This window comes from Dermacentor variabilis, chromosome 9 (assembly GCF_050947875.1).
Source record: "Dermacentor variabilis isolate Ectoservices chromosome 9, ASM5094787v1, whole genome shotgun sequence".
In the NCBI taxonomy this organism is placed as follows: domain Eukaryota; kingdom Metazoa; phylum Arthropoda; class Arachnida; order Ixodida; family Ixodidae; genus Dermacentor; species Dermacentor variabilis.
This window is the reverse complement of record NC_134576.1, coordinates 57,409,393-57,697,750: the sequence shown is the minus strand read 5'-3', so window position 1 is coordinate 57,697,750 and position 288,358 is coordinate 57,409,393. Positions and strand designations below refer to the sequence as shown.

The window sequence follows — 288,358 nt, the reverse complement described above, 5'->3', positions numbered from 1 at the left end:
CAGTCGGCAAATCAGCGACGAGGTGCGTGGAAGGACTTTGAGGAAGAAGGCGTCCTTGTACAGGGTCTACGACCCGGCGAAGGGGAGTGGTTGAGCGGCAAGGAAAATGAACGTGTGAGTTCCAGCACTTATGTGGTCGGGATAGGGAACGAAGAGCGGTACGTTCGTGTTGGTAATCTGCTACCGCGAACATTTCAGGACTGCTTCCCGCAATCGGCTCATGCACCATCTCCAAACACGCCAGCATGTAGCCAAGACATTGTGTCTCGCACGTCTCAAGCTGCACACCCTGTAAACGGTGGCGGAGCGCGAGAGACTGTTCAGGCGCCGTCTCGAAACACCGAACCGCCAGCATGTAGCCAAGACATTGCCTCTCGCAGGTCTCTAGGTGCACACCCTGTAAACGACGAACGTGCCCAAAATACGTCTGACACCGATCAAGTAGATGTGAAGGCAGTAACTACGGACAAACTAGCCACCCCTCCGGCCCCATCGTCTTCAGGCGGGGAGTCCAGCGGTGGCGCATCGCCATCTTCCCAACAAGAGCTTCGACGCAGCACCAGGCAAAGACGACCGCCTGACCGCTACTAAGAACACTTCAGGGGGGGAAGGGAGTGTTGTGTCATCACCTCTTAGATAGAACCTGCAGTGGCACTCTGACGTCACTGATGTCTTCAATTGTGTATCTTAGAGCGCACGTGCTTGTGTGTGTGTGTGTGTGTGTCTGTGATGTCACTGATTAGTGCCACTGTATAGCTATATAAGACGGCCACGTAAGTGCCTTGTGGTTCCTTTCCGCTGTATTGCAAGTGGCAATAAACATGTGTTCTTGCAAGTAGGCTGCTGCGTACTTGAAGACACAACAGTTAGTGCATCACGAAATCGTTGATTATCCTCAATGGCTGCAATATCGGGAGGGAGGCGGTTCCATTCGACAGATGTCTGGGGAAGGTATGACTGAAAACAAGCTTTAGTTTTGCACTTTTGGATGCCAACCTTGTGCCGATGATCAGTGCGATGGGAGATGTATTCCGGGGGTGAAATAAGATCATCATGTAGCGTGACGTGATGATATACCTTGTGGAATAGAGTGAGGCGACTGATTTTCCGACGAGATTTTAAAGATGGGAGCGAAAGGTTAGTTTTCATGGCTGTGATGCTTGCAGTACGGTCTAATTTGAAAAAATGAAGCGAACGGAGTTATTTTGTATAAGTTCAAGAGAATATGTAAGATTTTCATGCCCAGGGTCCCATATAGATGACGCGTATTCAAGTTTAGGTCGTATTAGTGATTTACAAAGTAGGAGTTTTAAGGACGAAGGAGCAGCAGAGAAGTTGTGACGTAAATACCCTAACATGCGATTAGCGTTATTAGTAACGTATTCAGTATGGGAATTCCATGTTAAGTTTCGTGATATATGTACGCCTAGATATTTATATGATGCGACGGAATCAAGAGGAATGCCATTAAGACAATAAGAAGGGGGGGTGTTAGAGAAGTGAGAAACACGCATGAACTTACATTTGTTAATATTCAATTCCATTTCGAAGTTTTAGACCAGTTAGAGACGAAATTAAGATCGGTCTGGAGAGTATTAATGTCGTTGAGGTTACTTATTCACGGAAAATCGCACAGTCGTCAACAAAAAGGTGGCTGGCAGAAGATAGGGTGGACGGAAGGTCATCAATATAAATTAAAAGTAGAAGGGGTCCGAGGACGGATCCTTGTGGTACACCAGATAACACGTTAGTAAGCGGCGAGGTTGTGCCATTAGTGAAAACAAACTGCCAGCGGTTGAGAAGGAAAGATTGAATCCATCTAAGGACATGTGGATTAAGATTAAGATGACTTAATTTATAAAGCAACAATTAATGGCATAGTTTGTCAAAAGCTTTCGCGAAATCTAAAAAGATGCAATCGGCGCAAGATGACTGGTCAAGAATGCAATTTATCAGTGAATAAGAGTAACTGCGTTTCGCAGAAGTATGTTTGACGGAAACCATGTTGCGCAGAAAAAAAAACAGTTATCAAGAAAGGTGGCGATGTGTTTAAAAATTATATGTTCTAGTAATTTGCAGCATGTGCTAGTGAGTGAAATGGGACGATAATGTTGAGGCAAGTGCTTATTATTTCCCCTTGTTCACTGTTATTGAGAGGAAGCAGCTCATTTAATTTCTCCTTAATGTCGATCAGAAGCGCCGTGACAGTGCTGTCATCGGGTTCCCTAGAGCAGGGCACAGTTGTCTTGGTTTTACGGCACGTCATACATTTCCAAGACTTTATAGTCGTCCCCTTCAGATATATATCTAGATTCTGACACACCAGAACAGGAACCTAGGTGATACTGCCCCAAACAGTCACTGCATATTAATGATCGACAGTAGGCTTCTATCGCCTTTTGAGACTTTGCACAATCGGTAACACTTACATCACTCGTGGCAGATTACGTCCACCGGTACTTGAACGCCAATATAAGCAACGTAGTGCTTATTCGACAAAAAAAGCAAGAACAGGAACCAAGAAGGAATAGCAAAAGTATCAAGAATTACAACAAAGCATTAGTTAAAAAGCAGCAAGAGTGGCAGCAGCTGCGGCGAAAGACATTTCTATCAATACGTAGATGACAGGAAGGTGGCGATAACCAGCCTGCAAAATTCCAGAATAAAGTGTTAGAAGGCGTCTGCGTTCCACCGCCGCTGCTGCCAATTGAAGAGGGGGTCGGCATTGGTTTCTTCTTTTATAGGTGTCGGTGGCGGCGCCCTTGTAGCTGTTGAACGATGACGCAACACATGGCAGCCATCATGATCGCATGCAGCAGGGATTAGGTGGTGAGGTCTTTGCACGTGTAGCGATGGAGTACGATGATTCCTTGCGCAGCAGGATGACACCAGCTCAGGCTTGCGCAACTGCAAAATTCCAGAAGAAAGTGCTGGAAGGCGTCTGCGTTCGTGAAATGAGCGCGCATGCAACGTTGTACGCAATGTACCGCGCCACGGGAATGGCTACGGATGAAGGAATATCCGCGGGAAATTTTGCCCTCTTGGGCGGAATCACGCTCACGTGCGAACGATAGCTTAGTATTGCTGCGGGGCGCGTCGGTCCGAGCAGCACGGTTGCGCGCAGCGCGGCGTGGTTTCGCGAGAAATGTAAACAAGAGAGGAGAGCTGGCCCGATAGGCGGAGCAACGCCAACTTCCGGCTTCACTTTAGCTTCACAAAGAGTGACGTCAGGGCCTCTCCTTAGTTTCCTTCCTTCGTGCTATAGACCGTTTTATTGATGACGCCACCCTTTTGCGATCACAGCGCCGTCTATCGTCCGGCGCCATGCTGGTATGTGGGATCGCGCTGCAGGGGGCACGGCGAACGTGCGGTTGACGACGTGTGGCAAGTTTTCGCGCTTTCCCGAGAGGTGTCAACAAGTGTTTGGATAGGGAAACGAAGCTAAACTACACTAAGCTTTTAGCTTCCGTATAGCCGCAATATCGAACGGCAACGGGCCTTGAGGCGCTCCCGCAGCTCTTCCCACGATCGAAAGAGCAGGCGAGTCAAATCATTGTCGACATGTAACGCATACATGTAATGTGTTGTTACTGTGTGTCTAGCCTTGAACTCTGTTAAAGTAGCACTCGGGCGACAACAGTCAGAGGCGTCTCCATGTGTCATACGGTACGCCGCACCAGCGTACATCCCAATCCAGGTAACTGCGATGTTCCGCCGAAACACCTTTATCTAGCTTTCGTGCTCCTAAAATTTTCACGGTACGATGTTCTAAACATTGTTCATCTGGCACCCGGGCATCAAGCCTTACAAGATAAGGAACTGTGAAATGTTTTGATCGAAAGTGCTATCAACATGGATAAATTGAGCTCATGATGGTGGCCGGGAGTACGCCACAATCAACTAGACGCACATGACGCGTTGAAAGGTTATGCGCACTCTTAGGTCTCGAATGGTGCCTGTGCGTGCAAGGGCCCGTCGCCTGCTCGTGAGTGCTGAAAAATGAACAGGTACTATGTGCAACAGCCACTTTATTTTGTGCAGTAATAGAGTGTGCGATGTGCGCCGTCGAGAATCGGAAGCACGGGAAACCCCACGTGAATAGCGCACACGGTAGGTTTAGCTTTGGTTATAAAATTCAAACGAACACACCCTCTTAGTCGGCGCGCGCTCTTTCCATAATACGTCCTCGGTCAACTTCCGCCAGAACGTTATTTGCCCAGCATGATACTCTTAGAAGTTAGAACGCATTTGAACAGAATAAGGTTAATGTGTCTGCACGAAGAAATGGTCAACTTCATCCATTCGCAATAGTTGACCGACTAGATAATAATGATAATCTTAGAAGTTAGAACGCATTTGAACAGAATAAGGTTAATGTGTCTGCACGAAGAAATGGTCAACTTCATCCATTCGTAATAGTTGACCGACTAGAATACGCACGTTTTTTCATATACCAGTTTGATCCTGATTACCGAGTTCCGAGTTTGTCGCGGAGCACTCGATGGAAACAAAACCTTCCGTACATACACGTGATGGCACCAAGCCCTTTCTGTTTGTGGTGGCAGTACGAAGCGGACGCTTCTCGGCGATCGAAACGGCGGTGTCCACGAAGTCGCCGCGGCTGAAGATGCACTTTAAGCTTGCTTCTGAAAGTTATTTTTTCATCTGAATACAGCAAAGTGGTAGTCCGTCGACCTTGATTCATCTCACATTGCAGAAATCCAAGACAGAACATGTTAGAATAGCACTAATTCGCAATTCCACCGCTACCTTTCCAAGCTGCCGCTGGTGGAATACGGAACAAGGTAAATATACGTGGTGCGAAGCTTCCATAGGAGCCCATACGTTCAAAACATGACAGTCCATCCACGGTTCATGGGGCTTAGCGCCATCTGTATGTGGTCGGAACACTTCCGGCGGAAGAAAAAATAATGTGACGCCATGTCCGTTAAAGGCAGAAGTGATGTCATTTTGTTTTCGAAGGCGCGAAATTTGTTTTGTTGTCCTTCATTTGGAGCTATATATTCAAATGTCCCGCCATTCGACTTGATAGGCGTTTCGAGCTTTCAGCGCGGAATGCGATGCAGGAAAAGGCCAGCCGTACGGTTGTCGAAATCGCATCCCTGCAGAGAACATACTTTCTTTGGCGGCCGACAAAAGCTTTAGGCGTAGAGTGCTGATCCTATTGTCGGATGCCAAGCCCGTCAGCCAGCGCAGTCGCACGAAAACAGCTACACTATTATCTGGCGGTCGTAACTCACTACTTTTGACTGAAGAAATTAAGAAGCGATGAAGCTACTCGCGTCACCAAATTCGGCAAGAAAAAATTCGACAAGCAAGAAAGCACAAACTGTGAGGGGGGCGTATTTCAACAGGTGAACTTTAGGAGTGCGCCTTTCTGCCCATTTCAAGACGTGCAGTGCATTGCGAGTGATAGTGGCGACAACGCCCCCTGTAGCGATGGGCGCTGAAAAGAAATTCATTTATTAATAATAATAAATTAAACTTGTATTTTCTTAACTCGTCACAAATATATAAAATTGACTAGGAATTTTATTATCGTTGAATGAATCTAACTGTGTCTCGTTTGAATAAAAAAAAACGAGTTTTTCTTTCCCAAAGTTTGTTCCCTCCAAACATAGTCGCGCTTCAATCACTGCTCCCATAACCCCCCATGCTGATGTCGGTGACAATCTGTACTGAACCGCTTTTCGCCCGAAGCTTCGCGACCTATTTGAATCGACCTTGTACGGAATCCGCACATAACAGTGCGAGGAGGGGAGCGGCGCTGCACACTGGTTCGAGGCTGCGTTCCTCCTCACCGATAAAACGGTCTATGCCGCTCCAAGAAGCGGTCCGTCCAAGTCCGCCTCGCATATGCGACGGAAGTGAGTGTGCGCGCAGTGAGGAGTTTTACACAGCACCAATCGGAAAACTTAAGGGACGCTTAAGCTTCGCCGTTAAGAGTGGAATGCGATAGCATCGAAAGATTCCCAAAGGCTTCTCACGCGTCCCGGCAAACTGCAGCGTATGTAACCGTTCAGATTACCTGGAAACGCTGCCGCGAACGCTATGCGCGAAGGTGTGCTTTGTTGTGGAACCACGGCCTCTTGCGTGGGCCGCGATGCGGCGGAGGCCAGCGCCAGCTGGATTTATTGTAAGGAACTGCGCGCGCCGCTCCGTGGCCCCCAAGACATCTACCGCACTGGCGCGCGAAATATGGCAGGCGCCGCGGTCAGTATGTGAATGCCGCGGGCGGTTTCTGTGTGTGGAGGAGTTTCTTTGACTTTTCAAGTAACAGAACTATGTTTTCTCGTAAAGTCAAATTACAGTACGAGAGCTATCATTTCTGTGGGTTGTGTGCAAGTCGTAGTTTACGTTTTTTTTTCTACGTATTTTAGCTTGAGAAATTCGTTTATTTCAGTCCACTTTTTGCGTCATATGGAAGGCCGAAGCATGTGTTGTTCGAAAATCTTTTTCCTGACGCCACGCCTGACACCAACGCCGGTTTTTCTGCGACACGGGCACCTTAACGCTATCGCGCTAATGGATTCGCTAGAAGTGGGAAGTGGGACGGCAGATTCGTTTTGCGCCTCGTCGTCGGAGCATTACACCGCGATAAGCGCTCTGCAGTACTGTCTGCTTGTGCAGGCAAATTGTATGAATAATTTGTGACCGATTAATTCGGCTTACATGGCTGTTTTTTTTAACGTTCAAGCACAGAAGAAGACATCTTTGAGGATTCCCTACAACATTCACATATAAAAATGTGCCATAATATTTGTAGGTAAGTAGCTCAGTAATGTAATTAGTGCATTTAAGGGATAGCCATCTGAAGTTTTTCTAGCAAACTATGTCGCTCTGGGCACATAATCGTACAGTGACACGATTCGTATAACTTTCTCGTGTTTAGGAAGAAAAGTGTTCGAATTAAAAGGAAAAATATATACTGGTGATGCAGCGGAGGCCGTGAAACTAGACGAGGGGATCGTAAGAGAAGACGAAGGACAAGAAGATGATCACGCACTAGCAATGCCCTCCTTGCCCTTCGCCTATTCGCGCTGTTGCTCCGTCGAGTATGTACCGACTAGCCCCAGCCTTCACGGTGTTGACTTCAAGATAACTTGAAACGCTCCTCAGCTAGTGACCGTCTTTCCATTGAACGCCCGTTGCAAGGCGGTCAATGCAAAGACCTCGGTCAGTATTGAAAATATGGCCACGATGCCCAGCAGCAGGAAAACGTCAGCAGTGTGATTCCGTGGCGCGTGTATTTCAACAATCATCCGATTATGATTAAACAAATTAAATAAACGTTGGACGTATTTCTTGAAATTCGTTACAGCAATTTATGGAGGCATGCCATACGTATGTTTTTGACAATGAAATGTTAGATGTCAGCATACATCAGCAATTAGCACGCAACTATGTGATTCCTTTGTGCCAAAGTTCCGGCTGTGGTGTATTGAGATGGATAACAACTGTTTAAGGACCGGCCGGACGCTCATTACTGCTGCAGAAACTGCCGCATCTGCTGCCATGAGGCTAAAGCCCGCTTTTGACGGTCTTAAACAAAAAACGGAATCAATATGGAACTTCTCGGCGCGATACTGTGACAATGTGCAGTCCTGGCAAATGGAGCACTGATACAATTGTGCTCCGCTACCGATAAGCAGCCACCGTGTGCAGCTGTTTGGTTCTGATATGTCGCAATTACGGAAATGTCGATTTCTAAAACACAATTCAAAAATAATAGAAAAGTTAGAAACGTGAGAAACAGGAAGGCAGCTCTTCACAGCACCATTCACTTCCCTAGCTGTTCTTCAAGTCGCCTTGTGTTGCTTTTCGCGAAGGCAGTGATGGAACCTTGTTGTACCGTTCACTTTGTCGTACACAAGCAGTGCCTTCAAGCATCAAGCTCTGCTGTATTCATACCGTCATAAAAACGACTAATAAAACTTCGCATTTGGTGGCAAGTCGAGGGCGTCGTCGTATAAGACGTCTCGTTTGTGCATAGGTTTACAAGCACATGTTCGTCATTTTCAGCACACACTTCTGATTTCGTGCTGTTTCGTCTACTTTCAAAGCTAGTCATCGAGCTAAATATTCTATATGGAGCATGGTCATATAACTGGTACTTTTGGTTCTTTGAGGAGTGACGTAGTGCTGTTATGTCACTTGTAGTATGTTGCATAACTTTACTTATCGTGGTTCCCGGCTAATTGTTATTGGAGTGGTTGGCTTGCTGCCTGACATGGGCGTACCATGGCGCCAGCACTGACCAAAGGGAAACCTAGCCGAGCAGCTGCCGCTATTACTCACGTTAGCAGCAGCCACCATTTCATTTATTTTTTTTATTTTCGACACCTGTACTTCGCAGCGCTCGCGGACACTGTAGTTGTTTATTTAGCGACATCTTAATATTATAAGCTGCAGCGGTCGTGCTGTGTGACCGGCTGGCGTTCTAACTTCAGGGTCATTAACGGCAATGCGTCCATTACGCAGCTGCGTTTTCCGTCCTATGCGAACGGAAAAAGGAAACAGCGCTACATTTCCTAACGCTTCCTTCTCATTTCAATCCCCTACGACTAGGCGGGCGATAAGCACTACGATGCCACATTGTTATTTCCATGTGACCGCCAGAAGCGGAGTTATTGTATCGCTGTGACACTATAACGTGTCACAGCGATGAGCCGCCTCTCCTAATCGCCCCCGCTCACAATGAATGTACGCAGGCACCCGCGTCAATCGGCCGCCTACAAACCTCTTTCACGTTAAATTAGGCCACTGCCATATGCGTATGCGCCGCTGCATATACTGGGCGCCACTGCTCTAGGAGAAAAAAAGTGCTTAAAATAATTTTATCCGGTGCTGGAAGAAACTTAACCCGCGTGGCATACATTCAGACAGGATCCTTTCATAGACGTTCATACAAGATGGGCACGTCACGTGAGCACTTCCCATCGACGCTACTGGACGCGGCGCATCCAGAAGGCGCGAGGGTGAGCACGTTGGAGGCAGACACGCTTCACACGTGACGAATATCGGTGGCGACAATACGGTGTGTCGCTGTGTTGATTGAATAATAATCGCATCAGCGCGGACATTCATTGTGAGATGGGTTATGCCAGAATATTTGTTTTTAATCTTTCAAAAGCAACAATGAAATGGCGTACCAGAGCTTTCCACTTTGCAGCATAGCCATGGCGTGCTCGCAGTAACGCCAGACCAGTGCAGCATCAGCCTAGTCCGTAGAACAACATGAACGTATTCTCAAAGGTGTAGAGCGTATATATAAGTAGGCGAGTTGCAGGAAGATAGGAAGGAGCACATGTTAGCAGTGATAGTTCTAACTCTAAAGGATTACCAGATGAGGCGATAAAAGGTGCGCGCACTTCGAAAACACACGTGAAGTTCAACATTCCTTCCTCCTCAGAAATGAAAGCGTTTCGCTGGCTTGCGTTCTCTCGTTGAACGTCTCAGAGTTTGTTGGGCGACACCTGCATTCAACGGTGCCACTGGAATATCTGGTGCCGCAATATCTGGAGAACGGGTGCCATTTGGAATGCGCCGAGCAGTTATGCCTTCATCCGGGTTCACCGTTTCTGGATGCTCTAGTTGTGTTGCTTGATCTGGCTCTTAGCGATGTGTGGTAGTTGTAATTACTATCGGTTTATCGCCTGGTGCTTCTTGTCGCGGGCGGATCTGGTCTACGTGCCGCTTGACGATTCCGTCCGATGTTTCCAAGGTCACCATTCTTGCTCCAGACGTCGCCTTGACAAGGCCGGGCGTCCACTTGCTCCCCGCACTGCAATTGCGGGCACACACATCACTTCCAGGTAGCGGCAGCCAGTCATCTTGGTCCTCGTTTGGTCCTGGAAGTGCTGCAGGAAAACATGTGTCCAAGCGTGAGCGTATTTGATAGCCCAAAAACAGCTCTGCTGGAGGTTTATCCGATTTTCGCGGAGTATCTGATTTTCGCGGAACAATAACAGCCGCCATTTAAGAGGAGAACATTTACGGAAATGCTTCGAACATATCGTAACATTTTTCAGTAGAGCAAGAAGAGGACGAAAGCGTTGGCATGCATGCCGAAAGCGGGTGTGCAGTTGAAACCTACGTCCCATCCCTTCGGGACTCAGATTTTTGTCAACTAGGTATTTCTGCGGAGATAGCTCAGATTAACAGGAGCACACCAGACAAGGAGCAAAAGCAGAACCTTCGTAATTATACTGAGCGATGCGTCCAATGGTGCCCCACGCCGAATACGATTTCCACCGAAACGACCGCCTTCATTGACCTTCTGGAAGAGAAGGCATCAGCCGTCTCAAGGCTACGCCCCTTTCATCTTTTTGGCATTTTTTCTCCCAATAATTGAGTTTATAGCCGTACCACAGAGACGCAGCTGGTACAAATGAAAAAAAAGCGAGCTCAACAGTATATGAAGAAACTTAATGCAATATACTTAGGGTAATACCCCATCATGCCAGAATAAAAAGTACATTTCCAAGCTAGCCTGATTAGCTCAAAAAGACACCGCGGGTCGCAGACTTCAGTAACGCCGAAACATCGACAAGCGAAAGGCATAAAACTGATGTATACGTACCTTCTCCACCGTTACAGGATGCCGGAGCAAACAACAGGATCAGGAATAGGCGAATGATGATGACGACAATGATGATGGTTTCCTTAGTATGGCACATGCCCCCAAAGGTATGGCACGTACGCGACATGCGCCTGAAACACCCGTATTATAGTGATTATGGTGAGGATGATGATGATGAACCTCTGTCATAGTGTATTTCGTCGTCTAAAGCGTTTATAAGGATGACAGGGAGGCAAGAAATGGGATGATGGTTACTGATGGTTAATTTGAAGAGATTCCGGTTTCCCAGCCTAAACTAGGGGAAGCGTACCAGAAGCGAAGAAGTCAAGGTAGTTTTCGTTTCCTCTGCACTATAGAGGAACTCACAATATCTGTTCGGCGTCGCCTTGACTGCGTGTCCAATAATAAAAATTTTTCTTGCTTCGTTTTTCCTTCCCACTTTAGAGTAAAAAGAAATCACACAATGGCGAAAACTCTCAAGTTACGCCACAGCCATTTCAGACAATGCAGCAGTATTCAGTCTATATTGTTGCGCGTCTGTTAATATTAGCAGATGGCAGGAAAATTATCTCATGCGCCTCCTGAAGCAGCTAGCCTAAGTGACGAATGAGTTTGTTTATTCTTATTTTTTTCTAGCATAAATCTGTTCGGAGCAATGCCGCTACACGTGCGAGTGGTCGGCGGGGTGGCCATAGCTGCTGGTTTCTGAGACTCGGAAATAAACGTAAATGCAGTTGGAGATCCTTCTTGGAATAAACATGGAGTAACACGCACGACCCAAGTCTACTTTTCACCCAGAATCCTGATGTGGATGAGGATGCAATATTTCCCCGCAGGGGCGTCAACGTCAGCAGGCGTTTGGTGTTTTGCGACACCACGGACCCGAGCACATGAGGGTCGGACACTCCCGCATGTAGCCGTGTGTGGCTTAGCCGTGTCCGCTGAAAGGGGGATCCTGGGGGTTGAGCCAATGCCGGGTGTTCGGACCGTTAAGGCCCTCCGGCGGAGGCAACATACCTCTTTGGCCTCTGTTTCACGTAGACGGCAACCCCGGACTGACCCATCTGGGGGAAATCGGCAATCGCCTTTTCATTTCTCTCTCTTCGCACACATTCGTATTTCCCTCTCACTTTTAGTCTTTCCTGTCTTCTTTTTCTTCTGATAACTTCCAACATTCGTGGCGGCGAGGGTTAACCTGGTGTGGTATGACCTACCTTGGTTATAACATATGTGGTTACAGTGACGACGTACAGTTGGCATGGTAGGGCTTGTTTCACCACATACCTTGCCTTGTCCCTTGTTGGGCTCGGTGGTAGGTGACTGACATTGTCGCTGAATACTCAACATATTTCACTGGGAACTTCCAACCCTTCTCAACTGATCGTCCCTCTAATAGGGGGCGCACCGACGCTGCATTTCAGTTTTCTCTCAAAGCCACTCAGACTTTCCCGAAATTTCACGTTGTTCACAGTAATAAACCTGAAAAGAAGGCAAGAATGATTTCACCATTCATTGTGGCGAAGTATCTCACAGAGACCATTGGATGCAGCTATAAAATCATCAAGACGGCCAGTGGCTACTTATTACTCGAATTGAAAGACAAAGCACGACACGACAAGCTAACGATCCTTGTAGAAGTTGGAGACATCCCCATCATTGTAACGGCACACCACACCATGAATACGGCCAAAGGGGTCATTTCTGGCATTGACTTGGTGGACTTGACCGAAGAAGAACTCCTGGGAGGATGGAAGGATGAAAACGTAATAAGCGTACAAAGAATAAAGATCAGACGGGCCAACAAGGAGCTGCCAACTAAGCATCTGACAGTTACCTTTGGCTCTAGCTCATTACCAGAGACATTAGATACAGGATATATGAAAATCAGAGTACGACCGTACATCCCCAACCCACGACGTTGTTTTAAGTGCCAGAGGTTTGGCCACGCTTCCCAGAGCTGCCGAGGGCGGCTAACATGTGCGAAATGTGGCATAAATGATCACTATGCAGATGACTGTAAGGCTGAGCCCCGTTGTTGCAATTGTAATGGTGACCACCCTGCATATTCTCGATCATGCGCATTCTGGAAAAAGGAAAAGAAATAATTGTGATAAAGGTAAAAAAAAATAACCTTCAGAGAAGCAAGACAACCCATCTCACCAACATTTGACAGATCACATCTTTTCCCGAAGTGGTACGTCGAGGGGCAATACTACAACGGCACTTGGCGGACGCCAGCACCACGCGTAGCGAGCGTGCGGCAACGCCACCTGCCCCCATGTTCGGAGCAGGGAAGGCTGCCCTACCTCTCCCGAATTTGACCACAGTGGAGGCCTCTGCTAGTGCTGGCACCAGTCAGCCCAGCTCAGATGTCAAGAAAAACCTACCAACCACCAGGATGGTGGGCTCCAAGGCCTTGTCTTCCGAGACAAGGATTTCACGGAAAGCACACCGCTCGCAAGAGCGCGTGTCCAGTGCCTCTCAAGAGGCCATGGACAGAACACCCAGTCAGAAGGCACAGTGGACGCCTGAGGAGCGGCGCGATTTTGTCGACCGCTCCAAAAAAGACAAAACTCTAATTATTGAGCCCCAAAATGGCACTGTAAGCTAAACGAAGTCCATTCTCTCTGACACATAGCACAACATTTATTTTAATTTGGATACACTGATTATTCAGTGGAATATCAGAGGCCTGCTTTGCAACCTCGATGATGTCCAAGAACTCCTTAATGAACTGGCTCCAAAAGTGCTGTGTGTCCAAAAGACTCGCTTGAAATCTAAGCATAAAAACTTCCTTCGTCGGTATGCGATATATCGGAAGCATGGCGATGATGCCCTCGCATCATCCGGCAGCGTAGCCATCATAGCTGACAAATCTATAGCCTGTCAATACTTACAGCTACAAATGCCCCTTGAGGCAGTGGCTTTTCGAGCTGCACATTTAAATAAACTGATAACCATCTGCTCTTTATATATACCGCCGAATTTTCAGCTTCACAAACAAGAATTCCAAACATTATTAGATTAGTTACCTGAACCATATCTTGTGCTTGGAGATTTAAATGCACACAGCAACCTATGGGGCGACCCGCGCTGCGACGCGAGAGGTCGTTTGATTCAACAGTTCCTTTTTTCTTCAGGTGCATGTCTTTTGAATGGGAAGGAGCCCACGAAATATATTCTAGCAAACAAAACATACTCCTCAATAGATCTTAGCATTGCAGCTGCTGCTCTTCTACCTTACTTTTAATATAAAGTTATTAAAAACCCTTACGGAAGTGACCATTTCCCTGTAGCTCTATGCACACCAATGTCTAATGAATGTCCCCCACAATTACCTCGCTGGAAAACTGACTCAGCTGACTGGGAAAAGTTCAAAAACTTGCTTCCTTATCCTGGGAAGACATGAGTGCTTTAAGCATAGACTCTGCGGTTAAATATTTTAGTTTTTCTCCTTGACACCTCCACCAAATGCATCGCAGTAACAAGTGGACTGTCCACAAAACGCCGTCTTGCGCGGTGGAATGATGAGTGTCGATTAGCGCGTAAGAAGCAGAACAAGGCATGGGGTTTACTTCGGGATTCTTCGACGGCAGAAAATCTAGTCAATTTCAAGCAGGTCAAATCCTAGGGTCGAAGAACGCGGCGACAGGCTAGAAGAGATAGTTGGAGAAAATATATATCAGGCATTAACTCTTACACTGACGAAACAAAGGTTTGGAATAGAGTCAATAGAATAAAGGGTCGACAGTCTTACTCTCTGCCTTTAGTGAATACTAAAAAAAATTGGCCGACGAATATGCTTCTTGGTAATGCGATCACTGAGCGCATCGGCTGCCTTAGTTAAACAACAGGCGACTGCATACAAAGCATGCTGTGCCGAACGGAAATGTACTGCGTTTCGGAATGGGCAGCACACACCACGATCCGCCTTTATCATGCCAACGCTTCGGCAAAGCGCTATCGCGCCATCTTATGGGTGCGTAACCACAGCGGAAAGGGTGGGGGGAGATTAGCAATTATTATTTGATGTTTCTTCTGAGGTCGGATGAGGAAACGGGTGAAAAACCGGGGTATCGAGTAGAGGTCACACACTCATTCACTAAGAGATAGGCCTCAGTGTGGCCGCGCAAGGTTCGGGTGGGAAGTAGAAGTAATGGGACGAAACGCTATAACTGTATTTTGAGTCACCGCAACAGCACTGCACCAGGTATGGTGACGTATAGGGCAAGAGTTGAGTCGGGAAAAAGACAGCTAGGCGCAAGCACTGGCAGTGGCGACAAATGAGGAACGTGCCGCACAAACGGGGAAACGAGAGACGCAGCTGCGAGCCGTGCAGCCACGCGACGCCGTGACGGAGAAGCGGAGAGCCGTGGATCACTCGCGAGGCCGCAAAGAGCGCGCGCCGCTAGCACCGTGGCAGTGCCGTGACAGCGGGAGACGGGACAGTGAGGGCGGAGTGGATGGTAGCGGTGAGAGTCACCGCAACGGCGCTGCGTGGAGCAAGTGGCAAAGGCATTGTTGATTATACTAAGCAGTTTTTTCCTTAACCCAGGTGGTAACAGAAGGTACCCTATTGAAAATTTGCCCGATGCTGGGCATAACGAAATCCATCATCCATCATAATGGTGGATTATGGTAGTGGGTATGCTGGGTGTTGGGCATGGTGGGTGCCGGGTAGCATGCTGGGTGCCGGGTGGCGTGCTGGGGATGCTGGATGCCGGGTGGCATGCTGGATGCCGGGTGGCATGCTGGGTGCCGGGTGGCGTGCTGGGTGATGCTGGGTGCCGGGTAGCGTGCTGGGTGATGTTGGGTGCCGGGTAGCATGCTGGGCGATGCTGGGTGACGGGTGGCGTGCTGGGTGCCGGGTGGCGATGCTGGGTGCTGGGTGGCGTGCTGGGTGACGGGTGGCGTGCTGGGTGACGAGTGGCGTGCTGGGTGACTGATGAGCACAGCGGGTCAAGAGCAAGGTGTGCAATGGATTGAATGAGCAGCAAGTGCACTTGAAAAGCTTATGATGGTCTATATTCATGCAGTCTTGAGTCGTGCGAAGTGTGCAGCCTGTATCTACATGTGACTAAGTATGCAGCTACGTGTACATCTGCCGTGTGGAATAAATATGTATACTGTTATATGTGACAAACATTCTTATTGCCCATCTGGCAGGGAGGCCTCTGCTGTTTTCTGTTGACGGACTCTCTTTCCCTGTCGGGCAGCTTCAGTAAAAAAGCTGCGCAGGTGTTTTCGTACTGCTGCAATACGGTGTTCAGCAGGTGGTGCTGCTGGCCCCGAAGGATGCATGGCCACATACTTCTCCAGGCAGGCTAAAAGAAGAATGCAATAAATGTAGAACTAAGTTATTTTTGTTACAATTTGTAGTAATAAGTGAATGAAGGAAATCTGCTGCAATCACTTCAAGCAAGATTCAACGAAAAGTTTCAGATATTAAAATGCAGTACGATTTATTTCGCATGAACATGCTACCTGGCATGCATGCCAAAGTAGCTTTAGTGGCAGTGAGAACACATACACATGCATCACATTGTTTTGTTGAGTAATATGGGATTCTGGTCGAGTTGGCTTGGCTTGAATGCAAAGCTTAGTCGCATGGCAGCTGCACTAGAAGCCTCAGGGGGCGGATTTTTGGCTTGCAATTTCATATATTTTGTCTGCTCTACAACCACCAGAATTCCTGTAGTATTTTGAGAGCCATGACTCGGCGACACTGTCTCTAATGCATGCAAGAGAGCTGCAAGGGACGAGCTGCATGGTTTGTCCACTCTGTAATCTGTTACCGTTACCTGCTGCTCATGCCCTGTATTAAGTGCAGTAGTGAAGGCGGACCATAACATTAGCATCAGCCATGAAGGCATAAAAAAGTTACATAATAACCACTGTCATATGGCTGGTTTGCAAGCTCTGTTTAGCTACAAAAGACAGCAATGAATACTTAAGTGTTCCACTATTAAACCCCATATATTTTGCTTTTTGGGTAAGCTAACCTGCAATACATCTTCAATGTAAAGAAGCCTAAGGATGCATCTTAAGACAAAAAAAGCCATCTGTTAAGCTGGTTTGTTCATAATAAACATATTGTTGCAGCAAACGAAATTTGCGGCAGACTGTTTGCTGGTGCCAGTAGAAGAGCTATCGGCACTTAAATTCATAAAACAATCGAAGCTGTGCAGAAAGAAAAAGGCCAGTTACAGCCACACTATACAGTACATTCTAATACAGGCTGGCAGCAAATGCTGGAACTCTGCATGATGCCCAGCACCTTGGTTTTCTTTGGAACCAACAATAGGCATGAAAATTTAAAGGTGGATTTGGCAGGACAATTAAGCTCAAATATCCATGTCATAGTGTACATCTAAGTACGAGTTTCTTTGTGTTGTAATTCTTCCGTCATTTCTATTCTCAAATAAGATGACATCACTGCAAGTAAGCCAAAAGTGATGAGAGGCCACATCTTGCAGAAGTTCAAAGGCTGTGAAAGCAGCACATTGGAAAGGCAGTGGTTTAAAGGGGTTCTTTGAATCAAGCGTTAAATACTGCTTCAGGAAGCAGGATGTGCACCATGGGATTCACATATACCCGATAAATAATTTAATAATAGCATTACTATATCGAGCGATTTTTCAGTTTCTAGGCTCCGAGTGATGCTACTACGTCGTAGGAGAGGAAACGCAACACGGCTTGGTCACGTGGGTCACAGTAAAGTGACATAAAACTATGCTGTGTCGTCTGCTCGCGCAACACGTGCTCTGCCTGCAGAGGTAAACAACTGGCAACTCGAAGTGCATGCCGCGATTGCTGTAATTATTGCTAGAGCGACGACGGTAAGAAAATATTGCGGCTTGTGAGAGTCGATGATTCATTCTGAAGCACCGTCAGTGTTAGCTTTGAAGTGAACCGGAAAAGGCCTAGCGACGATATCGGCGCCGCCGAATGATCCGATGTGGTGAGGCTGCCGTCGGTGCCAGATGGACCACTCATTGGTCGCTGTTTAGCCTTTACACGTTGCGAAATGCCAAGTGAACAAGACCACTCGGAGCTGCTGAACTATGCGACTTGCAGATGCTACGTTAACAGCCCTCCGCTACAGCGCTGTGCATGTCTCGGTTAGCCAGAGGCCAGGGTTAGCTCGGTTAGTGTTCTAGAAGCCTGTAGCATAGAGAAAGGCGTTCTATATGCCTCTAGCTCAGTCATAGTGGAGGCTATCGGCATTTCATCGCTGCTCATCGTATGTCACATTTTTGTACTAGTGTGCTATGACATCAATATTTTCGTTCCTCCGCTGTCACAGCATAACAGCCCCGCTAGCGATGGGTCTTAACCACGAAGAGGAGCTTTTAATGACTTTTTGGAGCTGAATTCAAATTATTTTGAAATATTTACAACGTCTAATACCTCGTCGTGGGTGCCCTCGCATACAGAAGCAGCCTACAACAGGCTTTTTCTAGCCTCAAAATTTGGTGTCTCAACCCCTTTAAGCTTCTTTTCAGACCAAACAATTTGGCAAGTTATTTCAGATACTTCTTCAAAAACATTGTAATGAATGCTCCATCATCGAAAACTATGATCACACAAGTCTACATTACACTTTTTCAAAGACCATGAGGTCGCTGAAATGTACCTACTGTTTATTATATTACACAAAATTACACTAACATCATTCCTTTTTTTGGCATTTCCCTTTGCTGTGTGTACACCAACACTACTCGTACATACCGTATTTACTCGCATAATGATCGTACTCACGTAATGATCACGCCCCTAAAGTTTTTGTGAAAATTCGTTTTTTCCTTTGCCGTGTAATTATTGCACCATGAACTTATCGCAGCAATGTCGTGTGCCAAGTCTAGATAATAATGATCGCGCTTACCATCCGTCAAATGCTACGTGAACAGCTCTTGAAGACATACCAAGCGGTCTGCACGCACCCAATATACTTAAGCAGTGGCCCCATTTCATTCCTTTCATTACTTTCCGCACTTCCATGAAAAAAAAAACTACAACCAAACTTGCCTCAGCTTTATTTGTAGGCTTCATAATGGTTGTGGTCAACAACATAAGAGCGCCTTTAGATTCTTTTTGTCTGCACTCGTGGGCTGTTTCTACGTCACTGGCAGCTAAGTGCGCCCATCTGTTTCTGTCCCCTCAATGTGGACACAGCTACATTATAATTATTGTCGCAAACTAGCCAATAATAACGACATTATTCATTACTGATACGGAAGAAATTGCTACAATGGGCACAATGTACTCACGAGAAGAAAAATAATCATGTTCGGCGCGTTCGGCTTGCTCTGCCGGCCACCATTTTTGTTTTCGTGTCCCGTACTGACAGCGGCAGCCGCCTGCTTGTTGACCCATTGTCATCCCGCAGTAAATGCGGGGCGAAAAAAGAAAATGTTTCTTTTCATGGGACATTTACCCCCCGTAATGATTGCACACGTGAATTCGTGTCAATTTTTTTCACAAGACAGTGTGATCATTATGTGAGTAAATAAAGTACAACTTTCAGATATACAGCAGTGTTTCTTAAATCAGCTGACTGTTTACTTACTCTTCACTGCATCCACTTTCGCTGGTGTTGCCGCCAGCTTGCCGAATGATTCGGACATCGTCCGGCAAGCTTGCCCAGTCAAGCTTCTTTCGCCAGCTTCTGCTGGGGTCCACAGATGTCTGGCTACATCCAGCACGCATTTTGCATCTCCTCTGGACTTCATTATGTATTGCCACTTATTGTCTGGCATGTGGAGGCTTTCACCAACCAGTACCTGCAAGACACGAAGTATTTTTTTCACCGGTACTCTTAACACTATAGCACACTTGTATAAAACAGTATGGCATAGCTGAGAACCATCCATTTCTGATAAAACCCAACAATTTCTGTTCTGCACATCGGAAATGTTTTATAAAAATGGTGTTAAACTAAATCTCACCTTGAAATTGACCTTTCTGTAATGGGTACTAATACATGCAAGTGACTAACTTAACAAAATTTGTCCACTTTGCGTGAGCAAACAGTCATATTTTATAGTTCAACACTGCAATAAAGAAATCAACGAAGAAAGCAAAAAAAAAAATTGGTTCCAATAGGTGCAGTGCCGAGCAAAGAAAAGTGAAAGAATGAGTTCGATCAATGAGGCCTCAAAAATTGCAAGCGTTGGAGTTTTTCACACATACGCCCGCGTACGACGCCGGTTCTCGCCGGGTCTCTACCGCTCTGTGCCTCATTATGTCGCAACTTGCCAATTGTGTGAGCGCCGGAAGAAACCTCCCCTGCCACCTGTTGGACGACAACATCCAATTGAAGTTCCCTCTGAACCTTTTCTTTCACGTAGGTCTTGAGCTGCTCAGCCCTTTTCTGATGACAACTAGAGGAGGAACAAGTGGATGGCCGTCGCTACTGATTATGCGACCTGCTATGCGATCACAAAGCTGTTGCCGACTAGTTGCGCAACTGACATAACTGATTTTCTCCTCCCCGATGTTATTCTCCACCACGGTGCACCTTGACAGTTACAGACCTGCCCGCTCGTTCTTGTCTCGAGTTGTCGACGACCTCCTCCACTCTGTGCACAAGCTGTCCACCACCTAACACCCACAAACAAACGGTCTTACAGAATGTCTCAACCCAACACTCGTAGAGATGCTGTCGATACACGTTTCCACCGATCACTGCAACTGGGACACGACGCTGGACTACGTGACATTTGCATATAACTTGTCCTGACATGACACCACAGAATATTCAACCTTGTATTTTTTGTAATGGTTGTGAAATTTAAACTATATGTCAGTGGCTGTTTAGGAAGGCTGACTTTTCTTGAGGCTCATGCGTGTTTACATTAGCACTCGACTCTTTATGTGCACTAACGTTACTTTCCCGACACGTGGCATAATTGTTGATACAAACATGTCTTTTTTACCTGAAATTTCATTAGAAAGCACATCTATGCAGACAAAGTGAAAGAATTTGGCCTCACCTGTCCATTGACAACACAAAACAGCTCATCTGCTTGAGGTGGCCCTGTGTGTGCTGCAGCAGTCAAAACAGCACTGCCTGATGCAGTCGCCTCCACTGCAACCAATGGCAAAATTTATTGAAACATATAGTGGTCATGGCTACTAATTCAGTGCAGAAATCACAGGAATAAAAACACACACATAGGCAGGCCAACATATATGCATGATTATGCACTGAAAGCCTGCCATGAAGTTACAATTTTAACTAGCTTAAAACTATGGGGTTTTATGTGCTAAGAGCATGATTAAATTATGTGGCATGTCACAGAGGGGGGACTCTGGAATAATTTGGACCACCAAGGGTTCTTTAACATGCACCTAAATCTAAATACACGGGTGTTTTCGCGTTTCACCCCTATCGAAATGTGGGTGCCGTGGCCGAGATTCAATCCCGTGACCTTGTGCTTGGCAGCGCAACACCATATAGCTTTAACTTGCTTAAACCAGTGCTTTGTTAAAGGGAAGCTGCAGAGTTATCCAAAAAAAAATGAGTGAAGAGCTGTACATAATGGTTTTCAACCCTCCGAATTCGAATATTGCATTGAAATTGAGCGAAAGAAAGCGCAAACAGATTTTATTTTGACAAAAAGTGCAGGAGCAGACTCGGGGCAGCTCACGTGCCTCGTTTCCGTCTGTTATTGGTCGGGCACCTCGTGACGTCGCCAATGGTGTTCGTCCGGACCGACCGCTACCACCACACATGAAGCACGGTGCAAGGTGGTTTGGCGCTGTGGTTTAGTGAGACGCTAATTGTAAATCTCGAGAGGTTGCGTTTCTCTGAGGAGTTCGGCGTTGCTCCCTACATGTACGTAGCCGGCCTCTCCAAGAAGCAAAAGTTGCTGGTAGCAAGCAGTGCTTTCGATGCAAACGAAAGCGAAGTTTTAGCATCTCCTCAAGTTAGAAATGTTATTTGGCGAGTATGCTTTTTGCAAAGCTGTATTCAGTGATCCAGTGAGTTTGTTTCCGGGCAAACAACTGTACTGTTATGTTACTGCATGCCTCCTCGTGGAACGTAAGCAGGGATGCGATTGTCGGCATTTGTGCGCTGCCCCAAAACTGTCGGCAATATACACAGACGGTTTACATGAGGGAGAAGTTTTCCACCTCTTGTAGCACGTGCAGTGACCTTCATCAGCGAGCCATTCGCACGCTACTCATAACCGGAGCCGTAAAGGCGGTGAATTCCGTCAGCTACGTGAGACAGCCGGTTTCTCTTTGTGCGCGAGGGGAGCGTCCTGGTGTGCGCCGGCTTTCGAACACATGCAAACTTTACACTTGCACTGCGTTATGGCAGCTGCATGTAGGCTGTTTCACAACATACATGCGAATAGAAAATTGACGGCGGTTTGCGACGAAACCTGCATCAAGGGTGGGAGATAAATATGTAGTTCTGTTCAGCGTGCCAACATGAAGGAGCTAGCAGTAAATCAAAATGCAGGTTTGGACAAGTTTCTGTATTCATAAGGTCTTCCAAGACCAATTACTAGTCCCCGTCCCGCCTTTGTGCATTCGTTTCCCCGACCTTTTCACGCTGCATTTAGAAAGCCTGCTAGCAGCAAGTCGTACTCTCACTCATCCAAGCATTATTGATAAACTCTGGTAGTAAATGTTGTCACGGAAGTGATTAGAGCACAGCACTGTGGTTTTTGAGCGCTTGAAATTCTTTCGATTCACAGCAGCCTCCCCCTTAGCTGCAAACTTCTTGTCTTGCGGGAAGCACTGGAACATCGTCGCGGCTGCTGGTGTTCGTGCAACCGTAGGCTGCACAGAGCGCTGGCACGATTGGCAATACCGTCAAATACCACTCTACATACACATAAACAAAAGAATGCAGGGTCGAGCGAAGCAAATTATGACGGCACGCATGCAGAAACAAGCGTGGTCAGGCACGGTCGGGAAGACTGCGAAGGAACGGAACACCAGTGCCGACGTCACTACGCCGCGGTTTCCAGTCTCCGCTGGCATCGTCAGCAGCAGCGCGCGGCGCTCGACGGGGGGGCAAAGCAACAGCGCAGTTTTAACCGGCGATTACGTCACTCCTAAGAGAAAAATCCCACCCAACATTTACCTGCATGGTTTATAGGATTCCCGCATCCGTATATGTGCGTCTTATTGAATTCAACAGACTCTTCAGCTTCCCTTTAAGCCACAGAATCACCACAAAAGTAGATCCTTTAATGCAGTTTTGCTTGGTGAAATAGTAGACACTTGTGCGCTTAAGCAGCAGGTATACCTTGTAATGTTGCAATTACTATACTAAGAAAATGAGGACAAACTTGCATAGTGTGCATACTCGCTATAAAGGTGCATACTTAACAGTGTTCTGCAAAGCATTCATTGCACTAGCATATGTAACAGAAAGTTATACCCTGCTTCAATGTAACCATAGTTGACAAATAATATGTTCTCTAAATTAATTGCCACGAAAATGGTCCTTCACCACCAGCTTCACTCCTCTGTCTCTAGAGGTTGGCCACTCAAAACTATCGGCAGACACGTGCACAGAAAAAATATCTTGTAAGTGGTCTTTGTATCTTGACCAGTTAAAGTACCTCATGTGTTTTCTCCACTAAATAAAGAATAAAGCTCACTCACATGCAAGTCCCATCCTTGCTGTGGTTGACGAACCACTGCCGCCTTCGTCCATAGTGGTGGACTCGAGCACCCCTGCACAATCATAAGAAACTGTCAAAAACATTTTGCTTTGACAAGAGCTTTATGCACAGTGAAACCCCAACATAACAAGCTATTTTCATTTACTGATTTTAGTTCCACTGAAAGCCATGTATTTCTTAGGCAATGTGCAAAAGTATTTTTGCGACACAGTTTTATTCAAGTTTTTAGCCATCTGACATATGTGCTTGGAACTGAAAGGTAAATCCTGAAATGTCGACAGATGCAGAGGTTATTTGCATGCATTCTTTCATATTGATATGTGCTACTAGAAAATGATGTCCACCCTTGGATTTAGACATATCCACAAGCCGCAGTTGCTTGGTGATCAGATGGTGATTCGCCTTGTTTGATGTTGGCTGGATTCTATGGTGGCCAGTGTTTATTACCCTTGTAAGCATTTTTACATATATGTGCAGCCATGGGACAAGGAATGGATGACGAATGCCAACTAACAACCGAGTTTATTGATCGACAAATCATTATAAATGCTTGGTCATGTGGTGCGTACCAATAAATTAGGATATTCAAAATGTCTTTTTCTTTGCGATGCAGTATAACAGACATTTGGCTCACACACGAGGCAGAATCTATGTACATGCGATGCCTCAGCTCTCTCTAGGCATGTTAGTTTGCCATTTTTGAACAGCATTGCGGTTTGGCAAAACGGGGCCGCATTGGCAGTGCCTACAATGTGCCGCCAGATTTGAGCCTATAGAATTTGTAACAGCAGCATTCAGTCTGTTTAAAGTACATTTTGCGGCATGATAGCGGTACCGTGTATACCACCACTACTTAACACAAGACGAACTGCCAAGTGCGTTTCATCTTACACAAAGTTGTGGATGCCTGCCACGTTTTGTTGACCAGATTTCTCGTCCTACTTAGCTGATCTCACAGAAAAGACAACTCAGACCAGATATTGGTTACCAATTTTTTTCAGTCAATGTCCAACATCTCGTGTTTGCAAGGAGTAACGGCCAATTATGTTTTGTTTGTGCTGTTTCGGGCGATTGTCTTTCTCCTCTTGACAAGCACTTCATAGAGATAATAGTACATTTAGGAAAACTGTCCTTCTATAGCTGGCTTGGCTGTTGTGAAAAACTTAAATCGGCAACAAGGTGACAAGACTTCCCAAGAGCCAAAACTAAACATGCTGCATGTATGCTGCTTTTTAATAAATTTGAGTGTGCTAACCAGCCTTAAGATTTGAAGTTGAGATTCATTACATGCCCAAATGTGAGCAGTACAAACCGATATTGACTTACTCGTCTGCAGGCTAAAAATTAGCATAAAGAGGCATACAGTCGCCGACCAATTTTTCGGACTCCAAAAATTAGGACATGCTCGATTATTCGGTCTGCTTATCGGCACCGCCACTCTCTCCATAGACCATAATGTATAACAACTGCCGAAAGTTTCGACACCTTGCAACCTCTAGTCTGATTTTTCGGACACTCCTTGAGCGAATTCGATCGAGAGCACCATGCATGGGCTTTGACCGCTGCCTGGTTCGACTTGCTGAACGACATTTTTGTATTGAACGGAGCCTCCTTGCTGCCCCACGAAGTGGCGCTACTGCAAATCGCCGCTCATCATCGTTTCTGCCCGGATAGAGTGGCTCTACAGCAGTTCCGGTTTCAGCTTAGTAAGCCATATCAAGACAATCCAGCAGCTGATTTGTTTCTTCGCGTATGAGGCTTCGAGTAGGCCACATTTTTCGTTTGTGCAACTGGTGTCGGCGTGACGGCATGGTGATGTTTGCTTTGTGTGCTGTATCGAGGTTGCGGTGATCCAACGTGGCATACGTAAACATCACGTCAAGTGTTTCATGGCGCAGACAGCGCTGGGCAATGCCGGCAAGCGGGTTACGGAAGGCCTGGGATTTGACGCCTACCAATGTGCTCCCTACTGACGCCGAATATATTCTGCCGAGACCTGCGCAGTGGTTGCATTGCAATTCCGGACACCGTCTCATTTGAGTTTCACAGCTGCTGACACTGCTGTACTGACATGCGCAGAACTCGACGAAGGGCGAGATCATTCCTCAGGTTTCTGCTGCACCGCCGGAGATGAGTCGGAAGATGACGTACCATGTGCTATGCTGCCGTCGCATGCAGAGCGTGTACAAGCAGCGACTGCTTTCAGCCACCTATAGTGACCGTACGACCCTCTCCAAGATTCAGGCTTATCTGATCGTGTGTAAACGGAACAGCGTGCAACAGCGCATTCATGATTTCTTCAAGCCTACTGCCGAGCCAGAACAAGTGCGTGGAAATCAAGGATTTTTTTTCTTAATTTGCTTTTTCGGACACCTGTTTATTCGGACATTTCCACAGTTCCCGTGAGGTCCAAATAAACGGTTTACAACTGTAGCTAGCTGAAACGTGTTTCGGTTTGGCTCTTGAAAGTCTTATCACCATGTTGCCAACTTTATTTTTCAGCGACAGCTAAGCCGGCTAAAGAAAGGTAGTTTTCCTAAATCCACTACTATTTCTGTGAAGGGCTTGTAAACAAGATAAATATACGCACTTCCCCATAGCAGCAAAAAAACAAAAAAAGAAGAAATTGCTGTTATTTCTTACACACGTAGGATGGACCATGGACTGAAGAAAATTGGTAACAAACATCAGGCGCGAGTTTATTTTCTGCAAGAGATCAGGTAAGTGGGACGTGTAATCTGGTCAACAAAACTTGGAAGGTGTCGACAACTGCATCAGATGAAGCACATGGCAGTTCGTCTCGTGTTCAGTAGAAGTGGCATATGCGATATCGCTATCATGCAGCAAACTGTACTATAAATATACTGGATGCTGCTTTAATGTTAGTCTCAAGGCTTGTTCATGCTACCAACTTTATACCGACAGTGACATGAAAACGACGAGACATGACACCAGTGATTGGCCAACTAGTTGGCAGACAGTGTTAGTGGCACTGAGTGGCATTCTCATAAAAAGCCAACAAACACTGACACCAAAGATAGGGGAAATTACTTGTGCTTAATGAATGAAATAAAGAAACAATAAATTAATGGAAATGAAAGTGGATGAGAAAACAACTGGTTGCAAACGGAAAACGATCCCACAACCTTCGGATGCGAAGGTTGTGGGATCTCAATGTCTAGATGACGATAGTGCGGCATCGAGACATTGTAGTAAGCGGGTTATTTCACCATGGAAAACATACAAAAGTTGACAGTGCAGCAGCTTCTCAGGGTTCAACCAATATATTTGTAAGACCAGTATCATAATAACTTGGTTTGACTGTACATCATTTTTTCCAAATGAGAGAAAGTTGTATTTCTGCATGAAAGCATGAGGTATGCAGTTCTGTAAAGGAGTTTTCTTTCTTTACGTAACGGCAAACAGGTGTGCGTTACAATTGAGGGCGCGTTAGAATCAACTAAATGCGGTACTTTCTGATGCGGTACTATCCACCTGGACTGTTTTAGCAATTTGGGAAGTTATTTTTACAACTGTAAAGACCTTCAAAATCTCAAATTACCAAAATTCACAATGTAATTACATTTTTTGCTGCAAGTGTGGCTTTACTATATTGAGGGTTAGGTGTATTAGTTCCATTGCTAGCCAATTCTATTGCAGATGCATGCAAGAGACGAGGTCACACATGCATTTCACAACTAAAATTAAGTCACCCCATGACGTCCCCGCATATAGTGGCTTTGCAAAACCTGTAAGCAGCTATCAATGTTTGCAGAAAGTAAAAAGCAGGTTAGAAGAAAATGTACATTGACAGTGACAACAGTCGCAGACAGAAGGGTGCCATGCATTTGCAACACCCTTATTCTGGTCTATTGTCTTCTACCTACACTTCTGAAGCTGCGGCACGGAAAGTGCAGTTTTCATGCTACATGAGATGGGTGGAGGAGGACTTTTTCTAGACCAACTTAAAAAACGGTGACTTCCTGCATTAGCTACACTCATCTGGACACTGTACATAAAAAAATAGCCTAGCCACCAGTCAACCACACACTTTGCTCGTCAAGTGGCATATGCACAACTTTTTTGAAACATGACTTACACAGATAGGCACACAGAAAACAGATAGGCACACAGAATAACAGTACCTTCATTCAAAGATGCCGCTGTGCAGACCACTGGGTCTGGCACTTCTGCAGCCTGGTGGCCCATGGTCACCGAAGGTTGGTCACCTTCTCTGGACTTACTGCGAGCAATCTCTACATTTAAATTTATTAATGCTGTGTTCAAATAACTGCCAGCAAAGCACTGTCATACACTTCAATTAGCAAAAAAAGTTCATTACTGTCTGCCACTGCTTCATAAATGCGAGGTAAAGGTCATGTATTGAGCACACATATTTAGTAGATTCCAACAGGTATGCATCAAGAATGCACCCTCATGCAAGGGTACCAATGTAGGCTTGTTGGTACATCTTGACAAAAATGGAGTTAGAAACACAATTGCAAAAGAAGGCATGGTGGATACACAGGCACTACTATCATGCATGCATAAACATGCATTTCAAGTGCTACTCGAATATCATGGCACACCTGCTATCCCACCAGTATCTATCAAGCGACGATCCACAACGGTGTTTATTTCCTTCACCGAGCTGAACTAAAGTACCTTGAGCATGTGTTACCAATAACCTATCTGCTCAGGTTCAGTTTATTAGGCCAGTGACTTCACAATTTCTGCCCACAATAACTTTGATAGTAGCTTGAACTCGTAAACCAGGAGAAAATTCAGGAGTCGCCAGGTATGAATAAGGGATGTCTGCAGTGACCATAATGACAAATAACTAGGCACCAAGCAAACACTATGCTCGATGTAAATAATGAATAGCAATGTTTATGTGTGAACTTCGTGTGAAAAATGCACCGTGAACCAGCTGGGTACTATTCTGATTTCAATATTGCACTCTGTCAAACAAACTATTAAAGTCTGGGGTTTTACGTGCCAAAACCCTGACACGGTTATGAGGCATGTCATAGTTGGGGGACTCTGAATTTATTTTCACCAGCTGGCATTCTTTAATGTGCACCCAATGCATGGTACATGAGCTTTTTTTGCATTTTGACCCCATTTATACGGGACCGCCATGGCTAGGATTTTCTTCCATGCCCTCAGGCTTCCCAGCGCAATGCCAAAGCCATGATGCCACCGCGGCGGGCTGTCGAGCAAATTATTATGGCCAAGAAGTGGAATATCAAAACCATAAGAAGCCAACAGGCAAGACACTAAAGGAAAGCATATGGGAAGTTTAGTTGTACATTTAACTGCACCATAAAAATCATGAAATAAAAGGAAATTTCAGCAGACAAATAAACAATGCGCCCCTGGTGGGGACCGAACTAACAGCCATTGCATTACATGTGCATTTAGCGTGCAAAAATATCCTGTATGCCTTCATTGGCTTTTTTGCCTGTTAGCTTGTTCTGGTTGTCATTAAGAAAGATCAAGCGCCTCGGTTTCTTTTCTTGATCAAGTGGAACAACATGAGGTTTGCTAAATATGTGAAACCATTGTAGTTTCATCCCTTATGAATGCATGGACAATATGGATTGCAGTGCTGCGCTTTGTTGGCATTATAAAACAATAGCTCATTGTCCTCATGTACTTGGGAAATTATTAAATTGCCCACAATGATTTTCTTTACAATCTAGCAGGAGCATATCCTTATTAATTGAAAAGAAGTACCAGCAGCGCGACATCATTGGAAAGTGTGCTAATGCTGTACAGTGCTCATGGGAAAACTCAACATGAGCCATTAAGCACCAAATTGTGGAAGCGAGGCAGGCAACTAATTTGTTGATGTGGCCACTATTTCTTGTTGTAAGGTGATAAGGCTACTGAGAAATACATTATGTACTCACCAAATTTATCCAGCAGAGCTATGGTTAACATTTTATTAAGCTCCTCTCCTTCTTTAAGTTTTTGCTTGAGCTTCCGCAGCTCTGTTGCTTGGTTTTCAATCGTGGCTTTGAGTTCAGCCACCACGTCTTCTGGTGGCTCACTGGTCTGAAAACTGAAGCAGTGCAAATAAATAAGATGCATCACTATATTCTACTGAGCAGTGTACTCCTGTCCATTTTGGCACACAACGTGGCTCCAAAAAAGTCCTTTATGTTCTGTTCATACCTTGTGCTGCTCCAAAATGCGTTCATGGAGAGCCTCTGTGGCTGCAACACGCTGTTTTTTTATTTCTCGTGGCGTTGGCTCCTTCTACAGAGGTGGGATAAGCAACAGAGGAAAAATTAAATGCTCCCTCAAGGTAAATACCTATAGATGAAATCCTATAAGCATACTTGAATTTGAAGCACTAGTTGCCTCATTCAGCACACTTTAAAGTAGCTAGGTATGCATGTTTGTGACTCGCCTTGCTTTAATAAAAAGAAGATGGTTGACCAGTGGTACAATCATACCTCTACCATTGAGCACGGCAGACTGGTGTTCTAACCGTTAGGCCACAATCACACGCATGCTTAAGTTTCAAAGCCAGTCTGTTCTTGAAACACTCGGCGCCTGCACCCCGTGTCTTTTCCTCATCTTCTTTCCCTGCGACCGCTCACACTTATAGATGCCTTGTTGTACTGTACTTTCTCTGGGACTGGCCTACTTTTTTAGTACTTTTTTGCAGCAGCTTACACTATGTAGAAACTATGCAGCATTGCACTAACTTCATGACTGCCTAGGCTAATCATATTTTACCATTTCTTTGCCGGAATACAAATGCCATAATTTTCCAGACCCTGCATTACATAGCCTTAAGTATGATTGATTATATAACACAGTCCCTGATCATGGCACAGTCAGTGCTTCTCCCAATTAGTTCACCCACTACCTCTATGTAGAAAACAATGATCGCCATGTCGTAAGGTCATGGCAAATAGCCGGCAATGGCCGATCATGCCATTGCTGGCTCATGATCCTTTTAACGCGGTTATCGCCATGCTTCTGTCACACATACACAGATACATGCTCACTGCCCCCACACACTACTGAATTTACAAAAGACATGTTCGTCCACCAGGCTTTCCTTTGTGGAACTCCAAACAAGGCTGGATAGCCAGGCACCTTGCCAAATGCTTTGCATAACATGAATTTTCACAGCAAATGGTATCTGCACAATTTTTTTAGTACACAATTATTTCACTGGCATATTGCTTAACTCTGAACACCACATAAACAGCATGCAAGTGGTGGTATCGAGATAAAATGGCCAAGTAGTGACTAGACTATCATGTTATTATAGCGCTTAGAAATACTCACTCTGTGCTTGCGGGACGCCCGCAGCTCTCCCTGAACTTTTATCAGTCTGGGGAATGATTCCCTCATTTTCTTAAGTTTCGTGTTGAGGCCGTCCAGGGTGTCTAAAACCGAAACAGCAGCACAGTGTCAACAGTCACATTTAACTACAGTCATCAATACCAAGTGCTTGCAGTTGCACACAGACGTACAAAAGAAAAATTAAGGATGCTGTTATCAGCTGAACACCATTATGACAATCTTCCTGCGCAGCCTTGCACTAGAACGTGAGGCGTAAAAATTTTTCGTGATCCGAGCTCACATTCCCAGGGAATGTGGCTGAAAGTTGGCTGGCCTCCACATCTCGGGCAAGAGCCCACGCATGCCATGAGGTAGGTGGATGGCAAGTTTCAACCGTAAGTGCAGGCATGTACTCGTTTGCGGGCAGTACCACTCATATGCTTCCCTTACACTTAGGTGAACGTGTGGCGGCAGGTACACTTTCTCTACACTGGTGCTCTAGGGCATCCTGGGGAGAGAGGGGCACCAGTGGTGGGAGGAAGGTGCCTGTATGGGGGACAGTAGCTCGGTAAGCAATAGCTGTAGCAGCACTGTCCACTGTCTGTTCCTGTAGCTGCAATGTGTCCCAGGCACCATGTGATACTGTGTTCCTGGTTTATTGCTGCACCTAAGGGGCAGACGCCACATGCAGGAATGCAGGCGCTACTTAATAGCACGCTATTTGCGAGTCCATGAGGATAAATGATCCTTGCTTCATGTCTTCGTTGGTTTTGATTGCGAGGGCGATTGCTGAGGCGTCTGCCATATTTACCAAGCTGGACTTGGCTGAGGCACAGGTGGATATACCTGGCCTACGGTCCGAGCCAACGGTGTTCTATGAAAAGCCATGTGTGCGCAGTGGACCGTGTCCATGTAAAGTGTGTCTGGGTCCATTTCGTACTATTTTGCAAGTTGTCTGGCCATTGCATCGCGACGCGTATGGCAGTACAAGGCATTCATGTTTTGGCACAGGCGCGGTGTGGATTTGGGGACGGATATTGGTAGTTCCTTATTGCTGTACTGTGGCCACATGGGATACCCGAAGCCATGTAGCACCTTCCTACAGACTTTCTTGTTGGAACATGAGGGCCGCGATCCTCAGCTCTTCAAAGGTCACGTAGATTCCTAAGGCGAGAAGCCGATGCGTGCGTGTGCCTGTTGGTAGTCCGAGAGCAGCCTTGTCCGAGAAGGCTTAAGATAAAAAGCATGCATGTCGGCATTGCCTTTTATGAAATTTTTCGCGGGCTGCCATTCTCAATATTGTTAGGAATAATTTTGTAACAGATGGAAGACCTGGTATAAGCAACCTTAGCGACAGAATGTTGTGACAATATAAACCGCTTATACTACATGTCATATAGCATGACATATAGCACACATGTACTTAAATATATATGAACCTCCCGACGAAATCGACGGCAATTCGCTTGGAGTGTCCATACAATTGCTATCGCAATACAAATTTAAAATATCTTTTTGCAAACAGATCTTGAGACCTGCTTGGAAACAACCTTTAGGCTCAGGAATTAGGCCTTGACGCGGATGTCTTGGACATGCAAAATTAGTAACTTCCTGTTACAACTGCTTTGCATCTGTCTACGTATGCATCAACACTTCGAAAAGCAGCTGTTAAAACACAAATAGGCTCAAGATGTGTACGTCCATCCGTTGTGATGATGTGATAATGTCAACGACGCACGCGGCGCACATTTGCTCAACATCAACGCAAGCATACAATACCGTAGTGCACATGTGACAACACATTTATGTCCTGTGATACTATGCAAACACTGCACATACTAATGCATGTCGGGCACTCCCTAATCTCATAAAAAGTGAGGCACATTGCCGCTTTCTAACGAAATTTCTGCAAGGCCTCATTAAGAAACCCAACGATAGTTTTTGCTAGCTTCGCAGTTTCTGGTAAAGATAACCGTGGACCAAGAAAGCGTTAGACAGACAGCCAGGCATCGACGGAGACTACAGAAGACGCAAAACTTGCCCAGTGTAACAATATAAACACAGGGAAGCAAGGCTTACTTACCTGCCAGGGCATGTACAAAGGCCGGGTAGTACCCTTCAGTAGCGCCGTATTCGCTACACCAGTGAGCCTGGACTTCTCTTGACTTTGAGAAGTCTTTTTCGTCCTCTGACTCGAACGACTTTATGAGCCGCACAGGCAATATCGCGCGGTAGTTGTCGCGGTATTTTACGTAGGCAAGCATTTCTACACGCGGCAACAGCAACAACGGCGCCTCAACACACACCTACACGGCTACGGCTACAACCACGGAGTGGCTACAACTTTGTCTCCGCCCGCGTACAACGTCACAGACACCCTACAACGAAAGGTTCCTGTAACTTCCTGTACTTTGCTGTGGCCTTGCCGTCCTAGCTTAAATAGTTCATGAAAATAATATTAATAATATCGACTGAGTGTTAACCTCCAAAATTTGCCTTAGACCGCACCGGCAGATTTCGGAAGGCATGTTGGATCGGTTTCTGTTTCGTTGCACGAAATCGCTCGCGCGCATTTTGGGATTCGACGCAGCACATGTACATGTCGGTGAGATTATTGGCCATATGAGGAGTAAAATACAACCACAGGTTAAAAAAATTAAGGGCAATATAAACGTGTGTAACTCCTCGTTTGTTCATGCCCTTCACTTTCATCATACGCCCATAAATTCGCTGGAAAGGCTCTTGTGTTCGATTTTGGGTGACCATTTAGTTCGTTCCGACGCCTCACATGCATGAATATATAGCTTGATTATTTGTATTCTCCTTGTTTGTAAAGATGTGCCGCTTATGAAAGTGCGCCGATTGCCTTTTTGCTACACTCATCTTCCTCTCATCCTGTACGTATCTCTTAAATCATTTTCTCAATCAGCTCGCGCAGGCAAGTAAACCGGAATTCTTTGTTTTGAATTCATCCCTTGGGCCCAGATAATAAGGCTACAATAATGTAACATCAAGCAATGGGCATGAAGTCTCATCGACTTTCGCGTACGTCGGGTGCGTGCTTTCATGGACGCGTCCAATCGGCAGCTAATGTTTATCCGCTACAAACTGTAGGACTTCTTTCCGCTCTTGGTTGCGTCTTAACTTCACAGAATCATGTTTACTTGTTTTAATTTCCGTTACAAAAGTCACAATGTTAGCGATATTAATTGTAATTTTGTTCTTGAACTATTGCACGTCCATTAGTTCAGTTATTGTACATTTCAGTTTTGAGTTTAACGGGCCGGGATCTCTGTTTCGAAAAGTGTGAGTCAACTGCGGCTCCTCTCTGCGTCATCATTCGTTCACGAAACATAGTCAACGCTGATACCTGGCAAAGGGATATGTAATAACACTATCAAAGCTTGACACCGCGAAGGTCATGCACGGAATAATTAAGTGCAGATGAAAACGATTTTTTTTTGCTGCGACACGGATGTTTCAGGCGCAACAACGCCGTCGGCGTGATGTCCCCACTACTGACGTCCTCTGTCAGTGGTCCCACTCGACGACGCATGGGGCACTCCCATGCGGAGAGGACCTCCATGCAGAGACCGATACCATTTGGCTCCAAGGAAGCAGCGAAGTGAACGCATCGTCAGTGCACTAAGATAGGCTAATAAAATTAAAGGTAAATCGCCTCGATGTCGCTTTCCATGCTCCGCTAGCATAGGAACGTATGTTTCCCGCACCTGCTCAATCGGTTGCTGCATCCACTGCTGTGAGCAGAATGGGCACGCAGCTAATGGGACAATTAAGCTTTCTAATTAACCTGATCTGTACATTTCACTTGGCGTCGCGATTGTTTCCCACCGTGCGCCAATTAGATGAGCATACGCCACAGGCAACGCTCCTCCCTCTCCTCGACCATATCGCTTCATGAGACCGTGCAGAGCCTGCTAGAGCGCTTATAAGCAGGCATTTAATGCCATTGAAGCAGGATATATATTACCTTGTGTACTGTGCCACGCCAAATTGGCGCGTGCCTGCGTGTATATACGTAGAACATCGTCCGAGGAGCCCTTTGGGCAAAACTGCTTATATTTTTTGTTAATTTCCTTCGTACGTGCGCACGCCCACACACACATCGTTTTTTTTTTGCATTGCATAAGTCGATCAGACGAATTAAGGAGTGCGCAGCCCCTGATTTAATGCGAACTATATCTCCGGCCGTGCGGCCCGGCCAGGCTGCGTGTCCCCAAATTTCACTGAAAATATAGCTCTCTTAAGAGCTTCAAACACATATGAGTCCATATATATATATATATATATATATATATATATATATATATATATATATATATATATATATATATATATATATATATATATATATATATATATATATATATATATATATGTGTGTATATATATATATATAGCGAGAGAGAGAGAGAGAGATCGAGAGATCGAGCCCGATACAGAACGAATTCAATTTGCAGAAGGGAGCCAATCGCAGTGGCACGCTTCTATATCCAAATCGGGCTCGATCGCGATCAGTAGTGCGCCGCGTGACATCAATTGATGGTACGTGGCGTCGTTCAGACCGCGTACGCTTTATATTCATATACGACGACTTTCCACCTGTAGTGCGAGGTTTCTGTAAGCAGCGCATAACTTCCTCTGTGACACGGCATGTTAATGTCCGCTGCGGACCGGCATGTTAATGAAAATTTTATACTTGAAGCGATTGGCGTAGGTAATATCTTTACATCCTCCACACGACAAATTTTGCTAAGACAAATGCTGGAAGACCGTGATCCAAGCTCGAAATTTCGTCTGCACATGACGAGATGTAATCACATTTAACTGTGTTTAATTCATAGCATGCAAACGTTACAGGACATTTCAGCATTGGCAAATTGCAATTTCACCAAGCATTACTGGGAAATAAATTTCTGTCACGTACGGCAAAACACGAACCGTGCGTCAAGTGCGGAAGAAAGGTAAAAATACAGCATCCTGCATATTTCGCTGCGTATGTTCGAAAAAGGGTTTTGAGCTCACCGCAGCACGGCTTTTGCAAAAACTTTGCAGAAATATCGCACCTTGTAGTCTACGTCGTTCAGTATAAGACTTGGCACAGTTACTTAACTGGCTTTTAAGAAAAAAGTGCAAATTTGCCTACACCTAGGATTATGTAAGCTACCGCCGCGACGGTGCAAGCGTAAACTTTTTTCGCCACCTGCCGACAGCTGCAGAAAACAGCCTTTTAAGGAGGGCTGACGCGTGTTGCCCACTTCTGGAACATGGAACTGCCCTCCGCGAAGCGCTGCTTTCTGCAGCTACCGACAGGCCGCGAAGCAAGTTTATGCATACGCCGTCGCCGCAGCAGTTCACTTCTTAAAAACCAGGCAATTAACTGTGCCAAGTGGTATATTAAACAACGTAGACTCCAAAATGCGGTTTTCTTGCAAAATATTAGCAATAACCGTGCAGCGGAGAGCACGAAACCTTCTTTTCGAACCTACGCAGCGAAATATGCAGGACCTGTACATTGCTTGGTGGCATTCGCCGCTCCTCTATTTCACAGAAGATGCTAGTGGTATCTGTCTATAATTGAAGTAATGATTGTCTGGTTGTTCTAGTGGTGTTACCAACGCGGCTTCCTGTTGGCTTCTTTCCGCAAGCGGGAATAGAGCGCTCTTTATTCTGTGGGAAAGCAGTGGCTATTGCGTGATCGTTCGGTGTTTATCATCACCTTAGCGTGCACCGAAAGCAAGCGATGACCGAGAATTCCGCTATAAAGCAGCGTAAAGTGTACTTAGACAAGGATGGCTACTTCGACGTGCCGGCCTCTACTTGGTATAGGCATGAAAAGGCGCACACCGTCGCCGTCGCATCGGCAAACTCACGGGCACCATCTACGAGCGTCGGCATCAGTGTGCAGTCGGGAAGCGCGACAGAGGCTTCGCCTAACACATCGCCATGTGGGTCAAATGACGGATATAACAACGCAGTTTCTTCGGACCACGACGGCAGCGACAACTTCATACTCGACACTGATGACGAACCCGACGAGAGGAACAGCTCAAGTGCAAGTGGCACTTCCGAAAATTGGGACAGCTCTGACGGTAACGACGAATACGTTACTAACAAATCCTTTGATGATGACACGTTGCCGTCCTGGTTCGCGCAGTACGGCGGCGAAAGATTGCCGCACTCAAATGTAACAAAGGCGGCCGCAATAGCAGCAGTAATGTTGTTTGCGATGTCTCATGGTTTGTCGTGGACAGCACTGGGCGACCTAGCGAAGCTGATAAACTTTCTTGTTGGCAGAGATGCCTTGCCTTCGAGCAAATTCACTTTTCGGAAGCTCTGGGCGGGAGACATGCGGGATATTGTGCAGCATCACTTTTATTGTGAACCATGCAAACGCGTCATGACAACGCATGGCAATTCTGCTGAGTGCAGCAGCTGTCACAGTGTCAGAACAACCCAGTCATTAAAAAATGAAGGTTGCTTCTTCTTCATTCTTAACCTGGCAACGCAACTCAGGCTTATGATTGAACGGACCAAAGAGGAACTACATGAAAGCCTTGAAGCACTTCAGCACCCGTCATCTACCGTTACTGATATTACCAGGGGTCAGTGCTACAGCAGGCTGAGGGAAGAACAGAACCTTCGCCCTGATGACTTGACATTGACAATAAATACTGATGGGAGCCCTGTATGGAAATCTTCGAAGACGTCAGTGTGGCCCCTGCAATTTATGGTTAATGAACTGCCACCGCATTTGCGATTTAAACACCCGGTTCTTGCAGAGCTCTGGTTTGGTAAAAAGCATCCAGAGATGCAACTGTTCCTTGAGGGGTTCGTGAATGAAGTAAACTGCACAGGGGCAGTGAAGTGGCCTCACAAAGGAGACGTTCATGTGTCAAAGCCTCATGTATTGTGTGTCTCCGTTGATGCACCTGCGAGGGCATGTGTGCAGAACATGGTGACCTCCAATGGATATTTTGGTTGCACATGGTGCCTGATTCCAGGAGAGCACCGAGAAGGTGAGTAAAATATCTTATATTTCTATCAGTCTCTGAAAAATGACTAATATGTATGTTTCTTAAAAATGTGCAAGGTATTCTTGGAGCGTGTAATGCACAGAATATGTTATACGGATATATACACTTTATAAAATACTGGTATTTCATATAATTATGCTGACTATGTGGTGCAATCTAAACATAATGATGCAGGCGCTAGATGTTAGTGACAAAATCGTACTTTGTTACTTTCACTTATGTTATTGTTTCACTGTTTTATGTGCATTAGGGAGCATGCGGTACGCAACGGTGTCTTCTGTGGAACAAAGAACTTCAGGCCGTGTCAAGAGTGAGATGCATCTGGCAAGCAGGTTTAGAGACACCATCAATGGCTGAAAGGGGCCGTCAGCCTTGATGAACTTGAAAGGTGAGTGAGGAGCATTGAAGCCCTAATTCCTTTCCTAATTGCAGTAATACCTGTGTCACATGCACTTGGCTCAAAGATTTCAGTCAAGAGTCACTGAAACTGCCAATCTCTGTCAAACTCGAAAGAGTTGTGATGCTGCAACACGGCACTTCATAATTGCTGTCAAGAGTTTCACCTTATGAAGGAGTGGGACGTTGGTTGCCACACTAAATCTGCACAAAAAATAGACAAAAACGCTATCATTTCTAGCACTATCGTCGCATATGTAGATTGTTTTTAACTATATAGCAGCACCCATTTCGTCGTTATGTCAAAAGACTGTCTGTTCGATGCCTTTAGAAGTGCATGCGTGACACTGGTATAGATTCTTGGCTTCACAGCTTTTCTGCTTCTACACTGTGGGCAGTGCAAATAATTCACTGCTGTACATGTCCATAACATAAACCACATGCAACATGTTTTAGTGTTAATTGTTTTCAACAGGACTGACTCTTGGGCTGTAGTAGGTCTTGCATTATTATGATGGTACATTAGCGCTTGTCCTTTTGTTCCTTGTGTCTGTTATTAATTTGTGCTAGTCTACCTTGAGTATATTAATCTTCAATTATAACAAATATGTGATTCGAGGCAAAGTAATAATTTTTTTCTGCAAATAATTCATGGGGGTGGCAGACATCACATTTTGTGTGTCAAATGCTAGAAGCTAATATTTATATATAACTAAATTTCTTAAGTTAACTACCAGTATAGCAAGTTTAAGAGCCTCGTATATGGTTTTGTAGTCTCATGGCAGAAGTTGGGGACCTGTGTGCACAGCATGGGTACTTGTTAAAAACTCTTCACGTTCACCTAGTTAAAAAAATTAGACTCAAAATTGTGAAGATGTTAAAGTGCGAAACACACAGGACAAAAAAAAAGACACAGACAGCCCGAGCACTAGCTTACAACTCACGTCAAAAGGAAGCTGTCCACTGCTGGCGTACTTAAGCACATGCGCAAAAACAATCACGATCACTAAAGTGTCCATGGCAGAGGCTGAAAATACGTGATGCTAAACTGACATGAAAAAAGAAAGCTAATATAAACTTCGAAAGAACCACAAACTAGACAGAAAGATCTTTTTTTTAACAAGTGCCTTCTGAGGACATACCTGAAGGAGCTTATCACCCACTAAATAAAAACAATTCTTTCTCAGTTAATGACACAGATGGCACACTAACAACTGCCCCCATCCCCCACCTAATCATCTCTGATGCCTCAGTTTGATCATGCAAACATTCTACGCCGTACCATAGAAATAATCTTAATAATAATAATATTTGGGGTTTTACGTGCCAAAACCACTTTCTGATTATGAGGCACGCCGTAGTGGAGGACTCCGGAAATTTTGACCACCTGGGGTTCTTTAACGTGCACCTAAATCTAAGCACACCGGTGTTTTCGCATTTCGCCCCCATCGAAATGCGGCCGCCATGGCCGGGATTCGATCCCGCGACCTCGTGCTCAGCAGCCCAACACCATAGCCACTGAGCAACCACAACGGGTGAGAAATAATCTTCTCCACACAGTTTCGTTACACAATCATTCTACACCGCGCCAAAAAAAGGGAGGCAGCATGAGTTTCCCGAGTAGCTCCTTTTTGTGTGGAAGCTAGAAATAAGGTGTAACCAAAATATGCAAGAAAAAGCATGCAGAAAAGTATCTTGTTTGTCAGAGCAACGTTTTCTACTTGATCGGAGGGGCAGTTGTACAAAAGAATATCTGACAGAACATGCAAATTCTTTTAAGAGCGAGGTAGGTACTAATCTTGCCATGCATTGCAGCTAGTGCAAGTGTAATTCTGAAGACGTATTCTTGGATGATCACTTTCCACGAGCCTGTCACCTTCACCTGATTTTGTACATGGCAAGTTCGGCGACTAGAGGAGTTTCAATCAGGCTGTACTGAAGGTGATATCTCTGAAAGTGACTGTCCGAGAATGTGTCCTCAGATTTCCACGGGTGCCTTGATTGTGCGAAAAAAATTTTGAGGTGAGTGCCCGAGAAATATTTGAAGCAGTTTTGATACATAAGAAGGCTTCATTATAGCATGCGAAATCTTGGTATCATGAAAGTAATCTGGAAAGACTGCCTCCTTTTCTGTGGTAAAATATCGCAGACAAGAAACTGTAATGAGGACAAGGATAAGGAGTACTTCGACAAGACGAAGTAATGACGACAGACAAGGTGCTGAACTAACAACCACTGGTTTATTGTGGAAAATGCAATATATACAAAACACAGGTTGAGCGTAGAACACCAACGAAAACGGTGCCTGCGCCGGGAAAGGAATAAATAAATTACATCACGTGCAGCGTCATAGCAGGCTCTCATGTTTTTAACGAATAGTTCATCTCACAGCTACGCACGGAAACAGGGTACACTGATGCTGGAGTTTCCATGTGATTAGTTAAAAAATGCTTCGGTTATCTCACATGCACTTTGTTTTGTACATCTACCTAATGTTGTGCATTTATCAAAGAGGTTAGCAGCTGCACTCTTTGCAGTTCTGGGATAAATGACTGGGTAGACACACTTTCAGTGAGTAGTATGCATGCTCTCTCAGCCGGTCATTCAAATATCAGCCTGTTTTGCCTATGTAGCCGCGTTTGCACCTTTTGCGAGTAAAATATATTTTTGACATCTTTCAATTGGTAATAAACCCTTCGGTGCTAACAATCGAGCATCCCTCCGACAATAAGATAAGGTTTTTAGACGTCGAGATATTGGTTAGAATTGATCACCACTTAGTTGGAGATACGATGTTATTATTTAATCTTTATATAAATGACCTTCATAACATTTCTTCCTCACCTAATATCGTCATGTACGCAGACGTCACTAATCTTTTCTTTTGCAAATTCTTCCTTGCAATGCTTACAAAACGAAATAAATGATTATTTAAATTTATTATCTGAATGGCTCTACATCAAGAAACTACAATTGAATGTCAACAAAACCAAATATATGATATTTAAACCGATAAACAAGCCATTGCCTGTTAATATAACTGTTCTATTTCAAGCAAAAAGGCTAGAACAAGTAACAAGTAACTACAGCAAAAAATTATGATAAGTTATTAAGCTTGCAAAAACGAGTAGTCCGAATTTTTGAAAACTACCATGGTAGGCCGCGTGACTTACCCACACACAATCTCTTCGGCAAACATTTACGAGCAAATCAAGTATTTTATTATAGATTACTCTTACATATAAAAAAGCACAGGCTCCATGTCAGCATACCCACTTCTCCTCGATACCCATTACGTTATCAAATCAAGAAAATACCATTCACGCATACTAACTACGGACGTCAGGATATAAACTATCAAATACCAAGGCTACTAAACATCGTTGAGCAAAAAATTGATTTCTGTGTGCCTAATTTTAAGCAATGTATAAAAAATCTTCTCATACCCAATCAAATTATTTATACATAAAATGCTATCGCACTAAGATTTTTTTTATGCACTTTATATGTTTTCCTTAATCTGTGCTGTAATGTGAATGCACAAACAAAAATTGAAGCATAAATGTCTTTTTCACGAAGTCATTGTATAATGTACACATTATCTTGTTTATTTGCCTTTTTCATACATTGGATCATCATGTAAGCCAAACGCGCTTAGGAGCAAGAGCCCCTGTCAGGCCTAATGGCCTTTAGCTCTTGTTTCCTCTTTCTGTAATGAAGAAAGAGAATAAACTTCAAACTAAACTGAACAATCCACGCTCAAAGAAAAGTATTGCAGTCTCCTGCCTCAGATCAGCTCTGACCCGTTCATGCCACCACCAGGTGGTTAGTAGCTTCATGCACCAAGTACACTGTGTTACTCAGGCTGGATATCCTATGGCCCTGCTGACTGCTCTTTCAAAAAGGCTTTTGGTGATCCTGACCAGATGAAGGGCAGGGCGCGACACACAGGACAAAGAACCTCATGCAAGCAGAGCCGTCATACCCTATGTCCGTGAGGTCTACTATAGATTAAAAAAAGGTTGCAGGAAAAATAGGCATGTGTGTTTTGTACAGCGCAAGGAACACGCTCTCAGCACTATGCTGCAAACTCAAGAAGGAAAGCCCAAGGAAAATTATTGGTGAAAAAAAAAAACACGGAACACCATTTGTTGACTACACATACGCAGTTTTATAAGATTTCACTGAAGTGTGGACACTGCAACTAGGCCACACAGGCCGATGTTTGAACGACCGGCTGAGAGAGCACATATGCTCACTGAAAGTGTCTGTACCCAGTCATTTAGCCCCGCACTGGAAAGAATGCGGCTGCCAACATCTCTGTGATAAATGCAGAATATTAGGTAGATATACAGAGCAAAGAACACGTCCGGTTTGTGAGGCGTGTTTTATCCAGTCGTGTGGAATCTCCTGGGTCAGTGTACCCTTTGTTTCCATGCATAACTGGGAGATTAACTATTAGTTAAAAACATGACAGCCTGCTATGACGCCAGATGTCATGCGATGATTTCATTCCTTTCCCGGTGCAGATACCATGTTTTTTTTCGGTCTTCTGAACTCGGCCTGTGTTTTGTACATATTGGATTTCCCGCAATGAACCTGTGGTTGTTAGTTCCGCATCTTGTCTGTCATCCTCACTTCACCCCATCCAAGCGCTGTTTGTTTGCATCCTAATGATGTACCAACCAGCCGAGATCAGTACACTCCTTAAGGAACGGTAAGTTAGCAGTAACATTCATATTGCAGTTTGATGCAAAAAAAAAGAAAGGGTAAATGTAGGCACAGTGTGATAATAGAGAAATCTGTATCAAGACTCATCGAGGGGGGAGAAATCAAACATTAAGTTCCGAGGTGACAGCACTTTGTATTTCAAGAAACAGGAATGATACACAGCTCGTACAAAAGGTTGCCGCCAGTTTGTTCTGACCATTTTTGAGAAACAAATTTTCTCAAGCCCCTGGGAGAGAAGGCAAAAGCAGGCATGAAGGGGCATTGTTCTGAACTAAAACAATGGAATCCTCTATGTTTAAATGGGAAACACATTGCGAATCAGCATTGCTATCCAACCTGGGTGAGTGCTTTGCCACGTGTCTGTGCGTTGAAGCTCATAATAAGTGTAATAGTGAAACTAAGGGATGTATGTTTTCTTACATAAGCTACATGTGTTCATTCAGGTCTGGACCTTGTGAACGGCTACAGCGTTGAGTACATGCACTGTGTCCTACAAGGTGTTGCAAAGCAGCTGACAGAAACCATCCTGTCAAGTTCAAATTCTGATGAGCGCTTCAATTCAGGTAATGTGACTCTTTCCATTGCCATTTATTTTTTAATATTTTGATAACATAGTGAAATTACAAGATGCTTGACTTGTAAAATAAGGTGGATTCACAAAGCAAACAATGTCACCAAATGAAATTGCCTGACTGTGTGTCATGGGATTTTGCATCATCAATTTGATGTTTTGTACTTGTTCACAATTGTGATAGATCCTTAAGTATGTTTCACTGGATATTTTTGGTGCATAAAAGTACACTTGTCCTGGTTATGAATATTTGTTTGACATTTTAAAAGGTGCATTACCATCTCCATTGCGTTTGCAAGCATCTGTTGATATGGGAGCAGTGTTTGTAAAGCATGACATTAGCAGGATGACATACTCTCAAGCCGCGACACAGCTGAGCTTTCATTTTGTGGACTTTTATTCCTAGTCAAGTTGCTTGCTTAGGTCTTTTGTACTTGTCTGCTTTCACAATTTTCTCTTCCAGAAAGTGGCAATCGTTAGTGTATCATCTCGTGTGTATGACTCTACCTTGAGAAATAGCTACTCAATCTACACTGCCATGTTTGCTTGTACATACAACTACTGCAGAAAACTTAAATGAATAGAGCAACCGGAATGCATTAAAATTGCTTACTTTCAGGGGCATAGCCAGAGGGTAGCACATTAGGCACGTTCCCCTCCGCCTGAAAAAATGTTATATATATATACACCACTACACCACTGCTTAGCTTTAACATCCAAACTAGCACTTCTGCAATCAATGACTTGTCTGTTTTGGTTGTTCTTCTGCACTCTTTAAAAAGTTTACATCCTTTGGGGCTTATCTTCTCCCACAACAATAATCGTCATCTGCCTTGCTTGTGTTTCCTTTCTTGAAAACTTGGTGCTCGCTACTTTCTTGTCGAAACTGCTGTGCCACACTAATGACTCGCAAGCTGTTCGTGACTTGGAAGTACTGGGCTCGCCGCATTAAAGAAAGGGAATGTGGGCAAGACAGATGATGATTATCATTGTGGGGTAAGATACGACCCAAAGGGTGTAAACATTTTTAAGAGAGCATGTTTTCAACCGATTCTCCCATCACCAAGGACAAGTAATTTTTATGTGTAGTATTTTTTAACTGAAAAGAGTGCTATGTTTTAATGTCCTAGAAATAAAATATTGCACTTCCTTATGACAATTTTTAGGCATGTAATGCTGTTTATTTTGATCTATTTTGAGCAGTGCATCCACTTGTTTGCATAGATTTGTCGCGTCACGCTGATGAAATAGTTAAATTAGTTCGCGTTGTCTGTTATAGGTGCACCATCAGCCCTTTCCAAAATAGATGCACGGCTGTTGTCCATCAAGCCACCTCACTGCATTACAAGGCTGCCACGGTCTGTTCAAGAAAGAAGCCATTGGAAGGCATCTGAATGGAGAAACTGGCTCCTTTTCTATGCTCTGCCTTGCCTTAATGACATTCTGCATCATGAGTACTGGAGGCACCTTTCCAAGCTTTGTGAGGGTATATGTATCCTCCTTCAAGAGGAACTCACCATTCTTGAGATTGACAAAGCTGGTAAGATCCTAAAAGATGTGCTACTGCATGCATGCAAGCCAAGTTTGAACTCAACACCTTATGTGAGCTTATGGTAATGTTTGCAGATACTCCGCACACAGACTATCAGTCCACGGTTTGTACTGTAGTGAGCTAACCTGTTGAATCTTTCAGCGCTTGTATGACCAAAACCATGTCCACATAGCAGAGATCTTGAAGACGAGCATGCCAAATAAGGTGAAACATGCTAGACATATTTCTACAGAAACCTGCAAGGTGGAGAGAAGTAATTATTTAATAAAGGCAAAATGAGACATGCACCCAAACATTGCAGTTGCTTCGGAGGAAACCCATGCACGTTCCTCGAAAGAAAAGCCTCACAGTTGAACAAAAATTCATCCTGGTCCGGGGCTCGAACCCAGGACCACCACCTTCCTGGGGCAGCCACTCTACCATATGAGCTTGGGCCAGGACCAGGATGAATCTTTCTTCAACTGCGAGCCTTTTCTTTCGAGGAACCTGCATGGGTTTCCTCCGAAGCAACTGCAATGTTTGGGTGCATGTCTCATTTTGCCTTTATTAAATACTATTATTAAAATTTGCCCTGCAATGCAGAGCAAATTTCCGTGAAATGTTGAAATTTCTTCTTTGCCGGTCAGGTTACGACCGCACTTTAGATGACAAAAGCTGGGGTTGCTTATGGCGAGACTGTTGAGGCTACATGTTAAACTTTGGAAAAGCACTGTATTCCTTCTAAATATCAGACTGGCTTCAGTGCACAAACCCTGCAGGGATGTTTTCATGTCGAGCAGTGTGAGAGTACATGTGTATGCTTTTAGGCATTGTTTATCTGCAAATATTTAAAACAAATTGAGCCATGCCCTGTTTAAAACTATTTTGCTTTTCAGAGTCTCTTCTCAAGAACTTTGTGTCAAGGTGTGAAGCATTAGATGGTGTGGCATTCATGACATATAATGTCCACGCACTCCTCCACCTTGGAAACTGTGCCCGTTCCCTTGGGCCCCTTTGGGCACATTCTGCCATCGTGCTTGAAGGGGGAAATGGCACCATTGTGCGGCAGATTTCCGCAGCAAAGGGCCTTCCGGACCAAATTGTAGAACGAGTCGTCATGTCTCAGCAGCTGCAGCGTCTTCTTGGAAGTCCACTTCTAGCTTCTGAAGAAAAAAGGTTGTGCAATGGATTTCTTGGATATTCACCTGTGAAAAACTTTTTGTGTGTAGATGGCTTATCACTGTTGGGCACAGGTAAGAAGACAGTGCTCAGTGCTGAAGAGCAGGATGCACTGTATAGTCGGTGTGGAGTGGCTGTGTCCGATGCTGTGGAATATGAGCGATTTGTGCAAAAGAAGCAAGTTTTCCACAGCACTGGATTCAGAAGACCTTTAAAATCTGATACGACCTTTGTGCAGACATATGCTGGGTGCTATGCACGAATTGAGAAAATACTTGTGCTTCAGGAGACAGGCTGCTGCTATGTTATCTGCAGACCAGTAATTAAAGCAGATGTTCGTGCCATTCCTCCTCACACAAAGGAGTGTTTTCTTTCGTGTGATGGAACGCGCGACGTGATCTTGCCTGATGAAATTGTTGACAGTTGTTTGTGTATAGATTTTGTGCAAGAAGATAAGATGTTCATTTGTGACCTGCCGAACAAGATTGAAAGGGATTGAAGGGACACTAAAGAGAAAAATGAGTTTAGCTGTATTAGTAATTAACCGTTCCTCATTACCAAAAAAATGTGTCTAAAGCTACTGTGGAATGGAAGATCCATAAGGAAAACACTCTACAGCAACTGCATTCCACGAATCTCCTTGCTGCTTTCAGAATACTAGGGTTCAAACATGTAGCGAGCTGCTTATCACACATGTATACCAACCCGTCATCACAGAAGTGAAGTGGTATCCTGCACAAACAAGAGGGATGAGTATGTGCTGCAGCACACTTCAACGCCAATCGGTGCTAGCACAGCAGAAGGCTTGCTGTTGTAACGAAAGAGCCATTTACAAGTGATCTGGGTGTTGAATACAATACAAATAAGTTAGAAGAGAATGTTTGTAAAGCGCACAAGAATGTGCCTTCGAAATACTGAAATCAACAACAATAATGCAGCAGAGGCCTGAACAGTTTCCAGGTAATGGTTAATATCTCAACTGAGGATACAGCTTATGAAACTTCAGTAGTATCTGTAAATTCCACACTGTAGTTTAGCATTCGATTTTACTGCCACACCTAATTTTTGTAGTTGATACTTTTTTCTCTTCATATCTTGGGGTCCGGTTTCGTTGCAAGGGTTCCCAAATTTATTCCACAGGACCGAGAGGTTCCTTGAATGACACATTGGAGTTCGGCGAGCTGTCAAAATAAATCTGCCCCATGTTCCTTTCAGTGTATTTTCACATTAGAGCTTGAATTAAAAAAAGTAAAAGCATCACAACCCCACTTCGGTAGCCTTCATGAATAAGATCATTGCGACAGTGGCAAGGGTCACTCGTGCTTGTTTGTGAACGAAAACTTAAGGCGGCTTGAAAAGCGGTCAGCAGAGCTAACTGTTAGGAGAACAGGTGCGCTTCTCTGCTTTCATTACTAATGATTCTGTTAATTTGAGGGTTGCAGTTTAAACGTTGTAGTTGTGAAATTACACTAATGAACATATTTTTACAAATCACTTAAGTGGACCATTAATGCAGTGTAATTGCATAATTGCACTATTTGCGATAAGCATGTCATAGTATCGTGTTGAGGGCCACCAAGTGGAATGCAGGTATTTGGCTTTAAAAGTGCCCATCAACACTACGGAAGATGTTGAAGTTACTGGAATGATAAGCATGTCAGTCTCTGTAGGCTGTGCCAAAACAAGCATGCTACACTGTAAGCCACGGGATAAGTGCTGAGGCAAGAGAAAAACTGATTCAGCTGTTCAGCATGATTATGCTTGATGTATCTTAAAGGTAAACAAGACAAAGTAAATGATAAATGTCAAGACGTGCTTCCATAATAATAGTGCCTTATTTGTCTAACGTGCTTGTAATGAAATTAGTTGGGGGGTGAAGGACGTACATTTAGTCTCATCTTACGAACAAAGTCACTCGTACTTTGAGAAGATGCTGTGTATTCCTGAAAAGATGTGAAGTGGCAATGCTGTCTTGAAATTGTTGCACTAGCTTGGCATGATGTTATAGATTTTGATGCCATTTGCTTACGCTTAATGAAATCCTTACGAGTAAAAATGAACGCATTGTGTTCCAAAAAAGCCGATGACTGAATTCAGGAAATTTTAACTCCTGCCTAATTACAATGGCTTAAATGCGAAAAAATGCTTTGCGATCTGTGATGTCACACTGACTGGTTTCGGTGTGAAATAAAAAAAAATTGATCATGATTTTATCTTCTAATAATCACCCCAGCTGTTGCCGCAAAATCAATGAAACTAATTTTTAAAGATACTTTTTATTGTAAGCTGATTCAGTACATCTCTTTAGTGTCTTTTTGATGTTGCAAGGTAGGCTCTGCACTTGCAATGCAACTCATGTAGAACACCCTTTTTTGGGAAACATTTTTCTTGTTGGTACCCAGCATTTAATGTTTGTCATATTTAGCTTTCAACTTCTTGCCCACATTTTTTCGAAATGAAGATAGTTCTGTTAGAACCGTCTGTTTTGTTTGGTCATTTTATGGCATCTTTATAAACCTACATTTTCATTTTCTGTTGTGGGGTGTAAGTATGCTTCTAATAGGAGAGAGTACGTGCGTGTGTGGATAAAGCCAAGTAGAGGGACAGCCTATTTCCTCAATAAAGGATTGGAATATTTTCACACTCCTGCTTCATCTACCATGCATGTCTGGTACTTTTCTTTTTGAGGAAAGGGTGCTATCACTTGTATTTTGTTAGTGTTGTAAAATCATGTTCTTTGTGCTGTATGCAGTGCTGTGTCAATTGCACCAGTCCACGTTTCATGAAAGTTGCTACATTCGTATACAAATGAGATGACTTACGCCAAAGCTATGCCTAAGCTATGCCAAAGAGCGGTGAACAATGCATGTGACATGAGCATATGCAAAGGATGCTGTACTTGTATGCCTTTCTCCACTCAGATGGTAGTGCTGCAACTGGCATATGTATATGACTACACTTACATACACAGATTCATGTTCTGTCATTTTGGTGATAATGGATATTGTTGGCTACAGCTGCTGTAGAATTTATGCTTTGTCACTGCAGTCATCGATTGATCTTTTGAATGCCAGTTTTGTTATACTTGCTTGATAATTTGGTAATCTAAGCAGTGCTTCATAGAGCCACACCCCAGCCACTCCTTATGCCTATCCATAAAGCCATATATGCATGGTGGGACAAATTTCGAAAGCCATGTAACAATTTTGCTAGACATTTACAACATCTCCACACATCACGTCGTGAAACTTGTAGTTGCAAGCTATTTGAAGTCTTCATTTTAAAGTTATCATCCTCGCCCTTGCCATTGGCAAGTGATTTTTGACTTCCGCATGCAATTCACTGCTTCGAGACGTGTTCACTCACTGTCAAACTAATTTTCAACCACAGTTTCTGTGCAAAATAATGCATGTTAGGCCTACCAATATGGCTTGAATGACTGGATGGCATGGTGGCAGGTGACAAGGCGCCATTGGAAGGTTGCTGCTATTTTTACTTTAGCGGCCATGAATGGCAGTCAAGCCCGAGATTGTGTTTACTGATGGCTGATTGCCTATTGAGGGCCAACCTCCTCATTGCTACCAAATTTGCCTGTAAATGAGTTTGTTTTCTCACGTTATGCTTCCTGTATTTCTGAGCATCAAGTTAGGTGTGCGTACACCCTTGTCCTACTGCAGCATCTGTTTTGTAGTATTTTATCTCTGTCCTTGGGCTCCTATGCTATCACAAAAGGAACATACCTTTGTTCAGTAAGACCCCAATTTGGAAAGTAGTATTTGTACATTTTAGCCATTTTGTATCTTGCTTTCTATACTTAATAACATTGCACATTCTTGTGGTATATCATGACCACCTGCTATAACATGACAGCAGAGTATTGGTAGACTAACTAGTTTCTTTTTTGTAATATCTTTTTGCACTAGGGAATTGCTATTGAAATAGCAGTGTGAAAATATTTGAATGTTAGAATTCAAATCAGAATAGTTCCAGCCATTTCTGTTTTTTTTTCTACACTTCTTTACTACACCTGCCCTTTCTTTAGGAGTAAAAAATATAGGTTGTCCAAAGGGCGTGCTAGAGGGGAACTGGGCGAAGCTGACCATGCTGTTTGTGTGGAGGTTGGAGGTTGCTTCATGTTCTACTTTGCACCAAGAAAAATATGTTTGGTGAACCTAAGCACCTACTTCCCGAAGTGCAAGTTCTGAAGTGTTTTCCAGTGCCCTTATTTTCATAAGCCACACTAGCTACTTTTCAATTGGGGTGATGCACCACTGGGGAGAGGGCATTCGGTTAGCCCAGAAAACTGGCGATAATAAATTAAATTATGGGGTTTTACGTGCCAAAACCACTTCTGATTATGAGGCACGCCATAGTGGAGGGCTCCGGAAATTTCGACCACCTGGGGTTCTTTAACGTGCACCTAAATCTAAGTACACGGGTGTTTTCGCATTTCGCCCCCATCGAAATGCGGCCGCCGTGGCCGGGATTCGATCCCGCGACCTCGTGCTCAGCAGCCCAACACCATAGCCACTGAGCAACCACGGCGGGTAAAAAAAACTGGTGATAATGTCAGCATCATCTGAAGCAGGTGAATTGTTACAGTGGCTTCCTAGAGGGGAGTCCTTGGGCACTGAGTGTCCAGGATGCACCCTCTTGGCCACATAGATATAACCAATTACCCATAGCCAGATGGTTGATGTCAGTAACAGTATCTAGCTGTGTGATCTGGTGTGACACCTTAGCAGAAGCAGAGGGCAAACTTCCGAAATGCTGATGAAACTGTTGAGCCACATCCATCTGTTGAGAGTAAAAAACTTCTCTATAGAAGTCATAGGCAGTAACTGGCCTCTGTGAATAAGGGTTGCGTGGGTACTGATCAAAACGTCGATCAAGAAGGTCATCGTAGGATTGTTGGGCTAGATCATAATGCAGACTGTCTCTGTAGCTGCTAAAGTAGACAGTGAACATTGTTAAACTGCGCGAACAAACGGACCACACAGACAGCATGGGACGAGGACGGGCGCAGACTTGCAACTAATGTTTATTCCACAAAGACCACATATAAGTACACCCCCGACATACACCACTGCGCATACGCGAAAAAAGAAAAAATAAAAGAGAAGAAAAACCTTGTATATGCAAAACGCGACCTACCTTCGCTCGCCAATAAACCTCATCTCACTGTTGTGTAAATAAACTGAGGTGTCACTGACACAGTCTTGTCCCTTTTTTCTAATATGGTACGCCTCGAGTAGCTCTCTGGCTCGGCTATCTCGGCAGCGGCACAAAATCTTTACTTCCTTCATGATCGGCTTGCACCTGCACACCAAGCAGTGGACTGGCAGGTGCCCATTCGTTTTATTTCTAATTGAGAATTCATGCTCACGCAAGCGCACATTCACGCACCTTCCTATTTGGCCTATGTAAACTTTACCACATGATAGAGGTATCTGATAAACTACTCCAACACTGCAATCTACGTGGAAAATGGAGTGCTTTCTTCCGCACCCTTGGAAGCTATCTTTACTTCTTCCTATGTGCGAGCATACCCCAGCGAGCTTGCCGGGAGCCGAGAACGCTATCTCAACTCCATACCGTTTCACAACCTTTTTTAAGTTGTGGGAACTCTTGTGAACATAAGGCACAACTTTATGTTTCTTATTTTTGCGCTCCCTTGTGTCTTCAGTAATATTGCCCTCCATCTTTATCTTCTTAAGCACTGCCTCCACTACTGCTGAAATGACTGATTGCGGGAAACCTGCTTCTTCCAACCTTACAATCTGCCTGTCAAAGCTTTCCTGTATTTTGTGTGTGCAGGACTTTCCTGAGGCTGATATGATACACTGGGTGGCTATTGCCCGCTTTACCGTTTTCGAATGAGCCGTATCGTAGGGCAACAATTTCTTTTGGGATCTTGGGTTATATTTCCAGCACACATGGTCGTCACAGAAGCTTGTAGCGCTGTCTAAGAATTGAATATTATTATCCTTTGTTAGTTCATGGGTGAAAGTCAAACCCTTGCCAAGGCGCTGAAAGATGTGTAGTACACCTGCGATGGCGTTGTCATACGTGCAGCTGGCTTGCTTTTTTAAATGTACACGAAAATCGTCAACATAATGAAACACGGTAACAACCTGGTCACGATCAATCCCTTCCTTTACCGCTCTGTCAAATTCTGATAAGTAAACATTGCACAAGATTGCGCCTGTCCTTCTCCCATGCTGTCTCTGTGGTCCGTTTGTTCGCGCAGTTTAACAATGTTCGCTAATATGTACCAACTCGCCCAACAACAAGTTCTTCTAAACTATAAAGTACACACTGTCTACCGGGTGCTGCCAAGGAGTCAAAGTGGGTGCATAAACAATGTCACAAAGCATTTGAGATGTAATATTGTAGTGTATAACATGCATGTGCTAATGACCAGGGACATGGGAGGTATTCTCCATTTCGGTGGGGGAAAAAATGCAAAAACACCCATGTACTTAGATGTAGGTGCACGTTAAATAGCCCCGGTCCACTTTCATTGCCATTAATTTATCATTTCTTTAGCACAATTAGTAAATAGAAGTAATTTCCACTACGTTGTCCTTGGTGTCTTTGTTTGTTGGCTTCTCATGGTATGATTAACAAAAATCGGTCTTCTCATCACTAAGGTTGTGTCGTTCTAGAGCCTTGGCTATCAAGTTTCCAAGTTGCCCTTTAAATAGGCAGTTCACCTCCCATAAGAGCAGTTTTGCAAAATTGTTGCCCTTTGGAATGAGGTTGACAGCAGATTACTTCATTCGATGCATAGGACAAATAATTGATGACCTACGTATATTGCTGTATTGGGAATGGTAATGTCATGCAGTGTGTAGGGCAGACAACTTGCAGTCTGATACAGTTACGGAGTTTGGCGCACGAACAGACGGGAATGCAGTCAAAGGTGATGGCATCGCACAGGATGATATGAGATTTTGATACGAGAAAATTAGTGGCCATTGGGTAGGTTTGTTTCGCACATGAAAGTAGTTAGATGTGGGAGAGGAGAGACCGCTTTGTGCTGTAGTTCACTCAGTCAAATCAAGAGTGGTGGAAACATGTCAACAAAGATGCAGAGACTTATTGGTGCTTTGTTTGAAAATACATTGTGATTTCAGTGAAAATAGAAAGCACAGCCAAAAGTGCTCCATATTAAAATTCATATTTTACATTGCTTGCACATTACTTGTCTTTATGTTGTAATGATTGGGTCATTTGGTTACATATATGTCTGTATGAATCAAAAGAATATATTTTGTGTAGTCTGCATAGGGAACCTGCACAAAATTGTTTTGTGCTAATACTTGGGTGTGCATAAACACCAGTGGCAATGCTCTATCAAGTGACCTACCCCATTAACATATGTGCTGCTGTGTCTTGCTTGTACAATCCTAAGTAAAGCATCTCATCTCCACAACACACTAGCAGTGGCCTGCTTGCGATAGGGTTTGTCTAGCATTTTTAATAAGAAGCAAAAAGTAATAGCAAAAAAAGAAATTCATCCTACAGCACGGAAAAAATTAAAAGTAATTCATATACCTTAAAAGTGTCCCTCACAGGCACCAGTTATTAAACTTTGTAGTGCAAAAACTACGCATTGTAACTTAAAGATATCTCCGTTCGTCTTACAATTAAATGGCATACTTTTCATGAAATATTACAGGATGTACACATTTAGGCTCACTCTAAAAGGCTTATTTAGCATTACATGTTCTGTCATAAAGTCTGGTTCCTTATTTAGTGTAGTGCGCAAAACAATGGGTTAGATTTGCTTTTTCACCTTCGTTAAAATTTTCTTTTCTCTGGTGAGTCGCATTTCTTGTGATTACAACAATACGCTACATCTACATTGCAATGTATAGTGTTCAGTGGAAACACTATATATAGCTAATCTCACACAATGCCTTCATTAGAAATAAAGCCTAAGTTGCTTTTGTCTTCTATAATGGACATCATATAGCTTGTTGATCAACAGTTACATTCATATACACAAGAAAAGCTGCTGCAACATCCAGGCCATCCTTCATTGCAACCAAGAAGAGCAAAGCTATTTGATTTAAAATGCTGCATACATTAATTTCTATCGTTGCTGTATAAAATAAACAAAGCAATAAGAAAATGTTCGACAGTTATGTCCGAAGGTAAACATCCTTACTGATGCTTTGTTGTTGACATCTGCATGCTAAGTTTCCTGAAACTCCACAGATTTAGAGGCTGGGACAGCGCATAAAAAAAGAAAAATTGTTAACAACCTAATTTATGCAATATTTGCTGATTGTTATAGTCTGCAGAATTATTTTGCAACAGTGCACTGTTACAATAGTGCTGTGCCTGGAAGAACATTATCCTTCAGTTATATTAGAATCGTGTTGGGCATTTTTGTTAAAGTGTCAGTATTATGTGCTCTCATAATGTGCTACATGCATCATTGTCATTTGTACCTATTACTCACCAAAATATGTCAGAATAAAATTTGTTTGATATGAGGATTCCCTGCCTGCTATTGATCTCTTGACACCCACTGAGAAAATTGTGGTGCTTCTCACAATAATGATGGGCTTGCATTTGACCATAGCCAAATCAGTGAAGTATAGGTACATGTCTGGAATGCTTTACCATCATCTCGGTATTCCCAATTTGAGGTGAACTAGTTATTTATTTTATGTGCTGTACATGAAAAACTGGGAATAAAAGTTGCACTGAAGCAGCTTGCCCAGATCCCACTACCTACAAAGGATGGCAAAGCAGTGAGATCTTATTCTCAACAAAAACCAACATGAAAAACTGAAATCATAATTCTTTGGTGCTTTGCCTTGTCGATTTCAAACTACAAGAAAGCTATTCTGGAATCTTGTTAAATACAACAGAAAAGACAAAGTATGTATTCCATCAGTTCAGCATGACGGAGTGGAAATAGAAAATAGCTTAGAAAAAGCCAACTGCTTCAACAAGTTTTTTGCTTACATTTTCTCACCCAGTGCCTCGAGCGCAATTCCGCATCCATCTGCTAATGAGGTCATCGAAAACATGGATTATATAATTATTGATGAAAGTGGAATACGGTCTTTTCTTGAACGTATAGATTCCAGTAAAGCAAGGGAGCCTGGTGCATTGACGGGCGCTTTTCAAAAATTGTGTGCGTTGTTCATCCCTCCCTTTCTTAAGATACTGTACTCGAAGTCATTGAACACCGGGGTCCTACCACACGAATGGAAGATGGCGTGCGTTGTGCCAGTGTGTAAATCGGAGCCTCGCGAACTAGTCGCAAATTACAGACCGATATCTCTAACAAGTATTGTCTGCAAAGTATTAGAGCACGTCTTGTGCAGTAACATAATGACACACATTACGAATCATAACCTCCTGAATCAGAAACAGCATGGTTTCAGGCAAGGGCTTTCCTGTGCAACTCAATTATCAGAATTCGTTCATGAAGTTTGTGGTGCACTGGATGCTCGTTCTTCTGTTGACTCGGTGTTTGTTGATTTTAGAAAAGCTTTCGACCTGGTGGATCACACATCCCTTGTATGTAAACTACGCTGGTTTATTATCAATGAACAAATAATTTCATGGATTCAAGAATACCTTTCTTTGCGGTTTCAGCATGTAGTGGTAAATGAATAAAGGGGAAATCAGACATCCACCTGTTCGGAGCAATTGCTACAAAGGAAACCCATACGGGTTCCTCGAAAGAAAAGCCTCATAGTTGAAGAAAAATTCGTCCTGGTCCGGGAAGAATCTAGTGCGTCCCGCGTAACGTCTGGCGTCCCATAGGGCTCGGTATTGGGTCCATTGCTTTTTTTTAATATTTATAAATGACCTTCCCAACACTATTGTTTCTTCCGTAGGATTGTTTGCTGATGATCTGATAATATATAGGGAAATTACAAGCATTGCCGATACTGTTATTTTGCAAGATGATTTAGTTAAACTACAAAACTGGTGCAGAGATTCACATATGCAAATAAACACACAGAAAACTGTCCACATGCGCTTACTAAAAAGTGTATGCCAGAAGCCGTATATTATCTATCCGGTTCCCCATTGCAGATTGTTTCCGAGTACAAGTACATGGGTGTATTCCTCACAACGTCCATACGTTAGCACAGGCACATTGATTTCATTACAGCAAAGGCATGCAACGTGTTAGCATTTCTACGGCACAATACAAAACTCTTTCCCCAGCAGGCTCGTGATCTTCTGCACCAAAGCTATGTGAGACCCATTTTAGAATATGGATGTACCGTATGGGAACCTCCTACGTGTACCGACCGAGATAAACTTGAGAGAGTTCAGAATATAGCAGCACGGTACGTAATCGGCAACTATGACAGAAACCTTAGTATTACTAGTGCAAAACAAACATTAAAAGGGGACACCTTAGAAAAGAGAAGGCAGACATTACGCTTGAAACTTTTTCACAATATATTTTATGGCCAAATTGGAACAGACCGTAATAAGTATGTTCTTCAGCCACATTATATATCCAGACGAACAGATCCCGAGCTGAAGGTTAGGGAATACACTTGTAGAACTAAGCTTTTCAAAAGCACCTTTTTCCCCAAAACCACTTTAGACTGGAGTCGACTGCGTGCTGCCGTAGTTAGTATACTTAATAATGAACGTTTTGCAAATGCTCTTTGAAATTTTCTTCTTTATTTTACAGTATACAGTAATTGCAGAGTTTGCTATCATTACATAGTGCTTCATTACTTAATTGTATGGTGCCGTTTCCTACGTGCTGTACATTGATATCCTGATGTGCAATTTTTGTCGTATCATTTTTGCGGTTTTTTTTCCTTTCTCTTTCATTGTATTGTATAGTTTAATGCTGTTTATTCGATGCCATAAGCTGTTTACGTTGATGTATGTAACGTCCCCCCCCCCCCCCACTGTAATGCCTAAATGGCGCTGTGGGTATGAGAGCAAAAAAGAAATAAGGGGGCGAGAGGATAGGCAAGAACACGCAATAGGGCTTTGGAGGACAAGGGAGAGCAAGACTCGCGCGACACGTGAGAAATGGCAGCACGAGCGCGCGCAGCTAGAGCAGCGCGCTGGCAGCAGCGCGTCGCCGTCAGCCTCGCCGTGACCTTGGTTACGGCGAGCCTGACGGTGATGCGAAACGCTGGATCTTGCACCAAAGAGCTGTGCTTTAAAATTGTTGGTCAATGTCCACGGAGACGAGATTCGCCAAAACCTATCCACGAACAGATTCGCTGTAGAAAGGAGACTGCGAAAATAGCGGTGAAAGTGAAGGCCGACCAAGTTTTTGGAACATGTTTTCCGAAGAAGCATGCGTAGGTCATCAGCAACACTTCACAGAAAGTTTTAATGCGGTAGCTAAGGGCCTCGTGTAGCAGACAATCCGGTGTCGGATTCAGCGCCATAGCGAGCATTGGCGTCCCCCGAGACTGAAATATTCAATACCCGTCGACAACTTTCAGTGGCAGTGAAGCGAAAGCTACGGGGGTGTAGCGTCTGCTCATGTCTTACCACGCCATGTAATCCGCCAGCGTTTGACAGTGTATTGGTTGCTCAGAACAGACGCTGAATCAATGCAGGCTTGACGTGTGACGGTTTTGCGTTTGCCCAGACGCGAAAGGGAAAAAAGCCGCAAAGTAAGTGAGCGTTTAATAAGTAATATTATTTAACGGTTTGCTAATAAGGTCATCGACAAAAAAAACAAGAGGGGACACTCGGCGAAAAGTGGCAACAGCAAATACGCCACGCTATAGTATTAACGCCGACCGTTCGCTGCCGCGAACATCTGAAAACAAAGAATGTTAAATGAGATTAACAGATAGTGTCACTTCAGACCAATTAAAAAAAAGGATCAGCCGCGGTGTTACGAAGCATAACACACTTCAAGAAAGAGGATGAAACCGCTAGCTCGGAAGGCATAGTTAACCTGGAGGAGGAAATCCTTCCGATTCCCTCGACAGAAATTCAGAAAAGGGATCAGGCGCTCTATTACGACGCGGAACACGGTACAAAGAAAGAGGATGAAGTAGCCAGCTCGGGAAACGTAGTACAGCCGGAGGAAGAAATCTTTTTGATTCTGCCTCCGGAAATTCGTGAAGAGAGTCAGGCGCTGAATTACTGCGAAGAACTCAGTGTCAAGAAAGAGGAGGAAGCAGCTAGCTCGGGAGGCATAGTTAAGCCACAGGAGGAAATCTTGCTCATTTCCTCGACATAAATTCAGGAAGTTGGTCGGAACCAGGAGCCGACAACGTAAAGGAACGAAAGACACTCGGAACTGAACTCTACAAAGAGTGCTAAGAGAAAGAAGCATCGCAAATTCAGACTTGAGGCAGAGGAGACAACGTGGCGGAGTAGTCTAAACCACTAAACCAGGTGGGGAGCGCAGAGAAAGGTTTCGAAAGGCGCGTTTTTTGGTTGCAATGTCGAGAGTCACAGCGCGTCCGCGTCGTGAGGCGAGATTTAAAAGAAACCGGCGTTCAGTGCGGAGGAGAAAGAAAGCCGGGGGGCAATTATGTTCCTCCTCGTTTCGCTCTTTTCGAGGTGTAGCCTGCATGACACGGGAGAGCGCAGTGGTCTGGTGCCGCGACGTGGTCACACTAGGCTGTACATTCCGCGGGCAATCTCAGAAAGGTAGGTGGACTGTACGAAAGGTATCGGGGCTCTGCAGTGAGCAGAAAGACACCCATGCCTTTGATATTCCCGGGTTGAAAAGTTCGACAGGAGCTTTCAGACAGCGCCCGCCTCGAGTGCTGCTTAAGGAGACGGTTTTCGTGCGCGCAAATTTTGGGGAAACTTTGTTTTGCCATACGTCGTTGCTTTTTAGGACATAGGCTTCATTTCTTGAGACGCACTTACGCAGCCAAGCCTAGGCTATTTGTTAGAAACCTATAGAGTGTGCGTGAGTGGCAGTTCACTTTTCATAAGTGGTCTCAAGATTTTTTTTTTCGAGCCGCTGGTAACCGGACAATTTAGAAAGTGTTATTACTGCGCCGTTGAGGCGTGTCATGCTCGCACACATAGAATCAAAGCGTTGGTGCGTGTCTAACACGGGTATTCACCAGACAGCAGTGTTTTGGTACTGATTAGAGCGTGTGTGGTAGAAGTAAGAAGTACCCTCGATCCTTTGTGTAGTTTGAAGCGCGTTATTTACTCACCACATCATGCGTTTTTTCATTAGCGCGGGTCCTTGGTGGACAACAGAAAGATAGTGTTAGTTCGTTAATCGCACGAAAGTTGAAGATTAGCGGAGCTTATTCGAAAAATGTGAACTGCTTGAGATGGAAGCATTGTCTTCATGGCCCGTACTTCACTCGATAGACGTCGGCAGAAAATGCATTCTCTGCTGTGACACCAGCGACCGTGGTCAATGTGTCGTGCTTGTCCAAATTAACGAAAGCGGTGAAGCCCATCCTGTTCTGAACCTGAGTAAAAAAGTAGAAGCTTTTAGCAGCACGGAGAAAGAACCTTTTTACATAAAACTGGCAATTAAAGAACTAGGTCGCGATATACACTGCGCTATATTCTCCGTCGAGAGTGACCATGACCCTCTCGCATGACTAAAGCAAATGTCGCAAAAAAAGTGGGAGAGAGATGAGATGGTCGAACTTTGCCGCAGTAATAATGCAGACGAAATGGGCCGGGAACGCGAGCTCAGAATACGTATTGTTGGGGATGTTATTGAGTTCGGCAATCTATTTCTGTCATGTCGAGAGCTGACCGCGTCTAGAAAAAAGGAAGACAGAGAGAGCGGTAAAACATTGTGAAGCCATATGGGGATCGTCGCGTCCGGTAGGCATGTCGCCTGGGCATGCCAACGAGTGCGTATGTGCGCCTGCGTATTCCCAGGGAGGTGGACAAAACGAAGATAAGGTAGGGCCCTCCAGACGTCATGTGACGTCTGCTATTTTCACTATAAGTAGCCCCGAGACCATCACCGAACCTCGACGTTTCGGGTAACCCAACATCTGGTCACCCCTAGGTGGAATCTTTTGACGGCGGAGGTGTTTTTGTCGTCTCAAAACCAAAAATGCGTTAATTGGACATTTGCCACGTGTCAAGCACCCACACATCAGACAGCGCCTATCCAGACGTCAACGCATCATGGACGCCGACTGTTCAAGCATCCCACGAAAGACGCTCACCCCTTAAGCATGTGGAAGCCTCAGCAAAGAATGCAAACCAGGGGAACCACGACGATCAACTGGGAGGCGCACTTATACGTTTACGACGAGTCAAGTAACCACCTATCCTTCAGCGCCTACACTGACGTCTACGTAGCGTGGACACGTCTGTTGAAGGGTCCTACGAAAGGAGCTCAACCCACGATTACTTAGAAGCCTGAGCCTGGGTTGAAAACTAGGGGGACAACGACGACGAACTGAGAGGCGCACCTAATTAGACGTTTGCGACGAGTCAAATCACCACTCATCCTTCAGCACCTATCCAGACTTCAACGCAGCGTGGACACCGACTGGTGAAGGGCACCGGTAAAGTCACTCATCCCACCATTACCTAGAAGCCTAAGCAAACGGATGAAAAGGAGGGGTACAGCGACAAAATAGTGGGATTCACCGCTTGCTTTCTTGCCACAGATTCCAATCGAGTCTCTTCGGAGACTAGATTTACTGCGTGTTGATGCAATCTTGGGCGTGGTATCGCAACGGAGTCGACGATTCGGATTTGCTATTTAACAGTCTTCAGATTCTTCAGATTCGGCGAGCCGAATCTGAAGAATCTGAAAAGCGGAGATCCTTCGAGCTGTGAGTCAGAGGGTCCTCATTTGAACTTGGATGTTTAACTTACTCCTGCATGCAGTGTGTTTCTGCAATTGGACCCATGTGACTAAGCTAAATAAACCGTTTTCCCTGATTTTTCATAACCTCACGTAGTCGATGAGCTGGTGAATTCCATGCCCTAACGCCTCCCTAGCCGCAACAAGACAAATGAGCATCAGAGCATAAGTGCGTGCGGAAAATGACGAGCATGTGCTTGTAAACATATGCAGAAGCGAGGCGCCTCATACGACGACGCTCTGCACTTACCATCGAATTTCCAGTTTTTATTGGTCCTCTTATTGACAGTATGAACAAAGCACAGCTTCTCCAAGGGATGGCAGAATAAACTGCTTGCGAGTGACAAAGTTAGCGGTACAAGAAGGCTCTGTCACTACCGTTCGCGAGGGGCAACAGAAGGCGATTTGAAGAACAGCGAGGGAATAGAATGCTTCTCTATACGGTCGCGTTCCTCTGGTTCAGGTTTCTAACTTTTCAATGGTTTGTGAATTGCATTTTAGAAATGGACAGTTCCGTAGTTGCAACATATTCGAATGAAACATCTGCAACGTGGTAGCTGCTCATGGATAGCGAAGCATAATTGCATTAGTGCTCCGTTTGCGAGAACCACATATTGACACAGTATCGCGTCGAGAAGTTGCACATTAAATGGGCTTTATTTTTTAAACCGGCGAAAGCGGGTAGCAGCGCCATGCAAGAACATCCGCCACGTCATGAAGCAGTAATAGGCACGCCGGACGGTGCTTAAATACGAGTGATCCACCTCAACACACCACAATAGGAACTTTGACGCAACGAAACATATAGCTAGCTGTTAGACGTGCTTATTGATGATGTAAGTTGACGTCTAACATGTCCTAACCAACAACCTACGTCTGGCGTGCCTCGATATATAGCCACAAGGAATTCGAAGAAATATGTCCGAGCTTTCTTTACTTGCTTTAATCAGCATCGCAGAATTGTGAAATTACACGCGCCGCACAGTCACAATGCTGACGCTATACTGCTGCTGCACATGAGGTTCACATTTCCATCGCTGCCTTTCAAAGGGCGCTCAATGCACATCCGTTCACGATGTCACGAGCGTGTCAAGTTAGTTTGACGGCATTAGCGTGAAGGCTTGGTCCACTGTAAAAAAAAATTCCGTCATTATGCGGAGGATTTCCGTCGTTATACGGAGGATTGCAAGTAAGAAAACGGAAAATATGTCATTGTCAGAAAAGACTGCAAAAGCTGCTGTTAAATACGGAAATTGCTCTCCGTTTTCAGCTTAACGCACATTTTGCACGTAATATTACGGTGACTGCCCTGTTTTGCACGAAACAGACGGAATTCTCTATTATTATTATTATGCGAACCTCCGTATTTTTCGACCAAAACTATATACATGCTTGCTGTCTAAATGAGCATGCACTTCTACTCACAGAGTTCCATCCAAGAACATTTTATTGAACAAGCGAACTGTACGCATTATGAAGAGACGTACAGACTGAGAGCCTTGTACCAAAAGCTGCAATAACAGTTGGTATAGATATAATGACGCTCTCTCTCTCTCTCTCTCTCTCTATATATATATATATATATATATATATATATATATATATATATATATATATATATATATATATATATATATATATATATATATATATATATATATATATCATCCGGAGTAGACGCTTTGCAGGTTGTAATACAACATATCAGTGTAAGTGAACGAAGTGTGGTGGATACACGTTCCAATCTCCAGTGTAAACAAACTGGCACCGCTCAGGAGCACGGTGCGCTGAGAATGACATCGGCGCTGCATGTGCATATATATATATATATATATATATATATATATATATGTGTGTGTGTGTGTGTGTGTGTGTGTGTGTGTGTTTACCATCACCAGACGTGCGTCTGTGTGGATCGGGCGGCTAAAATTAATTATTTAAATGCATCGATTGAAAGCGATGGTCGAATATTGACGGCTCGATCTCGCTCTTTTCATCAATGGAACATCAAGCAGCCGTGGTCGTTCACGATCATCAATAGCGCAGCCACAACTCGTTTTTCGGTTTGCCACTCGTTGTCTTTTCTGTACATCTGTATTTTTCTTTCGGGCATCTTTTTTTTGGCATGAGACAGTATAAGTACTGAAAAAATAATTTTGCTTTGGCATAGCTCACTGGCTGGGGAATTCTGTCGTAAGCAACGTAGCTTTAGGAGTGGCACATTCTCAGCGATGGAGAGTATAGAGACGCAGACTCGGATAACACCAACAACGTCATTCACAGGCGGAACGGTGAGTGTACATCTTCTTTAATTGCGAGTGAAAGAACAGGTTGCAACTATTGTAATCCATCTAAGTTCACCATATCCACTTCCCGTGGCAGTGCTTCATTACGAATTCGTTTCAGCTTTCAACTATTTTTGGTTCTTTACCAAGCCTTTGAAACACAAATAATAGTACCGCTGTCCCGCTAGACCTTTCAACGACGATGGAGCCCCATCGCTCTCGAATTTTCTAATCCCGATTGGCTCTTTTGTGCAAGCTGCGGAATGGAGACAATCGCAAACGAGGAATTCGATCCGGATCAGGATCTATCGCGATGGAAAGCGCAAGGTGGGACTCGGATAAAAAACAGCATATATGCGGCCTAATATAACCGCTTGAAACTATAATTGCAACTTTGCTCATTCTTCGCCAAGTTTCTCAGCGGCAAATAAAAACAGCAAATATGCGGCTAAATGTGATGTGCAGTGTTTGTGCAGTGATGCGCTTTGTTTATACAGTGCGGGTAACCAGAAACAATTGATCCCTCAAGATAGGAACCGTGGGAATACATGTATTGAAAATGATCTGCGGCGATGACATATTGTGTCAAGCGCTACGTTTTCGCCCTTTAGTTCTCGCTGAAGCGAGAAGTAGCATGAAGGTCAATTCACTCGCTGCTGCTGCCGTGCTTCAATTCCAGCGTTTTGACAGCGAGATTCCAGGGTAATCGTGAGATGTGTCCGTGTTTCCTTGTGCACGCGTGACACCATGCGTGCTAATTCAATTAGTAAGGGAATGTTAACAAGCTGATAATGCTGGTACAATTACTATCGTTACTTCGTATAGCAGTCATCTAGTTTGCTATTGCAACCGGTGTTGCGCCTTTTGGAAGGAACTGCGATTTATTTTTTGGTGAGGAGTTTTGTTAGCAGGATTCCCACAGGTCTGGCGTGACTGGAACCTGGCCCTCTCGGTTGCACGTCTAGAAAAAAGAACTATGGTCCTTTAACTCCTACACAGCGTTGTATCGAGTCGCAACAGAAAGTGTAGGTTTCAACAAGACAAGATGCCAGAATTAGCGGTACAGTAAGTAAAATTAACGCTAATATAGCAAAAGAAACTAATAACATTGCACAAGCCCCTTGCACAGGGTACACCACTATATATAGGCCTGATGACGTAAAGCCGCCGTACGACACTTTCCAGAGTAATGGAGCTGAATAAGCAGAGCTCATGCGTGGCAATGTTGTCTGAAAAGAAGTTTCGGTGGCTCCCCGATGAAGCAAGAATTTGGAGTAATAAGAGTAAAATTGACGCTGCAGGAGTAATTGCCGCCAATAATGTCGCAAATTAATCGCGGTATTTTTACTCCTGTAAAGAATGCACCGCCGTAGATAGAGTCACCTTGAGGCAAAGCCACCGCATGGCAAAAATTTGGAAAATGGAGTTTGTTCATTTAAAGTAAACAACCCTCGCGCAAGGCAATGGAGCCTCAAGGCAGCTTGAGTCATGCCCATGAGAAGAGAGGATTAGTGCCACAGTAGGTATAATTATTGTTGCGGCCGTAAGTAGCTCCAAGCGACGAAAATAAACCACATTGCACCATAGACCTCACAGTCTCCGGCTTTTACCCCCTGGCCTCTCGGTCAAGAAAAAAGAAGGCTTAGCCATGTGTAAAAGAAGACAAGGTCAACGTATGCAAAACAAGGCAGACGTGATTTCGCGTTAAATACGATAATAATAAGATTTGAAATGAGTGAGTAGTGCACATGAAAGCGAGACGGAAAGATACACAATACAGGGATGTAATCAACATTTACCCAACGAATCATTAGAACCCCCATGCTTGCCCTGTGGTCGTCGACTTTGTCTTGTTTAGCGTCTGCAGTCGGTTTGCACTATCCTTTTCGTCCTATTTTTGCTGCCCGACGCTCTCGAAATGGTGGTGTACGGCATTCTACATTCGCCAATTTTCCGAAGTCATCAGATTGTGCTGCCGCTGAAAGGGTGATAGGGTGGTAACGCAGGCGTTGGTCGTGCGATTTACGCCAGCGATGTGCTTCCCTCGAGGTGGTTCATGATAGCGATAAGAATGTGCAGCGGTAGCACAACTAGCTAAATGCTATGGTCGTTTGTACGCGGAACGTTTTGGAGCCATGCAATCACGGCGCACAAGCGGACAAGTCACGTGGTATTTGGTTTTATATATCGTAGGCATCTTCAGAACGCGGAAAAACACTAATTCCTTTTTAATTCCATTGAATAAGCTTGATAGTAATAGGTCTGCCTTTTAAATAATTATTTATAATGATAAGGATGTTTTTACGTGCGGGTAGGCTCTCTTCAATAAATATTAAACATGTCTGGCCTCTCTACAATAAATAGAAGTAAATGAAAGTTGTGCTTTACGCTTAAACACCATGATCTGGTTATGAGGCACGCCGAAGGGGCAGTGGGTCGCTAGTAATCAACATGAAAAAAGAGTGCAGTGCAAACAGGAAAAGAGACAGATACCCTGGTTTGTATGAAAGCATGCTATGTTGATTTCAATTACAGAAATGGCCCGATGTGTACACATTCAAACACTGTAATTTATGTAAATGTAGGCCTTGCAGACCGTGGAATTGGCTAAAACTTTTCTGCAAGGTTCACTTGATGATTCTTGAAAACCACAAGTGTAGCAATGTTCTCAGCATTATGTTGACACCAATGCCTGATGCAATTTTAATGTTATCTTTAACATACCTCCTTTCCCAGCTACTAGTAAACCTGTTATTTCATTGCTTATACATAAGTTTCATTTACTTATTAATTTTATTACATTTGTACAATGTGTGCTGTGCCATGAAGCTTCATTCTCTTACAGCGGCACTGTTACTAGGTGTTTCACAACGGTTGCAGTCTATAATTAATCTATGTTTTTTATTTATATGCAATATATGCAGTGCCATTTAGCATTCCACCATCTTACAGCGATGCTGTTAGGAGAGTTACAGCGTGGTGACGGCTACATTAAATGCAAATGCAAGACTGGTTCGGAGCCTTGAATTTGTTTTGAAACGTAATTATCAACAATTATAAAATAAAATTACCTGCATATACCGTTTTAGAATAGATAACTTATTTTCACAGGTTTTTAATAAGTAATTCTGAATTTTTGTTTCTCGCATTTCACTATTCTACTTTTGTGTGAAACGTCGGCAGGAACCTTGTATGGCTGCTGTGGTAAAAGCAGATTCCAAGATGCAACTAGCCTGCATGTAAGCTTGCACTAAGATAACCAGCCTTGATCATGCTCGAGCGCAGCAGCACTTCCTGTGCTCATGCAAGGCTGGAAACCAGCAATTAGATCCCTTGTTATAAAGGGTGTGAGTAATCCTTCATAAAAGTGTCGTCAGATTGGCCCCCGAGAAGTTATGGAACGAAGCTTCCAAAAGTTGTCATTGGAACTAGTCCACATGGCCTTTCATAATGCAGGCTTCAGCACTGCCCGTTCTTTGCCTTTTTTCTTCCTTTCTTTCCTTCTTTATTGATTTATTTATGTAAGACAATGAACAGATTGTCTTAGGGGACACGGCTAAAGGCAAACATTTGCCTGACTAGGCCGTGCCACCCGTGCATTGGCAGCAACATGGCAGTGGCAGGCTTTCAGGAGGTCACACATGAAATTAAAGTAGTACCCATTTTCAACATTTGAGCACACAATTCGCGTAAGAAGAAAGAAAAAAAGGTTAAAGTTTATACAGTTTTCTGATAAATTGAAGCACAACAACGACAGGGAAAAAAAGCATGTACGAAATTTTCCATACCTGTAGCTGAAAGGTTAAAGTATACACAGTTTTCTAAAAACAACAACAAGAAACATGTACAAAATTTTCTGTACCTGTAGTTGAACATTTCTATTAGTCTTCGTATAGTAACAATTCTTTTACCGTTTTCTTAAAGATTTGCTTTGAAATTCCAGAATTTAGCAGGTCCAATACCAAGGGATAGTCGTTTAGAAGGTTAGGAAGTTGAACTGCTAGTTTTTGATCTCCGTATTTCGTTCTGCAACGTGGTTTTCCTTTCCGTTTTTCTGAGGTTATAGCTTGTCGTTCTGCAATGGTATTTACTTTGGAAGGAACATTTGTCTTCCCAGAATTGCCGTGAAATTTCGAGGAATAATTTCTAAGTGTGAAGTTTTGATGCTGTTAATATTTTATATTTGTTATAGTATGGTTTAGTGGTATCAGTACGTTCTAAGTTACCCATCGCGCGCAGTGCGTGGTTTTGGAGTGTTTGAAATAATTTTAAGTTAGTTTGTCTAGTGGTTGACCAAACTAGCAAACAATACGTTAATCGAGAATGTATACGCGCGTTGTAAATATTGTGTTTCACATTTATCGGTAGCAAATATCGCAACCTATTTAGCACACCGACAGCACAAGCAATATTTTTTCTAAGAACATCTACGTGCGGTGACCAGGACATATTTTCATGGAATAGTAGTAGTAGTAGTAGTATAACTTTTATTAAAACAATCACACTCAGGTCCAGTGGGTGGGTCCCCCACTGGCGATCGCGGCACGCCGAGCCTAGTCGAGAAGGGCCAGTTGGTCCTCCCGCACCATGCTGGCTAGCCCCACCTCCCACTGCCTACTGTTGGAGTTTTGCCCCATAAGGGGTGATTGGATTTCTTGTGGCCGGCTCTGGCACGACCATGTGATTATATAACTCCTAAAAATATGGCTGTTGGTGCCTGTTCGAGGTTGACCTTCTGAAATTGGAGTGCTATCTGAGGGTGGATTATTGTTCCTTTTGATTTAAACACTAGATACTTAGTTTTAGTTATGTTTAATTGGAGTTTATTCGCATTTAGCCCCCAGCTTCAATCAGCAATCATCAGAAGTGGACGCAGACGGTGGTTCCAAAGCTCTGTAGGCCTATTTGTACCACCAGCATTTCCTAGGTAGAACATCAGGAAGGAAGCGTGGAAAATGGCTGTTAGAACCTCACTTGTGATTATTCTGGCACTTTTGTTGCTTTCCTGCAAATTCCGTTTTCTTTCAGTATTATTAAGTTAGGAAATTGAAGCATGACGTATGCTCGGAGCTAAGTGTTTGATGCACCGGCTGCAAAGTGTACCTTACAGCCTAAAGTCAGTCTGTACAAGGAATTGTGATGTGATGCTGCTATTAAGGGCACGCACTTTTACCCGATCTTAACATCAGGGTACAGTACAGTAAACACTTAACTGGCTCTGATGTCTCTCTGAGCCGGTTTGCCTTTGTGTGGCATGGGGAAAAAACATAGCTGAACTCTCCTTTATTTGGTTCACTCTGTCAACTCGTTTCTGTAAAAATAGCACTTTATTTGCCAACAAGAACTTTCGTTTTTCTAATCATTTAGTTTTGATGTGCAATGAGTGTTCTGCCGTATTGCTCAGGTTTTGCTCTTTAACTCTTGCACACGTCCATATCAATGAGAATTGATGTCCCCTTTACTCTTTGCTTTACCTTTTGTAGTACCACAAAGTCTAGGTTTGTCAAAGAATGATCTGCTTTAACTAAGTTATTTCCACAATTACTGCATTGCACCTTGTTTGGGCACTTGTGGCAGGTTTCCATGTATTTCATATGGCCTTGACTTAAACCTCCAGCTGGATCAGTTGCTTTCTATTCTTACTCTCTGAAAGAGGAGGAGGAATAAACTTTTATTTTTGAAACAGTATTCCGGTGTAAACCTCGGCTCTGCTCTCGGTGGAAGGTCTCCTCATTCCAGGAACCCTCTGGCCTTTGCTGCCTCCTTGGCCCTGGAAACAAAGCGTCCCCGTTGTTCCAGGTCCGCGGAGACGGCCTTGGCCTACCACGTTTCTCTGAGGTCTTTGCTTTCTTATCTGGCGTTAAACAGTCTGTCGGTGAAGGCAATGCGTTTTTGTCTAGATGCCATGAATATTCGAGGATAAGGTGCGCTAATGTGTCCGGTACGCCACACATTGGGCAGCGGTGTCCTTGTAGCATTGGGTATAGCCTATTCATGAGGATTCAGTGGGTGTAAGTATTAAATTGTAGACTTCTGAGTGCAGTGCATTCTTCTCTGCTGAGCTTTGGGTGAGATTGTGCAAACAAAACATGGACAAGAAATAGTAAAAAAAAAACAGTTGAGAGCTTGTGCTTGTGTAGTTAATTTCTTCCTAGCCCATGTGCTTATGCAATAATTTTACTTTCTACAAAGCACTACTTCGCTTACTTTCGTTTGCGTCTTCCAGCTTGGAAACCAATCTATCGTCTATTTCCCAGTGCGGAAAATCAATATTGAAGGTTCTGAAGTGGGCATACTAGCTAAGTCATGTGAAGAGATGCTCCCGTATCTTCCTGTAAAACTTCTATGATCAATGTAAGGATATACTACTGTGGTACCCTGCGAAACCTCCCTCGAATGTAAAAAACTATTGTCATAGTTCGCTGCATAAGCTCTTCGACGGATATAAACGTATACTCACATAGTTCCCTCCAAATTCTCCTAATGGATGTAGATGTATACTGCCACGGTTACATGAAAAAACTCCTCGATGCATGTAAACATACGATCCCATAGGTGCCCGCCAAACCTCCTCAACGGATCTAAACATATACTCACATAATTCTCTGCGAAATCTCCTCCATGGATGTGAACACGTACTTGAATGGCTCCTAGCAAAAACTCCTCGACGGTTGTAAACATATGCCCCATAATTCTCTACATAAGCGCCTTGATTGCGGTGAACAGATAGTCCCATAGTTCCTTGCAAAAGTTCCTCGACGGATGTACACATATGCTCCCATAAATCCCCGCATATGCTCCTTGATGGCCGTAAACATATACTCCCGTAGTTCGCTGCAAAAGCTCCTCGATGGATGTAAACATATACTCGCATGGCTTCCTGCAAAAGCTTCCCGATTGATGTAAGCACATTCTCCTATAAGTACATCCAAAACCGCCATTCTCGAGGGCAGTAACATTTTTACTCCGTCTCACCGGAGTATATTAACCTCCCTTCGGGGAATACTCTAGAGGACGGCATTTACTCCCATTTCGGATTTTTTTGCTTACAGTATAGTTACCGTTAACCATAGTTCAGTCTGGTAACGGAGGTACACCCGTGAGCATAAGTATACGGACCACATGATCGTCGATAAAAACTGAATTTCTTCGTGATAACCATGCATAAACGAAAACTGACAAGTGCACTAGAAAATTCCTAATGCCAAGTTGCGTCTGCAGTCTTTAATTTCGAGTTGCATTCACGAACAAAGGAGAACATGTGTGTTATCGCACAATCTCTGTTCCATATAATTTTTTTCACAGGTGTACCGCCCGTGTAACTATAGGGTATAAGACTGCGCTTTTACGCCACTGTGGTTGTGCGCGTTGGTTCGACTTTCCAGCTCTTCTTTGTTATGGAAGGCGTGCCGCCTTTTGTCTTAAACTCCCGTTGTCTTCGCAGGCGCTGCGCGCTGTAGTACTTTGCAGACACTATTATGAGCGCTTGAAATATGCGCCGCGCTTTTTTTTAAATGGGTAAATCTGGCGAGGTACCTATTACGGTATGCGTTGTAAATCAATTAAAGGAAGAAAATTGCGCGGAACAAAAGTGACTCCCCTTAACCCCCCCCCCACGGAACACTGCCAAACGCATGCGCTATTGCATTTAAAAGAACAATTAGGCTACTGCATCATGGAAAACGGTCTAATAATAACCTGCATTACTCTAGCTCACCTGCTTCGATTCGGTAACGGACACCTATCGTGGATGCGTCAATCACTTTGAATGCGTCTTTTTTTTATGTTTTTTGTTAACAACCCGAAACAACATTGACACGTTGAGAAACGTGTTCGCTCACTGAACATGTTCGATGAACGCGGCACAGGGTGAGCATGATGGCCAGACGCGGACGAAACACTTCAAAGAGCGCCTTTTCACCTGGCTCTGTATGGTGTCCTTGTAGCTAAATGTAGTAAGTTTTAGTTTCTGGTTATTGGGTTATTGGCATTTTATTCTACAGACAGAAATAACATTGAGAGCACGCCGAAATTTAACCGGAGATTGTATGTCACTTCTGCTCAAAGCTATCGAAAACCTTTCAAACCGGCGCCAGCTCTAACAAACCCAACCAAATGCGGGAACCCAGCGTTGAGAGAATATTCACGATGTGTTCACAAACGCGCTTCCTTGTTTTTAATAAAGACGGGAACAGCTGATGTCTGAAAGGGCGCAGGTGACGGAGTGAGCATGCCCGTACAAACTGTCGACGATTGGTTGGCTACCGTCACCTGATCTTGGCCGGCAGCTCGGGAAATGATGAGGAGGTCCCTCGCTGATCGCAAAATGCGAAAGTAACCCTATGTTCGGCTTGTGAATGTTTTATCTGAGAGGAGGTTTGGCGCGCATGATTAAAGCCTCGACTAACAGGTCGGCAGTTAGCTCAATAGTCGATCTGCAGAATGCACGCGTCTTTGGTGACTTAAATTTATGGGTGGTTCATCACCCATGAGACACAGGCATTGCGTAAGATGGCTCTGTTTCTTTATTTGAAATTTTCTGTCTGTATAATACTTCACAAAAGAGGCAGTAAAGCAAAGGATTCTTGCGTTTATTGAATACGGCGTGAACATGATACAGCTATCATCCATGTATGCGACATCCATATCGCATACTGGACTGTTCTTTCGTAAAGCGCTGAAAACCAGGGTTTTGAACAAGCGTTCAGTTTCACCTGTAAGAAGAAGGACAGCACACCTAAAGGATTTGGAAATGCGGATGGAAGGCACAGAAAATAATACCCTGAAAAGCGGGTTGCAACTTCCTCATAAGAGGAAGTTGCAACGGTGCATGTTGCAACTTCCTCTTATGAGGAAGTTGCATGTTGCAACTGAGAGCATGTATAGCGGTCGACCGCTATACATGCTCTCCATCACACGTTCTATATTCACCCGGGCGCTTGCCGTGATGTTTTAATTTCCCGTGTGCAGTTGGCCCTAAGAGGCATGCGCCGCGAGGATGGGGCAGACTTCCAAACTGTTTGTGAGTAACCTCATAAAGAGGTGAAGTTCTCAATTTAAAATAAAGGTTAAGTTCTCAATTTTTTTTCCGTGATTCGCAGAAATGGTACAGCTGTGTAATGTCAGCTGAAGGGACCATTTCAGAAAGCTAGAATCAATATCGCACAAGTACAACAAAAATTTGTTTGGCGAGCGCTGTCCCGACGACTCCTAGGAAAACAAATGTGATAATGCCTCTAATTTGAGATGTCATTTATTTCCAACCCGTCATCAGTGAAGTGCGCGTAAAACATGGTGCATCGTATGGTCGGTAGCAAAGAATAACACAACGAATGCGGGCAACCAGAGCGCAGAACACTGGATCACTTCAGTGTTGCTATTACAGAATTCCGAAAGGAAAATATCGAGGACAATCCACAAAAAGAAGTTGAAGTCGTGCTGCTCACCGTGCCCCTCCAAGAGTAGGTCTCCGGAAATTGAATCTCCCGGTGTACCGTACTCGTCGAATACACCGTAGCGGTAGTGGCCCATTCTTGTATACGAAAGTGTAGGCTGGAAGAAAAAAAATAAAGTCGTGCAATAAACGCATGCATTAACGTACACTTTTATTTTCTGCTCTCCGATGCATGTTTATAAACAGCAATACGTACACAGAAACTGCACCGCCCGAAATAAAAACTGAAAGCTCTTTGACAACACTTGTCTAACTGAAATTAAAAAAAAAATTAAGCTACAGGAAATGAAGAATACGAGGGAACCAATACGTGAGCACAGCAAACGCAAGCGTAAGCAATGGATACTACGAGACATCCATGCGCTATGGCACCCGTCGAAATTTCGCTGTTAGCCGTATACATGGCCGGCAATATTGCTGCGTGATAGTGCCTCAGCGTTTATTCGACAACGCGACCGCTTCTCAATCTACTTTGTTATGCTCAATTTTTGTTGCCCTCACTGAGTCGTCTCATTCAAACCAGAGCGTAACTTTCCCTGCGATCACTCACTCAAGCAAGGTGGCTTATACGAACCTTCACTACGCCTCAGGCAGAGATTCGTCCATTACGTGTGCGATGAGCCTACGTGTGATTTCACAAAGACAAGTCCACTAGCCAAAACGTTTTCTCCTGCTTTCACCTTGTCCTCGTTTTCCTCATCGTCTTTAATTTCCATCTCAAGCATTCCCCGTGTTTTCCCTGGATGTGCAAAGCCAGTAACACAGAGCGTCACTTGAACGGAGGTAGATGCGGCTCGCTTTGTTGACGTGGAATTCGAAAAATCCGGGACACATGGGCAACTCCGATGCTTGGAGCTCATTCATGACGTGGTGCTTTCACCACCAACAGCACTCACTCAAATGCAAGTGAAAGCGTGGTCAGCCAGACGGACGCCCGTCGAATTTCGAATACAGTAGCTAGGGGAGCAATGGTTGGCCTCCAAAATACACGCAAATACCCTACTTAAGTGAAATTTAATAAAGACACAACTGCTGATGATTACGCAGTCCAATTGGGCATTTTTCTTTTCAATTTGCATGCCTTTCATTTTCAACAGCACCATGTGCAAGATTGAGTAGCCCTTGCTTGCACAACGATAATGCTTTTAAGGCTTCGTAGGCACTGTGAAATTACGTTGCCTCAGTGACGGCGCCTTTCAATACGTAGTGCGTGGCAGGACATGCTCATGCGAAACAGTATCGTTCTTCTGTGCGCTATGTGCTCTTCTCGAAACCTCCTGATTGCGATGGCTTGTATTGGTAGATATTAAAATTACATATCTAGCTATTTTCTGCGACATATATTGACAATTTCAAAGGCATCTGTGTGTTGTAAGAACGATATCCCCGGGAGCGTACTTGGCGATTGCGGGCCATTATTATCGACCGCTCAGTTTCGCAAGTTGCTTTACGCTTTTGAAAATCTGTGTACTAAAAGTGCGGAGTTGTGGCTAAAATTAAGAACAACACTCTCCTAACTATTCTGTTTCTACGAGGTCATGCTGAGCGCATTTGAACTACTCAGCGAAGGCAACGTCGGAAGAGCGGGCTACCTTACCTTTCTCTTCTAAGACGCGCATTATTTTATCTTCAACGTCCGTAACAGTTCACACGCCAACTTGGCTTACTGGGAAGTGCATGGTATAATAGGTCCGGCTTCCGCGTTAAGGTAACCCTGTTCGAAATAAACCATTTGTTCAGCTTCCGTCTTGTCTGTGACGATCGGTATGTGGCACAGTTGAATGAACCTCTTAGACACCAACGTGGGCCACAGTGCATGTGCGGCTGTGCAACGAACCAGCAACAGCGCTAAGTTAGCGGACGCTCGCGATGTCCGCCAAGGAACGAACACGATCGACAAGTCGCGATCTGTGGAGGAACCCTCCATGCTACCAAGCCCAAAAGACAGCCTGGTGCCCGGCCGGCCAGCCACCGCTTTTAATCACCCCCACTCACTATGAATGGACACTGGCCCCGGCATCAATCGGCCTCCTGCAATCAGTTTTCCCGCCAACTTAGGCCACTGCCGAATGCATATGCACCGCTACATATACTGGGCATATGCCGCTGCTCCAGGAAAAAAAGAAGTGCTTAAGATAAATATTTCCGGTGCTGCAATAAATTATACCGGCGTGGTATACATTCAGGTAGGATACTTTAATAGCCATTCGTACAACATAGGCACGTCGCGTGAGGACTTCGCAGTGCCGCTACTGAATGCGGCGCTTCCAGAAGGCGCGAGGAAGAGGACGTTGGAGGCAGACACGCTTCACACATGACGAATTTCGGTGGCGACAATAAGGTGTGTCGCTGTTTTGATCAAATACTAGGGCCCTATAAAGTAAAACGATTCCAATATGTTTCTATTCCAATCTCCTGACGTCAAATTTGCGTAACCACCAACGCAAGCACCGGGCGGTCCCCAGCAGGGTTGTCTGAAAAGACCAATCAAACGCTCTCCTTCCTCATCGGAGGTCACTTTTGTTTGCTTGAAAAACGAATAACATTGCCTACACTGAGCGGCTTGTCGTATCTAATTGGCTGACAAGAGGCGAGGAGAACGCTCAAGTGGAGAGGGATTCGATGGGGCCGAGCCACTGCACTGAAAGTCAGTAACCGGATCAAAAGGGTGGTGCCGGCGTCTACGATTGGTCGGCTTTCCGTTACTTAGCTTGCGGTGGCTGATCGAAAATCGCGGCGGCTTGCAACGGAAGCTCAAGAATGACGCTAAAATGGACCCTCAGCAAAGAAGAGTTGCCAGAATGAGGGGGTAAACGTGCCGAAAGTGCTCCAAAACGTTACACGGCCACGCAAGAAGTTTTATTATACGCAAATACACCCATGCTCTCCGGCAGGTGCGAGTAGCCAGCGCCTGAGCTAAAGGCGGCAGCCATCTTTTATTCCTTTCGGACAGGGGCAGCCTGCGGCTATTCCGAAGAAAATTCAGTTTTGTTCAGCATATTAATGCATCTTTATCGCGTACACCTCACTTTGACGCTGTGAGCTCTTGCGGTTTTGTGACGTCGCGTGGCAGGCAGGTGAAGTGGGTGCAGCCCGAAAACTTTTTACCAATAGCCGAGGGCTAATGGCGAAAAGGGGTCGAATCAGAAATAGCTGTTTTTCTTTTTTCTTTAAAATCATGCATAATCAGTGTGTACAGATCATATCGGATGGGGAAGTATTGCGGTTTTCGTGACGTCGCGTGACAGACAGGTGAAGTTGGGGTGGTCGAACAATCGTGGAGGGCTGATAGCAGAATTGGAATAGAAAAGTTTGGAATAGCTTCACGTTATGCGCGCCTAGTCGCGTCAGCGCCGACATTCATTGTCAGATGGGTTATGCCTGAATATTTTTTTTTTGTTTTCATCTTTTGACAGCGGTAAATACCTTGAGTACCAGCGCTTTCCTTTTTTCCGTTGGCACGGAATTCCGGTTTAGGAGATACTTGGTTTGAAGATGAATGTAGTGTGCCTTTTCCTTGCAGGCTCTCGATGTCACCGTGTAGCGTTGATCGTCTCCACAAAACGAGGAATACCGGACTCGCACTTCGCTTTCCGGGAAACACATTGTACCCATTATGCGTGGAAGCTTTCGCTTAGGCCATGATTTCAAAAGTTCAGTGATGAACTTCTCGAAGTAAACTCAGCCGCTCGCAGCTGTGTGCAGGAACCGGCGTTCTGGTCCAAGCATGACCTGCATGTTCAAACGTGTCACTTAGTCCTCATAGGTTCTGAGAGGTAGCGGCAATGCCATATTTTCTTGAAGGGAAGAAAAAAATCTTCGATACCATGCTCATTTGCGATTCCCTGGTAAGCGAATCTTTTCTTGATTTTTACGCTAACTTCGTTTTATATTATATGCAACCGCAACATTAAAGACGCGTAAGTGAAATCAAATTTAATGATAATATATGGTTAGCCATACACTTACAACGCAACGTCTATCCAGGCGTATCGCGATCAGCAAATGTCAAAATAATAACAAAGTGTTTCGCTGAAGTTGCACCGTCATTTCAACAGGTCCAAAATGATTGGTGATGATGTTGTACCATTATTATTATTATTATTATTATTATTATTATTATTATTATTATTATTATTATTATTATTATTATTATTATTATTATTATTATTATTATTATTATTTTTATTTATTGACTTATTATTACTAACAATATTACAAGTCCACGAGGTTACTCTCTAGTCACGTGCACAGTCCAGTAGAACAAAAACGAGCTCGACCTCACGCCTTATCCAGTCTGTTGTTGTCATCGGTGTCGATGTCGACGTCACCATGCATCCGCCTGGTCTACGCTGGGTGAAGTGCTCGCTACCACGTGACAAGGCCTAGCGTATTTCAGCAAATAGTGCGCGCCACGAGCGTGTGGCGCACGTCAGCCACACCATCTGCGAGATTTCATTTAAGTCATAGATGTCATAGATAATACCCGACGCAGCTGTAGCAGCCAGCGGCCTCGCATACGCAGAAGAATGTGGAACGAAGGCTTCGCTTTGCGAAGGCCCACTCACACTGGAGAGCTTTACAATGCGCGAGTGTAAGCAGAACCCATTGGCGACACAAACAGGCGCGTTAACAACACAGTTCTCATCGCGCGCGATGCAATGTCCACATCCTCCCCCCCCCCCAGCCTCAACTCTCACGAGATGTGCTATGCGTGTATTGAAGCTTGCGACGTCTTTTCTCAAAGGTTTGTTCCCAATTCATGGTAAGTGCAAGGGCAGTGGCAGTATAAGCGCATCCAAAAGGCGCAATACACTGCACGCACAACCAGCCCTGGAAAACATATTACGTGCACTAATACCGTGACGAGGTTATCTAAATATCACTCACCACACTCAGTCTCGTTTAGCTTCATGATGCTCTAGCATCAAAAACACTCGAAGTGTAGCTACGATGGCATTGATAGCCAACAACGTGTCATCGCACCCTGCTATATGTAGCAGACTTCTATTGGTTACAGAAAAAAAAATTCAGCCCATAACAAGTCATCATCATCATCATCATAATCATCATCATCATCAGCCTTGTTACGCCCACTGCAGGGCAAAGGCCTCCCCCATACTTCTCCAACTACCCCGGTCATGTACTAATTGTGGCCATGTTGTCCCTGCAAACATCTTAATGTCATCCGCCCACCTAACTTTATGCCGCCCCCTGTTACGCTTCCCTTCCCTTGGAATCCACTCTGTAACCCTTAATGACCATCGGTTATCTTCCCTCCTCATTACATGTCCGGCCCATGCCCATTTCTTTTTCTTGATTTTAACTAAGATGTCATTTACCCGCGTTTGCTGCCTCACCCAATCTGCCATTTTCTGATCCCTTAACGTTATACCCATCATTCTTCTTTTCCATAGCTCGTTGCGTCATCCTCAATTTCAGCAGAACCCTTTTTGTAAGCCTCCAGGTTTCTGCCCCATACGTGAGTACTGGTAAGACACAGCTGTTATATACTTTTGTCTTGAGGGATAGTGGCAACCCGCGGTTCATGATTTGAGAATACGTGCCAAAGGCACCCCAGCCAATGCTTATTCTTCGGATTATTTCAGTCTCATGATCCGGATCCGTGGTCACTACCTGCCCTAAGTGGATGTATTCCCTTACCGCTTCCAGTGCCTCCCTACCTATCGTAAACTGCTGTTCTCTTCCGAGACTGTTAAACATTACTTTAGTTTTTTGCAGATTAATTGTCAGACCCACCCTTCTGCTTTGCTTCTCCAGGTCAGTGAGCATAAATTGCAATTGCTCTCCTAAGTTACTAAGCAAGGCAATATCATCAGCGAATCGCAAGTTTCTGAGGTATTCTCCATCAACTTTTATCCCCAATTCTTTCCACTCCAGGTCTCGGAATACCTCCTGTAAACATGCTGTGAATAGCATTGGAGAGATCGTATCTCCCTGTCTGACGCCTTTGTTTATTGGGATTTTGTTTCTTTCTTTGTGGAGGACTACGGTGGCTGTGGAGCCGCTATAGATATCTTCCAGTATCTTTACATATGGCTCATCTACACCCTGATTCCGTAATGCCTCCATGACTGCTGAGGTTTCGACTGAATCAAACGCTTTCTCGTAATCAATGAAAGCTATATATAAGGGTTGGTTATATTCTGCACATTTCTCTATCACTTGATTGATAGTGTGAATATGGTCTATTGTTGAGTAGCTTTTACGGAATCCTGCCTGGTCCTTTGGTTGACAGAAGTCTAAGGTGTTCCCGATTCTATTTGCTATTACCTTAGTAAATACTTTGTAGGCAACGGACAGTAAGCTGATCGGTCTATAATTTTTCAAGTCTTTGGCGTCCCCTTACTTATGGATTAGGATTATGTTAGCGTTCTTCCAAGATTCCGGTACGCTCGAGGTTATGACGCATTGCGTATACAGGGTGGCCAGTTTCTCTAGAACAATCTGACCACCATCCTTCAACAAATCTGCTGTTACCTGATCCTCCCCAGCTGCCTTCCCCCTTTGCATGGCTCCTAAGGCTTTCGTTACTTCTTCTGGCGTTACCTGTGGAATTTCTAATTCCTCTAGGCTATACTCTCTTCCACTATCGTCGTGAGTGCCACTGGTACTGTAGAACTCCTCAGCCACTTGAATTATCTCATCCATATTAGTAAAGATATTGCCGGCTTTGTCTCTTAACGCACACATCTGATTCTTGCCTATTCCTAGTTTCTTCTTCACTGTTTTTAGGCTTCCTCCGTTCCTGAGAGCTTGTTCAATTCTATCCATATTATAGTTCCTGATGTCCGCTGTCTTACGCGTGTTGATTAACTTAGAAAGTTCTGCCAGTTCTATTCTAGCTGTAGGGTTAGAGGCTTTCATACATTGGCGTTTCTTGATCGGATCTTTCGTCTCCTGCGATAGCTTACTGGTTTCCTGTCTAACGGCGTAACCACCGACTTCTATTGCGCACTCCTTAATACTGCCCATGACATTGTCGTTCATTGCTTCAACACTAAGGTCCTCTTCCTGAGTTAAAGCCGAGTACCTGTTCTGTAGCTTGATCCGCAATTCCTCTAGTTTCCCTCTTACCGCTAACTTATTAATTGGCTTCTTGTGTACCAGTTTCTTCCGTTCCCTCCTCAAGTCTAGGCTAATTCGAGTTCTTACCATCCTATGGTCACTGCAGCGTACCTTGCCGAGCACGTCTACATCTTGTATGATGCCAGGGTTCGCGCAGAATATGAAGTCGATTTCATTTCTAGTCCCACCATTCGGGCTCCTACGCGTCCACTTTCGGCTAACCCGCTTGCGGAAAAAGGTATTCATTATCCGCATATTATTCTGTTCTGCAAACTCTACTAATAACTCTCCTCTGCTATTCCTAGAGCCTATGCCATATTCCCCCACTGACTTGTCTCCAGCCTGCTTCTTGCCTACCCTGGCATTGAAGTCGCCCATCAGTACAGTGTATTTTGTTTTGGCTTTCCCATCGCCGATTCCACGTCTTCATAAAAGCTTTCGACTTCCTGGTCATCATGACTGCATCTAGGGTCATAGATTTGTACCACCTTCAATTTGTACCTCTTATTAAGTTTCACAACAAGACCTGCCATCCTCTCGTTAATGCTATATAATTCCTGTATGTTACCAGCTATTTCCTTATTAATCAGGGATCCGACTCCTAGTTCTCGTCTCTCCGCTAAGCCCCGGTAACACAGTACACGCCCGCTTTTTAGCACTGTATATGCTTCTTTTGTCCTCCTAATCTCACTGAGCCCTATTATATCCCATTTACTACCCTCTAATTCCTCCAATAACACTGCTAGACTCGCCTTACTAGATAACGTTCTAACGTTAAACGTTGCCAGGTTGATTCTAATGGCGGCCTGTCCGGAGCCAGGTATTCTTAGCACCCTCTACAGCGTCACAGATCTGACCGCCGTCGTGGTCAGTTGCTTCGCGGCTTCTGGGGACTGAGGGCCGGGGTTTGATTGTTGTATTCATATAGGAGGTTGTGGCCAAGAACTGCACCACGGTGGCCAATCCTGCTCTGGTGAGAGAGAGAGTGCGTTACCGGTTCTGGTCACCGGGATCAGGCCGCACTCCAGGCCTGTTTGTGCAATTTTCTCAACACACAGTTTTTTTTCTAATTTCCGGTGGAGAATTGCGCGACACCGGGATTTGAACCACGGTCCTCTTGCAGGGGAGACGGATACTCTACCGTCCCCGCAGGAGTTAAATTAAAAAACTAAATTATGGGGTTTTACGTGACAAAATCACTTTCTGATTATGAGGCACGCCGTAGTGGAGGACTCCGGAAATTTCGACCACCTGGGGTTCTTTAAAGTGCACCTAATTTTAAGTACACGGGTGTTTTCGCATTTCGCGCCCACCGAAATGCGGCCGCCGTGGCCGGGAGCCGATCCCGCGACCTCGTGCTTCCTTCTTCCTTCCTGCTTCTCCGCCCTTAAAATGGCTCTCTTAACTACTACACGCAGAGACAAAGCAACAACGCGCGCATTAGATCCCATAGATGAGATGAATATTTACAATTATTATTAGGGTTATAATTATATCCGAGTGCTGATTGCCGCACTATAGTTTGTTAACGAAGCTTTCCCCTCAAGTCTAAATATTTTAAGGCAGTTTGTCGTGTGCGTATCATGGCCACGCACGGTTATATCGCCTTCCGTTTCTCTACAACGGGTGCGCTTTAAAACCACGGCGCTGCAGTTGTGCTTTCCTTCCTTCTTCTCCGCCCTTAAACTGGCTCTCTTAACTACTACACGCAGAGACAAAGCAACAGCGCGCGCATGCGATCCCATAGATGAGATGAATACATATATATATAGAAAATTATCAGTCATAGCTCTCGTAGTTATAGCCTTCTGGGCCGTTTCCTTTTTTCCTTCGGAAGTAGTTCTATTAGGGTTATTACAATTACACGAAGGTATTTCGCCCTCGTCAGCAGCAGTCCTTGAGATAGTTATTCTGGCGGCTAGCTTCCCACGCTATGCGTGGCGCCCTCGCACCTGTTTAAGCTTTTGCTAGACGCTAGAGTTATACTATGCCCGCGCAACCTTGAGCGATCGGAAAGCGCGTTTTCCCCTCTTGACCGGTGGAGAAGGGATGCTTTGTCCCGGCCACAGAGCCCTCCACGTCTCAGTAAGGTGCCTGGTGGTGGTCTCGTGCGGACGATGCCCTCTTGGTGAGCGCATATTTCCCCCTTCATCTTTTAAGAGGTTCAATACTTACAAGCATTTGTCTCGCAAACCATATTTATTTCAAGGGAATTTTCCACGTGTCAATAATTTCTCTCGTCGTATTCGAGTGCTGATTGGCGTGTTATAGTTTGTTAACGAAGCTTTCCCCTCAAGTCTTTCACCTCGGCACGCTGCCTGCTTTCCCTCTAAGTAATCAAAAAGAGGAACCAGTTCTGCGTCCTCGCGTTGGTGGCGTGAAACGGCGACAGTATCTAGCACGCCTAGAAAAGCCGTGTCATCATCGTCGTGCACTGCAGTCTGAACAGGAGACCGAGAAAGGCAGTCGGCATCGGTGTGTCGTTTCCCTGATTTGTAGACAACCGTGAAGTCGAACTCTTGGATACGAAGACTCCAGCGCGCTAGCCGACCAGCTGGATCTTTTAAATTAGTCAGCCAGCAAAGTGCGCGATGATCACTGACAACGGTGAAGCACCGACCATACAAATATGGCCGAAATTTCAGGACGGCCCACACCAGTGCGAGACATTCTTTTTCTGTCGTGGAGTAGTTTGCCTCCGTTCTTGATAGAGTCCTGCTGGCGTAAGCAATCACTCTTTCGGCGCCGTCCTGCCGCTGTACAAGCACTGCGCCGAGGCCGACATTACTAGCGTTGGTATGAAGAATCGTGAATCGTAGGAGCGTCGTCATCAAAGTGTGCGAGCACGGGAGGCGTCTGCAGGCGTTGCCGTAAGTCGTGAAATGCCCGTTGCTGGTCTTCACCCCATACGAAGGGGACATCTTCTCTGGTTAGATGCGTTAATGGCCATGCGATGCGCGAAAAGTCCGCAATGAAGCGTCGGTAGTAGGCGCAAAGGCCCAGAAAACGTCGCACGGCCTTTTTATCTGATGGCGTTGGGAAATTACCAACGGCAGAGGTTTCATCAGGGTCAGGACGGACACCTTCACGACTGACAACGTGACCGAGAAATTGAAGTTCTTCAAAGCCAAAATGGCACTTTTCAGGTTTCAAAGTTAGACCAGCTGAGCGTATTGCTTCAAAGACCGTCTTTAGTCTCCGTAAGTGTTCCTCGAACGTGGCGGAGAAAACAATCACGTCGTCGAGGTACACCAAACAGGTTTGCCATTTGAGCCCTGAGAGTACCGTGGCCATTAGTCGCTGGAACGTTGCAGGCGCAGAACACAAACCGAAGGGGAGCACCTGAAATTCATAAAGTCCGTCGGGCGTCACAAATGCGGTCTTCTCACGGTCTCTCTCATCAACTTCTATTTGCCAGTAGCCGCTTTTCAAGTCCATCGATGAAAAGTAACGTGCGTTTCGTAGCCTATAGTGAATCGTCGATACGCGGCAGCGGATAAACGTCTTTCTTTGTGATCTGGTTGAGTTTTCGGTAGTCGATGCAGAAGGGCAGGCTACCGTCCTTCTTTTTCTCCAACACGACAGGCGATGCCCAAGGACTCTTAGATGGCCGAATAACCCCGTCCTCAAGCATCGTCTTCATTTGTGTTTGTATCGCCTCGCGCTCTTTCGGTGCCACACGATAAGGATTCTGCCGAATTGGTCTGGCGTCGGCTTCGGTGACAATACGGTGCTTAGTGAGCGGCGTCTGGCTGACTCGTGACGTAGATGAAACGCATTTCTTAAACTCATCGATGAGCTCAAGAAGGCTGTTACGTTCGATGGGTGACAAGGTGGGACTGATATCAACCACAGGGGCAGGCATGGCCACGGTGGCCGTCACGTGCTCCACTGAGAGGCAGTCTTGTATTGAGGTAAATGCGTCGAAGTACGCAACAGCCGTGCCTCTAACAATGTGTCGACGTTCCCTGGTAAAAGTCGTCAGCAGGAGTTCAGCACGTCCGTCGTGTACGTTAATTACGGCCCTGCCGATGGAAACGCCTTGACTCAGTACCAGTGCGTCGATGTGTTCAGCGACACCAGTCCCGGTGTTCAAGTTGTCGCAGATAACAGGTACGAGGGCACAGCTTCGCGGCGGAAGCGTGACGTCGTCGTCGGCGATACGTAAGCGGGGTCGCTGGTGCTGCGCGGAGTCGACGTCGTCTGAGCTCGTAGAAAATGTGACGACGAGGTCACGGACATTAATCACTGCACCGTACTCTCTCAAGAAATCCATGCCCAATATAAGTTCCTTGCAGCACTCAAAGAGAATGACACGGGTGGCGACGAAGGTTTCACCGTCGATTACTATCCGGGCTGTGCATTTTCCGATCGGCCTCATCAACTGGCCGCCGGCAGTTCTGATGTTGGTCCCGGTCCACGGCGTCTTCATTTTTCTCAACCTGTCGGCCAGCTTTTGACTTAATATCGAAAAATGCAAACCAGTATCGACGAGAGCGGCCACTTGGTGGCCGTCAATGAAAACGACAAGATCGGCGCTGACGGCATCGGTTACAGGGGGTGCGGTTGGAGACGTCGGAGTTTTAGAGTCGTCGGTCGTCGGTGATGGGGGCTCTTGGAAAGCTAGACAGTTTGCAACCTCACCCCCGGAGGTCGCTGCTTCTAGTTTCCCCGGCGTGGGCTAGGGGACCTGCCCCTAGAGGCGTCAGAAAAATCGCGACGGGTCGGTGGGGTATAACGATCCGGAGAAGGGGAACGTGATCGAGGCGTCGCTGAACCTTCTGGCCGAAAGTTTGTAGAATTGACGTCGCAGGTACGTGCAGCGTCAAACGCAGGGTAATTGCAGTTGGGAAACCTTGGATACCCGGCTACGCGGTGGTGGCACGCGTGATAAACATGTCCAGCTTCGCCGCAATGAAAGCACAGCGGCCGGCGGTCAGCGGTGCGCCACAAATCGGTCTTTCGAAGCGGGTAGCCCACAGGGGATTCGCCGTAAGACCGAGGCGCAGCGATCAGCTGGCGGCGATACGGCATAGCTGGCGGCGGCTGTGACTGGCGAAAATATGGCGTCGGGGGTGGCGGTGCTGGCTGCGTTGTAGTGGTCGACGGTGTCAGCAGCATCGAAGTCGCGGGAGGTGGACGACAGACAGCTTTCGCGTAGGTTAGCTGTCGCGGCACCGCCTGCCGAACTTCCTCCCAAACGATATCAGCGACAGAAGCCACCGCTGGTGCCATAGGAGAAATCCCGAGCTGCCGGATTTTCTCTCGCACAATCTCCCGGATGACTTCACGCAGAGACGTGCCGTAGCTCTCAGGTAGAACTGAAGCATTCACCTGTGAGTTCGCGCGATCATATTGGCGGTACCGTTGCTTTAGTGCCCGTTCTATAGCGGTAGCCTCCTTGGTGAATTCGACCACTGTCGTCGGTGGATTCCTCACGAGTCCGGCAAACAGTTCCTCCTTCACTCCACGCAAGAGATAGCGTAACTTCTTTTCTTCAGCCATCTCAGGGTCTGCTCTGCGGAAAAGGCGGGTCATATCTTCTGCATACATGGCTACGCTCTCGTTTGGTTTTTGAATACGGGATTCGAGTAGGCGCTGCGCAGTGTCTCTTCTGTCGGTACTAGTGAACGTGTCTAGCAGCTGGGTGCGGAAGGCATCCCATGTGGTCACACTTCCCTCCCGGTTCACAAACCACGTCCGCGCGCTGTCTTGAAGCGCGAAGTAGACATTAGACAGCTTTTATTGGGAGCCCCAGTCATTATAACTGGCGACCCGCTCAAATTGGTCAAGCCAATCTTGGACATCTTCAAAAGCGTTGCCATGGAAGCTTTCTGGTATCTTAGGATTCTGCAGCGTCACCTGCGATGGAGTTGCAGTAGCCATGACGGAAGTAGGTAGACGCGTTCCAGCGGGGTCCTGCAGAGGGTTGAACTCGGGCGTCAGGCCTAGCAGGCGGCGACTGTACCGGTGAACAGGAGTTTCGACGAACGAAGGTGATTCCGTTTTCGAGGTATGGCTCCGCGAAGGGGTGCCGAGCATGAGGCAATCCTACCCCGCACCTGCACCAGTGTCGCAGCCTAGTAGAAGACGGGAAAGCCGGCGTAAAGGACGTATGGAAGCACTTTATCAGAGCAGTCAACGCGACGTCGTTGTCGTCTCTGTTTTTCCACTCGCGCGCTACTTCAGCGTCGTTCTCATCGCCTGGCACATACCCGCAGTGACCATACAGGATGTGGCAATATAATATAAAAAAATATAAAACACAGCCCTCTATTGTTGCCGTTGCTCGCAGCAAGCGCTCGCTGCAGGGCCAATGAAAAGCTGACATATGTACGTAGGCGATTTCCTGGCGTCAACGTCTGAAGTGCCCATCGTAATTCATCCCGGGTAGCGTCAGTTAAATTCATCGGCTAACAGCCTGCAGAGTGTTAAGATGGGAAAATAAATACTGAGACAACTGCGTTTGTCTCTCCCGCACTGCGCATGCGCGAGGCTACTGCGTGGCATAACCACCGGCATTCTGGTGCAGTAACCGGTAACTCGAAGGCATAAAATCTGTGTGACCTGTTACAGCTCGAGTCGTAAATAGAGAACCCATTACATGTAATTGGTTACCGACAAACAAAAACTATTGAACTACTGTGAGCGTCACCGAGTAAGAAAATGTCAATAATTAAGTACCAAGAATGTATAGATGATTAGAGAAATTATTAAACGCAATTCTTAAGCTAGCAGCCTGACTTCATCTGCCACAGTGAGCGGGATTTCAGTAGACCTCACCCAAAGCATCGCGGCGTACTGATTGCTGATGACTGCTTACTGAGATGTGCTCGAAGCGAAAAAATTGAAAATACGCAACGAAAGATTGGCTAGCAATCATCGTAGCACGCCAGGAACAATTATCAAATGAATACTTCTGTACACTGCCTAATATTCCCCTTTTTTGTCTGAGGAGGTCACCTCTTCTTCTGAAAATCTAACAGTTTCCCTCAGTAGGTACACGCAAATTTTTTTTTGGCAATATTAACAAACCTAGAATTGATTGAAATAGGCTGGAATTTTCGTGTTGCAATGATTACACAGAAGCGAAGTGCAGCCTGCCAGTTGCATTTTTTGCGCTTTTCTTATATTCAAAGCATTCATGTGTCCAATTTTTTATCCAATTTAGCCAATTGCTGTTATGCAATTTCAGACGTATACCTATCGAGCGCTCAAACTCTACATCCTCGCAGTCTGCCTCTCTCTCTCTCGCTCTCTCTTTCTGTCAGCCTGCGTGCATGCGTGCGTGTGTCTCTGTGTGTCCATTGAATGAATCAGCGAAAGGATCGCGTGTAATTACATACCGGCTAATTATTTTTAGATTTCCGGAATTTCTAGAAATCACTTGTGAGAGACAGCATCATTCTTGCCCGTGAGTTGGATTACTCGGAGCGACGGGCATTAGTCAGACGTTAAATCGAAATGCATTTTAACGCCACTTCGAACGCCAATTAACGTTATAAATAATTATGTATCGCGCGTATTACAATTTACGAATTCTAGCCTGTGTGTTTGCAACACGTATCGGCTTGAAGAGAAACTCCAGGATAACACCGGTTTCAATGTATTATATACAAAAGTGTGGGACGAAATACACAGGCGTTCCAGTTACTTTTGTGAGTCTGCGACCTGGGTATCTCGTATGCACGTCCTGCAAAAAAGCCTGAAGGTCCTTTTACTCCTCCAGAGGATTGCGTAGAGTCACAAGAGATGTCAAAGTGTAGGTCTCAACAAGACAAGATGCCGCAATTAGATGTACAGTGGGTAAACTGCGTAATTAACGCTAATATAGCAAAAGAAACTAGCCACACTGCACTAGCCCCGTGCACAGGGTACACCACTACAGATATATGCACAACGACGTAAAGCCGCCGTACGACACGCGCCTCAGTAATGGAGCTAGATCGCTTAGAATAAGCAGGGCTCGAGCGAGGCAATGTTGTCTGAAAGGCAGTATCGGTGGCTCCCCGAAGAAGCAAGAATGTAGAGTATTATTAGTAAAATTGACGCTGCGGCAGCCATTGCCGCCGATACAGGCGAAAACTAACCGCAATGTATTTTTACACCTGTGAAGGGTGCACCGCCGTAGATACGGTTCTGCTGAGGCAAAGCCACCGCACGACACACATTTTGAAAATGGGCTTAGTTTTCCAAAATAAAAAACAGCGCTCGCATAAAATTCTGGTGCCCGAACGGCAGCTGGAGCCGTGTCCACAAGAAGACACAATTAGTCCCACACTACGTAAAATTAATAATACGGGCGTAAGCAGCTCCAAGCGTCACAAATCAACAAAATTGCGCCATAGACCGCACCGTCTCCGATTTTTACTCCCTGGCCCCTCGGTGAAACAAACAGAAGGCTCCGCCATTTGTTGGAGAAGACAAGGTGAACGTATGCAAGACAAGGCCGACGTAATATTGCGTTAAATAAGATACTAATAACATTTGAAAAGAGTCAGTAGGGAACTTGAAAGCGAGATAGGAAGATGCAGAACACAGGAACGTAATCAACATTTACCCAACAAATCGTTAGAATCCCCATGCTGGCCTCGTGTCGGTCCACCTTGTTTTGTTTAGCGTCTACAATTGGCGGGCACTCTTTTTCTTCCTCTTTTTGCTGCCCGGCGCTCTGCAAATGATGGTACACAGCGCTCTACATTGGACAATTTTCCTATGTAAGCAGGTTGTTCAGCCGCTTAAAAGGCGATAGGGCGGTGACGCAGGCGTTGGCCGCGCGATTTAAGCCAGCGATGGACTTCCCTTGCAGCAGTCTTTGATGACTTGATGGCGCATATCTTCAAAGTTGAGCCAATTTGGAAAATAATTTCAAGTGCATACGCCTTGAAACTCACCGGCTACAATTTAAGAATTGTAAGATATGCCACAAACTAACTAATTAAAATTTAGGACATTTTCTTTTTTAGGTGCCGGAAAAATTAAACATTATGTCGTCGTATAAGCAAGTACTATTACGTAATCATCTACGAAAGGTTCGTCCCGCACCGATTGCCATAGGTGCGCGCAGTCCCCTGTAACATCTTTAAGCACGTAATACTCTGCAAATAATCTCTGTAAATCAGCGAGTACTTACAGCGCAGGAGACATAACGCAGTTCACAACATGTGCCGGAGCTCCGTTATGTTATCGCCTTTTTTTACTCATGAAAGCTTCCTTTTCGCAACGAATGACAAATTATATATTAGGGAAGCTGTATGTTTCAACCTACTTCGACTGAATATTTTCCTTAAGTGTTTCGTTAACTGTGGGACAGTGCAGTTTCAAGTAGATTCTCGCAATCGTAGGTAGACTCGAGTGGGGAAGCGTGTTCGCTACTGGCCAGGTTACAGCGGCTAGGGTACAGTTGCCAATAACCTGTAGACATCGTCACGCATGGTCGATGACTCAGATGCTTTAGAATATTTTCAAGCAATGGAGCCATCTCCCATATTATGTAAGAATGTTTATTGTATGAAAAGAAGCATTTTCAACCAAATTATTTCTACGAAACATCGTCGCCTATTGTTTGGACAATTACTTCATTCATTTGAGCTTCAGGGGGCTCTCCCTTCGTCGGCTTCAATCCATTAGGACACCTCGCGTTCCTGGAAAAGAGCGTTGGCAAGATATTAGCACGATTACAGTCAACTCAGTCCCCGCCTATATGCAAAGATATCATAAACATACGTTCCATTCGCTTATAGCATCAAAAGTTAAAGGAAACTTGAGTACTCGCCCATGCCTTCAGATTTCGCACATGGTCTTCGTTGGATACAACGTCAGGGTGTATCGATACCATGATGTCGGCGTGACCTCCATTACTATCGTCGGTGCTTCCAGAGCAAACGCTCACCAAACAGAATAACCACAATGTAAGAGCGAGTGACGCTCTCAGCAAAGCCATGATCCCTCTGCAATGGAAGCAATGATACAGAACGCGTAGGCACAATGACTCATCATGAACATACGAAGTGGGTTAGAGCTAATGCTAAGGAGACCACTTGCAAAATTCCTAGCGATTTCTAGCGACAGTACCAGTACCTAGCCACGTGGTTAGAAGACAAACATTCGTTGCTGTATGTGCTCTAACAGACAAAAAAACTAGTGCGCTTATAATGTCGTTGAGCGCGTTCGCATGGGTGAGTTACTTGGCTTGTGCATTTGCTGAATAAGGACGACTCTAGCCCCATTCCGTTTTTTTTCAGAAACTGCTTTGACAACCTACTTTTCGTTAGGGTGCTTATTCAGCAAAAAATCATTTCCGAGACTCCGTAACTTTGCAATCCTCAAACTTTATGAACCAAAAATTATTCTCCTGAGATATAACCCAGAGAAAAACGCGAGAGCGCTTGCTTATTCTAGCTTTTTCCTACGAAATTTTCACGTATTCAAGACACGTACCCCACCGACACAAGCACATTTAATTTCTCTCTTTGAAACGCAGAAAGCAGGTGTTGTATCCTTTTTTTTAGGTCCCGCCTGTTGTACAGGCAGAGAAATAGAGCATTTGCAGGGTTCGAGGACTCTCTCTACTCGCACTCCCTCCAAGTTTTTCTTTCTTTCTTTTTAGAAAGTCGGTGTTGGAGAGTCCGCTTAAACGTACCTCGAACAGGTACGCTTGAGAGTTGACTTCCTAGGGAGAAAACAATGGCATATGTTTAAAAGAAACGCCGTCTATCTCCTGTCATTTTTTAGTCATGCGAATGGTCAAGAAGTACCGTATTCAGACAATTCATATGAGGGGAGAGCCTAGTGCATCGACGGATTTTTACTCGTGGAAGGAAGATCACAGCTCTAAAAAATAAAAAAAATTACAGTGGTAAAAGCAGAACCATAAGAACCGCAACTTATGTGAAGATTTCCGGCACAGCCCCAGAAAGCTTTTAGGAAAACACATCGTAACATTTTTTCAATGGAACGAGAAGAAAACAATAAAAACGCTAGCATGCACAACGAAACCGGGTGTGCCGTTGTTAATGCACGTACCATCCTTTCGGGACGTAGACTTTTTCAACTCCGTCAACTACGTATTTCTCTGAACGTAAGTCAGATTATCAGCCGCATACCAGACAACAAGCAAAAGCAGAACCTTTGTATTTCCATTGAGCGCACGCGTCCGATGGTGTACCACACCGAATACAATTACGGCAGAAATGACCACGGTTATTGAATTTCAGGAAGAGAAGCCATCAGGCATCTCAAGGTTACGTCCCTGTCACCTTCCTGGCCTTAATTATTGCAATGATTGAGTTTATAACAGTACCACAGAGGCGCAACCAGTACAAATGGACAAAAAGCGAGCTCAACAGTATACCAAGAAAAGCAATGCAAACTACCTACGAATCGAATCTACCTACGAACTACGAATCGAGAAAATAACAGACGAAGCCAGAAATTACGCAAACGAGTTGACGCACCAAAATTGGGTACAGTTTTGCACCTCGCTCAAGGGTACCCTGAGTACGGCGCAGACGTGGGCCATCCTACGTTGCCTGATCGAGCCCGACAAGGCTAAATCGACAACCAGTCGGAGGCTTCTAGAAGTCGCTCATAAGTTCCCCGGAAACGACCAGGATCTGATTGACACCCTAAAAACCAGATACCTGGGTAGCGACCCCATACAACCCTGCCTCCTAAAATATGAAGGAGAACCAAGACCAGAACTAGACGCTCCCATCATGGAGGAAGAGGCGTATGCCGCGGCACGAGCTTCACAGCGCAACACTGCTCCCGGAGTTGACAAAATCACCAATGCCATGATTTGAAACCTGTGCCCGATGCACATCCAGGACTTGACCGAATACCTAAACAAGGAACTCTGGAGCAAGGGCCACGTACCGAACGAGTGGAAACACGCGGAAATCGTGACCATTCCCAAACCCGGCAAGAAGCCCGCGATCGACGCCCTGCGTCCCATCTCCCTGACTTCGTGCCTCGGCAAGCTGTACGAGAGGGTCATCGAAACCCGCCTCCAACATTACATAGAGGACGGTGACCTCTTCCCGCACACCATGCTTGGCTTCAGGCCGGGACTTTCTGCTCAAGATGCGTTCCTAATCCTAAGGGAAGAAGCTCTCAAGGGCATCCCGACGGGAGGAGAACACCTCCTGCTCGCACTCGACCTAAAAGGTGCCTTCGATAACATCTCCCACGAGGCCATTCTCAAGGGACTGAACGACATCAGCTGCGGAGAGCGCATATTTAATTACGTTAAATCGTTCCTGACGGGCCGGACGGCAACCATCGGAATAGGCAAGACTCGATCGGATACGATCGACGTGCCGAACAAAGGAACACCGCAGGGAGCGATAATCTCCCCGATTCTCTTCAATGTCGCGATGCTAGCGCTGACCAAAGAGCTGCCGAAGATCATCAACCTAGGTTACGTCCTGTACGCAGACGACATCACGCTCTGGGCCACCAAGGGGTCCCTAGCGCGAAAAGAGGCGACCCTTCAAGAGGCCGCGACGGCCGTGGAGAGATTTGCGGCAGCGAGCGGGATGCGTTGTGCGCCCGAAAAGTCTGAGGTGATCCGGGTGCACAAAGGAGGAATCTACAAGTCCTCGGCCCTATCGACGTCTATCTTGAGGGCCAGAAGATAACGGAAGGCAATAAGACTAGGATTCTGGCTTTTTGGATCCTGAGCAACCTGAAAGCCTCCCACACCATCCAAACCCTAAGGTCTGCCACCAACCAGATCTCGCGGATTATAAAACGAATTACAAGAAGCCGCAAGCGCATGCGAGAAGATGACACGATTCGCCTCGTCTAGGCTCTGGTGATCAGCAGAATAACGTATAGCATGCCATATCACTATCACTCTCTAAACAAACGCGACCAAGAACAAGTCGATGACATGATCAGAGGCGCATACAAAACGGCCCTGGGTCTCCCTGTCACTACCTCAAACGAGAAGTTAGCGGCCCTCGGTATCCACAACACCTTCGCTGAGCTGTCGGACGCGGTTATGGCTTCGCAAAAGGCCAGACTACAGAACACGGCAGCAGGCAGAGCCATCCTCCACCGGACCGGAACGGAGCTCCTTGCCCTCAATGGGCAACGATCACTCCCGCCTGAGGTCAGAGGCAAGATCAAGGCGAACCCGATACCGAAGCACGTGAGTCATGAACTCTATGAAGGACGACGCAAGGCTCGCGTCGACAGACAGCGCCGACAATTCAAGGGTGACGCGTACGTAACGTAGGTGGACGTGGCGGCGTACCCTGTAGGGGGCCTCTTCGCGGTAGCCGCAGTAAACGGGAAAGACAACTCCTTGATCCTCCCGGCCTCCGTAAGGGCAAAGACACCCGCTGCGGCTGAGACCATAGCCGCGGCGCTAGTATTAAAGCAAGAAGACAGGGTAGGCAGGGAAGTCCATGTCGTTACCGATTCGCAACAGGCCTGCCGTAACTTTACGAACGGACGAACACCGCTGCTGGCGGCTCAGATTCTAGGCCCGAGGCTGCAAGAATACCATGAAATCACGTGGACACCGGGTCACGCGGGTCTGGAGGGGAACGAAAGGGCGAACGCCCTAGCTTGAGCGCTAATAAACCGAGCGGAGCAAGACCAATCATCTCATCAATCCCCACCCTTTACCTTCATGCCCTTGCCATCCAGTTACTGCGACCGACTCGAGATCTAGCGACTCAACCGCAGGATTTATCCCCCGCCTCACAAAAAGCTCAGCACTGAAGATGCCGTAGCTCTCCGACTTATACAGACCAACACATTGCCAAGCCTACACAGACGCAGTAAAGTGTTCCCACATACTTATCGCGGCATCTGCCCCTGGTGTGGCGACACACACCCTACACTGTTTCACATCTCGTGGGGGTGCGAGGGCAAACCTCAACACTTAAAAGACTCCTAGCACGTCATTTGAGCGGTGGGAGGTACAGCTGACCGGCGATACCCAGGCGTGACAAGAAGCTCTCGTCCAGCAAGTACGTCGAGCAGCCATGGCCAGTGGAGTCCTGGAATGAGGACACCACCCACTCGACCTCAAGACCAACCACCTCGATGGTCCGAATAAATGTTTTCTCTCTCTCTCTCTCTCTCTCTCTCTCTCTAGGGTAAATCCCCGTTATGCCAGAATAAAAGTGCATCTCCAAGCTAGCCTGTTTCGGTCAACAACACACCGCAGGTTGCAAACTTCAGCAGCGCTAAAAAACGACAAGCGAAAGGCACAGCATTGATGTACGCTTGCTTGCCCCACCGTTACAGGATTCCGCAGAAAACAATGGCGTCAAAAGCAGGCGCGTGATGATGACGACGATGATTATGATTCCCTTAATATGGCGGATACTTTCCAAGGCATGGCATGTACCCAACATGCGCCTGAAACACCCGTACCATGAGGATGATGAAGGGGATGATAATAATTAACATCTGTCATAGTGCATTTCGTCGTCTAAAGCCCTGATAAGGTTGACCGAGAGGCAAAGAAATCAGATGGAAAAGGCACATAGGTTAACTTGAAGACATTCCGATTTCCTACCAAGAGCTGGGGGAAAGGAAGCAGTAGCGAAAAAGTCAATGAAGTTTTTGGTTCCTCTGCACTATAGCGGCACTAATAATATCTGTTCAACGTTGTCTTCGTTGCCCGTTCAGTAATAATCATTTTCGCGATTGATTCGTTCTTCCGACCCACTTCAGAGTAACAAGAAATCACAGGATGACAAAAAATCTCAAGTTGCGCCACAGCCATTTCAGAAAATCCTGCAGTATTTATTTTATTCTGGTGCGCTTCTCTTAATATTAGCTGGTGGCAGGAAAATTATATCGTGGGTTTCCTTAGCGGTTAGCCTGAGTGAGGAATCAGTCGGTTTAGGTTTTTTTTTTCAAGCCTACATCTCTTCGGAGTACTCCCGTCGCGAGCGAGCGGTCGGCGCAGCGTCTATAGCCGCTGGTTATTGAGACTCGGAAATGAACGGAGCTGCAGTTGGAGATCCTTCTTGCAATAAACATGGAGTATGATGCATGACCGAAGAGTGTGTTTCACCGAGAATCCTGATGTGGATGTTGGTGCTATATTTCAATATTACAATACAGGTGACGGAAACCGCACCACGAAATTATGCGTCATGGTTTTGGTTGATGTCTGTGTATTTGTTGTCTCATGCAAGGTTATTTGGTTGATCTCAGTTGTTATGGAATTGACAATCTACATAGTGGAATTCATGAACCGCAAAGAATTAGGATAAAAGAAAAAAAAACTGACACTGAAGAGGGTAAATAAGGAGAACCTGACAAAAAATGATAATTAGACACCTAATTGAGTACTCATAGTACTGAAGCTAGGTTCATTGAACTCTGTTAATATGTATTTTAGGGACATATTAGAGAGTAGTTAGCAATCGTATCGTTGGTCGTTAATAACAAAAAATGTCAGAAAATTTGTTTGGCAAATTCTTGCTTCTCTTATAAAATTAGACATGGCACAACATACGTTCATGTGCAACGCTTCGAAGGAGACTATCACGGAGAGCGTGAGGCCAAGCCTAAGTTTTCCTAAGCAACTTTCCAAAAGTCGCTTCATGTGAACTTCAATCGCACGACACTCCAAAATATATGTACCGTGGTTTGAATGCCACTCTGATAACATTGAGGGTAAGTGCGATAGGACTGAAGCCATGCAAGATCGCGCCTTTAGCAAATCAGGTTGAGGCGAAATTTATGCAGATCCCATGCACTGTTGGAATCGAAGTAAGGGAAGTTTCAGTGCTGGATGCTTTGATTGATGATAATTAGCGGTGATGTTGACAGTTAAAGCTGTCAACGTTCAGGCTAATGCGAAAGTGGTGAGTTGATGTTCAACATTACCTTGCATGCGCCACTGCTGTTTGTGTGCGTAGTGCACAGAACAAATATAGAGATGTGCTTTCATTTTTTTGTTCAAATGATGAAGCGCCAACAATGACCGCCCACTAGGAAGGAGAAAAGAGAGGGCAAGGCGCTCGTCTTTGTTCCTTCTTACATAGCGTGTTTGCTTGATGTCTTGTTGTGTGCCATATTTTAAAACGTCTGTGAAAGTTCAGCATTGTCATCACCTCACATGACACATTGCATTATGGCGGAAGGATTACACTTGAATTGGATTATGGGGCTGTACGTTCCGAAACCACACTTGCATTATGAGGCGGTAGTGGTCATGGCGGACTCCGGATTAATTTATAAACCGTGATGTTCTTTAAAGTCCCTCAAATTTAAGTGCTCGTGCGTTTTCTATTTTGCCCTCGTCAAAATGAGGCTGCCGCGACTGGGATTAAATCCTTGACCTTTAGCAAAGCCCCAGCCGCAAAGCTAGTACGGCAGCACAGAAGTGTAGCTTTGACGGTCGACTGATTACGTAGTGTCTCCTAGACCCTGCGACGCGCTTTAATTAATGCGGCTCTGTTTCTGCACCCCCTGCGTAAATTGCCCGCTTGACATATTTGCATGGCGTTTATATTATAGAAATAGCAGCAACATACTGCACCGTATGTTGAACTTAAGCTTATCCTGTTTCCCTGCAACCGCTATTGTATAGTAATAGGGTTTCGTTGCCTTCCTCACGTCACCTGCCCTCCTCTCTTCTATGGGAACTGCCTCTTCTCCTCCCTCTTTTTCTGCCATTCTTCACTTCTCTACAGCTCTATCTGCGTCCCCTGTGGCCTCGAACCTTTTAGAAAGGGAAGAGCTGCAGTTCCTGCACTGATTCTGACAGGATTCACGGATAATTACAGCCAGGGAGCTCCAGAGGGCATTGTGCACATTCGACGCAGTGGGACGAGAATGCGTTTCTCCTGTCACGTTTCCTCTCTGACTGGAGCCTTTCATCCATATACACGCTCTGAACCACCCGCCGACGCGGTGTGTGCGACAGCAGCAGTGGGAAAGTTGAAATAAGAGGCCAAGAAGGCTTCACTTTAATATAAAAGAGCCGAACTTCTACGTTTGCAAGCATTGGCAAGGAAACATTGTCTGAAAGTATTGTTTTGTCACGAGTGTCTGTGACCGCGTACAGTTGCAAAAACTACAAGGGCTGTGCTGGAATAGTTGTAGAGCACCGCATTAGACTCGAGACCTTGAGGAAAAAACTGTGTTACGATTTTATCGCATATATGGGTCATCTGCTCCTCCTTTCTCATTATCGTTTTTCATCACTCCTTTTTGTCCTTCTTCATTTCTCCTCTGAGCAAAGTGGAAGTTCAGCCCATACTAGCTCAGGCCAAACTCTCTGCCTTTCATCCTATAAGTTCTCTCTCTTAAAGGGAAGGAGTCAAACCGAACCTACTTCAGTAAAAATTACAATTTCAATTCAGATGACGTCATTGGTTTCGTTGCATCTGTCTCGTGGAATTATTGAGTTGTCGCAAACTTGAAAGTGAAATTTACATTCCATATACATATAGGTTTGTCCACCGGACCATTGACCAGTCCCCTATAAGTGGGTATGATCCACAGATCCCGAACACGAAAAGAACAATTCCGCGGTCCTTTGGTCAGTTGCTAGGTTTCAACTACTAACAGGCCAAGCCTTTCGGCGACTGCGTGAATCATATCTTAGAAGACACCAGAAAGTATTTATTACTCAGCTAATTTTATTTTTCATGTCCATTGGCCCCTTTTCATACGCCACAGGTGTTTTTTGCGCAGGCAATACTCGAGCCCTTGATGCGAACCTCTATAAAATATCTGACTACCACCACCTCATATGCCCTTAGAGAGCTCAATTCTGCCCAACAAGCAAATTAGTGAATACATTACCAATGCTACGCTGCCGCACCAGGAACCTAAATTTTTGTGGAAACAAGGCTGGTTTGGCGGCTGCCGCTTTGTTTACACAGTGCGGGTAACCAGGAACAGTTATCACTCAAGATAGGACCCATGCGGCTGCACGCGTTCTATCTTGAAAGCTGTCGGCGGCGGGGACATATTGTGTCGTGCGCTGCATTGTCGCCTTTAGTTCTCGTGTAAGCGAGAAGTAGCATGAAGGTCAATTCGCTCGCTGCTGCTTTCTTCCTTCCTCAATTCCAGAGCTTTGACAGCGAGATTCCGCGGTAATTGTGTGATGTATCCGTGTTTCCTTGTGCACGCGTGACACGATGCATGTTAATTTAGTTAGTCAGGGAATGCTGAGAATTTGATACGGCTGATACTATTACCATCGTTACTTTGTATAGCACTCTCCTAATTTGCTATTGCAATCGGTGTTGCGCCGTTTGGAAGGAACTGCGATTGATTTTTGGTGAGCTGGTTTTATTAGCAGGGTTCCCACCAGTGAGGCGTGTCTGGAATCTGGCTATCTAGCTCGCACTTCTAGAAAAAAACACGACGGGCCTTTCACTCCTGCAGAGCGTTGTATCGAGTCGCAAGAAGGGTCACAATGGAGATCTCAACAAGACAAGATGCCATATTAGAAGTACAGTAGGCAAATATGATCGCATGCCAGTAATTGACGCTAACATAGCGAAAGAAACTAACCTCACTGCACTAGCCCCGTACACAGGGTACATCACTATAGATATAGGCATGGTGATGTAATGCCGCCGTACGACACCGTCCTGAGTAATTGAGCTCGATTGTTTAGAATAAGCAAGGCTCGAGCGAGGCAATTTTCTCTGTAAGGCAGTTTTGGTGCCTTCCTGAGGAAGCAAGAATTTAGAGTAATGTATGTAAAATTGAAGCTGCGGGAGTAATTGCCGCCAATACAGTCGAAAATTATACGGAATGTGTTTTACTTCTGTAAAGGGTGCACCGCCATATACAGCGTTACGCCGAGGCAAAGCCGCCGCACGCCACACATTGGGAAAATGGAGCTAGTTTTCTAGGATTAAACAGCGCTCGCGTAAGAAAATGGGGCCCAAAAGGCAGCTTGAGCCATGTCCCCGAGAAGAAGGGATTAGTCCCACAGTAGGTAAAATTAATGTTACGGATGTAAGCAGCACTAATCGCAGCACTTGAGGAATATCAACCGCGGTGTGCCATAGACCGCACTCTCCGATTTTTACCCCATGGCCTCTTGGTCAAGAAAAGAGAAGCCTCAGTCCTGTGTCGCAAAAGACAAGGTCAACATATGCAATACAAGGCCGACATAATTGCGCGTTAATTTCGATGTTTATAAGATATGAAATGAGTGAGTCATGAATATGAAAACGAGACAGGAAAGATACAGTATACAGGAATGTAATAAACATTTACCCAGTGAATCATTAGAGCCCCACTGTTTAGCCTGTGCTCATCGCCCTTGCCCTTTTAGCGTCTACAATTGGTTGGCACTATCGTTCTCGTCCTCTTTTTTTTCAGCCCAGCGCTCTCCCAATGGTGCTGCACGCCGTTCCAGATTTGACAATTTTTGGAAGTCAGCAGGTTGTGCTGCCGCTTAAACGCTGATAGGGCAGAGATGCAGGTGTTGGCCGTGCGATTTACGCCAGCGATACGCTTCACTCTCGGCGGTTCATGATAGCGATAACAAGGCGCAGCGGCAGCACAACCAGCTAAATGCTATGCTAGTTCGTACGCGGAACGTTTGGAAGCCCTGTGATATCATGGCTTCTAAACGGGCATGTGATTCATTTGGTTTTTTTATTTGCTTCGCCATAGTAATGTGTAACAGGAGGCGGAGGGAAAAGTCGCTGAAATGATGGCGCGAGGGGTGCCCGCCTCCTTTGTGAGCAATGGCAGCAGCTTAAGGATATCACAATATCATAGTATTTTTTATTATCACGTGGTATTTGTTTTTTTTATTTCGTGGCAATCTGCAGAAAGCGCAAAAACACTCATGCGTCCTTCAACTTCAACTTTATAATTTCTTCTAGTACACACTAGGAACGTCCTCCTGGGCTAAAGGCTGCCATAAGCAGCTTGACTGGACCCAAGAGACGTTGTACATGGCAGGGCGAGAACAGAGAGTACTTTAAAACGTCAAACATATGAAAACATCAAACAAAAACAATTGTAACATTTTCAAATACAAGCCTATTGAGAGGATAATCATCTTGCGATACATCAACAAACAACATTCAAGGATATTTCATAAGCTTAAGAAACAGAATCATCAAAGTGCACCACATAACTAGAACATGAAATATATATGTTTACATGTGAACGAAACATATCTTCAATTCCCTGCGAGAAAAATTAGCAGTGTCAGTATAATTATTAAGGAGTTTTGGTAAATTGTGTTTAATAGATTGTAATTCGTATTCAATGCGGCAGCGTGGTACATAGCAAGGATCAGGGTTTCTTAGATGTACTGGTATTTTATGGCTCGTCAAGGCCGCTATGGATGTAAGCCAATTCCTAAATTATTTTTTTGCAAAAAAAAAAACATATGTAAAACGCTATATTCGTAATAGCGGTCTACCTATATAGCTTGGTATTTCTCTGTCAAAGTTTTTGTAGTCGATGAGGGATTGGTGCAGGCAATGTGCCGGAGGAGTGCCTTTTTGTAATGTAATTATTTTATGCATGTTTGTTACTGTTGTGGTCCCCTAAACTAAACTACAACAATTAAATTGGGAAGTAAACAATGCATGATAAGTTTGCAACATAGTTTTTACCAGCATGAGAGCTCTACAACGAGCCAGCACCCCGGCTACTGCGGAAAATTTACTGTGAAGTTGATTAAAATGAGCATCCCAATTTGGAATACGTGAAAGGTTATACCAAGTATTTTATGTTGGCTAACTAGCTCAATATTGTTATCAAAATAGGTTATTGAATGTTGCAGTTCAAATATTTTATTTCTTGCTCTAAAAAGAACAGCTTTCGTCTTAGCAGGATCAATTCTGATTGGTTTAACTGCGACCACTCAGACAGATTACGTAGCATCACATTGCATCTAATAATTAGTTCGTTGGCATCCTTTCCAATAAAGATTAAAGTAATATCATCTGCATATATAAAGAAATCAACCGTAGCATAATTATTTACTAAATCACTAACATATAAGTTAAAGAATAGTGGGCCCAAAACACTTCCTTGTGGCACCCCATTTTTAATTGACCAGAGAGAAGATTGGACATTATCGATACATACACATTGAGTCCTATTTTTTAAGTACGACCTCATCAAGGCGAGGGGACCACCGCGAACAAAATACATACATAGTTTAGATATAAGAATGTCATGATTGAGGCAATCAAACGCCTTGCTGAAGTCAATAAAAATGCCGAGGGCGAAATTTCCTTCGTCTATAGCTAACACAATACTTTCTTTCAAGGATAAAAGAGCTGTCTCCGTAGATGTTCCCTTCCTAAAGCCAAATTGCGAATTTGTTATAAAGTCATATTTGTCGAGAAACTTTGTTAGGCGTGTGGAAATAATTTTTTCTAGTGCTTTGGAAAAAAAATTGGTTGGACAGATATTGGCCGCTAATTGGATGCTTTATCCTCCTGAGACCCGGGATGTATTTGGGTGCACAGATTTTTCCCAAACTTTCAGAATAGGTCAGTAGGGTTATGAAGGTGAAAAGTGTTAAATGTTTTTTCAATAGCCCTGATAGTTTCAGCACAGCGCGATGTCCAATATATTGGACACTGGGATGCTACCCTTTCTTTTTTCACCCAGCGCGCACGTAATGACGTACCGCAGATATTGCGCTCAAACTCGCGTGCAAAAATATTTTCATAACTCGAAAGAGAAAGTAGTGAATGAAGTACATAAAAAAGAGCATTCCTCGTCTCAACAAAAATTTTTCTCTTGTGTTTACTTCATGTGGGTATTTTCAAAACGCCTTTTTTTCCTTTGTGATGCAGAAGAAGAGCCGACATTTGGTGCAAAAGAACTTTGTTTTCATGTCGAAGCCCTGTAGTCTGCAACGGGCAGCGTTTGCAGTGTCTGCCTGCATTGAGCAGTGGGTAGTGCTCTTTTCTTGGGGTTCTCGAGGAGACAGTCGAGCCTGCTTTGATGGGAGATGCCACTCGGCTTCGTTCTCACTCTCCGTTTCATCCTGCTTCCCTTGAGCCACGAGAGTCTCAGCAACAGATTGGCGGAACTGCATATATTTGGGTATTTCTTTCCACTATTTCTTTAGTGAGCGTATGTCCCGCGTGTACTGCACCCAGGAGTTGCTGAGGGCAATGTCGAAGAGGTGAAAGAAGGCTCTGATTGTCCACTTGTTAACGCGTGCTTTTATCCTGTAGTAACTGGTAAGGCTCTCGCTAATGAGTTTAACCACCACTTTTTGACTTTTGGAGCGTCGGAAGGGACCACCTGTGAGGATTTTGAAACGTATATGGAACACAATTTGCCACAAACTTTATTTCTTTACCGGTTACCAAAGTTGAAATTGCTGCTATAATTAGCAGTCTTAAAAGTAATGTTTCGTGTGGCTTCGATGGCATTAAAGCAGCCCCAATTAAAGCGGTCTCAGATTTACTATCCGACGTAGTTTGCCACTTAATGAATACTATTTTGTTGACAGGAATATTTCCGGATAAAATGAAAGTTGCTAGGGTTTCAGTTCTGCATAAAGGTGGTCCTCTTGACTGTATTTCTAACTACAGACCAATATCAGTACTTCCGCTATTTTCCAAAATAGCAGAGAAAGTTATAAATTCTAGAATTTCTCAGCATTTATGTAAGCACAACCTAATATCCGAATATCAGTACGGGTTTCAACAAGGTAAATCGACTGAGTCAGCATTATTAAACATTAGAGAAAAAATTGTAACTAATATAGAAAATAAACTGTATACAATAGGCATTTTCCTAGATTTTAACAAAGCCTTCGATTCTATTAAACATCCCATACTGTTTGCAAAGTTACCTTATTATGGAATAAGAGGACTTCCACTTAAGTTACTGCGTAGTTACCTGACTAACCGTACTCAGTTCGTTGTAATTAAGAATGTACAGTCGGATACGGAATTCATAAGTTATGGAGTTCCGCAAGGATCTATATTAGGGCCAACAATATTCTTGCTGTACATAAACGATATTGTCAACATCCCCCTGACCACTGACATTGTCCTTTACGCAGACGATACAAATGTTTTTTTTACATCTAATAACCTTTCGTCTCTCACTCGTACTGTTAACTTATGGCTTCAAAATTTGTCCTGCTGGTTAGATGCAAATAAGCTCTTATTGAATGTTAGGAAAACCAAATACATTGTCTTCTCATCCGTTAATAAACTAGTTCACCTTGATAGTTCTATAACGTTTAAATCATGTCCATTAGAGCAGGCTTCAGAATACAAGTTTTTAGGGGTAATATTTCATGAAAACCTTCGATGGACAAGTCACGTGAATTTTATAAAGGGTATCATTGCTAAATCAATTGGAATGCTAAATAGATTTCGGACGTTGTTGCCAATAAGATTAAAACGGCAACTTTATTTTAGTACTGTACATTCCCGTATACAATATTGTCTACTAGTTTGGGGTGTTACATCAAAGTATAATTTGGAACGACTATACATAATGCAGAAGAAAAGTATAAGGTTCATTCAAAACCTATCTAGTCGTGATCATACATCCCCATACTTTGCCGAGAACCGAATACTTCACATAGAAATGTTATATCAACAGCGTTTGTTAGAATTGATATTTCTCGAATTAAAAGCAAATCGTGAGCTGTTTTTTCATACATATACAAATACAGAGACACCATATTATTTTAGAAATAAAAACTTTGTAAAGATTAAAACAAGAACTAGATACGGTGTGCAATTATTAAAATGGCAAATTCCGAACCTACTGAATTGTTATCCCTCGTTCTTAGATACAATGGAGAGTGCTCCCTCCTTGCTTGCCTTCAGAAAACTAACTAAAATGTATTTCCTCCAACAGTTGTAATTTTGCTGTACATTTGTTTTGTTCTCTTCAAATCCAATTGTAGTCCATTGGCCTTAATAGTTCTATGTCTTGTTGATGGTGAATGTGTTGACGACAAATTGTCATTCTTCCTTATCTTGCTTTATCGTGTTTGATACTCTGTACATGCATTTTTATTTATATGTGTTTGATATTTTGCAGTGTGCTTTGAAGCATGTTGCGCTCATGTTGTGTGCTGCGCGTGCTGTCTGGTGTCAAAGGCCTAGTCAGGTGGCTTTTAGTGCCGCCTTTTGCCTTGGCACCAAGGCAAAACCGCTCTTGAGCATTGTTTTGTCAATAAACAAATAAACAAACAAACAAACAAAACTTATCATTCGGTCTGCCTTGTCGACACCACCCATCTTGGCGTTGTACATGCACACATCTGATTGAGGGATACCGATGTGTTTTTTTTTCTCTTACGAGACGGCCTGCCACAGCTGCCTTGCGAGTCCTAGCCATAGACTGAAAAAAGCAAAGTTGTCGGCTTAATTCATCAGACACACGAGGCCGGTCCCCCCCCCCCAAAAAAAAAGAGACGCGATTTCGTCGACAAGCGGCTAAATGCTAACAGTACTCGTCTGCTTTTCATAACAAGGCCATCGCAAAAGCGCGGTCAAAATAACCGGGTTGAGTCCTAGCGTCCAACGTAATGGACACGCGAAATCAAAGGAAGCGTAAAAAAAAGTAAGCGCGTTAACAGTTTAAATTTCGTATTCCGCGCGTACGCTGTTGTATTAACTTTATTATAAAATCAAGGATATGCCTTGAAAGCTGGTAGGAATACGAGAAATAGTGTTTACTTCTCCGGCAGCTGCCGTTATACGCCACGCTGCTGAATGCCGCCATTGTGGAACTGTTTCGGTGGGAATTTGTACGATGTATTTTCATAAATGCTGCATAGATGGCGCAAGCAGGCGTCCAATAAGTTAGACAGCGTGGTTTTAGGAGGATGAAAGCCTTGTCACAGGAGTACTGTCTCACTTCTGAATGTCCAATATATTGGACAAATCCCCATAGCGGGGTCTCAGGAGGTTATTTACATCGCCATGTTTGAATAACGCTGACATTCTAGCTCGTTTCGTACGATCTGGGAAACCAGCCGACTCTATTGATAAATTGAATATGTGAACCAACGCAGGAGTGAAGGGCGAGTGTTTCATAACACATTTTATTGGCTTGATTTGTAAATTATCGATATTTAATACTTTGCTGTTATTTAAATTCATTATTGTTGTAAACACCTCATGTTCATTTGTTGGTTCCATAAATATAGTATTAGGAATACTATTATTCAGTGAATAAGCAACTTGGGGGTCATGGCTGTACGTTACGCTTCCGTTCACAAAATGAGTAATAAAATGGTCAGCCAGCGCTTTACCACTAAGTTCACGATTATTATCAGTTACCGAATTGGGTATTTTGCTTTTAGTTTCACGACCTAAGGCGCTATTTATTACTTTCAAAACGGCATCCGGACGTTTCTTGGTAATTTTAGAAAAAAACACCTTGATAATATTCTATTTTCGCTTGCCTTAGTATTTTATTCAATCTATTTCTTTTTCTCTTAAATTCCTTAAGTTTAATTTCTGATCTCTAGTGAAGGAAAGTATGATAAAGGCGGTGTTTTCTTTTTATCAGCTTGACGCGCTCGTTGGTGATCCACGGTTTTCGTACCTTTTTTGAACCTCTGATCTGTCTAAAAGGAAAATGTAAATGCGCACAAAAGCTTCAAGAAACTCGTTATAGGCTTTGTTTACGTTCTTTTTTCTTAACACAAAATTCCAGTCGTACGTGATTACAGCCAGGCCAAATAAATACAGTGCGTCATTGGATATATGTTGATAAGTAAATAATTCATTGTGTTGTTTTTTACTCATCGAATACACTACAAGAACTGGACAATGATCACTAATATCATAGGAAAATGTACCCGTAGCACATACAGGTGTATCTATATTTGTAATGAGAAGGTCGAGGGCAGATGAAGTGGAAAGAGTAAAAGAGTGTAGTAACGAGATTAGTAGAGCCAGGTGAAAGTAGTTGGCTGTTTATGTCGTGTACATATTATTGTCCTTCAAAATATTTATGTTGAAATCACCTCCATAGACAAAGTTAGCATATTCAACTAAGCAGAATTCCAAAAGTTTACTAAAACAACCTAAAAAATTATTGACGCTGCCATTCGGAGGCCGGTATATTACTGACAACACCTTTTTCGTGTCTTTGACAGTTAGCATCTCCCAGTCATGACTTATAAATTAAAATTCTGGCACCATTTCATAATCACAATTATTATACACTCTAGTTTATAGAATTTTAGGTCTTCGATGCCATGTAATTGGGTAATACTTTTCTGCATGCTTCGCTTGATGATTCTCGAAGACCACAAGTGCCGCAATGTTCTCAGCATTATGCTGACACCAATGCATGATGCCATTATATTGTGATGTTTAACATGTCTCCTTTCTCTGCTACTAGTAAACATTTTATTTTATTGGTTGTATGTCTTCTGCAGGGAATATCTGCACTGCCATGAGGCATAATTGTCTTACGGCGACCCTGTTACTAGGTGTTCCACAGTGGTTACAGTCTATATTAAATCTATATTTTTATATGTGCAATATATACAGCGCCATTGAAGCTTCCACCATCTTACAGCGATGCTGATAATGGGAGTTACGCTGTGGTGGCGGCTACATTAAATGCAAATGCAACACTGGTTCCGAGCCTTTCATTTGTTTTGAAACGTAATTATCAACAATTAAAGATATAGGTTACCTGCATATACCTTGTTTGAATAAAATACCCATTTGCACAGTGTTTTAGTAAGTAATCCAGAACTTTTGTTTCTCGCATTGCATTACACTGGCTTTGTGTTTAATGTCAGCAAGAAGCTTGTGCGGATGCTGCGGTAAAAGCAGATGCCAAGATGCTACTAGCCTACTACTACCCACTGAAACAACCAGCCTTCACAATGATCGAGTGCAGCAGCACTTGCTGTGTGCAAGCAAGGCTGGCAGCCAGCAATTAGATCCCTTGTTCTGAAGGGTGTGAGTAATACCTTATAACTGTTTTGTTCACAGATTGACATACTCCTCTGAAAGAAGTTTTTTACTTTTTATTCTTCGCGAGATGTTATGAAACGAAGCTTCGAAAAGTTCTAATTTCAACTAGTCCACATGGTCTTTCATATTGCAGTCTTCAGCACTGCCTGGTTATTGCCGTTTTTAATCGTCATATTTTGGCCAAGACGGTGGTTCTAAGGCTCTGTAAGCCTTTTTGAACCAGCAGCATCGTCCAGGTGGAACATCAGAAAACAAGCTTGGATGATGGCTGTCAGAAGCTTGTCATTATTCTGGCACTTTGTTGCTTTTTGGCCGACTGTATTTCTTTCAGTGTTTTGCGTTAGGAAATTGAAGCATGATGCCTGCTCAGGGCTAAGGGCTTGACATACAGGCTGCAAAGTGCACCCTACGTCCTAAAGTCAGTCTGTGCAAGGAATCCTGATGGGGTGCTGCTATTACGGGCACGCACTTTCACCCGCTCTTAATATCGGGGTACAATACAATAAACACTTTACTTGCCCTGATGACTCTCTGAGCCACCATATTTGCCTTTAGGTGGTATGGAGAAAACGCAAAGCTGAGCCCTGCTTTATTAAAGCGAAAGCTTTACTGGGCCAGATTTTGCGATTTCGCCATGGCCAGGCTCCGAGGAGCCACATGAGTTCATACCGCGCTCCTCATCATACAGCGTTTCTCGTCACACCGCGTTCCTCGTCGTTGCGCTCGGCTCCACTGGCTTTACCAGCTGTGTCGCATGCCTGATAACATGTCGACGGATTGAAAAGGGGAGCTCGCGTGCGCCGCAACCACAGTTGAGGCGGCAGTATAGACGGCGACAATTCTTATAAGCACGGTGAGGCCTGGAATCGACATCGGAACGAGATGGAGAGGAAACGAATCTCCCAGGAAACAGACGAACAGCGCGCCGAACGACTGGCTAGACGCCGCAACATAGCTAGACAACCAGACTAACCTGGACTTGCAATCAAGTTTAACCAAGGCTAACCATGCTATGCCTTAGCTTTCGGAGCGTATGTCCTGGCATAGCCGAGCTAAACCACTGCGAATTTTTAGCCCCTCTGTCAGCTTGTTACAGTAAAAATGGGACTGTTATTGCTGCTTTAACCCTTGCACAAGTCAATATCAATGAGAAATTATGTCCTCTTTACTATTTGCTTTAGGTTTTCTAGCACAACAAAGGCTACGTTTGTCAGGAAATGCTCTGCTTTAACTAACTTATTTCCATAATTATTGCATTCATTGGGGCACCTGGTTTAGGCACTTGTGGCAGGTTTCCATGTATTTCATATGGCCATGGCTTAAACCTGAGGCTGGATCAGATGCGTTCTATTCTTACTGTATGGTTTGTGCAAATAGCACATGGACAAGAAGTAGGCATTTCACGTGGTATTTTGCTTTGTATTTCGCGGGCATCTGCAGAACGCGGAAAAATACTAATGCGTCCCAATTCCGTCAAATAAGTCTATTAATAATATGTCTGCCTTTGAAACAATGCTTTATAATAGTGATGATGTATTTGCGTGCTGGCAGGGTCTCTTCAATAATTTTAAAACATGTCTGGCCTCTCTACAGGGAATAAAAGTAAATGAAATTTGGTGATATACGCGTAAAAACTAAGATCTAATTATGAGGCACGCCGAAGGGGGAGAAGATCCTTAGTAATCAACGTGTGAAAAGAGTGCAGTGCAAACAGGAAAAGAGAGATACCCTGGTTTGTATGGAAGCATACTATGTTGACTTCAATTACAGAAACAGCCTGGAGTGTACCCCAAGAGACACTCTAGCTTATGTAATTTAAGCCTTGGAGGCCGTGGAATTGTCTAATACTTTTCTGCATGCTTGACATGATGATTCTACAAAATTTAAAGGGTTCCACTGTCCTCAGCATTATGTTCGCATCAATGCCTGATGCCATTGTAATGTGATATTTTACATGCCGCCTTTATCTGCTACTAGTAAACATTTTATTTCATTGCTTATATGTACCTTTGATTTACTTATATATATAGTTATACATAGTGCAATGCATTGTCACGTGATGGTGACGTTGAATAACACAGTAGCAATACTGTAAACGACAAAACTAACTTTTATTGGGCGAACCTGTGCCCACAAAACAGGCTACACTTATAGCACAACGACAGCGGCGAACACGGTCGGCGATCGTCGAAATCTGATCAGCGGGTCAAGCGCGTTGGCTTTTATACAGCAGTCGTCGAATGTTCCAGAATAATCGTTCGGACCCGCGGGCCTTCCACAAAGTTCTACACCATTCCCGTCAGGTGACAAAATCAGATAACACAAAATTCGGTGACAACAGACAGCGGATAGAAGTATCGATAACTTTCCAGAAATTTCGGATACATGCCGGCGCGTCTCGCGCTGTGCGATAACATTTGTTAGGTGGCAAAACTTGGTCGCCCTATAAAGATAAGTACAGGTGTCAGTATGCAGTGCCATGAGGCTTCATTGTCTTACAGCGATAGGCTACTATGTGTTTCATAATGGTTGGAGTCTACATTAAATCTATGTTTTCTTTTATTTATGTGCAATATATGCAGTGCCGTTTAGGCTTCCGCCATGTTACAACGATGCTTTTAAGGGGAGTTAGGCTGTGGAGGCGGCTGCAATAAATATAAATGCAACAAAGATTTGGAGCATTCCATTTGTTTTGAAATGCAATTAGCAATAATTAAAAATATGTTACCTGCTTATACTTTGTTTAAAAAGATAACCCATTTGCGCATTTTTTTTTAATTAGTAACTCAAAACTTTTGTTTCTCGCGTCTTATTATACTAGCCTAGTGTTAAAAGTCACCAAGAACCTTGTACGGTTGCCGCAGTAAAGGCAGATGCTAAGATGCTACTAGCCTGCATTCGGGCTAACACTAAAACAAACAGCTTTGACCATGCTCATCCACAGCAGCACTTTATGTGTGCAAGCAACTCTGGAAGCCAGCAATCAGATCCCTTGTTCTAAACGCCATGAGTAATCGCTTACAACAGTGTCGTTGTCAGATTGGCACACTTCCTGAAATATTTTTTTATCTTTTATTCTTCCCGAGATGTTATGTAACGAAGTTTCCAAAACTAATCTCAACTAGTCCACATGGTCTTTCATAATGCAATCTTCAGCACTGCCTGTTTCTTTTTTGCCTTTTTTAATCGCCAGGAAGAGAGAAGTGGTTATTGCGGGGAAGGAGGAAAGGCTAGCGCTATTTTCTGCAACCCATATGGGAGCACGGCTCAGCATCAGCAGGGTGGCGGGGATGGGGTTAAAAGAGAGAGAGGGTAGGAAGGAGAAAGGTAGAGGGTCGTACCGATGAAAGCGAAGTGGCCGATCAGGAAGCCCGAGGTGGTGGGATGGCCGTTAGTAGGCAAAGGTGGTAGTTGTGAGGCTCTGTAAGCCTTCTCGTGCAGCAGCATTGTTCAGGTGGAACATTAGGAACGAAGCTTGGATGATGGCTGTCAGAAGCTCACTTCTCATTATTCTGGCACGTTTGTTTCTTTTCTGCAAACTTCTTTGTCTTTCAGTGTTATTGCGTCAGGAAATTGAAGCACGATGTATGCTCGGAGATAAGGGCTTGATCCACCGGCTGCAAAGTACACCCTACAGCCTAAAGTCTGTCTGTGCAAGGAACTGTGATGGGGTGCTGCTATTACGGGCACGCACTTTCACCCGCTCTTAAAATCAGGGTACAATACAATGAACACTTAACTGGCCCTGCTGACTCTCCCAGCCACCATGCTTGCCTTTAGGTGATATGGAGAAAAAAGCAAAGCTGAACTCTGCTTTATTTAGGCAGCTCTGTCAGCTTGTTAGTGTAATAATGGCACTGTTATTGCCTACCAGAACTTTCGTTTTCCTAATCATTATGTTTTGAAGAGCAATACCTCTTTTGCCTTATTCCCCAGTCTTTCCTGCTTTAACTCCTCACAAGTCAGTATCAATGAGAAATGATGTCCTCTCTGCTCTTTCCTTTACCTTTTATAGTACCACAAAGTCTAGTTTCATCAGATAATGCTCTGCTTTAACTATGTTATTTCCACAATTACTGCATTGGCACCTTGTTTAGGCACTTGTCGAAGGATTCCACGTATTCTTCATGTGTTTCATATCGTCTTGGCTTAAACCTGCAGCTGGATGAGTTGCTTTCTATTCTTACTGTGTGGTTCGCGCAAATAACACAAGGACAAGAAAGTATCAGAAACCAGCTGAGAGCTTGTGCTTGTGTCGTCCATTTATTCCTTGCCTATGTGCTTATGCAATAAATTAATTTTCTATAAAGCACTACTTCGCTCACTTTTGTTTGAATATTGCAGCTTGGAAACTAATATATTGTGTATTCCACAGTGCGGAAAATCAATATTGAAAATTCTTCTGTATGCACGTTCTGAATAGCCTTAGAGAGATCGTATCTCCCTGCCTAATGCCCTTTAATATTGGGTTTTGTTGCTTTCTTTTTGGAGGACTACGGGGGATGAGGAGCCGCTATAGATACCTTTCAGTATTTTTACATACGGCTCATCTACACCTTGATTGCCTTATACCTGCATGACTGCTGAGGTTTCAACTGAATCAAACGCTTTCTTGTAATCAACAAAAGCTATTAATAAGGGTTGGCTGTATTCCGCACATTTTTCTTTTACCTGATTGCTAGTATGAACATGGTCTATGTTGAATAGCCTTTGCGAAATCCTGCATGGTCCTTTCGCTGACAGAAGCCTAAGGTGTTCCTGATTCTGTTTGGGATTACCTTAGCAAATACTTTGTAGGCAACGGACAGAGAGCTGATCGGTCTATTATTTTTAAAGTCTTTGGCGTCCCCTTCATTACGGATTTTTGTATATGCTTCCTTTGTCCTCCTAATCTCACTGAGCACTACTATATCCCATTTCCTTCCCGCTAATCCCTCCAATAGCACTTATAGACTCGCCTCACTAGATAACGTTCAAGAGCTAAACGTTGCCAGGTTCAGATCTCAATGGCGGCCTGTCCGGACCCAGGGATTCTTAGCACCCTCTGCTGCGTCACAGGTCTGACTGCCACCGTGGACAGTTGTTTTGCAGCTGCTGGGGACTGAGGACCGGAATTTGATTGTTGTATTCATATAGGAGGTTGTGCCCAAGTACTACACCAGGGTGGCTAATCCTGCTCTGGTGAGGGAGTGCGTTACCGGTTACGGTCACCGGGATCAGACCGCACTCCAGGCCTGTTTATGCAATTTTATCAACACGCGGAATTTTTTATCCGGTTGAAAATTGCGCGCCACCGGGATTCGAACCACGGTCCTCTTGCACGTGAGGCGGATGCTCTACCTCTGCGCCACCGCTGCATATCTCATACTGCATATGGTCCCATATATCCTTGCAAAAGCTCCTCGACGGGTGTAAACATATGGTCCCATAAATCCCTGCATATGTTCCGTGATGGAGGTAAACGTATACTCCCGTAGTTCCCTGAAAAAGCTCCTCGATGGATATAAACACATACTCCCATTGCCTACTGCGAAAGCTCCCCAATGGCTGTAAGCATATACTCGCACAAGTACACCCAAAATCTCCATTCAGCAGGGGAATAAAATTTTTACTCTGCCTAATTGGAGTATATTAACCTCCCACACTCTTAAAAAAAGTGTGCACACATTGGGGTGTATATCTGCCACACAACGATAATCGCCATCTCCCTTGATGCGTTTCCTTTCTTTAACGCTGCAAGCCCTGTACTTTCCAGTAACGAACGGCATGCTCGTTATCAGCCTGACATTACATTCCTGACAGGAAAGTCGCGGGCGCGGCGTTTTCAAGAAAGGAAATGCACCAAGGCAGATGGCGATTAGTGTTGTGTGGCAGATATACACCTCAAAGAGTGCATAATTTTTTAGAGTGCAGCGGAAAATGCGCTGGAGGACAAGTCATTTACTACTACCTCGGATCATTTTTGGTTACGTTTTAGTTACGGGTAACCGTAGTTTAGCCTGGTAACGGAAGTACACCCGTAAGAAAAAATATACGGACCACCTGGTCGTCAAAAAAACTGAATTTCTTCGTGTTCGCCTGCATAAACGGAAACTGACGAGTCCACCAGAAAATTCGTAATGCCAAGTTGGGACTGCAGTCTTTAATTTCAAGTTGCATTCACAGACAAATGATAAAATGAGTTTTATCGCTCAATTCCTTGTCCATATAATTTTTTACACGGGTGTACGTCTTAACTGCGGTTAGCCCTACCATGTAACTACGTCATAACACTGCGCTTTTACGCCTCTGTTGTGGCGCGCGTCGCCTCAACTTTCCAGCTGCGGCTGACGCTTCTTTGATATCGAAGATGTGCAGTGTTTGGTCTGAGACTCCAGTTGTCTTGGCAAATGCAGAGCGCTGCAGTATTTTGTAGACACGATTGTGGGCGCGTGAAGTATGCAGTGCGCTTTCTTTTTAAATAGCTAAAGCTGGCGAGGTACCTTTTACGGTATGCTCTGTATATCAATTAAAGGAACTAAATTGCACGTAAAAAAACTGAGTTTTTCGTGCTATTCTTTTAAACCCCCGAACACTGCCATACGAATGCGCTGTTGCATTTAAAAGAACAATTAGGCTACTGCATCTTGGAAAAGGGCCTAATAATACCCTGCGTTACTCTAGCTAAGCCGCTTCAATTCCGTAACGGACACCTATCGTGGATGCGTCAGTCGGTTTGAATGCGTGTTTTTTGTTTGTTTTTTTTGTTACCAACCCGAAGCAACCGTGATACGTTGAGCAAATTGTTCGCTCACTAAACAACTTCGATGAGTACGGCGCAGGGTCAACACGATGGCCAGACGCGGACGAAACACAGCACAGATCACTTTTTCACCTGGCTCTGTATTGTGTCCTTGTCGTTACATGTAGTATACCATAGTTTTTGGTAATTGACATTTTGTTCTATACACACAAATGACATTGTGAACAAGCCCAAGTTTTAACCGAAGATTGGAGGTTACTTCTGCTCAAAGTTATCGAAAATCTTTCAAGCCAGCTGCAGCTCTAACGAGGACATCCAAAGGCGGCAACCCAGCGCTGGGAAAATATTCAGGATGTGTTCACAAACGCGCTTCTTTGTTTTACAAAAAGCATGGGAATCGCTGATGCCTGAATGGGCGCAGGTGCCAGAGCGAGCACGTCCGTACAAACTGCCGACGATCGGTTGGCTGCCGTCACCTGGTCTTGGCCGGCAGCTCGAGAAATGATGAGAAGCTCCCTCACTGATTGCAAAACGCGGCAGACCGCCATGTTCCGCTTGTGAAGCTTGTATGTCAGAGGAGTATGTGAGAGGGTGGTTCATGACCCATGAGATACAGGCATCCCGTAAGACGGTTTTGTTTCGTTATTTGAAATTTCCTGCCTGCATAATACTTCAGAGAAGAGGCAGTAAAGCGAGGTGTCCTTTCGTTTGTCGAATACGACAAAAACATGACGCAGCTATCTGCTGTGTGTTTAAAGCCAATTTAGGGCGACACGATCCATGCTCATGAGTCACACTCGACATCCATATCGCGTACCAAACTGCCTTTTCGTAAAGTCGTGAAAACTAGGTTTTTGAACAAGCGCTCAGTTTTACTTGTAAACAAAAGGACAAAACACACAAAGGATTTGGAAATGGAGACAGAAGGCTTAGAAAACAATATTGTGATAAGCGGGTTCCAACTTCCTCAAAAGGGACATGTGCTAACCAATTGAATGGTTGTTAATGTTTATGTCTAGAAGAAAATGGGGTGAGTTTGTTACACCGAACATTTCCACCGCAGACTTATTGTTTGCTACATTTTCTCTGATAGGACGAACAGGACACTAGCACGAGAGATGTGCCAGAGTTTATATAATGTGAGCTGGAAATTTGCCATGAGCAAATAAAGCAAGAAATAAAGAATAAGAAAAAGCAGAAGATAAGAAGAAAACAAGAAGACAACAGGAATCGGTGGCAGAAATAAAGATAAAAGAACACCCAAAATAAGAATGTACGAATAAAAAGAATACAATATGAAAGTAGGAGAACAAGGGCGAAAGAGCACGCGTAGCTGCGTGGCCAATGGGAGAAGGGACACGCAGTGGAAGAGAGCGACCTCGCTCCGCTCGGGGACGAAGGCGGGGAGAAGGGGCTGGAGGCCGAACAGGACGGGTGGATCGCGGAGACGGCAGCAACCCAGCGCAAGCAGTTCTTCAGCTGCCGCGACCACGACCTGCGAGCTGAGAGGACCTCCCACCCGAAACCGCAGCTGCAGGCTGACGGCGCAGCTTCCCGGAATCTCTGCCGCTACGAACCGCAGCTTGCGGAGTTGACCCGGCGATCCAGGTGCCTAGGTCACTCCAACCTCCTGACCCCCTGACCAGGCCAACCGTGCACAGAACGTCGGCCACAGAGATGTCGAGTCTACGGCGTATCTGCGGGCCCAACGACGTGCCATCGGAAGCAGCGACGACGAGGTGACGTGCCCATGCTGATAGACTTTATGTTCATATCTTCAAATTCCTAATAGGTTGTGTGCGTTGTATCACAACGCGTGCTTTCTCGATATATGTATTTTTTCTTATGCTCATGCCCCTTAAAGGCTTTTCCTGACTCAAACATTTCTTGCGTCGTGTTTGCCACCCTGAGAGCGTGACAACTTTGCTGCCTTTGGAACAGGTAATTACTGTTACGTGCTCTAATTATTATTATTCGTTAATTTGTATTCCGCTCTACAGTACTAAAGGTGTTTCAAGGCGGGTCGCCAAGATTTCTTCAGCGGATGTATGTGCATGCGGTGTTGATTGTGCATTGGTTGTGCGTTTGCTGCATCGGATTAGCCTTTAGTGCATGGCGTATCATATATGATAAACATGCCCCTAGCATAACAAGCGAAAATAAGGAGAATTCAACTGCCACCTGACCACGTGGCTTGCCGGCGGAGGTGATTCCCCAATGGCGATGCACGCCCGTCGCCCATCTCTGGGTCACCGGAACGCCAACTAGGTTACGTATACTCTCAGCAGGTATTGCATAAGCATGCTTGACACGCCTTTCTTTTTTGTGCTATAGCTGCGGCGCGCCATTATTATGTGACTAAAGCAGAAACAATAAAGGGTGACGTGCTAAAATGTTTGCGCCGAAGCATTCGGCAGCGCGATCCGCAGTTTTGATCTTTTGGGCAGTTATTATTACGAAGGCGGGGAGAAGGGGCTGGAGGCCGAAACGACGGGAGGATCGCGGACACGGCGGCAACCCACTGGAAGCAGTTCAGCTGCCGCAGCCACGACGCACCGGCTGAGTGGACCTCTCACCGCAAGCCGCAGCTACAGGCTGACGGCACCGATACCCGGATACACTGCTGCTAGAATCCGCAGCTTGCGGTTGACTGGGTGATCCAGGCACCTAGGCCACTAACACCCTCCTGACCCCCTGACCACGCCAACCGTGGACAGAACGCCAACTGGTTACGTATACTCTCAGCAGGTATTGCATAAGGATGGTTGACACGCCTTTCTTTTTTGTGCTATAGCTGCGGCGCGCCATTATTATGTGACTAAAGCAGAAACAATAAAGGGTGACGTGCTAAAATGTTTACGTCGAAGCATTCGGCAGCGCGATCCGCAGTTTTCATCTTTTGGGCAGTTATTATTGATGCACGACATCGCAAGGCCGCATAGTAGTGCACAAGTCCTGGAATATCAGGTCGACCATTAAACATGCGCTCCATCGCATGTTCTATATTCACCAGGGCGCTCGCTATAATGTTTCAGTTTCCTCGTGTGCAGTTGCTCATTTGACGAAGGCGCAACGAGGATGGGGCAGACTTCCCAACTTTTGCGAATAACCACATAAAGAGCATCCCAGGTGAAGTTCTCTAATTTTTTCTATAGTTCTATAGTTTGACTCACCAAAGCTGAGTCAAACTATAGCGTCAGCGAGAAAGAATGCTTGACAATAGTCTGGGCGCTTCTCAAGTTCCACCCTTATTTATATGACCGCACGGTTGATGCAGTTACAGATCATCGTGCATCATGTTGGTTGCCTTCGCTGAAGGATTCGTAAGGTCGCCTTGGCCGCTGCGCTCTTCGACTTCAAGAGTTTGACATCCGCGTTATAAAACGTTCCAGACGCAAGCATGCCGATGCTGATGGACTGTCGCGGTCACCCTATCAAACGAAACTGCGTCGATATGCACTATAGACCACCCAGTGTCAGCTTTTCACGTCAGCACCGTCTGCACTGCACAGCGCCACGACCCCTGGATCACTTCGCTTCTTGATGTTTATCCGAGGCACCCACCTGTCCGACCACTCGAACACTGCGATGCCAAACATCGCACTTCAGCATCCATGATCGCCTCTTGTACCGGCGCAACTACTCGCCAGGTGGTAGGAAGTGCCTCCTAGTTATCCCCCAAACGCTACGCTCAACAATCTGCGCGTCCTTTCACTCCGACCCGCAGTGTGCTCACGGCGGTGTCTTCAAGACCTATTAACGCTTACCGAAAAGGTGCTACTGGCCCGGAATGTTTCGGAATGAAATAGTCAAAAACCAATTGAGAACTGGTACTTGTGTTGTTCATTTCTTCCGTGCCTATGTGTTTATGCAATAAATTTACTTTCTTCAAAGCACTACTTCGCTTACTTATGTTTGCGTCTTCCAGCATGGACACCAAGATATCGTGCATATTCCAGTTCGCAAAATCTATATTGAAGATTCTGAATTCGGCATATTAGCTGATTCATGTGAAGAGATACTCCCATATATTCCTGTAAGACCTCCATAATCAATGTAAAGAAATACACCTGGGGCACCCTGCAAAACCTCCCTCGAATGTAAAAACGTATTCTTAAAGCTCGCTGCAAAAGCTCCTCGATGAATGTAAACGTATACTCACATAGTTGCCTGCAATATCTCCCAATGGATGCAGACATAAACTCCCACGGTTACCTGCAAAAGCTCCTCGATGGATGTAAACGTATTCTCCTATAGGTCCCCGCAAATTATCACTCAATGGATCTAAACATATACTCCCATAGTTATCTGCAAACGCTCCTCAATGGATGTGAACATATACTCCCATAGTTCCTTGCAAAAGCTGCTCGACGGACGTAAACATATGCTCCTTGATAAAGGTAAACATATACTCCCCTAGTTCCCTACAAAAGCTGCTCGGTGGATGTAAACATATACTTCCATAGCTTCCAGCAAAAACTCGCCGATGGATATAAGCACATACTCCCATCAGTACATCCAAAACCTCCATTCAGCAGCGGAGTAATATTTTTACTCCATCTAACCGGAGTATATTGACCTCCCATTGGGGTATGCGCTAGAGGAGAAGTCATTTTCTCCCATCTCGGATCACTTTGGCTCAGAGTATAGTTACCGGTAACCATAGTTCAGCCTAGTAACGGAGATACACCCGTGAACAAAAGTATAAACATCATAGGTTGTCGAAAAAACTGAATTTCTTCGTGATTAGTAAGCATAAACTGAAAATTTGTAATGCCAAGTTGAGACTGCAGTCTTTAATTTCAAGTTGCATTCATAAACAAAGGAGAAAATGAGTTTTATCACACAATCCCTGGTCAACATAATTTTTCTAACGGGTGTACATCTTCACTACGGTTAGCCCGCCCCTGTAACTATAGGATATAAGACTGCGCTTTTACGCCACTGTGGTTGTGCGCGTTACTTCGACTTTCCTGTTCCGGCTGACGCTTCTTTGATATAGAAGACGTCCGGCGTTTGGTCTCAGACACCCGTTGTGTTCACAGGTGCTGCGCACTGTAGTATTTTGCAGGCACGATTAGGAGCACCTGAAATATGCGCTTGATTTTGTTTAATATGGCTAAACCTGGCGAGGAACCCTTTACGGTATGAGCTGCATATCAGTTAAAGGAACTAAATTGCGCGTGAGAAAACTCACTCCCTTTAAACCCCTCCGTAAAATGCAAAAAGAATGCGCTGCTGTATTTAAAAGAACAGTTGGGCTACTGCATCTTGGAAAAAAGGGCCTAGTAATAGCCAGCATTACTCTAGCTCACCCGCATCAATTCAGTACCGCACACCTATTCTGGACGCGTAAATCAGTAAGCAACGTTGACACGTTGAGCAACGTGTTCGCTAACTAAAGATGTTCCTTGTGCGCGCCGCACGATGACCACGATGGCAAGACGTGGACGAAATACAACACACAGCACTTTTTCACCTGGCTTTGTATTGTGTCCTTGTAGTTATATGTAGCATCTCTTAGTATTTAAATATTGGGCATTTTATTCTACAGACATAAAAACATTGTGAGCACGCCCAAATTTTAACCGAAGATTGAAGGTCACTTCTGCTCAAAGCTAACGAAAACATTTCAACACGGCTCCAGCTCTAACTAGGGCATCCAAATGCGGCAACTCAGCGCTGAGAGAATATTCACGACGTGTTCACAAACGCGCTTCCTTGTTTTTCAATAAACACGCGAATAGCTGATGCCTGAAAGGGTGCAGGTGCCAGAGCGAACATGTCCGTACAAAGAGTCGACGATTGGTTGGCTGACGTGACCTGGTCTTGGCCGGCAGCTCGGTAAATGATGAGAAGTTCCCTCGATGATCGCAAAACATGTAAATACTATTATGTTCTGGTTGTCAATCTTGTACGTGAGGTGAGCTTCGGCACGCATGGCTATGAATTGGGCTCATATGTTGGTAGTTATGTCCATTGTCGATCTGCAGAATGCAGCCGTGTTGAGCTAGTTAAATTCATGGGTGGTTCACGACCCATGCGATACAGGCATTACGTAAGATGATTTTCTTTCTTTATTTGAAATTTTCTATCGGTATGATACTTCAGAAAAGAGGCAGTAAAGCGAGGGGTTCTTGCATTTATCGAATACAGCATGAACAGGGCAGAGCTGTCTGCTGCGTTTCTACGATCTCCTGTTCATGCTAGTCACAATCGAAATCACTAACGCATACCGAACTGTCTTTTCGTAAAGCGGTTAAAACAAGGGTTTTGAATAAGCGCTCAGTTTCACCTGGAAACAAAAGGACATAACACCTAAGGTATTTGGAAATGGAGACGGAGGACATAGAAAAGAATATTGTTAAAAGCCGGTTCCAACTTCCTCAAAAGAGACATCGTACACTGATGTGCTAACTAATCGCACAGCTGTCAATGTTTATTGGTAGAAGAAAATGGGGTGAGTTTTTTACACTCAACTTGTGCACCACAATTAAACCGTGACTTGTTGGATCGCTATATTTTTCCTGACTGTACGAACAGGACACTAGCACGAGAGATGTGCCCGAGTTTCTTTAAGGTTACCTGGAATTGTCCGCATTTGGAACAGGTAATTGGTGTTACGTGCTCTAATTATTGTTCTTCGTTAGTTAGTATTCCGCTCTACAGCGCTAAAGGCGTTTCAGGCGGTGGCCCAGGATTTCGACAGCGGATGTATGTGCGTTCGGCGATGTTGATTGCGCATTGGTTGTGCGTGTGCTGCATTGCATTATGCCGTAGTGTCTGGCGTTTCATATAAGATAAACATGCACTAGCATAACAGTAACGACGAAAATAAGGAGGACCTTACTGCCACCCTTACCACGTGGCTTGCCGGCGGAGGCGATTCCCAAATGGCGCTGCACACCCGTCACACGTCTCTGGGTCATCGGAACGCCAAGTAGGTTGCATGTACTCCCAACAGGTATTGCATAAGTATAGTTGACACGCTTTCTTTTCAGTGGTATAGGTTCGGCATGCCATTATGTGACTAAAGGAGAAACAATAAAAAGTGACGTGCTAAAATGTTTGCGCCGAAGCATTCTGCAGCGCGATCAGCAGTTTTCATCTTTTGTGGACTTATTACTGATACACGACATCGCAAGGCCGCATACTAGTGCAGAGGTTCCGGAGTATCAGGTCGACCACTATACACGTGCTCTATCGCACGTCCTATGTTCACCCGGCCACTCGCCCTAATGTTTTAATTTCCCCGTGTGCAGTTGTTCATAAGACGCACGCGCCACGAGGATGGGGCAGACATCCAAACTTTTGTGAATAACCTCATAAAGCGCATCCCAGCTGAAGCTCTCAAGTATCTTCCATGATTCGCAGAAATGGTGCAGCTGTGTCATATAAGCTGAAGGGACAATTTTAGAAAGCTAAAATCATTATTGCGCAAGTACAACAAAAATTTGTTTTGCGAGCGCTTTCCCGAGGACTCTTAGGAAAACAATTATGATAATGTCTCTAATTTGCGATGTCATCTTTCCAACCGGTCATCAGTGAAGTGCGCCTAAAACATGATGCGTCGTATGGTCGGGGAACAAAGAATAACACAACTAATGAGAGCAACCAGAGCGCAGAAGATTGCATCACTTCAGTGTTGCCATTACAGTATTCCGAGAGTGGCTTACGGATAGAAAACACCGAGGAAACTTCACAAAAAGAAGTTGAAGTCCTGCTACTCACCGTGCCTGCCGAGGAGTATGTCTCCGGAAATTGAGTCTCCACGTGTGCCGTTCTCGTAAATACGCCGTGCCGATAGTGGGCCCACTCGTGTATACGAAAGTGTAGGCTGAAGAAAAAAATGAAGTCCTGCAATAACCGCACGCAATAAAGTACACTTTTATTTCATGCTCTCCGATGCATGTTTCAAAATAGCAATGCGTACACCTAAATTGCACCGCCAGAAAGAAAAATTGAAACCTCTTTGACAACACTTGTCTAACTGAAATAAAAATATTTAGGGCTACAGGCAAAGAAAGAATAACAGGGAACGAATAAGAAGGCACGTGGATACTACGAGAGATCAATGCGCTATACCATCCCTTAAAATTTCGCTGTTAGCCGTACACGTGGCAGCCAATATTCTTGCGTGCTATTAATAGCCTCAGCGTTTATTTGACAACAAAATTAGCTCTTTTTTTACTTTATTAGGCTCACTTTTGGTTGCTCTTAACGAGTCGTCTCATTGACATCACACCGCAACTTCCCCTGTGGTCAATCCATCAAGGTGACTTATACGAACCTTCACTACACCGCGGGAAGGAATTCGTGCAATACCTGTGCGATGAACCTACTTGTGCCTTGACAAAGGCAAGTACACTAGCCGAAACGTTGGCTCCTGGTTTCACCTTGATCTAGTTTTGTTCATCGTCTTGAATTTCCATCCCCCGCATTCCAAGTGTTTTTCATAGATGTGCAAAGCCAGCCGCACAGAGCGTCACTTGAACGGTGGTAGATGACACTCGCATAGTTGACGTCGAAGTTCACCGATCAGGGAGACATGGGGGACTGCGACGCTAACAGTGCGTATCCTGCTTGCTGCCTGTTGTTGACGTGGCGCTATGACCACCAGTAGCACGCACTCAAACGCAAACGCACGTATGGTCAGTCCGGCAGATGTCCCTCCAGCAGCTAGGGGAGCGATCGGTGGCCTCCAAAACACAAGACGCCAAAACACTATTTCAGTAAAATTTCCTCAAGACTTAAGTACCGAGGATTACGCAGTCCAATTGGGCATTCTTCCTTTCATTTTGCATGCCTTTCATTTTGCATGCCTTTCATTTTCGACAGATTCATGTGGAAGATTGAGCAGCCCTTGCCTGCACAACGATAATGTCTTGTAAGCTTCGTATGCACTGTACAGTTAGGTCCCCTCAATGAAGGTCCCTTTCAATATGCAGATGCAACCGGACTAGCCCATGCGAAACAGTATTATTGTTGTGTGAACTATGTGGTCTATTCAAAACGCCCCGATTGCGATGGCTCCTATTGGTAAATATTAAAATTCCAAATTTAGCTATTTTCTCTAACATATATTCCCAATCTCTAAGGCATGCGTGTGTATCAAGAACGATATCCTCGGGAGTATAACAGGCCCTTGCCCGCCGTTTATCATCGACCACTTAGTTTCGTAGGTTGCCATACGCTTTTGCAAATATGTGCCTTAACAGTCCGGAACCTTCGACACAATTAAGAACAACATTGTCCTAAATATTATGTTTCCCTACGAGGTCGTGCTGAGCGCTTTTGAACTACTCAGAGAAGGCAACATCGAAAAAGCAGGCTAGCTACCTAATCTAAAGCGCATCATTTTATCTTCAACGTCCTTAACAGTACTCACGCGGACTTGGCTTATAGGGAAGTCCATGGCGTAACAGGTCGGGCATTGGGCTGAGGTTTTGAGGTAAACCTGTCCGAAGCGGACCATGGAATCACCTTCTGTCTTGTCGGACGATCGCTATGTGCCACAGTTGAATGCCACAGTTGAATGCCACAGTTAAGACGCCTACTTGCGCCACAGCGCATGTGCGGCTCCTCAACGAATCTGCAGCAGCGCTATAGTAGCGGAGGATCACGATGTCCGCCAAGCAACGAGCACAACAGACAAGTCGCGAACTACGGAGAGAACTCTGCATGGTACCGAGCCCAAACGGCAGCCTAGCGCCCGGCTGGCCAGCCGCCTCTCTTAATCAGCCCCGCTCACAATGAACTCACACTGGCCCCGGCATCAATCGGCCGCCTGCAAACATCTTTCGCGCCAACTTAGGCCACTGCCGTATGCGTATGCACCGCTGCATATACTAGGCGCCGCTGCTGCAGGGGAGAAAAAAAGTGCTTAAAATGAATTTTTCCTGTGCTGTAATAAATGATACCGGCGTGCTACACATTCAGACAGGATGCCTTCACAGACAACAATCGTGCAACATAATCGCGTCCCGTGAGGACTTCGCAGCGATGCTACTGGACGCGGCGCTTCCGAAAGGTGCGAGGGAGAGGATGTTGGAGGCAGGTACGCTTCACACGTGACAAATATCTGTGGCGACAATACGGTGTGTCGCTATGTTGATTGAATACTAGTGGCGTCAGCGTCGACATTCCTTGTGAGATGGGTTATCCCAGAACTTTTTTCGTTGTTTTCACCTTTTAACAGCAACGAACAGCTTGCGTTCCAGCGGTTTCTTTGTTTTTCCGCCGGTACGGAATTGCGGTTTAGGACATACTCGCTTTGAAGAGGAATGCAGTCTGCCTTTTCCCCGCAGCCTCTTGATGTCACCGAGTAGCGTTGATCGTCTCCCCAAAGTGAGAAATTCCAGATTGGCACTTCGCTTTTCCTTTCTCTTAGGCCACAATTTCGGAAATTCAACGAAGAAGTTCTTGAAGTAAACTCAGCCGCGCGCAGCTGTGTGTAAGAACCGGTATTGCGACCCAAGGTATGTTCAAAGGTATCATGTTCCTGCATGTTCAAAGGTATCACTTAGTCCTCGTAGGCTCTAGGAGATAGCGGCAATGTTCGACAGCCAGTATAAGTGCACGCACTGCCATATTTTCTTGAAGGGAAGAAAAAATTGGTTTGATAACACGCTTATTTGCAATTCCTTGGCAAGGGAATGTTTTCTAAATTGAACCCGCGTGGTATACACTCAAGACTGGATACTTTCACAGGGATTCGTACAACGTCATCGCGTCACGTGAGGACTTCGCGGCGCCGCGACTGGACGCGGCGCTTCCAGAAGGCGCGAGGGAGAGTACGTTGGAGGCAGACACGCCTCACACGTGACGAATATCGGTGGCCACAATACGGTGAGTCGCTGTGTTGATTCAATACTAGTCGCGTCATCGTTGACATTCACTGTGAGATTGGCTATGCCTGAACATTTTATTTTTGTTTTAATTTTTAACAGTAACAAAAACTTGCGTTGCAGCACTTTCTTTTTTTTTCTGTGGCCAGGGGATTCCGGTTAAGTATATGTCCTGGTTGAAGAGGAATATAGTCTGCCTTTTACGCGCAGTCTCTCGATGTCACCGCGTACCGTTGACCGTCTTCACAAAACGAGGAATTCCCGATTTCGCACTTCGCTTTTCGGGAAACACGTAAGCAGGATGCGTGGATCTGTTATCGATCTGATGCATGGATCTTTCTTTTAGGCCAGGATTTCGCAAATTCAAAGATGAATTCTTTCGAAGTAAACTCAGCAGCTAGCAGCTGTGTAAAAGAACCGGTATTCTGATCGAAGCATGACCTGCATGTTCAAAGGTGTCACTTAGGCCTCGTAGGTTTTGAGAGATAGCGTCTGTGTTCCACCGCAAGTATAAGTGTATGCGCCGCCACATTTTCCCGAAGAGCAGAAAAAAATGTTCGATAACATTTGCGATTGCCTGGTAAGCGAACGTTTTCTTGATTTTCACGCGAACATCTTTTCATATTAGAAGCAACCGCTACATTAACAACGTAAGAGTAAAATAGAATTGCATCATAATATAAGGTTAGCCATGCAATTGGAGCGCAACGTCTATCCAGATGTCTCGCAATTAGCAAACGTCACATAAAGCAAATGTTTCGCTGAAGTTGGGCGATCATTTGAACGGGAAAAAGATTAATAATAAACACCCTTACTTCCTCTACATTAACCATCCTTACATTAACACATTAACCATGTGTTACAATGCTCGTAATCACAGATTGGAGTTCCAGAAGCATTTCTATTTATTACCAGAAAGGTAGGGAGGTGAACCAGAGGTTTCAATTGCTCTGACCTGCTAGTTAATGTTGGAAAATAAGAATGGCGAGGAAAATAAATAAGGAATGGTGATGGTGTTTATTATTATTATTATTATTATTATTATTATTATTATTATTATTATTATTATTATTAATATTATTATTATTATTATTATTATTATTATTATTATTATTATTATTATTATTATTATTATTATTATAGAACAAGCAGGTGCGCACAAACAAGTCCATCAAGTTATTCTCTCTAGTCACGTGCGCATTCCAGTGGCACAATAAGCAGCTCGACCTCACGCCTTATCCACACTGTTGTTGCCATTGGTGTCGATGTCGACGTCACCATGCCTCTGCCTGGTGTGCGCTAGGTGAAGTGCTGGCTACAACGTGACAAGGCCGAGTGCATCCCAGCAAATTGTGTGCGCTACGAGCGTGTGGCGCACGTCGCCCACACCATCTTCGATATTTCATTTCAGTCCAGTCCAGCTGAATTGTCGTCGACTGGAATAGATGCTACTGAGTGATCCTTGAATGAGCAAAGCTGGGCCAGAGACATCCCGCGTGGCAGCATTTGTGTCGTGAAGCCAAAATTTACCACTGGCAGGCAGACGCAATTCGCCGTAATAGATAAAAACTGTAAAAGGTATTGTGACCCCGTGTAAGTAAGACGTCTGGCATAGGAGCCGCAATGTAGTGACCCTCGGGCACTGGTGGGGATGACACTAAGTCAACGTAAGTCAGTGCCCAAGGGGGCAAGCGAACGAAGTCGAAGGAATTGAGGCGACTGGGGTGTGGTTCAGCGTGATCCAGAACAGGCAGGTCAAGGCGGAGAGTACTGGCGGAACAATCGATGAGAGCAGAATGTGCGGAGAGGAAGTCTAAGCCGAGGATGATGTCGTGGTGACAGCGGGCGATGACTGTGAATAGCACGATAGTGGAGCGATCGGTGAAGGAGACAGATGGCACATATACCAACTACGGGGGCTGTTTAGCCATCGGCGACACGGACACCAGGCGTCGTGGCGGGTGTGATTATATTCTTCAGGCGGTTACCCGGTTCAGGCGGTTCAGGCATTACCGACAAATGCGCCCCCAGTTTCTATAAGAGATACAGAAACACCGTTGACTTGCACGTCAAGAAATTTCAAATGAGCGGGCAGCGTCAGTAGAGGATTTGGCTGCGTAGGGAGCAATGCAGCGTCATCTCAAGGCGCTGCATCATCTCGTTTTTCCCGCAGGGAGCGGCGCCCGAAGGGAGTCGGCGAAAAGGAGCGACGGGGCTGGAGAGAGCGAGACTATCGTCGTTGGAGCGAAGGTGAACAAAAAATAGGGGCGGTTCGGCGCAGAAGAGTCAGTGGTGACATTATCGGAGCGTGCCGCATAGGGACGAGAAGGGCCACCCGGGAGGCGAGAGTAGGCAGTATAAGTAGACCGGGTCGGGGAACTCTAGAGACTGCAACAGTGCCGAGAAATGTGCCCGATTCGATGGCTGTGAAAACAAACGGGCTTGTCATCAGCAGTGCGCCATTCAGATGGGTTGCGGGAACGTGGTGGGTAAGAAGATGCGGGACGGGGCGGAATCGAAGAAGCTGGGTGGGTATCAGGGCGATGGGCTGAGTAGATGGTGTGAATGCCCATGTTTGCGAACTCCTGGCGGACAACTGCCTGGATAAGGGAAACCGTAACTGCAGGTGCGTTGGAGGAGCTGGAGTCGAAGGCAGCCGAATAGGCGGCCGCGATCTCATGCCGGACGATCCTGGTAACATCGCCATTGTTGGGACGAGGAGCGTCGGCACAGGAAAATGTCGCTGGGGTGTTGGGCAGAGGGGTAAACTGCTGGTCGATACGTCGGCTTTTAGCGAGTTCCAGGCGGCGGCACTCCTTTATCACTGCATCCACCGTCTTCACGTTGTTGAAAACGAGTAAGTTGAAGCCGTCATCGGCAATGCCTTTGAGGATGTGCGAAACCTTGTCGGACTCAGTCATATGCGCGTCAACTTTTGCGGCACAGAGCCAAGACGTGCTGAATGTACGTGATGTATGGCTCTGATGACGTCTCCACACGGCTGGATATTGCTTTCTGCGCGACGAGCTGGTGACCGTATTGGTTGCCGAACAAGTCTCGGAGCTATTGCTTAAGTGAATCCCAACTGCTGAGCTCATCTTCGTGCGTCCCAAAGCAAACTAGAGAGGTGTGCCACCGAGGTAAAAGACTGCGTTGGCGAGCATGATAGTAGGTTCCCACTGGTTATTCCGGCTGATGTGTTCGTACAGGCTGATCCAGTCTTCGACATCTTCCCGATCTTTGCCTGAGAATACGCCAGGGTCACGGGGAGTGGGTGAGTGATGTAGGTCGTCGAAGATGCAGGAGGTGTCGGAGGCGGCTGAGTCGAGTTTTCATCGCTGGCACCCATGAAAGAAGGCTCGGCGTACCGTCCACTGCGCACCTCCGGCACGAGGTACGGGAACGCCCACCTCCACCAGATATGTTACGTAGGACGAAGCAGGCGAAAAGCTATATACAAGTATATTTACCACGGAATACGCCGCACATGGCCAAGAGGCAACAACCCGCGCTAGCCTCCAAACGTCCTCGTCGTCTTCTGACTGCTCGCTTTTTCATTGCAAATATTGTTCAATAGCAATATTATCTATGAATGTTTGAAGTATCATAAGTGGCATATTGAGCAAAATTCTTTCCACGAAACGTCGTCGCGTATTGTTTGAAGCATTAACTTCATTCATCTAACCTTCAGGGAGGTCTCTCTTCGTCGGCTTGCATTCATGAGGACACCTCGCGTTCCGGGAACAGAGTGATGGCAGGATAGTAACACGATTATTATGAACTTAGCCCACTCCTACATGCAAAAATATCAAGAATACATGCTTTCCATTCGCTTATTGTATCAAATTTAAAGAAAGATTGAATATTCACCCATGCCTCCAGATTCCGCATACTGTCTTCGTTGGATACCATCCGGGTGTATCGATACCATGATATTGGTGTAGCTACCGTCATTTTCGTCCGTAGTTCCAGAGCCAACGCTCACCAAGCAGAATAACCACAGTGTAAGAGCGAGTGACGCTCTCAGCAAGGCCATGCGACTGTGAAATGGAAGGAATCAGACAGAACGCATCAGCATAATGACTCAACATGCACACACGAAGTGGGTTAGAACGTGTCGTAAGGGGGCCACTTGCGAAATTCCTAGTGATTTCTAGCGTCAGTACCAGTACCTAGCCACGTGGTCAGAAGACAAATATTCCGCGCTGTATGCGCTCTAACAGCCAAAGAAACTAGTGCGCTTTTAATGTCGTTGAGCGCGTTGGCATGGTGCAGTTACTTGGCTTGTGCGGTTGCTGAATAAGGAATACTGTAGCCCCGTTCCGTTTTTTACAAACTGCATTGACAACGTACTCTTGGTTGGGGTGCTCATTCAGCAAAAAACCATTTACAAGGCTCCTTAAGTTGGCAATCCTCAAACTTTATGAACCAAAAACTATTCTCCAGAGATATTTTCTCTCTATTTTTGTTTCCCCAACCTCCCCATTACCTCAGAGGCAAACGCGACAACGCACGCTTAATTCATGTATTTTCCTATTAAACTTTAACATGTTCATGACCCGAAGCCCACCGCCACATGTACACTTGTTTTGCTTCTCTGCAACGTGGAAAACACGTGTTGTAACTCCTTGATGGGACTAGCCTGTTGCATAGGCAGAGAAATAGACCTTTTACAAGGTTCGTGGACTCTCCAATCTCACATCCTCCAAGTTTTTCCTTTCTTTTCAGAAAGTCCGTGCAAGAGAGCCCGGTTAAACGTACCTCCTACAGGTATGCTTAACATTTTATTTCCTGGGAAGACAACGATGATTTATGTTTAAAAGAAGCGCCGATTATGTCCTGTCCTTTTTTTTTTTTGAAGTCATGCCAATTATCAAGCTGTACCGGATTCAGACTTATCATATAAGGGGAGGGCCTTGTGTATCGACGGTACTTATTCTTGAGAGGAAGATCATAACTCTAAATTGCACAGGTAGAAACAGAAAAATAGCAACCGCCATTTAAGTGGAGAACAGTGACGGCAAGGCCTCGGAAAGCTTTTAGGAAAACACATCGTAATATTTTTTCAATAGAGCGAGACGAAGACGAAAAGCGTTGGTATGCACGCCGAAAGCGGGTGTGCGGTTTGAAAACGTACGTCCCATCTCTTCGGGACTCAGACTTTTGTCAACTCTGTCAACGAGTTATTTCTATGGAGGTAAGTTAGATTAATAGGCACAGAACTGATAAGCAGCAAAAGCAGAACTTTTCGTAATTGAGTTGAGCGCCAGCGTCCAGTGGAGCACCACGTCAAATACGATATCCGCCGAAATGACCGCCCTCAGTGACGCTCTGGAAGAGAAGGCATCAGCCTCTCAAGGCCTAAGCCCCTATCACCCTCCCGGCCTTCATTCTCGCTATATTTGACTTTATAGCCGTACCACAGAGACGCAGGTGGTGCCAATGGACAAAAAGCAAGCTCATGAGTAATTGAAGAAGAGTAATACAAACTACTTAGGGTAACACCCAGTCATGCCAAAATAAAAAGAACATCTCCAAGCTAGCCTACCTTGTTCAAAAACGCACCGCAAGTTGCAGACTTGAGGAGCGCTGAAAAACGACAAGCGAGAAGTACAACAGTGATGTATCCTTTCTTGCCCTACCGTTACAGGAGGCCGGAGAAACCATTATCGTCAGAAACAGGCGCATGGTAACGAGGAGAATGATGATTATTTGCTTAATATGGCACATACCCAATAAAGAATGGCATGTACCCAAAATGCGCCTGAAACATCCCTATCATGATGATGATGGTGGGGATGATGATAATGAACATCTGTCATAGTGTATTTCGTCGTCTAAAGCCCGTATAAGGATGACCGAGAGGCAAAGAAATGGGATGGAAAAGGCACAGAGGTTAACTTGAACAGATACCGGTTTCCTACCCTGAGCTGGGGGAAGGACACCAGTAGCGAAAAAGTCAATGAAGTTTTTGTTTCCTCTGCACTACAGTGGCACTAATAATACGTCGTCTTCATTGCCCGTTCAGTAATAATCATTTTTGCGATTGATTCGTTTTTCCTTCCTACTTTAGAGTAACAGGAAATCACAGAATGACGTCTCTAGTTACGCCACAGCTATTGCAAAAAAATCCAGCAGTATTCATTCTATACTCCTGCGCTTCTGTTCATATTAGCTGGTATCAGGAAAGTGAACTCACGGGCCTCCTGACGCGGCTAGTGCATGCGATTATTGAGTTTGTTTGCTGTTTTTTTTTCGAATGTAAATCTGTTCGGAGTACTCCCACGACACGAGCGTATGGTCGGCGCGGCGTCCATAGCCGCCGCTGCTTCTTGAGACGCGGTAATAAACGCAGATGCAGATCGAGATCCTTTTTCGACGAAGCATAGAAAACGATGCATGTCCTACGCATACGTTTCACACAGAATGCTGATGTGGATGAGGATGGAATATTCGAATATTGCAACATAGTTGAAGGAAACCGCGCCAAAAAATTATGCATCATGGTTGAGCTTGATGTCTGTATTTGTTGTCTCAACCAAGGTTGATTAGTTGGGCTCAGTTGTAATGGATTTTACCCTCTACAAGGAGTTGGCCATGAATCGGAAAGTATTAGCGTAAAAAGAACTAAGTGACACCGAATTGGGTTAATAAACAGAACCCGATAAAAATAATACACAAATCAATGAGTACTCATACTATTGAAACTCGGTTGACTGAAATCTGGAAATATGTATTTTACTGAAGTGTTAGAGAAGAGTTACCAATAGTATCGATGGTCAATAATAACCAGAAAAAAATCTATAATTCGTATGGCATCTTCTTGTTTCCCTTATCAAATTAGGCATGGCATTTCATACGTTCGTTTTGCATTTAATTGATGGCAACGCTTCGAAGCAGACTATCACGCAGAGCGTGAGGCCCAGCCTAAGTTTTCCAAGGCAACCTTTATTATTCCTAATTTGTAATAATGACTTGCCCACTCACGTCTCCTCGAAAATGTGTCTATTTGCGGATGACTGAATCTTGTACCGTAAAATACCTAATTCCTTACATATTCTAGCAATTCAGTAACATAAATGAGCATTCAATAACATAAATGAGTGGTGTACGTGGCGCATGTAATTTAAGGTTCAAAAGTATAAGACTATGATTAATTTCTTGTACTAACGTTATCTGCCCTACCTATACGCAAAATAACATCCCACTGGAATGTGTAACGTCATACCGATAATTGGGGGTTCACATTGCCAGCCGTCTATCCTGGAAAACTCATTGTTCACATAATCTCAAAGGCCACTTGTACACTAGGACATCTTCGTCGGAAATTTTCACTAGCACCATCATCGCTAAAACTCTTATTGTACAGAACTGACACTCCGCAGCTTGAGTATGCATCATCAGTATAGGACCCTGGTCATGACACCCTCATACAGCCTCTAGAGGCAATACAGAATCGCTCAGCCTGTTTCATTCTCACCAACTACCAAAGAACTGCGAGTGTCACTAACATGACTCTCTCCTATACCTCCCGCTGTTATCAACCCGCAGAAAACTGTCTCGCCTATGTATTTTCCATAAAAGCATAACTGACACAAAAAACTTGAAAACCACACTCCAAAGTTTCGTGTTATAATGAATGTTGCGATTTGCTTGTTCTGCATAATAACTGCTCTTGTGCCATAATTTTAGGTTATGGCTTGTATTTTTATATGGCATGCTTTCGTGTGTGTTTTTTTATTTATTCTATGAGGTAACTATCTAACACTTCCCGGACAATTAGTTTTTATTATTTTTTTTTGTTGCCTCCCTTCCTTATTTTGCTTGTTATTACTGACTTCCACGTATTTAGCTTTGTCGCTTTGTTCGAAAGGTTTTGCGTCTTTGTAATTGTAATATTTTTCTATAATCAAGTACTGTATGATTTGTCTCTGTATTTACCTTGCCCTTCCCCTCTGCAATGTACAACCGTACCTTGAAGGTATATAAATAAATAAATAAATAAATAAATAAATAAATAAATAAATAAATAAATAAATAAATAAATAAATAAATAAATAAATAAATAAATAAAGGGCTATGTTTCAGCTGATAATAGTCGAAACCTTTCGGCGACTGCATCAATCAGATCTTAGAAGCCACCTTCCTCCGGAAAATTGACCAATCCCTATGAAGGGTATGATCAACACATCCAGAACACAAGACCAATTCTGTGCTCCCTTGGTCAATAGCTGTATTTCGACTACTAAAATTGAAAACCTTGCTGCAACTGCACGAACCACGCCTTAGAAGACACCAGACAGTATGTAATATCCCATTTCATTTTTAATGTTCATTGGCGCCTTTTCATACGCCACAGGTGGTTTTTGCGCAGGCACTACTCGAGCCCTTGAATGTTAAACAATATAGAATAAATGCAGCAAAATCTACTGCCGTCTTCCTAGAAACCATTTTTGATAACATCGACCAAATATTGCAAACTTTTTATCTCCACAAATTCTCAAAGACTTGCTGAATTCTCACTTCTGTTACATGTAGACCAACGCCATAACTACAGATTCCTCAGAGAGCAACGAAAAAGACGGGGTAGGAATTTTGGCTCATTCGCTAGAATGGTCCTATTTGATTAGACAGCCTGAGTTTATTCCTATGTGCACAGCAGAACTCTTAGCTGTAGTTTTGGCAGTGCGCAAATTGAACACATTCCATTCATCAGTAGCTATTATCACCGAAACACACTTTCTAAGTTCATTGCTTACAACGTGTTGTGATTCAAATATTTTGCAAGCATCACACCTCTTGTCTCGAGGTCAGCTGCATTCGCTTTAGTTATTTGGTGCCAAGGAACAAAGGTTTGCCTTTCAATAAGTCTACAGACTCATTAGTCAAGGCTTCCCTTGCTGGCCTTCTCGTATCTGCCTTACTCCCATCCGCCTAGATCTCTGCTGCTAGGTTTATGAAATAAATAAATATGAATGAGCTATATAAATGTAGTGTGGCATCGCATTCGGGCTACCACCACCTCATATTCCCTAGGAGCCCTAAATTCCGCCCAAAAAGCAAATTAGAGATTGTGTTACCAAGGCTACGCTGCCGCACCACGACACTGAATTTCTGTGAACACAGGGTTGGTTTGGCGGCAGCCCCTTTGTTTATACAGTACGGGTAACCAGAATCAATTGATCACTCAAGATAAGACCCATGCGGCTGCACGGGTTCTATCTTGAAAGCGATCTGAGGCGGGAACGTAATGCGTCGCGCGCTGCGTTTTCACCGTTCAGTTATCGTTGAAGCGAGAAGTAGCAGGAAGGTCAATTCGCTCGCTGCTCCTGCCGTGCTTCCTCAATTCTAGCGTTTTGACAGCGAGATTCTGCGGTAATCGTGTGAGATGCGTCCGTGTTTCCTTGTGCACGCGTGACCCCATGTATGTTAATTTAGTTAGTGAGGCAATGTTTACAAGTTGATAGGGCCGATACAGTTACTATCGTTACTTTGTAAAGCAGACTTCTAATTTGCTATTGCATTTCGGTGTTTCGCCTTTTGGAAAGAACTGCAATTTTATTTTGGTAAGGCGGTTTTATTAGCAGGATTCTCACAGGTTTCGCGTGTCTAGAACCTGGCTATCTGGCTCGCACTCCTAGAAAAAAAAAAGATGGTCCTTTCACTCCTCCAGATTATTGTATCGAGTCGCAAGAGGTGTCAAAGTGTAGGTCTCAACAAGACAACATGCCAGAATTAGCGGTACAGTAAGTAAAAATAACGCTAATGCAGCGAAAGAAACTAATCACATTGGATAAAACCCGTGCGCAGGGTACACAACTATAGATGTTGGCCTGGTGACGTAAAGCCGCCGTACAACGCCCTGAGTGATGGAGCTAGATAGCTTGGAATAAGCAGGGCTCGAGCGAGGCAATGTTGTCTGAAAGGAAGTGTCGGTAGCTCCCCGAAGAAGCAAGAATTTAGACTAATGTAAGTAAAATTGACGCTGCGAGAGTAATTGCCGCCAATACAGTAGAAAATTATTCGCAAAGCACGCATTTGGAAAATGGTCGTAGTTTTCTAGGATTAAAGAGGGCTCGCGCAAGGCAATGGAGCCCGGAAGCAGCTTCAGTCGTGTCCAAGAGATGAGCGAATTAGTGCCACAGTCAGTAAAATTACTGTTACGGCTGTAAGTAGCTCCTATCGACGAACATCAACCACATTGTACCATAGACCGCACCATCTCAGATTTTTATCCCCTGTAATCTTGGTCAAGCAAAGAGAAGACTCAGCTATGTATCGGAGAAAACGAGGTTAACATATGCAAAAGAAGACCGACGTAATTGCGCGTTAAATTCGTTACTAATAAGATATGAAATGAGTGAGTAATGAACACGAAAGCGAGAAGGAAAGATACAGAATACAGGGATGTAACCAACATTTACCCAACGAATCATGAGAATCCCCATTCTTGCCCCGTGTTCGTCGACCTTATCTTGTTTAGCTTCTACATTCAGTTGGCACTATCTTTTCTTCCTCTTTTTGCTGCCCGACGCTCTCCCAATCGTGGTATACGCCGTTCTACATTCAACAATTTTCCGAAGTCAGCAAGTTGCCCTGCCGCCTAAAAGGTGATAGGGCGGTGACGAAGGCGTTGGCCGTGCGATTTACGCCAGCGATATGCTTCCCTCGCGGCGGTTCATGACAGCGATGAGAAGGCGCAGCGCCAGCGCAAACGGCTAAATGTTAGGCTCATTTGTACGCGGATTGTTTGGGAGGCCTCATATCACGGCGCACAAGCGGGCCTGTCACATGACATTTGGTTTTGTATTTCGTGGGCCTCTGCAGAACTCAAAAAAACACTGATGCGTCCATAATTCCATCGAACGAGTCTAATAATAATAGGTCAGCCGTTGAAATAACTATGTATAATGATGATGATATTTTTATAAGCGGGCGTGTCCGCGTCAATAATTACTAAACATACCTGGCCTCTCCGCAGTAAATCTGGCCTCTCCGGCATTCTCCCCTTTAACTTTCGGCTCACACTCCATCTCTCCCAGTCCATGCTCATCTTTTCTTGGTATTTCTCTTGACTGTAGCTTAAAATATAAAGATCACATTTCTCACATCAAAAAGAAAATAGCATACGGTATTCGCGTTCTAATTAAAACTCGTCCCTTCTTCACACATAACACATTAATCTCGCTATACCACTCATTCATTCACTCTCATATTAACTACGGCATACTATGCTGGGGTAACACTTATAACACCCATTTGGCATCTCTCCAGGTAATCCAGAATCAATCCATAAGAATAATCACAAGGAGTTCACGCTTTGCTAATGGAAAATCCCTTTTACATGAAAACAACATCCTAACCATTTCTGAACTCACCAAATATAATCTAGGAATTTTATTCTACAAATATATGACTAAGGAACTACCATCAATCTGCTTCTCACCTTGTGACCTAATAGCTCATAGTCACACTAGATTTGCGCTCAATAATAATTTTCTTCTACCTAAAGTGCGAACTAACTATGGTAAACAGACTGCGGAATTTTCCGCAATATCGCTTTGGAATACTCTACAACCTATCATCAAAAATCCAAAAAATTTATACCAATTTAAAAGAGAACTAAAATCATTCATAATAAATACTTACTGAAACTCTCCTTGTTTTTTTTCGTTTTGTTTTTTTTTAGATTTTTTTATTTTTTAATTTTATTCCGTTTTTTTATACCGTCTTGCTGTTAACAAGTGTTCTTATTACTCATATGCTATAAACATGTTTTGATATTACTCTTCGCTCTATTCTGTACTACTGTTGCTTTAAACATTGTATAACATCATAAGTGTCTTTAGAAGGAGGTGCCGATACAGTCTTTGACTATGGGACCTCCTTATGTATACTACGCACATGCAATTATCTGTATTTTTACTAATAAATAAATAAATTATGAAATTATAAAATTATGAAAAAAAATTAAAAAAAATGAAAGTAAGGGAAATTTGGGGCTTTACACGTAAAAACCATGATCTGATCGCGAGGCATGCCGAAGCGGGAGAAGGTCGTTAGTAATGAACATGTGAAAAGAGTGCAGTGAAAACAGGAAAACAGCTTGATACCCTGGGTTGTACGGAAGAATACTATATCGACTTCAATTGAAGAAACCGCCTGGAGTGTACACCTTGAGACACCCTAGTTTATGGAATTGTTGGTCTTGGAGGCCATGGAATTGGCTAATACTTTTCAGCATCCTTCCCTTGATAATTCTCGAAAACCACAAGTTCAGCAATGCTCTCAGCATTATGCTCACAATAATGCCTGATGCCGTTTTAATGTGATGTTTAACATGACTCATTTATCTGCTACTAGCAAACCTTTAATTTCATTGCTTATATGTACCTTTTATTTACTTATTATTTTAGTTATATATGTGCAAAATCTGCAATGCCATGAGTCTTCACTGTCTTACAGCGACACTCTTACTAGTTGTATCACAATGGTTGCAGTCTATATTAAATGTATGTTTTTTACGTGCAATATACGCAGTGCGATTTAGGCTTCCACCATCTTACAGCGATGCTCTTAAGGGGTGTTACGCTGTAGTGGCGTCTACATTAAATGCAAATGCAACACTTGTTCGGAGCCTTGAATTTGTTTTGAAAAGCAATTATCAACAATTAAAAAATTACCTGCATATACCTTGTTTGAATAAATAACCCATTTGCACAGTGTTTTAGTAAGTAATTCATAACTTTTGTTTCTCGCATTTCATTATACTTGCTTTGTGTTAAAAGTCAGCAAGAACCTTGCGCGGTTGCTGCGGCAAAAGCAGATGCCAAGATGCTACTAGCCTGCTACTAGCCTTGACCAACCAGCCTTGACCAACAAGCCTTGACCATGCTCGAGCGCTGCAGCACTTGCTGTGTGCAAGCAAGGCTGGCAGCCAGGAATTAGATGCCTTGTTCTAAAGGGTGTGAGTAATCCCTTATAACAGTGTCGTTGTCACATTGGCACACTTCCCTGAAAGTTTTTTTTACTTTTTATACTTCCCGAGATGTTATGGAATGAAGCTACCAAAAGTTGTCATTTCAACTAGGCCACACGGTCTTTCATAATGCTGTATTCAGCACTGCCTTGTTTTTGCCGTTTGTAATCGTCAGAACTGGACCCAGACGGCGGTTCTAAGGCTCTGTAAGCCTTTTTGCACCAGCAGCATTGTTCAGGTGGAACATCAGAAAGGTAGCTTGGATGATAGCTGTCAGAAACTTGTCATTATTTTAGAACTTTTGTTGCTTTTTGGACGGCTGTCTTTTACTTTCAGTGTTATTGCACTAGAAAATTTAAAGCGTGATGTGTGCTCCAAGCTAAGGGGTTGACCCACAGGCTGCAAAGTGCCCCCTACATCCTAAAGTCGGTCTGTGCAATGAACTGTGACGGGGTGCTGCAATTACGCGGACGCAATTTCAACCACTCTTAATATCGGGGTGCAATACAACGAACACTTTACCGGCCCTGATGACTCTCCGAGCCACCATGTTTGCCTTTAGGTGGCATGGGGAAAAAAGCAAAGCTGAACTCTGCTTTATTTAGTCGACACTGTCTGCTTGTTATTGTAAAAATGACACTGTTATTGCCTACCAGGAGGTTCGTTTTCCTAATCGTTTAGTTTTGAAGTGCAATAAGTGTTTTGCCCTATTCCCCAGTTTTGGCTATTTTAACTATTGCACGTGTTAATATCATTGAGAAATGATGCCCTCTACACTGTTTGCTTTAGCTTTTGTAGTACCACATAGTAAATGAGTGTCAGAGTATGCTCTGCTTTACCTATGTTTTTGCCACAATTACTGCATTGCACCTTGTTTAGGCAATTGTGACAGATTTCCATGTATTTCATATGGCCTTGGCTTAAGCCTGCAGCTGGATGAGTTGCTTTCTATTCTTGCTCTATGATTTCCACAAATACCACATGGATAAAGAAGAATCAAATACCAGTTGAGAGCTCGTGCATATGTCGTCCATTTCTTCCTTGCCTATGTGCTTATGCAATAAATTTATTTTCTGCAAACCACTACTTTGCTTAATTTTGTTTTGATCTTCCAGCTTGGAAGCCAATATATCATTTATTTCACAATGCCGAAAATCAATATTGACAATTCTGAAGACGGCATACTGGCTGGTTCATCTAAGAGGTACTCCCATATCTTCCTGTAAAGCCTCCCTGATCAACGTTATAAAATACTTCTATGGTACCCTGCAAAACCTTCCTCGAATGTAAAAAAGTATTCCCATGGTTCGCTGCGAAAGCTCCTCGATGGATGTAAACATATACTCACATAGTTCCCTGCAAAATCTACTAATGGATGTAGACAAATATTGTCGCGGTTACCTGCAAAAGCCCCTTCATGGATGTAAATATATAATCCTATAGGTCCCCGCAAAAGCTCCTCAATGGATCTAAACATATACTCCCATAGGTCATAGCAAAAGCTCCTTGACGGATGTAATATATGCCCCGTTTTCCCTGCATGAGCTCCTTGATTGAGGTAAACATGTACTCCCATAGTTCCTTGTAAAATCTGTTCGACTGATGTAAACATATGCTTCCAGAAATCCCTGCATATGCTCCTTGATGAAATAAAATAAAACCGCCGTAATTTCCTGCAAAAGCTCCTCGATGGATGGCTCTTCGATAGTGCCCCGGGTTCTTCCCTAGCTTGTCACGATATAAGCACATGCCCCCATATCTTCCTGCGAAAGCTCCCCGATGGATGTAAGCACATACTCCCATAAGTACATACGAAACCTCCGTTCAGCAGGGGAGTAAAATTTTTACTACGTCTAACCGGAGTATTTAACTTCCCATCGGAGAATGCGCTTGAGGACAAAATCGTTTAATCCCATCTCGTATAATTTTTGCTTGCAGTGTAGTTACCGGTAACCATAGCTCAGTCTGGTAATGGAGGTACACCCGTGAGCAAAAGTATACGGACTCCAGGTTCGTCGAAAATTAACATCTTTGTGTTAAGCGTGCATAAACGGAACATAGGAAATTCGCAATGCCAAGATGGGACTGCATTTTTTAATTTCAAGTTGCATTCACAGACAAAAGAGAAAATCAGGTTAATCGCTCAATCCCTGGACCATATAATTTGTCTCATGGTTGTACGTCTTAACAGCGGTTATCCCGCCCGTCTAACTATAGGGTATAAGACTGCGCTTACGCCACTGTGATTGCGCGCGTTGCTTCGACTTTCCAGCTGCGGCTGACGCTACTTTGATATGGAAGGTGTGCCGCCTTTGGCCTTAGACTCCAGTTGTCTTCTCAGGTGGAGCGCTCTGTAGTATTTTTCAGACACAATTATGAGCGCCTAAAATATCCGCTGCGCTTTTTTAATGGGTAAATCTGGCGCGGTACCCTTTAGGTATGCGCTGTAAATCAATTGAAGGAACTAAATTGCGCGTAACGAAACTAAGTCTTCCTAAACCTCCCCCCCCCCCAAACACTGCGAAACGAATGCGCTGTTGTATTAAAGTATAAATAGGCTACTGGATCTTAGCAAAAGGCCTAATAATAAACTGCATTATTCTAGCCCACCCACTTCAATTCGTTAACAGGCACCTATCGTGGATGTGCCAGTCTGGTTGAATGCGTCTTCTGTTTTTTTTTTTTTTTGTGACCAACGCGAAGCAACGTTGAGAAGTTGAGCAACATGTTCGCTCACTAAACATGTTTGATAAGCACGGCGCAGGGTGAACACGATGGAAAGACGCGGACGAAACACAACTAAGGGTGCTTTTTTCGCCTGGCTCTGTATTGTGTCCTTGTAGTTACATGTAGTATCTTTCAGGTTATGGCAATGGGTATTTTGTTCTACAGACATAAAAAACATTGTGAGCACGCCCAAATTTTAAGCGAAGATTGGAGGTCACTTGTCCTCAAAATTATTGAAAGCCTTTCAAGCTGACTCCTGCTCCAATGAGGTCATCCAAAAGTGTCAACGCAGCGCTGAGTGAATATTCACTAAGTGTTTACAAACGCGCTGCCTTGTTTTGAAATAAAAAGTGGAATAGCTGATGCCTGAAAGTGCGTGGGTTCCAGTGCGAGCATGTCCGCACAATGAGTGGACGATTGGTTGGCTGCCGTCAGCCGATCTTCGTCGGCAGGTCCAGAAATGATGAGTAGCTCCCTCGCTGACTCCAAAACGTGGAAGTAACATTATGTTCCGCTTGTGAATCTTTTTTTGAGAGGTGTTTCGGCACGCATCATTACCAACTCGGCTCACAAGTTGGAAGTTAGCTCAATAGTCGATCTGCAGAATGCACGCGTGCTCAGTCACCTAAATATATGGGTTGTTGATGACCCACCAGATACGGGCATTGCGTAAAACGAGTTTGTTTCTTTATTTGAGATTTTCTGTCTGCATAATACTTCAAAAAAGAGGCAGTAAAGCCAAAATCATTGCCTTTATCGAATACTGCATGAACATGACACAGCTCTAGTGCGTTTTAAAACCCAGTGCCCTGTTTATGATAGCCACACTTGACATCCATATTGCATACTGAACTGTCTTTTCGAAAAGCGCTGAAAACCAGGGTTTTAAACAAGCTTTAAGTTTCAGCTGTAAACAAAAGGACAGAATACCTAAAGTATTTGGAAATGCCGACGGAAGGCGTAGAAAAAGAATATCATGAAAAGCGGGTTGAAACCTCCTCATGAGAGACATTGTACAGTGATGTGCTAACCCCTTCCATAGGTGTCAATGTTTATGACTAGAAGTAAACGGGGTGAGTTCGTTACGCTTACCTTTAGCACCACAAATAAACCTAGACCTAGCGGTGGCTACAATTTCTCTGACCGGACGAACAGGACACTAGCATGAAAGATGTGCCCGAGTTTCTATAAAGCGACCTGCTATTGGCCACACTTGGAACGGGTAATTGGTGTTACGTACTCTAATTATTTTTATTCGGTAATTAGTATTCTGCTCTGCAGCGCTGAAGGAGTCTCAGGCGGTGGCCGAGGTTTCGTCAGCGGATGTAGGTGCGTTCGGCGATGTTGATTGCGCATTAGTTGTGCGTTTGCTGCATTGCATTATTTCATGGCGTATCATATATGACATAAACATGCCCCTAGCATAACAGAAATTAAAATAAGAGGAATCCTAATGCCACCCTAACCACACAGCTTGCCGGCGGAAGGGATTCCCAAATGGTGATGCACACCCGTCGCCCGTCTCTGGGTTATCCGAACGCCAAGTGCTTACGTATACTCTCAGGGGGCATTGCATAAGCATAGTTAACACGGTTTTCTTTTTTGTGCTGTAGCTTCGGCGCCCGATCATTATGTTAGGTTCACATGCTAAAATGTTGGCGCCGAAGCATTCGGCAACGCCATCAGCTTCCTCTTTTGGTCAGGTATTCTTGGATGCACCACATCGCAACGCCGCATACTAGTGCATAGGTCTTAGAATATCCGGTCGACCGCTATACATGTACATGCTCTCCATCGCACGTTCTATATTCATGCGGCGCTCGCCATATTGTTTTAATTTCCACCTGTGCAGTTGCCCGTAAGACGAAGGCGCCACGGGGATGGGGCAGACTTCCAAACTTTTTGTGAATAACCTCATATAGCGCATCCCAAATAAGGTTCTCTAATTTTTTCCGTGATTCGCAGAAATGGTGCCGCTGTGTAATATCAGCTGAAGGGACCATTTCAACAAGATAGAATCATTATTGGGCATGTACCACTAACATTTGTCTCGCGAGCGCTGTCCCGACGACTCCTAGGAAAACAAGTATGATAATTTGTCTAATTTGCCATGTCATTTTCTTCCAACCCGACCATCAGTGAAGTGTGCCTAAAACATGCTGCGTCGTATGGTCGGCAGCAAAGAAAAACACAACGAATGAGGGCAACGAGAGCGCCGAATACTGCATCACTTCAGTGTTGCTATTACGGAATTGCGAGAGTGAGTTGCGGCTGGAAAAAGTTGAGGACACTCCGCAAAAAGACGTTGAAGTCGTGGTGCTCACCGTGGCTGCCGAAGAGTAGGTCTCCGGAAATTGAGTCTCCACGTGTACGGCACCCGTTGAATACGCCGTAGCGAAAGTGGGCCCATTCATGTATACGAAAGTATACGCTGGAAGAAAAAAACGAAATCGTGCAATAAACGCACGCATTAAAGTACACTTTTATTTTCTGCTCTCCGATGCGTGTTTATAAACAGCAATACCTACACAGAAACTGCACCGCCCGAAAGAAAAATTGAAAGCTGTTTAAGAACACTTGTCCAACTGAAATGAAAATATTTGGAACTTTTTTTGGAATATTGAAAATATTTGAATATTGAAAATAATTGAATTGAAATTGAAAATTGAAAATTATATTGAATATTGAAAATAATGAAAATATTTGATATTTGGAATAACAGGGAACGACTAAGTGAGCACAGTAAATGGAAGCGTAAGCTGTGGGAACCACTACTAAATTTCGCTGTTAGCCTTATACGTGGCCAGGAATATTCTTGCGTGATATTGCCGCAGCCTTTATTCGGCAACGCAACCACTTCTCATTTTACTTTCTCATGCTGACTTTTTGTTGCCCTTGACGAGTCGTCTCATTCACACCAGAGTGTAACTTTCTCTGCGATCAATCAATCAAGCAAGGTAGCTTACCCGAACCTTCACTACACCTCACGCAGGGATTCGTGCAATACGTGTGCGATGAGCCTATGTGTTATTTGACAAAGTCCACTAGTCAAAACGTTTTCTCCTGCTTTCACTTTGTCCTCGTTTTTCTCATCATCTTGAATTTCCATCTCACGCATTCCCCGTGTTTTCCCTGGTTGGGCAAAGCCAGCGGCACGGAGCCCCACTTGAACAGGAGTAGATGAGACTCGCTTTGTTGACGGCGAAGTTGAACGATGCGGGACACTTTGGCAACTGAGATGCTTGCTGCTCATTGATGACGTGGCGATTTCACCACCAGTAGCAGTCACTCAAACGAAAATGAATGGGCGGTGAGCCCGATGGACGCCCATCGAATTTCGAATAGAGAAGCTTGGGGAACCCACGGTGGCCTCCAGAACACAAAATTCCAAGACCCTATTTCAGTTAAATTTGGTGAAGACACAAGTGGCGAGGATTCGCAGTCCGAGTGGGCATTTTTCGTTCTATTTTGCATACCTTTCATTTTCAACAGTACCATGTGGAACATTTAGTAGCCTTTGGTTGCCCAAAGATAATGCTTTTTACGCTTTGTATGCACTATGAAATTAGGTTCCTGCAGAGATGGCCCCTTTGAATTCGTAGTGCCCGACAGGAGAAGCTCATGCGAAACAGTATTGTTCTTGTGTGCACTATGTGGTGTTCTCAAAGCGCTCTGATTGCGATTGTTCGCATTGGTAGATATCAAAATTCTACATCTACCTATTTTCTGCGAGATATATTGAAATTTAAAAGGCATCTGAGTGTTGCGAGAACGAAATTCGCGGGAGTGTAATTGGCGATTGCGGGCCATTTATCATCGACAGCTAAGTTTCGCAAGTTGTTTTACACTTTTGAAAATTTGTGCACTAAGAGTGCGGAACCGTCGACAAACTTTAGAACAACACTCTCCTAAATATTCTATTTTCCGACGAGGTCGTGCTGAGCGCTTTTGAACTAGGCAACTTGGAAAAGCGGGCTACCTAAGGTTTTTCTTCTAAGACGCGCATCATTTTATCTTCAACCTCCTCAACAGTTCTCACACCGACTTGGCTTACTGGGAAGGGCACGGTCTAACAGGTCCGGCTACCGCGTAGATATAAGCAAGTTCGAAACTAACCATTTATTCAGCTTCTGTCTTATCTGTGACGATCGGTGTGTGCCACAGTTGAATAAACCTCTTAAACGCCAACTTGGGAAACAGGGTATCAGCGGCTCTTCAACGAACCTCCAACAGCGCTACACTAGACGACGCTCACGAGGTCCGCCAAGGAACGAACAGCACCGACACGTCGCGAGTTATGGAGAGAACCCTCTACGCTACCGAGCCCAAACGGCAGCCTATCGCCCTTCTGGCCAGCCGCCTCTCTTAATCACCCCCGCTCACAATGAATGCACACTGGCCCCGCCCTCAATCGGCCACCTGCAAGCATCTTACACTCCAACTTAGTAGGCCACTGTCATATGCCCATTTACCGCTGCATATACTGGGCATATGCCTCTGCACCAGGAGAAAAGAAAAATTGCTTAAAATGAATGTTTCCGGTGCTGGAATAAATTGTACCCGCGTGGTATACATTTAGAGAAGTTGCTTTCATAGACATTCATACAACCTAGGCGCGTCACGTGAGGATTTCGCAGCGATGCTACTGGACGCTGCGCTTCTAGAAGGCGCGAGGCGAGGAAGTTGGAGCGAGACACGCTTCACGCGTGACGAATTTTGGTGGCGACAATACGGTGTCAATACCAATTAATTGAAACGATACTAATCGCGTCAGCGTCGACATTCATTATGAGACGGGATATGCCAGAATATTTCTTTTTTCGTTTCCGCCTTTTAACAGCAACAAAACACTTCCGTACCTGCACTTTCTTCTTTTCTTTCCGTCCACAGAGGATTCAGCTTCAGGCAGTATGCAGTATGCAGTTTCGAGAGGAATGTAGTCTCCCTTTCTCCGCAGCCTCCCGAAGTTACCTTGTAGCGTTGACAGTCTCCGGAAAATGAGGAATTCCCGATTCGCACTTCGCTTTTCGGGAAGCACGTTGTCCCTAGGATGTGTGGATCCTTCTATTAGGCCATTATTTTGGAAATTGAATGATGAACTTCTTGAAGTAAACTAAAGCGGTAATCTGATAGAAGCATGACCTGCATGTTCGAAGGTGTCACTGAGTCCTCATGGGTTCTGGGAGGTAGCAGCAATGTTCGACCGCAAGTATAAGTGGACGCTCCGCCATAATTTCTTGAAGGACAAAAATGGTTCGATAACATGCTTATTTGCGATTCCCTGGCAAACGAATGTTTTCTTGATTTTTACGTGAACTTCGTTTCATTTTGCATGCAACCGCAATATCCAGGATGTAGAAGTAAAGAAAAATAGCAATTTATCATAATGTAAGGTCAGCGAAGCAAATGCAATGAAACGCCTATCCAGAAGTTTTGCGATCAGCAAACGTGAAATAATGAAGGAAAGGTTTCGGTTAAGTTTGGCCGTCCTTCTCACCGGACAAAGGTGAACATTAAACGTCATCAGTTTTCCTTACACTAACCATCGTCCCATGTGTTAGAGTGCTCGTAATCACAGATGCGGGTTCCAAAGACATTTGAATTTATTTACAGAAAGGCAGTGGGGTAAACCTGAGGTTTCTGTTGCTCCGACCTTCTACTTTACACTGGAAAATAGAAATGACGAGGAAAAGGAATAATAATAATAATAATAATAATAATAATAATAATAATAATAATAATAATAATAATAATAATAATAATAATAATAATAATAATAATGATGATGATGATGATGATGATGATGATGATGATGATGATGATGATGATGATGATTGTTTTTGCAAAACAAGCAGGTGGGCATATACAAGTCCACGAGGTTACAGCTTGCCCAGAGTCACGCACACAGTCCAGCGGCACAATAACCAGCTCGGCCTCGCCCCTTATCCAGTCTCTTGTCGCCATTCGCCATTCGGACACATCCGCCTGGTGTCCGCTGGTTGAAGTGATCGCTACCACGTGACAGCGCCCAGTGTATGCAAGGAAATATTGTGCGCTACGAGCACGTGGCGCTCTTCGCCCAAACCATCTTCAAGGTTTCGTTTCCGCCCAGATAAAGACCGACGAAGCAGCAGCAAACATCAGCCTTGCAAACGCGGGACAATGTGGAACGAAGGCTTTCCTCCGTGAAGGCCTCGTAACAGTGGGGAGCTTTCTAGAGCCCGAGTCTAGGCGGAACCCATCACCGACACAGACAGGCGCGTTCACATTGCAGATCTCATTGTGCCTCACACATTGTTCGTTACCTCCCCACCTCCCACCCATCCTCCGCCTCTCATTAGATTCGCTATGCGTGTACTGAAGCTTGCGACGTCGTTTCTCACAGGTTTGTTCCCAATTAATGGTAAGTGCAAGAGCGGTTTGTGTACACGGACATCGAAAATCCAAAATACGCTGCACGCACAACTAGCCTTGGACAACATACGACGTGCACTAATGCCGTGACATGCTTCCCTAAATATCCCTCACCACACTCAGTCTCGTTTAGCTCCATGACGCATCACCATCGAAAACATTCGAAATGTAGCTACGATGCCATTGCTGGCCAACAAAGCGATATCACACCATGCTGTATATATCAGACTTGTATTGGTTACAGAAAAAAACATAGCCGATAACAAGTACTGCTGCCTAATTCAAAGATGTAATTGGTGGCCCTGATAAGTTGCTGCCTCAAATAAATTAATCAGTAATTACTGACATTTACAATTTAGGTTACTGTCTTCACGCTCTTAAATAACCTTGCTCAAATGCAGCAAATAGAACTTTCTGGCATCATTGTGCACGACATCTTCTTCAGCCATTCTCACATTCTTTAATCCACTAACAATCGCTTTAAGAATGCCCCTTCTTTAATTGTTCCTTTCTTTTCTTTTCAGCGAATTAGCAGCAACGCTGAAAGCTCGCTCGGAGTGCTTCAACGTGCAACCACGTTGCGCCTATCCATGGCTGTGGTTACTCAATGCCGCTAAGCACTCGCCTGGCTCCTCTTTGGAGCACAGCCCTCTGTTGTTGGTGCTCGCAGAAGGTGCTCGGTGCAGGTCAAATGCGTAGCTGACAAATATGCACGCAGGTGATTTCTTGGTGTCAAAGTCTCTAGTGGCCGTCGTAATTGATCCCGTGTGGCGTCAGTTTATTTTGTCGGCTAACGCCCGGCAGAAGGTTAAGATGGAGAAACATATTCTGAGACACCTACGTTTGCCTCTCCAGCACTGCGCATGTGCGAGGCTACTAGGTGCCGTGACCACCGGTATTCTATTACAGTTACCGGCAACTCGAAGCCTCTAATCTGCGTCACCTGTTACAGCTCGACTGATCAATAAAGAACCAATTACATGTATTCGGTTACCGACAAACAAAAACAATTGAACTACTGTGAGTGTCACCGAGTAAGAAAATGCCTATAATGAAGTAATAAAACCCCAAAAGATGTAGACATTAACGTAAATTATGAGACGCAATACTTTAGGTAAAAGCCTGACTTCATCTCCCGCAGTGAGCAGGATTTCAGTGGACCTCGCCAAAAGGATCGCGGCATGCTGATTTCTGTTGACTGCTCACGGAGATGTACTCGAAGCAAGGAAATTGAAATTACGCAACACCAGCTTAGCTAGGAATCATCGTAGCACGCCAGGAACAATTATGAAATGAACATTTCTGTACACTGCCTAATATTTTACCCATTTTGTTTCAGGAGTCATCCCTTCTACTGAAAATCTAACATTTTCCCACGGCAAGTGCGCGGTAGTTGTTCTTGCCAATTTTAATAAACCTGGAATCGATTAAAAAAGACTTGAATGTTCTTGTTGTAATGATTACACAGAAATCAAATGCAGCCTGCAGTTGCATTTTCTGGCCTTTTCTTATATTCAAAGCCCATTTTTATCCAATCTATTTTATCCAATTTGAGCCAATTGCTGTTATAGGATCTTAGACATCCGCCTATCGAGCTCTCAAGCTTTCGAACCTCGTAGTCTTTCTCTCTCTCGGTCTGTCTTTCTGTGCGCGTGCGTGCATGCATTTTTGTGTACCGGGTAATTAATTATTTGTCTGCCGATATTTTTGTAAATCGCTTGTGACAGATAGCATAAATTTCACCCATGAGAAGGATTACTCGGAGCGGCGGACATTAGTCAATTATGTATTGTGCATATTACAATTTACGACTTCTAGCCTGTGTGTTTGCAACACGTATCAATTTGAAAAGAAACTCCAGGATGACACCAGTTTCGATGTATTACTTACAGAACTGTGGGACAAACGGCATGGCTGTTCCAGTTACTTTTTTTATTCAGTGCCTACAAGAACGGCTTGGCAAAATGTCATTGGAACAACACTCCATTTTTACGGTCACTCTGATGGCGCATATCTTCAAAGTGGAGCAAATTTTGAAAATATTTTCAATTGGTTACGCCTTGCAATCTCAACGGCTACCATTCTTGAATTTTAATATATGTCATAAAGTAACCAATTAAAAAATTAGCGAGGTTTCTTTGTAAGTGCCGGAAAACTTAAAAATTATGCCGTCATGTAGGTCTAAACGTAAACACATTTACGTAATCATCTATGAAACCGTCGTCCAGCACCGATTCCCACAGGTGCGCGCGACCCCCTAAATATACTTTAAGCACGTAATGCGTCTAAAGAATCGTTGTTTTTCATGTACGGAAATGATATCACTTCACTGCGTAGAAAATTTTGCCGCCGAAGGTCCCGCTGCTACTTCTACCACCCGAGTAAAAACGGACGAGTTCAAGTAACATCCACGTTACCTCGCCGTCTCTGATGATCCCTGTAAATCGGCGAATGCTTACAGCGTAAGAAACATAACGCAGTTCACAGCATATCCCGCAACTCCGATTTTATGTTTTCGTCTTTTTTTGCTCATGAAAGCTTCCTTTTGGCTACGAGTGACAAATTACTTTTCAGGGAAGCTCTATGTTTCAATCTAGTTCGATTAAATATTTTCCTTAAGTGTTTCGTTCACTTTAGAAACGGTGCAGTTTCAAGTAGATTCTCGCGGTCGTAAGTAGTTCAGAGTGGGCAAGTGTGTTCTCTACCTGCATGGGTACAGCTGCCAGGGTACAGTTGCCATTACCCTGCAAAGGTCGTCACGCATAGTCAATGCCTCACAGGCTTTAGAATACTTTTCAAACAATCAGTCATCTCCAATATTATGTATGAATGTTTTATCTGTCAAAATCAGGATTTTAAACCAAATTCTTTCTACGAAACATCATCGCGTATTGTTTGGACGATCAACGTCATTTCTATCAGCTTGAGGAGGCTATCTCACTCTGTCAGCTTGAATTCATTACGACACCTTGCATACTGGGAGCAGAGTGATGGCAGGATAATAGCACGATTACAATTAACTTTCTCCGCTCCTACAGGGTGTCTCGTGAAAGTAATGTCAGTACGGCCATGAAAAATCATTTACTGAATTTATCATTACAAATGTTTAAAAATCTTCAAAATACTCTCCTTTTGCCTCGATACATCGGCTCCAGCAAGACTTCCAGCTCTCGAATGAGTTGTCGTTGTCCTCTTCCGGAGTGGTATTCAATGCTGCGGTGCGAGCTGCTTTGATCCCGTCCACTGTCCCGAAATGTTGGCCTTTCAGGGGTGTTTTGAGGTGTGGAAACAGAGGAAAGTCGGAGGGAGCCAGGTATCGAATGTATGGGGGCTGGAGGATTGTTCACACCCCTGCTTTTAACCAGGTAGTCGGCGACGATGAAGGCACTGTGGGCCGGCGCGTTAACGTGGTGCAAATTCCGGTTGTCTGCGATGTCCGGCCGGATGCGTTGTAATCTGCTGCTTTGATCCCGTCCACTGTCCCGAAATGTTGGCCTTTCAGGGGTGTTTTGAGGTGTGGAAACAGAAGAAAGTCGGAGGGAGCCAGGTATCGAATGTATGGGGGCTGGAGGATTGTTCACTCCCCTGCTTTTAACCAGGTAGTCGGCGACGATGAAGGCACTGTGGGCCGGCGCGTTATCGTGGTGCAACTTCCAGTTGTCTGCGATGTCCGGCCGGATGCGTTGTAACCTGCATTTCAGTCTTTTGAGGAATCCCTCATAAGATTAGGAGTTCAATCAGCCAGTCCGTGGATGTAAAATAACATGATGAGCAAAATTTTGATCTTTAATTTGCTCATCCTCGCTTTCTTCTAGCGAGGGGTAGAGTCCGTGTGCTACTCCGATGAATGGCATTTGGTCTCCGGGTCATTTCTAATACCTAAGTCTCGTCACCTGTGATGACGTTGTCCAAAAATTTTCGCTCACGTTTGCACATGTCCAGGTTTTCCTGCCACGTTTCAGCAAGACGTGACTTTTAGGCATCAGTGAGCACTTTTGGAACCATTTTTGCGCCCACCTTCCGCCTGCCGATATCGTTTGTAACGAGTTTGTGAACTGGAGTTGTCGGAATGTTTAACATGTCGGCCATTAAACGAACACTTAATCGTCGGTCTGAGCTCAACAGTTCCCTCACTCGAGTGACATTGTCAGCCGTGGAAGTCGTGGATGGCCCTTCGGCGCGGTCCTCGTCGTCGCCATCTTCCCGGTCTTCCAAAAAGGCCTTGTGCCACGGAAATATTTACCGATTTGGCAGGACATATTTTTGTGAACAGTCTTGAGCATAGTAACAGTTTCCGCAGCGGCCTTGCGAAATTTAATGCAAAACGTGATCGCAAGTCTTTGTTCTAACGAGCGCTGCATTTTCACTTGCACAACAATAAAAAACAACTCTGAGGGACAGGCGCGCCCTACGCTCTCCTTTGCTCTGAGCACACTGAGCGACGGAGCGCTGCTTAGCTGGGTTACCCAACACGACTTTCAACCGGTTAGACCGCGTTCCGAAGTAGAGTTGCGTCACAATTCACTTATATTACTTTCAAGACGGACCCTGTATATGCAACGATATCAATGAAACACATTTCCAATCGCTTACAGCATCAAATTTAAAGAAAGCATGAGTACTCGCCCCTGGCTTAAGATTCCGCACACTGTCTTCGTTAAGTACAACATCCGGGTGTATCGATACCACGATATCGATGTTATCTCCGTCACTATCGTTGGTGGTTCCAGAGCCAACGCTCACCAAACAGAATAACCGCGCTGTTAGGGCGAGTGAAGCTCTCAGCAAGGCCATGACGACTGTGCAATGGACGGAATGAAACAGAACGTATAGGCCTAATGACTCATCATGTACATACGAAGTGGTTTAGAGGAAATGGTAAGGGGACAACTTGCAAGATTCCTAGCGATTTCTATACTCAGTACCAGTACCTAACCACGTGATCGGAAGAAAAACATTGCTTTCTGTATGCGCAATAAGAGACACAAACTAGGGCGCTTATAATCTCGTTGAGCGCGTTTTGCATGCTGCAGAATCTTGGCTTGTGCGGTTGCTGAATAAGGAAGACTCTATCCCCGTAACGTTTTTCAACAACTGCATTGACAACGTACTTTTGCTTAGGGTGCTTTTCAGCAAAAAACCATTTGCAAGACCCCTTAAGTGGGTAATCTTCAAACGGTTATGAAGCAAAAAATATTCTCCAAAGACATTTTCTCGCTATATTTGTTTCTCCAACCTCGCCATTACCCCCGAGAAAACGCTAGAATGCATGCTTAATTTATGTATTTTCCTACAAAATTTTCACCTATTCATAGCACGTACTCCACTGACACAATACCATTTGATTTGCCTCTTTGAAACGGGGAAACAAGGTGTTGTACAATACTTTGTACGTCCCGCCTGTTGCACAGGCAGAGAAACAGAGCATTTGCAGGGTTTGGGGACTCTCTCTACTCTCATTTCGTCCAACTTTTTTCTTTCTTTTTAGAAAGTGGGAGCTAGAGAGTCCCGTTAAACGTACCTCCTACAGGTAAGCTTAAGATTTGATTTCCTAGGAAGACAACAATGACGTTTTTAAAAGAAGCGCCGTCTATCTCATGTACTCTTTTTAAGCATACTAATGGTAGAGATGTACCGGATTCAGACTATTCATATAAGGGGAGGGCCTAGTGTACCGACGAATATTTACTCGCGACAGAAAGATCACTTCGACTTTCCAGTGCGGCGAAGTCTTTGATATGGAAGGCGTGCGGACTTTGGTCTTAGACTCCCGTTGTTTTCGCAGGTGCAGCGCGCTGTAGTATTCTGCAGACACTATTATGAGCGCATGAAGTATGCGCTGCGCTTTTTTTGTTTTGTTTAACATGGCTAAACCTGGCGAGGTACCTCTTACGGTATGAGCTGTATATGTACAAAAGCAACTAAATTGCGCATAACTAAATTGACTCTCCTTAACCCCCCCCCCCCCCCCGAGCACTGCCAAACGCATGCGCTGTTTCATTTAAAAGAACAATTAGGCTACTGCATATTCGAAAAGCGCCTTATAATACCCTGCATTTCTCTAGCTCACCCGCTTCTTTTCGGTAACGGACACCAATCGTGGATGCGTCAGTCAGTTTGAATGCGTCCTTTTTATATTTTTTTTGTTACCAACCCGAAGCAACATTGAGACGTTGAGAAGCGTATTCGCTCACAAACATGTTCGATGAACACGGCGCAGGGTGAACACGATGGCAAGACGTGGACGAAACACAGCACAGAGTAGTTTTCACTTGGCTCTGTATTGCGACCTTGTAGTTACGTGTAGTATCTTTTATTTTTTGGTCAGGGGCATATTGTTTTACCGACACAAAAAAACACTGTGAGCACGCCCAAACTTTAACCGAAAATTGGATGTCACTTCTGCTCAACGTTAGCGCAAACCTTTCAAGCCGGCTCCAGCTCTAACGGGGCCATCCGAATGCGGCAACCCAGCGCTGAGGGAACATTCACAGTGTGTTCAGAAATGCGCTTCCTTGTTTTCCCATAAACACGGGAATATCTGATGCCTGAAAGCACACAGGTCTCAGAGCGAGCATGCCTGCACAAAGAGTCTACAATTGGTAGACTGCCGTCACCTGACCTTGGACGGCAGCTCCAGAAATGTTGAGAAGCTCCCTCGATCATTGCAAAACGCGGAAGTAATGCTATATTCCGCTTGTGAATTTGAGAGGAGTTTCGGCACGCATGACTACGAACTCGGCTCACAGGTTGGCAGTTAGCTCCATGGTCTATCTGCAGCATGCATTCATGTTTAGTTACTCAAATTTATGAGTGGTTCACATGAGTACTGGCATTGCGCAAGACGGTTTGTTTGTTTCAAATTTTCTGTCTGCATAATACTTCGGAAAACAGGCAGTAAAGCCAGATATTCATGCGTTTATCGAATACGGCATGAACATGACAGGGCTGTCTGGTGCGTTTTTAAAGCCAATGTAAGGCAACACGCTGCCCTGGTCAAGGTAGCCACATTCGGCATCCATATCGCATACCGAACTCTCTTTTTCTACAGCAGTGAAAACCAGGCTTTGAACAAGCTTTCAGTATCACCTGAACACAAAAGGACAGAACACTTAAAGAATTTGGAAATGAACACGGAAGCCGTAGAAAAGGATATTGTGAAAATCGGGTTGCAACTTCCTCATAAGAGACATTGTACAATGATGTGCGCTAACCAATTGCATAGCTGTCAATGATTATGGCTAGAAGTAAATAGGGTGAGTTTGTTGCAGTTTACTTTTGCACCACAAATAAACCTTGACTTATTGGTGGATACATTTTCTCTCACGGGACGAACAAGATACTAGCACGAGAGATGTGCCTGAGTTTCTGTACACTGACGTGGAATTCGTAGCATGTAGAACATGTAATTGTTGTTACGTGCTCTAATTAGTATTATTCGATAATTAGTATTCCGTTCTACAACGCCGAAGGCGTTTCAGGCGGCGGCCGAAGCTTTTGTCACCGGATGTATGTGCGTTCGGCGATGTTGATTGTGTATTGGCGTGGCGTTTGCTGTATTGCATTATGCCTTAGTGCATGGTGTATCATATATGATATAAACATGCCCCTAGCATAACAGAAATGAAAATAAGAGGAATCCTAACGCCACCCTGACCACGTGGCTTGCCCGCGGAGGTGATCCCCAAATGGCGATGCACACCCGTCGCCCGTCTCTGGGTCGTCGGAACGCTAACTACGTTACGTGTACTCTCAGCAGGTATTGCATTAGCATGGTTGACACGCCTACCTTTCATGTGCTATACACATGGCACGCCATTATTATGTGGCTAACAGAGAAACAATCAACTCTGACATGCTAAAACGTTTGCGCCGAAGCATTCGGCTGCGCGATAAACAATTTTCATCTTTTGGACAGTTATTATTGATGCATGGCATCGCAAGGCCGCATACTAGTGCATAAGTTCTGGAAAATGCGTCGACCCTTACATGGGCTCAATCGGGCGTTCTATAGTAACCCGGCTGCTCGGCATAATGTTTCAGCTTCCCCATGTGCAGTTGTCCATAAGAGACACGCGCCACGAGGATGGGGCAGACTTCCAAACTTATTTGAATAACCTCATCAGGCGCATTGCAAGTGAAGTTATCGAATTGTTTCCGTGATTCGTAAAAATGGTGCAGCTGTGTAATATCAGCTGAAAGGACTATTTTACAAAGCTAGAATCATCATTGCGCAAGTACAACAAAAATTTGGTTTGCGAGCGCTTTCCCGAGGACTATTAGGAAAACAAACATGACGTCTCTAATTTGCATGCCATTTTTTTCCAACCCGCCATCAGTGAAGTGTGCCTAAAACAAGGTGCATCGTGTGGTCGGTAGTAAAGAATAACACAACGACTGAGGGCAACCAGAGCGCAGAACACTGCGTCACTTCAGTGTTGCAATTACAAAATTCCGAGAGTGAGTTGCGGATGGAAAATATCGAGGATCGAGGACAATCAACAAAAATATGTTGAAGTCGTGCTGCTCACTGTGCCTGCCGAGAAGTAGGTCTCCGGAAATTGAGTCTCCACGTGTGCCGTACTCGTCGAATACACCGTACCGATAACGGGCCCACTCGTGTATACGAAAGCGTAGGCTGGAAGAAGAAATAATGTCGTGCAATGAACGCATGCAGTAAAGTACCCTGGTATTTTCTGCTCTCCAATTCATGTTCATAAACAGCAAGACGTACACAGAAACTGCACCGCCCGAAAGCAAGCAAAATTGAAAGCTCTTTGACAACACTTGTCTAACTGAAATGAAAATATTTAGAGCTACAGGAGATGAAGCATAACAGGGTACGACTAAGTGAGCACAGTAAATGCACGCATAAGCTGTGGAAACTACGAGATACCAATGCGCTATGGCACCCGTTGAAATATCGCTGTTAGCCGTATACGTGGCCGGGAGTATTCTTGCGCGATATGGCCAGTGCGTTTATTTCACAACGCAACCACTTCTCATTTTACTTTGTCATGTTCACCTTTTATTGCCCTTAACGTGTCGTCTCATTCAAACCAGAGCATAAGTTTCCCTGCGACCACTCAATCAAGCAAGGTGGCTTGTGCGAGCCTCCACCACAGCTCAGGCAGGAATTCGTGCAATACATGTGCGATAAGCCTACGTGTGCCTTGACAAAGACTGGTCCGCTAGCCGACACGTTGGCTCCTGCTTTCACCTTGTTCTCGTTTAGCCCATCGTCTTGAATTTCCATCTCATGCATTCCCAGTGTTTTCCCTGGATGTGCAATGCCAGCGGTACAGAGCCTTACTTGAAAGGAGGTAAATGAGACTCGCTTTATTGACGTTGAAATTTAATGATCCGGGAGACATGGGCACCTGGGATGCTTGCTGCTCATTGATGAGGTGGTGCTTTCACCACCAGTAGCACTCGCTCAAACGCGAATGAACGCGTGGTCAACACCGACGGATGCCCATCGAATTTCGGATACAGAAGTTAGTGGAGCAATCGGTGGCACCCAAAACAGGACATGCCAAGACCCTATTTAAGTGAAATTTGCTGAAGACACAAGGGCCGAGGATTAAGCAGCCCAACTGGGCATTTTTCTATTTATTTTGCATGCCTTCCATTTTCAACTGCGCCATGTGGAAGATTGAGTAGCCCTTGCATGTACAACGATAACGCTTCTTAAGCTTCGTATGCACTGTGATATTAGGCTCCTTCATTGATGACCCCTTTTAATATGTAGGGCGTGGCAGGACTAGCTCATGCGAAACAGTACTGCTCTTGTGTACACCATGTGGTCTTCTTGAAACGCTCTGATTGCGATCGCTCGTATTAGTAGATATCAAAATTCCATATCTAGCTATTTTCTGCGACATATATTGACTATTTAAAACGCATCCGTGTGTTGTGAGAATGTGATCCGCGGCAGTGTAATTGGCGATTGCGGGCTATTTATCACTGACTGCTCAGTTTTACAAGTTGTTTTACGCTTTTGAATATCTGTGCTCTAAGACTGCGGAACCGTCGACAAAATTAAGGACAACACTCTCCTAAATACTGTGTTCCATATGAGGTCATGCTGAGCACTTTTCAACTATTCAGCGAAGGCAACTTCGAAAAAGCGGGCTGCCTAACCTTTCTCTTCCAAGAAGCTTACATTTTATCTTCAACGTCCCTAGCAGTTCCGACGCCAACTTAGTTTACTGGGAAGCACACGGTCTAACAGATCGGGAATTGGGCTGCCGCGTTGAGGTAACCCTGTTCGAAGCCAACCATTGGAATAAGCTTCTGTCTTGTACGTGATGATCGGTATGTGCCGCAGGTGAATGAACATCTTGGACGCCAACTTGGGCCACATGCCATATGCGGCTCTTCAACGAATTTGCAACAACACTATAGTAGCGGACGCTCACAATGTCCGCCAAGGAACTAGCACCACCACCTCCACCACCACCTCAACCACCACCTCTCTTAATCACCCCCGCTCACAATGAACGCACACTTGCCCCGGCATCAATCAACCGCCTGGAAACCTCTTTCGTGCCAACTTAGGCGACTGCCATATGCCTATGAGCCATTGCCAATACTGGGCACACGCCGCTGCACCGGACGAAAGAAAAGGCTTAAAATATTTTTTTTTCCGGTGCTGCAATTAAATATTCCCGCGTGGTATACATTCAGATAGGACGCTTTCATAGACTTTCGTACAACATTGGCGCGTCACGTGAGGACTTCGCAGCGACGCTATTGGACGCGGCGCTTCCGGAAGGCGCGAAGGGGGAGGACGTTGGAGGCGGACGCGCTTCACAGGTGAATAATATCGGTGGCGGCAATACGGTGTGTCACTGTGTTGATTCAATTCTAATTGCGTCAGCGCCGGCATTCATCGTGTAATGGGCCTTTCCAGAATATTTTTTGTTGTCTTCATCTTTTAACAGCAACAAAGAAGTCGTGTAGCAGCGCTTTTTTATTTCCCGTCGCCACGGAATTGCGGTTTAGGATGTAATCGGTTTGAAGAGAAACGTAATCTCCCTTTTCACCGAAGCCTCTCGATGTCACCGTGTAGCGTTGTCTCCGCAAAACAAGGAATTTCCAATTCGCACTTCACTTTTCCTGTCTCTTAGGCCACGATTTCGAATATTAAATGATGAAATTGTCGAAGTAAACTCTCCCGCTCGCAGCTTTGTGCGAGAACCGGCTGTCAGTTCCAAGCATGACCTGCATGTTCGAAGGTGTGACACAGTCCTCGTAGGTCCTGAGAGCTCGCAACTAGAAGTGCATGCGCCGCCATATCTTTTTCAAGGGAATAAAAAAAATGTTCTATAACATGCTTATTTGCGATTCCCTGTAAGGGAATGTTTTCTTGATTTTTGAGATGTGACCGCAAAATTCACGACGTACAAGTAAAATAACATTTAATCCCAATATAAGGTTAGCCATGCAATTGCAATGCAACGTCTACCCAGACGCACCGCGATCTGCAAACGTAAAATAATAAAGCAAATGTTTCGCTCAAGTTGAGCCATCATTTCAACGGCACAAAGGTGAACATTAAACGTCCTCACTCTCTGTACATTACCATCATACCACGTGCTTTAGTGCTCGTAATCACAAGTGGGGGTTCCAGAGACATATATATTTATTAACAGTTAAGCGGAGAGGTCAACCTGAAGTATAAACTGCTCTGACCTGCTAGTTACATTGGAAAATAGGAATGGCGGGGAAAAGAAATAATGACAGGTTATGAGGTCTATTATTATTATTGTTACTATTATTGTTATTATTATTATTATTATTATTATTATTATTATTATTATTATTATTATTATTATTTTAAAACAAGAAGGTGCGCACATACAATTCCACCACGATACTCTCTAGATTCACGTGAACATTCGGGGGGCCCAAAAACGCCTTATCCAGTCTCTTGTTGCCAATGGCGTCGATGTCGAATTCACCCCGCCTCCACCTGGTGTACGCTGGTAGAAGTGCTCACTACCACGTGACAAGGCCGAGCGCATCCCAGCAAACAGTGTGCGCGACGAGCGTGTGGCGCACGTAGCCCACACCATCTTCGAGTTTTGATTTCAGTCCAGATAACGAGTGACGCAGCAACAGCAGACAGCGGCCTCGCAAACGCGGCAGAATGTGGAACGAAGGCTTCCCGTTATCAAGGCCCCTTCACAGGGGGGAGCTTTATAGAGCGCGAGTTTAGGCGAAAACCATTGGCCACACAAACAGGCGCGTTCACATCGGAGTTCTCATCGCTAGCGACGTATTGTCCTCTGACTCTTCCTCCCCTTCCCTACCTCAACTCTCACGAGATGCGCAATGCGTCTACTGAAGCTTGCGACATCGTTTCTTGCAGGTTTGTTCCCAATTCATGGTAAGTGCAAGAGCGGTTGGTGTGTACGCCCATAAAAAAGGCGAAATACGATTGGAAAATATATGACGTGCTCTAACACCGTGACGAGCTTCCCTAAAAACACGACATAGCACCGTGCTATACATATCAGACTTGTATTGGGGCGCTAAAACCTAAAACTATCTACGTCTTTCTATTCCAATTCTGCAAGCAGCCCACTGCGATTTGTCCAAAACTTTCTTGGACCATCCCCACTACCCCTGTCTGTCACGAGACGTCACGAAAACCGCGAGAGCTCCCCATCTGATATGTGTACACAATGATTATGCATAATTTGACTGTACAAAAGAGAAATACTAATGTCTTATTCGACGCCTTCTTGCCATTAGCCCTTGGCTATTGGCCAAAAGTTTTCGGGCTCCGCCCATTTCACCTGCTTCTCACGCGACTTCATAAAATCGCAAAAACTTACCACGTCAAAGTGACCCGTACGCGTTAAAGATGCTATAATATGCCGAACAAAACTGAATTTTCCTCGGAATAGCGGCAGGCTGCCCCGTTCCGAAAGGAATAAAAGAGAGCTCCCGCCGATTGCTCCGACACTGGCTGCTTGCCCCTGCCTCAGATCATGGGCTCATTTGCGTGTAATAAAACATTTTCCGTGGCCGTGTAACGTTTTCCGGAACATTCGGCACGTTTACAACCTCGTTCCGCCAACTCTTCTTTGCTGAGGATCGGTATTAGCGTCATTCTTAAGCTTCCCTGGCACGCCGCCGCGATTGTCGATGAGCCACCTCAAGCTAAGTAAGAGAAAGCGCACCAATCGCAGACGCCAGCACCACCCTCTTCCTCTGGTTATCGATATTCAGTGCAGTAGCTCGGCACCATCGAATCCCTCTCCACTTGAGTGGTCTCCTCGCCTCTTGTGAGCCAACAAGATAAGACAAGCCGCTCTGTGCAGGCAATGTTATTCGTCTTTCAAGCAAACAAAAGTGAACTCCTATGAATGAGGGAAGCATTTGATTGGTTTGGTCAGACAACCCTGCGGGTGACCGCCCCATGCTTGCGTATGCGGTTAGGCAAATTTGACGTGAGCAGATTGGAATAAAAACATAGTGGAATAGTTTAACGGTATACGGCCCCTGGTTACAGAAAAAGAAACGCAGCCGATATGAAGTACTGCTGATTAATTCAAAAATGCTATTCGTGACACTGATCAATTCCTTCCTGCAAGTGCGTAATTACAGAAATGAAATTACTACTTTTACGTTGCTGTCTTCCCATTCTTTATTAACACTGCTCAAAAACAGTATATAGAACGTGCTGGCACGATTGTTCACTGCATCCTCTTCAGCCATTCGAACATTCTTCTAACAATCCGAACAATCCACTAACAATTGCTTCAAGAATTTTCACTCCGTCATTGTTCCCTCATTTTCTTGAAAGCACATCAGCCGCAACACTCAAACCTCGCTCGCTGTGCGCGCAGAAGGGAAGGGCAGTATTTTAAGGGGCAAGCACGTTGCGCCAAACCATGGTTGTGGTTAATCAATGGCGTTAAGTTCGCGTCTGGCTCTTCTTTAAAGCACATTCCCCTATTGTTGCCGGTGCTCGAAGAACGTGGTTGCCCGATAAAGATTAGTACACGTGTCAATATACTCCCATAGTTATCTGCAAAAGCTCCTCGATGTATGTGAACATATACTCCCATAGTTCCCAGCAAAAGCTCATCCACGGATGTAGACATGTGCTCCCATAAATCCCTGCATATGCGCCTTGATGGAGGTAAACGTATATTCCCTAGTTCCCTGCAAAAGCTCCTCGATGGATCTAAACATATACTCCCATAGCTTTATGCAAAAGGTCCCCGATGGATGTAAGCACATACTCCCATAAGTACATCCAAAACTTCCATGCCGCAGCGAAGTAAAATTTTTATTTCGTGTTCTCGGAGTTTATTAACCTCCTTTCGGGGAATGCGCTAGAGGACAAGTCATTTACTCAAATCACGGATCATTTTTGCTTACAGTGTAGTTACCGGTAACAATAGTTCCGTCTGGCAACGGAGGTACACCCGTGAGCAAAAGTATACGGACCACAGTGTTGTCGAAAAAACTGAATTTCTTCGTCATTATCATTCCTAAAACGGAAACTGACAAGTGCACTAGAAAATTCGTAATAATAAGTTGGAACTGCAGTCTTTTATTTCGGGTTGCATTAAAAACAATGGAAAAATCAGTTTTATCGCACAATCCCTAGTCCGTATAATTTTTCTCGTGCGTGTACGTCTTCACTGCGGTTAGCCCGCCAATGTAACTAGAATATAAGACTGCGCTTTTACGCCACTGTGGTTGTGTGCGCTGCTTCGAATTTCCAGCTGCGTCTGACGCTTCTTTGATGCGGAAGACGTGCGGCGTTTGGTCTTCGGGTGCCGTTGTCTTCGCAGGTGCATCACGCTGTAGTATTTTGCAGACACTATTATGAGAGCCGGGAATATTCGCTGCGCTTTTTTAATGGCTAAGCCTAGCGAGGTAACCTTTACTGCATGCGCCGTATATCAACTAAAGTAACTAAATTGTGCGTAACAAAACTGACTCCAATTAACCCCCGCCCCCCGAACACTGGCAAATGAATGCGCTGTTGTATTTAAAAGAACAATTAGGCTACGGCACCTTCGAAAAGCGCCTAATAATACCCTGCATTTCTCTAGCTCACCCGCTTCAATTCGGTAACGGCCACCTATCGTGGATGCGTCAGTTTGAATGCGTCCTTTTTATATTTTTTTTTGTTACCAACGCGAAGCAACATTGAGACATTGAGCGACGTGTTCGCGCACTAAACGTGTTCGATGAGCACGGCGCAGGGTGAACACGATCGCAACACGCGGACGAAACACAGCACAGAACGCTTTTTCACTTGGCTCTGTATTGTGACCTTGTGGTTACATGTAGTTACATGCAGTATATCTTAGTTTTTGATAAGGGGCATATTGTTTTACCGACTCAAAAAACATTGTGAGCACGCCCAAATTTTAACCGAATATATGAGGTCACATCTGCTCAATGTTATCGAAGACCTTTCAAGACGGCTCCAGCTCAAACGAGGCCATTAAAATGTCGTCAACCCAGCGCTGACAGAATATTCACGATGTGTTCACAAACGCGCTGCCTTGTTTCGTAATAAGCACGGGGACAGCTGATGCCTGAAAGGGCGCCAGTGCCAGAGCGAGCCTGTCCGTACAAACGGTCGACGATTGGTTGGCTGCCGTCACCCGATCTTCGCCAGACACTCCAGAGATGAGCAGAAGCTCCCTCTATCATCGCGACACGCGGAAGTATCGCTATGTTCCGCTTGTGGATCTTGTATGCGAGATGAGCTTCGGCACGCATGATTACGAACTCTGCTCACAGGTTGGCAGTTAGCTCCATGGTCGATCAGCAGGATGTACGTCTGTTTGGTTAGCTAAATTTACAGGTGGTTCGCGACCCGTGAGATACAGGCATTGCGTAAGACGGTTTTGTTTCTTTATTTGAAATTTTCCGTCTGCATAATACTTCAGCAGAGAGGCAGTAGAACCACGGATTCTTGCGTTTATAGAATACGGCATGAATATGATACAGCTGTCTGCTATGTTCTTAAAGCCAATGTAGGGCGACACGATGCACTGTTCATGACAGTCACACTCGACATGGATATCGCATACCGAACTGTCTTTTGTAAAGCGGTGAAAACCAGAGTTTTGCACAAGCGTTCAGTTTCACCTGTAAACAAATGGACAGAACACCTAAAGGATCTGGAAATGCACACGGAAGGCGTAGAAAAGTGTATGGTGAAAAGCGGGTTGTAACTTCGTCATACGAGACATTGTAATATAATGTGCTAACCCATAGCATAGCTGCCAATTTTTCTGGCTAGAAGAAAATGGGGCGAGTTTCTTACCCTAAACGTTTGCGCCACAATGAAACATTGACCCTTTGACGGTTATATTGTCTCTGACTGGACTAACAGGACAACAGAACGCGGTATGAATTAGGCCCGAGTTTCTATAGAGTGACCTGGAATTTGCAGCATTTGGAACAGGTAATTGGTGTTACGGGCTATAATTATTAGTTTTCGTAAGTAAGTATTCTGCACTACAGCGCTAAAGCCGTTTCAGGCAGCGACCGAGGATTTCGCCAGCGGATGTATGTGCGTTCGGCGATGTTGATTGGGCATTGGTTGTGCGTTTGCTGCATTGCACTATGCCTTAGTGCATGGCGTATCATATATGATAAACATGCACTAGCATAACAGAAACGACAAAAATAAGGAGTACCCTACTGCCACCCTGACCACGTGGCTTGCCCGCGGAGGTGATCCCCAAATGGCGATGCACACCCGTCGCCCGTCTCTGGGTCATCGGAACGCCAACTAGGTTACGTATACTCTCAGCAGGTATTGCATAAGTATGGTTTACACGCCTTTCCTTTTTGTGCTACTGCGTCGGCGCGCCATTATTACGTGGCTAAAGGAGAAACAATAAAGGGTGACGACCTAAAATGTTAGCGCCAAAGCATGCGGCAGCGCGATCAGCAGTTTTAACGTTTTGAACAGTTTATATTGATGCACGACATCGCAAGGCCGCATACTAGTGCATAGATATTACAAAGTTAGAATCGTTATCGCGCAAGTACAACAAAAATTTCTTTGGCGAGTAGTCTCCTGAGGACTCTGAGGAAAACAAGTATGATAATGTCTATCATTTTCAAGTCATCTTTTTTTAACCCGACCATCAGTGAAGTGTGCCTAAAACAAGGTGCGTCGTATGGTAGGCAGCAAAGAATAACACAGTGAATGAGGGCAACCAGAGCACCGAATACTGCATCACTTCAGTGTTGCTCTTACGTAATTCCGAGAGTGCGCTGCGGATGCAAAATATCGAGGATCGAGGACAATCTACAGAAAGATGTTGAAGTACTGCTGCTCACCATGCCTGCCGAGAAGTAGATCTCCGGAAATTGAATCTCTCCGTGTACGGCACTCGTCGAATACACCGTACTGAATGTGGGCCCACTCGTGCATACGAAAGTGTAGGCTGGAAGAAAAAAATAAAGTAGTGCAATAAACGCATCCAATAAAGTACACTTCTTTTCACCCCTCCAACGCATGTTTATAAACAGCAATACGTACACAGAAACTGCACCACCCGGAAGAAAAATTGAAAGCTCTTTGACAACACTTGTCTAAATAAAATGAAAATATTTAGAGCTACAGGAAATGCATCATAACAGGGTACCACTAAGTGAGCACTGTAAATGCAAGCGCAACCTGTGGAAACTACGAGATACCAATGCGCTATGGCACCCGTTGAAATTTCCCTGTTAGCCTTATACGTGGCCGAGAATATTCTTGCGTGATATTGCCTCAGCCTTATTTGGCAACGCAACCACTTCTCATTTTACTTTGTCATGCTCACTTTTTCTTGCCCTTAATGGGTCGTCTCATTCACACCACAGCGTAGCTTTTCCTGCGATCACTCAATCAAGCAAGGCGGCTTATACGAACCTTCACTACACCTCAGGCAGAGATTCGTGCAACACGTGTGTGATGAGTCCACTAGCCAAAACGTTTTCTCCTGCTGTGAAGTAAGAGTGCGGAACCCACGACAAAATTAAGAACAACACTCTCCTAAATATTATGCTTACTTACCAGGTCATACTGAGCGCTTTTGAACTACTCAGAGAAGGCAACGTCGAAAAAACGGGCTACCTATGCTTTTTCTTGTAAGACACTGACCATTTTATCTTCAACGTCCCTAACAGTTCTCACGCCAACATGGCTTACTGGGAAGTGCGCGGTCTAACAGGTCGGGCATTGGGCTAGCGCGTTGATATAAGCCAGTTTGAAGCGAAGCATTTATTCAGCTTCTGTCTTGTCGGTGACGATTGGTGTGTGCCACAGTTGAATAAACCTCTAACACGCCCACTTGCGCCACAGGGCATGTGCCGCTCCTCGACGAACCTGCAGCAGCGCTACAGTAGCGGGGGATCACAATGTCCGCGAAGGAACGAACACGATCGACAAGTCGCGAGCTACGAAGAGAACCTTCCAGGCTACCGAGCCCAAACGGCAGCCTGCCGCCCGGCTGGCCAGCCGCCTCTCTTAAACATCCCCGCTCACAATAAAATACCCACTGGCGCCGGCATCAATCGGCCGCCGGCAAACATCTTTCGCGCCAACTTAGGCCATTGCCATATATGTGCGTATGCACGGCTGCATATACTGGGCATGCGTCGGTGCTCTAGGAGAAAACAAAAAGTGCTTAACATGAATTTTTCCGGTGCTGGAATACCACATGGTATAGATTCAGAGAGGATGCTTTGATAGACACTCTCACAAGATAGGCGCGTCACGTGAGGACTTCGCAGCGACGCTATTGGGCCCGGCACTTCCAGAATGCGCGAGGCAGAGGACGTTGGAGGCAGACACGCTTCACACGTGACGAATAGCGGCGGCGACAATACGGTGTGTCGCTATGTTGATTCAATTGATACTAATCGCGTCAGCGTCGACATTCGTTGTGAGATGGGTCATGCCAGATTAGTTTTTGTTGCTTTCATCTTTTAACAGGAACAAAGAAGCTGCGCACCATCGCTTTCTATTTTTCAGTCGTCCTGGTACTGCGGTTTAGGACATACTCGCTTTGAAGAGGAATGTAGTCTCCCATTTCCCCGCAGCCTTTTGACGTCACCGTGCAGCGTTGATCGTCTCCACAAAATGAGGAATTCCCGATTCGCACTTCATTTTTTCTTTCTCTTAGGCCACGCTTTCGGAAATTCAGTGATGAACTTCTCGAAGTGAACTCAGCCGCTAGGAGCTGTGTGCAAGAACCGGCACTCTGTTCCAAGCATGACCGGCATGTTCGTAGGTGTCACTTAGTCCTCGTAGGTTTTTAGCAATAGCGGCCATGTTCCACCGCAAGTATAAGTGCACGCGCCACCATATTTTCTTGAAGAGGAGAAAGAAATGTTAAATAACATTTGCGATTCCCTGGTAATCGAAAGTTTTCTTCATTTTTACGCGAACTTCTTTTCATATTAGATGCAACCGGGCTACATTAACGGCGTGCAAGCAAAATAAAATTGAATCATAATATAAGGTTAGACATGCAGTTGGAGCGCAACCTCTATCCAAACGTATCGCGATAAGCAAACATCAAAAAATAACTAAAATGTTTCGCCTAAGTTGGGCGATCATTTCAACGGCAGAAAGATGAATATCAAACGTCCTCACTTCCTTTACATTACCCATCCTCCCAAGTGTTACAATGCTCGTAATGACTGATTGGAGTTCCAGAGGCATTTATATTTATTAACAGAGAGGCAGGGAGGTATAGCGAAAAAAATAAATAATGAATAGTGATGCTGTTTATTATTATTATTATTATTATTATTATTATTATTATTATTATTATTATTATTATTATTATTATTATTATTATTATTATTATTATTATTATTATTATTATTATTATTATTATTGGCGTCGATTTCGACGTCACCACGCACCCGCCTGGTGTACGCTGGGAGAAGTGCTCGCTACCACGTGACAAGGCCGAGTGCATCCCACCAAATTGTGTGCGCTACGAGCCTGTGGCGCACGTCGCCCACACCATCTTCGATATTTCATTTCAGTCAAGGTAATGACCCACGCAGCAGCAGCAGATAGCAGCCTCGCGAACACGGCGGCATGTGGGACAAACGCTTCGCTTTATGAAGGCCAACTCACAATGCTTTACTAAGCACGTCTAGGCAGAACCCATTGGCGACGCAAACAGGCGCATTCACATCGGAGTTCCTATCGCGGCTGACGCATTGACTACTGCCTCCCCCCCCCACCTCTACCTCAACTCTCCCGAAATGAGCTATGGTTGTACTGAAGCGCGCGACGTCGTTTCACAGAGGTTTGTTCCCAATTCATGGTTAGTGCAAGAGCAGTTGGTGTCTACGCGCATCAAAAAGCCGCAATACACTGCACGCACAACCAACATTGGACAACATATTACGTACACTAATACCGTGACGAGTTTCCCTGAAAATAAATCACCACAGTCAGTCTCGTTTAGCTCCATGACGCTTTAGCATCGAAAACACTCGAAATGTAGCCACGACGGCACTGGTAGCCAACAACGTGACATCGCACCATGCTATACATAGCAGACTTGTCTTTGTATAAAAAAAACAACAATGTAGCCGATGACATGTACTGCTGCTTAATTCAAAGGTGTAATTGGTGCCACTGACCAGTTGCTGCCTCTCGAGAATAAATGAGTAATTAATGAAATGTAATGACTACTTTTACGTTGATGTCTTCCCATTCTTTTTTAACATTGCTCACACACGCTAAATACAACGTGCTGGCACGGCTGTCCAGTGCGTCCTCTTCAGCCATTCGCACATTCTGCAATCCATTAACGATCGCTTTAGGAATTTTCCGTCCGTCATTGTTTTCTCGTTTTCTTATAACAACATCAGCACCAGCACTCAAACCTCGCTCGCTGTGCGCGCAGGAGAAAAGGGTGGTGTTTTAACGTGCAAGCAAAATGTGCCTAACCATGGTTGTTGGTACTCAATGCCATTAGGCTGGTAAATGAAATGTGTTCGAAGCGAAGACATTGCAAATGTGCAAGACAAGATTCTCTGGGAATCATCGTAGCACGCCAGGACAAATGATCAATCAAATATTTCTGTATACTGGCTAATATTTCCCATGTTTTGTTTCATGAGCTGATATCTTCTATTGAAAGCCTAACAAGTTCAAAAAACAAGTACACGGTAATTGTTCTTGGCAATCCTAATGAACCTGGAATTGTTTGAAATACGCTGAAATATCCCCATTGGAATGATTGAACAGGAAACATGTGCAGGCTGCAGTTGCATTTCACGTCTTTTCTTATTTTCTTCGCCAATTTCTCTTATAGAATGTTAGATATAGGCCTACAGGATGCCCAAGTTTCAGATGTCTCGCAATCATGTCTGTATCTCTCTGCCCCTTTCTCCTCTCTCTCTCTCTCTCTGTCTTTGTACGTGTGTGCGTGCGTGTGTGTGTGTGTGTGTGTGTGTGTGTGTGTGTGTGTGTGTGTGTGTGTGTGTGTGTGTGTGTGTGTGTGTGTGTGTGTGTGTGTGTGTGTGTGTACGTGTGTGTGTGTGTGTGTGTGTGTGTGTGTGTGTGTGTGTGTGTGTGTGTGTGTGTGTGTGTGTGTGTGTGTGTGTGTGTGAATAATTTATAGCACATATTACAATTTAGGAATCGTAGCCTGCGATTTTGCAACACGTATTGACTTGAAACTCCAGGATGACACCAGTTTCGATGCAATATTTACAAAAATATGGGACTAAAGACATAGATGTTCCAGCTACCATTTTGGTTCAATGGATAGAAGAATCGTTTTACAGAAAGTAATTGGAGAAACACCCCATTTTTACGGTGACATTGATGGCGCATATCTTCAAAAGGGAGCCAACTTGGAAAATAATTCCAAGTGGATACGCCTTGCGAACTCGCCTGCTACAATTCGTGAATTTTAATATATGCTGTAAAGTAACTAAATAAAACATTTAGCACGTTTCCTTTTTTAAGTGCCCGAAAACTTTAAATTTACGCCGTCTTATGAGTCTCAACGTAAGCGCATTTACGTAATCATCTACCAAAGCTTCGTCCAGCACCGATTCCCACAGGTGCGCGCGATCCCCTATAATTTTTTAAGCGCGTAATGCGTCTAAAGAATCGTTACAGTTTTCGGTGTGCCGAAAGAATATCACTACATTGCGTAGAAAATTTCCGTCGAACGTCCCGCTGCTCTATCAACCACCCGAGTAATAAACGGACGAGTTCACGTAACATCCACGCGACCTCGCCCTCTTTGACGATCTCTGTAAATCAACAAGTACTGACAAACTAGGAGACATAACGCAGTCCACAATAGGCGCCGCCACTCCGATTTTATGTTTTCGTCTTTCTCTTTCCCTCACGAAGGCTTCCTTTTCCCCAGTATTGACAAATTCGTTATAGGGAAGCTGCATGCTTCAAATCTAATTCGACTGGATATCGTCCCCTTGGGTCAGTGAAATTTCGAGTAGATTCTCGCAATCGTAATTAATTTAGAAGGGGCAAGCTTTTATTTGTCCTTGACTGGGCCACGAATATAGTCGTGAAGGGTACAGCTGCCGATAACTTCTAAACGTCACGCATGATCAATGCCTCAAAGGCATTTAGAATATTTTTCAAGCAATCGGCCATCCACAATATTATCTATGAATGTTTGATGTATCAAAAGTAGCATATTGAAGCAAATGCTTTCCACGAAACGTCGTTGCGAATTGTTGTAAGCCAAAATTTCATTCACCTAAGCTTCAGGGGGCTCTAACTTTGTCGGCTTGCATTCATGAGGACACCTCGCACTCCGGGAACAGAGTGATGGCAGGATTTTAACCCCATTACTATGAACGTAGCCCACTCTTACAAGAAAAGATGTCAAAAAAGCATGCGTTCCGTTCGCATATTGCATGAAATTTAAAGAAAGCTTGAGCTTATGTGGGCATCATTAAGGAGTGTGCAATGGAAGTCGGTGGTAACTCCGTTAGGCAGGATACCAGCAAACTATCGCAGGAGACGAAAGATCTGATCAAGAAACGCCAATGTATGAAAGCATCTAACCCTACAGCTAGAATAGAACTGGCAGAACTTTCGAAGTTAATCAACAAGCGTAAGACAGCTGACATAAGGAAGTATAATATGAATAGAATTGAACATGCTCTCAGGGGCGGAGGAAGCCTAAAAACAGTGAAGAAGAAACTAGGAGTTGGCAAGAATCAGATGTATGCGTTAAGAGACAAAGCTGGCATTATCATTACTAATATGGATGAGATAGTTCAAGTGGCTGAGGAGTTCTATAGAGATTTATACAGTACCAGTGGCACCCACGACGATAATGGAAGAGAAAATAGTCTAGAGGAATTCGAAATCCCGAAGGTAACGCCGGAAGAAGTAAAGAAAGCCTTAGGAGATATGCAAAGGGGGAAGGCAGCTGGGGAGGATCAGGTAACAGCAGATTTGTTGAAGGATGGTGGACAGATTGTTCTAGAAAAACTCGCCACCCTGTATACGCAATGCCTCATGACCTCGAGCGTACTGGAATCTTGGAAGAACGCTAACATAATCCTAATCCATAAGAAAGGGGACGCCAAAGACTTGAAAAATTATAGACCGATCAGCTTACTGTCCGTTGCCTACAAAGTATTTACTAAGGTAATTGCAAATAGAATCAGGAACACCTTAGACTTCTGTCAACCAAAGGACCAGGCAGGATTCCGTAAAGGCTACTCAACAATAGACCATATTCACACTATCAATCAAGTGATAGAGAAATGTGCAGAATATAAGCAACCGTTGTATATAGCTTTCATTGATTACGAGAAAGCGTTTGATTCAGTCGAAACCTCAACAGTCATGGAGGCATTACGGAATCAGGGTGTAGATGAGCCATATGTAAAAATACTGGAAGATAACTATAGCGGCTCCACAGCCACCGTAGTCCTCCATAAAGCAAGCAACAAAATCCCAATAAAGAAAGACGTCAGGTAGGGAGACGCGATATCTCCAATGCTATTCACAGCGTTTTTACAGGAGGTATTCAGAGACCTGGATTGGGAAGAATTGGGGATAAAAGTTAATGGAGAATACCTTAGTAACTTGCGATTCGCTGATGATATTGCCTTGCTTAGTAACTCAGGGGACCAATTGCAATGCATGCTCACTGACCTGGAGAGGCAAAGCAGAAGAGTGGGTCTAAAAATTGATATGCAGAAAACAAAAGTAATGCTTAACAGTCTCGGGAGAGAACAGCAATTTACAATAGGCAGCGAGGCACTGGAAGTCGTAAGGGAATACATCTACTTAGGGCAGGTAGTGACGGCGGATCCGGATCATGAGACGGAAATAATCAGAAGAATAAGAATGGGCTGGAGTGCGTTTGGCAGGCATTCTCAAATCATGAACAGCAGGTTGCCGTTATCCCTCAAGAGAAAAGTATATAATAGCTGTGTCTTACCAGTACTCACCTACGGGGCAGAAACCTGGAGGCTTACGAAAAGGGTTCTACTCAAATTGAGGACGACACAACGAGCTATGGAAAGAAGAATGATAGGTGTAACGTTAAGGGATAAGAAAAGAGCAGATTGGGTGAGGGAACCAACGCGAGTTAATGACATCTTAGTTGAGATCAAGAAAAAGAAATGGGCATGGGCAGGACATGTAATGAGGAGGGAAGATAACCGATGGTCATTAAGGGTTACGGACTGGATCCCAAGGGAAGGGAAGCGTAGCAGGGGGCGGCAGAAAGTCAGGTGGGCGGATGAGATTAAGAAGTTTGCAGGGACGGCATGGCCACAATTAGTACATGACCGGGGTTGTTGGAGAAGTATGGGAGAGGCCTTTGCGCTGCAGTGGGCGTAACCAGGCTGATGATGATGATGATGAGTTTATCCCGGCTCTTGTTTATGATGCACATTGTAAGGATGAAAAGCGAGAGAGAAGGAGTGAACATAGGGTTTGATCTCTCGTACATACACACGGGCACGATAATACAGCAGCAGCTCCCAAGTTTTGTTTTATGCCGACGACATTGTGTTGCTCGCTGATAGGCAAACTAATACGCAACGTCTGGCTAATATCTGTCGACAGGAAAGTGGAATATTCGGATTGAATTTTAGCGTTAAGAAATTAGGTATATGGCATTTCATTTGTTGAGAAAAGTGAACAGACTGTGTCAAAGCAGGACTGGGTTATGCCTCGGGCAAAGGAATACAGAGACCTGGATGCGTACCTTAACGATGGCTATAGGTAAGGAAAGAAAGAAAAAAACAACTGCGAAAGGGAAGGGAAATGCGGCCACGATGGGAATCGAATAGGTACGAGGTGCTCCGTGGCATGTGGAAAGGTATAGTTGTTCCAGGACTTACATTTGGAAATCCGTTTGTTTACTTCGAGTCTGAGGAACTATAACAACTTGGTGGTAACTAACGGTCAGTAGGGCGCCTCGCATTTGGCGCTCATAAGAAGACCTCTAATGAAGTCGTACTGCAGGGTCATATAGGCTGGACAAGATTTGAAATTTGGGAAGCTCAGAGTAAAATTGATATCGGAGAATGAGTGACGATTATGATAGAACATAAAGGTGTTAGAAGGGTGTTAAAATATTTGTACAGAAAAATATTATATACTCACACGTAGATTTAAAAGCTAGGAAGCTTACCATTAAGTATGCGACCGGTATGATAAGCAACATGGCAACAAAGAACATCAAAGGGAAAGTCAGAGAGCCTGAGATAATTTCATGGGTGGCGGCAATGGAAAGAAACCGGTTATGAGTAACAACAGGAAAGGTAACAAAGAGATTAAGAAAGAAACATTTTGGGATAATTCAAATGGAAGCTGTTTACTTTTCGAAGCGAAATCAGACTGCGTTGTGATGCGTTAGAACGCGTGGTTTGAAAGTGAGAAACAACAAAGAAGCAGCAAGTGCTTGGTGCGATGAAGCTAGTGAAACGATCGAGCATATTTTTTTAGTATGTGAAGATATCTTCCCACGAGTTGCTTTAGGCTCCCCTTGCCTCTTGGAAGTGCTTGCATTCGGAGATAGCAGGGGGAAAGTACGTACGTTCGCAACATTGATTAGTAGAAGGCTGTTTGAGGTTTGGTGGCAGCAAAATATGCAGACAACAAACGATCGAAGGAGGCCTACAATAACAAACGTCCCCATAGTCATTAAGAGCGCTTTATTCTGGGAAAACTTTCTCTGCCAAAAAATAAGATAGGTGACACATTGCGCAAAATAAATAAAAGCTTGACGGCGCAACCCACCGCCTCGTTTCAAAGCATAAACTCACAGCATCCATCCAGCCATGCACTCATCCCATATCCTAGCTCGATTGCATTGCTTTTGCTTACGATTGTACTCTCATAATGTCAGCTGATGAATCCAGTGTTTACCTCGGGCATTGTTTGAAAATGAGTATGGAAGTTATACGGACTGATAATTAATAATAAGACTGGTAGAAAAACATGGTTTCAGAGGAATTTGTGCTGTGCCTCTAGAAGGTCGCGCATGTGTACAGTGCTTTCATGTCGCTTTTTTTTGCTAGGTATGCAGACATTTTGCAAATTGGCACTGACCACTAAACCATACCATCGGATAATGCGAAATGCTGTTTAACAATGGTACCATTAGAATGATACAAAAAAAAACATACGAGGACCAAGACGATACCAAAAACAGTGAAAGCACCTTGTGCTGTGTGGTCGAAAAGTGGTGGTGTACTGCATCTGAGAACAATGTTTTATGAGCAGCGTAATATAAACCTCGGAATCTAGCACTTACATTTAGGGTATTGTCAGTATGTTAATTTGGACGAAAGTCGGGTTTGATAATGGCAAGAAGATCAGCATATCCTCCGTCCGTTACTTCAATTTCCGAGAAGTAAACGCTCTTACATGACAATGTCTGCCTCTGTAGAAAACATAAGTAAACAATATTTTCCTCGTAGATTTCCCAAACAGTTTTCCCCAGAAACCCCTAATCTTCGTCCACTGCTAGGTAGTCGCACCGCTGCAGTTTCATTTGTAAGGATTCTTGCGGATAAAGGAATTCCGAAGCCTTAAGGTATTCAGTAAAAGAATGCACAAGGAAAAATTATTGCTTAAGAGACAAGCGGAATCCGACAATACGACAATGTATAGCTCGACAAAATTGCACTAGTTGTAAATGTATAAAGTTTGCGAAAACGCGTGCAGTAAACAAAGTTAAGGATAATGTCAGATATAGAAACGGTGACGCAGGGATTCCGGCAGCACTATTTATTGGGCGAATTTCTGTGCCCTTGACTACATTATAAATTGCAGTGCACCATGAACTGGCTGGTATACTATTGCCATCAACAAGTGACAATTGAAACGGGCAATAGCAAAAAAACAAGAATAGGTACAAGCTTGTAGCTGGATCGAGCCTAAAAAGCTAATGTCTACGAGGACTGTATTGTGATTACCATGGGGTGGAATGAATAAACCCGACACATTTGGAACGATCGCAGCTTAAAGAACATAATGCGCTGGTCGCGCCCCATACCATGGAGACGAAGAGCAAGGTGTTTAGGCCCAGCGCACCAATACACGGTTAATTATGCTGAACGAACGTTGGGTAACATTATCTATGCTGCGTACTCATACATTCACACACAACACACACCCGTTTCCAGAAGAATTGGGTATGTATGAAATAATACCGATATTCAGAAAGAGAGATACGACTGGCATAGCGAACTAAAGACTAATCGGCGACATCGCAGGTTTGCCGCTTTATTGCCGTAAGAACTATATGAAAACTGTAGGCGCGTTCTTGCCGTCGCCGTCGCCGTCGCCGTGGTGTTCCGTATAAAGTCCAAGGTCCAAAAACGATAACATTGCCGCCCCACGTCGTACGCTGTATGTGCGACTGAAGCGCGCGAGGCAAGCCAACGATCGCGGCTCAATCTGGCGTGCGCAAAGAAAGAAAGTGAAGCGCAAGAGCGCCGTCCTCCATCGCGGGAAAGGCCGTGAAGGGATGGGAGGCAGGGAGAGGGTGGTGGCATTGTGTTGCGGCAGCAACTGCGTATTTCGCACGTCCTGGCGCGAGGGCAACTGATGACCGCGGCATAATCGCTCACTGCATATATGGACGATAGCAGGTAAAGGCAGCGCAGGAGGGACGGGGGAGGGGGGCGGCTTCGACTGCGCCAACAAGTGCCTAGTTGTCACGGCCACGCGCTATGGCGCACGCCGCATTTTGAAAGGCGCCTGAGGACAGCTCGTACCTTTATGCGCTCTGTGTTCTCGCCACTTCTGAGCGAATAGATAGATTGCGCGAAGGACAATTCGATCGCTGCTGCTGCTGGGCTTGCTCACAGATGTCAGCTGATGCATCCAGGGTCTTACACGGACATTGTTTGAAAATGATTGGGGAAGTTGAAGGCACGTAAGAATAATAAAGAGACTGCTATAAAGAAATGGCCTCGCAAGAATGTGTGCTGTGCATCTGCAATGGTCGCGAAAGTGTACCATGCATTTTCTGCGTCATTGTTTTCTCTAAGTTGTCAAGACGTTTTGTAAGTGGACACTTGGCCCTAAATAAAAACCAATCCATAAGTTAATACGAAATTCTGGGTAACAGCTGTCCCGTAAAAATTGTACATAAAGAAACACGAAGAACGGGACGGTACGAAAAACAAATAAATGCACCTTGTAATTTAGGGTCGAGCGGTGTTTGTGTGCTGCGTCTGATGTTTTACGAGTAGCGTTAAACACAGCTCGTGGCGTCGCACGTACCTTTAAGTTATCGCCAGTAACTTCACTTGATGGAATGTCTAGATGGTTTATGACAAGAAGATCCACATATGCTCCATCGGTTTCATCGATTCGAATTGCATTCGCGTTGCAGAGGAGATGAAAGAAGGCCTTTGCGAGAAGTAGACGCTCATGCCTGACAATTTCGGCCTCTGTAAGGAATGAAACATACGTAACTACATTTACCTCCCAGATTTACCAAGAAGTTTTCACCACAAACCCATTAGCTTCATCCTTGGCACGGTAATCACACAGCTGCAGTTTTATCTGTAACAACTGTTGGCGGACAAAGCATATAGTTGTCAACTCCTGGTGTACTTAGCGAAAAAAACGCACACATAATAATTATTTAATAGGCGACAAACAGAATCCGACAATGCATAGCTCGACGAAACTGCTCTTGTAGTAAATGTATGTATATCGCTAAAATACGCGCAATAAAAAATTGATTATTCTGTCAGATATAAAATTACGACGCACGTATTCAGGCAGCTACTATCTATTGGACAAATTTCTATGCCTTCGAATAGATAACAAGCTTGCTGGCGGCCAGCGTGGCAAGCACTGTGAAATTTGGTGCATTAATTCAATCGGGGATGCGCCGCTCCGTATTTTAGACGCTCAAATCCGGCCAAGCAGAATTCGTGTAGCGGCTTCACGCAGCTAAGCGAAGATACTGCGCGAGCATATAAAAGAAGTCAACGCGTGGACAATATGGGCACGAATAAAGTTGCGATACGGAAATGGCTATGGACGATCATCCATGCGCATGCAGTGCATAAAAAAAATATGTGCCGAGAATCGTGTATGCGCAGTGACAGGAAACAGCAGCAGGCTTCGTGCAATACGAAAACTGAAATTTTTGTCTGACGTGCGAAAAGACAACCCTAATGTACGAATGCATAACTACACTAAACGAAACTAACTGAAAAAGAACAGAATGTTAAGTAGAAATGCCGGAAAATATCTACAAGTGAAAATTATTCCGCATAACACAAAAAACTACAAAAGGAATTTTCAAAAGAAGATTTGGTATTAAACAAACGCGTGACATGATGTCAGAAAGACGAAGAATAAGACTTGAACAAGATCACGGGAGCAGCGAATGCGCTAAGATGCACCACTCAGTTCTGTGGATTAGGTATTGAACGTAGCGACGAACAAGCAAGGAGCTGAATAAAAGCAACAGGAGTTTAGAAAAGGCGCACAAGGGATAAGTATAAAGAAGGTAGCACTTGTTACTTCAACCGGCAGGCTAGTGGCAAGCTGGATAAATAGCTCGAAGTTCAAGGGCAGCCGAATGACGAAGCATCTACGACACTTGAAGCAGCCACCTGGTAATGGCAATTTTGTCTTGGATGGTGCAACAGAATGTGCGTATCCTGAAAAGATGGAGGTCCAAGCATGCGAATTAAGCGAAGTATAAAGTAGCAAAGAACATAGGTGAGGTGCCGTTATAATTTAGATACACGTCCGCAGGAGAAAGGCCTGCATGGAAGTGGCTTACCTATATAGAGGTATTTATAGCCGCAACGAAATAAACGATTGATTGATTGATTGATTGATTGATTGATTGATTGATTGATTGATTGAGTGATTGATTGCATTAGCAGCGATAATAATGGGTTCAGGAAATTAGGTCAGGCGATATTAGTGGGAGGTATGAATGCACACATACTGGTTTTGTAACGGATATACTGGTTTCAAGGGTTCTTGCGTGCTCCATCTATGCGATGAACAAAACCTTAGAGCAGTTAAAAGGGAAAAATATGTCTTGTGGACAGGTAACATGGCTATAGGCAAACATGCAGCCATGTATCAACTGTGTCTTATTGTGAATTCCACTGATCGATATGGAGCACTCTTTCTTGCTCCGTAGTAAAGAAATTGAAATCGACTGGTGGATCTAGAGCAAGTTTTCGTTTACCAGTGATCGATTGTTATCGACAGGCTTCGCGATGGAGCCCTCGTCGTTTATCCGCCGAGCAGTGACGGATTTCAATAGCACTCCGACGACACGTTGGTGTCACTTCCGGAGTGGTCTTGTGGTTTGACCGTTTTCAGATCATTTTGAAACACTGTTTGGTAACCTAAATGTTTCCAACGGACCAGTAATAGTGGGGAAACATTTTACAATGTGTGACTAAACCTCTTAACGTACATGGCAAACATGTTTCCCCCCATATGAAACACATTACAACGCAGAGTTCTTGTACACACTAGCCTACTGGGGCACTTTACGGAACTAGTTTTCTTCCGTAAGCGAAACATCTTCTTTCGGAGGACAACTCAATGACAAAACACTGACAAAAAGTTGGTAAGGTGGCGCAACAATGGCTTGCTTTGCCGTCGACGAATTAAGTACACGTTTTGCAGATTTTTTTAATCAGCGAAGGAAGATAATGTGTGGAATATAAAGTGCTGTGATAGAGGGTTCTTACCAAATCCAGACTATTGCATTTAAACGAGTACAAAATAGTTTTTTACCAAGAAAGGGGCATTGGGACATTTGTGTGCCAGTGTACCGTGACGGAATGCCTTTATGTGTGGCCTGTTTTGTTTGAGATTAAAGGTTTTTTTTTCTCATTGTTAACAGGAAAACAGCGCAAGCTCTTCGTACCGGAACACCAGATTGTATAAGATTTTCTTTGATGACAACGAAAATGAGCCTGCTTTACAGCTTGACTTAGACAACGTTGGTGCAGAAAGTGATGCAATCGATGCAATTGACGCAGTTGATGCGAGGCAGTAAAGCCAGGGATCCTTGCGTTTATCGAATACGGCATGAACATGATACAGCTGTCTGCTGTATTTTTAATGCCAATCTAGGGCGACACGATGCCCTGTTCATGATAGTCACACTCGACATCCATATCGCATACCGAAATAACTTTCGAAAACCAGAGTTTTCATCAAGCGTTCAGTTTCACCGGTAAACCAAAGTACAGAACACCTGAAGGATTTGGAGATGTAGATGGAAGGCATAGAAAAGAATATTGTGAAAAGCGGGTTGCAACTTCCTCATAAGCGACATTGTACAATGATGTGCTAACCATTTTCATAGCTCTCAATATTTATGGCTAAAAGAAAGATGGGGTAAGTTTGCTGCAGTTATCTTTTGTACCACAATTAAACCTTGACTTATTGATGGTTATATTGTCTCTGACGGGACAAACAGTACAACAGCACGCTGTATGAATTAGGCCTGTGTTTCTATAGAGTGGCCTGGACTTGGCCGCATTTGGAACAGGTAATTAGTGTTACGTGCTGTAATTATTATTATTCGTTAATTAGTATTCCGCTCTACAAGGCTGAAGGCATTTCCGGCGGCGGCCGAGGATTTCACCAGCGGATGGTTGTGCGTTCGGCGATGTTGATTGTGCATTGGTTGTGCGTCTGCTGCATTGCACTATGCCTTAGTGCATGGCGTATCATATATAATAAACATGCACTAGCATAACAGAAACGACAAAAATAAGGAGTACCCTACTGCCACCCTGACCACGTGGCTTGCCCGCGGAGGTGATTCCCAAATGGCGATGCACACCCGTCACCCGTCCCTGGGTCATCGGAACGCCAATTAGGTTACGTATACTCTCAGCAGGTATTGCCTAAGTATGGTTTACACGCCTTTCCTTTTTGTGCTACTGCGTCGGCGCGCCATTATTACGTGGCTAAAGGAGAAACAATAAAGGGTGACGACCTAAAATGTTAGCGCCAGAGTATGCGGCAGCGCGATCAGCAGTTTTCACGTTTTGAACAGTTTATGTTGATGCACGACATCGCAAGGCCGCATACTAGCGCATAGATCCTGGAATACTAGCTCGACCACTATACATGCGCCCTATGGCCCTATCCTTCTGTATTCACCCGGGTGCTCGCTATAATGTTTTAATTTCTCCGTGTGCAGTTGCCCATAGGAGAAACGTGCCACGAGGATGGGGCCGACTTCCAAACTTTTGTGAATAACCTCATAAAGAGCATCCCAGGCAACGTTCTCTAATTTGTTCCGTGATTCGCAGGAACGGTGCAGCTGTGTGCTATCAGCTGTAGGGACAATTTTATAAAGCTAGAATCGTTTTCGCGGAAGTACAACAAAACTTTCTTTGGCGAGCAGTCTTCTGAGGACTCTGAGTAAAACAAGTATGATAATGTATCTCATTTGCCATGGCGTCTTTTTCCAACCCGACCATCAGTGAAGTGTGGCTAAAACATGGTGAGTCGCGTGATCGGCAGCAAACAAGAACACAACAAAGGAGGGCAACCAGAGCGCAGAATACTGCATCATTTCAGTGTTGCTATTACGGAATTCCGACAGTGAGTTGGGGATGGAAAATATAGAGGACACTCCGCAAAAAGACTTTGAAGTCGTGCTGCTCACCGTGCCTCTCGAAGAGTAGGCGTCCGGAAATTGAGTCTCCCCGTGTGCCGTACTCGTCGAATACACCATACCGAAAGTGGGCCCATTCATGTATACGAAAGTGTAGGCTGGATGAAAAAATAAAGTGGTGCAATGAACAAGCGCAATAAAGTACACTTCTTTTCTGCCCTTAGACGCATGTTTATAAACTGCAACACGTACACAGAAACTGCACCGCCCGAAAGTAAAATTCAAAGCTCTTTGACAACTCATGCCTAACTGAAAAGAAAATATTTAGAGCTGCAGGAAATGAAGCATAACAGGGTACGACTAAGTGAGCACAGTAAGTGCAAGCGTAAGCTGTGGAAACTACTAGATACCAATTCTCTATGGCACCCGTTGAAATATCGCTTTTAGCCTTATACGTGGCCGGGAATATTTTTGCGTGATATTGACTGAACCTTTATTTGGCAACGCAACCACTTCTCATTTCACTTTGTAATGCTCACCTTTTGTTATTGCGCAGTCAAATTGGGCATTTTTTCTTTTTATTTTGCATGCCTTTCGTTTTCAATAGCACCCTGTGGAACATTCAGTAGCCCTTGCAAGCACAACGGTAATGTTTTTAAGCTTCGTATGCACTGTGAAATGAGGTGCCTTCAGTGATGGCCACTCTTAACATGTAGTGCGCGGCAGGACTAGCTCATGCGAAACATTGTTCTCGGGTGCACTATGTGGTAATCTCGAAACGCTCTCACAGCGATGGCTTGTATTGGTAGATAATCAAATTCCATATCTAGCTATTTTCTGCGACATCTATTGACAATTTAAAATGCATCGGTTGTTGTGAGAACGACATGCGCGGGAGTATAAATTGCGCTTGCTTGTTAGTTATTATCGACCACTCAGTTTCCCAAGTTGTTTAACGCTTTGGATAATCTGTGCAGTAAGAGTGCAGAACCATCGACAAAATTAAGAACAACACTTTCCTAAATATTCTGCTTACACACCAGGTCACGCTGAGCGCTTTTGAACTACTCAGAGAAGGCAACGTCGAAAAAACGGGCTACCTATGCTTTTTCTTGTAAGACACTGATCATTTTATCTTCAACGTCCCTAACAGTTCTCACGCCAACATGGCTTACTGGGAAGTGCGCGGTCTAACAGGTCGGGCATTGGGCTAGCGCGTTGATATAAGCCAGTTTGAAGCGAAGCATTTATTCAGCTTCTGTCTTGTCGGTGACGATTGGTGTGTGCCACAGTTGAATAAACCTCTAACACGCCCACTTGCGCCACAGGGCATGTGCCGCTCTCCGACGAACCTGCAGCAGCGCTATAGTAGCGGGGGCTCACAATGTGCGCGAATGAACGAACACGATCGACAAGTCGCGGGCTACGGAGAGAACCTTCCAGGCTACCGAGCCCAAACGGCAGCCTGCCGCCCGGCTGGCCAGCCGCCTCTCTTAAACATCCCCGCTCACAATGAAATACCCACTGGCGCTGGCATCAATCGGCCGCCGGCAAACATCTTTCGCGCCAACTTAGGCCACTGCCATATATGTGCGTATGCACCGCTGCATATACTGGGCATGCGTCGGTGCTCCAGGAGAAAACAAGAAGCGCTCAACATGAATTTTTCCGATACTGGAATAACACATGGTATAGACTCAGAGAGGATGCTTTGATAGACATTCTCACAAGTTAGGCGCGTCGCGTGAGGACTTCGCAGCGACGCTATTGGGCCCTGCCCTTCCAGAAGGCGCGAGGTAGAGGACGTTGGAGGCACACACGCTTCACACGTGACGAATAGCGGCGGCGACAATACGGTGTGTCGCTATGGTGATTCAATCGATACTAATCGCGTCAGCGTCGACGTTCGTTGTGAGATGGGTCATGCCAGATTAGTTTTTGTTGCTTTCATCTTTTAACAGGAACAAAGAAGCTGCGTACCATCGCTTTCTATTTTTCAGTCGTCCTAGTACTGCGGTTTAGGACATACTCGCTTTGAAGAGGAATGTAGTCGCCCATTTCCCCGCAGCCTTTTGACGTCACCGTGCAGCGTTGATCGTCTCCACAAAATGAGGAATTCCCGATTCGCACTTCATTTTTTCTTTCTCTTAGGCCACGCTTTCGGAAATTCAGTGATGAACTTCTCGAAGTGAACTCAGCCGCTAGGAGCTGTGTGCAAGAACCGGCACTCTGTTCCAAGCATGACCTGCATGTTCGTAGGTGTCACATAGTCCTCGTAGGTTTTTAGCAATAGCGGCCATGTTCCACAGCAAGTATAAGTGCACGCGCAACCATATTTTCTTGAAGAGGAGAAAGAAATGTTAAATAACATTTGCGATTCCCTGGTAATCGAAAGTTTTCTTCATTTTTACGCGAACTTCTTTTCATATTAGATGCAACCGGGCTACATTAACGGCTTGCAAGCAAAATAAAATTGAATCATAATATAAGGTTAGACATGCAGTTGGAGCGCAACCTCTATCCACACGTATCGCGATAAGCAAACATCAAAAAATAACTAAAATCTTTCGCCTAAGTTGGGCGATCATTTCAACGGCACAAAGATGAATATCAAACGTCCTCACTTCCTTTACATTACCCATCCTCCCAAGTGTTACAATGCTCGTAATCACTGATTGGAGTTCCAGAGGGATTTATATTTATTAACAGAGAGGCAGGGAGGTATAGCGAAAAAAATAAATAATGAATAGTGATGCTGTTTATTTATTATTATTATTATTATTATTATTATTATTATTATTATTATTATTATTATTATTATTATTATTATTATTATTATTATTATTATTATTATTATTATTATTATTATTATTAATGGCGTCGATTTCGACGTCACCACGCCCCCGCCTGGTGTACGCTGGGAGAAGTGCTCGCTACCACGTGACAAGGCCGAGTGCATCCCACCAAATTGTGTGCGCTACGAGCCTGTGGCGCACGTCGCCCACACCATCTTCGATATTTCATTTCAGTCCAGGTAATGACCCACGTAGCAGCAGCAGATAGCAGCCTCGCGAACACGGCGGCATGTGGAACGAAGGCTTCACTTTATGAAGGCCAACTCACAATGCTTTACAAAGCGCGTCTAGGCAGAACCCTTTGGCGACACAAACAGGCGCATTCACATCGGAGTTCCTTTCGCGGCTGACGCATCGACTACTGCCTCTCCCCCCCCCCCCCCCACCTCTACCTCAACTCTCCCGAGATGAGCTATGGTTGTACTGAAGCGCGCCACGTCGTTTCACAGAGGTTTGTTCCGAATTCATGGTTAGTGCAAGAGCAGTTGGTGTCTACGCGCATCAAAAAGCCGCAATACACTGCACGCACATCCAGCATTGGACAACATATGACGTGCACTAATACCGTGACGAGTTTCCCTAAAAATAAATCACCACAGTCAGTCTCGTTTAGCTCCATGACACTTTAGGATCGAAAACACTCGAAGTGTAGCCACGACGGCACTAGTAGCCAACAACGCGACATCGCACCATGCTATACATAGCAGACTTGTCTTTGTTTAAAAAAACAACAATGTAGCCGACGACAAGTACTGCTGCTTAATTCAAAGGTGTAATTGGAGCCACTGACCAGTTGCTGCCTCACAAGAATAAATGAGTAATTAATGAAATGTAATGACTACGTTTTAGGTTGATGTCTTCTCATTCTTTTTTGACATTGCTCAAGCACGCTAAATACAACGTGCTGGCACGACTGTCCAGTGCGTCCTCTTCAGCCATTCGCACATTCTCCAATCCATTAACGATCGCTTTAGGAATTTTCCGTCCGTCATTGTTTTCTCGTTTTCTTATAACAACATCAGCACCAACACTCAAACCTCGCTCGCTGTGCGCGCAGGAGAAAAGGGTGGTGTTTTAACGTGCAAGCAAAATGTGCCTAACCATGGTTGTTGGTAGCTAATGCCATTAAGCTGGTAAATGAAATGTGTTCGAAGCAAAGACATTGCAAATATGCAAGACAAGATTCTCTGGGAATCATCGTAGCACGCCAGGACAAATGATCAATTAAATATTTCTGTATACTGGCTAATATTTCCCATGTTTTGTTTCACGAGCTCATATATTCTATTGAAAGCCTAACAAGTTGAAATACGCTGAAATATACAATACAATACGCTGAAATATTCCCATTGGAATGATTACACAGGAAACATGTGCAGCCTGCCGTTGCATTTTCACGTCTTTTCTTATTTTCTTCGCCAATTTCTCTTATAGAATGTTAGATATAGGCCTACAGGATGCTCAAGTTTCAGATGTCTCGCAATCATGTCTGTATCTCTCTGCTCCTTTCTCCTCTCTCTCTCTGTCTGTGTACGTGTGTGCGTGCGTGTGTGTGTGTGCGTGCGTGCGTGTGTGAGTGTGTGGGAATTATTTATCGCGCATATTACAATTTAGGAATCGTAGCCTGCGATTTGGCAACACGTATTAACTTGAAACTCCAGGATGACCCCAGTTTCGATGCAATATTTACAAAAATATGGGACGAAGGACATAAATGTTCCAGCTACCATTTTGGTTCAATGGCTAGAAGAATGGTTTTACAGAAAGTAATTGGAGAAACACCCCATTTTTACGGTGACATTGAAGGCGCATATATTCAAAAGGGAGCCAATTTGGAAAATAATTCCAAATGGATACGCCTTGCAAACTCACCTGCTACAATTCGTGAATTTTAATATATGCTATAAAGTAACCAATTAAAAAAATTCAGCACGTTTTTTTTAAGTGCCCGGAAACGTAAAAATTATGCCGTCGTATGAGTATAAACGTAAACACATTTACGTAATCATCTACGAAAGCTTCATCCAGCCGCAATTCCCGCAGGTGCGCGCGATCCCCTATAAATTTTTTAAGCGCGTAATGCGCCTAAATAATCGTTAATGTTTTCGGTGTGCCGAAAAAATATCACTACATTGCGTAGAAAATTTCCGTCCAACGTACTGCTGCTCCTTCAACCAACCAAGTAAAAACGGACGAGTTCACGTCACATCCACGCGACCTCGCCCTCTTTGACGATCTCTGTAAATCAACAAGTACTGACAAACTAGGAGACATAACGCAGTCCACAATAGGCGCCGCCACTCCGATTTTATGTTTTCGTCTTTCTCTTTCCCTCACGAAGGCTTCCTTTTCCCCAGTATTGACAAATTCGTTATAGGGAAGCTGCATGCTTCAATCTAATTCGACTAGACATTTTCACTATGGGTCAGTCAAGTTTCAAGTAAAATATCGCAATCGCAAGTAATTTCGTGTGGGCAAGCTTTTATGTGTCCTCTACTGGCCCACGAATATAGTCGTGGAGGGTACAGCTGCCGATAACCACTAAGCATCACCCATGATCAATGCCTCAAAGGCATTTAGAATATTTTTCAAGCATTCAGCCATCTACATTATTATCTATGAATGTTTCATGTATCAAAAGTAGCATATTGAACCAAATTATTTCCACGAAACGCCGTCGTGAATTGTTTGAATCATTAACTTTATTCATATAAGCTTCAGTGAGTTCTACCTTCGTCGGCTTGCATTCATGAGGACACCTCGTGTTCCGGAAACAGAGTGATGGCAGGATAGTAACGCGATTACTATGAACTTAGCCCACTCCTGCAAGCAAAGATGTCAAAAAAAGCATGCGTTCCGGTCGCTTATTGCATCAAATTTAAAGATCGCTTGAGCTTATCCTCGCTCTTGTTTATGATGCACATGGTAAGGATGGAAAGCGTGCTAGAAGAAGTGAACATCGGGTTTGATCTCTCGTACATACAGACGGGCACGATAATACAGCAGCAGCTGCCAAGTTTTGTTTTATGCCAACGACATTGTGTTGCTTGCTGACAGGCAAACTAATACGCAACGTCTGGCTAATATCTGTTGACAGGAACGTGGAATATTCGGATTGAAATTTAGCGTAAAGAAATTAGGTAAATGGCATTTCATTTGTTGAGAAAAGTGAAGAGACTGTGTCAAAGCAGGACTGGGTTATGCCTCGGGCAAAGGAATACAGAGAACTGGATGCGTTCCTTAACGATGGCTATAGGTAACGAAACAAAGAAAAAAAACAATAACTGCGAAAGGGAAGGGAAATTCGGCCACGATGGGAATTGAATAGGTACGAGGTACTCCGTGGTATGTGGAAAGGTATAGTTGTTCCAGGACTTACATTTGCAAATCCGTTTGTTTACTTCGAGTCTGAGGAACTATCACAACTTGATGCTAACTAACGGTCAGTAGGGCGCCACGCATTGGGCGCTCATGGGAAGACCTCTAATGAAGTCGAACTGCAGTGTAATATAGGCTGGACAAGATTTGAAATTTGGGAAGCCCAGAGTAAAATTAATATCGGAGAACGACTGACGAATATGACAGAACGTAAACGTGTTAGGAGAGTGTCAAAATATTAGTACAGGAAAATACTTACATGTAGATTTAAAAACTAGGAAGCTCACCATCAAGTATGCGACCGGTATGATAAGCAACATGGCAACATAGAAGATCAAAGGGAAAGTCAGAGAGCCCGACATAATTTCATGGGTGGCGGCAATGGAAAAAAAACCGGTTATGAGTAACTACAGGAAAGGTAACAGAGATTAAGAAAGAAACATTTTAGGATAATTCAAATGGAAGCTGATTACTTTTGGAAGCGCGATCACACTGCGTTATGATGCCATAGAACGCGTGGTTTGAAAGTTAGAAACACCAAAGAAGATGCATGTGCCTGCTGCGATGAAGCTAGTGAAACGACCGAACATGTTTTATTAGTATGTGAAGACATGCGCCCACGAGCTGCTTTAGGCTCCCCTTGCCTCTTTGAAGCGCTTGCGTTCGGAGATAGCAGGGGGAAAGTACATACGTTCGCAACAGTGATTAGTAAAAGGCTCTTTAGGTTTGGTGGCAGCAAAATATGCAGACAACAAACGATTCAAGGAGGCCTACAATAACAAATGTCCCCACAGTGATTAAGAGCGCTTGATTATGGGAAAACTTTCTCTGTGAAAAAAAGAGATAGGTGACACATTCCGCAGAATAAGAAAAAGCTTGATGTCGCAACACAGCGCCTCGTTTCAAAGCAGCACCTCACAGCATCCATCCATCCATCCTCTCATCCCATATCCTTGCACGAGTGCATTGCTTTTGCTTACGATTGTACACTCATGATGTCAGCTGATGAATCCAGTGTCTTCCGCGGGCATTGTTTGAAAATGAGTGTGGAAGTTACAGGGACTGATAATTAATAAGAAGACTGGTAGAAAAACATGGTTTCGCAGGAATTTGTGCTGTGCCTCTGAAAGGTCGCGCAAGTGTACAGTGCTTTGATGTCATCATTTTTTTTCTAGGTGTGCAGACATTTTGTAAATGGGCAGTGACCACTAAACCATACCTTTGGGTAATGCGAAATGCTGTGTAACAATGGTACCATTAGAATGATACGAAAAAAGCATGCGAGGACCAAGACGATACCAAAAACAAATGAAAGCACCTTGTCATCTGCGGTCAAACGGTGGTGGTGTACTGCATCTGAGAATAATGTTTTACGAGTAGAGTAAAATAAAGCTCGGAATCTAGCACTTACCTGTACGTTATTGTCAGTGACTTCATTTGGAGGAATGTCGGGATGGATTATGTCCAGAAGATCGCCATATCCTCCATCCGTTTCTTCGATTTCCGAAGAGTAGACGCAGTAGACGCTCATACATGAAAATGTCTGCCTCTGTAGAAAACATAAGTAAACGATATTTTCTTCGTAGATTTACCAAACAGTTTTCACCAGAAAGCCTTAATCTTCCTGCGCTGCTCACTAGTCGCACCGCTGCAGTTTTACTTTTAAAGATTCTTGCGGATAAAGGAATTCCGAAGCGTTGAGGTATTTAGTAAAAGAATGCACAAGGAAAAATTATTCCTTAAGAGACAAGCGTAATCCGACAATGCGACAATATATAGCTCGACAAAATTGCACTAGTTGTAAATGTATAAATTTTTAGAAAACGCGTGCCCTAAAGAAAGGAAAGGATAATGTCATATGTAGAAACAGTGACGCAGGGACTCCGGCACCACTATTTATTGGGCGAATCGCTGTGGCCTTGACTAAATTATACGCTGCAGTGCACCGTGAACTGTCTCGTATACTATTGCCATCAACAAGTGACAGCTGAAAGGCGCAATAGCAAAAAAACAAGAATAGGTACAAGCTTGTAGCTGGATCGAGCCTAAAAACTATAGCTCGACAAAATTGCACTAGTTGTAAATGTATAAATTTTGCGAAAACGGGGGCCTAAAAAAAGGTAAGGATATTGTCATATGTAGAAACGGTGACGCGGGCATTCCGGCAGCACTATTTATTGGGCGAATTGTCGTGCCCTTGATTAAATTATAAACTGCAGTGCACCGTGAACTGGCTCGTATACTATTGCCATCAACAAATGACAGGTGAAAGGCGCAATAGCAAAAAAACAATAATAGCGACAAGCTTGTAGCTGGATCGAGCATAAAAACCTAATGTCTACGAGGACTGTATTGTGATTACAGAGTGGTGGAATGATTAGGGCCGACCCATTTGGAACGATCGCAGCCTGAAGAACATGATGCGCTGGTCGCGCTCCGTACCATGGAGAGGAAGAGCAAAGTGTTTAGGCGCACCACACAAACACAGGGTTAATAACGCTGAACCAACGTTGGGTAACATTATCTATGCTGCGTACGCATACATTCACACACAACACACAGCCGTTTCCAGAAGAACTGGGTATGTGTAAAATAATACCGATATTCAGAAAGAGTGATACGACTGGCATAGCTAACTAAAGACTAATCGGCGACATCGCAGTTGTGCCACTTTAATGCGATAAGAACTATATGAAAACTGTAGGCGCGTTCTTGCCATCGCCGTCGCCGTCGCCGTGTGGTTCCGTATAAAGTCTAAGGTACGAAAATGATGACATCGCCGCCGCACGTCGTATGCTGTATGGGCGAGTGAAGCACGCGAGGGAAGCCAACGATCGCAGCTCAATTTGGCGCGCACAAAGAAATAAAGTGACGAGCAAGAGCGCCGTCCTCCATCGCGGGAAAGACCGGGAAGGGAAGGGAGGCAGGGAGTGGGAGTGGGCGTTGTGTTACGGCTGCGACTGCGTATTTCGCACGACCTGGCGCAAGGGGAACTGATGAGCGCGGCAAATCGCTCACTCCATATATGAAGGAAAGCAGGCAAAGGCAGCGCGGGAGGGACGGGAGCGGGGGGGCTTCGACTGCGCCAACAAGTGCCTAGTTGTCACAGCCACGCGCTGTGGCGCACGCCGCATTTTGAAAGGCGCCTGAGGACAGCTCATACTTTTGTGCGCTCTGTGTTGTCGCCACTTCTGAGTGGCGACAACCTAAATATATGGGTTGTTCATGACCCACCAGATACGGGCATTGCATAAAAAGAGTTTGTTTCTTTATTTGAAATGTTCTGTCTGCCTAATACTTCAAAAAAGAGGCAGTAAAGCCAAAATCATTGCCTTTATCGAATACTGCATGAACGTGACACAGCTCTAGTGCGTTTTTAAATGCAGTGCCCTGTTTGTGACAGTCTCACTTGACATCCATATCGCATACTGAACTGTCTTTTCGAAAAGCTCTGAAAACCAGGGTTTTAAACAAGCTTTGGGTTTCACCTGTAAACAAAAGGACAGAATACCTAAAGGATTTCGAAATGCCGACGGAAGGCGCAGAAAAAGAATATCGTGAAAAGCGGGTTGCAACCTCCTCATAAGAGACATTGTACAGTGATGTGCTAACCACTTCCATAGGTGTCAATGTTTATGACTAGAAGTAAACGGGGTGAGTTCGTTACGCTTAACTTTAGCACCACAAATAAACCTAGACCTAGTGGTGGCTACAATTTCTCTGACTGGACGAACAGGACACTAGCATGAAAGATGTGCCCGAGTTTCCATAAAGCGATCTGCTATTGGCCACACTTGGAACGGGTAATTGGTGTTACGTGCTCTAATTATTTTTATTCGGTAATTAGTATACTGCTATGCAGCGCTGAAGGAGTTTCAGGCGGTGGCCGAGGTTTCGTCAGCGGATGTAGGTGCGTTCGGCGATGTTGATTGCACATTAGTTGTGCGTTTGCTGCATTGCATTATGCCTTATTTCATGGCGTATCATATATGATATAAACATGCCCCTAGCATAACAGAAATTAAAATAAGAGGAATCCTAATGCCACCCTAACCGCACAGCTTTCCGGCGGAAGCGATTCCCAAATGGTGATGCACACCCGTCGCCCGTCTCTGGGTTATCCGAACGCCAAGTGCTTACGTATACACTCAGGGGGCATTGCATAAGCATAGTTAACACGCTTTTCTTTTTGTGCTGTAGCTTGGGCGCCCGATCATTAAGTGAGTAAAGGAGAAACATTAAAGGTTTACATGCTAAAATGTTGGCGCCGAAGCATTCGGCAACGCCATCAGCAGTTTTCATCTTTTGGACTGGTATTCTTGGATGCACCACATCGCAACGCCGCATACTAGTGCATAAGTCTTAGAATATCCGGTCGACCGCTATACATGTACATGCTCTCCATCGCACGTTCTATATTCATCCGGGCGCTCGCCATATTGTTTTAATTTCCACGTGTGGAGTTGCCCGTAAGACGAAGGCGCCACGGGGATGGGGCAGACTTCCAAACTTTTGTGAATAACCTCATATAGCGCATCCCAAATAAGGTCCTCTAATTTTTCCGTGATTCGCAGAAATGGTGCTGCTGTGTAATATCAGCTGAAGGGACCATTTCAACAAGATAGAATCATTATTGGGCAAGTACTACAAACATTTGTCTCGCGAGCGCTGTCCCGACGATTCCTAGGAAAGCAAGTATGATAATTTCTCTAATTTGCCATGTCATTTTTTTTCCAACCCGACCATCAGTGAAGTGTGCCTAAAACGCGGTGCGTCGTATGGTCGGCAGCAAAGAAAAACACAACGAATGAGGGCAACCAGAGCGCCGAATACTGCATCACTTCAGTGTTGCTATTACGGAATTCCGAGAGTGAGTTGCGGATGGAAAACATTGAGAACACTCCGCAAAAAGACGTTGAAGTCGTGGTGCTCACCGTGGCTGCCGAAGAGTAGGTCTCCGGAAATTGAGTCTCCACGTGTACGGCACCCGTTGAATACGTCGTACCGTAAATGCGCCCATTCGTGTATACGAAAGTGTAGGCTGGAAGAAAAAAATAAAGTCGTGCAATGAACGCACGCATTCAAGTACACTTTTATTTTCTGCTCTCCGATGCGTGTTTATAAACAGCAATACGTACACAGAAACTGCACCGCCCGAAAGAAAAATTGAAAGCTGTTTAAGAACACTTGTCTTACTGAAATTAAAATATTTGGAACTTTTTTTGGAATATTGAAAATATTTGAATATTGAAAATAATTGAATCGAAATTGAAAATTATATTGAATATTGCAAATAATGAAAATATCTGATATTTGGAATAACAGGGAACGACTAAGTGAGCACAGTAAATGGAAGCGTAAGCTGCGGGAACTACTACTAAATTTCGCTGTTAGCCTTATACGTGGCCAGGAATATTCTTGCGTGATATTGCCGCAGCCTTTATTTGGCAACGCAACCACTTCTCATTTTACTTTCTCATGCTGACTTTTTGTTGCACTTAACGAGTCGTCTCATTCACACCAGAGTGTAACATTCCCTGCGATCAATCAATCAAGAAAGGTAGCTTACCCGAACCTTCACTACACCTCAGGCAGGGATTCGTGCAATACGCGTGCGATGAGCCTATGTGTTATATGACAAAGTCCACTAGTCAAAACGTTTTCTCCTGCTTTCACTTCGTCCTCGTTTTTCTCATCACCTTGAATTTCCATCTCACGCATTCCCCGTGTTTTCCCTGGTTGGGCAAAGCCAGCGGCACGGAGCCCCACTTGAACAGGAGTAGATGAGACTCGCTTTGTTGACGGCGAAGTTGAACGATGCGGGACACTTTGGCAACTGAGATGCTTGCTGCTCATTGATGACGTGGCGATTTCACCACCAGTATCAGTCACTCAAACGAAAATGAATGCGTGGCGAGCCCGATGGACGCCCATCGAATTTCGAATACAGAAGCTTGGGGAACACTCCGTTGCCTCCAGAACACAAAATTCCAAGACCCTATTTCAGGTAAATTTGCTGAAGACACAAGTGGCGAGGATTCGCAGTCCGATTGGGCATTTTTCGTTCTATTTTGCATACCTTTCATTTTCAACAGTACCATGTGGAACATTTGGTAGCCCTTGGTTGCCCAGAGATAATGCTTTTTACGCTTTGTATGCACTATGAAATTAGGTTCCTGCAGTGATGGCCCCTTTCAATACGTAGTGCCCGACAGGAGAAGCTCCTGCGAATCAGTATTGTTCTTGTGTGCACTATGTGGTCTTCTCAAAACGCTCTGATTGCCATTGTTCGTATTGGTAGATATCAAAATTCTACATCTAGCTATTTTCTGCGAGATATATTGAAATTTAAAAGGCATCCGTGTGTTGCGAGAACGAAATTCGCGGGAGTCTAATTGGCGATTGCGGGCCATTTATCATCGACAGCTAAGTTTCGCAAGTTGTTTTACGCTTTTGAAAATTTGTGCACTAAGATATGTGCACTAAACTTTAGAACAACACTCTCCTAAATATTCTATTTTCCGACGAGGTCATGCTGAGCGCTTTAGAACTAGTCAGCGAAGGCAACTTGGAAAAGCGGGCTACCTAAGCTTTTTCTTCTAAGACGCGCATCATTTTATCTTCAACCTCCTCAGCAGTTCTCACGCCAACTTGGCTTACTGGGAAGTGCACGGTCTGACAGGTCCGGCTAGCGCGTAGATATAAGCAAGTTAGGAACTAACCATTTATTCAGCTTCTGTCTTATCTGTGACGATCGGTGTGTGCCACAGTTGAATAAACCTCTTAAACGCCAACTTGGGCAACAGGGTATCAGCGGCCTTTCAACGAACCTCCAACAGCGCTACACTAGACGACGCTCACGAGGTCCGCCAAGGAACGAACAGCACCGACACGTCGCGAGTTACGGAGAGAACCCTCCACGCTACCGATCCCAAACGGCAGCCTATCGCCCTTCTGGCCAGCCGCCTCTCTTAATCACCCCCGCTCACAATGAATGCACACTGGCCCCGCCTTCAATCGGCCACCTGCAAGCATCTTACACTCCAACTTAGTAGGCCACTGTCATATGCCCATTTACCGCTGCATATACTGGGCATATGCCTCTGCACCAGGAGAAAAGAAAAATTGCTTAAAATGAATGTTTCCGGTGCTGGAATAAATTGTACCCGCGTGGTATACATTTAGAGAAGTTGCTTTCATAGACATTCATACAACCTAGGCGCGTCACGTGAGGATTTCGCAGCGATGCTACTGGACGCTGCGCTTCCAGAAGGCGCGAGGCGAGGAAGTTGGAGCGAGACACGCTTCACGCGTGACGAATTTTGGTGGCGACAATACGGTGTCAATACCAATTAATTGAATCGATACCAATCGCGTCAGCGTCGACATTCATTATGAGACGGGATATGCCAGAATATTTTTTTTCGTTTCCGCCTTTTAACAGCAACAAAACACTTCCGTACCTGCACTTTCTTCTTTTTTTTCCGTCCACAGAAGATTCAGCTTCAGGCAGTATGCAGTATGCAGTTTCGAGAGGAATGTAGTCTAGCTTTCTCCGCAGCCTCCCGAAGTTACCTTGTAGCGTTGACAGTCTCCGGAAAATGAGGAATTCCCGATTCGTACTTCGCTTTTCGGGAAGCACGTTGTCCCTAGGATGTGTGGATCCTTCTATTAGGCCATTATTTTGGAAATTGAATGACGAACTTCTTGAAGTAAACTAAAGCGGTAATCTGATAGAAGCATGACCTGCATGTTCGAAGGTGTCACTTAGTCCTCATGGGTTCTGGGAGGTAGCAGCAATGTTCGACCGCAAGTATAAGTGGACGCTCCGCCATAATTTCTTGAAGGACAAAAATGGCTCGATAACATGCTTATTTGCGATTCCCTGGCAAACGAATGTTTTCTTGATTTTTACGTGAACTTCGTTTCATTTTGCATGCAACCGCAATATCCAGGATGTAGAAGTAAAGAAAAATAGCAAGTTATCATAATGTAAGGTCAGCGAAGCAAATGCAATGAAACGCCTATCCAGAAGTTTTGCGATCGGCAAACGTGAAATAATGAAGCAAGGGTTTCGGTTAAGTTTGGCCGTCATTTTCACCGGACAAAGGTGAACAATAAACGTCATCAGTTTTCCCTAAACTAACCATCGTCCCATGTGTTAGAGTGCTCGTAATCACAGATGCGGGTTCCAAAGACATTTGAATTTATTTACAGAAAGGCAGTGGGGTAAACCTGAGGTTTCTGTTGCTACGACCTTCTACTTTACACTGGAAAATAGGAATGACGAGGAAAAGGAATAATAATAATAATAATAATAATAATAATAATAATAATAATAATAATAATAATAATAATAATAATAATAATAATAATAATAATAATGATGATGATGATGATGATGATGATGATGATGATGATGATGATGATGATTGTTTTTGTAAAACAAGCAGGTGGGCATATACAAGTCCACGAGGTTACAGCTTGCCCAGAGTCACGCACGCAGTCCAGTGGCACAATAACCAGCTCGGCCTCGCCCCTTATCCAGTCTCTTGTTGCCATTCGCCATTCGGACACATCCGCCTGGTGTCCGCTGGTTGAAGTGCTCGCTACCACGTGACAACGCCCAGTGTATGCAAGGAAATATTGTGCGCTACGAGCACGTGGCGCTCTTCGCCCAAACCATCTTCAAGGTTTCGTTTCCGCCCAGATAACGACCGACGAAGCAGCAGCAAACAGCAACGCGGGACAATGTGGAACGAAGGCTTTCCTCTACGAAGGCCTCTTAACAGTGGGGAGCTTTCTAGAGCCCGAGTCTAGGCGGAACCCATCGCCAACACACACAGGCGCGTTCACATTGCAGATCTCATTGTGCCTCACACATTGTTCGTTACCTCCCCACCTCAGACCCATCCTCCGCCTCTCATTAGATTCGCTATGCGTGTACTGAAGCTTGCGGCGTCGTTTCTCACAGGTTTGTTCCCAATTAATGGTAAGTGCAAGAGTGGTTGGTGTACACGGACATCCAAAATCCTTAATACGATGCACGCACAACTAGCCTTGGACAACACACAACGTGCAATAATGCCGTGACATGCTTCCCTAAATATCCCTCACCACACTCAGTCTCGTTTACCTCCATGACGCATCATCATCGAAAACACTCGAAATGTAGCTACAATGCCATTTCTGGCCAACAAAGCGACATCGCACCATGCTGTACATATCAGACTTGTATTGGTTACAGAAAAAAAACGTAGCCGATAACAAGTACTGCTGCCTTATTCAAAGATGTAATTGGTGGCACTGATAAGTTGCTGCCTCAAATAATTAGATCAGTAAATACTGACATTTACTATTTTAGGTTGCTGTCATCACGCTCTTCAGTAACCTTGCTCAAATACAGCCAATAGAACTTGCTGGCATCATTGTGCACGACATCTTCTTCAGCCATTCTCACATTCTTTAATCCACTAAGAATCGCTTTAAGAATGTCCCTTCTTTAATTGTTCCCTTTTCTTTTCAGCGAATTAGCAGCAACGCTGAAAGCTCGCTCGGAGTGCTTTAACGTGCAACCATGTTGCCCCTATCCATGGCTGTGGTTACTCAATGCCGCTAAGCACTCGCCTGGCTCCGCTTTGGAGCACAGCCCTCTGTTGTTGGTGCTCGCAGAAGGTGCTCGGTGCAGGCCAAATGCGTAGCTGACAAATATGCACGCAGGTGATTTCTTGGCGTCAAAGTCTCAAGTGGCCGTCGTAATTGATCCCATGTGGCGTCAGTTTATTTTGTCGGCTAACGCCCGGCAGAAGGTTAAGATGGAGAAACATATTCTGAGACACCTACGTTTGCCTTTCCAGCACTGCGCATGTGCGAGGCTACTAGGTGCCGTGACCACCGGTATTCTATTACAGTTACCGGCAACTCGAAAGCCTCTAATCTGCGTCGCCTGTTACAGCTCGACTGATCAATAAAGAACCAATTACATGTATTCGGTTACCGACAAACAAAAACAATTGAACTACTGTGAGTGTCACCGAGTAAGAAAATGCCTATAATGAAGTAATAAAACCCCAAAAGATGTAGACATTAACGTAAATTATTAGACGCAATACTTTAGGTAAAAGCCTGACTTCATCTCCCGCAGTGAGCAGGATTTCAGTGGACCTCGCCAAAAGGATCGCGGCATGCTGATTTCTGTTGACTGCTCACGGAGATGTACTCGAAGCAAGGAAATTGAAATTACGCAAGACCAGATTAGCTAGGAATCATCGTAGCACGCCAGGAACAATTATGGAATGAACATTTCTGTACACTGCCTAATATTTTACCCATTTTGTTTCAGGAGTCATCCCTTTTACTGAAACATTTTCCCACGGCAAATGCGCGGTAGTTGTTCTTGCCAATTTTAATAAACCTGGAATCGATTAAAAAAGACTTGAATGTTCTTGTTGTAATGATTACACAGAAATCAAATGCAGCCTGTGGTTGCATTTTCTGGCCTTTTCTTATATTCAAAGCACACTTTTATCCAATCTTTTTATCCAATTTTAGCCAATTGCTGTTATAGGATCTTAGACATCCGCCTATCGAGCTCTCAAGCTTTCGACCCTCGTAGTCTGTCTCTCTCTCTCGGTCTATCTTTCTGTGCCGTGCGTGCATGCATTTTTGTGTACCGGGTAATTAATTATTTGTCTTCCGATATTTTTGTAAATCGCTTGTGACGGATAGCATAAATTTCACCCATGAGAAGGATTACTCGGAGCGGCGGACATTAGTCAATTATGTATCGCGCATATCACAATTTACGAATTCTAGCCTGTGTGTTTGCAACACGTATCAACTTGAAAAGAAACTCCAGGATGACACCAGTTTCGATGTATTACTTACAGAACTGTGGGACAAACGGCATGGCTGTTCCAGTTACTTTTTTTATTCAGTGCCTACAAGAACGGCTTGGCAAAATGTCATTGGAACAACACTCCATTTTTACGGTCACTCTGATAGCGCATATCTTCAAAGTGGAGCCAATTTTGAAAATAATTTCAATTGGTTACGCCTTGCAATCTCAACGGCTACCATTCTTGAATTTTAATATATGTCATAAAGTAACTAATTAAAAATTCTCGAGGTTTCTTTGTAAGTGCCGGAAAACTTAAAATTTATGCCGTCGTGTAGGTCTAAACGTAGACACATTTACGTAATCATCTATGAAAGCTTCGTCCAGCACCGATTCCCACAGGTGCGCGCCACCCCCTAAATATACGTTAAGCACGTAATGCGTCTAAAGAATCGTTGTTTTTCATGTACGGAAATGATATCAATTCACTGCGTAGAAAATTGCCGCCGAAGGTCCCGCTGCTACTTCAACCACCCGAGTAAGAACGGACGAGTTCAAGTAACATCCACGTTACCTCGCCGTCTTTGATGATCCCTGTCAATCGGCGAATGTTTACAGCGTAGGAAACATAACGCAGTTCACAGCATATGCCGCAACTCCGATTTTATGTTTTCGTCTTTTTTTGCTCACGAAAGCTTCGTTTTGGCTACGAATGACAAATTACTTTTCAGGGAAGCTCTATGTTTCAATCTAGTTCGATTAAATATTTTCCTTAAGTGTTTCGTTCACTTTAGAAACAGTGCAGTTTCAAGTAGATTCTCGCGGTCGTAAGTAGTTCAGAGTGGGCAAGTGTGTTCTCTACCTGCATGGGTACAGCTGCCAGGGTACAGTTGCCATTACCCTGTAAAGGTCATCACGCATGGTCAATGCCTCACAGGCTTTAGAATACTTTTCAAACAATCAGTCATCTCCAATATTATGTATGAATGTTTAATCTGTCAAAATCAGTATTTTAAACCAAATTCTTTCTACGAAACATCATCGCGTATTGTTTGGACGATCAACGTCATTTATATCAGCTTGAGGAGGCTATCTCACTCTGTCAGCTTGAATTCATTAGGACACCTTGCATACTGGGAGCAGAGTGATGGCAGGATAATAGCACGATTACGATTAACTTTCTCCGCTCCTACAGGGTCTGTCGTGTAAGTAATGTCAGTAAGGCCATGAAAAATCATTTACTGAGTTTATCATTACAAATGTTTAAAAATCTTCAAAATACTCTCCTTTTGCCTCGAGACATCAGCTCCAGCAAGACTTCCAGCTCTCGAATGAGTTGTCGTTGTCCTCTTCCGGAGTGGTATTCAATGCTGCGGTGCGAGCTGCTTTGATCCCGTCCACTGTCCCGAAATGTTGGCCTTTCAGGGGTGTTTTGAGGTGTGGAAACAGAAGAAAGTCGGAAGAAGCCAGGTATCGAATGTATTTGGGCTGGAGGATTGTTCACACCCCTGCATTTAACCAGGTAGTCGGCGACGATGAAGGCACTGTGGGCCGGCGCGTTAACGTGGTGCAAATTCCGGTTGTCTGCGATGTCCGGCCGGATGCGTTGTAATCTGCTGCTTTGATCCCGTCCACTGTCCCGAGATGTTGGCCTTTCAGGGGTGTTTTGAGGTGTGGAAACTGAAGAAAGTCGGAGGCAGCCAGGTATGGAATGTATGGGGGCTGGAGGATTGTTCACACCCCTGCTTTTAACCAGGTAGTCGGCGACGATGAAGGCACTGTGGGCCGGCGCGTTATCGTGGTGCAACTTCCAGTTGTCTCCGATGTCCGGCCAGATGCGTTGTAACCTGCATTTCAGTCTTTTGAGGAATCCCTCATAAGATTAGGAGTTCAATCAGCCAGTCCGTGGATGTAAAATAACATGATGAGCAAAATTTTGAGCTTTGATTTGCTCATCCTCGCTTTGTTCTAGCGAGGGGTAGAGCCCGTGTGCTACTCCGATGAATGGCATTTGGTCTCCGGGTCATTTCAAATACCTAAGTCTCGTCACCTGTGATGATGTTGTCCAAAAATTTTCGCTCACGTTTGCATATGTCCAGGTTTTCTTGCCACGTTTCAGCAAGACGTGACTTTTAGGCATCAGTGAGCACTTTTGGAACCATTTTTGCGCACACCTTCCGCCTGCCGATATCGTTTGTAACGAGTTTGTGAACTGGAGTTGTCGGAATGTTTAACATGTCGGCCATTAAACGAACACTTAATCGTCGGTCTTAGCTCAACAGTTCCCTCACTCGAGTCACATTGTCAGCCGTGGAAGTCGTGGATGGCCGTTCGGCGCGGTCCTCGTCGTCGCCATCTTCCCGGTCTTCCAAAAAGGCCTTGTGCCACGAAAATATTTGCCGATTTGGCAGGACATATTTTATGTGAACAGTCTTGAGCATAGTAACATTTTCCGCAGCGGTCTTGCAAAATTATATGCGAAACGTGATCGCAAGTCTTTGTTATAACGAGCGCTGCATTTTCACTTGCACAACAATAAAAAACAACTCTGAGGGACAGGCGCGCCCTACGCTCTCCTTTGCTCTGAGCTCACTGAGCCACGGAGCGCTGCTTAGCTGGGTTACCCAATACGACTTTCAACCGGTTAGACCGCGTTCCGAAGTACAGTTGCGTCACAATTCACTTATATTACTTTCAGGACGGACCCTGTATATGCAACGATATCAATGAAACACATTTCCAATCGCTTACAGCATCAAACTTAAAGAAAGCTTGAGTACTCGCCCGTGGCTTAAGATTCCGCACACTGTCTTCCTTAAGTACAACGTCCGGGTGTATCGATACCACGATATCGATGTTACCTCCGTCACTATCGTTGGTGGTTCCAGAGCCAACGCTCACCAAACAGAATAACCGCGCTGTAAGAGCGAGCGAAGCTCTCAGCAAGGCCATGACGACTGTGCAATGGACGGAATGAAACAGAACGTATAGGCATAATAACTCATCATGTACATACGAAGTGGTTTAGAGCAAATGTTAAGGGGACCACTTGCAAAATTCCTAGCGATTTCTAGCGTCAGTACCAGTACCTAGCCACGTGATCGGAAGAAAAACATTGCTTGCTGTATGCACAATAAGAGACACAAACTAGTGCGCTTATAATCTCGTTGAGCACGTTCTGCATGCTGCAGAATCTTGGCTTGTGCGGTTGCTGAATAAGGAAGACTCTATCCCCGTTACGTTTTTCACCAACTGCATTGACAGCGTACTTTTGCTTAGGGTGCTCATTCAGCAAAAAACCATTTGCAAGACCCCTTAAGTGGGTAATCTTCAAACGGTTATGAAGCAAAAAATATTCTCCAAAGACATTTTCTCGCTATATTTGTTTCTCCAACCTCGCCATTACCCCTGAAAAAACGCTAGAATGCATGCTTAATTTATGTATTTTCCTACAAAATTTTCACCTATTCATGACACGTACTCCACCGACACAGTGAAATTTGATTTGCCTCTTTCAAAGGGGGAAAGAAGGTGTTGTACAATACTTTGTACGTCCCGCCTGTTGCACAGGCAGAGAAACAGGGCATTTGCACGGCTTGGGGAATCTCTCTACTCTCATTTCCTCCAACTTCTTTTTTTCTTTTTAGAAAGTGATAGCTAGAGAGTCCCGTTAAACGTACCTCCTACGGGTAAGCTTAAGATTTGATTTCCTAGGAAGACAACAATGACGTGTTTAAACGAAGCGCTGTCTATCTCATGTACTTTTTTTAAGCATACTAATGGACAAGATGTACCGGATTCAGACTATTTATATAAGGGGAGGGCCTAGTGTACCGACGAATATTTACTCGCGACAGAAAGATCACTTCGACTTTCCAGTGCGGTGGAGTCTTCTTTGATATGGAAAGCGTGCGGACTTTGGTCCTAGACTCCCGTTGTCTTCGCAGGTGCAGCGCGCTGTAGTATTCTGCAGACACTAATATGAGCGCATGAAGTATGCGCTGCGCTTTTTTTGTTTTGTTTAACATGGCTAAACCTGGCGAGGTAAATCTTACGGTATGAGCTGTATATGTATACAGGCAACTTAATTGCGCATAACCAAATCGACTCCCCTTAACCCCCCCCCCCCCGAGCACTGCCAAACGCATGCGCTGTTTCATTTAAAAGAACAATTAGGCTACTGCATCTTCGGAAAGCGCCTTATAATACCCTGCATTTCTCTAGCTCAACCGCTTCATTTCGGTAACGGACACCTATCGTGGATGCGTCAGTCAGTTTGAATGCGTCCTTTTTATATTTTTTTGTTACCAACCCGAAGCAACATTGAGACGTTGAGCAACGTATTCGCTCACAAACATGTTCGATGAACACAGCGCAGGGTGAACACGATGGCAAGACGTGGACGAAACACAGCACAGAGTAGTTTTCACTTGGCTCTGTATTGCGACCTTGTAGTTACGTGTAGTATCATTTATTTTTTGGTCAGGGGCATATTGTTTTACCGACACAAAAAAACATTGTGAGCACGCCCAAACTTTAACCGAAGATTGGATGTCACTTCTGCTCCACGTTAGCGCAAACCTTTCAAGCCGGCTCCAGCTCTAACGAGGCCATCCGAATGCGGCAACCCAGCGCTGAGGGAACATTCACAGTGTGTTCACAAATGCGCTTCCTTGTTTTCCCATAAACACGGGAATATCTGATGCTTGAAAGCACGCAGGTAACAGAGCGAGCATGCTTGCACAAAGAGTCTAGAATTGGTTGACTGCCGTCACCTGACCTTGGACGGCCGCTCCAGAAATGATGAGAAGCTCCCTCGATCATTGCAAAACGCGGAAGTAATGCTATATTCCGCTTGTGAATTTGAGAGGAGTTTTGGCACGCATGACTACGAACTCGGCTTACAGGTTGGCAGTTAGCTCCATGGTCTATCTGCAGCATGCATCCATGTTTAGTTACTCAAATTTATGAGTGGTTCACATGAGATACAGGCATTGCGCAAGACGGTTTGTTTGTTTCAAATTTTCTGTCTGCATAATACTTCGGAAAACAGGCAGTAAAGCCAGATATTCATGCGTTTATCGAATACGGCATGAACATGACACGGCTGTCTGGTGTGTTTTTAAAGCCAATGTAAGGCGACACGATGCCCTGGTCAAGGTAGCCACATTCGGCAACCATATCGCATACTGAACTCTCTTTTCCTACAGCAGTGAAAACCACGCTTTGAGCAAGTGTTCAGTATCACCTGAACACAAAAGGACAGAACACTTAAAGAATTTGGAAATGAACACGGAAGCCGTAGTAAAGGATATTGTGAAAATCGGGTTGCAACTTCCTCATAAGAGACATTGTACAATGATGTGCTAACCAATTGCATAGCTGTCAATGATTATGGCTAGAAGTAAATAGGGTGAGTTTGTTGCAGTTTACTTTTGCACCACAAATAAACGTTGACTTATTGGTGGATACATTTTCTCTCACGGGACGAACAAGACACTAGCACGAGAGATGTGCCTGAGTTTCTGTACACTGACGTGGAATTCGTAGCATTTAGAACAGGTAATTGTTGTTACATGCTCTAATTAGTATTATTCGTTAATTAGTATTCCGCTCTACAACGCCGAAGGCGTTTCAGGCGGCGGCGGAGGCTTTTGTCACCGGATGTATGTGCGTTCGGCGATGTTGATTGTGTATTGGTGTGGCGTTTGCTGTACTGCATTATGCCTTAGTGCATGGTGTATCATATATGATACAAACATGCCCCTGGCATGACAGAAATGAAAATAAGAGGAATCCTAACGCCACCCTGACCACGTGGCTTGCCCGCGGAGGTGATCCCCAAATGGCGATGCACACCCGTCGCCCGTCTCTGGGTCGTCGGAACGCTAACTAGGTTACGTCTACTCTCTGCAGGTATTGCATAAGCATGGTTGACACGCCTACCTTTCATGTGCTATACACATGGCACGCCATTATTATGTGACTAACAGAGAAACAATCAACTGTGACATGCTAAAACGTTTGGGCCGAAGCATTCGGCTGCGTGATAAACAATTTTCATCTTTTGGACAGTTATTATTGATGCATGACATCGCAAGGCCGCATATTAGTGCATAAGTTCTGGAATATGCGTCGACCCTTACATGGGCTCAATCGGGCGTTCTATAGTAACCCGGCTGCTCGGCATAATGTTTCAGCTTCCCCATGTGCAGTTGTCCATAAGAGGCACGCGCCACGAGGATGGGGCAGACTTCCAAACTTATTTGAATAACCTCATAAGGCGCATTGCAAGTGAAGTTATCTAACTGTTTCCGTGATTCGTAAAAATGGTGCAGCTGTGTAATATCAGCTGAAAGGACTATTTTACAAAGCTAGAATCATCATTGCGCAAGTACAACAAAAATATGGTTTGCGAGTGCTTTCCCGAGGACTATTACGAAAACAAGCATGATGTCTCTAATTTGCATGCCATTTTTTTCCAACCCGCCATCAGTGAAGTGTGCCTAAAACAAGGTGCATCGTGTGGTCGGTAGTAAAGAATAACACAACGACTGAGGGCAACCAGAGCGCAGAACACTGCGTCACTTCAGTGTTGCAATTACAGAATTCCGAGAGTGAGTTGCGGATGGAAAATATCGAGGATCGAGGACAATCAAGAAAAATATGTTGAAGTCGTGCTGCTCACTGTGCCTGCCGAGAAGTAGGTCTCCGGAAATTGAGTGTCCACGTGTGCCGTACTCGTCGAATACACCGTACCGATAATGGGCCCACTCGTGTATACGAAAGCGTAGGCTGGAAGAAGAAATAATGTCGTGCAATGAACGCATGCACTAAAGTACACTTTTATTTTCTGCTCTCCAATTCAAGTTCATAAACAGCAATACGTACACAGAAACTGCACCGCCCGAAAGCAAAATTGAAAGCTCTTCGACAACGCTTGTCTAACTGAAATGAAAATATTTAGAGCTACAGCAGATGAAGCATAACAGGGTACGACTAAGTGAGCACAGTAAATGCACGCATAAGCTGTGGAAACTACGAGATACCAATGCGCTATGGCACCCGTTGAAATATCGCTGTTAGCCGTATACGTGGCCGGGAGTATTCTTGCGCGATATGGCCAGTGAGTTTATTTGACAACGCAACCACTTCTCATTTTACTTTGTCATGTTCACCTTTTATTGCCCTTAACGTGTCGTCTCATTCACACCAGAGTTAACTTTCCCTGCGATCAATCAATCAAGCAAGGTGGCTTGTGCGAGCCTCCACCACAGCTCAGGCAGGAATTCGTGCAATACATGTGCGATAAGCCTACGTGTGCCTTGACAAAGACTGGTCCGCTAGCCGATACGTTGGCTCCTGCTTTCACCTTGTTCTCGTTTAGCCCATCGTCTTAATTTCCATCTCATGCATTCCCAGTGTTTTCCCTGGATGTGCAATGCCAGCGGCACAGAGCCTTACTTGAAAGGAGGTAGATGAGACTCGCTTTATTGACGGTGAAATTTAATGATCCGGGAGACATAGGCATCTGTGATGCTTGCTGCTCATTGATGCGGTGGTGCTTTCACCACCAGTAGCACTCGCTCAAACGCGAATGAACGCGTGGTCCACATCGACGGATGCCCATCGAATTTCGGATACAGAAGTTAGTGGAGCAATCGGTGGCACCCAAAACAGAACATGCCAAGACACTATTTAAGTGAAATTTGCTGAAGACACAAGAGCCGAGGATTAAGCAGCCCAACTGGGCATTTTTCTGTTTATTTTGCATGCCTTCCATTTTGAACTGCACCATGTGGAAGATTGAGTAGCCCTTGCATGTACAACAATAACGCTTCTTAAGCTTCGTATACACTGTGATATTAGGCTCCTTCATTGATGACCCCTTTTAATATGTAGGGCAGCGAAGGCAACTTCGAAAAAGCGGGCTGCCTAACCTTTCTCTTCTAAGAAGCTCATCATTTTATCTTCAACGTCCCTAGCAGTTCCGACGCCAACTTAGTTTACTGGGAAGCACACGGTCTAACAGATCGGGAATTGGGCTGCCGCGTTGAGGTAACCCTGTTCGAAGCGAACCATTGAATAAGCCTCTGTCTTGTACGTGAAGATCGGTATGTGCCGCAGATGAATGAACATCTTGGACGCCAACTTGGGCCACATGCCATATGCGGCTCTTCAACGAACTTGCAACATAGCTATAGTAGCGGACGCTCACAATGTCCGCCAAGGAACTAGCACCACCACCTCCACCACCACCTCTGTTAATCACCCCCGCTCACAATGAACGCACACTGGCCCCGGCATCAATCAACCGCCTGGAAACCTCTTTCGTGCCAACTTAGGCGACTGCCATATGCCTATGAACCATTGCCAATACTGGGCACACGCCGCTGCACCGGAAGAAAGAAAAGGCTTAAAATATTTTTTTTCCGGTGCTGCAATTAAATATTCCCGCGTGGTATACATTCAGATAGGACGCTTTCATAGACTTTCGTACAACATAGGCGCGTCACGTGAGGACTTCGCAGCGACGCTATTGGACGCGGCGCTTCCGGAAGGCGCCAGGGGGAGGACGTTGGAGGCGGACGCGCTTCACAGGTGACGAATATCGGTGGCGGCAATACGGCGTGTCACTGTGTTGATTCAATTCTAATTGCGTCAGCGCAGACATTCATCGTGTAATGGGCCTTTCCAGAATGTTTTTTGTTGTCTTCATCTTTTAACAGCAACAAAGAAGTTGCGTAGCAGCGCTTTTTTATTTCCCGTCGTCACGGAATTGCGGTTTAGGATGCAATCGGTTTGAAGAGACGTAATCTCCCTTTTCACCGAAGCCTCTCGATGTCACCGTGTAGCGTTGTCTCGGCAAAACGAGGGATTTCCAATTCGCACTTCGCTTTTCCTGTCTCTTAGGCCACGATTTCGAATATTCAATGATGAAATTGTCGAAGTAAACTCTCCCGCTCGCAGCTTTGTGTGAGAGCCGGCTCTCTGTTCCAAGCATGACTTGCATGTTCGAAGGTGTCACACAGTGCTCGTAGGTCCTGAGAGCTAGTGGCAGTGTTTGACCGCAACTAGAAGTGCATGCGCCGCCATATATTTTTCAAGGGAATAAAAAAAAAATGTTCTATAACATGCTTATTTGCGATTCCTGTAAGGGAATGTTTTCTAGATTTTTACGTAAACTTTGTTTTTTATGAGATGTCACCGCAAAATTCACGACGTACAAGTAAAATAACATTTAATCCCAATACAAGGTTAGCCATGCAATTGCAATGCAACGTCTACCCAGACGCACCGCGATCTGCAAACGTAAAATAATAAAGCAAATCTTTCGCTCAAGTTGGGCCATCATTTCAACTGCACAAAGGTGAACATTAAACGTCCTCACTCTCTGTACATTACCATCATACCACGTGCTATAGTGCTCGTAATCACAAGTGGGGGTCCCAGAGACATATATAGTTATTAACAGTTAAGCGGAGAGGTCAACCTGAGGTATAAACTGCTCTGACCTGCTAGTTACATTGGAAAATAGGAATGGCGGGGAAAAGAAATAATGACAGGTTATGAGGTCCATTATTATTATTATTATTATTATTATTATTATTATTATTATTATTATTATTATTATTATTATTATTATTATTATTATTATTATTATTATTATTATTATAGAACAAGCAGGTGCGCACATACAATTCCACCACGATACTCTCTAGATTCACGTGAACAGTCGAGGGGCCCAAAAACGCCTTATCCAGTCTCTTGTTCCCAATGGCGTCGATGTCGAATTCACCCCGCCTCCACCTGGTGTACGCTGGTAGAAGTACTCACTACCACGTGACAAGGCCGAGCGCATCCCAGCAAACAGTGTGCGCGACGAGCGTGTGGCGCACGTCGGCCACACCAACTTCGAGTTTTGATTTCAGTCCAGATAACGAGTGACGCAGCAACAGCAGACAGCGGCCTCGCAAACGCGGCAGAATGTGGAACGAAGGCTTCCCGTTATCAAGGCCCCTTTACAGGGGGGAGCTTTATGGAGCGCGAGTTTAGGCGAAAACCATTGGCCACACAAACAGGCGCGTTCACATCGGAGTTCTCATCGCGCGCGACGTATTGTCCTCTGACTCTTCCTCCCCTTCCCTACCTCAACTCTCACGAGATGCGCAATGCGTGTACTGAAGCTTGCGACGTCGTTTCTTGCAGGTTTGTTCCCAATTCTTGGTAAGTGCAAGAGCGGTTGGTGTGTACGCCCATCAAAAAGGCGAAATACGATTGGAAAATATATGACATGCTCTAACACCGGGACGAACTTCCCTAAAAACACGACATCGCACCGTGCTATACATATCAGACTTGTATTGGGGCGCTAAAACCGAAAACTATTTCACGTCTTTCTATTCCAATTCTGCAAGCAGCCCACTGCGATTTGTCCAAAACTTTCTTGGACCATCCCCAATTCCCCTGTCTGTCACGAGACGTCACGAAAACCGCGAGAGCTCCCCATCTGATATGATGTGTACACAATGATTATGCATAATTTGACTGTACAAAAGAAAAATACTAATGTCTTATTCGACGCCTTCTTGCCATTAGCCCTTGGCTATTGGCCAAAAGTTTTCGGGCTCCGCCCATTTCACCTGCTTCTCACGCGACTTCATAAAATCGCAAAAACTTACCACGTCAAAGTGACGCGTACGCGTTAAAGATGCTATAATATGCCGAACAAAACTGAATTTTCCTCGGAATAACGGCAGGCTGCCCCGTTCCGAAAGGAATAAAAGAGAGCTCCCGCCGATTGCTCCGACACTGGCTGCTTGCCCCTGCCGGAGATCATGGGCTCATTTGCGTGTAATAAAACATTTTCCGTGGCCGTGTAACGTCTTCCGGAACATTCGGCACGTTTACAACCTCGTTCCGCCAACTCTTCTTTGCTGAGCATCGGTTTCATTCAACGTCATTCTTAAGCTTCCCTGGCACGCCGCCGCGACTGTCGATGAGCCACCTCAAGCTAAGTAACAGAAAGCGCACCAATCGCAGACGCCAGCACCACCCTCTTCCTCTGGTTATCGATATTCAGTGCAGTAGCTCGGCCCCATCGAATCCCTCTCCACTTGAGTGGTCTCCTCGCCTCTTGTGAGCCAACAAGATAAGACAAGCCGCTCTGTGCAGGCAATGTTATTCGTTTTTCAAGCAAACAAAAGTGACCTCCTATGAATGAGGGAAGCATTTGATTGGTTTGGTCAGACAACCCTGCGGGTGACCGCCCCATGCTTGCGTGTGCGGTTAGGCAAATTTGACGTCAGCAGATTGGAATAAAAACATAGTGGAATAGTTTTGCTGTATACGGCCCCTGGTTACAGAAAAAGAAACGCAGCCGATAGCAAGTACTGCTGATTAATTCAAAAATGCTATTCGTGACACTGCTGAATTCCTTCCCGCAAGTGCGCAATTAAAGAAATGAAATTACTACTTTTACGTTGCTGTCTTCCCATTCTTTATTAACACTGCTCAAAAACAGTATATAGAACGTTCTGGCACGATTGTTCAGTGCATCCTCTTCAGCCATTCGAACCTTCTTCTAACAATTCGAACAATCCACTAACAATTGCTTTAAGAATTTTCACTCCGTCATTGTTCCCTAATTTTCATGAAAGCACATCAGCCGCAACAATCAAACCTCGCTCGCTGTGCGCGCAGAAGGGAAGGGCAGTATTTTAACGTGCAAGCACGTTGCGCCAAACCATGGTTGTGGTTAATCAATGGCGTTTGGTTCGCGTCTGGCTCTTCTTTAAAGCACATTCCCCTATTGTTGCCGGTGCTCGAAGAACGTGGTTGCCCGATAAAGATAAGTACACGTGTCAATATACTCCCATAGTTATCTGCAAAAGCTCCTCGATGTATGTGAACATATACTCCCATAGTTCCCAGCAAAAGCTCATCCACGGATGTACACATGTGCTCCCATAAATCCCTGCATATGCTCCTTGATGGAGGTAAACGTATATTCCCTAGTTCCCTGCAAAAGCTCCTCGATACATCTAAACATATAATCCCATAGCTTCCTGCAAAATGTCCCCGATGGATGTAAGCACATACTCCCATAAGTACATCCAAAACTTCCATGCAGCAGGGAAGTAAAATTTTTATTTCGTGTAATCGGAGTTTATTAACCTCCTTTCGCGGAATGCGCTAGAGGACAAGTCATTTACTCAAATCTCGGATCATTTTTGCTTACAGTGTAGTTACTGGTAACAATAGTTCCGTCTGGCAACGGAGGTACACCCGTGAGCAAAAGTATACGGACCGTAGTGTTGTCGAAAAAACTGAATTTATTCGTCATTATCATTCCTAAAACGGAAACTGACAAGTGCACTAGAAAATTCGTAATAATAAGTTGGAACTGCAGTCTTTTATTTCGAGTTGCATTAAAAACAATGGAGAAAATCAGTTTTATCGCACAGTCCCTAGTCCGTATAATTTTTCTCGTGCGTGTACGTCTTAACTGCGGTTAGCCCGCCAATGTAACTAGAATATAAGACTGCGCTTTTACGCCACTATGGTTGTGTGCGCTGCTTCGAATTTCCAGCTGCGTCTGACGCTTCTTTGATACGGAAGACGTGCGGCGTTTGGTCTTAGGGTGCCGTTGTCTTCGCAGGTGCATCACGCTGTAGTATTTTGCGGACACTATTATGAGAGCCGGGAATATTCGTTGCGCTTTTTTTAATGGCTAAACCTAGCGAGGTAACCTTTACTGTATGCGCCGTATATCAACTAAAGGAACTAAATTGTGCGTAACAAAACTGACTCCAATTAACCCCCGCCCCCCGAACACTGGCAAATGAATGCGCTGTTGTATTTAAAAGAACAATTAGGCTACTGCACCTTCGAAAAGCGCCTAATAATACCCTGCATTTCTCTAGCTCACCCGCTTCAATTCGGTAACGGCCACCTATCGTGATGCGTCAGTCAGTCTGAATGCGTCCTTTTTATATTTTTTTTGTTACCAACGCGAAGCAACATTGAGACGTTGAGCGACGTGTTCGCGCACTAAACGTGTTCGATGAGCACGGCGCAGGGTGAACACGATCGCAACACGCGGACGAAACACAGCACAGAGCGCTTTTTCACTTGGCTCTGTATTGTGACCTTGTGGTTACATGTAGTTACATGCAGTATATTTTAGTTTTTGATAAGGGGCATATTGTTTTACCGACTCAAAAAGCATTGTGAGCACGCCCAAATTTTAACCGAATATATGAGGTCACTTCTGCTCAATGTTATCGAAAACCTTTCAAGACGGCTCCAGCTCAAACGAGGCCATTAAAATTTCGTCAACGCAGCGCTGACAGAATATTCACGATGTGTTCACAAACGCACTGCCTTGTTTCGTAATAAACACGGGGACAGCTGATGCCTGAAAGGGCGCCGGTGCCAGAGCGAGCATGTCCGTACAAACGGTCGACGATTGGTTGGCTGCCGTCACCCGATCTTCGCCAGCCACTCCAGAGATGAGGAGAAGCTCCCTCTATCATCGCGACACGCGGAAGTATCGCTATGTTCCGCTTGGGGATCTTGTATGTGAGATGAGCTTCGGCACGCATGATTACGAACTCTGCTCACAGGTCGGCAGTTAGCTCCATGGTCGATCTGCAGGATGTACGTCTGTTTGGTTAGTTAAATTTACAGGTGGTTCGCGACCCGTGAGATACAGGCATTGCGTAAGACGGTTTTGTTTCTTTATTTGAAATTTTCCGTCTGCATAATACTTCAGAAGAGAGGCAGTAGAACCACGGATTCTTGCGTTTATCGAATACGGCATGAATATGATACAGCTGTCTGCTATGTTTTTAAAGCCAATGTAGGGCGACACGATGCCCTGTTCATGACAGTCACACTCGACATCGATATCGCATACCGAACTGTCTTTTATAAAGCGGTGAAAACCAGGGTTTTGAAGAAGCGTTCAGTTTCACCTGTAAACAAATGGACAGAACACCTAAAGGATCTGGAAAAGCACACGGAAGGCGTAGAACAGTGTATGGTGAAAAGCGGGTTGTAACTTCGTCATACAAGACATTGTAATATAATGTGCTAACCAATAGCATAGCTGCAAATTTTTCTGGCTAGAAGAAAATGGGGCGAGTTTCTTACCCTAAACGTTTGCGCCACAATGAAACATTGACCCTTTGACGGTTATATTGTCTCTGACGGGACTAACAGGACCACAGAACGCGGTATGAATTAGGCCCGAGTTTCTATAGAGTGACCTGGAATTTCCAGCATTTGGAACAGCTAATTGGTGTTACGGGCTATAATTATTATTTTTCGTAAGTAAGTATTCTGCACTACAGCGCTAAAGCCGTTTCAGGCAGCGAGCGAGGATTTCGCCAGCGGATGTATGTGCGTTCGGCGATGTTGATTGGGCATTGGTTGTGCGTTTGCTGCATTGCACTATGCCTTAGTGCATGGTGTATCATATATGATAAACATGCACTAGCATAACAGAAACGACAAAAATAAGGAGTACCCTACTGCCACCCTGACCACGTGGCTTGCCCGCGGAGGTGATCCCCAAATGGCGATGCACACCCGTCGCCCGTCTTTGGGTCATCGGAACGCCAACTAGGTTACGTATACTCTCAGCAGGTAAGCATAAGTATGGTTTACACGCCTTTCCTTTTTGTGCTACTGCGTCGGCGCGCCATTATTACGTGGCTAAAGGAGAAACAATAAAGGGTGACGACCTAAAATGTTAGCGCCAAAGCATGCGGCAGCACGATCAGCAGTTGTCACGTTTTGAACAGTTTATATTGATGCACGACATCGCAAGGCCGCATACTAGTGCATAGATATTACAAAGCTAGAATCGTTATCGCGCAAATAAAACAAAAATTTCTTTGGCGAGTAGTCTCCTGAGGACTCTGAGGAAAACAAGTATGATAATGTCTATCATTTTCAAGTCATCTTTTTTTAACCCGACCATCAGTGAAGTGTGCCTAAAACAAGGTGCGTCGTATGGTCGGCAGCAAAGAATAACACAGTGAATGAGGGCAACCAGAGCACCGAATACTGCATCACTTCAGTGTTGCTCTTACGTAATTCCGAGAGTGCGCGGCGGATGCAAAATATCGAGGATCGAGGACAATCTACAGAAAGATGTTGAAGTCGTGCTGCTCACCATGCCTGCCGAGAAGTAGGTCTCCGGAAATTGAATCTCTCCGTGTACGGCACTCGTCGAATACACCGTACTGAATGTGGGCCCACTCGTGCATACGAAAGTGTAGGCTGGAAGGAAAAAATAAAGTAGTGCAATGAACGCATCCAATAAAGTACACTTCTTTTCTCCCCTCCAACGCATGTTTATAAACAGCAATACGTACACAGAAGCTGCACCACCCGGAAGAAAAATTGAAAGCTCTTTGACAACACTTGTCTAAATGAAATGAAAATATTTAGAGCTACAGGAAATGAATCATAACAGGGTACGACTAAGTGAGCACTGTAAATGCAAGCGCAACCTGTGGAAACTACGAGATACCAATGCGCTATGGCACCCGTTGAAATTTCCCTGTTAGCCTTATACGTGGCCGAGAATATTCTTGCGTGATATTGCCTCAGCCTTATTTGGCAACGCAACCACTTCTCATTTTACTTTGTCATGCTCACTTTTTCTTGCCCTTAATGGGTCCTCTCATTCACACCAGAGCGTAGCTTTTCCTGCGATCACTCAATCAAGCAAGGTGGCTTACACGAACCATAACTACACCTCAGGCAGAGATTCGTGCAACACGTGTGTGATGAGTCCACTAGCCAGAACGTTTTCTCCTGCTGTGAAGTAAGAGTGCGGAACCCACGACAAAATTAAGAACAACACTGTGCTACATATTATGCTTACTTACCAGGTCATGCTGAGCGCTTTTGAACTACTCAGAGAAGGCAACGTCGAAAAAACGGGCTACCTATGCTTTTTCTTGTAAGACACTGATCATTTTATCTGTAACGTCCCTAACAGTTCTCACGCCAACATGGCTTACTGGGAAGTGCGCGGTCTAACAGGTCGGGCATTGGGCTAGCGCGTTGATATAAGCCAGTTTGAAGCGAAGCATTTATTCAGCTTCTGTCTTGTCGGTGACGATTGGTGTGTGCCACAGTTGAATAAACCTCTAACACGCCCACTTGCGCCACAGGGCATGTGTCGCTCTTCGACGAACCTGCAACAGCGCTATAGTCGCGGGGGCTCACAATGTCCGCGAAGGAACGAACACGATGGACAAGTCGCGAGCTACGGAGAGAACCTTCCAGGCTACCGAGCCCAAACGGCAGCCAACCGCCCGGCTGGCCAGCCGCCTCTCTTAAACATCCCCGCTCACAATAAGATACCCACTGGCGCCGGCATCAATCGGCCGCCGGCAAACATCTTTCGCGCCAACTTAGGCCATTGCCATATATGTGCGTATGCACCGCTGCATATACTAGCGACGAATAGCGACGCTATTGTACCCGGCACTTCCAGAAGGCGCGAGGGAGAGGACGTTGGAGGCAGACACGCTTCACACGTGACGAATAGCGCGGCGACAATACGGTGTTTCGCTATGTTGATTCAATTGATACTAATCGCGTCAGCGTCGACATTCGTTGTGAGATGGGTCATGCCAGATTAGTTTTTGTTGCTTTCATCTTTTAACAGCAACAAAGAAGCTGCGTACCAGCGCTTTCTATTTTTCCGTCGTCAGGGAACTGCGGTTTAGGACATACTCGCTTTGAAGAGGAATGTAGTCTCCCATTTCCCCGCAGCCTTTTGTCGTCACAGTGCAGCGTTGATCGTCTCCACAACATGAGGAATTCCCGATTCGCACTTCATTTTTTCTTTCTCGTAGGCCACGCTTTCGGAAATTCAGTGATGAACTTCTCGAAGTGAACTCAGCCGCTAGGAGCTGCGTGCAAGAACCGGCACTCTGTTCCAAGCATGACCGGCATGTTCGTAGGTGTCACTTAGTCCTCGTAGGTTTTTAGCAATAGCGGCCATGTTCCACCGCAAGTATAAGTGCACGGGCCACCATATTTTCTTGAAGAGGAGAAAGAAATGTTAAATAACATTTGCGATTCCCTGGTAATCGAAAGTATTCTTCATTTTTACGCGAACTTCTTTTCATATTAGATGCAACCGGGCTATATTAACGGCGTGCAAGCAAAATAAAATTGAATCATAATATAAGGTTAGACATGCAGTTGGAGCGCAACCTCTATCCACACGTATCGCGATAACCAAACATCAAAAAATAACTAAAATGTTTCGCCTAAGTTGGGCGATCATTTCAACGGCACAAAGATGAATATCAAACGTCCTCACTTCCTTTACATTACCCATCCTCCCAAGTGTTACAATGCTCGTAATCACTGATTGGAGTTCCAGAGGCATTTATATTTATTATCAGAGAGGCAGGGAGGTATAGCGAAAAAAATAAATAATGAATAGTGATGCTGTTTATTTATTATTATTATTATTATTATTATTATTATTATTATTATTATTATTATTATTATTATTATTATTATTATTATTATTATTATTATTATTATTATTATTATTATTATTATTATTATTATTATTATTGGCGTCGATTTCGACGTCACCACGCCCCCGCCTGGTGTACGCTGGGAGAAGTGCTCGCTACCACGTGACAAGGCCGAGTGCATCCCACCAAATTGTGTGCGCTACGAGCCTGTGGCGCACGTCGCCCACACCATCTTCGATATTTCATTTCAGTCCAGGTAACGACCCACGCAGCAGCCGCAGATAGCAGCCTCGCGAACACGGCGGCATGTGGAACGAAGGCTTCGCTTTATGAAGGCCAACTCACAATGCTTTACAAAGCGCGTCTAGGCAGAACCCATTGGCGACACAAACAGGCGCATTCACATCGGAGTTCCTATCGCGGCTGACGCATTGACTACTGCCTCCCCCCCCCCCCCCACCTCTACCTCAACTCTCCCGAGATGAGCTATGGTTGTACTGAAGCGCGCTACGTCGTTTCACAGAGGTTTGTTCCCAATTTATCGTTAGTGCAAGAGCAGTTGGTGTCTAGGCGCATCAAAAAGCCGCAATACACTGCACGCACAACCAGCATTGGACAACATATTACGTGCACTAATACCGTGGCCTGGTTCCCTAAAAATAAATCACCACAGTCAGTCTCGTTTAGCTCCATGACACTTTAGCATCGAAAACACTCGAAACTTAGCCACGACGGCACTGGTAGCCAACAACTTGACATCGCACCATGCTATACATAGCAGACTTGTCTTTGTTTAAAAAAAACAACAATGTAGCCGATGACAAGTACTGCTGCTTAATTCAAAGGTGTAATTGGTGCCACTGACCAGTTGCTGCCTCACGAGAATAACTGAGTAATTAATGAACTGTAATGACTACTTTTACGTTGATGTCTTCCCATTCTTCTTTAACATTGCTCAAGCACGCTAAATACAACGTGCTGGCACGACTGTCCAGTGCGTCCTCTTCAGCCATTCGCACATTCTCCAATCCATTAACGACCGCTTTAGGAAGTTTCCGTCCGTGATTATTTTCTCGTTTTCTTATAAAAACATCAGCACCAACGCTCAAACCTCGCTCGCTGTGCGCGCAGGAGAGAAGGGTGGTGTTTTAACGTGCAAGCAAAATGTGCCTAACCAGGTTGTTGGCACTCAATGCCATTAAGCTGGTAAATGAAATGTGTTCGAAGCAAAGACATTCCAAATATGCAAGACAAGATTCTCTGGGAATCATCGTAGCACGCCAGGACAAATGATCAATTAAATATTTCTGTATACTGGCTAATATTTCCCATGTTTTGTTTCACGAGCTCATATATTCTATTGAAAGCCTAACAAGTTCCCAAAACAAGTACACGGTAATTGTCCTTGGCAATCGTAATAAACCTGGAATTGACTGAAATACGCTGAAATATTCGCATTGGAATGATTACACAGGAAACATGTGCAGCCTGCCGTTGCATTTTCAGGTCTTTTCTTATTTTCTTCGCCAATTTCTCTTATAGAATGTTAGATATAGGCCTACAGGATTCTCAAGTTTCAGATGTCTCGCAATCATGTCTGTATCTCTCTGCTCCTTTCTCCTCTCTCTCTCTGTCTGTGTACGTGTGTGTGTGTGTGTGTGTGTGTGTGTGTCTGTGCGTGTGTGTATGTGTGTGTGCGTGTGCGTGTGCGTGTGTGCGTGTGCGTGTGCGTGTGTGTGTGTGTGTGTGTGTGTGCGTGTGTGTGTGTGTGTGCGCGTGCGTGCGTGCGTGTGTGTGTGTATGTGTGCGCACGTGTGTGTGTGTGTGTGCGTGCGTGCGTGCGTGTGTAAGTGTGTGGGAATTATTTATCGCGCATATTACAATTTAGGAATCGTAGCCTGCGATTTGGCAACACGTATTAACTCGAAACTCCAGGATGACACCAGTTTCGATGCAATATTTACAAAAGTATGGGACGATGGACATAGATGTTCCAGCTACCATTTTGGTTCAATGGATAGAAGAATGGTTTTAGAGAAAGTAACTGGAGAAACACCCCATTTTTACGGTGACATTGATGGCGCATATATTCAAAAGGGAGCCAATTTGGAAAATAATTCCAAATGAATACGCCATGCAAACTCACCTGCTACAATTCGTGAATTTTAAGATATGCTATAAAGTAACTAATTAAAAAAATTCCGCACGTTTTTTTTTAGGTGCCCGAAAACTTAAAAATTATGCCGTCGTATGAGTCTAAACGTAAACACATTTACGTAATCATCTACGAAAGCTTCCTCCAGCCGCAATTCCCACAGGTGCGCGCGATCCCCTATAAATTTTTTAAGCACGTAATGCGCCTAAAGATTCGTTACTGTTTTCGGTGTGCCGAAAAAATTCCACTACATTGCGTAGAAAATTTCCGTCGAACGTCCCGCTGCGCCTTCAACCAACCAAGCAAAAAACGGACGAGTTCACGTAACAGCCACGCGACCTCGCCCTCTTTGACGACCTCTGTAAATCAACAAGTACTGACAAACTAGGAGACATAACGCAGTCCACAACAGGTGCTGCCGCTCCGATTTTATGTTTTCGTCTTTCTCTTTTACTCACGAAGGCTTCCTTTTCCCCAGTATTGACAAATTCGTTATAGGGAAGCTGCATGCTTCAATCTAATCCGACTGGACATTTTCACTATGGGTCAGTGAAGTTTCAAGTAAAATATCGCAATCGCAAGTAATTTCGCGTGGGCAAGCTTTTATGTGTCCTCTACTGGCCCACGAATATAGTCGTGAAGGGTACAGCTGCCGATAACCTCTAAGCATCACCCATGATCAATGCCTCAAAGGCATTTAGAATATTTTTCAAGCATTCAGCCATCTACCATATTATCTATGAATGTTTCATGTATCAAAAGTAGCATATTGAACCAAATTCTTTCCACGAAACGCCGTCGTGAATTGTTTGAATCATTAACTTTATTCATCTAAGCTTCAGTGGGTTCTACCTTCGTCGGCTTGCATTCATGAGGACACCTCGTGTTCCAGAAACAGAGTGATGGCAGGATTGTAATGCGATTACTATGAACTTAGCCCACTCCTACAAGCAAAGATGTCAAAAAAACATGCGTTCCGGTCGCTTATTGCATCAAATTTAAAGAACGCTTGAGCTTATCCTCGCACTTGTTTATGATGCACATGGTAAGGATGGAAAGCGTGCTAGAAGGAGTGAACATCGGGTTTGATCTCTCGTACATACACACGGGCACGATAATACAGCAGCAGCTGCCAAGTTTTGTTTTATGCCAACGACATTGTGTTGCTTGCTGACAGGGAAACTAATACGCAACGTCTGGCTAATATCTGTTGACAGGAACGTGGAATATTCGGATTGAAATTTAGCGTAAAGAAATTAGGTAAATGGCATTTCATTTGTTGAGAAAAGTGAAGAGACTGTGTCAAAGCAGGACTGGGTTATGCCTCGGGCAAAGGAATACAGAGAACTGGATGCGTTCCTTAACGATGGCTATAGGTAACGAAACAAAGAAAAAAAACAATAACTGCGAAAGGGAAGGGAAATTCGGCCACGATGGGAATTGAATAGGTACGAGGTACTCCGTGGTATGTGGAAAGGTATAGTTGTTCCAGGACTTACATTTGCAAATCCGTTTGTTTACTTCGAGTCTGAGGAACTATCACAACTTGATGCTAACTAACGGTCAGTAGGGCGCCACGCATTGGGCGCTCATGGGAAGACCTCTAATGAAGTCGTACTGCAGTGTCATATAGGCTGGACAAGATTTGAAATTTGGGAAGCTCAGAGTAAAATTAATATCGGAGAACGACTGACGAATATGACAGAACGTAAACGTGTTAGGAGAGTGTTAAAATATTTGTACAGGAAAATACTTACTCACATGTAGATTTAAAAACTAGGAAGCTTACCATCAAGTATGCGACCGGTATGATAAGCAACGTGGCAACATAGAACATCAAAGGGAAAGTCAGAGAGCCTGACATAATTTCATAAGTGGCGGCAATGGAAAAGAAACCGGTTATGAGTAACTACAGGAAAGGTAACAAAGAGATTAAGAAAGAAACATTTTAGGATAATTAAAATGGAAGCTGATTACTTTTTGAAGCGAGATCACACTGCGTTATGATGCCATAGAACGCGTGGTTTGAAAGTGAGAAACACCAAAGAAGATGCATGTGCCTGCTGCGATGAAGCTAGTGAAACGACCGAACATGTTTTATTAGTATGTGAAGACATCCGCCCATGAGTTGCTTTAGGCTCCCCTTGCCTCTTTGAAGCTCTTGCGTTCGGAGATACCAGGGGAAAAGTACATACGTTCGCAACAGTGATTAGTAAAAGGCTCTTTGAGGTTTGATGGCAGCAAAATATGCAGACAACAAACAATTCAAGGAGGCCTACAATAACAAATGTCCCCATAGTGATTAAGAGCGCTTGATTATGGGAAAACTTTCTCTGTGAAAAAACGAGATAGGTGACACATTCCGCAGAATAAGAAAAAGCTTGATGTCGCAACACACCGCCTCGTTTCAAAGCAGCACCTCACAGCATCCATCCATCCATCCTTTCATCCCATATCCTTGCACGAGTGCATTGCTTTTGCTTACGATTGTACACTCATGATGTCAGCTGATGAATCCAGTGTCTTCCGCGGGCATTGTTTGAAAATGAGTGTGGAAGTTACAGGGACTGATAATTAATAAGAAGACTGGTAGAAAAACATGGTTTCGCAGAAATTTGTGTTGTGCCTCTGAAAGGTCGCGCAAGTGTACAGTGCTTTCATGTCTTTGTTTTTTTCTAGGCGTGCAGACATTTTGTAAATGGGCACTGACCACTAAACCATACCTTTGGGTAGTGCGAAATGCTGTGTAACAATGCTACCATTAGAATGATACGAAAAAAAGTATACGAGGACCAAGACGATACCAAAAACAAATGAATGCACCTTATCATCTGCGGTCAAACGGTGGTGGTGTACTGCATCTGAGAACAATGTTTTACGAGTAGAGTAAAATAAAGCTCGGAATCTAGCACTTACCTATACGTTATTGTCAGTAACTTCATTTGGAGGAACGTCGGGATGGATTATGTCCAGAAGATCGGCATATCCTCCGTCCGTTTCTTCGATTTCCGAAGAGTAGACGCTCATACATGAAAATGTCTGCCTCTGTAGAAAACATAAGTAAACGATATTTTCCTCGTAGATTTACCAAACAGTTTTCACCAGAAAGCCTTAATCTTCCTGCACTGCTCACTAGTCGCACCGCTGCAGTTTTACTTTTAAGGATTCTTGCGCATAAAGGAATTCCGAAGCGTTGAGGTATTTAGTAAAAGAATGCACAAGGAAAAATTATTCCTTAAGAGGCAAGCGTAATCCGACAATGCGACAATATATAGCTCGACAAAACTGCACTAGTTGTAAATGTATAAATTTTTAGAAAACGCGTGCCGTAAAGAAAGGTAAGGATAATGTCATATGTAGAAACAGTGACGCAGGGACTCCGGCACCACTATTTATTGGGCGAATCGCTGTGGCCTTGACTAAATTATACGCTGCAGTGCACCGTGAACTGTCTCGTATACTATTGCCATCAACAAGTGACAGCTGAAAGGCGCAATAGCAAAAAAACAAGAATAGGTACAAGCTTGTAGCTGGATCGAGCCTAAAAAATATAGCTCGACAAAATTGCACTAGTTGTAAATGTATAAATTTTGCGAAAACGCGTGCCGTAAAAAAAGGTAAGGATATTGTCATATGTAGAAACGGTGACGCGGGGATTCCGGCATCACTATTTATTGGGCGAATTGTCGTGCCCTTGATTAAATTATAAACAGCAGTGCACCGTGAACTGGCTCGTATACTATTGCCATCAACGAATGACAGGTGAAAGGCGCAATAGCAAAAAAACAATAATAGCGACAAGCTTGTAGCTGGATCGAGCATAAAAACCTAATGTCTACGAGGACTGTATTGTGATTACAGAGTGGTGGAATGATTAGGGCCGACCCATTTGGAACGATCGCAGCCTGAAGAACATGATGCGCTGGTCGCGCTCCGTACCATGGAGAGGAATAGCAAAGTGTTTAGGCGCACCGCACAAACACAGGGTTAATTAAGCTGAACCAACGTTGGGTAACATTATCTATGCTGCGTACGCATACATTCACACACAACACACAACCGTTTCCAGAAGAACTGGGTATGTGTAAAATAATACCGATATTCAGAAAGAGTGATACGACTGGCATAGCTAACTAAAGACTAATCGGCGACATCGCAGTTGTGCCACTTTAATGCGATAAGATCTATATGAAAACTGTAGGCGCGTTCTTGCCATCGCCGTCGCCGTCGCCGTGTGGTTCCGTATAAAGTCTAAGGTACGAAAACGATAACATCGCCGCCGCACGTCGTATGCTGTATGGGCGAGTGAAGCACGCGAGGGAAGCCAACGATCGCAGCTCAATTTGGCGCGCACAAAGAAATAAAGTGAAGAGCAAGAGCGCCGTCCTCCATGGCGGGAAAGACCGGGAAGAGAAAGGAGGCAGGGAGTGGGAGTCGGCGTTGTGTTACGGCTGCGACTGCGTATTTCGCACGACCTGGCGCAAGGGGAACTGATGACCGCGGCATAATCGTTCACTCCATATATGAAGGAAAGCAGGTAAAGGCAGCGCGGGAGGGACGGGAGCGGGGGGGCTTCGACTGCGCCAACAAGTGCCTAGTTGTCACAGCCACGCGCTGTTGCGCACGCCGCATTTTGAAAGGCGCCTGAGGACAGCTCATGCTTTTGTGCGCTCTGTGTTGTCGCCACTTCTCAGTGGCGACAACCTAAATGTATGGGTTTTTCATGACCCACCAGATACGGGCATTGCATAAAACGAGTTTGTTTCTTTATTTGAAATTTTCTGTCTGCCTAATACTTCGAAAAAGAGGCAGTAAAGCCAAAATCAGTGCCTTTATCGAATACTGCATGAACGTGACACAGCTCTAGTGCGTTTTTAAATCCAGTGCCCTGTTTGTGACTGTCACACTTGACATCCATATCGCATACTGAACTGTCTTTTCGAAAAGCGCTGAAAGTCAGGGTTTTAAACAAGCTTTAAGTTTCACCTGTAAACAAAAGGACAGAATACGTAAAGGATTTGGAAATGCCGACGGAAGGCGCAGAAATAGAATATCGTGAAAAGCGGGTTGTAACCTCCTCATAAGAGACATTGTACAGTGATGTGCTAACCACTTCCATAGGTGTCAATGTTTATGACTAGAAGTAAACGGGGGGAGTTCGTTACGCTTAACTTTAGCACCACAAATAAACCTAGACCTAGTGGTGGCTACAATTTCTCTGACTGGACGAACAGGACACTAGCATGAAAGATGTGCCCGAGTTTCCATAAAGCGATCTGCTATTGGCCACACTTGGAACGGGTAATTGGTGTTACGTGGTCTAATTATTTTTATTCGGTAATTAGTATACTGCTCTGCAGCGCTGAAGGAGTTTCAGGCGGTGGCCGAGGTTTCGTCAGCGGATGTAGGTGCGTTCGGCGATGTTGATTGCGCATTAGTTGTGCGTTTGCTGCATTGCATTATGCCTTATTTCATGGCGTATCATATATGATATAAACATGCCCCTAGCATAACAGAAATTAAAATAAGAGGAATCCCAATGCCACCCTAACCGCACAGCTTGCCGGCGGAAGCGATTCCCAAATGGTGATGCACACCCGTCGCCCGTCTCTGGGTTATCCGAACGCCAAGTGCTTACGTATACTCTCAGGGCGCATTGCACAAGCATAGTTAACACGCTTTTCTTTTTGTGCTGTAGCTTCGGCGCCCGATCATTAAGTGACTAAAGGAGAAACATTAAAGGTTTACATGCTAAAATGTTGGCGCCGAACCATTCGGCAACGCCATCAGCAGTTTTCATCTTTTGGACAGGTATTCTTGGATGCACCACATCGCAACGCCGCATACCAGTGCATAAGTCTTAGAATATCCGGTCGACCGCTATACATGTACATGCTCTCCATCGCACGTTCTATATTCATCCGGGCGCTCGCCATATTGTTTTAATTTCCACCTGTGCAGTTGTCCGGAAGACGAAGGCGCCACGGGGATGGGGCAGTCTTCCAAACTTTTGTGAATACCCTCATATAGCGCATCCCAAATAAGGTCCTCTAATTTTTCCGTGATTCGCAGAAATGGTGCTGCTGTGTAATATCAGCTGAAGGGACCATTTCAACAAGATAGAATCATTATTGGGCAAGTACCACAAACATTTGTCTCGCGAGCGCTGTCCCGACGACTCCTAGGAAAACAAGTATGATAATTTCTCTAATTTGCCATGTCATTTTTTTCCAACCCGACCATGAGTGAAGTGTGCCTAAAACATGGTGCGTCGTTTGTACGGCAGCAAAGAAAAACACAACGAATGAGGGCAACCAGAGCGCCGAATACTGCTTCACTTCAGTGTTGCTATTACGGAATTCCGAGAGTGAGTTGCGGATGAAAAACATTGAGGACACTCCGCAAAAAGACGTTGAAGTCGTGGCGCTCACCGTGGCTGCCGAAGAGTAGGTCTCCGGAAATTGAGTCTCCACGTGTACGGCACTCGTTGAATACGCCGTAGCGAAAGTGGGCCCATTCATGTATACGAAAGTATACGCTGGAAGAAAAAAATGAAATCGTGCAATGAACGCGCGCATTAAAGTGCTCTTTTATTTTCTGCTCTCCGATGCGTGTTTATAAACAGCAATACGTACACAGAAACTGCACCGCCCGAAAGAAAAATTGAAAGCTGTTTAAGAACACTTGTCTAACTGAAATTAAAATATTTGGATCTTTTTTTGGGATATTGAAAATATCTGAATATTGAAAATAATTGAATTGAAATTGAAAATTGAAAATTACATTGAAAATTGAAAATAATGAAAATATTTGATATTTGGATTAACAGGGAAAGACTGAGTGAGCACAGTAAATGGAAGCGTAAGCTTTGGGAACTACTACTAAATTTCGCTGTTAGCCGTATACGTGGCCAAGAATATTCTAGCGTGATATTGCCGCAGCCTCTATTTGGCAACGCAACCACTTCTCATTTTAGTTTCTCATGCTGACTTTTTGTAGCCCTTAACGAGTCGTCTCATTCACACCAGAGTGTAACTTTCCCTGCGATCAATCAATCAAGCAAGGTAGCTTACCCAAACCTTCACTACACCTCAGGCAGGGATTCGTGCAATACGTGTGCGACGAGCCTATGTGTTATTTGACAAATTCCACTAGTCAAATCGTTTTCTCCTGCTTTCACTTCGTCCTCGTTTTTCTCATCATCTTGAATTTCCATCTCACGCATTCCCCGTGTTTTCCCTGGTTGGGCAAAGCCAGCGACACGGAGCCCCACTTGAACAGGAGTAGATGAGACTCGCTTTGTTGACGGCGAAGTTGAACAATGCGGGACACTTTGGCAACTGAGATGCTTGCTGCTCATTGATGACGTGGCGATTTCACCACCAGTAGCAGTCACTCAAACGAAAATGAATGGGCGGTGAGCCCGATGGACGCCCATCGAATTTCGAATAGAGAAGCTTGGGGAACCCACGGTGGCCTCCAGAACACAAAATTCCAAGACCCTATTTCAGTTAAATTTGGTGAAGACACAAGTGGCGAGGATTCGCAGTCCGATTGGGCATTTCTCGTTCTATTTTGCATACCTTTCATTTTCAACAGTACCATGTGGAACATTTAGTAGCCCTTGGTTGCCCAAAGATTTTTACGCTTTGTATGCACTATGAAATTAGCTTCCTGCAGTGATGGCCCCTTTCAATACGTAGTGCCCGACAGGAGAAGCTCATGCGAAACAGTATTGTTCTTGTGTGCACTATGTGGTCTTCTCAAAACGCTCTGATTGCGATCGTTCGTTAGGTAGATATCAAAATTCTACATCTAGCTGTTTTCTGCGAGATATATTGAATTTTAAAAGGCATCCGTGTGTTGCGAGAACGAAATTCGCAGGAGTCTAATTGGCGATTGCGGGCCATTTATCATCGACAGCTAAGTTTCGCAAGTTGTTTTACGCTTTTGAAAATTTGTGGACTAAGAGTGCGGAACCGTCGACAAACTTTAGAACAACACTCTCCTAAATATTCTATTTTTCGACGAGGTCGTGCTGAGCGCTTTTGAACTAGTCAGCGAAGGCAACTTGGAAAAGCGGGCTACCTAAGCTTTTTCTTCCAAGACGCGGATCATTTTATCTTCAACCTCCTCAACAGTTCTCACGCCAACTTGGCTTACTGGGAAGTGCACGGTCTAACAGGTCCGGCTACCGCGTAGATATAAGCCAGTTAGAAACTAACCATTTATCCAGCTTCTGTCTTATCTGTGACGATCGGTGTGTGCCACGGTTGAATAAACCTCTTAAACGCCAACTTGGGCAACAGGGTATCAGCGGCTTTTCAACGAACCTCCAACAGCGCTACACTAGACGACGCTCACGAGGTCCGCCAAGGAACGAACAGCACCGACACGTCGCGAGTTACGGAGAGAACCCTCCACGCTACCGAGCCCAAACGGCAGCCTATCGCCCTTCTGGCCAGCCGCCTCTCTTAATCACCCCAGCTCACAATGAATGCACACTGGCCCCGCCCACAATCGGCCACCTGCAAGCATCTTACACTCCAACTTAGTACGCCACTGTCATATGCCCATGTACCGCTGCATATACTGGGCATATGCCGCTGCACCAGGAGAAAAGAAAAAGTGCTTAAAATGAATGCTTCCGGTGCTGGAATAAATTGTACCCGCGTGGTATACATTTAGAGAAGTTGCTTTCATAGACATTCATACAACCTAGGCGCGTCACGTGAGGATTTCGCAGCGATGCTACTGGACGCTGCGCTTCCAGAAGGCGCGAGGCGAGGAAGTTGGAGCGAGACACGCTTCACGCGTGACGAATTTTGGTGGCGACAATACGGTGTCAATACCAATTAATTCAATCGATACTAATCGCGTCAGCGTCGACATTCATTGTGAGACGGGATATGCCAGAATATTTCTTTTTTCGTTTCCATCTTTTAACAGCAACAAAACACTTCCGTACCTGCACTTTCTTCTTTTTTTTCCGTCCACAGAGGATTCAGCTTCAGGCAGTATGCAGTATGCAGTTTCGAGAGGAATGTAGTCTCCCTTTCTCCGCAGCCTCTCGAAGTCACCTTGTAGCGTTGACAGTCTCCGGAAAATGAGGAATTCCCGATTCGCACTTCGCTTTTCGGGAAGCATGTTGTCCCTAGGATGCGTGGATCCTTCTATTAGGCCATTATTTTGGAAATTGAATGATGAACGTCTTGAAGTAAACTAAACCGGTAATCTGATAGAAGCATGACCTGCATGTTCGAAGGTGTCACTTAGTCCTCATGGGTTCTGGGAGGTAGCAGCAATGTTCGACCGCAAGTATAAGTGGACGCTCCGCCATAATTTCTTGGACAAAAATGGTTCGATAACATGCTTATTTGCGATTCCCCGGCAAACGAATGTTTTCTTGATTTTTACGTGAACTTCGTTTCATATTGCATGCAACCGCAATATCCAGGATGTAGAAGTAAAGTAAAATAGCAATTTATCATAATGTAAGGTCAGCGAAGCAAATGCAATGAAACGCCTATCCAGAAGTTTTGCGATCGGCAAACGTGAAATAATGAAGCAAGGGTTTCGGTTAAGTTTGGCCGTCATTTTCACCGGACAAAGGTGAACAATAAACGTCATCAGTTTTCCTTACACTAACCATCGTCCCATGTGTTAGAGTGCTCGTAATCACAGATGCGGGTTCCAAAGACATTTGAATTTATTTACAGAAAGGCAGTGGGGTAAACCTGAGGTTTCTGTTGCTCCGACCTTCTACTTTACACTGGAAAATAGGAATGACGAGGAAAAGGAATAATAATAATAATAATAATAATAATAATAATAATAATAATAATAATAATAATAATAATAATAATAATAATAATAATAATAATAATAATAATAATAATAATAATAATAATAATAATAGTAATAATAATAATAATAATGATAATGGTTGTTTTTGTAAAACAAGCAGGTGGGCATATACAAGTCCACGAGGTTACAGCTTGCCCAGAGTCACGCACGCAGTCCAGTGGCACAATAACCAGCTCGGCCTCGCCCCTTATCCAGTCTCTTGTCGCCATTCGCCATTCGGACACATCCGCCTGGTGTCCGCTGGTTGAAGTGCTCGCTACCACGTCACAACGCCCAGTGTATGCAAGGAAATATTGTGCGCTACGAGCACGTGGCGCTCTTCGCCCAAACCATCTTCAAGGTTTCGTTTCCGCCCAGATAACGACCGACGAAGCAGCAGCAAACAGCAACGCGGGACAATGTGGAACGAAGGCTTTCCTCCATGAAGGCCTCTTAACAGTGGGGAGCTTTCTAGAGCCCGAGTCTAGGCGGAACCCATCGCCAACACACACAGGCGCGTTCACATTGCAGATCTCATTGTGCCTCACACATTGTTCGTTACCTCCCCACCTCAGACCCATCCTCCGCCTCTCATTAGATTCGCTATGCGTGTACTGAAGCTTGCGGCGTCGTTTCTCACAGGTTTGTTCCCAATTAATGGTAAGTGCAAGAGTGGTTGGTGTACACGGACATCCAAAATCCGAAATACGCTGCACGCACAACTAGCCGTGGACAACATACGACGTGCACTAATGCCGTGACATGCTTCCCTAAATATTCCTCACCACACTCAGTCTCGTTTAGCTCCATGACGCATCACCATCGAAAACACTCGAAATGTAGCTACCATGCCATTGCTGGCTAACAAAGTGACATCGCACCATGCTGTACATATCAGACTTGTATTGGTTACAGAAAAAAAACGTAGCCGATAACAAGTACTGCTGCCTAATTCAAAGATGTAATTGGTGGCACTGATAAGTTGCTGCCTCAAATAATTAGATCAGTAATTACTGACATTTACTATATTAGGTTGCTGTCTTCACGCTCTTAAATAACCTTGCTCAAATGCAGCAAATAGAACTTGCTGGCATCATTGTGCACGACATCTTCTTCAGCCATTCTCACATTCTTTAATCCACTAACAATCGCTTTAAGAATGCCCCTTCTTTAATTGTTCCCTTCTTTTCTTTTCAGCGAATTAGCAGCAACGCCGAAAGCTCGCTCGGAGTGCTTCAACGTGCAACCACGTTGCGCCTATCCATGGCTGTGGTTACTCAATGCCGCTAAGCACTCGCCTGGCTCCTCTTTGGAGCACAGCCCTCTGTTGTTGGTGCTCGCAGAAGGTGCTCGGTGCAGGTCAAATGCGTAGCTGACAAATATGCACGCAGGTGATTTCTTGGCGTCAAAGTCTCTAGTGGCCGTCGTAATTGATCCCGTGAGGCGTCAGTTTATTTTGTCGGCTAACGCCCGGCAGAAGGTTAAGATGGAGAAACATATTCTGAGACACCTACGTTTGCCTCTCCAGCACTGCGCATGTGCGAGGCTACTAGGTGCCGTGACCACCGGTATTCTATTACAGTTACCGGCAACTCGAAGCCTCTAATCTGCGTCACCTGTTACAGCTCGACTGATCAATAAAGAACCAATTACATGTATTCGGTTACCGACAAACAAAAACAATTGAACTACTGTGAGTGTCACCGAGTAAGTAAATGCCTATAATGAAGTAATAAAACCCCAAAAGATGTAGACATTAACGTAAATTATTAGACGCAATACTTTAGGTAAAAGCTTGACTTCATCTCCCGCAGTGAGCAGGATTTCAGTGGACCTCGCCAAAAGGATCGCGGCATGCTGATTTCTGTTGACTGCTCACGGAGATGTACTCGAAGCAAGGAAATTGAAATTACGCAAGAGCAGATTAGCTAGGAATCATCGTAGCACGCCAGGAACAATTATGAAATGAACATTTCTGTACACTGCCTAATATTTTACCCATTTTGTTTCAGGAGTCATCCCTTCTACTGAAAATGTAACATTTTCCCACGGCAAGTGCGCGGTAGTTGTTCTTGCCAATTTTAATAAACTGGAATCGATTAAAAAAGACTTGAATGTTCTTGTTGTAATGATTACAGAGAAATCAAATGCAGCCTGTAGTTGCATTTTCTGGCCTTTTCTTATATTCAAAGCCCACTTTTATCCAATCATTTTTATCCAATTTTAGCCAATTGCTGTTATAGGATCTTAGACATCCGCCTATCGAGCTCTCAAGCTTTCGAACCTGGTAGTCTGTCTCTCTCTCGGTCTGTCTTTCTGTGCGCGTGCGTTCATGCATTTTTGTGTACCGGGTAATTAATTATTTGTCTTCCGATATTTTTGTAAATCGCTTGTGACAGATAGCAAAAATTTCACCCATGAGAAGGATTACTCGGAGCGGCGGACATTAGTCAATTAGGTATCGCGCTTATTAAAATTTACGACTTCTAGCCTGTGTGTTTGCAACACGTATCAACTTGAAAAGAAACTCCAGGATGACACCAGTTTCGATGTATTACTTACAGAACTGTGGGACAAACGGCATGGCTGTTCCAGTTACTTTTTTTATTCAGTGCCTACAAGAACGGCTTTGCAAAATGTCATTGGAACAACACTCCATTTTTACGGTCACTCTGATGGCGCATATCTTCAAAGTGGAGCCAATTTTGAAAATAATTTCAATTGGTTACGCCTTGCAATCTCAACGGCTACCATTCTTGAATTTTAATATATGTCCTAAAGTAACTAATTAAAAAATTAGCGAGGTTTCTTTGTAAGTGCCGGAAAACTTAAAAATTATGCCGTCATGTAGGTCTAAACGTAAACACATTTACGTAATCATCTATGAAACCGTCGTCCAGCACCGATTCCCACAGGTGCGCGCGACCCCCTAAATATAATTTAAGCACGCAATGCGTCTAAAGAATCGTTGTTTTTCATGTACGGAAATGATATCACTTCACTGCGTAGAAAATTTTGCCGCCGAAGGTCCCGCTGCTACTTCTACCACCCAAGTAAAAACGGACGAGTTCAAGTAACATCCACGTTACCTCGCCGTCTTTGATGATCCCTGTAAATCGGCGAATGCTTACAGCGTAAGAAACATAACGCAGTTCACAGCATATGCCGCAACTCCGATTTTATGTTTTCGTCTTTTTTTGCTCATGAAAGCTTCCTTTTGGCTACGAGTGACAAATTACTTTTCAGGGAAGCTCTATGTTTCAATCTAGTTCGATTAAATATTTTCCTTAAGTGTTTCGTTCACTTTAGAAGCAGTGCAGTTTCAAGTAGATTCTCGCGGTCGTAAGTAGTTCAGAGTGGGCAAGTGTGTTCTCTACCTGCATGGGTACAGCTGCCAGGGTACAGTTGCCATTACCCTGCAAAGGTCGTCACGCATGGTCAATGCCTCACAGGCTTTAGAATACTTTTCAAACAATCAGTCATCTCCAATATTATGTATGAATATTTTATCTGTCAAAATCAGGATTTTAAACCAAATTCTTTCTACGAAACATCATCGCGTATTGTTTGGACGATCAACGTCATTTCTATCAGCTTGAGGAGGCTATCTCACTCTGTCAGCTTGAATTCATTAGGACACCTTGCATACTGGGAGCAGAGTGATGGCAGGATAATAGCACGATTACAATTAACTTTCTCCGCTCCTACAGGGTCTGTCGTGAAAGTAATGTCAGTACGGCCATGAAAAATCATTTACTGAATTTATCATTACAAATGTTGAAAAATCTTCAAAATACTCTCCTTTTGCCTCGATACATCGGCTCCAGCAAGACTTCCAGCTCTCGAATGAGTTGTCGTTGTCCTCTTCCGGAGTGGTATTCAATGCTGCGGTGCGAGCTGCTTTGATCCCGTCCGCTGTCCCGAAATGTTGGCCTTTCAGGGGTGTTTTGAGGTGTGGAAACAGAGGAAAGTCGGAGGGAGCCAGGTATCGAATGTATGGGGGCTGGAGGATTGTTCACACCCCTGCTTTTAACCAGGTAGTCGGCGACGATGAAGGCACTGTGGGCCGGCGCGTTAACGTGGTGCAAATTCCGGTTGTCTGCGATGTCCGGCCGGATGCGTTGTAATCTGCTGCTTTGATCCCGTCCACTGTCCCGAAATGTTGGCCTTTCAGGGGTGTTTTGAGGTGTGGAAACAGAAAAAAGTCGGAGGGAGCCAGGTATCGAATGTATGGGGGCTGGAGGAGTGTTCACACCCCTGCTTTTAACCAGGTAGTCGGCGACGATGAAGGCACTGTGGGCCGGCACGTTAACGTGGTGCAAATTCCGGTTGTCTGCGATGTCCGGCCGGATGCGTTGTAATCTGCTACTTTGATCCCGTCCACTGTCCCGAAATGTTGGCCTTTCAGGGGTGTTTTGAGGTGTGGAAACAGAAGAAAGTCGGAGGGAGCCAGGTATGGAATGTATAAGGGCTGGAGGATTGTTCACACCCCTGCTTTTAACCAGGTAGTCGGCGACGATGAAGTCACTGTGGGCCGGCGCGTTATCGTGGTGCAACTTCCACTTGTCTGCGATGTCTGGCCGGGTGCGTTGTAACCTGCATTTCAGTCTTTTGAGGAATCTCTCATAAGATTAGGAGTTCAATCAGCCAGTCCGTGGATGTAAAATAACATGATGAGCAAAATTTTGATCTTTGAAGCGAGGATGAGCAAAATTTTGATCTTTGATTTGCTCATCCTCGCTTTCTTCTAGCGAGGGGTAGAGTCCGTGTGCTACTCCGATGAATGGCATTTGGTCTCCGGGTGATTTCAAATACCTAAGTCTCGTCACCTGTGATGACGTTGTCCAAAATGTTTCGCTCACGTTTGCACATGTCCAGGTTTTCTTGCCACGTTTCAGCAAGACGTGACTTTTAGGCATCAGTGAGCACTTTTGGAACCATTTTTGCGCACACCTTCATCCTGCCGATATCGTTTGTAACGAGTTTGTGAACTGGAGTTGTCGGAATGTTTAACATGTCGGCCATTAAACGAACACTTAATCGTCGGTCTGAGCTCAACAGTTCCCTCACTCGAGTCACATTGTCAGCCGTGGAAGTCGTGGATGGCCGTTCGGCGCGGTCCTCGTCGTCGCCATCTTCCCGGTCTTCCAAAAAGGCCTTGTGCCACGGAAATATTTGCCGATTTGGCAGGACATATTTTTTGTGAACAGTCTTGAGCACAGTAACAGTTTCCGCAGCGGTCTTGCGAAATTTAATGCAAAACGTGATCGCAAGTCTTTGTTCTAACGAGCGCTGCATTTTCACTTGCACAACAATAAAAAACAACTCTGAGGGACAGGCGCGCCCTACGCTCTCCTTTGCTCTGAGCACACTGAGCGACGGAGCGCTGCTTAGCTGGGTTACCCAACACGACTTTCAACCGGTTAGACCGCGTTCCAAAGTACAGTTGCGTCACAATTCACTTACATTACTTTCAGGACGGACCCTGCATATGCAACGATATCAATGAAACACATTTCCAATCGCTTACAGCATCAAATTTAAAGAAAGCTTGAGTACTCGCCCGTGGCTTAAGATTCCGCACACTGTCTTCGTTAAGTACAACATCCGGGTGTATCGATACCACGATATCGATGTTACCTCCGTCACTATCGTTGGTGGTTCCAGAGCCAACGCTCACCAAACAGAATAACCGCGCTGTAAGAGCGGGTGAAGCTCTCAGCAAGGCCATGACGACTGTGCAATGGACGGAATGAAACAGAACGTATAGGCATAATGACTCATCATGTACATACGAAGTGGTTTAGAGGAAATGGTAAGGGGACCACTTGCAAGATTCCTAGCGATTTCTAGCGTCAGTACCAGTACCTAGCCACGTGATCGGAAGAAAAACATTGCTTTCCGTATGCACAATAAGAGACACAAACTAGTGCGCTTATAATCTCGTTGAGCGCGTTTTGCATGCTGCAGAATCTTGGCTTGTGCGGTTGCTGAATAAGGAAGACTCTATCCCCGTTACGTTTTTCAACAACTGCATTGACAACGTACTTTTGCTTAGGGTGCTTATTCAGTAAAAAACCATTTACAAGACCCCTTAAGTGGGTAATCTTCAAACGGTTATGAAGCGAAAATATTCTCCAACGACATTTTCTCGCTATATTTGTTTCTCCAACCTCGCCATTACCCCCGAGAAAACGCTAGAATGCATGCTTAATTTATGTATTTTCCTACAAAATTTTCACCTATTCATAGCACGTACTCCACCGACACAATAAAATTTGATTTGCCTCTTTCAAACGGGGAAACAAGGTGTTGTACAATACTTTGTACGTCCCGCCTGTTGCACAGGCAGAGAAACAGAGCATTTGCAGGGTTTGGGGACTCTCTCTACTCTCATTTCCTCCAACTTTTTTCTTTCTTTTTAGAAAGTGGGAGCTAGAGAGTTCCGTTAAACGTACCTCCTACAGGTAAGCTTAAGATTTGATTTCCTAGGAAGACAACAATGACGTGTTTAAAAGAAGCGCCGTCTATCTCATGTACTCTTTTTAAGCATACTAATGGTAAAGATGTACCGGATTCAGACTATTCATATAAGGGCAGGGCCTAGTGTACCGACGAATATTTACTCGCGACAGAAAGATCACTTCAACTTTACAGTGCGGCGGAGTCTTTGATATGGAAGGCGTGCGGACTTTGGTCTTAGACTCCCGTTGTCTTCGCAGGTGCAGCGCGCTGTAGTATTCTGCAGACACTATTATCAGCGCGTGAAGTATGCGCTGCGCTTTTTTTTTGTTTTGTTTAACATGGCTAAACCTGGCGAGGTACCTCTTACGGTATGAGCTGTATATGTAAAAAGGCAACTAAATTGCGCATAACCAAATTGACTCCCCTTAACACCCCCCCCCCCCCCAGCACTGCCAAACGCATGCGCTGTTTCATTTAAAAGAACAATTAGGCTACTGCATCTTCGAAAAGCGCCTTATAATACCCTGCATTTCTCTAGCTCACCCGCTTCATTTCGGTAACGGACACCAATCGTGGATGAGTCAGTCAGTTTGAATGCGTCCTTTTTATATTTTTTTTTGTTACCAACCCGAAGCAACATTGAGACGTTGAGCAACGTATTCGCTCACAAACATGTTCGATGAACACGGCGCAGGGTGAACACGATGGCAAGACGTGGAAGAAACACAGCACAGAGTAGTTTTCACTTGGCTCTGTATTGCGACCTTGTAGTTACGTGTAGTATCTTTTATTTTTTGGTCAGGGGCATATTGTTTTACCGACACAAAAAAACATTGTGAGCACGCCCAAACTTTAACCGAAGATTGGATGTCACTTCTGCTCAACGTTAGCGCAAACCTTTCAAGCCGGCTCCAGCTCTAACGAGGCCATCCGAATGCGGCAACCCAGCGCTGAGGGAACATTCACAGTGTGTTCACAAATGCGCTGCCTTGTTTTCCCATAAACACGGGAATATCTGATGCCTGAAAGCACGCAGGTCCCAGAGCGAGCATGCTTGCACAAAGAGTCTACAATTGGTTGACTGCCGTCACCTGACCTTGGACGGCAGCTCCAGATATGATGAGAAGCTCCCTCGATCATTGCAAAACGCGGAAGTAATGCTATATTCCGCTTGTGGATTTGAGAGGAGTTTTGGCACGCATGACTACGAACTCGGCTCACAGGTTGGCAGTTAGCTCCATGGTCTATCTGCAGCATGCATCCATGTTTAGTTACTCAAATTTATGAGTGGTTCACATGAGATACAGGCATTGCGCAAGACGGTTTGTTTGTTTCAAATTTTCTGTCTGCATAATACTTCGGAAAACAGGCAGTAAAGCCAGATATTCATGCGTTTATCGAATACGGCATGAACATGACACGGCTGTCTGGTGTGTTTTTAAAGCCAATGTAAGGCGACACGATGCCCTGGTCAAGGTAGCCACATTCGGCAACCATATCGCATACCGAACTCTCTTTTCCTACAGCAGTGAAAACCAGGCTTTGAACAAGCGTTCAGTATCACCTGAACACAAAAGGACAGAACACTTAAAGAATTTGGAAATGAACACGCAAGCCGTAGTAAATGATATTGTGAAAATCGGGTTGCAACTTCCTCATAAGAGACATTGTACAATGATGTGCTAACCAATTGCATAGCTGTCAATGATTATGGCTAGAAGTAAATAGGGTGAGTTTGTTGCAGTTTACTTTTGCACCACAAATAAACCTTGACTTATTGGTGGATACATTTTCTCTCACAGGACGAACAAGACACTAGCACGAGAGATGTGCCTGAGTTTCTGTACACTGACGTGGAATTCGTAGCATTTAGAACAGGTAATTGTTGTCACGTGCTCTAATTAGTATTATTCGTTAATTAGTATTCCGCTCTACAACGCCGAAGGCGTTTCAGGCGGCGGCGGAGGCTTTTGTCACCGGATGTATGTGCATTCGGCGATGTTGATTGTGTATTGGTGTGGCGTTTGCTGTACTGCATTATGCCTTAGTGCATGGTGTATCATATATGATACAAACATGCCCCTTGCATGACAGAAATGAAAATAAGAGGAATCCTAACGCCACCCTGACCACGTGGCTTCCCGCGGAGGTGATCCCCAAATGGCGATGCACACCCGTCGCCCGTCTCTGGGTCGTCGGAACGCTAACCAGGTTACGTGTACTCTCAGCAGGTATTACATAAGCATGGTTGACACGCCTACCTTTCATGTGCTATACACATGGCACGCCATTATTATGTGACTAACAGAGAAACAATCAACTCTGACATGCTAAAACGTTTGCGCCGAAGCATTCGGCTGCGTGATAAACAATTTTCATCTTTTGGACAGTTATTATTGATGCATGACATCGCAAGGCCGCATACTATTGCGTAAGTTCTGGAATATGCGTCGACCCTTACATGGGCTCAATCGGGCGTTCTATAGTAACCCGGCTGCTCGGCATAATGTTTCAGCTTCCCCATGTGCAGTTGTCCATAAGAGACACGCGCCACGAGGATGGGGCAGACTTCCAAACTTATTTGAATAACTTCATAAGGCGCATTGCAAGTGAAGTTATCTAATTGTTCTCGTGATTCGTAAAAATGGTGCAGCTGTGTAATATCAGCTGAAAGGACTATTTTACAAAGCTAGACTCATCATTGCGCAAGTACAACAAAAATTTGGTTTGCGAGCGCTTTCCCGAGGACTATTAGGAAAACAAGCATGATGTCTCTAATTTGTATGCCATTTTTTTCCAACCCGCCATCAGTGAAGTGTGCCTAAAAGAAGGTGCATCGTGTGGTCGGTAGTAAAGAATAACACAACGACTGAGGGCAACCAGAGCGCAGAACACTGCGTCACTTCAGTGTTGCAATTACAGAATTCCGAGAGTGAGTTGCGGATGGAAAATATCGAGGATCGAGGACAATCGGCAAAAAGATGTTGAAGTCGTGCTGCTCACTTTGCCTGCCGAGAAGTAGGTCTCCGGAAATTGAGTCTCCACGTGTGCCGTACTCGTCGAATACACCGTACCGATAATGGGCCCACTCGTGTCTACCAAAGCGTAGGCTGGAAGAAGAAATAATGTCGTGCAATGAACGCATGCAGTAAAGTAAACTTTTATTTTCTGCTCTCCAATTCATGTTTATAAACAGCAATACGTACACAGAAACTGCACCGCCCGAAAGCAAAATTGAAAGCTCTTTGACAACACTTGTCTAACTGAAATGAAAATATTTAGAGCTACAGGAGATGAAGCATAACAGGGTACGACTAAGTGAGCACAGTAAATGCACGCATAAGCTGTGGAAACTACGAGATACCAATTGCTATGGCACCCGTTGAAATATCGCTGTTAGCCGTATACGTGGCCGGGAGTATTCTTGCGCGATATGGCCAGTGCGTTTATTTGACAACGCAACCACTTCTCATTTTACTTTGTCATGTTCACCTTTTATTGCCCTTAACGTGTCGTCTCATTCAAACCAGAGCATAAGTTTCCCTGCGACCACTCAATCAAGCAAGGTGGCTTGTGCGAGCCTCCACCACAGCTCAGGCAGGAATTCGTGCAATACATGTGCGATAAGCCTACGTGTGCCTTGACAAAGACTGGTCCGCTAGCCGATACGTTGGCTCCTGCTTTCACCTTGTTCTCGTTTAGCCCATCGTCTTGAATTTCCATCACATGCATTCCCAGTATTTTCCCTGGATGTGCAATGCCAGCGGCACAGAGCCTTACTTGAAAGGAGGTAGATGAGACTCGCTTTATTGACGATGACATTTAATGATCCGGGAGACATGGGCATCTGTGATGCTTGCTGCTCATTGATGAGGTGGTGCTTTCACCACCAGTAGCACTCGCTCAAACGCGAATGAACGCGTGGTCAACAACGACGGATGCCCATCGAATTTCGGATACAGAAGTTAGTGGAACAATCGGTGGCACCCAAAACAGAACATGCTAAGACCCTATTTAAGTGAAATTTGCTGAAGACACAAGAGCCGAGGATTAAGCAGCCCAACTGGGCATTTTCTATTTATTTTGCATGCCTTCCATTTTCAACTGCACCATGTGGAAGATTGAGTATCCCTTGCATGTACAACGATAACGCTTCTTAAGCTTCGTTTGCACTGTGATATTAGGCTCCTGCATTGATGACCCCTTTTAATATTTAGGGTGTGGCAGGACTAGCTCATGGGAAACAGTACTGTTCTTGTGTACACCATGTGGTCTTCTTGAAACGCTCTGATTGCGATCGCTCGTATTAGTAGATATCAAAATTCCATATCTAGCTATTTTCTGCGACATATATTGACTAATTAAAACGCATCCGTGTGTTGTGAGAATGTGATCCGCGGCAGTGTAATTGGCGATTGCGGGCTATTTATCACTGACTGCTCAGTTTTACAAGTTGTTTTACGCTTTTGAATATCTGTGCTCTAAGACTGCGGAACCGTCGACAAAATTAAGGACAACACTCTCCTAAATACTGTGCTTCCATATGAGGTCATGCTGAGCACTTTTCAACTATTCAGCGAAGGCAACTTCGAAAAAGCGGGCTGCCTAACCTTTCTCTTCTAAGAAGCTCATCATTTTATCTTCAACGTCCCTAGCAGTTCAGACGCCAACTTAGTTTACTGGGAAGCACACGGTCTAACAGATCGGGAATTGGGCTGCCGCGTTGAGGTAACCCTGTTCGAAGCGAACCTTTGAATAAGCTTCTGTCTTGTACGCGATGATCGGTATGTGCCGCAGATGAAGGAACATCTTGGACGCCAACTTGGGCCACATGCCATATGCGGCTCTTCAACGAACTTGCAACATAGCTAAAGTAGCGGACGCTCACAATGTCCGCCAAGGAACTAGCACCACCACCTCCACCACCACCTCAAGCACCACCTCTCTTAATCACCCCCGCTCACAATGAACGCACACTGGCCCCGACATCAATCAACCGCCTGGAAACCTCTTTCGTGCCAACTTAGGCGACTGCCATATGCCTATGAACCATTGCCAATACTGGGCACACGCCGCTGCACCGGAAGAAAGAAAAGGCTTAAAATATTTTTTTTTCCGGTGCTGCAGTTAAATATTCCCGCGTGGTATACATTCAGATAGGACGCTTTCATAGACTTTCGTACAACATAGGCGCGTCACGTGAGGACTTCGCAGCGACGCTAATGGACGCGGCGCTTCCGGAAGGCGCGATGGGGAGGACTTTGGAGGCGGACGCGCTTCACAGGTGACGAATATCGGTGGCGGCAATACGGTGTGTCACTGTGTTGATTCAATTCCAATTGCGTCAGCGCCGACATTCATCGTGTAATGGGCCTTTCCAGAATATTTTTTTGTTGTCTTCATCTTTTAACAGCAACAAAGAAGTTGCGTAGCAGCGCTTTTTTATTCCCCGTCGTCACGGAATTGCGGTTTAGGATGTAATCGGTTTGAAGAGAAACGTAATCTCCCTTTTCACCGAAGCCTCTCGATGTCACCGTGTAGCGTTGTCTCCGCAAAACGAGGAATTTCCAATTCGCACTTCGCTTTTCCTGTCTCTTAGGACGCGATTTCGAATACTCAATGATGAAATTGTCGAAGTAAACTCTCCCGCTCGCAGCTTTGTGTGAGAACCGGCTCTCTGTTCCAAGTATGACCTGCATGTTCGAAGGTGTGACATAGTCCTCGTAGGTCCTGAGAGCTAGTGGCAATGTTTGACCGCAACTAGAAGTGCATGCGCCGCCATATATTTTTCAAAGGAATAAAAAACATGTTCTATAACATGCGTATTGGCGATTCCCTGTAAGGGAATGTTTTCTTGATTTTTACGTAAATTTTGTTTCTTATGAGATGTGACCGCAACATTCACGACGTACAAGTAAAATAAAATTTAATCCCAATATAAGGTTAGCCATGCAATTTCAATGCAACGTCTACCAAGACGCACCGCGATCTGCAAACGTAAAGTAATAAAGCAAATGTTTCGCTCAAGTTGGGCCATCATTTCAACGGCACAAAGGTGAACATTAAACGTCCTCACTCTCTGTGCATTACCATCATACCACGTGCTATAGTGCTCGTAATCACAAGTGGGGGTTCCAGAGACATATATATTTATTAACAGTTAAGCGGAGAGGTCAACCTGAGGTATAAACTGCTCTGACCTGCTAGTTACATTGTAAAATAGGAATGGCGGGGAAAAGAAATAATGACAGGTTATGAGGTCTATTATTATTATTATTATTATTATTATTATTATTATTATTATTATTATTATTATTATTATTATTATTATTATTATTATTATTATAAAACAAGCAGGTGCGCACATACAATTCCACCACGATACTCTCTAGATTCACGTGAACAGTCGAGGGGCCCAAAAACGCCTTATCCAGTCTCTTGTTGCCAATGGCGTCGATGTCGAATTCACCCCGCTTCCACCTGGTGTACGCTGGTAGAAGTGCTCACTACCACGTGACAAGGCCGAGTGCATCCCAGCAAACAGTATGCGCGACGAGCGTGTGGCGCACGTAGCCCACACCATCTTCGAGTTTTGATTTCAGTCCAGATAACGAGTGACGCAGCAACAGCAGACAGCGGCCTCGCAAACGTGGCAGAATGTGGAACGAAGGCTTCCCGTTATCAAGGCCCCTTCACAGGGGGGAGCTTTATAGAGCGCGAGTTTAGGCGAAAACCATTGGCCACACAAACAGGCGCGTTCACATCGGAGTTCTCATCGCGCGCGCCGTATTGTCCTCTGACTCTTCCTCCCCTTCCCTACCTCAACTCTCACGAGATGCGCAATGTGTCTACTGAAGCTTGCGACGTCGTTTCTTGCAGGTTTGTTCCCAATTCATGGTAAGTGCAAGAGCGGTTGGTGTGTACGCCCATAAAAAAGGCGAAATACGATTGGAAAATATATGACGTGCTCTAACACTGGGACGAACTTCCCTAAAAACACGACATCGCACCGTGCTGTACATATCAGACTTGTATTGGGGCGCTAAAACCTAAAACTATTTCACGTCTTTCTATTCCAATTCTGCAAGCAGCCCACTCCGATTTGTCCAAAACTTTCTTGGACCATCCCCACTACCTCTGTCTGTCACGAGACGTCACGAAAACCGCGAGAGCTCCCCATCTGATATGATGTGTACACAATGATTATGCATAATTTGACTGTACAAAAGAAAAATACTAATGTCTTATTCGACGCCTTCTTGCCATTAGCCCTTGGCTATTGGCCAAAAGTTTTCGGGCTCCACCCATTTCACCTGCTTCTCACGCGACTTCATAAAATCGCAAAAACTTACCACGTCAAAGTGACGCGTACGCGTTAAAGATGCTATAATATGCCGAACAAACCTTACTTTTCCTCGGAATAGCGGCAGGCTGCCCCGTTCCGAAAGGAATAAAAGAGAGCTCCCGCCGATTGCTCCGACACTGGCTGCTTGCCCCTGCCTGAGATCATGGGCTCATTTGCGTGTAATAAAACATTTTCCGTGGCCGTGTAACGTTTTCCGGAACATTCGGCACGTTTACAACCTCGTTCCGCCAACTCTTCTTTGCTGAGGATCGGTTTTAGCGTCATTCTTAAGCTTCCCTGGCACGCCGCCGCGATCGTCGATGAGCCACCTCTAGCTAAGTAACAGAAAGCGCACCAATTGCAGACGCCAGCACCACCCTCTTCCTCTGGTTATCGATATTCAGTGCAGTAGCTCGGCCCCATCGAATCCCTCTCCACTTGAGTGGTCTCCTCGCCTCTTGTGAGCCAACAAGATAAGACAAGCCGCTCTGTGCAGGCAATGTTATTCGTTTTTCAAGCAAACAAAAGTGACCTCCTATGAATGAGGGAAGCATTTGATTGGTTTGGTCAGACAACCGTGCGGGTGACCGCCCCATGCTTGCGTATGCGGTTAGGCAAATTTGACGTGAGCAGATTGGAATAAAAACATAGTGGAATAGTTTTACGCTATACGGCCACTGGTTACAGAAAAAGAAACGCAGCCGATAGCAAGTACTGCTGATTAATTCGAAAATGCTATTCGTGACACTGATCAATTCCTTCTCGCAAGTGCGTAATTACAGAAATGAAATTACTACTTTTACGTTGCTGTCTTCCCATTCTTTATTAACACTGCTCAAAAACAGTATATAGAACGTGCTGGCACAATTGTTCACTGCATCCTCTTCAGCCATTCGAACATTCTTCTAACAATTCGAACAATCCACTAACAATTGCTTTAAGAATTTTCACTCCGTCATTGTTCCCTCATTTTCTTGAAAGCACATCAGCCGCAACACTCAAACCTCGCTCGCTGTGCGCGCAGAAGGGAAGGGCAGTATTTTAAGGGGCAAGCACGTTGCGCCAAACCATGGTTGTGGTTAATCAATGGCGTTAAGTTCGCGTCTGGCTCTTCTTTTAAAGCACATTCCCCTATTGTTGCCGGTGCTCGAAGAACGTGGTTGCCAGATAAAGATAAGTACACGTGTCAATATACTCCCATAGTTATCTGCAAAAGCTCCTCGATGTATGTGAACATACACTCCCATAGTTCCCAGCAAAAGCTCATCCACGGATGTAGACATGTGCTCCCATAAATCCCTGCATATGCTCCTTCATGGAGGTAAACGTATATTCCCTAGTTCCCTGCAAAAGCTACTCGATGGATCTAAGCATATACTCCCATAGCTTCCTGCAAAAGGTCCCCGATGGATGTAAGCACATACTCCCATAAGTACATCCAAAACTTCCATGCAGCAGCGAAGTAAAATTTTTATTTCGTGTTCTCGGAGTTTATTAACCTCTTTTCGGGGAATTCGCTAGAGGACAAGTCATTTACTCAAATCTCGGATCATTTTTGCTTACAGTGTAGTTACCGGTAACAATAGTTCCGTCTGGCAACGGAGGTACGCCCGTGAGCAAAAGTATACGGACCACAGTGTTGTCGAAAAAACTGAATTTCTTCGTCATTATCATTCCTAAAACGGAAACTAACAAGTGCACTAGAAAATTCGTAATAATAAGTTGGAACTGCAGTCTTTTATTTCGAGTTGCATTAAAAACAATGGACAAAATCAGTTTCATCGCACAATCCCTAGTCCGTATAATTTTTCTCGTGCGTGTATGTCTTAACTGCGGTTAGCCCGCCAACGTAACTAGAATATAAGACTGCGCTTTTACGCCACTGTGGTTGTGTGCGCTGCTTCGAATTTCCAGCTGCGTCTGACGCTTCTTTGATACGGAAGACGTGCGGCGCTTGGTCTTAGGGTGCCGTTGTCTTCGCAGGTGCATCACGCTGTAGTATTTTGCAGACACTATTATGAGAGCCGGGAATATTCGCTGCGCTTTTTTTAATGGCTAAAGCTAGCGAGGTAACCTTTACTGTATGCGCCGTATATCAACTAAATGAACTAAATTGTGCGTAACAAAACTGACTCCAATTAACCCCCCCCCCCCAAACACTAGCAAATGAATGCGCCGTTGTATTTCAAAGAACAATTAGGCTACTGCACCTTCGAAAAGCGCGTAATAATGCCCTGCATTTCTCTAGCTCACCCGCTTCAATTCGGTAACGGCCACCTATCGTGGATGCGTCTGTCAGTTTGAATGCGTCCTTCTTATATTTTTTTTGTTACCAACGCGAAGCAACATCGAGTCGTTGAGCGATGTGTTCGCGCACTAAACGTGTTCGATGAGCACGGCGCAGGGTGAACACGATCGCAACACGCGGACGAAACACAGCACAGAGCGCTTTTTCACTTGGCTCTGCATTGTGACCTTGTGGTTACATGTAGTTACATGCAGTATATTTTAGTTTTTGGTAAGGGGCATATTGTTTTACTGACTCAAAAAACATTGTGAGCACGCCCAAATCTTGACCGAATATATGAGGTCACTTCTGCTCAATGTTATCGAAAACCTTTCAAGACGGCTCCCGCTCAAACGAGGCCATTAAAATGTCGTCAACGCAGCGCTGACAGAATATTCACGATGTTTTCACAAACGCGCTGCCTTGTTTCGTAATAAGCACGGGGTCAGCTGATGCCTGAAAGGGCGCCGGTGCCAGAGCGAGCATGTCCGTACAAACGGTCGACGATTGGATGGCTGCCGTCAACCGATCTTCGCCAGCAACTCCAGAGATGAGGAGAAGCTCCCTCTATCATCGCGACACGCGGAAGTATCGCTATGTTCCGCTTGTGGATCTTGTATGTGAGATGAGCTTCGGCACGCATGATTACGAACTCTGCTCACAGGTTGGCAGTTAGCTCCATGGTCGATCTGCAGGATGTACGTCTGTTTGGTTAGTTAAATTTACAGGTGGTTCGCGACCCGTGAGATACAGGCATTGCGTAAGACGGTTTTGTTTCTTTAATTGAAATTTTCCGTCTGCATAATACTTCAGAAGAGAGGCAGTAGAACCACGGATTCTTGCGTTTATCGAATACGGCATGAATATGATACAGCTGTCTGCTATGTTTTTAAAGCCAATTTAGGGGGACACGATGCCCTGTTCATGACATTCACACTCGACATCGATATCGCATACTGAACTGTCTTTTGTAAAGCGGTGAAAACCAGAGTTTTGAACAAGCGTTCAGTTTCACCTGCAAACAAAAGGACAGAACATCTAAAGGATCTGGAAATGCACACGGAAGGCGTCGAAAAGTTCATTGTGGAAAGCGGGTTGTAACTTCGTCATACGAGACATTGTAATAAAATATGCTAACCAATAGCATAGCTGCCAATTTTTCTGGCTAGAAGAAAATGGGGTGAGTTTCTTACCCTAAACGTTTGCGCCACAATGAAACCTTGACTTATTGACGGTTATATTGTCTCTGACGGGACTAACAGGACAACGGAACGCGGTATGAATTAGGCCCGAGTTTCTATAGAGTGACCTGGAATTCGCAGCATTTGGAACAGTTAATTGGTGTTACGGGCTATAATTATTATTTTTCGTTAGTAAGTATTCTGCACTACAGCGCTAAAGCCGTTTCAGGCAGCGGCCGAGGATTTCGCCAGCGGATGTATGTGCGTTCGGCGATGTTGATTGTGCATTGGTTGTGCGTTTGCTGCATTGCACTATGCCTTAGTGCATGGCGTATCATATATGATAAACATGCACTAGCATAACAGAAACGACAAAAATAAGGAGTACCCTACTGCCACCCTGACCACGTGGCTTGCCCGCGGAGGTGATTTCCAAATGGCGGTGCACATTCATCGCCCGTCTCTGGGTCATCGGAACGCCAACTAGGTTACCTATACTCTCAGCAGGTATTGCATAATATGGTTTACACGCCTTTCCTTATTGTGCTACTGCGTCGGCGCGCCATTATTACGTGGCTAAAGGAGAAACAATAAAGGGTGACGACCTAAAATGTTAGCGCCAAAGCATGCGGCAGCGCGATCAGCAGTTTTCACGTTTTGAACAGTTTATATTGATGCACGACATCGCAAGGCCGCATACTAGTGCATAGATATTACAAAGTGAGAATCGTTATCGCGCAAGTACAACAAAAATTTCTTTGGCGAGTAGTCTCCTGAGGACTCTGACGAAAACAAGTATGATAATGTCTATCATTTTCAAGTCATCTTTTTTTAACCCGACCATCAGTGAAGTGTGCCTAAAACAAGGTGCGTCGTATGGTAGGCAGCAAAGAATAACACAGTGAATGAGGGCAACCAGAGCACCGAATACTGCATCACTTCAGTGTTGCTCTTACGTAATTCCGAGAGTGCGCTGCGGATGCAAAATATCGAGGATCGAGGACAATCTACAGAAAGATGTTGAAGTACTGCTGCTCACCATGCCTGCCGAGAAGTAGATCTCCGGAAATTGAATCTCTCCGTGTACGGGACTCGTCGAATACACCGTACTGAATGTGGGCCCACTCGTGCATACGAAAGTGTAGGCTGGAAGAAAAAAATAAAGTAGTGCAATGAACGCATCCAATAAAGTACACTACTTTTCTCCCCTCCAACGCATGTTTATAAACAGCAATACGTACACAGAAACTGCACCACCCGGAAGAAAAATTGAAAGCTCTTTGACAACACTTGTCTAAATGAAATGAAAATATTTAGAGCTACAGGAAATGAATCATAACAGGGTGCGACTAAGTGAGCACTGTAAATGCAAGCGCAACCTGTGGAAACTACGAGATACCAATGCGCTATGGCACCCGTTGAAATTTCCCTGTTAGCCTTATACGTGGCCGAGAATATTCTTGCGTGATATTGCCTCAGCCTTATTTGGCAACGCAATCACTTCTCATTTTACTTTGTCATGCTCACTTTTTCTTGCCCTTAATGGGTCATCTCATTCACACCAGAGCGTAGCTTTTCCTGCGATCACTCAATCAAGCAAGGTGGCTTATACGAACCTTCACTACACCTCAGGCAGAGATTCGTGCAACACGTGTGTGATGAGTCCACTAGCCAAAACGTTTTCTCCTGCTGTGAAGTAAGAGTGCGGAACCCACGACAAAATTAAGAACAACACTCTCCTAAATATTATGCCTACTTACCAGGTCATGCTGAGCGCTTTTGAACTACTCAGAGAAGGCAACGACGAAAAAACGGGCTACCTTTGCTTTTTCTTGTAAGACACTGATTATTTTATCTTCAACGTCCCTAACAGTTCTCACGCCAACATGGCTTACTGGGAAGTCTAACAGGTCGGGCATTGGGCTAGCGCGTTGATATAAGCCAGTTTGAAGCGAAGCATTTATTCAGCTTCTGTCTTGTCGGTGACGATTGGTGTGTGCCACAGTTGAATAAACCTCTAACACGCCCACTTGCGCCACAGGCCATGTGCCACTCTTCGACGAACCTGCAACAGCGCTATACTAGCGGGGGCTCACAATGTCCGCGAAGGAACGAACACGATCGACAAGTCGCGAGCTACGGAGAGAACCTTCCAGGCTACCGAGCCCAAACGGCAGCCTGCCGCCCGGCTGGCCAGCCGCCTCTCTTAAATATCCCCGCTCACAATAAGATACCCACTGGCGCCGGCATCAATCGGCCGCCGCCAAACATCTTTCGCGCCAACTTAGGCCATTGCCATATATGTGCGTATGCACCGCTGCATACACTGGGCATGCGTCGGTGCTCCAGGAGAAAAAAAAGTGCTTAACATGAATTTTTCCGGTGCTGGAATACCACATGGTATAGATTCAGAGAGGATGCTTTGATAGACATTCTCACAAGATAGGCGCGTCACGTGAGGACTTCGCAGCGACGCTATTGGACCCGGCACTTCCAGAAGGCGCGAGGCAGAGGACGTTGGAGGCAGACACGCTTCACACGTGACGAATAGCGGCGGCGACAATACGGTGTGTCGCTATGTTGATTCAATTGATACTAATCGCGTCAACGTCGACATTCGTTGTGAGATGGGTCATGCCAGATTAGTTTTTGTTGCTTTCATCTTTTAACAGCAACAAAGAAGCTGCGTACCAGCGCTTTCTATTTTTCAGTCGTCAGGGAACTGCGGTTTAGGACATACTCGCTTTGAAGAGGAATGTAGTCTCCCATTTCCCCGCAGCCTTTTGACGTCACCGTGCAGCGTTGATCGTCTCCACAAAATGAGGAATTCCCGATTCGCACTTCATTATTTCTTTCTCTTAGGCCACGCTTTCGGAAATTCAGTGATGAACTTCTCGAAGTGAACTCAGCCGCTAGGAGCTGTGTGCAAGAACCGGCACTCTGTTCCAAGCATGACCTGCATGTTCGTAGGTGTCACTTAGTCCTCGTAGGTTTTTAGCAATAGCGGCCATGTTCCACCGCAAGTATAAGTGCACGCGCCACCATATTTTCTTGAAGAGGAGAAAGAAATGTTAAATAACATTTGCAATTCCCTGGTAATCGAAAGTATTCTTCATTTTTACGCGAACTTTTTTTCATATTAGATGCAACCGGGCTATATTAACGGCGTGCAAGCAAAATAAAATTGAATCATAATATAAGGTTAGACATGCAGTTGGAGCGCAACCTCTATCCACACGTATCGCGATAAGCAAACATCAAAAAATAACTAAAATGTTTCGCCTAAGTTGGGCGATCATTTCAACGGCACAAAGATGAATATCAAACGTCCTCACTTCCTTTACACTACCCATGCTCCCAAGTGTTACAATGCTCGTAATCACTGATTGGAGTTCCAGAGGCATTTATATTTATTAACAGAGAGGCAGGGAGGTATAGCGAAGAAAATAAATAATGAATAGTGATGCTGTTTATTTATTATTATTATTATTATTATTATTATTATTATTATTATTATTATTATTATTATTATTATTATTATTATTATTATTATTATTATTATTATTATTATTATTATTATTATTATTATTATTATTATTATTGGCGTCGATTTCGACGTCACCACGCCCCCGCCTGGTGTACGCTGGGAGAAGTGCTCGCTACCACGTGACAAGGCCGAATGCATCCCACCAAATTGTGTGCGCTACGAGCCTGTGGCACACGTCGCCCACACCATCTTCGATATTTCATTTCAGTCCAGGTAACGACCCACGCAGCAGCAGCAGATAGCAGCCTCGCGAACACGGCGGCATGTGGAACGAAGGCTTCGCTTTATGAAGGCCAACTCACAATGCTTTACAAAGCGCGTCTAGGCAGAACCCATTGGCGACACAAACAGGCGCATTCACATCGGAGTTCCTATCGCGGCTGCCGCATTGACTACTGCTTCGCCCCCCCCCCCCCCACACCTCTACCTCAACTCTCCCGAAATGAGCTATGGTTGTACTGAAGCGCGCTACGTCGTTTCACAGAGGTTTGTTCCCAATTCATCGTTAGTGCAAGAGCAGTTGGTGTCTACGCGCATCAAAAAGCCGCAATACACTGCACGCACAACCAGCATTGGTCAACATATTACGTGCACTAATACCGTGGCGAGGTTCCCTAAAAATAAATCACCACAGTCAGTCTCGTTTAGCTCCATGACGCTTTAGCATCGAAAACACTCGAAATGTAGCCACGACGGCACTGGCAGCCAGCAACGTGACATCGCACCATGCTATACATAGCAGACTTGTCTTTTTTAAAAAAAAACAATGTAGCCGACGACAAGTACTGCTGCTTAATTCAAAGGTGTAATTGGTGCCACTGACCAGTTGCTGCCTCACAAGAATAAATGAGTAATTAATGAAATGTAATGACTACTTTTACGTTGATGTCTTCCCATTCTTTTTTAACATTGCTCAAACACGCTAAATACAACCTGCTGGCACGACTGTCCAGTGCGTCCTCTTCAGCCATTCGCACATTCTCCAATCCATTAACGATCGCTTTGGAATTTTCCGTCCGTCATTGTTTTCTCATTTTCTTGTAACAGCATCAGCACCAACACTCAAACCTCGCTCGCTGTGCGCGCAGGAGAGAAGGGTGGTGTTTTAACGTGCAAGCAAAATGTGCCTAACCATGGTTGTTGGTACTCAATGCCATTAAGCTGGTAAATGAAATGTGTTCGAAGCAAAGACATTGCAAATATGCAAGACAATATTCTCTGGGAATCATCGTAGCACGCCAGGACAAATGATCAATTAAATATTTCTGTATACTGGCTAATATTTCCCATGTTTTGTTTCACGAGCTCATATATTCTATTGAAAGCCTAACAAGTTCCCAAAACAAGTACACGGTAATTGTTTTTGGCAATCCTAATAAACCTGGAATTGACTGAAATACGCTGAAGTATTCCCATAGGAATGACTACACAGGAAACATGTGCAGCCTGCCGTTGCATTTTCACGTCTTTTGTTATTTTCTTCGCCAATTTCTCTGATAGAATGTTAGATATAGGCCTTCAGAATGCTCAAGTTTCAGATGTGTCGCAATCATGTCTGTATCTCTCTGCTCGTTTCTCCTCTCTTTGTCTGTGTACGTGTGTGTGTGTGTGTGTGTGTGCGTGCGTGCGTGCGTGTGTAAGTGTGTGGGAATTATTTATCACGCATATTACAATTTAGGAATCGTAGCCTGCGATGTGGCAACACGCATTAACTTGAAACTCCAGGATGACACCAGTTTCGATGCAATATTTACAAAAATATGGGACGAAGGACATAGATGTTCCAGCTACCATTTTGGTTCAATGGATAGAAGAATGGTTTTACAGAAAGTAACTGGAGAAACACCCCATTTTTACGGTGACATTGATAGCGCATATATTCAAAAGGGAGCCAATTTGGAAAATAATTCCAAATGGATACGCCTTGCAAACTCACCTGCTACAATTCGTGAATTTTAAGATATGCTATAAAGTAAATAATTAAAAAAAATTGAGCGCGTTTCTTTTTAAGTGCCCGAAAACTTAAAAATTATGCCGTCGTATGAGTCTAAACGTAAACACATTTACGCAATCACCTACGAAAGCTTCATCCAGCCGCAATTCCCGCAGGTGCGCGCGATCGCCTATAAATTTTTTAAGCACGTAATGCGCCTAAATAAACGTCACTGTTTTCGGTGTGCCGAAAAAAAATCACTACATTGCGTAGAAAATTTCCGTCGAACGTCCCGCTTCTCCTTCAACCAACCAAGTAAAAACGGACGAGTTCACGTAACATCCACGCGACCTCGCCCTCTTTGACGATCTCTGTAAATCAACAAGTACTGACAAACTAGGAGACATAACGCAGTCCACAACAGGCGCCGCCACTCCGATTTTATGTTTTCGTCTTTCTCTTTTACTCACGAAGGCTTCCTTTTCCCCAGTATTGACAAATTCGTTATTAGGGAAGCTCCGTGCTTCAAATCTAATTCGACTGGACATTTTCACTATGGGTCAGTGAAGTTTCAAGTAAAATATCGCAATCGCAAGTAATTTCGTGTGGGCAAGCTTTTATGTATCCTCTACTGGCCCACGAATTTAGTCGTGAAGGGTACAGCTGCCGATAACCTCTACGCATCACCCATGATCAATGCCTCAAAGGCATTTAGAATATTTTTCAAGCATTCAGCCATCTACCATATTATCTATGAATGTTTCATGTATCAAAAGTAGCATATTGAACCAAATTCTTTCCACGAAATGCCGTCGCGAATTGTTTGAATCATTAACTTTATTCATCTAAGCTTCAGTGGGTTCTACCTTCGTCGGCTTGCATTCATGAGGACACCTCGTGTTCCGGAAACAGAGTGATGGCAGGATTGTAACGCGATTACTATGAACTTAGCCCACTCCTACAAGCAAAGACGTCAAAAAAACATGTGTTCCGTTCGCTTATTGCATCAAATTTAAAGAACGCTTGAGCTTATCCTCGCTCTTGTTTATGATGCACATGGTAAGGATGGAAAGCGTGCTAGAAGGAGTGAACATCGGGTTTGATCTCTCGTACGTACACACGGGCACGATAATACAGCAGCAGCTGCCAAGTTTTGTTTTATGCCAACGACATTGTGTTGCTTGCTGACAGGCAAACTAATACGCAACGTCTGGCTAATATCTGTTGACAGGAACGTGGAATATACTGATTGAATTTTACCGTAAAGAAATTAGGTAAATGGCATTTCATTTGTTGAGAAAAGTGAAGAGACTGTTTCAAAGCAGGACTGGATTATGCCTCGGGCAAAGGAATACAGAGACCTGGATGCGTTCCTTAACGATGGCTATAGGTAAGGAAACAAAGAAAAAAAAACAATAGCTGCGAAAGGGAAGGGAAATGCGGCCACGATGGGAATTGAATAGGTACGAGGTACTCCGTGGTATGTGGAAAGGTATAGTTGTTCCAGGACTTGCATTTGCAAATCTGTTTCTTTACTTCGAGTCTGAGGAACTATCACAACTTGATGGTAAATAACGGTCAGTAGGGCGCCACGCATTGGGCGCTCATGGGAAGACCTCTAATGAAGTCGTACTGCAGTGTCATATAGGCTGGACAAGATTTGAAATTTGGGAAGCTCAGAGTAAAATAAATATCGGAGAACGACTGACGAATATGACAGAACGTAAACGTGTTAGGAGAGTGTCAAAATATTTGTACAGGAAAATACTTACTCACATGTAGATTTAAAAACTAGGAAGCTTACCATCAGGTATGCGACCGGTATGATAAGCAACATGGCAACATAGAACATCAAAGGGAAAGTCAGAGAGCCTGACATAATTTCATGGGTGGCGGCGATGGAAAAGAAAGTGGTTATGAGTAACTACAGGAAAGGTAACAAATACATTAAGAAAGAAACATTTTAGGATAATTCAAATGGAAGCTGATTACTTTTGGAAGCGAGATCACACTGCGTTATGATGCCTTAGAACGCGTGGTTTGAAAGTGAGAAACACCAAAGAAGATGCATGTGCCTGCTGCGATGAAGCTAGTGAAATGACCGAACATGTTTTATTAGTATGTGAAGACATCCGCCCACGAGTTGCTTTAGGCTCCCCTTGCCTCTTTGAAGCGCTTGCGTTCGGAGATAGCAGGGGGAAAGTACATACGTTCGCAACAGTGATTAGTAAAAGGCTCTTTGAAGTTTGGTGGCAGCAAAATATGCAGACAACAAACGATTCAAGGAGGCCTACAATAACAAATGTCCCCATAGTGATAGGTGACACATTCCGCAGAATAAGAAAAAGCTTGATGTCGCAACACACCGCCTCGTTTCAAAGCAGCACCTCACAGCATCCATCCATCCATCCTCTCATCCCATATCCTTGCACGAGTGCATTGCTTTTGCTTACGATTGTACACTCATGATGTCAGCTGATGAATCCAGTGTCTTCCGCGGGCATTGGTTGAAAATGAGTGTGGAAGTTACAGGGACTGATAATTAATAAGAAGACTGGTAGAAAAACATGGTTTCGCAGGAATTTGTGCTGTGCCTGTGAAAGGTCGCGCAAGTGTACAGTGCTTTCATGTCTTTGTTTTTTTTCTAGGTGTGCAGACATTTTGTAAATGGGCACTGACCACTAAACCATACCTTTGGCTAATGCGAAATGCTGTGTAACAATGGTACCATTAGAATGATACGAAAAAAAGCATGCGAGGACCAAGAAGATACCAAGAACAAATGAAAGCACCTTGTCATCTGCGGTCAAACGGTGGTGGTGTACTGCATCTGAGAACAATGTTTTACGAGTAGAGTAAAATAAAGCTCGGAATCTAGCACTTACCTGTACGTTATTGTCAGTAACTTCACTTGGAGGAATGTTGGGATGGATTATGTCCAGAAGATCGGCATATCCTCCATCCGTTTCTTCGATTTCCGAAGAGTAGACGCTCATAGATGAAAATGTCTGCCTCTGTAGAAAACATAAGTAAACGATATTTTCCTCGTGGATTTACCAAACAGTTTTCACCAGAAAGCCTTAATCTTCCTGCACTGCTCACTAGTCGCACCGCTGCAGTTTTACTTTTAAGGATTCTTGCAGATAAAGGAATTCCGAAGCGTTGAGGTATTAAGTAAAAGAATGCACAAGGAAAAATTATTTCTTAAGAGACAAGCGTAATCCGACATAATAATAATATAATAATATTTGGGGTTTTACGTGCCAAAACCACTTTCTGATTATGAGGCACGCCGTAGTGGAGGACTCCGGAAATTTTGACCACCTGGGGTTCTTTAACGTGCACCTAAATCTAAGCACACGGGTGTTTTCGCATTTCGCCCCCATCGAAATGCGGCCGCCGTGGCCGGGATTCGATCCCGCGACCTCGTGCTCAGCAGCCCAACACCATAGCCACTGAGCAACCACGGCGGGTACGCGTAATCCGACAATGCGACAATATATAGCTCGACAAAATTGCACTAGTTGTAAATGTATAAATTTTTAGAAAACGCGTGCCATAAAGAAAGGTAAGGATAATGTCATATGTAGAAACAGTGACGCAGGGACTCCGGCACCACTATTTATTGGGCGAATCGCTGTGGCCTTGACTAAATTATACGCTGCAGTGCACCGTGAACTGTCTCGTATACTATTGCCATCAACAAGTGACAGCTGAAAGAAAAAAACAAGAACAGGTACAAGCTTGTAGCTGGATCGAGCCTAAAAACTATAGCTCGACAAAATTGCACTAGTTGTAAATGTATAAATTTTGCGAAAACGCGTGCCGTAAACAAAGGTAAGGATAATGTCATATGTAGAAACGGTGACGCAGGGATTCCGGCAGCACTATTTATTGGGCGAATTGTTGTGCCCTAGATTAAATTATAAACTGCAGTGCACCGTGAACTGGCTCGTATACTATTGCCATCAACAAATGACAGGTGAAAGGTGCAATAGCAAAAAAAAAACAATAATAGGAACAAGCTTGTAGCTGGATCGAGCATAAAAACCTAATGTCTACGAGGACTGTATTGTGATTACAGAATGGTGGAATGATTAGGGCCGATCCATTTGGAACGATCGCAGCCTGAAGAACATGATGCACTGATCGCGCTCCGTACAACGGAGAGGAAGAGCAATGTGTTTAGGCGCACCGCACAAACACAGGGTTACTTATGCTGAACCAACGTTGGGTAACATTATCTATGCTGCGTACGCATACATTCACACACAACACACAACCGTTTCCAGAAGAACTGGGTATGTGTAAAATAATACCTATATTCAGAAAGAGTGATACGACTGGCATTGCTAACTAAAGACTAATCGGCGACATCGCAGTTGTGCCACTTTAATGCGATAAGAACTATATGAAAACTGTAGGCGCGTTCTTGCCGTCGCCGTCGCCTTGTTTTTCCGTATAAAGTCTAAGGTACGAAAACGATAACATCGCCGCCGCACGTCGTATGCTGTATGGGCGAGTGAAGCACGCGAGGGAAGCCAACGATCGCAGCTCAATTTGGCGCGCACAAAGAAATAAAGTGAAGAGCAAGAGCGCCGTCCTCCATGGCGGGAAAGACCGGGAAGAGAAAGGAGGCAGGGAGTGGGAGTCGGCGTTGTGTTACGGCTGCGACTGCGTATTTCGCACGACCTGGCGCAAGGGGAACTGATGACCGCGGCATAATCGTTCACTCCATATATGAAGGAAAGCAGGTAAAGGCAGCGCGGGAGGGACGGGAGCGGGGGGGCTTCGACTGCGCCAACAAGTGCCTAGTTGTCACAGCCACGCGCTGTGGCGCACGCCGCATTTTGAAAGGCGCCTGAGGACAGCTCGTACCTTTATGCGCTCTGTGTTCTCGCCACTTCTGAGCGAATCGATAGAGTGCGCGAAGGACACTTCGCTCGCTGCTGCTGCTGCGCGCTTGCTCACAGATGTCAGCTGATGCATGCAGGTATTACACGGACATTGTTTGAAAAGTATTAGGGAAGGTAAAGGCACGTAAGAATAATAAAGGGACTCCTAGAAAGACATGGTGTCGCAGCAATTTGTGTTGTGCATCTGCAATGGTCAGAGATATGTACCATACATTTTTTGCGTCATTGTTTTCTCTAAGCTGTCAAGACATCTTGTAAATGGACACAAGGCCCTAAATTAGAAACGAAACCATAAGATAATACCAAATTCTGGGTAACAGGCGTCCCATAAACACGGTACATAAATGTCACACGAAGAAGAGGACGGTACGAAAAACAAATAAATGCACCTTGTAATTTAGGGTCGAGCGGTGTTTGTGTGCTGCGTCTCATGTTTTACGATTAGCGTTAAACACAGCTCGTAATGTCGCACGTACCTTTAAGTTATCGCCAGTAACTTCACTTGATGGAATGTCTAGATGGTTTATGACAAGAATGTCCACATATGCTCCATCGGTTTCATCAATTCCAATTGCATTCGCGTTGCAGAGGAGATGAAAGAAGGCCGTTGCGCGAAGTTGACGCTCATACCTGACAATTTCGGCCTCTGTAAGGAATGAAAAAAACGTAACTACATTTTCCTCCTGGACTTACCAAGCAGTTTTCACCATAAACCCCTTAGCTTCAGCCTTTGCACGCTAGTCACACAGCTGCAGTTTTATCTGTAACAACTGTTGGGGGACAAAGCATAGTTGTCAACTCCTGTTGTACTTAGCGAAAAAACGCACACATAATAATTATTTATTAGGCGACAAACAGAATCCGACAATGCGTAGCTCGATGAAACTGCTTTGGTTGTAAATGTATCTATTTTGCTAAAATATGCGCAATAAAAAAATTGATTACTCTGTCAGATATAAAAATTACGGCGCACGTATTCTGGCAGCTACTATCTATTGGACAAATTCCTATGCCTTCGAATAGATAACAAGCTTGCTGGCAGCCAGCGTGGCAAGCACCGTGAAATTTGGTGCATTGACTGAATCAGTGATGCGCCGGTCCGTATTTTAAACGCTCAGATCCGGCCAAACAGAATTCATCTCATGGCTTCGCGCAGTTAAAGGAAGATTCTGCGCGAGCATAGAAAAGAAGTCAACACGGGGACACTATGGGCACGAAACACAGATGAGATATGGAATGGCTATGGGCGATCATCCATGCGCATGCAGTGTATAAAAAAAATATGTGCCGAGAATCGTGTATGCGCAGTGACAGGAAACAGCAGCAGGCTTCGTGCAATACGAAAACTGAAATTTTTGTCTGACGTGCGGAAAGGCCACCCTAATGTAGGAATGCATAACTACACTAAACTAAACTGAGTGAAAACACCAGAATGTAAGTAGAAATGCCGGAAAATATAAAGAAGGGGAAAATATTCCGCATAACACAAAAAAACATAACCTGGAAAAGAATTTTCAAAAGAAGAGTTGGTATTAAAAAAAAACGTGACATGCTGTCAGAAAGACGAAGAATAAGGACTTGAACAACGTCAAGGGAGTAGCGAATGCACTAAGATGCAGCAATCAGTTGTGTGGATTAGGTATTGAACGTAGCGACGAACAAGCAAGGAGCTGAATAAAAGCAACATGAGTTCAGGAAAGGCGCACTAGGGATAAGTATAAAGAAGGTAACATTCGTTACATCAACCGGGAAGCGAAATGACGAAGTTGCTCCTGTGTGCGCCCTGACCGAAACGCATCTACGACACTTGAAGCAGCCGCCTGGTAATGGCAATTTCGTCTCGTATGGGTGCAACAGAATGTGCGAGTTGAGAAGAGGTGGAGGTCCAGGCATGCGGATTAAGCGATGTATAAAGTAGCAGAGGGCAAAAAACATAGGTGAGGAGCCGTTACAATTTAGATGCCCGTGCGAAAGAGGAAGACGTGCTTGGAAGTAACTTACTTATATACAGGTATGTTTAGCCGCAATGAAATAGACTATTGATTGATTGATTGATTGATTGATCGATTGATTGAATGATTAATTGATTGATTGAATGATTGATTGTATTAGCAGCGATAATAATGGGTTTAGCAAATTGGGCCAGGCGGTATTAGTGGGAGGTATGAATGCACAAACAGTGCTTTTGCAATGGATATACTGGCTACAAGGGTTCTTACGTGCTCTATCTATGCGATCAACACAACCTTACAGCAGTTAAAAGGGAAAATATGTCTTGTGGACAGGTAGCATGGCTATAGGCAAACATGCAGCCATGTATCAACTGTGTCTTATTGTGAATTCCACTGATCGATATGGAGCACTCTTTCTTGCTCCGTAGCAAAGAAATTGAAATCGACTGGTGGATCTAGAGCAAGTTCTCGTTTACCACTGATCGATTGTTATCGACAGGCTTCGCGATGGAGCCCTCCTCGTTTATCCGCCGAGCAGTGACGGATTTCAATAGCACTCCGACGACACGTTGGTGTCACTTCCGGAGTGGTCTGGTGGTTTGACCGTTTTCAGATCATTTTGAAACATTGTTTGGTAACCTAAATGTTTCCAACGGACCAGTAATAGTGGGGAAACATTTTACAATGTGTGACTAAACCTCTTAACGTACATGGCACACATGTTTCCCCCCATATGAAACACATTACAACGCAGAATTTTTGTACCCACAAGCCTACTGGGGCACATTAGAGAACTAGTTTTCTTCCGTAAGCGAAACATCTTCTTTCGGTCGACAACTCAATGACAAAACACTGACAAAAAGTTGGTAAAGTGGCGCAACAATGGCTTGCTTTGCCGTCGATGAATTAAGTACACGTTTTGCAGATTTTTTTAATCAGCGAAGGAAGATTATGTGTGGAATATAAAGTGCTGTGATAGAGGGTTCTTCCCAAATCCAGATTGTTGCATTTAAACGAGTACAAAATAGCTTTTTACCAAGAAAGCGTCATTGGGACATTTGTGTGCCAGTGTACCTTGACGGAATGCTGGGTAATAGACGCTTGAATAGAACGAGTTTGATTGCTTTGTACCTTTATGTGTGGCCTGTAATATTTGAGATGAAAGCTTTTATTTTGCTCATTGATAACAGGAAAACAACGCAAGTTCTTCGTACCGGAAGACCAGATTGTATAAAATTTTCTTTAATGACAAAGACAATGAGCCTGCTTTACAGCTTGACAAAGAACATTTTGACAATGTTGGTGCAGAAATTGATGCATAACGTCCATAGATGTCGTAATATTCAATATCACCAAAAAGGTGAGAGAAAGTCTGTCAGCAAGAATCTCGCAGTTACTGCTCACAAAAAATACGTGTGCAGTCAAATGGTCATCGGATTGAAGTCCTTATTTTTACAAGCATCTTCAACAGTTCCCTAAAGTCAAGTACGTTTACCAGCGCTTGCAAGGTACCATAAGTTGTTCTCGTTCACAAATCCGGTCTGGAAGGGCAATTACTAACTACAGGCCCATATTTATCCTCTGCGCCGCGTCAAAAGTCTTTGGATCTGTGTTGCATTATCTGCTTTCTGTTAGGGCTACGAATATTTTAATGAATGAGCAGCATGGCTTTCTAGCGGGGCGCTTCACGACAACGAACTAGTCACTTTATCACCCGTGCTTCGAGTGCGGCACACAATGAGGGACAATTACATGCACTTTGATTTGACCTAAGCTAAGCGTTTGATGTAGTTTGCCATGATCTCCTTATTACAAAGCTCACGCAAATGGACCTCCCTACTTCCATCAGTGCCTTCGTATCGAATTACCTAAGCAATAGAACCTGCTTCTATTGGATCGCTAGACAGAGTTCTATTCGCTATGAGGTCACTAGCTCAGCCCCATAGGGATCTGTTCTTAGCCCTCTTCTTCTCCTACCGTTCATAAATGACATTTCTTGAGTAATATTCGACAGTTTTCTTTCCTCCTATCTCCTCACCACTCAAAGATATTTAAATCTGTCAACAGCGTTTAGGGCTGCATTGACTTCCAAAAAGGCGTTCCTTTTACTCTAAACCTGGCCCACAAAGAAAGAGTTATCGAAAATGCTTCCAAAACTAGGGTATTAAGTTATACCCGGAAAACACACCATGCGCAATTTCCGTACGCCCTTCGGGATGCGGTACTGCCCAGGGTCGATGAAATGAAAGACCTTGGTGTGTACTCAGACAGAACGCAAAGATTCTCGTCCCAAGCTACAAAATGCGAAACAACGTGACACTCGCGCTCTTAGTATTGTTTGCCGTATATTGCAGAACTTGCCCTCCCCTGTTGCCTTTCTGATGTTTTATTCTACTGTGTGCCTGCGACTGCTAGAGTATACCTCTGCAGTATGGGGCGGAACGCGCAAATCCCATTCTTACCTCACTGAATCCGTCTAAAAAATGCATATCTATATTCAAGCACCGCTATTGTGACCATAGTCCAGCCGCCTCTCACCTATACTACAAATCACCTCTCTGAAATTAGGATCTATTAAATCGAAACCTTTGTTCCAGTATGAAGTTGTCCAATACGTTATGCATGGCCAAATGCTTCTTAACCATACGCAATTTTTCGTATTGCAGAAGAATACCAGGCAACATTCCGCATTTTCTGACCAGCCTTGCTGCTTTGCAATGTCCAACTGCTCGACTCAAAAAACACACGTAATAAGCGTCCTACCTCCATCGAACTATGTGTGTTCATTTCCTGCGTTTCATAGGAATGTAGATAATCCTGTGTGATTAGCTTCTTTTTACGCGGGCGTCCTCGTTTTCTGTTTCCCTAAATGTTTCTATCTCTCCCATTTCTTTATCTAGGCATGCATTCTTTGCAGATATTATATCGCGGAATAATTAAGTACACCAAAACAAAGGCTGTGTAGCCGTTCTTGGGCACTATAATAAGCATTGGTATGATTAGTTAATAATAATAATAATAATAATAATAATAATAATAATAATAATAATAATAATAATAATAATAATAATAATAATAATAATAATAATAATAATAATAATAATAATAATAATAACAGTAGTATTAATCCCGCGCACTGGGCTTTCCCATTAGCTAAGTCTGAAGGAGCGAAGTGGCTCACCGCTTTCGGAGCAGTCAACGACCCCAAGGATGATGCTTGAATACTGGCTTCGGCTGGCGCTGAGCACGCAATTCCACCTGAACTTAATTGGTGACCCTCGGTGACCCTCGTTCGGCCAGAGGAGGTAGTGGCCACCTTGGTATGCCCATAGATGTCACCTCTTCGGGTGAAGGGTGAAGCAGTGAAGTTAGGATCAGTATGCGGAGAACTACAACGTATAAATATCGCGAAGCTCGAACGCCGATTCACAAGTTAGGGAACGCAATACATCGAGAGCGTTGACGCCCGCGTGAAAGAAATGAAGAAAATGTAACACAATCTACCCTATCTACCACAGAAAGGCCCTGCGGAAAAGGGCCCCAGAAAAAAAGGACGAACAACAAAAATAAAATTAGAAGGTCGAAAAGTACTCAGCCCGAACGAGAAACGCTGCAGCATAAATGTAAGACCGCAGGCAGACTGACGAGCGTTCCTTTTTATGCAAGCACCGAGCACCCCATGCGATCGGGCGCGTGGTCCTCGTGCAACAGTGATGGCTCAGAATTTTCTCAAAAAATGGCACACACCCACTGCAAGGGCTAATTCAAGAGTGAGATTGTATTACGTGAAGAAAAAGAAAGATAAATGTGCAAAAACATAGATGAAATAAACGAATGCGATATACATGTCAACCTTGAAGAAGTAACAGAATAAATGAAAACAAATATAAAAGGTTGGAAGGGCGGTCGAAGTCAATGAAAGAGAACGGCTTCCTCGGCGAGGTCGAAGTGAGCGTATGGCGAATGTACCGTGTACTTTATTGCGGGGCCCTTGTTGGAACGACATCGTTTGATCGACGTCAGCTAGAGTTTGAACCAACTGCCATTTTTTTGTAATCAGTTATCATCATCATCATCATTATCGTCATTATTGTTAACTTTATAATCGTCGTCATCATCAACATCTTCAACGTGCCTCTCAGAACAAGATATATTTCATTACTATCATTCAAACTCATCAGCTCTGTCAAATATTTAATGTGAACTACACTCGGGAAACGACGCAAGGAAGTTATGAAGTGTTTCTAAGTGCATATGCCCCATAAGGAAAGCAACACTGCTGTGGTCAGATAACGCTGTGAAGGTCTCCCGCCGAGACAGTGACCAAACAAGTTAGTCTGCTTTCCATTACGTTGGATCGTCTTGAACCTGGCTCCACCGCCGAGCCAACGGAGTGCAGCGTCTATACGATGCGTCCACTTTGACCGTTTTTTTTTTTTTGCATCCAAACACACTTCACGTCTTTGCAGACGCTCTCATCCTTCGCGTGCAATAAGCGCGTTTGCCCGTCGATAGCTGGGCAACATGGCGACGCCGACAATGGTAATGACACGAATGCGCTTTGAGACTGTATATTTCCTACAGCAAAAGAAAGCTATGGGCTCTTAGGTATCCCTACGCGGTTTAATGCGAAAGCATGGCGACATCTTCCCGATGACGACTGATTTTACAAAGAACGAAGTAGTATAGTTTTCACGTCGCCTTCGTGTAATTTCTCGCATCACGTACCTCGGCCTCGTTCGCATACTTGCGTGGACGTCCAATGGAGCTGGATGCAGCTACTGAGAAGCCAAAGAGAAAGGTTCGTTCATCGGAACGCACGTAAAAACTCACCAAAATCACCGCAGCAACTGGCAGTGGACCAGTGCCGTCAGCGCCTTCGCAGAGGGAGGGGCAGAATTCGAACGCTCGCATGATGAGCGGCATCGCAGCCAGCTGTAGAAGACGACGACGAACGCGCGAGCAGTGACACGAGCGCGTTCCACTCTTAGTCCCTTTTTTTTAACGCGACAGCGTTAAGGAGCTCGTGGCGCAGAAAAGCCGGTGTCGTCGGCGTCGGTGTCGGCGTCGGCGTCCGCGGCGTTGGCCGTGAGCGATAAATCACGACAGGCACTTCATAAATAAAAAGCAACTTCCAAGATGGGCTGGGTGGGAATCGAACCAGGGTCTCCGGAGTGTGAGACAGAGACGTTACCACTGAGCCACGAGTTCGATGCTTCAAAGCGGTACAAAAGCGCCTCTAGAGAACGCGGATTGCCTTAGAAACGAGCTGTTTCTAAGGCTCAGGCGTGCGTCGCTTGCTCAGGCGCACATTTCATTGTCGCGCCGAACGCTGCGTTGCTCGACGCTCACCGCGTCCGATGCGGGGCGCGCAGTCGCTGCGCCGTAGCCCATTGTCTTACACCCCTTGGCGGGTCGACGGGAACGCTGTCGCGTTCCACTCTTGAAGGCGAAGCTTAAGCGTCCTCCAATTTTTTTCCTCTACGTAGCATGCCAGTCTACTGAACCGTTTCGATTTTCTCTCGGCTAAATTCATGTAACAAAATTTTAGGTTGTTACCTCCATTTTCTGCACACTTAAGCAAAGTCTGCCCGACTCTTGGCCAATCCCCGCGAGTGGGTAAGCGCCAAACTCATCAAGGACATCATCATCATCATCATCATCATCATCATCCCTGTCAGATCGGTTTCAGGGCCCGCTGCTCCATCTGACATGCCCACGTCGACTTAGAAAGCCGAATACAACTCGCTCGACGTCATAAGCAATACGCTGCCTTAGTGACGCTCGATATCTCTAAAGCATACGACACTGTGGAGCACACTGTATTGATCAATCGGTAAACTTCCTGTGGTGTTCCTGGGTATATAGAAGCGTGGATTCAGTCATTTTTAAGTGAAAGAGAATTCTATTGCTACCGAAGCGGCGTTTCTTCTTCTAAACACAAGCAAACGAGAGGCGTACCGCAAGACTCAGTCCTTTTCGCGGTGCTTTTTAATATTCTGATGAGCACACTACCTTGTCATCAAGAAATAACTACTTATGTTTATGCAGAGGACATTGCGTTTTTGCACCTGCAAATGACATCCACACGCTATACTGCACTTACGCTACGGCTGCAAACTTACCTTTATGCTCTGGAGAGGTGGTTAGATGTTAGTCACTTCACACTCAATGCCAGCAAATGTGCTGTTCTCGTTTTTCCGATACGTGACACAGTGCGCATTTCATTGTCTTACCACCTGCAAGACATACCACAGGTGGAATCTGTTAAATACCTCGGAATTATTTATAACGCCTCTCTCAACTGGCGCTCACACATAGATCATGTGACTGGAAAAGGTACCCGTGCAATTGGCATATTGCGTAGGCTGAGCAGTCGTCGAATAGGATTGAGAAGAGATACACTCCTAATGATATATCGTATGTACGTTCGCCCTGTATTAGGATTTGGTAACGTGCTCTTCTCTGGAGCTCCAGCCTACATGTCCCGTCCTGTAATCCTGTTAGAAAGAGATGCATTATGTCTGTGTTTAGGTCTCCCTAAATTTGTTGCAAATTCTATTCTTTATCTAGAATCCCGTGTTCCTCCGCTTTCGTGCAGGTTCCGGCTTTTGACGGTGCAGACGTTCTTAAGGATTTATGAATCACCGCTGCGTCATCCCCAATCAATATTTATTTCACAACCTGCATTGTTTTTCGGTGTCATCTGGCCGCGACTACATACTCTGCAAATCATATTCGTGCAAAAATTACTTGACTCTTCGGGCGTGCGCATATGCGATGCACTTCCTATTCCCGACAGAGCTGTTGCAACGGATATTCAATTCGATGACATTTTTCCTAATAATGCAAAATTACTTCCACACCGTATTCTAGACGGTATATTACAAGATCCTTTGAAAAACCTTCAAACAAACGTTCTAATTGCTACAGATGCTTCACAATGCGAAGAAAAGTCAGGTGTAGGAATATTTTCCCCAATTCTCGATTGGACATTTTCTCTTCGGCTGCCAGATTGGATACCAATCTAGCCGAATTCATGGCCGTGGTGATGGCATTACGCAAATTAGCACCATCAATTACGTCAGCCGTGATAGTCACTGATTCGTTATCATTGTGCTCATCCCTCACTGCTTCTAGAGATTCTCGTGTGATAAGGACACTTCATACATTGGTACCTGGTTACTTGAGAAGCATGCGTTTGATTTGGGTGCCTGGCCATAAAGGACTAATCATAATTGAAATTGCAGACTCTCCAGCCAAGGCATCGATGAGTGGCCAGATTCTCCCTTGCTGCCCTTTGACTGCTTATGTTACTGCTGCTAGATTTCGCAGGAGTGTCATTATTCAGACAGTATCAGGTTCCGCGATTATTAACTCCGTGGATTACGGACATCTCCTACACCCTTGGAACAGAGATTTTTGCAGAACACGGAAAATTGAAGTGTCCATCACAATGCGGCGCTGCCGTATACCTGCACTGAACTTCTACCTCCACAGTTCTGTGACACAGACCTCTTCCGCGGCAGCCTACACGGTGCCAGGAATGGGAATCGCACAACGATTCAAGATAGGACACAGGATGTCGTCTACAGCAGCTGAGTTGACAGGAGTTCGAGAAGCAGTTCGCTGCATACTGCAACAGAGTCTCTAGAAGTGGACAGTGTTCTGTGACTCAAAACCAGCACTGCAACTCATCAGCAAATATATGAGTGACAGAACCGCATATAATCCTCTGGTTCATGACATCATGTCTCTACTTGCTGACGCGTTTCACTCCGGGCATACCATCGTGCTGCAGTGGATTCCTGGCCATTGTGGAATAGCTGCAAACGAACAGGCTGACGCGGAAGCAAAAAAGGCGCACACTGACGGAACTATTATAAAAATTCATTTTTCCCGGTATGACATTAACGCCTTGCTCCATACCTCCCTTAAAACATCTACGGAACGACATTGGGACAACCCCGAACATCGACAAGAGCTCCTTCATAGACTTGACGCTGGATTACAATTCCGGCTTACACTTCGGTTGCGGAGAAGCCAGGAAACACTCATTCATCGATTACTGCTGGGTGTGGCATACACCCACCGATACCTTCACAAGATTGGACAAGCACGGGACCCTGAATGTAGCGTCTGTCACACTCTCGAAACAATAGCTCACGTACTTTGTGTGTGCCCTCAATATGCGGCGGAACGAAGAACACTCAAATCAATAGTTGACAGCTTGGACTCCCGCCCCTTTTCAGAAGAAAAGCTTTTGGGCGCGTGGACGAGTGTTCACTGTGCCCAACGTGCCATACAATCACTTTTGAACTTTTTAAGTGAGACTGGTCTAGACGATCGCCTTTAGAAGCTGTGAGACGTGCAGTCAGTACGAAATGTGTTTGCGCAATAACTTTTTGGGACAATATTACTTTTAGTACGGACAAGATTACCCTTACGTGTATGCGTCTTCAGTGCGCACCCGCATATTGGACAACGTGTGTATAGTATCTCATTGTACCATAACATAATCACCCGCCACCTACCTTCCCCTGTATTTCCCACTTCCCCTTTCCCCAGTGAGGAGTAGCAGGCCAGAGACGCGCTCTCCAGGCCGACCTCTCCTCCTTTCTGTTCATTAAAATCTGCTCCTCCTCCTACGTCCACAGGTCTGGCCTGGTCCCCTCACCATTAGGCTCACTCTATGGCGAAGCGGAGACAATAGACCATTTCTTGTTGTCTTGCAGACGTTTTTCTATTATAAGAAAATGACTACTCGAAATTGCGCTTCGCTCTATTGGTCTGATTTTATCAGTGCCTGTGATCCTATCTTTTGGAGCCTCCATTATTGGGTTCAGCCCCAGAAATGTTTGCTTGGCAATCCAAAATTATTTCATTGAAACCAATCGATTTCCATGTTAGAGTGACCGTTCTCCCTCCCAACCATAGCTTTCTTTTATTTCTTATCTATTATTAATTTTCATTAACTTTATTATTGTTATTATCCTATACCCGGTTTTCATCTGATTATTTCCTTTTTTTCTCCAAATACAGAACGTTTACTTCACTTCACTTCACTTTATTTCCTTAAAGACCCTCATGTGAGGGTATTACATAAAGGATGGGACACATATAGGTTAACAACAGTAAACAGAAAAATGTTGAACGAGTTATACAAACAAAAATGATTATTGTGATGCAAGCGCACGCGTAATTTGGTTAAGGAACATAGATGGGCATGTGATGGCAGCAAGTTCTTGGGGAAGGTCGTTCCAGTCGCAAGCAGTCCGGGGGAAGAATGACGAAGCAAAAGTTTTTGTGTGTGCTCGTGGTCGAGACACCTGCTGGTGATGTCCGGTGCGAAGAGACAAACGTGGTGGGGGAGGGCAGATGTAGGGTTCCTGTGATAGCTCGGAATAAAAGAATTTATGAAATAAGCTCAAACTAGAAATGTGGCGACGAAGTGCTAGAGTAGGTAGGTTGGACTGCGATTTCAGAGATGATATGCTGATATCAAAAGAGTACGAGGAATGAATGAATCTAGTTGCCCTGTTTTGAACTGATTCAAGTGAATTAGCAAGGTATACTTGTTTCGGGGACCAGATGGGCGATGCGTATTCTAATTTTGATCGAACTAGTGATTTGTATGCGAGTAGCTTAACATGCAGGGCGGCAGAGTGGAGATGACGCTTTAGGAAGCCAAGCGTTTTGTTAGCAGATGAAATAATATTCGCGATATGGCTATTCCACGTAAGATCATGGCTAAGATGAACACCGAGATATTTATATGATTGGACAGGGTTGATAGGAACGTTAGAGATAGTGTAGGGAAACAGGAGAGGATTACTGTGACGGTGGAAAGATATATATTTGGATTTGTTTATATTAAGTGTCATTAGCCAGTCGTTGCACCAGTTTTCTACCAGATTTAGGTTATTTTGTAGGGATTGTTGGTTAAAGGTGTCAGTAACTGTTTTGTAAATAACGCAATCGTCGGCAAACATCCGAATATGACAATCTAATTTCTGAGGTAGGTCGTTAATATAAATTAAAAACAAATGAGGCCCAAGGACGGATCCTTGGGGTACCCCTGAGGAAACTGGTAGTAAGTTAGACATTTGTTTATTAATGATGACTGATTGGGAGCGGTGAGTCAAGAATTCCTTTATCCATGCTAGTATGTCACAATGCAAGTTTAGGCTGGAAAGTTTCAGAAATAGGCGGTTATGGGGTACCTTGTCAAATGCCTTAGCAAAGTCGAGGAAGATTGCGTCGGTTTGGAGATTAGCGTCAAGGTTGGCATGCAGGTCGTGAACGAAAATGGCTAGTTGAGTCTCACAGGAGTAACCTTTACGAAATCCATGCTGTGATGAGTGAAAGAAATTATTTGAGTCTAGAAACTGCATTGTTAAAGAGTAAATGACGTGTTCCATGAGCTTGCAGGGTATGCTGGTAAGTGATATGGGGCGGTAGTTAAGTGGTGAATCTTTTTTACCGGACTTGTGGACTGGGACGACCTTCCCCACTTTCCAGTCGTGGGGTATGATACCTGTAGAAATGGACTGCGAAAATAGCAAGCATAAAAACTTGGTAGACGAGTGGCGAGTGTTCTTTAAGACCTTTGTGTTGATTTCATCAATGCCGGTAGATGAAGAAAGTTTTAACTTATCTATAAGAAGGGATATGCCGGTTTCTGAGAATGTAACGGCTGGCATTGCAATTGTGGGGTCACTGGCTGTCATGAGGGGTGGTGGTTTTTGTTCTTTAGTGAATACAGATGCGAAGGCAGAATTAAATATGTTAGCGCACTCAACGTCTGAAATAACACGTCCAGAATCGTCAGTCAGGGTAACAACGCGCGAAGATTGGGGGTTTAAAAGCTGCCAGAATTTAGTCGGGTTATCTGTAAGTAAGTTTGGCAAATCGATGTGGTAAAAGGAATGTTTAGCGTTTTTTACTGCGACCAAATACGCCTCTTCAGCAGCGTAATATTTTTCCCATGCGCAGTCTGTTCTGCTCAGTTTAGCACTACGGAAAAGGCGTTTCTTTTTATTTTCTAATCTTCCCAGTGTCTTGGTGAACCATGGCTTGTGGTGGTTAGCGCGGAAGCTGCATTTGGGAATATATTTATTAGTCAATTCATTCATTTTATGTTTAAACATTGACCAATTTGTGTGGATGTCTTGTTCGTCAAATGACCCCTGATATGATGGAAAAAAGGCCTCCAATTCTGCGTTGAAGGCCTCATAGTTTCCTTTGTTGTAGAGAGAAATTGTTTTTTGGCAAGTTGCTTTTGTTATTGGGGTGAACTTAAAGCATGCATGAATGACTTTATGATCGCTGATTTCACGGAGATAAGTAATAGTGTTCAGGCTGTCGGGGTGGCTAGATAGTATGAGGTCAAGAATCTTAGCCGTATCTCCGGCGATGCGTGTAGCCTGGGTTACTAGTTGGGCTAGGTTAAAAGTTAAGCAGACATCCATAAATTCACGGGATTCATCCTGTCTAAAAATAGGATAATTAGGGGCACACCAATCTATGCCAGGATAGTTAAAATCCCCAAAAAGAAGAATGTGTGCCTTAGGGTGTCTAGTTTTAAGTTCGTTTAAAATGTTGTGAAATTTACGGGGGAATTTGGGGCTATTGTGAGGGGGTCTATAACAAACGCCAATTAATATAGATAGTGGTGTGGCGCGACAAAGGAGCCATAATATTTCGAGGTCTGATGAGATGTTTACGTGGGAACACTGTAGCTTATTGCTTGTAGCAATAAGGACGCCACCCCCTCGAGAGTTTGTGCGATCAGTGCGGAAAAGATTAAAGTTAGGTAGGTTACAAAGAACTTCAGCGTCACTTATGTTATCAGTCAGCCAGGTCTCTGTCAAGATGAGCAGGTTGCTGCCCGTTGAAGACACGAGGCTGGACACAAGATCGCTCTTTGGAAGCAGGCTGCGTATGTTGGTGTAGATAACCGAGAGGCAAATATTCTCTCGAGGGGCGGTATCGCACAGATTAGGTTTGTGACGATGGCGAGGTAAGCGCTATGCTATTTCCGTAACCGTTTCTGTGGTGGCATCGAAAGTGTAGCGTTTCCTTGCCAGAAACAAAGTCTTGTATCGCAGGGAGAACGGTCCTGTTGTTGCTTTTGCAAATGCGACAAGGTGTTTGCGTGCTTTACGAACTGGAAGGGAAAAGTCTTCTCCAATGCTAAAATTGGTGCCCTTTAACTTGGGCCCGTTTGAGAGGACAGTTTCTTTTGTTTTACAGGACAAAAATTTAACTATAATCGGCCGCTGACGGCCATCTTCGTAGCGGCCCAGACGATGTGCACGCTCAATTTGACATGGGTCCAAGGTTATGCGTAATTTGTCACGACAATGGCGGATTAGCAATTCTTCCGATTCAACGAACGTTTCGCGCGAATTAGAATCCGAAAGGCCATAAAATATCAAATTGTTGCGGCGTGACCTATTTTCGGCGTCATCTAACCGAGCTTCAAGGTTAGTAACAAGAGCAGCAGTCTTAGCGGATACAGATTGGGCAGACTGCAGATCGATTTTGAGAGTTGAAATACCCTGGAAAACACTTTCTAGATCTGCTACGCGCTTGCTCAAATCAGAGATAGTTGTGTCAATAGAACGCATCTGATGTTTAAGGTCCTGTACATCGGTTATTATTTGGTCCTGGCCGGTTGACAACGTCTCCAGCTTAGCAAGAACACGGTCCAATTTGTCAGGACCAGGGTTCGTCTCTATATCGCCCGACAAGAGCAGGAGGGATTTCATAACACCAAAACATTCACCAGCGACACAGATGCAACACTGCAGGCTCAACAGCTGTACCAGACAGTAGTTGTTAGTTTTTTTAGCGAAAAGGCAGCATGGTTTACTGACCTGCATTGCGAAAGTCAGTGGATGAGAAGGCTGTGTCATGGCACAGCCACCGAGCCCACAAAGCGCAGGCGGGAAGCGGTGCTCTTTATACGCTGGCAGGAACGATGTTGTCGCTGTCGATTGTGCTTTCCATCCGATGTCGAGGATCCAGTGGGGGAGCATGGCTTTCGTCGACGCTTCCGAGGCGCTCAAAACAAGGGCTCCGTAGTTCCCGTTGCAGAACGGCATTTCCAGCTGTGGTACGACGACCGAGGAAACGTTGAAGAATGCTGGCAAGACGTAGGCGAAGGTAGTCACGAGTACCTGCATTGCGAAAGTCAGTGGATGAGAAGGCTGTGTCATGGCACAGCCACCGAGCCCACTTTTAAACTCCAACGCTAAAATTGTTAACTCCTTTGTTATCATTATTATTTCTATGCACCTAATTGAACCACCCGATTCTTGGCCAATCCCCCCCTGTGGGTATGTGCCACGGTCACTTAGGGCAACAACAACAACAGCGTCTCTGCGATCACTTGACTTTTTGTGTCATCTGCAGCTAGGACAACAAAGGCTCCACCGGATATTCCGCACCATGAGGGATATAAAAATGCCGCATTAATAGTATACTCCATCTGAATAGCTGCTTGCAGGACCCTGGAGGCTACACGCATTCTTAGCCAATAGAAAGGCAGAATGCGCCTCGAGATGTGCTCATCCGCGCCGCATCGTCTGCTGAGCATATGCTTACCAACCCGATACATGCTGCATTGTTGATGGATTGATGCAAAAAATGTTTGGCACCGTAACCATAATCTGCATGGATATACACGCGACAGCAGGGCTTCGCTTTACCCGTACGCTTTCCTAGCAGTTACCTTGCAACCGGCTTAGCAAGAAGTACGGGCGAATGCCCTTACAAATGTTCACTTACGGCCCGGCGTCTGCCCGGCATGTACTTGGAGCCTACTCGCTGGCGTCAGCACGTACACTGCTGAAGCGGGATATTAAATTAATCGAGCAGCGAATATTTAGGCTTTTATAGCGTTCCGCGCGAAATAGCAGGAGCCTTTGGCAAGCGATCGAAGCGCTAGACAATTCATCCACCTCTAGCTTGTTCGCGATTATGATAAGTCATATTTTTGCGCCAGGGGCACAAATGGCCAAGGAGGTGATGACATTCTTGAGGTGATAACATTTATTCTAACATCGCGCAAGTAGTGTAAGCTTCTATGGTGTCGAAGGCCTGTGCTACTACTAGAAACAATACAGCATGGAGAGGTACACGGCCGTTAGTAGGCCTGCAGAAAAGTGCCTTTCTTTCCTTTCAGTTTGTAGTTCTTGGCACTCAAGCAAAACGCGGAGGACGGTCACACTCTCACCCCATCTGCAAGAGGCGGGTGCTTCACCAGAACTCGGAAAGTAACTGCGTGTACCATACGCATGCCCTCTTCTCAGGTGACAGAAGAGAACATCACTTCATTGTGACCTTGTTAGTGATGTCCAACTACCTAAATGTGGTTTAACTACATGGAGCTTATTAATTGTTTCAACGTCCCACATGTGCTGCAAGAAAGTTGGAAGTATTTTGGTCAAGCCGCACTTCAAGTCTAGGACAGGAACAGGCATGGATGCGCTTTTAGTTCCCAACTTGATACGACACTCTGGTTAGACCTATATCGTGCAGAGAACTGAATAAAACCAATTGAGAAGAGGTTTTTTTTTGTGCTTTCGAAGTGAGATGGAAGCATTGACGACAATAAAGGAGCCGCTGAGTAGAACTGCGTTATGTAGTTTTCCTTTCCTTATGCGTTTTTCAGGAGACAGCACTGCCTACTCCTCTGCTATAAAAATAGTTGTTTCCGGATTACATGCATCCAAATTCCAAAAGGATGGGCCTACTTCTGCGTGAGCAACATCAGCAGGGGACTTTAATACATCCGCGTAAAACTACGGGCACCGGTATTCAAACTGAATTTCAAGGAATTGCCTACAAATGTGTGCCTCTAGAGCTAGTTTTTTTTATTTCGACAAGTCTTATATTTACCTTCTGCCACCGCCATGCTGGCATTGGCTTCATTCGAACCATTATTCAATGTGTAAAGTGCGGAACACGCATTTCTTCGCTGTAGTCCTTCACACGCACTGGCAAAGACTGTCTTACATCAGGTGTGTTGTGAATTAGTGTGCCACATGAGGTATCATTCAGTGTAGAATAATAAGAAGGACGTTGGCAGTTTTAATACAGCCTCAGAAAGTAATTTATTCCACTGTTGATAAAGATACCATCAATGGTGGCTCACTTCGCGTGGGCCAGACGGTCGCTGGGAGCCATTCAGGCGCGGGAGCCATTCAGCCATTCAATCATCGACTATTACATTATTATAACAATTATATGTGTTCCATTGACCAATTCTGTACATATTATGCAGACATATTGTGTCAACTGAGATGAAACGGCGTCACAACAGGTATTTCTGCCACACCATAGATTTTTTTTAATATTATTTTATTCTTCTCAATTTTTTTTCTATGACTTTGACGCGCCGATGGCAACGCAACCAGTTTTTCTTGTTCCTAACGCTACCGATCAATGTTGCTCACACAGGCATCCACGTGCCACAGTGTGGTGTGTGGTTCGAAGCCCGGTCTGAACTGCTTTTCATTATAACGCTACCAATCAACTATTGTTGCGCTATTATGACTATTACATTTGTTAAGTGGACCAATTATGCATTTAATATGTATATACAAGGCCTCATTGGACGCATCGGATTTTACTGGGGCACTCCCGAATGAATGCTTACGAATGAAAACGCTGCGGCAATCAGCATAACGCCTACACGTTTGAAAACGCACTCGGTCTTCCGTCAACACTGAACACAAATCGAGAACATGTAGAAAACATTTTAAAACACGTTAAGCCATACGCACTGAAATTGTTCCGCGCCGCGTGATGCGTGTGGCTAAAAAAATATGAAGAATCTTAAACCTTCATCGATTTCTCCGGCTATGAACTAATTGCTATGGAAACTGCCAGCTCTCACAGCTGATGGCGCCCTTTTACTTCGATAGCAATTATATGCACACTCCAGGCGAATTTCTACCGTATAAGTGGGCACGGCGGGCACGGCGGCAACGTGGGCACGGCGGCAAGGCCAGGATGAAGTGCTCAAACCCATTTCTCTTGCTCCTTCAGGGAATGCTCGGCTTGCTGCCCATGACGACAGCGCTTGTTCCGGGATGTCATGCGCACCAACCCTCAGCCCTGGCCTACTGCGAGCCGATACTGCTGTCGGCGACGCATCTGCCCCTACTCGCCCTCGCCGATAACGACGTTCCTCGCTGCATGACCATGCCTTTCACGGAACCGGCAGTCCAAACTTCATCGAGACCCCTCCGTGTAAAAGGAGCTTCTTGGCGATCGGCTGGCAGTGGGCACGGCGGCAACGCCAGGATGAAGTGCTCAAACCCATTCCTCTTGCTCATTCAGGTGAGAAAATACTGCGGAAAATCATACCGCAGTGACAACGTTTTCTTGCTGTTGCTGCCGTGCCCACGGTCCATTCACGCATTGATTGAAATGTTTAGTAGCATAAGTACCTATGTGGGGTCATTGCTCCTGCTTAGTGGTGACATCGAGACAAACCCCGGTCCCTCTGTGGCAGATCAGCTAAAACCTATATACGAGGACATACAGGAAATAAAAATGGGCAAGGCTGAAACTATGACAAAGTTAGAAGCCATTGATAAAAAGCTAGAAAAAATCACAAGGCTTGAAAAACAGGTTTCCGACTGTCTGAAAAGGATAAGTGATGTTGAAGGTGACCTTGCCTTCACGCGAAAGAAAATCGATGAACTAGAAAATAGAAGTCGGCGATCTAACCTCATCATTTATGGCGTAGAAGAGGAACAAGGCGAAACCCCAGAAATTATGCACGAAACAGTTTCTAAGAAAGTTTTCGAGGAAGTGCTAGACTTTAATACCCCAGCCATTGAAAGACTCCATCGCATCGGAAACCGAAAGCCGAACACCGAAGACGATAAAAGCAGACCCATAATTCGGAAGTTGCTTGATCACCGTGACAAAGCGACTATTCTAAAACGATGTTCTAGGCTAAAAGGGTCCGGCTATTCAATCGGCGAAGATTTTTCACCACCTATCCGGGAAGTAAGAAAGAAGTTGTGGCAAAAAACTAAAGCAAACCGTGATCGCAAGGAAAAGGTATTTCTAGTCTACGACAAAGTCCGCATTGATGGCCGTCTTTTCGCCTGGCACAACGATTCAAACGATAGCGTAGACTGTAAAAAAAAACGAAGATAACATCAGTATGCGGACGCGCAGTGCTCAAAACCGCAACCAGCTACAATCATAAATTTAAACGCGCGCAGCCTGGTGAACAAATTCCACGAACTAGAAGCTGATCTACTTGCTTACCAGCCTGATATCACCGTCGTTACAGAGACATGGCTTCACTCGAACATTTTCAACCAAGAAATGGTGCCACCGGAATATGCAATTGTACGCAAAGATAGAAAGACAAGAGGTGGGGCCGTTGCACTGCTGTTTAGGCAAGGGATATCTTACAGCGTCATGCCCGAGGCTACAGGCATCGAGGCTGTTTGGTGCGCCGTCCGTCTGAAAGATGATGTCTTCCATATTGGTGCAGTTTATCGGCCCCCTGATGCTGAGCCTCTATTCTAGGAATCTCTCTCAGAATACATGCAACAACACACCTCATATGGCAGCAAAGTAATAATGGCGGGAGACTTTAACTTGCCTGACATAAGGTGGAACTCAATGACTCCAGGAAATGTTTACACTTGACACCATATCAGATATACAGTTAGCATATAACCTGACACAAATTGTCGATTTCCCAACCAGGGTAGTCGGTACCTCAAGTTCACTCTTAGATGTTGTGTTTATTAGTGACCATTTCCTTGAGAATACTGTTCACGTTGAATCCCTTGAAGGATTATCTGACCATAACATAATATTTTGTTCTTTACAATACCCAAGTCCTGTACGAACGCTCGGTCCTATAAAGCGAGTGCTCTCGTTCAAAGATGCAGACGATGCAGCTATCATGACCTACCTTGCCTTCAATTATCAAAAATTTTTTGACCTCATTTCTGACCAGCAGTTGTCTATCGATGTGGTGTGGACCGAGTTTAAAGCCATTGTGACGCATTGTATAAACGCCTTTGTTCCACGAGTTCAAATAAAAACTAGAAAACCCAGTCCATGGATATGTCGTGATATAATCCACTTGAAGCGCAAAATAAAGAAACTTAGGAAAAGAAGAAAGTCGCATATGTGTAAAAAAACTGACTCGGAAATAACACTGCTAACGACGTCATTGAAAAGTAAAGTACGTTGTGCCAAAAAGTTTCCTGAAAAATTCATTACACAGCTTTATCAGGAAATCGCCTCAAAAATTCGGGCGCTACCTAAGCGTGAAGCGCTCTAACGTGCCCTCCATGAATGCTCAGGAAGGTAAACAAAAAGCTAACGCGTTTAACAAGTACTTTCAATCCATTTTCACCGTCGATAATGGTTCCCTCAACCACTTCGTCCCTAGGCACTGCCAAGAAAGCACTTTGGGCACCCCAAAAATATCACAAGCTGGCATAATATGCCAGCTTGTGATATTTAGATGAAAAGAGAATTTAGATGAAAAGAAAAGCGATGGTCCAGATCAAATTCCAAACAGTTTGTTGAAAAGGTACGCAGAACCAGTAAGCAAGTTTCTTCATTTAATTTTCTTAACGTCATTCCGTGAGAGCCGCCTTCCTGCAGAGTGGAAGGTTGCCAAAATAATTGCCATACCAAAATCAGGTGCCACATCTTCCTTGTCTAACCACCGGACAATTTCTTTAACATGCACATGCTGCAAAATATTAGAGCACATAATCTTGAAACACTTAACAGAATTGGCGGAAGCAAACAATTTAATCTATTCAAACCAGCACGGTTTTCGAAACGCTTTATCAACAGTCACCCAACTCGTGGAAACCCTTCACGACTTAACTCAAAACATTAATGCGCAACTACAGGTAGACATAATCTTTATGGATTTCACGAAAGCGTTTGATCCTGTTTCCCATGTCAAATTGCTTCACAATCTTAACCGCCTACTTGGTAACGACCCTGTTGTTGGTTGGATCAATGACTTTCTGTCAAACCGCTCCCAATACGTACAATACAATGATCACCTTTCTGATGCTGTCCCTGTTTTTGTCCGGCGTTCCCCAGGGCTCAGTTCTGGCCCCACTTCTGTTCTTATTATACATAGATGATATAACCAACCAATTGGACGTCACCATTCGCCTCTTTGCAGACGACTGCATTCTTTATCATACTGTGCGTAACCACGAAGATCAAGCAAAACTGAACAATTCCCTAAATAAGGCAGTGCAGTCATGCGCAGACTTTCAAATGGTGATAAATTCCGATAAAACTGTCTGCACGTCGGTCACAAACAAAAAATGAAGTCTGCAGTTCCCGTACGGTTTCAATGGCACTATTCTACAATGCGTCACCCAGTATAAATACTTAGGCGTAATCATCTCATCCGACCTCAGCTGAAACGCGCACATACAGTACGTAGCTAAAAAACCCTTGAACAAACTCTTCTACCTCAAACGCACCTTATCGCATTCCACCAGACAGACAAAACAGCTTGCTTACGTCAGCCTTATCAGACTGGCACTCGAATACGCCAACATAGTATGGTTTCCACAGTGCAAAAACTACATTCATACGCTGGAACGCACACAAAGAAAAGCTGCCCGATTTATCTATAACCGTTTTAAACACACAGATTCACCAACCGAACTTCTTTCTCGCGCAGGCCTCGCTACCCTAGAAATTCGAGCCAAGGTTCAACGATTGAAGTTCCTATACTTGGTATTAACAGTGCGCTGAAATTGGATCCCGCCACTTTTTTAAAGTACAAGATCACTAGACCGACTCGGCATAAACACGCTTTCACGCTAGAGCAATTTCTTTGTAACAACAATACTTCTTTCTTTTCCTTCTTTCCGCGAGCTGTGCGAGAGTGGAACTCCTTAAACCCTGCTATTACTACCCAGCCCACACTAGAAACATTTACCAATCATCTAGAAGAAGCAATCGCCATCACAACTTAGTCTTTTAGTTATTTTATTTTTTTCTCTTTTCGGCAACAGCAATTGTGTGAAGAGCAGTGTGTTACTCAATAAATGAAAGCATTCATATTTTCTATGCTAACTTTTTGTTTGCTCAGTGTTTGCTCACATTGTACTTTTTTGATGACCATATGCCCACTCCTGTAATAATCCCAATCGGGATTGACAGTATTGTGAAATCTAACAAAAAGAAAGTGCGCATAAAGTACAAACGCAATAAAATAGTCGCCATGCGCCGTACGCAGTATGTGAGAGAGACAGCGTGGTAAGGTGAGCCGGCGAACGCGGATCAATCTCGCGTGCGTGAGCGAGGCAGGCTGATAGGAAGAGCGCTCTCTCCTGTCGCGCGCGAGGCACGGATAAGAGGCGAGGAAGGGGGGGGGGGGGCATTCTTCCCCGCCGCCTGCTGCTTACGGCGCAGCCGTAAGCAGCAGGCGGCGGGGAATTGAAAGCAATCTGCGACGTGACCAGAGTGTGCGCGAACGTGCGGGCCTCATCTTCAAAGCGATCTGCGATGCTTTCAATGCTCACAGAGTGCGCGTAGTGCCGGTAAATTTGTATGCGCTGTGCTTTCGACCTTTTGTTGGTGTTGAAGCGAGAGATGCGCCAAGGTAAATTCGCTGGCATCTGCTGCCACGATTCCTCACTCCAGCATTTTGACAACAAGTTTCCGCGCTCATCGGGTGAGATGTGTTCATGTTAACCTGTGGGCGCGTGACACCGTGCCTGTCAATTTAGCAAAACCACACTGGTGTGATAGCTGGTATGCATCTATGATAAAATGTGTAAGCGCGTCTCAATGAGGACGCGGAAAAAAAACGGAGCCACAGAGGCAGCGCTGTGTTTGTTCAAGTAAAATTCTTGCGTTCGCTAGTTAGTTCATGCTTGAATGAGTAAAAAGGAAGGCGGAATGGGCTAGGATAGAAGAACACAAACGACAGGACCGGCGCCACTGGAGACTGGCAAGCTGAGACGGCGATCAATTTGACGCACAAAATAGCAGGATCGGTGCGAAATCTTCGTTGAGAGAAAGGGCCCAATGTAGAAGAAATATGTTCAAGTAAAATGCTTGCTTGGGCTAGTTGGTTCATGCCTGAATAAGTACGAGCAAGGCGCAATAGACCTGGACAGAAAAAGGGCACAAACGACAAGACCGGCGCCACTCGAGACTGGCAAGCTGAGACAGCGATCAAGTTGACGCACAAAATAGCAGGATCGGTGCGAAATCTTCGTTGAGAGAAAGGGCCCAATGTAGAAGAAATATGTTCAAGTAAAATGCTTGCTTGGGCTAGTTGGTTCATGCCTGAATAAGTACGAGCAAGGCGCAATAGACCTGGACAGAAAAAGGGCACAAACGACAAGACCGGCGCCACTCGAGACTGGCAAGCTGAGACAGCGATCAAGTTGACGCACAAAATAGCAGTATCGGTGCGAAAGCTTCGTTGAAAGAAAGGGCCCAATGTCGATCCTGCCATTTTGTGCGTCAACTTCATCGCCGTCTCAGCTTGCCAGTATCGTGTGGCGCCGGTCCTGTTGTTTGTGTTCTATTTCTGTCCTGGTCTCTTGCGCCTTGCTCTTTTTTTTCATTCAAGCCATATCTGTGTCTGTTTTTTTTCCACGTCCTCGTTCAGTCGCGCTTACGCATTCTATCATTCCTACTTTGGCTAGTACGCGAATATCTAAAGGTTATACGGCCGATAATACTGCGACCCTTACGTCGTACAGCTATCTGCTGATCTTCCATCGCAACTGGTGCTTCGCCTTTTGCGCGAAACTGCGAATTTTTAAAAAAATTAATTGATTACTACTTGTGAAGCATGCAATGGCCCTTTCATACCCAGAATTAGGTTACTTTCAAGAATACGTTACAGAGAGCAAGCTTAATATAATACTCTGATTCATAAATAAAGGAAAGCACGAAACAAATATTATGCGGCTGAGTAGTGACTGATTATTCAATCACGCAATATGACGGCTTTTATCATTTCATATGTTGAGGCCCCTCTCCCAAGCCGTGGGACTGGCCTCACTGATGATTGTGGTCTATGAAAATTGCCTCCTGAAGGCTAAACCGACCAAGATTGTGACTATGAGCAACGCTTATTGGAGAACAAAGAAAGAGAAGAAAGCTTTATTTAGTAATGAATAGTCTGTCGCAAACGAATTTGAAACTCGGCCTCTCCCAATATCTGCATCTAAATCACCTCCGTCATTTTACTTTTCATTTTCACAACGCGCGGCGCGTCGACTCAGCCCTAAAAAAAGAACTAACGCGATAAAAAAAATTTGCTTCCCCCGAAATTAGCTTTTTCCACCTGATCATGAGTCCCCTCGTTACAGCGTTGTTCTTCGTTTCGTGGCAGCTAATCACAAACGCAATCAACAGATCTGGAAGGGGATGCAAATAAAAATGCAGCAATTTTATGAGCAACACTTATTTTTAAGGGTTGTTGATTCTGTGTCGCGGGGTAGGCGGGTTGGTTGCTTTCTTGTAGTGAAATGGCAGAGCAAGAACAAAAGGATAAAGGAACAAGAAGATGTGGTTGTGGTTTTTCCTTTTGGTGGCCGTTGCAGGTGTCGGCCGGTGCAGCGAATATTATCGCTCCATGCCAGCTCTGGCGAGCTTGCTGCCAACAGAGAAAGCGCTCTGGAATGCTCTGCAGTGTTACATCGAGCATTGCGGAAAGAGTTGGCGACGCACTGCATTCGTTGCACCTCCACAGCACCTCGAACTCCGGGATGTTACGTCATCCCGACCGGGAACACGCCCCGTGGAGCGGGTTTTGGCGCCATTCTTGAGGCTTTCAAAGCTCTATTCTGTGGCTGACATGCTCTGAACTACTCGCTGCTCACGACCAGCCGTTAAAGATGCGGGACGACTTGCCTGGCCCACAGATGAGGACCTAGACGGTGCGGCGCGCAATGTCTGTAGACTCCAGATGGCATACAACCTCACTGCCGAAATCATCATCGCGACGCTGTCCTCTCCACATCTGGTAAATCAGCTGGCCCCGGACGATGCCCTATCACTGGCCGTCCACTGTTCTCTTAGCGAACCTACTGTTGCTGCCGCTTGGGTCAAGCTAGGTTACGACCGGCGCTACTCGTGTTTCTTCGATCGCAGTCTCCGTAACCTGGAATCGTCAACGAGCAAGGCGAACTGGACGCATTGGCACGAGGCCGTTGGTCAACCGCCCAAGACGCGCTCAATGTGGCTTTACCGGGAGACCTCCCTGCACGCTGAGCGCTCCAGCTTTCCCAGCGACACGCCTTTCAGCCAGCTGTGCCGCGCCAGTGAGGACGTCAACGCGGGAGCCAACGGCAACCTGCGCTGTTGGCTGTCATTCGGATTGCACGGCACGTTGCTTCTCTCGCTTTTTCCTGTGGAGGAGTTGTCCGTGTCCAAGCCTCGGCTCTGGCTATTGCACAACTTCTTGAGCCAAGCGAGGGCGCAGCTGTTCGCCAGGAAGCGACCGAACTCGAGCCTGCCTTGGTGACACGGGAGGATGGACGAGACGACCAGCCGGATACCAGGACGGCGGCTCTTACCTGCCTGCATAACACTCGAAGCGTGCTAGTGTGATCAAAAAACGATCAAAAACGTGCTAGTGCGATCACGGGCCTTAGGTTGAAGTCCGCCGAGAAACTGCAGGTTCTCAACTAGGCCATCGGCGGACATTACAACGAGCACACGGACCCCTTACACGACGACAATGAAAAGGGCGAACGGCTGGCCACACTTCTGGTGTACCTGAACGACGTGGATAGCGGTGGCTCAACCGCATTTCCCAGGGCCAACCTCGACATTAGGCCTCATCGTGGCTATGCGCTCTTCCCGTTGAACCTGAAGCAAGAACCGGCGAGAAGTGAGCGACGGGTAGACTACAGCACCACGCACGGCGCCTGTCCGGTGCTTCGTGGATTCGTGCTTCGTGGTTTGTGCTTCGTGTCCGGAAGCGGATCACCATGCTCTGGATACGTGAGTGGTCGCAATCATGGGACCTTGACTACTCGCTTGGATAGTGAACCATTCGTAGGAGTTGCGGCTTCGCTTTCCACGGGTCTTCAGCGAAGCAGTGTCAAATGCAACGCCGACACGTAATTGAAGAAAAAAAACACTCGCTGCATTATCGCTTATTCATATGCGTATATTTACCCACGCATCCATAGTTAAGAAAAGCGGTTTATGTGGCACCACATCTGGGTCCTTTTTTCCTCCGTATTATTCTCTCTTTTCTTGCGTTAAAGGGTTCCGTTGGACAAATATGAGAAGCACCAATGACACGATTAGATTGTGCATTTTAACTTTTGCTCTGTCCCTTCTTGTAACCCGATAATCTTTTTATTAATTGTTTTTATTTTTGGACAATTATGCATCGCCTCCTCCATGTCCTCCGTATAGCAAATAAAATGTCCTCTCATCGGCGTACTGCTAGCCTGGGTGACTTCCACGCGAAAACGCAGAAAGAGCGGGCAGGAGAATAAGCATTGCAGAACTTGGGCGTCCACTTATATCAGAAACATAACAGAACACCGATAAAAAACTTGGAGGACGCTTAAGCTTCGCCTTCAATAGTGAAACGCGCTGGCGCTATCGCACCTCGTTCGCACCGCCCCGTCATTCGCTCGACATGCTCTTGAGTCACACAAAGACAAAACGTGCGCCTGAGCAAGCCGAACGAACCAAAGAACTCGGTGTGTTAGAGGGAGAAACGATCTACGCGAGCCAAACGTCGTGATTGGCACGTTCAGCTGGGCCGCGATGAGCCATGAAGGCGGACGCGATCATTGGGCTGACGCCTCTATGGGATCGCCCTCTATTTCGCTTGTGGGCCCCACGCAGACGCATGAGTCCTCGCCAGCCACACGGCACACTTCGCAGGGGACGCTTTCCCACGAGCCGCGCTACGGCGCAGCGATCACGTCAGAAGCGTCCCGCATTGGACGCTGCACATAGGAATTGCGCTGTGAGTGGAAAGAAGAGACGCTTCGCCTAAACACGAGGGTTCCAGTGACGCACGCTGGAAGTTGGAAGGGGAGAGATCGAGAAAACTTATTAAACGCAAGGGTATTGCATCCACGAACCGGTTCCCGCACGGCCCCAATGCGCTCAAACGAAAATAAGGGTAGAAGCGGGCGAGTGGCGCGCCACCTGTCGGGGCATCACCATACATAGCGAGGAGGCTATGTATGGTACACACAGAGAGCCGCAAGATGGCTCTCCGTGTGTGCCAAGTGCATAAGAAATGTAGCGGAAACGTATTTCCCTACGCGTTTAATGGAGGAGGGGAGGAGGAGGAAAAAGTGGAGAAGGAAAGGTAGGGAGGTTAACCAGTTTAGCTTAACCGGTTTGCTACCCTACACATGGGAGAGGGATGGGGGAGATTAAAGATGGGGAAGGGGGAGAGGGAGAGAAAGCACATAGCACAGCACACATCGTCCGTTGGAGTCCATCAATCTGGCTTGGTACGTGACAGCACTCTCACAGCCGCTTGTCTAATCCAGTCTCTTTCAAAACCGAAGTCTTTGCGAGGAGACGCTGGAACATATTCTGTGCGACTGTCCTGAACATAATGTTCAGCGACAGTCCCTGGCATCTGTTCTAGCGCACCTTGACAGTAGACCATTGTCCCTCGACACGATTTTCACATGCCGCCGACAGAAGACATCGCAGGTGAAGGCGACAAAGGGACTACGCGTTTAATAGCCACTTCTGTAATATACATGCTCATAATTACCAATATACACCCCAGTATAACTTTCTACGGCACGTTTATAAGGCAACACCGCATTCACTAGAGGTGCTCTTGTCCTGCTTTGAACCATCGAACTCATGGCTAGCTGATTCCACTTCCGGCCACCGCAGTGAACGCACGCGTAATACCTTGCTCCGTAGGGGCGGTTACAGCAGCCCTAGGCCATGGCACCAGGTGTGCGGAAAAGCCTTACCCGGATTATCAAGTTGTTTTGCCTCTTCTGGCTTCAGGTACATCAGTTTTGTACACAGTATTTTTGCACGCGGACGTTAAAACCAGGCCGTATCGGGTCCAGCATTTTCGAGATGCGCTCGCGCGTCTTGCACTGCTGCCGGAAGTGGTGGCCCTTGGCGCCTTTATAATGAATCATGTATGGACGGTGACCTTCCGTGATGAAGTTTCCAAGAAAAAATGCTTGCGGCGGAAGCTTTCAACGTGAAAGACTGGCCCTGCGTCGTTTATGATCCCTGCAACCAAGGCATCAGACTGAAGCTTTATTGGCTGTTGCACTTCGTTCACGACGACGAGGTTCAAGCAGCGTTAGCCTCTTACGGAAAGGTTACAGATATCACCCGAGAAAAGTGGCGAGTAAGGGACCAGTTTGGTGACACTCTTGCCAAAACCTGGAATTACAGTTGGAAGACTTGCCCTATCAGGTGCTCGTCCTGGAAAACTCAACGTACATGTACCAGGAAGGCCCCCGTTATGCCTCAGCTGCAATGAAATTGGACATAACAGGCACGAGTGTCGCATGCGACGCTGTGCACTTTGCCGACGATTCGGGCACGAAGAACAAGACTGCGTGCGATCCTAAGCCGCGGTAACAAGCCCAGTTAAAGGCGACGAGATGGCTGAACACACAATGGACCATGCTGACGCCGATGCAGCATCCCGAGCAACGACCGAAGAACCAGCGGCAGAGAGCACACCCTCTGAGGCGTCTCCACTTCTGGAAAGCTCCACTGGGCCCGGCGGCAGCGAATCTGGCGAGGCAAAGAGCGTGCTGGTTGGGAAACCGACTAACGACCAAAATGCCAATGTCAGAAAGGACGCGCTTTTAGTACGCACATTGGCGACGACCGCGAAAGACGGGACCGAATGCGTAGAGGATGTTGAAATGACAGCAGCCGCTAAAGCAGCTGCAAAGAGGCCTCGCGAGGCCTCGGACCGATCTCAAGGATCACCTGAACCATGGAGTAGCGGCGAGCCGTCACCGAAGACGGCTGTAACGAGGTGACTGGGCCTCAAACCGAAGCCGAAGATACCGCCTGATAGGCCGGCGACCTCAACATTGTCCCCGCCTTAGCGGGGCGCGAAGGGTGTTAAGCAAGCCTGTCCTCAGTATAAGACGTTACATAGCGGACAAGTGGAATGTGACCTGTGCTGGTTTTTGCTATCACTGCCTGTCCAGATGTGAATACCGTTCCGTCTGTTTGCTAATCTGAAAATGGATTTTAATCTGACAGTTCCCCTTCGTGTAGGCACGTTGAATGTGAAGGGTTTCGCATCCCTGAGGAGGCAGTACCAGTTAAGCCGTCTTTTGTTGGAAAATGACACTGACATAATGGCAGTGCAGGAAACCAAACTAGAAAGGGAAGAGGAAACGGAAAGAATGGTCGAGCCTTTCAAGGATAGAGAAATGTATGTGTGTCTCATGCCAGAGGCACTTGAGCGGGTTGCATGATACTTGTTCGAAAATTCACCGATATTGTAGCGCATTCTGTAAAGTCCAGTGATGATGGTGGCTACCCGTTATCGACTTTTGCTTTCGTGGCCTCAATCGGCGTGCAATTTGTGTGTATGCACCGAATAACATTAACGAACGCATAGAATATATATAGAAGACCTGAGAACCTGCATGACGTACGAAAGAAACTAATTCTATTTAGAGAGATTAATTGTGTGTGCAGGCCGCAAGACAGAGCCAAGGGATTGACTAACCGCGATAGAAGTGCGACGCGGTTAAACGCGCTCGTAAACTAACTTGGGCTAAACGACATTGGTTGCACTTTTGACGGTGACGAGCACGTACAGTATACACATTACCAAGGTGTAAGGCACGCTAGACTAGATCACATATATGTGCCTGCAGTTTTCGTATCACACATTACTACATACAAAGTAAAGCGCGTCACATTGAGCGATCACTGCTTGGTGATAGCGACACTAGGAACCAAGTCGAAAGTGTCCATGTTGAGTTGGAATTTGTGGAAATTGAACGATACACTGTTGGATTATGAATTTTTTGTTAAAAATGTAAAGGAAAAGATATAGGAAATATGTTCGGTTGAAACAGCTAATTTAACAGCGCTTTGGGAACAATTTAATAATGAAGTGAAAATTGCGGCGATTGAAAGAGCTTGCGTGCTGCGCAGCATTGAAAAACAGCAAGAGAAAGAACTGAGGAGCTCCTTAGATTATATGATTGCGGTTGAAAGTGATAACCGTGGACACTTTAGCAAGGAACTACATGACTTTAAAGGAAGCTTGAAGTGACTGATGAAAATAAATGTCGTGGAGCGATTGTGAGAGCACGGGATGAAAGACTATGGCTAGAGGAAGCGCCTACTAAGCGGGCACTTGGTGAAGAAAAAAGGCAAGCAGCAAAGAAAGAGACAAAAGAAATAAGATATAAAAATGAAGTGACGCGTGACAAGGAACTGATAGAGAAAGGGTTTGTTGAATGCTATCAAAAACTGCTAAGCCGAAAAATAAAAGATACAGAAGCTTTTCGAAACGAATTGCCGTCGCTCATGCCAAGGCTAGGCGATGATGTAAGACAAACGATTGAATGGACAATTAGTGTGCATGAAGTAAAATAGGCAATTGATGAACTAAGCACTGGCAAAGCACCTGGGCCTGATGGTCTAGGGGCTGCCATGTACAAATGCTTCAAGGAAGAACTGGCACAAGCGTTACATCGAGTGATGAATGAGTGCTATGATCAAAAAAGGGCACCTTTATTGTTTAGAAAATGTCATGTAGTACTCATTCCAAAATCAGTTGATCTCAGGAAATTGTTGGCTGTTGAGGCCTGTCGACCTATAAGTCTTACGAATGTAGGCTATAAAATATTTACAAAGGTGCTAGCCAAGAGATTACAGACCATTATCACACGCCTCGTACTACCTCACCAGACATGTGGCATCAAAGGAAGGACAATTTACACAAACATACACACCGCTAGAACTATGCTAGAATGCTGCGACATGGCTCAAGAAAACATAGCCATGATACAACTGGATCTTCAGAAAGCATTTGATAGAGTTAATCATGACATACTACAGTTATTATTAGAACATTCTAATGTAGGTAGCGTTAGCACAGAGGGCATCAAGATGGCGTATGAAGAGTGTGCAGTAAACCTTATAATTAACAACACCTTAAGTGAAAACATTCCAGTACTGTCAGGTATAAAACAAGGGTGTGCGTGTTCGTCTCTTCTTTTTGCACATTATTTGGAACCGTTATATTTAAAAATGCGCATAAATACAAGGGTGCATGGTTATTGCTTTTATGCTACTGAAGTAAAGATACTGGCATCTGCCGATGACATAGCATTATTCTGCAAAGACAAGGGCAGTATTAAAGAAGCTGTTAAGGAAGGTACATCATTCTGCAGTGCTACAGGAAGTGTCATTAGCTGGGACAAATCTCTGGGCATTTGGCATGGAAATTGGGGGCATGCGCTGGAGGCGTATGCAAACATGCGATGGACAAGTATTCCTGCTAGATATCTGGGGTTTCCTCTTCAGCATTATCGAAATGCTGGAGAATACTGGGCAGGAGAGATAGAAAGGCTCACGGATCAGTCTGAAAAATGGTGAGGGCATAACTTTTCTATGTTTTCGCGCGCCACAGTCTGTAATGTGTTTTTCGTGGCAAAAGTGTTTTATGTACTTCAAGTGTTCACTATCAGCAGAACTTGTGCCCAAAAATTGCAGAGTGTTTGCCACCTATATATGGAATGCTACCTGGGAACGCACCAGTCGGTGAAACTTGTTCCTTTCGGTGCGAAACGGAGGGCTTGGTCTGTGTCATTTATTTCTGAAACAAATAGTTTCAAGGTTTTTCTTTCTGAGAGACCAACGCGATGTTTTCTTGCGTACTGTTATACACATGAGGCTGTGTAATCATATCCCGGATTATATTGTGTCTTAAAATGCAGATTTACGTGGAACACTGAGCAGTTTTTGGCGCGAAATAGTGTCCGCATATCAAGTACTGGAGCCACGGTTTTCCTTAGAATACTTGAGCGCAGTTGCGCGTAAACGTTTGTACAAAGATATAATTGATGTTTTTTTTACCACTACCGTTGTACCGCTCCATATATCAACTAGGACCAGAACGGATGCGTGAGTTAGCGCTGTTATAATTTTCACATCATATACCTATACGCTGAACGTGTTTTTCTTATGTCGACTGCTCATCTGTGGAAACTCCCCTTCCTCCCCCCATTGCGATGAATTCCAGCACTTCTGGAAGGTGGACATTCCCTATGGTGCTGTCTGGCTGAGTATCACGCATTGCATCGCAACCTACCGAGTCATCTCCTGCAGTTTGCCGTAGCACACACACGAGATGTGTAGAGCTTTTTAGGCTATGTAGGCTGTTTCTTAGAACGATAGCTCTGATACTCCCGGCACAAACCCAGAAAACGCCGGGTTCCGTAAACATGACCTTCAAGATCAGCCAAGGTCAAGCTGTGACTTAGCCTGCCACTATCGGTGGCGGCTGCGTATGCCGCATGGGCGACGATAGCTTCAAAGCGATCTGCCATGTGTACAAAGTGCGTCCAGGGCTGGTAGCTTCGTATGCGCTGCACTTTCGACACTTTGTTCGCCTTGAAGCGAGACGCAGCATGAAGATCAATTCGTTTGCTGCTGCTGCCGCACCAAGAAGCGTCTGTGTTCTTTCCCAAAGCAAGCAAAACCGGTCATCGCTCGGCACACTTGGTTTAACCACGTTCAACCATGCCAAATTTTTAAAGGTCGTTTCTAGGCGAAGCGGGCATACGTTTCCGCTAAAAACGGCAGTTTCAAGAGGCTAAACATATTTTTTGTGTTCATTTACATCTTTAGACCCTTGGGGGTGGTTTCCTGAATATCTTCTTCGGAATCAGATTTTAATGCCTCCCCACGTTTTTTAGGACATCTTGAGAATCACGCCTGGTTCGAGATATTCATCAATTTCAGCGTTCGATCTGCTAATATCTTAACTGAGCATGCCGGGACGCTGAAAAGGCGTCCCTGCTATCCCATCAAAAGGAAGCGGCGGCCTACGTACAGCGCGACGAAGCTTGAAAGGGAACGTTGCAGCCAATCGCGAGAGATACCCATACGGTACGTTTCGCCTGGCAAGATTCAGATACGACGTGCCGTATGAGTATTTTCCGCGACATGCCACCATTCAAACCTACCACATTCTTCTTCATGCAGCATTTCCTTCCAACCAAGAAGCGGGGTAGGCTTGTTTTCGATATTACGCAGTTTTAGAATAGCATTTGGGACCAAACGCAGTCATTACGTATGTACGTTATCGTATTTCTGTGGTTTACGTGTGCTGTGATAACGTACTATATTTAACGAATTCGGTATTCGAGATAATTACACGCACTAAGAAATAGCGTTGTCCATCATGCCGGCACCCAAGGCTCCCGCATCAGCGTGAATTCCCAGCATGGCTACACTCTCGCTGATCGCCTTTGATTAGGGAATGATCTTTCGCTTCCTTTAAACTCCGATGAAACGTTAGGTGTGAGTCCATGGCGCGCCCATTCTACAATGAATGTCCACGGTAATGCAACTAGAATTATAGAGTTTTAGAATAGCGTTTGTAGCTTTACGTACATTAAATGACAGCGTATTTGCAGGATGGTATGGTACGCTTCTATTTATTACATTTAGTTTGCCGTACTCGAACGCAAACGTAAGGAAGAGTTTAGAAAACAAGGCGCCACGCAGTGCCTCGTGCAAAACGTATCCAAATCAAGACAATACATTAGCAACCCTCCTGTCGTCGCTCTACGCATACTGTTAGAAAACGAATGCAATAATCGCCGAACGATCCCCGAATCTGGATGAGCCGTGCGTGCGTAATTAACGTTTTAGGTGATTTTAGAGGAAGCGAAATCTTCTATAGTTACTGGCGGTCAACGAGCGGGAGAGCGTAGCCATCATGATATTTAACGCTGAAGTAACAGCCATAGGTGCCACCATCTTCGACAACGCTATTAGCGTGGGTAAATATACAGAATTGTCATTCGTTGGGCGTGTTGGTAAACTGACTTGGAAAGCATATTTAGCGCCAGCGAACAAGGACAGAACGGAGAAGACCTTGTACATACTACGAAGGCTAAACTCATCATACATCCTACGTTATAACAGCGCATGGAATAGCCAGACACCCAATAACGTCCGGATAACGTGCACTGAAGACAACTCTATTTCTTTACGCACGTCATGCATTTCCGTTTGGTTTACGCGATATCCGAGGATAGCACGTCTGTGAACGTACATTCATGCAAGGTTATCTCAGTGCACATGACGCGGGTCACAGGCATGGGTCAGTACTTGCGTGTTCCCGAATAGACTATTCGCTGATGGCTGCTGCCTGCCTAGTAGACAACCTGGGTCACTAGTTATGTGCCATTTGGGTGTGCGCCCCAATGGATGTGCAATGGTGGCACGAGGGCCACCGAGTCTTAAATGTGCAAAGCGACAGCGCCACATGAGCGTCTCCAACGGCCTCTTATGGATAGCCTGTTGTTTTTTCGGTTTTATGCGCACAGCGTGCTGCTACATAATCGTTCTCTACATACTTGTAACATGATAGAAAGGCCTACAGCTATCTAACCCATGAAACCTGTGCGACCTCTTTGTATATGTATATCTATCTGCGTGTAAATGTATGCATGTCCTACTTGCTATCTGTTGCTTTAGAAGCCGTTTTTCTTTTCTTTCTT

At 44.8% G+C, this 288,358-nt stretch overlaps 1 protein-coding gene, 1 long non-coding RNA gene and 2 pseudogenes across 2 annotated transcripts; 2 read left to right on the top strand and 2 right to left on the bottom strand.

Annotated features, from left to right (window-relative positions):
• The window catches only part of LOC142558366 (uncharacterized), a 4,149-nt pseudogene extending 3,558 nt beyond the window's left edge, over positions 1 to 591 (top strand).
• A 35,734-nt stretch (positions 592 to 36,325) lies between these two features.
• Positions 36,326 to 51,866, top strand: LOC142558365 (uncharacterized; annotated as a pseudogene).
• Positions 51,867 to 71,600: 19,734 nt separating this feature from the next.
• LOC142592721 (uncharacterized) lies at positions 71,601 to 76,993 on the bottom strand. The gene is made up of 4 exons (XR_012830786.1): positions 76,841 to 76,993; positions 75,987 to 76,292; positions 72,553 to 72,658; positions 71,601 to 71,820 (listed from the first exon to the last, which is right to left on the bottom strand). It is a non-coding gene; the product is annotated as an uncharacterized LOC142592721 (long non-coding RNA).
• A 12,143-nt stretch (positions 76,994 to 89,136) lies between these two features.
• On the bottom strand, positions 89,137 to 258,948 carry LOC142558364 (uncharacterized). Its single transcript, XM_075670508.1, has 14 exons — positions 258,787 to 258,948; positions 254,130 to 254,299; positions 219,050 to 219,178; positions 211,641 to 211,747; positions 190,554 to 190,660; positions 187,031 to 187,168; positions 163,611 to 163,717; positions 154,802 to 154,908; positions 144,716 to 144,901; positions 142,181 to 142,287; positions 128,021 to 128,190; positions 121,035 to 121,160; positions 89,425 to 89,599; positions 89,137 to 89,293 (listed from the first exon to the last, which is right to left on the bottom strand). The coding sequence occupies exons 3-11, from the start codon at positions 219,073 to 219,075 to the stop codon at positions 128,101 to 128,103; spliced, it is 975 nt and encodes a 324-aa protein (XP_075526623.1). The 5' UTR covers positions 219,076 to 219,178; positions 254,130 to 254,299; positions 258,787 to 258,948; the 3' UTR covers positions 89,137 to 89,293; positions 89,425 to 89,599; positions 121,035 to 121,160; positions 128,021 to 128,100.
• Positions 258,949 to 288,358: the final 29,410 nt, after the last annotated feature.

Coding starts and splice junctions, on each gene's coding strand:
- LOC142558364 (XM_075670508.1), bottom strand. CDS start 219,075: ATGAAGTTACTGACAATAACGTATAG. Junction 163,718..187,030: donor TCACTGACAATAACGTACAG/GTAAGTGCTAGA, acceptor TTTTTCTTCCAG/CCTACACTTTCGTATGCACG. Junction 144,902..154,801: donor CCTACTTCTCGGCAGGCACA/GTGAGCAGCACG, acceptor CACACATCCTAG/GGACAACGTGCTTCCCGAAA.